The following is a 288358-nucleotide window of genomic DNA, read 5'->3' on the forward strand; positions in this document are numbered from 1 at the left end:
GACTGGGAGCAGCCCATGGAGCATTGTGACCTCAGCATAAATGAGTTTTGGATTTCAGAGCGCAACAGCTGGGCTTTACGGTCAGTTATACTACCTGAGTTTATTCTCATGGCCACCACATTGAGCCCTTGCACCACTCAGATCTACTTCATCACACAGGTTCAGGAGCAGCTCCTCCATGGGTTCCATGGGCCTTTCTTCCTGAGCAAAAATGAGGAAGAGGGAGGTTAGTGTGATGAACTAAAGCTCCTATCACTACAGTTATTCTCCAACTTCTTTCTAAATGCCTTTTATCCTCAGTGATTCCTTCAGCAGGTCTTGGTGGCTTGCCAGGTGGTATGAACCAAACCCTCATTCCTGAAATATTTGAACCCTTGATTATCACACCTTTCATAGTCCAAGTTGCTTCATATGACTGTTCCATTTACAGTAGGGTCAGGAAGTACTAGGATACAAATGGGTTACTTGGGTTCTACATTCATTTTTCCCTGTCCCCACTGTGCAAGCAGCTTTCTGTCATTCTGCTAATCAAAATCAATTACCTCTGCCGGTATGGTGATTTCCATTGTCTCTTGTTAGTCCCTGGATGTGAGAAACACCAAGTTCTCAGATGTAACCATAACTTATAGCTTGATGGAACTCTTAGTGTGTTCCCTGGAAGAGCTCAAAATTCTGAGGAAGGACAGATCTTCCAGTGAGTCATTAATGGCCACTCTTTTGGACCCATGTATCCTTCCTATTAGAAACAAAGTGCCATATAGGGGTCTCTGACTTGATAAATATATTGCATCCTTATGGAGTGTTTCCTTAGTACTGGTACCTTAGTTGCACATTGAGTAGGCTATTCTAGGATTCTATAAGGCTGGCCACTCACAGAGTTGTACAGTTTGTGTTATGATTAGTGGACCGCCTAGTCATGGGTCCACTCCCATACTTCATTTGCTGTGAAGTGGGTCTGGAAATTAGATCCTGTGCTATATGGGATTCCATGCCTGTGGATCAGATGTTCTATTAGCCCCTGGAAAGCAGTTCTGACTAAAGTTCTGCAGGCATAAAAGGTAAACCTACACCCAGAATAATTACCTATCCTTGTAAGTCAAACCAGAGTGTAGATGGGCAATGTAGTCAACTAACCAATTGAATTCTTCAAGGAATAGTGCCATATAAGTGACTCAGTATTGGTCTTTATTGTTGGAAAGTTGGACATTCAGAGATAGCAGTAATTAGATCACATGTGGTAAGTAGGAGTTGATGTTGTTGGGCCCATATACAGCTTTTATCTCTGCCACTATGACTTCATTTGGGTGCCCATCATGGCCATCAGAGTCGCTGATAATGAGTGGCTGATAATGAATGCAACTGCATGAATCATTTTATTTACTTGGTTGTTCAGTTCCTTTTCTATTGTGGATACTTTCTGGCAGACAATGTATAATACAAAAATCTTCATATCTTGTGCCTACTCCTACATGACCATCAACATGCCTCTATGTCAGACCACTTTGTCTCTGATGTTCTTGTTCTTTTTCTTCCATGCTCCAATGGTTAGACTATTAACCATTGCCCAGAAATTTATATATATTCTTCCTAGGGTTATTTCCCTTTGCACACAAAATAAGTGACTAAGTACACTGCCTACAGCTCTGCCATTGAGAAGATTTTCTTCCCACTCCACTGCTTTGTAAGTCCACCCCTAAATGTGGCTATAATGCAGCCACTGTCCATGTTTTACTTGCACCTCCATGCTGAGCCAACCCATCCACAAAAGGTTAAGCTCAGACTTTTTCCTGCTCATTTGGCTGGTAATACAGGAACTCCCAGACAACCATAAAGTACAAGCCAGGGGAAGAACACTAGTATCAGTCTGTTGTGTGACATGTGATCTGGGCTACTTTCTCATGACCAGTGGACTATGTCTGACCCTGTCTGATAATTATGATTTGGTTGGCCAAACAGAATTAAGCTCATGATGGGCAGTTTTAAGCACATGGCCAGTATGTTTTCCATGGTTAAGTGTTCTGTGTTTACCAAAATCCAAGAACACAAAAGAGATGTTTCTCAAAGAATAATTTTCTACTATGCCTGGCCTTACTCCAGAATCAAGGGCCTGTATTGTGATTCTTCCACTGGAACTTGCCAGTAAGTTCCACGTTGCACATTTTCCAACATTTTAGGGTCTGCTGGATTCTTCAACACTAGAAAGTATTGTGTGGCCCAGATGGTGGGGCTGGACATTCTACCGCACACTTTCTTGCTCCTCTATTTTTGCATTTTTGTTTATTGTTTGTTTTTTAATTTTAGATGTCAAGCAGCAAGTCTTGTTGGCTTCCCATCTCTTCTGCTTGTAAAAATTCCATGCTGTATTAATCATTTACACCACTTTGTAGGTTAAATCCTTTGACTTTCTCTCCAACTTTACCTGTCATTATGTAGTTGGGCTGGCAATTAAGTGTCATAACCTGGTTTTTATTATTTAGAGGGAGGGCATTATTACCCACCATGGATGTTCAAGAGCCTAGATCTGTAACTGCCCCTCCTAGCATCATCCCTAGTCTGTAAAGAATGATCACTGAGTTTCATAGTTATTCTGGTGCCTTACTTACTAGCATAGTTCTGATGGCCTTGGTGAAGGGCATGTTCTCTTGAGTCTTCTAGTTTATATAACATGTCCATTCATCATGCTCACTTCCCTCAGCCTCATTATTTCTTCTTCTATCTGCCAGGGCAATATTTGCATTTTGTTTTGCTTAGAGTTGGCCATCACTTTTTATAGATCTTTAAAATCCATCCCAGCAGCAAGTTTGCCCTATTGCCTAGAGTCCTTGCTAGGATATTATATTCCTTGTCTTTAGAAAATACATCTAAGGCAACAAATTCTTGCTTTTCCATCCATACATTCTGGTGCCCTCTATTGCCCTCAAAATCTAATCCAAAAGTCCTTTCTTCACTCTTGTCAGAATATATCAGCTAGTTCTTGAAATGTTTAAAGTATTTGGTCTCTCTCCTCCCTTATTAGGCCTGGCATATTCCCAGCCAGGTTATGCTCTTTTTCAACCCTAGCTATTGGCCCAGCAACCAGAAGAGAAATTGGGGCAACTCTTGAGAGAATGCCTATTGCCTTGTGAAGGAGAAGCTTTTGTAGCATTTTTCTATGCAGTAGAAGTAATAGCTGTAACTAAAGAAGAATGGACTATCTTTCCAAATCCTGAGGGTACAGGGGCAGCCAGGGGATTAAGTAGTCAGCATCTTCAAGGTTGTCCATGCATATTTCCTTGTCCCATTTTTCAGAATCTTAGGTTTTTTCCTACCAATGCCCTATTTTGGCATAACATACCTGACTTGGCATTGTATTCAAACATGTCTGGAGTTCTATGACTGATAAGTAACCCTTCAGCCTGTCGCTTGATTGTGTATAGCATTCCACTACAGGAAACTACAGCTGAAACTCTGGGTTCAGACACTGAACCATGAACTCCTTTTTAACAACCCTCAGTTGTTCATTATCCTACTATAATATATAAGGTGCCCTACTTTAAGGTAACCTACTATAAGGTGCCCTAGTCTGCTGTCTTTGTAGGCATTATTTCTCACTATTTTTCAAACACTTACATCATTGTACCTGCTGTAGCATTCTGCTTTACCAGGACATTTTCCTTGTCATCATTGATAAAATCTTTAGCAATTAACCTGCCACATTGTACCAAGAACTATCCATGCCCACATACTAGCCAGGATGGTATCCCTTTTACCTGTCCAGTGTTGGGTTAGCCAGTCCCAAATGTCTATCTTACTGTTCATTTGCTCAGATAAGTTTCAGTACTACTTGTCTGGTTCTTCCAAGAAGTAGACACCAAGATGGGATTAAACATGCAACTGTTTTGTTACAGAAAACACTTCTTTGAGATAAAAGGGAAGAATTTAAGGCTGGGAGCGTCTTCAGACTATAATGTGAGAGAGAAGGAGGGAAACACCCTTGAGAATGACCAGGAAATTTCAGCAGCTTCAGGGAATCTTCAAGCTAAAGTCAGCCATCAGAGGAGTTCCATGTCTCCCAGGAATGAGCATCACTTAATATCCCTGCTATGCTCCATCATTGGCCAGGAGGAGGCCATTGGAAGTGTGACCTCAGTGCAAATGCCACAGTGGATTTCACAGTATAGTAGCTGGGGCCCTCTCATTGGAGGAAGCATACAAGGCATGTTCTCATGACTTTCACACAAAGATAGATGTTTACTTCTAAAGTCCTTTCCCATTCCCCCTCCATTTCCTTCCTTCTTGGTTATAATTTATAAACGTAGTAGTTATCTTCTTATTATTTTCCCTAATATTAATAATTGGAGACAGCAAGGGATTCCATGTTCAAAAAAAAACCTTGGTTAAATTACTACCATACTATTGCATGGCTTCAGGACAAGTTAGATGACATCTCTGGTTTGCAGTTTCCTCATTTAAAAAATCGTGAGGTTGCAAGATTGCATTGAGTGATCACAATGAGTGAAACCCAGTCTGCAACCTGATATATTATATACTAATTTATTTATCATCTCTCTTCCTTTCCCCTCCCCAACTTCATGTGCCTTCAACTGGCATTTAAACAATATTTGTTGAGTGAATTAAGTAACTTGTTGACCTCAGTATTTGGGATATATTTTTTCCCCTAGACTAAACAAGTACAAATTCTTCCTGTACATTCATTATATTGTTTCCTAAGTACAGCCAAGATTAAATTTTCTGATAGAAAACAAACAAAGAGGGAAAATGGTGTAAAAAATTTCCATGATAGCCAGAGACTTCTGAGACCATTTGAAAACCATGGATGTGGATAAATCACAGATAATTTTTGGAATTTTATTCTATAATTAGATCAGTATATAATTTTAGACAATGTCTGAATATTGGGATTATTGTTAATGTAGAATGTTTTATTTCAAATGCATATTTTTAATTTGCTCCACTACTTGACAAATACTTCATATTCCAGGCAATGTGCTAGACTTACAAACTTGCACACATTTAGAAGTATACCTGGCTTTCTAATATTTATGGCAAGCTTTCTTAACTAGTAAACTAGAAAAAGACAAGTCATTATTAGAATTCCATTCCTGACACAGAACTTTCCTTTATCCGGTACAAGTATATGTTCTTGTGCTAGGCCTTCCAGCATGCCCAAGGCCCTGGTTTTTCAAAGGACTGTGAACTTTCTTTCAGAGGTATATCAGGGCACAAGAGTTTATCTTAGCAGTAGTAAGCAAGTTCCTATCAAGTGTGTGTTCTAATATAGAGTTGGAGCAGAAAGAAAATCAGGCTGGCATTGTAGATTGTGAAACTCACTAAGCAGGGACCGTGTCGAATTCTGTGTCCAGTACTTGATTTTTAAATAAAAGAAAAGAAAAATGAAACCATTTTTTTTCATGAGTATTGGAGTTTCTCATTTGAGGAAAAATAATGTTTTCACCAGAGGTTTGTAGAAGACTACACAGTAGGAGTTTGGGACTTAATTTAAAACATATAAGCTTTTGTGTAATAACTATTCACTTCAGATTCCTGATTGGTTTAACAAGTTTAATACCTGTTCTTAAATATGTACAGATGTTATCAAAAATTTGATTCGTTTTTAAAATGAATAATAGACAAATGTACTTTAGAACTGGTAATTGTATTTATTAATTTAAACCTTTATGGAGCCTATTTAAAAGTGAATAAAGGTTAAAAAAGACTCCTTATTGAATAGTAGTATGCATATTATTGTAGTGAATCTACAAGATTTTCCCATTGTTCAAAATCTTTTCCTCAGGAGGGGCACCTGGGTGGCTCTGTTGTTTAAGCATCGGACTTGGGCTCAGGTCATGATCTCACCATCCATGAGTTTGAGCCCCGCGTCGGGTTCTCTGTTGACAACTCAGAGCCTGGAGCCTGCTTCAGATTCTGTCTCCCTCTGTCTCTGCCCTGTCCCTGCTCTCTCTCAAAAATAAAGATTTAAAAAAAATTTAAATCTTTTCCTCAGCAGAGGCTGGAAGATGGCAGCAGAGTAAGAGGACTCTGGGCCTGCCACGAATACAACTAGATAACTATCACATCATCCTAAATATGCCAGAAATCGACCCAAAGTCTGACAGAACAAACTCTACAACTAAATGTAGAGAAAAGGCCACATGGAAGAGGGTAGGAAGTGCGGAGATGGGGCTTGGGAGAGAAACAGATTGTGGCTACAACAACGGGGAAGCAGCTGTGGTCACAGAGGAGGGTGAGAGACAGACTGGCACTTTGGGGGAGCACACCAGGAAAACAAAACTCCATAGCAATTGGCTTGGAAAGGGAGAGGGACTGAATTTTGTGAGTTCTTCTAATAGTGGGGCTTAAAGCCTGAAGTTCTAAAGGTCAGTGGGTGGGGCTGGGATAGAGCCCAGAGGACATTGGGGCTGCTCTTAGAGAAAAGGCAGGGAAACAGCCCATGGACATACAGTGTGGAAACAGTGATCTGAAGAGTGCATAGGACACACAGTGGGGAGGTTAGTTGCTCATCTTGGAGCAAGTATGTCCCAGAGAGACAGAGTTCACGGAGAGATCCCTCAAAACAAAGGAATTGGTTAGTGCCATTTCCCTTCCCTGACCCTCAGCTTAAGCAAAGAGACACTGGTGGGAACCAGCACAGGGTGGACACTCCATACCTAACTTGTTTACATCAAGCCCCGCCCCCTCTGCAGTCAAGTGCAACTGCTTTTTCCAGCCACACTTGTCTCAGTCCCAGCACAGCAGTCCCCTTCCCCTCGAAGACTGGCCCAACCCCTGCCTACACCAGGTCTTCTTATGTGGGAGTTTGCAGGGCCTTGATTTCCATAGCACTGTGATAGATCTCAGTTCACAAGCAGACCAGACCACACCTAGTGAAAACTTGCCACATTCAGGATGGGTACCAAACACTGCCACAACAGGCAAAGAGAGCCTCTGCAGAGGACTGGCCTGAAGGATAAAGTAGCCAGGACACAACAGCAGAGTGCACACAGCACACATTGGAGACACTCCTAGAAGTACCGGGCTCTGGGAAACAAGGGGCACTACATGGCAGGGCACTACAGGACTTCTTTTTTCATAAGGCCATTATCCTCAAGAAAAGGAGATGTAGCTGACTTGCCTAACACAAAGAAACAGGCACGGAGACTTAGACATTTTAGACAAAATGAGAATACAGAAAAATTTGTCCCAAATGAAAGAATAGAACAAGGCCACTGCCAGATATCGAAACAAAACAGATACAAGTAGCATGCCTGATGGAGTATTTAAAGCAATGATCATAAGGGTACTCACTGGACTTGAGAAAAGAGTAGAAAACATCAGTGAGACCCCAAACAGAGAGATAAAAAAAAGAACCAATCAGAGATGAAGAGTGCAATAAAGGAGATTAGAAATAGGCTTGATGCAATGAATAGCAAGCTGAAAGAAGTGGAGGAATGAATTAATGACCTAGAAGACAGAGTTATGGGAAGTAATCAAGGCAAACAAAAGAGAGAAGAAGAATTATGCAAAATAAGAATAGACTTAGGGGACTCAGTTACTCTATCAAACATAATAACATTCATATTATAGAAATCCCCGAAAAAGAATAGAGCAAAAAGGGGGCAGAAAACTTATTTGAAGAAATAGTAGCCGAAAACTTCCCTAATCTGGGGAAGGAAACATATCCAGATCCAGGAGGCACAGAGAACTCCCGTCAAAATGAACAAAAGCAGATCCACACCAAGACATATTGTAATTAAACTGACAAGATACAGTGATAAAGAAAAAAAATTTTAAGCAGTAAGACAAAAGAAGACAGGAACTGTCAAGGGAAAACCTATAAGGCTAGTAGGGGATTTCTCAGCAGAAACTTTCCAAGCCAGAAGGGAGAGGTATGATATAATCAAAGAGTTAATAGAAAAAATCTGCAGCCAAGAATATTCTATCCAGTAAGGTTAACAATCCAAATAGAAGAAGAGATAAAGAGTTTCCCAGACAAACAAAAACTAAAGGAATTCATGATGACTAAACCAGATTTGCAAGAAATATTAAAGGGGACTCTTGGAGTGGAAAGGAGAGATCAAAAGTGGCAGTATACAGGTAGGAAATACAAAAGCAGTAAAATGAATATTTCTGTGAGAAATCAGTCAAAGAACTCACAAAGTAAAAAGATGTAAAATGTGATACCATATACCTAAAATGTGAGGAGGAGAGGGAAAAGAATGGGCTCAAACTTAAATGATCATCAACTTATTGTAGAGTACTATATGAAGAAGATGTTATATACAAACCTAATGGTAAGCACAAATCAAAAGCCAATAATAGATACACAAAAATAAAGAAAAGAAATCTATTTATAGCAATAAAGAAAATCAACAACCTATGGAAGAGTGAAACACAAGAAAAGATCAGAGAAAATCTTCAGAAATAACCACACAAGAAATAATAAAATGACAACGAATACATAACTATCAAAAATTACCTTGAATATAAGTGAACTAAATGCTCCAATCAAAAGACATTGGGTAACAGAATGGATAATAAAACAAGATCCCTCTATATGCTGCCTATAAGAGACTCATTTTAAACCTCAGTACACTTGCAGATTGAAAAAGGTGTATGTAGAAACATTTATTATGAAAATGGATGTCAAAAGAAAGCCAGAGTAGTAATACTTATATCAGACAAAGTGTCTTTAAAACAAAGACAGTAACAAGACACAAAGAAGGACATTATATAATAATATAGGGGATAATCCAACAAGAAGATAAAGCAACTGGAAATATTTATGCACCCAACATAGAAACACCCAAATACATAATACAGGAAATAACAAATATATAAGTAATCTTTAATAATATAATAATATAGGGGACTTTAACACCCCAGTTGCATCAAGTGGAGAGATCATATAAACAGAAAATCAACACAGAAAAAATGGCTTTGAATGACACACTGGACCAGATGAATTTAACAGACATACTCAGAACATTCCATCCTAAAACAGCAGAATATACAGTTTTTCAAGTACATATGGAACATTCTCCAGAATAGATCACATATTAGCTCACAAAATAAGCCTCAAAAAATTCAAGATTGAAATCAGACCATGCAACTTTTCTGACTACAATGCTATGAAACTGGAAGTGAACCACAAGAAAAAATATGGAAAGATCAGAAATACATGGAGGTTAAATAACATGCTACTAAACAATGAATGAGTCAACCAGGAAATAAAAATAAACAAAAAAGTACATGGAAAAAAAAACGAAAATGAAAACACAATGTCCAAAACCTTTAGGATGCAGTAAAAGTGTTCCTAAGAAGGAAGTTTATAGCAATACAAACTTACCTCGAGAACCACAAAAAATCTTGGGGCTACTGGGTGCCTCAGTCAGTAAGCATCCAACTCTTGATTTCAGCTCAAGTCTTGATCTCATGGTTCATGGGATGGAGCCTTATATGGGGCTCTCCGCTGATAGCCTGATGCCTACTTGAGATTCTCTCTTCCTGTCTTCTGCCCTTCCCTGCTTGTGCTCTCTCTCTCAAAATAAAATAAAATAAAATAAAATAAATAAATAAATAAACCTGAAAAAAAGAAGCACAAAAAAATCGCAACTAAACAGCCTAAATTTACACTTAAAGGAATTAGAAAAAAAAACAACAACAACAACAAACATAACCTAAAGCCAGCAGAAAGCAGGAAATAATAAAGATTAGAGCAGAAATAAATGATATAGAAACTAACAACAACAACAAAAAACAAAAACAAACAAACAAAACAACAGAGCAGATCAATGAAACCAGGAGCTGGTTCATTGAAAAAAATCAATAAAATTGATAAACATCTAGCCAGACTTATCAAGATAAAAAGTGCTCAAATAAAATCACAAATGAGAGAGGAAAAATAACAACCAACACTATAGAGATATAAACAATTATAAGATAATACTACTAAAAACTATATGCCAACAAATTGGGCAACCTGGAAGAAATGGATAAATTCTTACAAACCTATAAACTACTAAAACAAAACAGAAAGAAATAGAAAATTTGAACATACTGATAAACATCAAAGAAGTGGAATCAGTATTCAAAAACTCCCATAAAACAAAAATCCAGGACCATATGACTTTATAGATAAATTCTACCAAACGTGTAAAGAAGAGTTAATACCTATTCTTTTGAAACTATTCTAAAAACTAGAAATGGAAGGAAAACTTCCAAATTATTCCATGAGGCCAGCATTACCCTGATACCAAAACAAGATAAAGTCTCCACTAAAAAGTGAAGTACAGACCAATATCCCTGATAAATATAGACACAAAATTTCTCAACAAAATACTAATACACTGAATCTAACAATACATGAAAAATAAATCACTCACCACGATCAAGTGGGATTTTTTCCTGGGTTGCTAGGGTAGTTCAATATTCACAAATTAATCAATGTGATACATCACATCAGTAACAGAAAGGAAAAGAACCATTTGATCAGGGGCGCCTGGGTGGCTCAGATGGTTGAGCGTCTGACTTTGGCTCAGGTCATGATCTCACAGTTCTGTGAGTTTGAGCCCCACATTGGGCTCTGTGCTGGCAGCTTGGAGCCTGCTTTGGATTCTGTGGCTCCCTCTCTCTCTGCCCCAACCCACTCTCATTCTGCCTCTGTCTCTCTCAAAAATGAATAAAACATTTAGAAAAAAAATTTTTTAATAAAAAAAGGAACCATTTGATCATTTCAATAGACATTTGACAAAGTAAAAACATAATTTGACAAAGTACAACATCCATTTATGATAAGAACCCTTAACAAAGTAGGTTTAGAGGGAACATACATCAACATAATAAAGGCCATATATGAAAACCCACAGCTAATATCATCCTCAATGGGGAAAAACTGAGAGCTTTTCCCCTAAGGTCAGGAACAAGACAAGGATGTTCATGCTCACCACTTCTATTCAACAGAGTCCTGGAGGTCCTGGCCACAGCAATCAGACAGCAAAAAGAAATAAAAGCATTCATCAGGAAGGAAGAAGTAAAACTTTCACTATTTGGCAGATAACACAATACTATATATAGACAACCCAAAAGACTCCACCAAAAACATGCTAGAACTGATAAATGAATTCAGTAAAGTCACAGGATACAAAAATCAATGTACAGACATCTGTTGCATTTCTGTGCACCAATAATGAAGCAGCAGAAAGAGAAATTAAGAAAACAATCCCATTTACAATTGCACCAAAAATAACAAGAAACATAGTAATAAACCTTAAAAAGGGGTGAAAGACCTGTATGTACTCTGAAAACTATAAAACACTGATGAAATAAATTGAATATGACACAAAGAAATGGAAAGATAATCCATAGTCATGGATTGGAAAAAAACCCAACATTGTTAAAATGTCTATAGTACCTAAAGCAGGCTTTAGATTTAGTGCAATCCCTATCAAAATATCAATAGCATTTTTTAAGAACTAGGATCAAATATTCTAAAATTTGTATGGAACCACAAAAGACCCCAAATAGCCAAGCAGTCTTGAAAAAAGAAAAGCAAAGCTGGAGGAATCACAATTCTGGATTTCAAGATATATTACAAAGCTGTAGTTATCAAAACAATATGGTACTGGCACAAAAATAGACACATAGATCAATGGAAGAGAATAGAAAATGCAGAAATGAACCCACAACTATATGATCAATTAATCTTCTACAAATCAGGAAAGAGTATCCAATGGGAGAAGTTCTAGAAGGCAAATCTGATGGAAGGTCAGTATTTGCCAGATGCCAGGGATGGGGCCAAGAATTACCTACAAAGCAGCACAACAGAAAGAAACTTTTGAGGATCAAGGAAATATTCTATACTTTTATTAGAGTAGTTGCATTACTGTATATGATTGTCAGAATTCATCAAAATGTACACTTAAAATAGGTGCATTTAATTGTGTGTAAATTAGAAATCCATAAATTGATATAAGAAACATGTTAAACCTGCTTTGATTATTAGCAAAACATCTTTTTTATTTAATGTTTCTTTATTTTTGAGAGAAAAAGAGAGAGCATGAGCAGGGGAGGGGCAGAGAGAGAGGGAGGCACAGAATCTGAAGCAGGCTCCAGGCTCTGTGCTGTCAGCACAAAGCCCGACACGGGGCTGCAACTCATAAACCTCGAGATCATGACCTGAGGAGAAAGTCGGTCACTGAACCGACTGAGCCACCCAGGTGCCCCTTTTAACATAACACCTTAAACCTATCTGCTTGCTATTAAGAATACAAGCTGTTTTAAGAATGTGAAACAAGGGTACAAGTAATCCACAAACCCAAGCATTGTGCCTTGCAGCAAGCATGTCTGTAAAAGCTGTCTGAGTATTCTGATTTTGTTCAATTCAATCAAATCTTTACACCTAGGGAATAAAATTCTGATCAGGTGGTTAATTGGGTCCGGTTCTGATATTTCTAATTTACCAAAATCTGAATCTTTATTTCCTAACAATTATTAAATGAGTACATGTTCTTATAAAAAGCAACACAAGGTCGAAGAGCATCCATCATTCCACCACCTAAAGAAATTATTGCATTTGGAGTATTCCTTTATTTTTAATGCAATTTTTACATGTCTCTGATAATATGGTGAGTGCTATTTTGTGAGCGTGTTTCTTACTCAGTATTAAATCATTAACATTTTCCCAAGTCATTAAATATTCTATAAACATCATTTTAATAACTGCATAATGGCTCATCATATGCCTGTACCATAATTAACGATTACTCTTTTAATGGCATTTAAGTTTTTTTTCTAAACAGCAGTCACACTGCCTGGCTCACTGAAAGTACAATGAAATTTTTGTTGAATGAGTGAATGAGTCATAAACAATGTTGTGAAGAACATCTCTTTGTCACAACTTCTGTATTTTACGAGAAGCTAAGATAAATTTCTGGAACTAGAATGTCTATGGTAAATATATAAAAAATGTCTTAAAAATGTTAAAGGCACTCAATTCATTTATCTCAAGCTTTTATCTTGAGAGAAAGATGAAAATGATATTATATCTGGGTTTTCAAAAGTTAATTAAGACACATTTTAAAATAATTGTGTTTTAGAGAGTTACAGTTCATTTTGAACAGGGGATTTATTTTAATAGTGTCCTAATGTGATCAGTTAAAGGTAAAACTCCACCTCTCCTTCTTTCTTCCTTTTCTTAAAAAAAAAAAAAAAACAACAAAAAACCCAAAAAACCTCATGGTAATCCTATCTCCAAGAACATTCTGGTTTTATTTTTTTTATATATATTTTTAAGTTTTTTTATCTTTTATTTTTGAGAGAGACAGGGAGAGAGAGAGGCAGAGGCAGAGACCGGCTCCGCACTGACAGCAGTGAGCCGGTTGCAGGAACTGTGACATCATGACCTGAGCCCCCCAGGTGCCCCTAAAAACATTCTAGTTTTATATTGTCTCTGATTCCACTGTATTTCTTTAACTTCAGTTTCTAAATTCAAGATTTCTTGCCTCGATTATAGCTTCTGCTGCTGTTTTGTCATTACTGCCTTTTTCATACAGTTTGGTCTTTCTGTAAATTCATTTCCACTCTGGCACTTACTGAGTAGGAGATTCTAAGAAAACACAACTAGTCTGTTGTAATGGTGGCAGAGTTAACACTTTTTTTTCTTGTCCTCCGCTCTATATTAATCTGCCCTGGTTTATTTTCCCAATGCAGCAGCAGGCTGCTTTTTGTGTTGATTCTTCTTTGCATTATTTCTCAAAGTCAAACTTCCTCATTCCTGAAAGGGTGAGTTTTAGACCCTATTGAACACATTTCAGGTCTTCTAATCAAGTTGGCTGTGAAGGTGAGAGTGCTGGCTGAGGATCTGGCTCCTTGGCTGGAGAATTGCTTGATGCTGGACCCTACCTACTCCTGTCTATTCTCTCTCTGATCTCAGCCTTTCCTATGCAGGGAGAGGTTATTGAGCCTGATGCAATGATATCGAGCTAGAAAAAAGGATTTTCTTGCAGTATTGTTGCTAAGACATCAATTTGGAAGGCTCTTAATTTCTTTGTAGTCTTTTCTAATTTCTCCATTTCTAATTCTCCTCTTTCATCATAATTTGGAATAGTTGTTTAACATAAAAATATTGTTATTTATTTTCAAAAGACTGCTTTCCTGAGAGAGAAGTCACTTTTTAAATATTTATTAGATAAATTATGTCATGTACCTTATAAGTCATGCCCAGGACTTACATCCGTATCCATAAGACCCAAATAACCAAACTAGTGTGTTTTCTTGATAGTTTAGCCATCCTAAAAATGAAGTCCATATGCCACATACGTAGCGTGCCTGACTTTTGCCAAGTTGAGTCTGAAAAAAGTAAATAAAATAGTTGCAGCAATTCAAGTGATTAAGTAACAGTATTTCAGTATTTCATATATGTTTCAAGGAACATTTATTCTTTCACTTCTTTGAGTAGAGTTCAGAAACTGTCTGTTTGAAATTTTAGAATTTCTATGTAGCTTTATAAATTCTGTGAGGAAAAAAACGTGGCTCATTGTTTCCCTCTAGGAGATGTATTAAAACTGAGGTACAAAAATCTGAATACAGGTGAATAAGAAATAGACCAGACACTGCAATGAGTAAAATTTCCCTCTGAATCAATTCAGTCTCACACTGTATTAAAATCATCAGTTCCTACCCTAATTGTTTTCCAGTAGTAGAAGTAAATGCTCTCTTAAGAAAGTAACATCATATAGAACTTCCAATTATCTCTCTAATTTCTCATGTAAAACATTTTTTAAAAACTATCAAGCATGTAAAAGTTAATTAACTGAAAATGTAGAGAAAAAAAAGAACTAATCTATAGGAAACTTAGATATTGGTCATATCAGACAAAAATTCACAGAACTTGAAATTATAATAATCTAATAAAAATTCTGAAAATGGAAAAATAAATTCTGGAGGTGGATAATATACTAAATGTAGTTAAGAATACAAAAGATGGGCTTAACAGCAGAATAGACACAGTTTAAGAGAGAATTAACAATTTGGAAGAGAGGACAGAAGATAATATCCAGACTGAAGCAAAGAAAAAACAAAGGATAGAAAATAAGTAAAAATGTAAAAAATATGCAAAACATGGCTAACTGGTCTAACATATATGTAATTGAAGTTATAGGAGGATAAGAGAAAAAGAATGGGGCAGAACCCATTTTTCTGTAGTAATGAAGAGGTAATTGGTTTAGAGTTTTCCAAACTGGACAGAAAAAAAATTGTATCAGACATCCACAAGCTTTGTAAATTCCAAGTAGAGTTAACAAACAAAACAAAACAAAAACAAAACCACCTAAAAACAAGTACTACATAGAAAACTGCTGAAAACCTAAGATAAAGAGACAATTTTTAAAGTAGCCTGAGTAAGAAGCTTAGTTTCACAAGAGTAACAGAAAGACAGATAAAGAAATAAGCCAAGAAATAGAAAGACTTGGAATTCAAGAAAAATATGATCTAGACCAGGAGATTGAAGATATCCTTGGGTTGTTGCTGAAGGGATTATCTTAGTATATCAGCTGTGCCCAGATTTAGAAATTCACTTGCCCAGATAAGAGAATAAAGGCATAAAATATCCAACCTGTTGAAAAGTTCCCTTGTGGTTGCCTTTTCTAGGTCACAAATGACAGCAGGAGATGCCCCAATAGAACTGGACTTTCTTATTTTAGTGGGGGAAATAACAAGATCCCTGGTAGAGGCCAAATAAATCGGGATGCATATCTATCATAGACATAGTAGAAGCAATATTTATCACAATAAATCTTGGGAATGAAAAAAAAATCTGACTGCTTTTGCAGAAAAGCTGAAATATTTTACAAGGTTATTTGCTGACATGTGACAGTAAATAAAGCTGTGATATCTTGAAACTCAATCTAAAGCTTTTTAGGCTAAGCAATACTATCTTCAATTTTAAAATGCATTTCTCTCCCTTATAAATGAGTTGAGAGATACTGTTTAAGTGGCTAGTCAAAAAGTATGGCTCAATTCCCTTGGCAGCTGCCCATTTCCTTGATTCCATTACTATGCACTTCATGAGGTCCTGTCAATGCCGCCAGCTGAGTAAGGGTCAAGGGTTTGGCGAAAACAGGTGTTGCTCAGACCATTTTACTTGACAGTAGTGAGCACTGAGGTCACTGACCCAATGGAAGGAAAATAGGCCCAACAACGGTGGCAAGCTGTACGTGTGACATTCTTTGCCCTCTTTTCTACATTCATTTCCTTTTTGACTCATGGTGAATCTTTTCTTTTTCAACAACATAAGGAATGCCTGTTGTTTCTGGGCCCTAAAAGGATTCAAGTCTAAAGATACCTGTGGATTGTTGAATTTTCAAGACAGGATGAAAGGTTATATTAGGCCAGTGTCTGGGTCATTTAGTGATAAATTCTGACTTCTGTCAAGAAGCATAAATAAAATAAAATAAAATGTACAGATGAATTAGGCAATGATTTTTTGTGTGTTTGTTTAATCTGCTTTGACTTTAATTTTCCTACATACAAGTGGATATAATGTTTTTTTTCATTTGACTTCTCTTTCTTTCTCTCTTTTTATTTTCTTCAGATTTCCATTGCTCTATTTTTTCTTTTTCTCTCTCACAATCTTTCACACTCTAGGTTGCTTATACATATACACACATACACCAGCACATTTCCCTCTTTAAATAAAGGATAAGGTTTTATACAATATTTTGATATTTTTATTTCAGGAGTATTATTAAGGGGTGAAAATTGGGCATGTTTTGAAATCTTCTTTGAAATATAGCTGTAAGTCATATTTCTACTTGATGCATGCCGCACAAAATTAAAATATTCCTGCCTTTTACTGTATTTTTAGATTCTTTTAAAAGTAGCAATCTTCTGTAAAGATGCCATCAGGTGGCATTAAGTGTCTTAAATAATTTTGCAAAATATAAAAGGTATTTCACTAGATACTCCTATTATTATTTTATAGCTTAGGTAGTATGCAGCCTTCTAATACTCTAGAGTATTTATGAAGACAACTGGGAATTAATTTAATAAGTATTGAGTTTAAAACCACTATAGCATATTACATTGCCTAAGTAATACCAGTATAAATGGGGAAAAAAAGTTAAAGAGTATATCAACATGAAAATGATAGTTAAAAGAAATATCATTATGTATTGTGATGGAATGATAATGTTATGAATATCTGTTGGTATATTCCAGCAATTAAAAGAATCTGTTTTTTGTAAGTGGAATAGACACATTTAATCAACATCTGTCAAATTCAGATTTGAACAGCTAAGGGAAAAACCAAAGGCAATGATTGTGGGGGGTTTATAAGGAAATAGTATATGGATCAGTTTGTAAGCTTCTTTTTTGATAAAATGAGAAATACCAATTGTTTTCCATAAAACAAGTTTACTTTTACATTTGACATTTAGTTTGCACATGTTTCTTTGTTTTACATTTCAGGCTCAACTTTCCTACATAATTAAGAATTTGCAGCTTAGGCACTGCCAAAAACCACATCTGCACTGAAATCAATTATCTGTGTTTGGTAAGTGGGGCCGAAAACATTTGATAAATATTTTTTGTCTGCAGTAAACTTCAATGTTCATGTTTTAGCTATGATTTTATTGAAGACCCTTAAGAAAATTTCTAAACATCTCTAAGGATTATTTTTCCCAAACTGCCTTGTATTTTGGCAAGGTGGGGTCTTGCTTTTACGGATATATTTAATCTATTGTACCCAAAGCCAGAAAATTCTGGTATACTGCCATTCGTTTTTTTCAATTTTTTAATTTTTTAAGTTTTATTTATTTATTTTGAGAAAGAGAAAGAGCATGAGCAGGGGAGGGGCAGAGAAAGGGAGAGAGAGAATCCCAAGCAGGGTCCTCGCTGTTAGCACAGAGCCTGATGCGGAATTCGTTCGAACTCGTGAACCACGAGATCATGACCTGAGGTGAGATCAAGAGTCGAGACACTTAACCAACTGAGCCACCCAGGCAGCCCTGGTGTTCTGCCATTCTTAAATAAAAAACGGAAAAGACCAAAACTACATGCCTTTCTATAATCCATTTGAATCTGGTAGTTTAACTTTCCATCAAAGTCAAGCTCAAAGCAAAATACTTCTAATTGATCATATTAAAAAATTAAAACTTACTGGTCTTAGTCTGCATCATATATCATCATATTGGAGACCAGTTTCAACATATAAATTTAGGGAGACAGAAACATTCAACCTGTGGTATCACTCTTCATTGCTATTTCTTTCATCACTTTATTCTATAAAGATTAGGAATTCAGATACCAGGATATTTTACTTCAGTGGTTCATCCCATCTTCCTTAGAGAGTCAAAACTTCCAAAATACCTATACATTCTCTGACTATACTTGGCCCTTGGCCTCAGTTTTCCCTTTGGCACTTTCTGTTTTTTTTTTTTTCCTGAAAATTGAATTATGTACACAAAAATGGGCTGTGATTTTCATCTTTGATAATATCAGCACAAAATACAAAATTCATCCATTTATTACTGTTGTTAGTTAAATCATTTACAAAAATGATGACAAACAATGAGCAATATTACAAAAGCAGTTAGAGTGATTGTGGAAAAGTTAATCTAAGATCAGGGTATAGAAAAAAAGTATAAGGAAACAAAAGGTTGAGAAAGAGAAAAGACAACAAAATTTAAGAGAATTGATATTGAGTGCTAATCCATTCAATGAATATTTTTTGAACAGCTACTATGTTCTAGATGCTGATCTATTTCCATGATTTGCCACTAATCACTTTGTATTGATAATTTTTATGTTAAATATTTTTCTGATATAAAAGAATGGCTTTTTGTAGCAAAATTCTAATATGGAAAAATGTCTAAAAAGAAAAATGAAAACCTCTTTAATAACATCCTTGAGTACGAAGCATTGCTAACATTTAGTATGTTGTCTTTTTTCTCTGTATATACTGTTTTTATTAAAGTGCAAATCTGAATACTGAGCATATATTCTCATTTTTTAAAGTTAGCTTTAGTTTTTATTAATTTCCCATCATATTAAAAATCTAAATTATTTCAACAAATGTCTGTACCAAAATACATTTAATCCTTCCCACATTCGGGGTTTGAGGTTATTTACAGTGTTTTGTTGCTTTATCTAATGCTAAAATCAATATTCTCATCCATATATTTTTGTTTTTTCTTCACCACATACATCCCCAAAATAAATTCCGAAAAATGTAACTGTGAACATAAAACATAATTATATCCAGCAGAATTATCTCAATAGAAATGTGTAGTAGTACCTTGAGACTATGCCTAATTCTTGGTTTCCCCTTACCCTACTGTGAGTAATACTGAAAAAAAAAGTGATTAGTAGAAAAATTTTTGTTGATAATGAATGAAGAGAGTATTTTGTTTTAATTTGCATTAATCTGACTGCAAATGTGGTTGAATATTTCTCATATGCTTGTTAAGCATTTGTATCCTTCTCATATCATAATAGCTTACTGAGCTATTAGGTTTTTTCTTATTTATTAACAAGAATTTATTATATATTAATATTATAGATGTATTTTTATATTTATAATAAATTTCCCAAGTATCATTTGCCTTTTCATTTTTTTATATATATTTGACATACTTAATTTTGACCAAACTCAAATCCTTGGAGTTTTCTATTATGATTTCTTCATTTATGTTTGGAGTCGATCCCATCTAGAGAATTGAAAAGTAAACTGATAGAATTTCCTCTAGTTCTTTTTTTTTTATTTTTTTTTTATTTTTATTTTTTTATTTTTGGGACAGAGAGAGACAGAGCATGAACGGGGGAGGGGCAGAGAGAGAGGGAGACACAGAATCAGAAACAGGCTCCAGGCTCTGAGCCATCAGCCCAGAGCCTGACGCGGGGCTCGAACTCGCAGACCGCGAGATCATGACCTGGCTGAAGTCGGACGCTTAACCGACTGCGCCACCCAGGCGCCCCTCTAGTTCTTATTTTATCACCAAACACCTTTATTCTTATGGAATAATTTTGGATTATGATATGAAGTATGAGTGCTGATTAATACATCTATTCTCACAAGTAAATTTCGCAGGTGAACTTTAGGATCATTTTGCCATTTTGCTATTAAATAGTATATCAGTTTCAGGAAGTTTCTCCTTCAGATTTTGTTTAGCACAAAGAATAGATACTTCTTAAAATTTTATATCTAAGAGAAATTTAGGTCTCTTTATTCAAATAATATTGTGAAAATTACAGTAACACAAAAATTAAAACTATAATATAATAATGAAGTATATATTTTATAATATATGATCATGTGATATTATATTTATACTACTATATAGTATACATTGTACAGTATAGTATATTTTGTATTACTATATGTAATATACTAATATAAAGCTGAAAGTTTAGTAATAAAACTAAATTATTTTTTAGGTGATTTCATGTTTTGGTTTAAATCATTTATTAGTGTTTTATTATTTTGTTGACATTGCAATTCTATTTTACATAATTTTATAACTGATTATTAAAGGTATTAGGAGAAAGATATAAAGAGGAAAATAGTGCTATGTTAAAAGCTTAGACTTTTGATTCCAAAGTGCTCAGTTTTTCAATACTAACTTTGGAAAAATGCATATTTCTGGTGAAATTATGTGCCCACCAAAGAATTCTATTATATAGAATTATTATATAATTAATTATTATATTAATTATTATATAATTGTGACGGTGGGAGAAAGATACTTGAATATATGCAAGATATACAAGAATATCACTAATAATACCCATGTACCGCTTCTGTGGGAATAACTCAAAGCTCTAAATGAAATGAACGCTAGAGAAACCTCAACAAGGGGATGACAAAGAAGAGGGGAGATACTGGGATCAGTAAAACTGATACTGTTTCATCCAAATTTACCATTTGCTTTATATAATGCATATAATGGGAGTGTATAATATAAACACTATATTAAAATCCTTGAGAAAGGACAGATATTCTGTAAAGGAAACTTTAATAACAATATCAAATTTGAAATATGTAACCATCTCAACAAAACATAGAATTTATGGTTGAAGATGAGAATAAGCTGGGGAAGGAAGTAAGGAAGTAAAATTTTTCCAAATGTCTCTTCTTTCTGCAGAAAAAGAGAGAAGAGTGAAAGGAATGGATTTTATTCCTCTGAGCTAATCTTATTGCCGTGGGGGCTAAGTCTTGGATAAAAGAAAGTAAAGCATTTTGATGTACATAAGAGTGCATCTGAGTGGGGAAAATATCTAGCATATTCTTTTCTAATCATGATAGAGAAATATATGCCTGATTATGTAAATAAGAAAAGGAGAATAATATCAATTACATGATAACTTGTGGTATTACTTTCAAATTTACAAGTAGGGAAGAAAACGGATCAAATGAAAACAAAATAAAATTTGGTACCTAAGAAATATATAATTAAGATCAAAACAACAAAGTCAAATTTATAAAACAACACTAAGCAGAAACAGACTGAATTTTCTCATTAGAAGACAAAAAAAAAAAAAGCGGGATGGGGAAAGAAACACTAGACAAAAGTAAAGAAGGTAAAATGTCAGTGGTCATATCAGACATATTGCAATCAGTGTTAAAAGCCTGAAAATGAGAAAGATACCAAGCTCTGATAACACACTCCGGTTAGAAAGGTGATATGCCATGATCTTGTATTTGACAAGGCACAAAATAGCTGAATCTGTTTTTAAACGGATATTTCTATTATCCTCTATCAGGTTTGGAGAGAGAGAGGAAAAAAAATAGTCATACAAAATAAATTGCGTATTCTCTATATATTGGAGTTTATGTCTCTTGAAAAGGGAAGATACTTATTTTGGGTGCTCTGAAAAATTTGTAAAAATCTGACCATACTTGGCAGAAGAAAACATTGAAAACTTTAAAACAAAAACTTTTTTTCAGGTTTAATTATTGATTATTACCAAATAAATAAAGCATAATAAAAATATAAAAAGTGCAATTCATTTTGTGGAAAATACAAAAAGAAAAAAAATCACTTTATGACAAAATTGTAAAGACATAGCAGAAGTCCTACCAAAGGAAAATGCATTAACATCTTGATAAACAAAAAAGAAAAAGATTATAAATTATTTTACAAATTAAAACAAACTGCAAAATAAAGTAGAGACCATCCTAAAGTTAAAAATAGAAATTAAGAAAGTAGAATACAGAAAATAGTAAAATTTAAAATCAAGACTACTTAACATCTGCAATATACAGATGATTTTTGACTTACAGTGATTTAACTTTGGATTTTTCAACTTTGCCATGAGAAAGCAACAGGCGTTTAGTTGAAACCATACTTCAAAATTTGAATTTGGATAATTTCCAGGGTGAACGATATGTGATGCTGGACAGCAGCAGTAAGCCATAGCTCCCCCAGGCAGCCGCATGATCATGAGGATAAATAACTGATACACTTAAAGTAATTCTGTCCCCATACAGTCATGCTGTTTTTCACTTTCAGTACAGTATTCCATAAATTCAGTAAGATATTTAACACTTTATTATAAAATAGGTTTTGTGTTAGATGATTTTGCCCAAGTGTAAGCTGATGTAAGTGTTCTGAGCATGTTTAATGTAGGCTAGTAAGCTATGATGGTCTGTACATTAGGTGTCATTAAATGCATTTTCAATTTATGATGGGGTTTATCAAAATGCAATCCCACTGTAAGTCAAGGAAGAGCTGTAATGGGAAATATCTCATAGGATTTATTAAAAATAAAAGTGAGGGGCGCCTGGGTGGCGCAGTCGGTTAAGCGTCCGACTTCAGCCAGGTCACGATCTCGTGGTCCGGGAGTTCAAGCCCCGCGTCAGGCTCTGGGCTGATGGCTCAGAGCCTGGAGCCTGTTTCCGATTCTGCGTCTCCCTCTCTCTCTGCCCCTCCCCGTTCATGCTCTGTCTCTCTCTGTCCCAAAAATAAATAAACGTAAAAAAAAAAAATAAAAGTGAGTAAAAGAAAAAAAGATGAAAAAATGTAAAAGAGATAACTACATACTTATTTCATATAACATAATATATACATATATATAACATGCATATACTTTTATATATCATAGGTACAAAATTATGAGATAACACCAGGTATAGCTTCATGAAAATATATGATAGAAAGGATAATTAGTGTCCCTGAAAATACAAAATTTCCGAAAACTAGGCATGACTACTGAATAGTTTAGAAAGGTAAATAAAGATTTACCTTTGAAAAATATGACAGATACTTTCATTTCTGATGACATCATGGACTGCATACTGTGCAAAATATTTGCACTTCAAAATAAACAAAAAAAATCTGTTCTTTAAAATATACTCTAAACAAAATAGAAACCAACACATAGACTTGGGTTAAATATAGATATGAATCTCAAATATGTAAAATGCACTTAAAAATTAAAGAAAACCATAATCCTTTAAAATGAAAGGCTTTTACCCTTTAAAATAAGTTTTAAAAATATTGAGCAAACCTTTCACAAAATAGGATGTACAAGCTACTAAGAATATGAAAATTTTATCAAAAATTGTTTTCCATCAGGGAAATGCAAATTAAAGCCCAATGGGACATTCCTTCACAGTCATAAGAACATCAAAAAATTAAGATTAGGGGCACCTGGGTGGCGCAGTCGGTTAAGCGTCCGACTTCAGCCAGGTCACGATCTCGCGGTCCGTGAGTTCGAGCCCCGCGTCGGGCTCTGGGTTGATGGCTCAGAGCCTGGAGCCTGTTTCCAATTCTGTGTCTCCCTCTCTCTCTGCCCCTTGCCCGTTCATGCTCTGTCTCTCTCTGTCCCAAAAATAAATAAACGTTGAAAAAAATATTTAAAAAAAAATTAAGATTAATAATGCCAATTGTTAGCAAAGTTTCAGAGCAATAGGTACTTTCTTAAATTGTTGGGGGCGGGAGTTATAAAATGTTAGAACTACCTAGGAAGGTTATCTGACAATTCCAATCCTATGTATTTACCCAAGTGAATTAAAAACATAGTCATAAAGTAATTGTTCAAGGGTATATGTAGCAGCTTTATTCATGATATCTAAAACCTGAAATCAGCAAATGGCTCATAATATGTGAATTTGTAAACAAATTCTGATATTATCACAGAGTGGATTACTACTCAGCACTATAAAAGCAACAAATTACTGAAACTTCCAAAAATCTTTTAAAATTATTATTATTTTATTGTTATTATTGTTGTAGTTGTTATTATTATTAGCTAAGATGAAGCTACATACAAATGCCAAACATAAAAGAGAATACTTTTTGTATGATTTCTTCTTAAACGTTACATCACCATATGTTTCTTTTTTTTTAATGTTTATTTATTTTGAGAGAGAGAGAGAGAGAGAGCATGAGCAGGGGAGGGGCAGAGAAAGAGGAGGACAGAGAATTCCAAGCAGGCTCTGCATTCTAGCACAGAGCTGGATATGGGGCTCGAACCCACAAACTGCAAGACCATGACCTGAGCCAAGATCAAGAGTTGGACGCTTAGCCAACTGAGCCACCCAGGCATGCCTGTATGATTTAATTTATATGAAGTTCAGGAACATACATGATTAATTTATGGTAATAGAAATCGGAGCAATGACTGTCACTGAAAAGAATAATGAGAGAACTTTCTGAGGAAATTGTAATGTTCTATAATTTGATTGACTTTGAAGTTACATGGATATATACATTTGTCAACCAGGGCACATATAAAATAATATTCATCAAATAATTATTTGTAAAAGCAAAATCATCATTATAATTTATGACAAAAATTTAGAAATATGCTAAATATCTATCCACAGAGAATGATTATAAAATGCCTAAGGCAATTGTAATGTAGTGCAATACTATAGTGCAATAGTATACTTCAGTGAAAACTTGAAGAATTGCGGATATACAGAACAATATGAGTGACAAACACTGAAAAATACCGTGTTGCAGAAAAATACATGTGGTATTATTCCTGTTAAGCAATGTTTGAATCCATTTCAAATTAAGCAATGTATCTTACCCATAAGTAGAAACATCATAAAGCTATGAGAAGAGCCATAAAATTAATAAATCCAAAATTTGGGAAAGTGGATGCCTTTGAGTTGGAAGACAAAGGTTAGTTATGCATGTAAAGGAATACAGGGAGTTTCAAATGTTTTTGGAAAAAAAGGTTCATTTTTTTTGCTTGGTTGTGCATTCTTTCATATATGTGAAATATTTAATAATTTATAAATTGGAGTGAAGAGTCAATAGAAAAAGATTGTTTTATGTCTGAATTTTATCCATACCCAGGAATACAATTCCATTGTGATTGAAATTGTTACAAAATATAAGCAGCAACAGAAATCTACCCAAAACCTGATAAGAGGAGCATAAACTAGAGAATTATGAATCAACTCTTTTATTAGCCTTGAGTTAATATGATAAAAATGTCAATTCTTTAAATATTGATTATTAAGTTTAATGAAATTGCATTTGGAATCCAAACAGAACTATTATGGGAATTAGATAAAATGATTTAAGCTGTATATGGGAGATTAAATAAATAGGAGTCTATATAGATAGGATAAGTAATCAATAAATTGGACTGCTGTAATATAGCATGTACAAAATAAATTCCAAATTGTTTGAAAAAGAATCTCCACATATAGTTTAGATTACATATTCAACCTGGGTTTCTATGAGAAACCTTCTTAAACAAAAATGGAAATCCAGTTGCCAGAAAAGAATAAATAGGCATGTTTGATAATGTAAAAATAGAAACTTTGTATTGCAAAAGATCATATTTTCCTAAAACTTGAGAGGTAATACAAAAGTAAAATAATTGAGGTTCTCTTATATTGTTTCTAACCCTGCTTTGTAGGATATTGTATATTGAGTGAATTATTTAATTACTATAATTAGATGACTGCTTTAAACTCAAATGAAATCATCAGTCAATAAGTATGTTTCAAGGCACCTATTATGTTCCAGCCCTATTATAGGTGTGGGGGACACAGCAGTGAACAGAGCCAAAGAAGAAACACCTGCCCTTGTGGAGCTTACACTCTAAATAAGTGAAATATATAATAAACAAAATAATATGTAAATTGTATTTCAAAGAAAATAATATTTAGGTATGTAGTATGTGAGATAATGATACAAGCAGTGGAGAAAAGCCAGAGTAGTGATATAGGGAGTATGTCTGTGTGTGTGTGTGTATGTACAATTTTATTTTTTTAAAATTTTTTATAATGTTTATTTACTTTTGAGAGAGAGAGCACAAGCAGGGGAGGGGCAGAGAGAGAAGGAGACACAGAATCTGAAGCAGGCTCTGGGCTCTCAGCTGTTAGCACAGAGACGGCATGGGGCTTGAACTCATGAGCGGTGAGATCTTGACCTGAGCCAAAGTCAGACGCTTTACTGACTGAGCCACCCAGGCTCCCCTGCGTATGTACAATTTTAGACAAGATATTCAGGGAATTGCTCATTGAGTAGGTGACAGGTGACTAAAGACCTGAAGGAAAGAAGAAAACAAGTCATGTAACTATTCAAGCTAAAACTATTAGAGGCAAATGAAAGAGCAGTTCAAAGGCGTGAGTTGCGAGCATGCTATGTTTTTTGGAGGAGCAACAGAAAGGCCAATGTGGTTATAACATAATGAGCTGGGTTGGGGGCAGTGGAAAGGAAGGGACAGGTGATAATGGCAAAGAGGTAACAATGGACCAAATCCAGACTCTCCACAGTAATAGCAGAAAAGGCAGAATATATAGTCAAAAGCAGATTGCCAGAATTAAGAAAATTCAATAAGCTTGTGGAAATTCTCTTGCATAAGTTTCTGTTTTCTCAGTGAAATAGAAAGCAGGGTGGTTGCTGAGAGCGAACATGAGGGAGGAAATACTGGAGAATTGTAGGAGGAGGCGATCTGAATAAATCATCATTGTAGGTGATGGAGAGAGTGAATGGAACTATAGTACCATTGAGCACCCAGAACACAGTTGAGGTTTGTGATTATAAATGTAATGTGAGTTCAGGAAGCATTCTGTGTGTGTGTTTCTCCAGCCATACTCAGTACAAATGTACGTGCCGGAAGAGACGGAGTTGGATTTAACCAGTTTGGTTGTATTGCTATTTGTTACAATGAATTGAAAAGGAGTGAGGGAATTTGAAGTGTATGTGGGGGAGTAAATAGAACTAACTGAGGAAGGTAAGCTGTGTAAACAGGTGAGTGGGGACACAAGGATGAAGACCATAAAAATCTAGTCGAGTCAATAGATTATTGACTTCCAGGTCCTCTGGAATTGAGGGTTGTTAAAAATGGGGTTTAAGAGAATGAGCTGAAAACATTAGATGTTATATATCAGTCATAGGTTGACAATATTGGCATGTAGTTATAGAAGAAAACACCTGCATTTCTCACAAAGTTTAAAGATAAATAATATCTATTAGATTCATGAAAATTCCAATTCAGTAATTTGTTTTGGACACAGGATTGAAGAGGCACTTTGTACAATATTTAGTAGTCTACTTGATAACAAGCTTCTCAAAAAAAAGAGAAAAACCTGGCTAAATGTATTAAATCCATAGTTCTGTTTTTCATCATTTTTTTCAAAAGCATTTTGGAAGCCATTGATAATTTCCTGAGTGACATTATTTTATCACCTCTGAGTATAGGGATTTTTATATGTTTAAAAAAAATACCCTTTTCAGTGGATGCCTTATATTTTAATGCTGGAATCAGCAGTATCCCAATGTGACACCAGACAAAACATCGACTTTTAAATGAATCATTGTTTTCTTTTGAACTAGAATTAGAATAGCTGATTCATCCACAATCTATTATGTGTACATTATTGTTGCTATTGTGATAATAGAGAATTTTATTTATTTTTATGGCGGATTATATTGTGAGTACACTTTTAGTCAGCTTGGGTTTAGCAATCCTGTTATATTTGTCCTTAGAATGTCTTTCACATGTTCGAGGTTTGTACTTGAAAAGTTTATAAATAAATAATAAATAAATAAATAAACGTATTATTTTTAGAGAATAAATTTATTCAATTGTGAAAAAATACCCCTTTCAAGCTTTAATACCCATTTGTTCAAATACATATAATTTACATGTTTGTGTCTGTTTATTTATTTGTGCATATGTATGTGGGGCTTTATGACTGACAGTCCTTTTTAACACTGATTCTTAAATTTCATATACTGAAGCATCTTTAAAAATATGTGTTCCCATGGGGTGCCTGGGTGGCTCAGTCAGTTGGGTGTCTGACTTCGGCTCAGGTCATGATCTTGAAGTCCGTGAGTTCAAGTCCCACGTCAGGCTCTGTGCAGACAGCTCGGAGCCTGGAGCCTGCCTCAGATCCTGTCTCCCTCTCTCTCTGCCCCTCCTCCGCTTGCACTCTGTCTCTCTCTCAAAAATAAAGTAAAAACATAAAAAAATTAATAAAAAATATGTGTTCCCATAAAATAACATTTCCCACCTACTCTCATCTACTTATGGTGGTCATTTTTTCTACAATGTTCACTTTCCATTCTTCACATGTCTTTTGTAAGGTTCCAGTACTAGAACTTCAGTCCTAATCTACCATAACATTTATTTTTGGCTGTTGAAGACATGTAGGTCCTCTGTTTTAGGGAACTTGAATATGAAGTCACTTTGTTATGCTATAAATGTTTGTAGAAACATAGATTTCTGTAAACACAGTTAAAAGTATTTTTTCAATAAAGTTTTAATTTGAATTAAATTCCTATTTCCTGTATACACATAACCTCTAAAAAAATCCCTAGAATTTTAAAGTTTTACAGGGAGGAGGGAACTTAGATCATTTTTTCTAATTTTTTTTTTAATGTTTATTTTTGAGAGAGAGAGACATAGTGTGAGCAGAGGAGGGGCAGAGAGAGGGGGAGACACAGAATCTGAAACAGGCTCCAGGTTCTGAGCTGTCAGCACAGAGCCCAACACGGGGCTCAAACTCACAGACCCCGAAATCATGACCTGAGCCAAAGTTGGACGCTTAACCAACTGAGCCACCCAGGCGCCATGGAACTTTGATCATTTGTTTTAACATTTTGCATAATCTGTACAAGATAATAATAAATGTTCTATTTGTTGTGTACTCTATTTTCTAATAAGACCGTCACGAAATATATTAGAATGTTAAAAATTCTGGGAAGTCCTGTAGCAAAGAAATCTGACCAAATTCAATACAGCTTTTCTCAAACATGGTTGATATCAAAATTACTACCCGTCTTTGTTTTTTGCTGAAAACCTATTAACATCTCATTGAACAAATTGTTCTCAGAACAGTTTAAGAAATTCTGTTCTCTCCTTAGATGAATAAACAGAGACATGGTATATTAATATGTTATTCTAAAGTATATGACTATTTACTAGCAGAAAGTATCAGAACTAATTTGGACCTCCCAATTAAGTGTCTCTTTCTTCCTGCCATTTGTCTCCTGGTATTTTCTTATTCCCAGTGCTATATTGAGCCATCTGTAACACTAATCCTGTCTTTGTTTAAAATGCTGATATTTTGTTTTTGATTTATTTGTATAAATTTTATTTTTAAATATTGATTAAAATATTATGTATCTTGGTTACTGAGTTTTGTGTTGTCCCCTATATTTTGTGCATGAGTGCCCCATTCACCTAGCCCAGTTCTGGGTTGGATTATCCCAACAAAACTGTATGTGTCTCCTCCAGTCTTGGAATATCCAAATCATTCCATATTCCAGATTATTTTGAAGTATGATGAATTAGTTAGGTCTCCACATCAAAACCCAATCTTTGGTTACTCTCATTCTTCACATTTATAGAGAGAAACATCCTAGTGTTTTCTGCCCTTTTGTTCCTGGGAATAAGAATATCCCTCTGATTATTTTGCATATTAGTTTATAAATACCATGTAGATTATTGCACTTTCTGAAAGTCTGAGATTTTAATTAACTGATAATTAACAAACCAGATCTTACATTAACCAGTTCCTATGTTCAAGGGAATAAACTTGGGGCTGAGATAACATCTACTAGCTCCACTTAATAAAAATTCATATTCACGAGCTCAGTGAACTCTAATACAGCATGTCCCAAAGTATGTTTCAGAGAAGGGGATGTTAATAGGTTCAGGGCAGGGGGGTGGAGGGATGTAATAATAAAATTAGTTGGATAGATAAAGATCTGAAGGAAACTAAAGAGAATATTTCAGGACTTCTCAGAGCCTTTAATATGCTGATGTTCTCCAGGAATATGAAAAAAAAAAACTCATACAATGCGGTGTTTCTTAAACATATCTGACTGTAGAATCTTTATATATTTATCTGAATGTATGAGAGCTTTTGCACAAAACATCTGTCATGGCACTATTGTTTCACAGATCATGTTTGGAAAGTATATCTCTAATAAGCTAGCTGAACCTGGATTGTGTTTTATAGAAAGTGTTTTTCAGATGATGTGTAATTCAATGTCCTATGGTACCACTTTGTTTTCCAATAGTGGTTCACTTACCCCAAAAACCAGCCAGGACTCTTCTTGTGCATGAGAGAAATACTGAAAATTAATTGTTTTACTGAGTGGAAATTTATAAGAATAGACTATTTTTTCTGATCATCATATCCAACTTTTTCACAGCTGAATGTTTTTATAACTCTTGGGTAGCTGGTTTCCACTTAATGAAAGAGTTCTCCCTAATCAGTCTCATATGGAAGAGGTGATATGTTCACCCCTCTTTTCTCAGGTATTTCTGACCTGTGTACTTCAAAAGAAATTTTGAAAATGTGGAAAATCTAAACTTCCTTCCTCGTTATACCTGTATTATTTTCTATATACAATGCACGCCTAGACCATCCCTGAGGTCTAGAAAAACTCTTATTTTGCTTCTTTTCCGTGCTCTCAGAGATGCTGACAGAAATAATTCCTTGCCCTCAGAGCCAGTTATTAATTGGAAAAAGATTAATAGTGATCTGCTGAAAATTTAATGTGAAGTTTAAACCTGGTATTCCTGAAAAGATGTTTGAGAATAATTTTATATTTTAGAGAAATTTTGGATAAGTTCTGATAATAGTATTTTCAGCTGCAGACAAAGATCCAGTACCGACCACAGTTTAAAACCATCGTCTCTAACTCCTTCTCCATTTCTTTTGTTTTAGGTGTGGACACTTTGATAGCCTGTCAAGGTATGGTAACGAAACATCGTCCTTTATTAATAGCACAACAACTACCCGTAGTACACGTAAACTTATTCATATAACTTAGTTCTCAGCTCTGAGCACCCCATCCATGGCGCATTCCCTGGCCACACACGTGGACCCTATTTGGATTCGAAAGGAATTTCCTCATCTTTAGCAGCCTTACTTTCAGAGTTTGAGTTTTTCAAAGTGAAATAGGTAATTGTTGTTTATAAAATATTATGATGGTACGGAGTCCGTAGCAACTAAAAACATCCCAGTGTTTGCTGCAAGGCATGAGGAGACAGTGACACAGCTCATTTCCTCAGCCGAGCTCTCTTTGCCGCCTTGTACAACACTTATTTCAAAGCACGCCACAGCTTAGAACTGTCGTGATCCCCATTAATATAAAATCATTGACCCCTGCTCCCGCTGGTGCGACTAAATTACATTCTGCTGCTCAGCGGCAGCCGCGCATGGGGCCAGCGCTTTTAGTCATCGCCAGGTGCCTTGATGCAGGCGCAGCCCCTCCTACGCCCAGGGTTTGCCTTTAATGAGGATTAGGCACCTTCAAAGATCTAGGAGGACCCACTCCCAGGATGGAAGCCTTTCTAATGGCATCTGGGCTTATCGTAGGCAGTAATTTAGTATCTCGGAGGAGACTGAAGAGAGATTCATTTCTCGCCTCTAAGAAATTGCAAGAATGTGTGGTTTTGTGATTGGCTTTTTTTCCCCTCCCTCTCCACCAGCACAAATTCAAGAGCATTATGCCTAACAATATCCTGGTTTTATAAAGCCTAGAAGGTGGATGTGGTAAAACAGTATCCCAAATTATGATATATCCCAGCTGAGGAAATTCCTCCTTTATACTATATTATATGATGTGCTGCTAATAGGACTAAACCCACTCACAGATGCCCCACGCTCATTTCATTTTTGTATTTCAGTGGTGGAATTTCCTTACTAAAGGATTGATAGCCGGGTCCAGAGTGTGGTCTGTCTTCTCATTGTGTGGTCTCCCTTTGCATCAGCTCCTCACCCTCTCAGGCCTGCCCTTCCACGTGGTTCCCTTGCCCTCTGAAAATGAGGGGATCAGGGGTCTGCACCTTCCTACAGTGGGTGTGGAATTTGCAGGAATGTTCTCTGTGCTGCTACAGCAATCACTCCTGCCTTGACTGTTAAGGGGCAAAGCTGGAGAGCGCTAGGTATAATGAAAGTAGAAAGTAGTCATCGAACACAGCAAACGTACTTAGATAATCAAAGTCCTCCCTTACAAAAATTGCAGAAAAATGAAAAAAAGTATTTAAGGATCAGTCACACATATGGTATTAAAATAAGTGTGATTATGTGAATGTATATACATATATTCACACAATTATTTGCAGTGTGTTTAGATTAGTTCTTTATATAGCAAACTGTTACTCGTAAAAAGCTCAGAAATAGTTTAGCATCAGAATAAAATCTGGTGTTCAAAGTATTATTTGTGGAAAAATCGGATGTTTTTGTCTGGCGAGGGAAGAAAGCTATGTATTAAAGTAAAGCTGGTGTTTAATCCAGGAGAATCTGAGCTCTGATGAATCAGTTGGTTTTCTCTCTGATTTATTTGTAGTGAGACAAAATCATGAAAGTTTCTCAATCTAGTAAATGTCAACATTTAATTTTTAGTTTTTAAGTATATGCGGTAAGAAATGGTGCCTTAACTGAGTCAAAGTACACAGTGAAGCTAGTCAGCAGTATAAAATGAGACAAAATTTAATCAGTACTGTGGTGGTCACACTGTATATGGAGACTTTGTCTGAATTTTCTACTCTGATTCCTATCAGAAGAAACAAATTAAGTTTTATGGCCATAGGGAGTATCTGCAGAGAGTTCTTACTAACTGCAGAGAGGTTAAATGGTCTACACTATTTAATTACGAAATTTATAAATACTATTTGTTGATAAAAATCCATTTTAAATAAAAATGCACAAAAGCAACAGTAATAAGGAAAAATGTGAAATTTCTGCCGGTTGAGTTTATCTATGGGATATATAAATACACGTAAGTAATATAAAGAAAAATAGGTATGTTCACTATACTTTGGAAAAGACATGGTTTTGGTTCCTGAAATTATCATTTTTTTTCCCTGAGGTTTAATTGTATTTCATGAGATTTGGTATCTGGATTAACAACTTGCTTCTGAAAGCTGAGACCCAAACAGAGGTCTTTCTTTCCAGAAGGGTGTCCTAACCCCAGTCACACGTCTGCTAATTTGGCCTCTCTCTCAATCTCAGAAGAACTTGCTGAACAGAAGTGAAACTATGCACGTGCTAATGGCTCACGCTCTGCAAACTCCCCTCTCTCCCCAAGAGTGTCTGGTGTGCAAAGCTGAGCTGGAACAAAGATACACTAATTATTCCCCATTAATGTGTCTGCTTGAATGGCCCTAAATACCGGAGTGATTAATTAGCGCGAGGCAGCCGGGCCAGGATGTCACACCCTTCCCTGCGTTTAAGTGTCGCCAAGGTTGTGCTCGAGTGTTGACAACAGCATATCTTTAATTTTCTCCAAGAAGAAAAGTTTCATCAGTACAATTAATTTGAGCTTGGCTGGCGTGCAGGAATAAATGTAACATGTGGAATGATATTACTGCTGTCTAGGCAATTTTTTTTTTTTTTTGCCTCCTTAGGGTACAGTAAAACTTTTTTGGCAACTTGGTTATTGAATAGTGTATTTCTATAATTGTCTCAATTTGGCTTAATTACTTTTGTGCACTTTGCAGCAAAAAACATGGATCATAAAATAGTAAGCGGTTATTATTCACAATAGCTGGGATGGATATAGATGAATGCGTAGATAAGAATTAGAAAAAGAATGGCATTAAATTTGGTATCCTTTCAACTCTGCAATTTTCTCTCATGGATTGAAATGTACATCAGTGTTATCAAAAATAATTTGAGACCACTTAACCCCTAAAAGATATGAATCTATTCAAAAATATGTAACAGAAAAGTGCCTATTTGGCCTGATTTTTTTAGGAGGCAGGTTTTGCTGAGATTTTAAGCTTTCCGAACAATATTTTGCCTCAATTAGACTCTCAACTACTAACATATATAGATCAGTTGTAAAGAATAATAGCATAATAAGTGATTTTTAACACTTTCATTATATTCCTTTCTTTTTTGTAATTTTGTCAAAGTGATTTCTTAAGGAAAAAAATTAACTCTATTTTAAAATAATTATATACTGTTTAGAGAAATAGAATGAATCAAATAAAGTAGCTGCGACTCATACTATTTTCCCTCTGTTTTTAAGATTGAGCTACAAACATAATTCTGGAACAGAAACAAAATACTGTATAATTGGGAAGTAGTGTGTTTCATTTGCTGCCTTATATTTCTTTGCTGTTGCTGAAATTTTAAATTAATTCATTTTGCTATGGGCATGCTGTCTCATTTTGTTTTGTTTTCAAACAGTGGAAAGAGAAAAAAAATCAGAGTGCCATGCAACCGGCAGCATGGATGTTCTTCTCTTTTCTTTCACAGTCTTCCTCAAGCTCTATACAGGCCCAAAAGGCTATTCAGCAGCAGGGGTGAGAGCACTGAGGGAGAGAAGGGGTCACCTCTCCCATCTCTCCATGTATCTCATTGTTCTTCCCTTGTCAGTGTATTTCCCACACACCATCTCCAGCCACTCTGCGCCTCATCCCGGCTGCTGCTTCCATGACCCCCACAGCATTATTCTCTCCCCCTCCGCTCCCCACATCTAAGCCTTTGTTTTCTTTTTTAATTTTTCCCAGACTGTTGTTGCTATAAGACCATCACTGCGATATAGGGTTGTAGAAAATATTTGTTGGAACAACTAAGCAGAAAACAAAAGTTTCTCAGTGCGGTGATCCCCAGCTCCTACTGCATCTAATTCTTGCCTTCCTTCCATTCTTTTACCTCCAATTCTTCCACAGGTTTATACAGTGTTTATTCACTTCTCGTGGAAGCAGCGTGTGTAGTGAAAAAAGCGCAGTCTCTAGGCTGGAATCTCAGTTTTACTACTCATTAATTGTGCAATTTAAAGCAAAAAAAAAAAATCACTTAACCTTTTGAGCCTCATTTGCAAACTAGGATTATTAATATTTGCTCCATGGAGATGTAAATGAAATAAGAAATCTGATTCCTCATCCACTTTGTTCAGCAGTCTGTTACTCTAGGTAAAGCAAAGGTAACTATTTTTCTTGGTGTTTCAGAGTTTATTAAATATTTGCCATACTCGCCACATCGATGGCAGGGCATAACATTATTGGCAATACTTACATTCAGTTGAAATGGTAGAAGTTCCATTCATGAGTTTTGTTATTATTCCTCTGCCTCAAGTGCAGATAAACCCAGAGACAGTGAAATGGTTTTGGGGCTCTTTATATCAAAAGGCAAAAGTGCTTTCACTGAAATTTTTCACTTTAACTTTGAGACATGTGTGCATCTTTGAAGAGAGTAGAACCCCTAAAAAGCTGTGATAGTTCAAGCTAAATACCATCAATTTCTTCCCTCTCTGTATGTGTACACGGCTTCTCACAACAAAAGATGGAATTTAGTTCCCCTCTTCTTGCCTGGGCTTAGTGACTTGTCTTTTTCTATAGAATGGTACAAAGAGAGATCCTGGGATTTTCAAAGTAGATCATAAGAAGCTTTGCAGTTTCCCCCACATTGCTTGGTATACTGCACTTATGATGCTTCCTCTCAGAACCTGTAAGAGGCTACATGAGAGAGCTACATGGAAAGGCCACATGTGGATGCCCTGGTCAACAGCTCTAGCTGAGCTCGCAAGTGACATCCAGCATGAACTGACCACCATCTTGGATGTTTAGCCCAATCAGACCTTCATATTACACCAGCGCCAGCCACCATTTGTTTACAAACCCATGAGAAAGCCCAATTGAAAAGTTACCCAGATTTTTCTGTGTTCAATTCATTTACAAAAATATGAGAAATGAAACTAAAGTGTTGCTTTAAGGCACTAAGACCGGGAATGATTTGCCATATAGACAGACTAACTACAACAGGAAAACTACATCTGAGCATAATTTAAACATAATTTAAACATTTAAGCATAAACATGTACATCATAGTGGCAAATCAAGATCATATTCACAGCTAGAACTTGAATAATTGAAGGAGAAATTGTATTTATGTGTATCACTTGGCTTTGTTCATTCATCCATCCATCACAGGGCTACCGTGAGCCAGAATTTTTGTTTCCTATATACACTGTAGAATGTTTAAAAACAAAAGGTTCAGTCCCCTGATGCATATTGATTTAGAAATGTGCATCACAAAAATAATTTTTATAAATAAAGGAGCAGGTTAAAAATGTGTGTCTTTAAAAAGCCATTATAAATCATTTTAAGATGTTGTATGGAAACCAATTTGACAATAAATTTCATATTAAAAAAAATAATAAATAAATAAATAAATAAATAAATAAATAAATAAATAAAATCATTTTAAGAAATGAGGTGAGATACCAGATTTTGTGCTGTAACTGATTTATCCTTAACTCTAAATTACATTGATTCCTAAGGACAAAAATTACCTGAACAGAGGTTATAATTTTATCAGTGTTTGTAAATATAGAATGTGAGAAGAAGAATGGAAGACTCTAACTGTTAAGACAATTACACTTATTTCCCCCACAATTCTTTGATAGGATCGTCCTAATGGTAGTGGTGTTAACTCTCGCTCTTTTAGAAAGATCAGTGCCAGTACCATCTTACATGCTGTGGACAACGTTGGTCACAAAAATCACATCTTTTGGGAGAGCAGTAGATAAAAACAATTTAATTTATGGACTTGACTTTTCCAGAAAATACACATTTTTTCTTTTGCTTCTTGCCTTTGGCCTTCTTTGACAGTTCCATCTGCTTTTCTTTATCACCTTTGTGGGCTTGCTCCCTGATGGACCTTAAGTTGCAAGGCTCAAAGAGCAGAAACAGTTTATCAAAACAGCTTGTGTATCTTATAAAGTAGAAGTGACACAGGGTGGCATGGTTAATATTTGGACATCAAGCAGCTTGTAATATCTAAGGCAATGATATACCTCCCTTCCTCTTGCTTCACTTTAATGAGCACTTGGCTACTTACAGCCCAGGAAAAGAAGAGAGATAGAAGGTGATTTTGCTTTGTATAAATAAATGAATGGATTTTAAAAGCCTATGCTGCAAGCAACAATGAGCAGGGGAGATGATAATTGTGCTAAACATAACCAGCCAGATCTCTTGAACACTAGGTTACATTCAGGAATTCCTTCCTTATTCTCTCCCAAGTGTCAACACTGTTACGATGCCAAGGAGAGCAGAACTCAAGTAATGGAAAATTTTTCCTCTTTCAACAGAAGACAGTTTCGGGAAGCATTTCTTTTTTTCTGCCCATCAAGAAGCTTTCTGAAACAGTGTTTTAACATCTACCATCATACTGAAACTAGTATTTGTGAACCTTACTTCACTTGTAATACCTAAATGCAAAGCTTTAGAAGCACCTGGGTGGCTCGGTCGTTTAACTGTCAGACTCTTGATTTTGGCTCAGGTCATAATCTCACAGCTCATGGGATCAAGCCATGCATCAGGCTCATGCTGTCAGTGCGGAGCCTACTTGAGGTTCTCTCCATCCTTCTCTCTCTGCCCCTCCCCTGCTTATGCTCTCACTCTCTCAAAGAATAAAGAAGTAAACATTTAAAAAATAAATAAGTACAAAGTTTTAGCTTTAGCATCAGAAACTCTCAAATATCAGTCCAAGGTATGATGCCAGGAAGTTACCCTGAAATCACCTGGAGAGTGTGTTAAAAATCCAGACCTGTAGACCCCACATTGCAGGAATGGGGCCTGCGAGTTTGCTCTTATTGTCATCTACAGCATGACCAAGATTTGTTCTACTGAATTATAGTCCCTAAGATGTTCTATGAAAGGAACATTCTGTCTTAGAGATTCACGATCCATGCGATCACATCAAAGTCCTTAAAGATATTTAACCTGGCATAACCAAGTATTTCCAAACTTACTGGACCTTCAGAACATTTTTTAACAGAGTATTCCATGGAGCACACTTTGAGAAAAGGGAGTTTAGAGGAGTGCTGAGATGGCCCTTCCATAATAGAAATTAAGCAAAACAAAACTTCCTTTGCTTTTGCAAATTTTTTTCTCATATACTCTTGTAATATTTCCTGTAAGCTCAATATTTGTTCTCTCTTTCTAATTGCTCAGTATCTGTTGTCAACCTATATGTGTGTTCTAATAGTATTTAAAAATTAGAAATTACCTTAAAATTATGTGTGCCTGAGATGCCCAGCTTTTTCCATGGAACATATGTATTATTCATTACTTCAAAGGTATAGTTCTAAGAATTTATAAAAGTCTAATAAAAACATTCTGCTATAGAGTAAATGGTCACTGGAACAACTTTCCATATCCTGGTTTGTATTATAATTAGTTATGGTCATGAATTTTCTTTCACCGGACTCCAAACTACTCGAGGGAAATGACGATATCATGCTCTCGTTGCCATGTTCAAAAACCTTTGTTGAATTGTGTTGATTTCTGAAACCAGGTTTCTCCTGATTTGTGATAGCAACATACAGGTGCTGTCCAATGTTCTGATTCACTAATTCACTGACTTTGTCAGGTTTCTCTATCTTGTTTTGTTTTTTAAAGATAATTGACATTTCATCCTCAGTTTGTATTTTTGAAGCATCAATAACCAACATTAGCTCATCATCCAGTTCTGCACCAAAATCCAATTTGTCATATTTTTTATAAGCTCCTTGAGGACAGGACTTATATATCTTTTTTGTAACCCTGCAGTGCTCTTTTGTATGGAAGCATTCAAGAAGTAGTTGTAGAGTGGATATAAATAACCAAAAGGAAAATATGCTGAGCAACCTGTGACCATTATGACTTCCTCAATACAATGTTTTTCTAAAAATCAAAATCCCAGACTTGATGTTTATGGCAATGTATGTGCCAACCTGGGGCTGCTTTATGCACTAAATGGATTTCCCCTGTTTGTTTTTTCTGTCCCCTTGCTCTTATTCCTGCTCATACCCAAAACTCTGAATATTCAGTTTATGCAGTTAAAAGTTAAATTTCAAAGGTAATGAATTTCAAAGTGGGTGTTTTATTAAGTGCAGCAATAAACAAGTGAGAGTCACATTACACTGTGACAAAAGTTCTTCAGCTTCTATGGGCCCTTGTGTTCCCAGATGAAGAGCCAAATGGAAATGTTTAATAAAACATGTGTGAGACTGCACAATAGAACAGTCCTTACATTTTACATCAAGCTGCATCAGGGTCACGGGAGGTGTTTTATTAGCACAGTCAACAATAATATCGTGATTTTTATTAGGAGGAAAAGATAGTGAGAGACTACTAATTATTTTTCAGCCTGAGGGGCATTTTTTCTTGAAATGACTGTTAATTTGATCATTGTCGTGCAGTTCACAGATTTACATGAACTTATTTCACTGTGACACATGGTTAAGAACCAGACTAAGATTGTTGCTTTATTAATGGTTTTCAGTAAATGTATTCAAAAGTGCTAACTGTGTGGGTGTATGGATGATATTGATAGCACTTGGAAGGTTGAATCCTTTTGGAAGTAGCTAGCCTGAAGCCCTTTTCACATGATATTTTCTTTGTTCATGCAGTGAGATGTTAAGCCTACAAGAATGAAATAAAATCCCAGGGAAATAAGAATGGTGTTGTCTCAGATATTACCGAAGTGGCTTTTTTGCAAATGTTTCCTTTCTTGTTTTCCCCTTCCCGCGAATAGGGCAAGCTTTAAAGATATGAAAAAGCCAGTGATTTCTCAAAACCCTTGCTTTGGCATAATCAACAAAATACTGCACCATGTTTTTGTTGTTAAATGTTACAGAATAGACATAATCCACTAACACTTGAACTAAGAATTCTTGCAGAGTATACTTCTAAAGCTAATTTATTATGATTTTCTTTTTGATCTGTGTGCATTATGCTAAACTGAAAACAAGAATCTTAAGCTAGTAGTGACCAGGTTCATTTTTCTTTTCTCTTTTTTTTTTTTTACAAACATCATTAATGTGGTAAAAAGTTTTATAAAAATCTTCTCCTGCCCTGATACCGAAAGAGATTCCACATAAGACATATTTTTAATGATGGAAGTAGTCTTCAAAAAGGGCAAAAGTTTAATATGTATAGAAGGAGAGAACCTGTGATTCATTCTGCAGAGTTTTCTATTTAATTTAAAATTGACTTGTTCTAAATAATTTAATGCATTTGGAAAAAAATCCTGAATTGGACTCAGAAAATTGGCAGTTTTCTTGACATAAGAATCTTATTAATTTGAGAAAAAAATCCATTCCTTAAGGTAACAAATTTTTAAAGTGATATTACAAATATAAAAGTGACTCGTAAATTATAAAGCAAATCAAGATTTTAAGTTATTGTCGTTATTAAATGAACAGTTAATATGTTGGCCACAAAAACCATTCTCACTATCTTTATACTATGTATTGTTAAATAATCAAAAATTATAGAAAATTTGGCAGATATAATCCACACAACAGAGTGATCTTATAAGAGATATAGTGAGTAGATACCAATTAAAAAATTAATGTTTATTCCATGACAGATGAATATAATTCATATTTTAAGGACATCCTCATTATGAAAACTGCTTGATATAGCAGCTCTTAACTCTTACAAATGGGAAATGAATATGATAAAAAGTGGACTGAAACTTGAATTTAATTTTGCGACAAGTGAAGGAAAAATATAGCATACTATTCAAATATCGCCATTGGTCAAAAATAATTAAAAAGTATTATGAGGAAATAATCTCAATTATATTTTCATCTTTGTTTAAAGGGGAATTTTTTTTGCCCCAAATGCAGTGTATATGTTTGAATTGATGAGCAAATTTTCCTTTGAATTTTTTTTTTACCCTTTGGGGAAGTTACCTATACGAAAGACAATTTTCCGTGTTTTTATCACCGATCATTAACGAGTCCTCTTTTAAAAGCATATTAAAGCGCCATTTTGTGACATGGAAAACTTCCAAGAATTCCAAAATTCCAGGAATTCAGAAGCACAATTACAGACTTTCAGGGCCTGCAGAGACCTTGAAAATCATTGATTCCATTTGTCAGATTCTCAGCAGGATGTGGCAAATTTTGCTTATTTATTTATTGTACTTTCCCACAACTCCCTTTCAAAACTCTCATAGCTTCATATTGTAGCAATAGCCTGTGGTCAAGGAGGGAATGATCTGTTTATACTTAAGTGATGTCAGTCTCCTGGAAAAGGGTGACTCCAAAATTCTGAGTCTTTCTGAGCCCCTATGTACAATAGTGGGCCACATCTGGCCATGGATAATTCCAGATATAATTGATACTCTTATCCAGAAAGAATTTTGATTGGGAATATCTTGAAATCACTTCAGTTATTTTTGAGAAATCTCACAATAAATTAGATGTGTATTAAGTTTAAGGGTCATTTAAAGGTCTCACCAAAGATGTTTCAATAAAGAAAAGTCTGTTTGTGCACACCGATTAGGCTAACAAGCAGTCCTAATTATATGGTGTCTCTTGCACTACATTAGTGTAAAAGAGAACTTTAACTTACCCATTGCTGATGCTGACAAATGCTTTGTTAGTCAGGGCCATTTGTCACCAAGAAGGCTGACTATTACAAAAAGAAAAAAAAAATATTGGCAAGTCTCTGAATCACACTATAAATTAAGAAAAAAATCAAAACCAGAACCAAACCCTTATTCTAAGATAAAAACCCATCACATTATAGTTTGCATTTCTTCTATAGTGTTTTGTAAATCTTTATCATGTAGTCCATATATACAATTTAGAAACAAGTTTGGGTGCTTTGAAAACTTACTTTGTCTTTTTATATACAGAGGAAAGAATTTAAAAGTTTATCTTAAAAATTAAAGAAGCTAATACTACCTAAAACATATGTGTAGTTTTGATCCCCACTTTATTATAACAACCATTCATGACTAAAACCTACAAATATTATAGCTCTTCTTCTTTTTTAAATTTTTTTTTTAACGTTTATTTATTTTTGGGACAGAGAGAGACAGAGCACGAACGGGGGAGGGGCAGAGAGAGAGGGAGACACAGAATCGGAAACAGGCTCCAGGCTCTGAGCCATCAGCCCAGAGCCTGACGCGGGGCTCGAACTCACGGACCGCGAGATCGTGACCTGGCTGAAGTCGGACGCTTAACCGACTGCGCCACCCAGGCGCCCCTTTTTTTTTTTAATTTTTTTTTTTAACGTTTATTTATTTTTGGGACAGAGAGAGACAGAGCACGAACGGGGGAGGGGCAGAGAGAGAGGGAGACACAGAATCGGAAACATCGCTCTTCTTCTAAAACAGCTTTCATTTCCTTATGACACTTGCCAGAACTAAGAGATGATATGCATCAAGTTGCAGGGTGATTTTATCTTAAATATGTAGTCGAACAACAAGAGATGGTTGATACTAATAAGAATAATAACAATAATTGACAAAGCTTTTGCTTTATACTAGGTCCGGTGCTCAGTAATTTACATGCATTGTTATATTGCATTATAAATACAATATAATGAAGACTAGGAAGATGTTTCTTAAAATATGAAAACTTAATTGCATTCAATGTGATGGTGGTTAATATTTTGCCTGGCACATTTTTTCTTAGGAACACATGCAAACTTAGGCAACATGTATTCAGGAAGGTTCTGCTGAAGATTCAGTTGGCCATTAATGCTGTCTTCCTCTTCAAGTATTTCCTGCACTTGGATAAGAAGCAGTGAGACAGCTTATATAAATTGCTAGAGGAGGAAAGCTGACAGGCAATGAAGACAGGAACATGAGTCTCAACTCTGCTCCAGAATAGTAGATAGAAAAGAGAAATGCTGGAGGGGATACAATAGCAAAAAGCCAGAAAAAAGCCAGAGTCTTTTTGGTGAAACCATCAGAGCACCAGGCACTACAATCAACTGTATCCTGGGAGCATGTTCTTCCATCGCTATACCTATATTGGAATGTAGATTAAGAAGTACATGATAGCACATTATTTCAGCTATGCAGAGTCAGTCTCTCCGCATTTCTTTAAGTTACATCTCTGTAAGGCTCTATCAGTGGTTGGTGGCCATATTCCTGCTCCTATGTATGGAAAGCAACAACTATGAAAGGTAGACTCATTCAAATGTGTTATAGCAGCAATGCAATATGAGCAGCATTGCCCTAGGTATGAAATATGTTGTGAAATGGTAACTGACTTTTATCAGTCTGGAATAAATGAAGGGCATTCTTCCATCATTTTATATAATGGCCCAATATCTGGCAAGTTCCTATTATGTTAAAACTATACAAATAACAGCTTGAGTTTCTTTTAAAAACTGATGTAGAGGGGCGGCTCAGTCGGTTAAGTGTGTCTGACTTCGGCTCAGGTCACAATCTCACTGCTTGTGAGTTCGAGCCCTGTCTTTGGGCTCAGTGCTAACAGCTCACAGCTGGGAGCCTGGAGCCTGCTTCAGGTTCTGTCTTCATCTCTCTGCTCGTCTGCAACTCAAGCTGTGTCTCTCTCTCAAAGCTCAAATAAATATAAAAAAATAAAATAAAATAAGGAGGGGTGCCTGGCTGGCTCAGTTGGTTAAGCATTCAACTTCATTTCAGGTCATGATCTCATGGTTTGTGAGTTAGAGCCCTGCGTCAGGCTGTATGCTGACAGCTCAGAGCCTGGAGCCTGCTTCGGATTCTATGTCTCCCTCTGTCTCTCTCTGCCACTCCCCTGCTTGTGCTCTGTCTCTCTCAACAATAAACATTAAAAACACTTTTTTAAATAAAATAAGGTGAGCATGGGTGGCTCAGTCGGTTAAGCTTTCAACTTCGTTCAGATAATGAACTGGCAGGTCATGAGTTTGAGCTACATGTTGGGCTGTGTGCTGACAGCTCAGAGCCTGGAACCTGCTTTGGATTCTGTGTCTCCCTCTCCCTCTGTTCCTCCCCTGCTCTCTCTCTCTCCGCCCCCCTCTCAAAAATAAATAGATATAAAAAATTAAAAATAAATAAAAACTGATGTAGGTTCTAGGTACCATTCACATCTTTATAAATATCTTGGCAAAACATTAAAAACTTGTGTGGGACTCAGGGCTATTTTTCGCAGGTTTTCTAGCATTCATAGCTTCTATTCAATAAAATGCCAAATGTGCCTCAGTTAGCGTGACAACCAAAAAGTGCCTCCATAACTTTCCATTATCACTCTTGGTATGACAATGAGACTTCTGACCTTTACAACCTAAGTACTCTGGTCTGTTTGAAAGGATGACCACTGGTTCTCTTCACAAAAACAGGAATTTTCTCTTCCATATGCATTAAGATAGTTTCCTTTAGTGGTCTTATTTGCCATTCATCCAACTTTGTCCAAAAAGTTGATAGCTTTTTAATGTAAAAGCTCAGAAACAGAGTTTATGATAAATTCACTGGCTGATGCGGTATTTGGTCTTAAACAAATATAATCATCGCAAGGCTCTCTTCCTACACACATCCACTTACCACTTACTTTCTGCTGCATAAAGAATTATTTTTCACAAATAAATTGATGACAAAGCAAAGAAGGCAACTTTAGTTGAAACACTCCATGAAAAGTCTATTTTCAAATGTCTCTAGGAAGGCTAAATCCAAGACTGTCACACAATTTCCTCTGAGCATTAAGATGCTCTGTGATACACATTTCTTCCTCTGTTTGGTTTGCTAGTTTTTTCTGAGGACTTGCCATTACAACCTCAGTGGAAACTTCTACTGTCAGCTTAGTAGGGCTTCCTTATTCCTGGATATCTCATCAGTCAATATCTTGAATGGTCCTTGAGTAAGTATTCCTATTAAATTCCTGGAAATAATCCTATCTTCTGGAAGTTTCTACTCTAATACGTTTCTATTAGAAGCATTCTATGAAATTTTGTTCATTTAACAAACACTTATTAAATGGGCTAGATGAGCCTTGAACTCAGGTAGGCACTTCTTAAATGCCTTAAAGGCACTTCCTTTTCTTGATGGACCAAATAATAAAATATAATTTCAAGTTGATTATTACAATAGCATTACTAAAAAATGATACTTTAATTCATAGCTATTATAATATTTATTTCTGTTCATCTTATAATAGGAATGATAAAATACTATATGATAATATAATAGAGAGGGCAGGCAGGGTGGATTCAAAATTTCCAGGATACTGAGAACAGATAGTCTAAATATACTTATATGAGGCCTACAATAAATATATTTTAAATAATTTATTTCCTGGTCACAAAAAAAACTTGAGTGAAAAAGCAAAATTGACATCTTGCCCTGCCTGCATTATGACTCAGCATATCATAGCTCAGTCAGAATGAAAACGAAGTACATAGACAATCAAAAACAAACACCTTTGCATTATGGGATAAAGTAAAACAAACAAAACAAGAACCTCTGTCTAGTACCATTCCTCCAAATCGATAGACTCTAGTCCTCTCCCCAAAGTGGCCAACTTGCCAGCAAACAAAATTAATCCTGACTCTGCAGCACCTGACACCTACAGCTAGGTGAAGACCCTTGAAAATAAGATAATCATTTGAGAAACCAACTGTTTTTCTTCCACCTTGGTAACCTTCTGTTTGGGTGTTTGTTTCCCTTTACACAGCTGCTTCCAACTGTGCTCAAGAAGCCAGTTTTTCAGAAGACTCCCTTATACACATATTACTTTTGCAAGTAAATGTACTTTTTTAAAGTGGTTTTTCTCTGGATTTTCCTTTGACACTCACCTTGTGACACATATGCAAAGAAAGCATTAACTTATAAATAATGATTACAAATTTTGTGTACCCTTACTATGAATTCTACACTCCTTAAGGAGAACCAAGCACTTAAACCTATTTTCTAAAGTGGATTTCAGTTTAACTCTATTGAAATGTGTAATAAATGGTTCCTTTCCATATATTTAGGCGGCTTCAGAAAATTATGTTAAATTCAGTAATTTCATCATTTGCTTATTTATTCAATAAATGCCAAATATCTACTATGTGCCAGCCCCTATTTAAATCTCTGAAGATGAAGGAATGAACAAAACAGACACAGTCCCTGTCCCCATGGGGCTCACATTCTAACAAGCTATTAATATATCATAAATTACATGTAATATTTGGGATAATTGATTGTATATAGTGCAAACATGGCTAAGCAATTGGGGCTTCAGATTTCATTCAGAAATTATTATCCTACTATTTTATGTATTTTTGGAGAAGTTTTATATCATTAATATTTACTGACTGTTAAAGGCAAACTGCAGTAGAGGTTCTATGACTCAGAGAGAGAAAACACTTAGTGTATCTTTTTGAATGTGATGGCTGTTAAGATGGCTGATACTTATTTTTAAATCTGCACATTTTGAGAGATTAAAAAATAGAATAGTCTAGTGCTAAAAGTCATTAACAAATTAACAAAATTTCTTAAAAAACTTTAGAGTATCTCCATTCATTGCCACTAAAACAAATGTTAATGTAGCTGTTGTAAGTATCTAGGACACAACTTCCTCACTGAATGATTTTGGCTCAATATTTATACACAAATCATTGCAAGCCTCATTTCTGTTTTGGGGGATAAGAAAGAAAATTAATACAATGATAGTCATAATTTCCATCATGAGCCTTGTGAACGTTGTGAGGTGGACAAACTTAAAGAATAGCAGCAGCCTTCGGAGAGACATGTTTCTTGAAAAACTATGGGATGCGTGGGTGGCTCAGTCGGTTTAGCTCAGATCATGATCCCAGGGTTCGTGGGTTCGAGCCTCGCGTAGGGCTCTGTGCTGACAGCTCGGAGCCTGAAGCCTGCTTTGGATTCTGTGTCTCCCTCTCTCTCTACCCCTACCCTGTTTACTCTCAATCTCTCTCTCTCTCTCTCTCTCTCTCTCTCAAAAATAAATACACATTAAAAAAAACTTAAAAGAAAAACTCTGTGATTATTACTGGCCTTCCTAAATGTTATTAACACAGTAACAAAGCTTATTTAACCATTCCCTGCTACACGTTCACAAGATTATCTATCACACAGAGCATACATGTGACCATGTAAAGATTCTCTTTGCTCTTCAGCTGACTAGAACCTCCAGTTCACATCATTTCTTTTGCCATCTACAGGGTCATTAAAACACTGTTCTGTACGTAAATTATCTTAATGGCTTTTGTCATTTGTTTCTGATTCTTCTTTGCTGTTCCAGTAGGGAATCCAATGAGGGTGGCTCTGTTATTCTGATGGAATGCTCAGTGAGATCAGAGCCAAGTTGTTGAAGATGCCTGTAGAGTCTGGGGGAGTTTGAGATATCCTGCAGGGTTTGTGAGGAGGGTGCTGGAGCTTAGAGATTGTTGTGGATTTCATCCTGGATGGTTTGCTGAGTGCTTTGGGATGCCTGAGGTGAAAATTACAGCAATTTTAAAAGTCTGACACACTCTCCAGCTGCTAGCACTAAAAACATGACTCATTGCGTCCTCTTCTTTCCTTGTTTCCTTCTTTGAATGAAGATGGCACAAATGCTCTGTATGAACTATTACCCATTATGTGAATTTCTATGAATTAAATTAATTTATCGTTCAAAAACTCACTTAGTTTTTTTCTTTCTCTGTGGGCAACTTATACCATGGAGCAAATCCACAATATTTGTCAAGTTATTAGAGCCCTGGGTTTTTAATTATTAGTTGGAACCCCAGCCCTTTTGGTAAAATGCAGACTGCATACTGAAAGGAAAATAAGAAAAAAAGAAATAACAGATTATGCAGTATATGAAGAGGATGTCAGTGACCCATTCTCATCTAAGACAATATTTAATGCAATGATAGCTGCTGTGGAGCCTATATCCCTTATATTCCTTTTTTTTTTTTTTGAGGGGAGGAGGAGGGTTTTGATGTTATCAACCAGTACAATAAATTACAACCTCAGATGACACATTGTCTTTAACAAAATTAAAGTAATGAAAAATTCAAAGTTGCATGCATAAATAATAGAATGTTTTTATGTACAAGCTAAAACTTTATCCTGTAGTAAAGCTTTAAGTGTGTTTCTCCTTAGAAAATGAAATTATATGCCTAAAAAGAGATGATATTACTCCTATTTGTATAACTTCTATCACATTATAGAATTAGATTTGTCAGAACTTACTGTCAATAATTTGAAAGTGTTCTTTCAATATACATGAAATTTGAATTTACTATTTTATAGAAAATAAATAAATCATATTTTTCCTTTCCTAGAATTTTAGAATCTATGAAAAACTCAAAGCAAGTGTGAAGCACCAATTTCAAAATGAGTCAAATTTGAGGGCACACTAAGCTATTCCTACAGACAGTTTTGTGCAACCCTCAAAATATTACACCTCTAGGTAGATGTGAATTACCACTGTGATTTGAATATTAGAGTCTACATGTTAGTTTGAGTGCTGACATGTTCAGGACTTGTTATTTTTCTCCATTCTTATGATTCTTCAACAATACAATAAGATAAATAGTAAATGTTTTATTGATGAATCTAAGCATAACTAGTAAAGGTTCTATGATTTTTAAATTAATAAAAGAAGACATTTCATATCAAGTATCTTTAGTTGTAAGTTACAAGGAAGTTGAATAAGTTTAATTCAGCTGTGAAAAATCATATAGTTCTATTCTAGTTCTGAAAATGTCATATTTCTTATATGCATGGATATGTCAAAGAAGTTTAATAAATGAATATCTTTACTTATAATAAATAAATGTTCTTACTTCTTTCTACAATGACTGTGGTTCTGCATCTTTTAACTCTAATTCTGCTCTTTGGTTTCCCCAGAAGTCTGCTATCCATCAGCTCTTCCTTTCTACATCACTTTTCTGCATATTAATACTATGAGGAATCTTAAGCAGTCCTCAGCAATCACATCATAAATCTAAGAATGAAGTCTAAACCTAATTGTTCCCATGTTGTCAAATAAGAGTGACCAGGAAGGAGGTGGATGACTAAAACTTGTGAGTATACATTCAGCTCTTGACACAGTTGAAAACCGTAATTCATAAAATATCAGTACAAAGAACAAAATACAACTTTGCAATTATTTGCAAAGAAGTTACCACTTAAAATGAGCACCAATACCTGTGACATTTGGGCTGTCTAGACAAAGGTTGTTTACCCAAACTTAATCCATGAAAGGTATGTCTCACACTGTTAGCTAAATCCTACTAAAAATATTCATATGGAGTCCAACTTGCCCTGGTGCCTAACTCCCTGGCATAAATTAAGATTCAGAGAAAGTTTCTTAACTCTTTCACGTCAAGAGAGCCGTATTCGTAACGAGCATTTCAAGTAATCCTTGGATTAATCCAAAATGCAAACATCTGCATGTGAAGGTTTATTTACCACTGTAAGTTTTCATCTATATTAAAGACATGAAATGTAACATTTGAAAAGAGAGCCACAAAAACTGGGCATTTACTAAAACAAAGCAGTATAAGATTGTGTGTATGTGCAGGAGGCAGTTTGGGTAGAATGGAAAGTGTGTGAGGGATTATAGATGAATCACTCGGTGATCACAGCAAAATAGTAACAGTAAGTACTATTCCTGCAAGGAGGAAGCAGGACTTGACATCTATCCTGAGAGGTTATTATGTCTTCCAACTACTTAGACTTACTTCCTTTATGAAATTTTAAAATTGGACTCAATTTGCGATTTTTCGTCTTCTTGTCTTTTTAATATTTTTACGTTTTTGCCTCAAGTTCCACAGACCAGGTCCCTGTCTCTTACTTTATAGTCACTGTACCTTATATCTTAAGTCATTCTTTTATTTCTGAGAATGCAAACTAAAACAGATGGAGTCTGAAACTCTTCAACCAGAGTTAGAAAGGCTGCTGAATTGTCAATGAATTTAGTACCAGAGGTATTCAGCACTTAAAATCACACCATTTGACAAAAACGTGATGAGTGTAGAAAAACCTGGGCTCGGGAATCTACATAATCTAATCGTTCCTTCATTGTCACTTTGACTTTCTTGCTACTCAAGTCATTGGATTTATCTAAAATATTTTAAAACTGCATTTCCCCTCCCTCACCCTGAACTTCTGGGATTAGCTCTTCAAACCAGAATGTGAACTGGTGTCGTCTGTTCCTCATCTACCCAGACTCAACCAGAAATAACCAATTCTTGAAAAATATTTGGGTAGAGTGATTGTAATCATTATTGGTTTGGTTTTTGTTAACCTTTATTTTTTGTTTAAGGAAGATTAAGTCAATCCACCTGGAGTTTAATACTGTATGTTACTATAGTAACTTTATAGCCTGTTTGGCTGTGACAAAGGGGCTTCATCTCGTCCATTTCATGCTCCTGTGTCGACCTACTCCCTCCCAGTGTTTTATTATATCTGTCTTTAAGGGTATCTGCGGGAGCCACAGCTGCTGTGCTTTTGTCACAGAAAGCAGCTTTCACTGTGTGAAATGCTCAGCTCTAAGAGGTCTTACAGGCTGATAGCATTATTGAATTTCAAAGCAAAGACAAACAACATTAAATTGTTTAAAGCTAATATTCATGTTTTCCTGCATACAGTGAATTTTCCAGAAACAGTATATACTCTGTCTTTCTAGAAAAAAGTATATAATTGCTATCTCATGGAATTATGAATGAAGGTATAGGGAGTAATCTTAAAGTAATATAACTTGAAAAAACAAACCCGAAATATATTCGAGTCAGAAAAGATACCAATTTTATATACAGTCTTTTAAGTGGGGAGATTTTTCTTCTAATCGAGTAATTTGCTTGATTTTTAAAAAATTTTAGAGATATCTAAATGTTGTTTAGTGAGTGATTTCTGAATATGCTCTTATAATCTACATACTGATGCTGATTCACTCACTTCTGCAAAACCTTGCGTATTTATGTTGCAGATTTATATTCTTAAACCAAATTTGGTCTTGATCTCTTTTGAGGAATTGTGTTAGACCCTGTTATTCCCAAAGATAAAACAGCAGTGTTTGTAAGGGCAGAACTGAATATAGTTTCAGTGCACTCAGAAATTATTCATATGAATGTACTGAGAAGATACTTTTGATAAGAGTTCTGTCTTGCAATTTCATCTCAGTTTAGCCAAATCATCCGCCCCAACTTGCAACTTCAAAATACTCCTCTTCCCAAAGTGGACCAGTATTTATTTGCCTCTGTTCCATAGAAGGCAACTTTGGTGAGATTCTTTTTCAGAATATCTATGCAGTGATTTTCCAGTTGTGTTAATTGTTGTGTTGGAAAAGTGGTGAAAGCTCAGTGTGATCCTGTTAACTTGCTAAGCATCTGGTCAGCAGGGTAGTTCAGTTCCAGCAAGGCTCTCGACACCTCTGCCAAGGGTTATTGATACCTCACACACCCCAGCTGAGGCAGATTGTTTTAGCTGGGCTTCACATCCATGGCTAGCCTGTAGTTAGGAAAAAAAAGAAAAAAAAAAAAACAACAACAAACAAGTGATTGACAGCCCACACCTCCTGGGCCCTTCTTACTACCAGACACAACATCTGCTATGCCCTGTGGAGCAGTGAACCAACACACAGGAGAGAGAGAACTGTTTCTAGTATTGTCAGGGTGGATTTTGTTTAACCCTTTGTAGTTACTCTCTGGAGACAAGTGTGAGATGGCTTTTATTTGGGGGTGAGGATGGAAGTAAATGTAGATTTGTGGGGAGATTAGAATGGCTTACTGTAAAAGGAAGTTTACTTAATAAAATACCACAAAAAGCAACAAAAAAAGGAAGTCTACTGTAAATGCCTAGACATAACCTCATTGTGGTGCTTTTTAGTATCCAGTGAAAGATCTGTCGTATTCTCTCCCATTGCTCTTAAAGAACCAGGAAAACTGACTTGTGAAGAATGGTGAATTAGGGACAAGTGGTTTTGATTTCGGTTTTCATTCACACATTATCCTCAAGCATGTAAGATTTTCATTCCATCTAGATTTGTAAAAATTATTCTCAAAACTTCAAAAGAGATGAGGAAGCCAGTGTATTTCTTAAGTAGGCAGAGAAGTCACAATGTGTCCATGCCAATGTTTTTATAAGACAAAAGTACTGTGCATCTAACATTCTGTGACTTCTGAAGTTACAATCCTGAAATATGCGAGATATATATCATTTTAGAAAACTTTTTTTTTGTTATTGCCAACTCAACTACCCTGCTGATAGCATACAAAATCCTGTATTTGATAATAAATATGGTTCATTAAAAATGCATCAAGGAGATTTTGTAGACTGCCAGCAATGTATAGGAACATTTAAAGGTTTCCCAAAGCAATTTCCAAGTTAGAATTGTTTTGACATTTTTGAAGGGCTCATCTTTGTGTCTGGATATTTTAAGATATCTTCTGAAACAATTTTTCACACCTTGGGCACATTAGTAAAAGAGGTAGAGAATAGGGGATAACAGTGAGGTAAAATCATCTAATTGCTTTGTATATGTGTTCTTTTGATACTGACAGGAATAAAATTAGGACCCAAAGCTTCTACATTAAAACAATATAGCGATGGATCTAAGAGTAATTTAACATATTTCACTTGGGCCAGTATTTGTCAAACTTGCTGTCCATCATAATGCTGTACATCAGGGCTCATACTTAATAGCCATAATATTTCTGTTTACAGCACTTTAAGGACAAATTATGCTACAGTAGAACTAGTAGCGTTTTTATTACGTCTTTAGTACAGCAATGTAATTGGCAATATTATTATTGTTACCTTACCTCTTGTCAGCATCACACTACTCCCACATAATTCACCCAATGTCATGAAAACAAAGAAATTCTTACTTGAGTTGTATTCTATTATCATACTGTTACCTTCATAGTTATATTAGTGAATGAATGTGTGCATATTTGGTATTTAAGATGCATTTGTTTTATTTTTTATTTTTTGAGAGAGAGAGAGTGCATGGGAGAGGGGCAGGAGGGGAGGGAGAGAGAGTATCTCAAGCAGGCTGCACACTCAGTGAGGATCTTGATGAGGGGCTCAATCTCATGACTATGAGATCATGACCTGAGCTGAAATCCAGAGTCTGACACTTAACCCACTGAGCCACCCAGGCACCCACAGATTATTTTTCTAATATCAAAATATAAAAATACCTACATGCAGACAATTTAAGAAATATTTTTTGCCTTTTTTCCACTGCTTGAAATTTACTTACATACCATATTTGTGTGTGTGTTTACTAGTTAACTCTGTTTCATTGATTTATTTATCTGTTACTATTCCAAGCTACATAATTCTCATTATTATTACTTTACATTATGTCTAAATGTGTGCTTAGAAAATATTTTAGTTTTGTCCTTTTTCATCATTTTTTTCCTGGGCTATTTGTGCACACATATTATCCATAAATATACAAAAGAGAAAAAAGAAAAAGGCAAAAGAAACTTAGGTGTAATAGTTTGGTTTCTTATATGTGATTCAATCATACAGTCTCTGAGAATTTAGCTCACTCATAGCCATCATGTTAGCCATTCATTACTCATGTCTATCATTTTGCTTTGTGTGTTTTATCTATCGTGCATGATCTATGTTTCCTGATTTTCTACTAGATTCACTGAATTTCATTTGGTTCCTATTTTGATAGCTCTATGTTCTATTTCTATTCTTTGAGTTGTTAATGCTTAGTTTTCAAAACATAAATTTAAACATGTTTTTTTTTTCTTAAAAGGTCAAGAGCTTATTATTTTTTTCTTCCCCTTTGCCTTTCCTTGCCTCTCTGACCCCTCACCCTGCCCTAAATCATTTGTGCCCCTTATCTTGAATTTTATTTTCAGATTAGTATTAAAAACATTTCTTCCTTCTTTTCTTTGCCTCCTCTGCTGCCTCCTCCTTCATTTCTCTTCTCCCTTTTTCTTCTTCTTCCAATTATACTTAGTAGATTTTAACAAGCATTTTAGTTAATCTTATGCCCATCATTCCTTCTACTTCTTGTACCCATATGAATTCATTTTTTCTTTTGGAGGAATATATCCTTGAGTGTTTGCTTTTATTCACTCAGAGAGGTTCTTATTTTACTCTTGAGAGTAGATTTCTTTAAACATTTCCCCTCCTACATACTATTATATTCTCCTTCAGAAGCTACTAGTAGAGCAAATGTTTTCCTCTATTCTGCTTAATATTTTCTTTTGTTAATGTCCTTTCATTATATTTTGACATAATTTTTTACCTTGATCATTTAGCTCACTAATTTGCTTTTTACCAATGTGCAATTATTAACCTATTTTTTAAATGTGTAATTCTATTTTTCATATTAAAAACTTTTAGCTTTCACTTATAATGAATTTTGAAGTTCTTTTCTGACTGTTTTTTTTTTTAATTTTTTTTTTCAACGTTTATTTATTTTTGGGACAGAGAGAGACAGAGCATGAACGGGGGAGGGGCAGAGAGAGAGGGAGACACAGAATCGGAAACAGGCTCCAGGCTCTGAGCCATCAGCCCAGAGCCTGATGCGGGGCTCAAACTCACGGACCGCGAGATCGTGACCTGGCTGAAGTCGGACGCTTAACCGACTGCGCCACCCAGGCGCCCCCATCTTTTCTGACTGTTAATACTGTTTCTTTGGAAAACAATTCATTTGAATTCTTCATATTTTTTTCTCTTAGGTCAGTTACCCTGGGAGTTTGTTTATTTTTTGGCAGTATTTCATTGGTATCTGATTTTCCAGTGCAGTGGTGTATTAGTTTTCTATGGCTGCTATAACAACCACAAATTGATGGCTTAAAACAACATAAATATATTGTCTTATAGTTCTATAATTCTGAAGCCTAAAATGGGTCTCATTAGGCTAAAATCAAGGTATTGTGAGAGCTGCCTTGCTTTTGAAGGCTTAAAAAACAATTTGCTTGCTTGCTGTTTCCAGTTTCTAGAGCTTACCTGCTTTCTTTGGCTCTTGGCCCCCTTCCTCTTTCCATCTTCAAACAATAACACTGGACTAAGTCCTTTTTCACCTGCCATCTCTCTGGTTCTCTCTTCTCCTTTCTGTTCTTAACAATTTTTAAGAGCAAATCTGTATAATCTGGAATAATTTCTTTATTTTATTTTAAGCTCTGCTGAAATTCTATCTGCTACTTCAGTTCTCATTTGCCATGTAATCTAGCGTATTCACAGGCTCTGAGAATTAGGACGTGGGCATCTTTGGGGTAAGGGGCATCTTTTATTCTGATTATTACAAATGGACTATAGAACATATTCAGGTAAGGTCAGCAGCCTATTGGAGTGGCCTTAGCTAATTAGAGTAACCTTGGTTGGCCATGTGAATTCTCATCTGTCTACTCTTTTGCAAAATTTCTCAGTATTACGTCAATACAAAGTGTCTTTTTTTTTTTAGAAAAATGTGTATCTATTTAATTTTCTTTCATGTTCTGAGTTTGACATGGAAGTAGTAAATTGTAACAGGTACTCAAGTGTAACAATTAGAAAAATAAAAAGCAGAATTTATATGTGTAAACCACTAAATTAGGAAAAAATAAACTGTTTTCTTTAGAAAATATTAAGCAAAAAGGAAACAAGAAAGAATAAGAAAAAAAAAGGTACTAAATGAGACACAATCTGAAAACCAAGCGTACGAGTAATAAAAATATGTCAAGTTTCAAATTATTGATATTTTCAAATTGATTCAAAAATGTAAAAGAAAACCATTTCTTTTAGTAACATTAAAATAAAATCACCTAAAAAAATGTAAGACAGCTATGTTGAGATAAAAGAATTTAAAATGTTGCATAGATACAAAAAAACATAATAATATCAAAAATTTACTCATTAAAAGTAAGTAAAAATGCTAAAAATAAAAAGATTATTTTTAATGAGTAAGCTTATATGATTTTATTCGGTAGAATTTCAGATTTTATTTATGGTCTAATCAAGTTGGTTAATACTTCATTTTTAATTTAAGAATATATATTCGGTCTGTTCAAATAAAATTTTCTTGTTTTTATAATATCAGACTTTATGTTATTCAGTAAGAGAAAGATACAGAATTTAAAAGGTCTGAATGACAAAAACTAGGAATAATAGAGTATAAGATGATTTTAATGTTTAAAAAATAATATATATTTTATACATACAATGGAAAACTAACAAAATTGATATAGGTCACAAATAGAACCTCAAATTCTCCAGAACATAGACAGATCACATTCTCTGATCATACTCTAGTAAAAAAAAAAAAAAACATTAATATAAATATTTAAACAAAAACCTCTCCTCACATTTATTTTTTAAATTATCTGTTATGAAACTCTTAAGGAAAACAAAAAATGTAATTAGGTCTTTAAAAAGAACAAAGATAGGAATATTTTTGTCATCACTTATGAAATATTGCCAAAGCTTACTCAAATGACTATCCATAACTGTGAATATTTTATCAAGTAAAAATATGGAAGTGAATAAATTAAGAACTGAGGATTAGAGAACATGTGCAAAACAAACGTAAGTAAAAAGTTTATTAAGGACACCAACAGTATAAAATATAAAATTGGTAAAGCTAAGAACTTACTTTATGCAGGAAAAATAAAATAGGAAAACTTTTAGGTAGTCCAAAACCCAAAATTTAGGACAAGAAAGAGAATAAAATTTTAAAAATTAGGTTAAAAATTGTGCATAAAATAAAAATTGTAAGTCTATGTGTATACATATTTTCCAAATAACTTGAAAACTTGCTATAAGAGATTGCTATGTTTAAAGTACAAATGACTGGACACCTGGGTGGCTCAGCCTGTTCAGCGTCTGACCTTGATATTGGCTCAGGTCATGATCTCACACTTGTGAGATAAACCCCTGGTTGGGCTGGACTCTGTGCTAAGTGTGGAGCCTGCTTGGGATTCTTTCTCACCCTCTCTGTCTCTGCCCCTCCTCTACTCATTCATGTGCGTGTGCATACGTGCTCTCTCTCACCCTCTTTCTTTCTCTCACTGTCTCTCAAAATAAATAAACATTTTAAAAACAAAATGGTTATATTCGATGAAATAAAACACAACAATCATGAAGAGAACTGAAAATTTTTTAAATAATTGCCTCTAAAACAATGTACCAAACTCCTTCAATTTTTCAAATATGGGAATTACTATACTTTATTGTTAATACTGTAGAGAAGCATGGAATTAATGACACCAGAATTAATAAAAATTATGCAAAAATGTGAACCTATATTTTTTAATTAATTTTTTAACATTTATTTTTGAGAGACAGAGAGATATAGAGCATGAGCAGGGAAGAGGCAGAGAGAGAAGGAGACACAGAATCTGAAGTAGGTTCCAGGCTCTGAGTGGTCAGCACAGAGCCCGACACGGGGCTCGAACCCACACACCGCGAGATCATGACCTAAGCCAAGTCTGACGCTTAACCAACTGAGCCACACAGGTGGCTATATTTTTATGGAAATAATTGAAAATAATAAATATGACCAGACCCCAAAACTGGTAATGTCCAACTAAATTTATTTCTGAAATGTAGTTTTTCAGAAATGTTCCCAATTAATACAGTATGATAATCTTAATATTTACTGAAAAGATATTTTACGTATTTAATATTCATTCCTGAATATCATAACAATGAAATAAATTAAGAATTAAAAACAACAACAACAACAAATAGAATGTACATTCCCTGGACATAACAAGGAATAATGAGGAATATGAATATTTATTATATCTTTAGATCTACTTTAAGCTACTAGCCACCATCATTTTTAATGGAGAATTATTAAAGTCATTTCAATTAAGTATAGGTAGGAATTTCAAAAGTCCCTACTATTTTTTTTTGTGACATTTTGTTTCACGTCAAGTTTTGTATGGTAATACAAGAAAAAATGATAAACAACTAGACAGAGAAAAAAGAGCAAAAACTGAAAAAAAATTGTCAGTATTTACATGATTTTGCAAAGCCAAAAGCCATTAACTAATAAACTGTATTAGAAATAGATTGAAAAGACCACCCTGAAAGCATACAAATACCAATAGATTTTCTACATCCAAGAAGAAAATTAAATGGGAAAACAAAGGATTACCTATTAAACAACAATCGGAAACATAAAATATCTGGAAATTAACTTAGCTGTAAATATGCATCTAAAAGAAAAAAACCAAAATCTTACCAATAGATATACAAATACTGGCAAAAATGTATATGCTTCCCAGGTTCTCATAGTGGAAGACTAGATAATTGAAAGATATAAATTTACCTGAAATTAGTTTGTACTTAATGCAAATCTAATCATTTTTAAAGGGATGTTTAGAACTTTATTGTGATTGAGATATGAAAAAAAGAATGGTACTAGCCAATAATATGTTAGAAAATAACAGTTATAAAGAGGAATTTATGTGATAAGATATCAAATATATACTGCACAGATATGTTTGTTTAAACAGAAGGAACTGCTGTAAGAATCTACTATCCATGGAAAATAATTAGTCCATACATGAATTCAAATATGATCTCAGTGAGGACTATTCCAGTCATGATGTTTAATACTGGGAGCCACCCTTATTTTTTTACCGTCTAATAAATTATTTAAGTTCCTTGTTTATTGTCTGATTCCATCCATTGAAATGTGAACATCAAGATAAAATTTTTTGTTCATTATTCACTAATAGATTCCGTGAAAATAAACAAAGAAAACTTCATTTAAAATGAAGTCAGGGAGCCCTGAAGGGGGAAGATTGCTGGCACTGGTGCTGACACCCCAAACAGGAGGAAGCTTACATTACATGCACCAGCAGGAAGGTGGAAGAATTTTTCCTTGCCAAGCAACAGCCCAGCTAATGAGAAGCATCCCCAATATAAACTTTTCAAAATAGCCCTTCTCACAACTTCCTCCTTTCCTCCAAAAAACCAAGCCATTCTCTTCTGTTCTCTGCACTTGCCTATGGTTATCCATAGTCTGCTTGTCCCAAATTGTAATTCTCTGCAATTCCTGCAGAATAAATACATTTTGCTGGTAAATGACTTTTTTTTAATGTTTATTTATTTATTTTTGAGAGAGCATGAGCACAAGCCAGGGAAGGACAGAGAGAAGAAGACACAGAATCTGAAACAGGCTCCAAGCTCCCAGATTTCAGCACAGAACCTGATGTGGGGCTCGAACCCACGAACCGTGAGATCATGACCTGAGCCAAAGTCAGATGCTTAACCAACTGAGCCACCCAGGTGCCCCATTGTTTTAAGGTCAACAATTTAAACAGTACTTGGAGTATATTAAGTGCCTACAAATATATTTTGAATTGGTTAATTGCTTCAAAATCATTGGGAAATAATAATTCATAAATAGTGGTGGTGCACTTGATTGACTATTTGATTTAAGGAATTGAGATATGCCAAAAATATAAGTACAGCTACCTTATACCATGCAAAATACTATTCAATGGAAATTTCTATTATTAAAAAGAACTTATTTAGGTAGCTCTGCTTTAGAACATAGTAATCAAGGCCATCACTTGTGAAATTTTACAGTAGTGATAAACCTATAACTCTGATTACTTACATATTTTTCTTATATTTTAAGCTTTTTGTGGAATTTTCTTACACTTTTTATGATTAAACTGCTACCCCATTAAAATTTAGATAATGTATTTGGTGGGCAAGAATAATCCAAGGATTTTGACTTTTGGCTATGACAAAGCAACTAGCTCTAGAATTGGCCTCTAATGTAATAGAAGATAAACTGAACAAAAGATGTAATAAAACAATGTTCAGACATTGGATAGCACACAGCACAGGGTGAGGATCTGTGAGAGAAAGAAAATGCACGAGGTGAGATCTACAATTACTCCAGCTTTGTACCTGAGCACAGTCTGGGCACCATCTAGACCTACCTATGGAAAGGTAGAGTCAAAACAAAGCGCTTTCGCTGAGCTGCAGAGATGAAGATTGGAGTTTGGTGACACTGAGACTACTAGTGTCTACAGCGCAGGGTTTTGGAAAAAAGCTATGTAGGAATAGAGTTCTAAAAATCTGCATGAGGGTTCCTTCACAACTTTGAATAGAAAGTTGAACTTGAGTAGGATGAGATTCTACAAAGGCTGGCAAAGAACACTTGCTGGAGTGCTGTGAATTGAATGGAACCTGAGATCTCACAGTGACAGGAGGTGTAGTCTTTCTGACTAGCTAGAGTGCAGAAACCTCTATACAAATACAGGGCACTTGGTGAAAACACAGAGAAACCACTCTGTAGAAGAAAGTGTGCTGTAGCCCTAAAGTAAGTGCTACTGTGGTCACAACCTAACAAATCTAAAAGACTCACAAAATCCAAGCTGATCACAAAGCATATCCCCAGTAAATTTAAGTGCATGCCAGAAGAAAACAACATTTTCTAAAGGAAAACAACAAAATATGGACTTTCAACAACATAGAATCCACAATGTCCAGCAAACAATAAAAATGATTAATAATGCAAAGAAGCAAGACAATGGAACTTCTGAACACCAACAACAAAAAAAAACAGTTAATTAGAAATGATTTTGAGGGGCACCTGGGTGGCGCAGTCAGTTAAGCGTCCGACTTCAGCCAGGTCACGATCTCACGGTCTGTGAGTTCGAGCCCCGTGTCAGGCTCTGGGCTGATGGCTCAGAGCCTGGAGCCTGTTTCCGATTCTGTGTCTCCCTCTCTCTCTGCCCCTCCCCCGTTCATGCTCTGTCTCTCTCTGTCCCAAAAATAAATAAACGTTGAAAAAAAAATTAAAAAAAAAAAGAAAGAAATGATTTTGAAATGACCCATACTTTGAAATTAGCAAAAATGAAAAAAGCATTTTAAAAATATGTCAACATAATTGTAATAAGGTCACAGGTAAGACTTTAATTCAAGACCTTATATATATATATATATATATGGTTATAATAAATAGACAAATGAGTAATCTCATCAGAGAAGTAGAATCTATAAAAAAAAAGAATCAAATGGAAGTTATTGACATCAAATTATGTGAGTCCACTGAGTGGATTTAACAGCAACTTGAAGATGACAGAAGGAAAGTTTAGTAATTTAAAAGAGGTCAATAGAAATTTTCTAATATGAGGAACAATTGAAAAACAAAATTTAAAGAAAGAAAAACAGAAAATATCTTGATCTAAATAACAGTAGCAAGAAATACCCTTTTTCAACTTGATTGCCAAATATCTACTCATAGATTCAAAAAGTTCCATCAGCTTCAAGCAGAATAAAGCATAGGCAACATAAAAAAACAAACCAACAAACAAACAAAAACAAAAAAAAAACCCACCTGATTAAAAGACATTGAAAATCTTGGAAATAGTCAAACAAAATGACACATTACATAAAATGAAACAACCATCAAAAGATGGCAGGGTTCTCATCAGAAAAACTGGAGAAAAGATGATGGAACATCTTTCAAAAACATAACTATTAGCTCAAAATTCTAAATGAAGTGATGAAATTATTTAAAAACAATGGTTTCAGTAAAGACATTTTCAATTACTAAGAAAATTCATTACCAGCAGATCTGCTCTGTAAGAAACACTAAAGAAAATTCTTCAAGCAAAGGGAAGTGCCATGAGATGGGACCTCCACAGTAAAGAATCAAGTCCATCAAAAAATAGCAAACATAAGGGAAAATATGCAAAATAATATTTTCCACTCAAGCTTTAAGAGCAAAATTTTGTTTTAAAAGCAAAATTGTATGTAAAGTAAAACACAGAGTATTGCATCATTGTGGACTTTATAATTATATGTACAGGTTTTATATATGTATATGAGTAATTAGTATATAATTATTATATGCTTATATGAATTATTCATATATCTGAATAATAGCACAAAGTTATCTAGGACTAACAAAACTGTATTGTTAAAATATTCATATATTTTATATGAAATGGTACAATATAAACCCTGAGGAGACCTTGACTTACACATATTATAACCCATATTTATAAGTTTAAGAGCAAAATGCCAAATATTACAGCTATAAAGTCAGTAAAGGAAATAAAACAGAATAATGAAAATATTTAAAAAAAATAAAAAAGCAAAAAGGACAGGTAGGCATAAAATTAATAATACTGAATTAAAAGGTAGAAGTTATAAAACACTACAGAAAAAGCATGACTCAAACCTATGCTGTCTATGAGAAGTAAACTTTAAAATATAAGGCACAGGTAGACTGAAATAAAAGAACAAAAAAAAGTGTATCACACAAATTATAAGCATAAAAAGCTGAAAAATGGACTATTACTATCAGAGCAAATAGATTTCAAAACAAGGCTTATTATCAAAAGATCAATTTCACAATGATAGAAGAGTCAGTTCATCAAGAAGATGTACTGATGTACTAATTTTATTAGTGATGTGCCTGCTAACAAAGCTTTAAAATACATAAAGCGAAAACTGACAGAACTAAAGGTAGAGAGACAAACCAGTGACATAGTTAAAAATTTAAATATTTTCTGTCTAGAAAATTGGACAAAAAATGTCACATAGAAAATGTGAAAAGTACTATCATCTTGCTGTAATTTGTCTTTACAGAATACTCACACTATATATATAATGTATATATATATATATATACTTACATTGCTGTAAGTGCTTATTAACTAGACCTAGTATACATCTAGGTAGATAGACCATATACTGGAACAGAATATACTATCAGACCATAACAAAGTTAAATTAAAAATTAGTCTTGAACAGGAATATTTAGAAATTCTCAAATATTTCGTTATAAAATAAATCACTTCTGGGGTACCTGGGTGGTTCAGTTGGTTGAGCAACTGACTTTGGCTCGGGTCATGGTCTCAGGATTCATGGGCTCAAGCCCTGCTTTGGGCTCTGTGCTGACAGCTCAGAGCCTGGAGCCTACTTTGGATTCTGTGTCTCCCTCTCTCTCTGCCCCTCCTCCACTTGCACTCTGTCTCTCTCTCTCTCTCAAAAATAAACATTAATTTATTTTTTAATATAAAAGACATCATTTCTAAATAATCCATAGGTCAAATAACAAATCACAAAGGAAACTAGACTGTATCTCAAAATGAATAACAAAAATGCAGTACATCAAATGTACCTAAAGCAGCACTTAGAAATTATATTCATAGCGTTATATGCTTATATGAGAAGAGATTAAATGTTTAAATAATCTAAGTTTTACCATAGTGTTAAAAAAAGATGAACACAGTAGACCCAAAATATAAAGTATAAGGAAAATAATAACAAGGATAAAAATAGAAATACATAAAAGAGAAAATTAACACAGTCGAAATCAATCCTTTAAAAAGATTGTGGGTTTTTATCATTCATCAACTAAATATGTGGATTCTTGGGGTGCCTAGCTGGCTCAGTCAGTTAAGCCTCTGACTCTTGGTTTCAGCTCAGGTTTCAGCTCATGCTTTGTGACTTCGAGGCCTGCATCAGGTTCAGTGCTGATGGTGCAGAGCCTGCTTGGGATTCTCTCTCTTGCTCTCTCTCTGCCCCTCCCCCACTTGCTCTCTCTGTCTCTCTCTCAAAAATAAATAAACTTAAAAAAAATTTAAAAAAAATATGTGGACTCTTTTCCAACACAATTTTCTATCCCTCTGACACTAACTAGGTGTCCTATAACTTAGTTCATTTGTGACACTAACTATCCAGAGTTAGCATCAGACTCCACAGGTTTAAGGGCTCAGTCCTATTAGACTGCCCTTACTTCAGACACCAGTCAGAAGTCCCAGCTTACCCACACTTCAGTCTGGCTTGGCTACAAAGTCTGGGGTTTCCACAATATCCCTCCTCAGGTTCAATAAGTTGCTAAAATGACTCACAGAATTCAACAAAATACAACATAAACTGTTATAAAGAATACAAATAAACAGCCAGGTGAAGAGGTACTCAGAGCAAGTTCTGCCAGTGTCCCAAGTATAAGAACCTCTGTCCCCCTGGAGTTGGGGTATGTAAACTTCCTCATATGTAGATGTGTTTACCAACTCAGAAGCGCCCCAAACTCTGTTATTTAGGTTTCGTTATGTAGGCATGATTACATCCCTCTCCCCTCCCCAGAGGTTAGAAATTTCAGTCCCAACCCCCTACTCAAGGCTTGGTCTTTTTGGTGACCAGCCCTCATCCCAAAGCTATCTGGATGCCTGCTAAGTGCCCTTTCATTAGAACAAGAGATGCCGCTATCATGCTTATCGCTCAGGAAATCCCAAGGGTTTTAGGAGTTATGTGCCAGGAAATCGGGACAAAGAACAATTATTTTTCTTATCATACCACAAAGACTAATAAAAATGATTAAATATGAGTAAAACCCATCACAAAAAAGAAAAAAAAAACAAATTATTACACAAGAAAAAGGGATCTCACTATAGATTTTTATAGACAATATAAGAATAAGAAAATATTATGAATGACTTTATTCAGCAAATTTGACAACTTAGATGAAATAGGCGAATTCCTGAAAAAAACACAATTTTCAAAAACTAGCACAAGATAAAACAAAATTAGAATAGCCACATATCTAGTAAAAAGAAGAATTAATTATTTTAAAAATATAAATAAATAAAACCTTTTCATAAAGAAAACTCAAGGCCTAAATGTTTTACTGGCAAATTCTATCAAGAATTTTAGAAGTGCCAATTTTTAAAAAAATTTTTTTAATGTTTTTATTTATTTTTGAGACAGAGAGAGACAGAGCGTGAACAGGGGAGGGGCAGAGAGAGACACAGAATCTGAAGCAGGCTCCAGGCTCTGAGCTGTCAGCACAGAGCCTGCCCGACGCGGGGCTCTAATCAAGGACTGTGAGATCATGACTTGAGCTGAAGTCGGACGCTTAACCGACTGAGTCACCCAGACGCCCCTAGAAGTGCCAATTTTATACACAATGTCTCAGAAAGTAGAGATGGAGAGAACACTTTCAAACTTATTTTGAGGGAAACATTACCCCAAATCTGACAACGACATTACCAAAAGGAAAAAAAAAAAAAAAAGAGAGAAGAAAGAAAAAAAAAAATCTAAGGCCAATATCCCTCATGAATAAAGATGTAAAAATTCCTAACAAAATGTCAGCAAAATGAAGCCAGTAATATATAAAAAAGATAATATATCCTGAGTAAATGTGGTTTCTCTAAGGAATTCAAGGTTGTTTTAGCATTTGAAAATCAATTATTATAATTCACTATGTTAATAGACTGAGAAGAAATAGCTTAGAATCCTCTGAACAGATGCAGAGAACGATTTTTTTAAATCTTATATAAAGCATATCCAAAATATCTACAGTTAATATAATGAATAATGATGAAATATTGAAAGATTTTCCATAAAATTGGGAATAGATACAAATGTTTGTTTTTACCACTTGTCTTCTATATTGTGCCAATAGGTAAGAAAAAGAAATTAAGTTTGGAAGGAAAAAAGTGAAATATGTCTTTAATTATGGATAATATAGTTGTTTACATAGAAAGTCACAAGGAATTTATAAACTAACTGATTCAGTAGGTGAATGTAGCAAAGTTGTGGGGTACAAGATTAATATACCAGCAGCATAAAACTGAATTAAAAATCAGTAACATGTACAATAGTATTTAAAAGTATATAATATCCAGTAATAAATTTAACAAAAAACTGCAAAACCTGCACACTGAAAATTATAAAACATTCCTGGAAGAAATTAGGGGAAATTTTAATTAACGGAAAGATACACTATGTTCGTGGACTAGAACATTCAAAATTGTTAAAATGTGAATATTCCACCTTTCTAATTGAGCTGTGGATTCAACACAATCCCTATGTAAATTACAACAAGCTCTTATAGAAATATAAAAACTGACTCAAAATTTATTTGGAAATGCGAAATGACCAGCATCAGCAAAAAAACTTAGGGGAGAAGAAAGATGGAGGATTTATATCATCCAACTTAAAGATTTACTATAAAGCTACAGTAATTAAGACATCTTGATTTTGTTTCATGATAATAAATAAATTAATCAAACAGACTGGAGAGTTTAGAAACAGACCCACATTTATACAGCATAATTACATTTCCAAAGAGGCAGTAAAGCAAATCATTGGGGAAGGTGTTTTCAACAAAGCTGATCAACTGAATATATGGAGAAACATGAAGCTGAAACTTCACTCAACACAAGAATAGGAATTCATTTGAGATGTATCACAATCTAAATGTTAAAGCTAAAGTCATAATGGTTCTAAAAAGCAAACAAAAAAGATTAGCTAGGCAAAATGGAGTAGGCAAGTATTTTAAACAAGACACAGTAAACAATTACTTTAAGAAAATAAGATGAATGAGCATGACTAATACATTTGGGAAATACAAATTATAGCCATAAGTGGGATGCTACTATAATGACACTCAAATTAATGAAATTGTAAAGTGAAAGTACCAAATTAGGTGAAGACTTGAAGCAATTGGAACTCAAACGTTACCACTGAGAATGTAAACGGTACAACCATTTAAGAAAAAAGTTAGCAGGTCCTCGGAAAGTTAAACTTATACCTACCATATGGCTCAGTAATTCCAATACTAGGTGTTTTCCAAAGAAGTTGAAACACATGTCTATAAAAGACATTTTAAAGAATAATTTTGGAATTTTAGTCATAAAAGGTGAAGGAGTCTAGAATAAGTCACCGTGCCATAAAAATTATTTTGAACTGAAGGCATTTGAGTTCCTGAAATCTCTTATCTGCCTGAAATCAGAACCTCGCAAAAGAACTCAAAAATCCCCTTCCAGGAGCGTCTCTAAACTTGTAACCTCTTCTTCGAGACAGGATTCCCTGGCAACACACCCAAGCAAACTTTATCACAAGACAATTATATCTCTTATCTGTTTTCTTAAGGCCCCAATTATCTCTCTAAAAAGAAATCCATTTTTCCATAAGTTCTCCTTTCTCTCTTCTAAGAAATTTGTTCTTCCAGACACACCCCTTTCTCCTCCCCATTCCCTACTAAAATGCCACATAAGCCTCAAATTCTAACCTTCTTGAGTTACATTTTTGGTGTACCTCCATACTGTTTTACCCCCTCTTGTGACTCTGCTTTTGTTAATTTAATTTGCAAAACACCAAAGACTGGACCTAAGAAGGTAGAAGAAAAGTTTATTTTTTTATATTTTTTTTAAGTTTTACTCATCTCTGCACCCAATCAACGTGGGGCTTGAACTCATGACCTTGAGCTCAAGAGTTGCATGCTCTTCCCACTGTAAAGTTTTTACTTTAAATTGATAAAACCATCTGCTGAAAAAAGCCCAAATATCCATTAAGAGGAGAATGAACAAATGACTTGTACATTATATGTAGGAATACTAATCAGCAATAAAATGGAAGAACACTCCTAATAGATGGAACAACACGGACAAATCTTACTGACATTATACTAAGTGAAAGAAGTCAAACATCAAAGAGCTCATATTATATTATTCTACTATACTATAGGATAAAAATATTCTAAATTTTTTAGGAAGGTGAGTTTAATGAATATCCATTTTCAAGACTAATAGAATTTTACACTTCCAATTTGTGAATTTCACTATGTACAATTTTATCTATAAATTAAAACAAACTGAATTCTTTTCCATAAGCTTGCTTTTCACAGTGGTATGGATTAGCAATTTCAAAAGTATCTTCTATGTTTTCTAGGCATTAATGAATAAGTAAATATATTGAGGATAATGGAAGGAAAACTTTTTTGTTGAGGAAGCGACTTACAAATATAGAAAAGGTGAAAACTAGTTGTATCCTGTGGCATTGGGTAATTAAAAAGTATCAATATAAAATAATTAAATATATAAGCCATTTGGAGCAACATGGATGGAACTAGAGAGTATAATGCTAAGTGAAATAAGTCAGTCAGAGAACAACAAATACCATATAATTTCACGTATGACTATATGTGGAATTTAAGAAACAAAGCAAGCAAAGGGGGAAAAAAGAGAGAGAGAAAAAAATCAAGAAACGGACTCTTAATTATAGAGAACAAACTGATGGTTACCAGAGGGGAGGGAATGGAAGGATGGGTTAAATAGGTGATGGGGATTAAGTAGTGCACTGGTCCTGTTGAGCACCAAGTGATGTATGGACTTGTTGAATCATTGTATTGTACACCTGAAACTAATACAGCACTGTATATTAACTAATTGGAATTCAAATAAAAACTTAAAGGGCCCCCCAAAATTTTAAATTCCATATATATTTTAAATACCTAATAAACATGTATGAACATATATGCATATATATATATATATATATATATATATAACATAAACACATGCATGTATACTTACATTTGCTAGATCTATCAACTGATAACTGATACTGATAGAAATTAAGACAAACTTGTTTTCTAAATATAAGTTTCCAGTAAAGAGAACTAGGGATACTTGGAGAAATGGTTGAATCCCAAGACTTTGTCAGAGAAAGCACAAGATAAGTCTGAAACATTTTGCAACAATTAAGAGACTGTTAAGAGAATACTGGGGATATGTCAAAAGGACACAAAAACCAGCTTGAAGTGGCTCAAACTTGGTCAAGTCTGGGACAAATTGAGTATCATAATAAATCATAATAGTAAATAATACTAATAGTAAATAATAGTAAATAATAAATAATACTAATCGATTATAAATTATAACATAAGAACCCACAGTTCTGTTGAAATGATAAATGAAAACTATATGATGATAGACAGTAGATAGATGAATAAATCTCTTCCTTATAGTATGACTCCAACTAATAATTATAGAAGAAACAATGGAGTTGGAAAATCATCAGTGGAAGCTAAAATTAGTGGGTAATTTGGATGAGGGACAGAATAGTTACATATATACAAAACATGTCATGACAAATTAGACTCAAAATATCTCCATGTAAATAATATATTAATTACAAAGAAGAAAACAGTAACTGCATAGTGGAGAAACCTAATTATATAACATAATACAGCATATACTGAATGATCAAAGTTGACATCATTAATGTTGGGTCTTGTATCTCCAGTTACAATGCACTAAGAAAAACACAGTATCGGTGCTGTTGCTGCCAAAGATGCAAAACCTAAATTTCATCATGAGGAAAAATTACATACTCTCAAATTGAGGAATACTTTTACAAAAAAAACCTAGTGTGTACTCTGCAAAATTTCAAGGTTGACAATTAAAAGAAGGCTGAACAACTCTTCCAGATTGAAGGATTCTAAAGCTCCAGAGCACTATAGGACACCAGATTGTACCTAGACCAGGGAAAAGAAAATAGGAGTTCTCGCATCAGTTCACTAACTTGAATATGAGTTGCTGATTACATAATAGCACTGTGTTACTGTGAGATTCTACAGATTTGATCATTTTACTGTAATTTAATAGGATATCTGTTCTTTGGAGGACATTCTGGAATATTTAGGGGTAACAGGAAAAAAATGTCTCCAACTCTGTTTCAGACAGTTCGGGAAAAAATATGTATATGTACAGATGACAGAAAGGTAGAATCATAAAACAATTAGAGCAAAAAAAAAGTAATTCAGGATAAATAGCTTATTGGAGTCTTAGAGATATTCTTACAACTCTTCTATAAGTCTGAAATAATTTTGAAATAAAGTAATATGCAATTCCTCATTTGAGGATACATAAATACCCTTTCTATCTTTTATAATCTTAACTTCTGCAAACACAATTTAGGAGAGGATATCAGAAATTACCCTAAAGCTAACTGAGAATTGTATGTAAACTTCATAGGGACATTTTTAACACTGCAATAATATATGGATATTACTTCTGAATTATAGTTTTATCCCACTCAAAATTGGTAGTTAATGGGAATTCCTCTATAATTTGCACCTTGTTTCTCCTGTAGTTTGTCTGTAATATGATGATTTTTATGGACACTATTTCAATATCATATTAAAAATCTAGAGACTGTGATTTGCCATCTTAGATTTCCTGTTTTATTTTGATTTCCAAATTCAGACTACTCTATTATATTTTTCAACTTATCTCAAGTACTTTATGAGTTCATAAATTTACTTTTCTATTGCTTTGTTCAATAATATATACTACTTGGTAGTAAAATGTGTTGTGCTTCAACAACCCAAGTTTCCTTCAAAAACCCAGAGGTCAGAGCAGAACACATGGGTTGAGTCATTTTGGATGAACAGAACCTTGAAATGACTTATTCTGAACATTTCACAAATCTCTCTTCTTAGACCACAACTTCCTTCAGTTGATTCAAACTAAATAATTCATTGTTTATTAAGTATAGTCATTCATGTAGCCTACATACAATGCTGCACTTACTGCATTTAAGTTTAATATGATTGGGTGTGAATCAGGGGACTATATTAATAAACAATAATAGTAATAACTTCAAGAATGGAAGGTAGCAGATTCAAATGTATCCATATCTTTTTAAAGCAAACTCTGGTCCATCACTTTTATTGTTAAGTGAATTAAAAGACATTTCAAAACAACCATTCTGTCTTCCATTAACTTATTTTTCTATAGGGTTCATAACTTGTCATTATGCACATGAAGTTATTCTTAATTATTCCAAAATTAAAAATTATCTGTGTCAGAGTTACTATTCCCAAATTGCTATCAAGGACAGTGTTCCAAACATATGACACATATACAGATAATGGCCCTGTTACTTACCATATCTGAATAAAGAAAATCATAAAAATACATTAACCATTCTTCTTGATTATATGGGCTATCAGGATATATCGTTGCACTCTATTTTCTATACCTAACTCAATTAAATGCTACTGGAATATACCTGATAGGTTTTCCTTTTCAGATTCCAATTTTCTACTGTTTCTGTAAGAAAGTAATGATAGTTAAACCTTCATCTCACACAGGTAATGTTTCTGATGTTAGGTTGACTTTCTTGGCTCAATTAATTCAAGACCTAAGCTGTCCTCATTTATAAGCTATCTTCAATTATACAAGCTATAGCTACTTTTTATGTTGGGTTCTGTTTTATTTTTTGTTTAAATTATATTATATTTGAATGATAAAATGATAAGTATTTTCCACTGAAAATAGGTGCCTAAAATATTACCAATTTCTACATATTTTTCTAAAATGTATTAATGATATACATGTGAATATGATTTATATTCTTAACATATTACCTTACTTCATATTTTCATCTGCGTGTTAATCCCATTCTTTTACTTGTATATGAGGAAGTTTAAGAACTAGTCTGTTATAAGATAGGACCCATATTTTCCCGATATTTTGCCCGACTGTTTCTAGTGGTTAGCACACAGCACCATCAGCCAGTTAGTGTCTTCCAAATTGGAAATTTCTCCTTTCAATATATATCACTATATTTTATAGTGTTGGGATGTAGAAGGATATCACCATCAATGCTCAGAAGGGATTAAGTTTTGAAAGTGATGTATAAAGACCCACCAAAATGATTTCATTAAAAAGGTGTCATTGAAATGCCTCTTCATTTATGCAAATAGCCTTAGTCTCCACTATCTTCTATCCAATCAAATGTTTAGTGCTTTGGAACAAACAGTGGAATACATATTTTGTTGGGGAACAGATGCTGTTTCCATTTGGTAATGTGTCTATCATAGAGTTTTTCATATCATTATTCAGAAGCTCCTGTTAGTAACCCTAAAGTAATATAAGGAGTAAAGAAAAGGGTAATGACTATTAATTGAGCATTTAAGTGGCACTATATTTGTGCTAAGCACTTGAAAAGTGCCACAATTATTATGTATATTAGGTATATAGTGCTTGATTTACATGCTCAAATTCGAAGAATGAGATCTTTTGCATGCAAACTTTGGGGTGTAATAATAACCAACATTTATAATTTAACAACTGCAAGGTAGATGCTATTAATAGCTTCACTTTGCAGATGAAGAAACTAAATCACAGAGAGTTTAAATGGTGGACTAAAAAGTGGAGTCAGAAATCCCTCTCCAGAACTCATGCATTTAACTTCTACATTCTATTATCTATTATTAACCCAAACTAGATGGAGAAATAGATGAATGGAAACATAATCATTCTAACATGATGAGAGATACAATGTCTGTATTATTTAGCATACTTCAATTATGTTCTGTTAGCATTATTGAGAACTTACCATGTACCAGGGAATGCTCAAGAAAAAGAAAAAAGGGAGAATTTCTTTGGGGCCACCTAGAATTCTTCAACTCAAATCAATGAATATGTAATGAAGCTTACTATGAGCAAACTGATATCCTCATCCCAATAGAGGCAAAGATCTTTGCCTGGCAGAAGAGCTTGTAATGTAGTTGGAGATAAATAAATACATATCATATAGTGGGGTAGGTAGAATAGGACACCAAAAAAAGATGTGAATGATCAGCGAAAGCCATATAAGTCTCAAAGGAAAGATTAAAATTTTGAGTTGGGACTGGTGGTAAGGGAATACCAGACGTCAAAAACATCACATTGAAAGACACAGAAGTGTAAATTACATGGTATGTTCTGAGTATGACCAGAGTATAGTATATTAGATGGAAGAGGCCGAGTGATTATTAAGTGAATCTGGAGAGAAGACCGGAGACAGAAATGACAATTAGTACTAATGGCTATGGTATTATTGGTTAGCTTTGCTAAAAAAGAATATGCTATCTAAGACCGTTGGCTGGCAACAATATGTTGATCAGCAGAAATAGCAAGAATTGACCAGCAGGGCATATCTAGGTGTTAGATATTCAACTCCATATGGATGTCCTGATCACTGGCTTCAGAAAAGGCCAATGATTCTTTAAGAAGCTGAAAGTCCACTCACCCCACCTCTGAAAATGAGCCCAACTATTTTTATGCTTTCAGTCTTCATCCAATAAGGGACAATCATCCCCTGTCCAGACCCAAGGTGCAGACAACATTTTAGCCAAATCCAGTCAATGCTCTCCATGAGCCTTTGGGCCCAAGATAGTGTTTGCTTTGGATTTAATTTCTTTGTCTTGTTACTCTTGTTTCTTTGAGGGCTTACAAATGTGACCCTAAACTGTAGTCTTGTCAGTGTTGGGGATGTTACACATATCTTAGTAGAGAAATACATGACTTTCAGACTTGGATTATACATCACTGATTCACCCATGTGTTAGGAACTCTACTACTGTCTCTTTTCAGAAATCGCTGGCTCATTGTTATCTCAACCACTACTAAACATGCTTTTGATATTGAATCTTAAATTTCTTCAGCATTTCAGTTTTAGCTGCCATCATCTGTCCTACTTTATTGTGTGAGCTTCATGGAATAACTTACTCTGCCATTTCCTTGCTTTCTAATATAACTCATCATGCCTCATATCAAGCCCAAGATAGGGAAAATTATACCAACTTGTGTGGATCTTGCAATCTCAAGAACATTGTGCAGTGAGCAATCTGCATCCTCTTACATGAGTCAAAGACACGGATGGAGCTTTCCTAGGACAGATTTCACAACTGGAAGAGACAAAATAAGAGTATCCCTAGGACATCCTGCCAATCATAGTACAGGCTAAAAATCTCCTGAAATATCAGGTCATATGGTAACATTTTGACTTGCTGAGAAATAGTATTTGTTATAATAAATATTAACAACACCAATACTAAGTAGGAAGCCATTGCCCTTAACTGAATTCTTCCAAAAGTTTATGGTACTTAACTCTGACCAAAAGAACTGCATGATAAAGTACAAATGATAGAGGTGGCTATTTTATTTTAGTATTTTATCTTACTATTTTTCACAGCTTTACTTCCCTAACCCAGCAGTACAGATAAGTACACACTCCTGGGGGAAATTCTTAACAAATCAGAGACAGAGGTCAGTGGATTAATGAAGTCTCCTTGTCTTCCTGTGGCACAACTTGGAAATATTCTATGTGGTTTCTTCGAGCATTCATAGCAGGGTTGAGCCCCAGTTACCCACAGCACTAACCCTCTCTTTCATATACAGTTTACTAACTTCTCTCTTTCTTGTCTCACTTCTCTCTTTCTTGTTCACTCTTTCTTGTGAACCCTGGGATCTCCTCTCAAATAAACCACTTGCACCCAAACCCTCATTTTATGTCTATTCTTAAGAGACCCAAACCAAAATGAGTGGTTGCTTTTGGAGTTGGTGATAACTGGTATGGGAAAAGAAAGAGGTTTCTGGGGGTACTGCTAATGTTCTTTGTCTTAATCTGGGTAGGGTTAAAAAAAGGTGTTCACTTTGTAAAAATTCACTAAATGTGCACTTATAACTTGTTCACTTTTTTGTTATATTTTATGTAATTCAGTGAAGAGTTTTATACAAAGCAGTAATTATATATTAAAAAGTATAATGAGGGATGTTTAATTCAAATAATTATAGTCATATTGGGTGACTTTTGATGTATTGTTGTTGGTATTAGAGTACTGAAATGATCTAACATATAAAATAGCAAATTTTGTTTATTTTGTTATTTTGCTTTTCCCCAAATCTCTGTGGATTAAAAATAGTATATACACGCATTTCTGTATATATGGGTTTATACATTCGCATACATTAATTTTAATACATTTAATTAAATTAATTAATTCAATTCAATAAAAATTAAATGAATAACACACTCACAGACACATACACACTTGACTATAATTATGTGTGGATAAGAAATTAAAGAGCTATATGACTTAAATTTTATATCCACAGTATTCATTTCAGGTTATATCAAATATTTAATACCAGCTATTCTTTGGGATTTGTTAGCATATCTTTTAAAACTTGCCTGCGGCAGTTACAAGAACGAATGTAAAAAGTGGTTTTGATTATCGTTTTGGATTGTCAACCTTGACAGTTTGGGTGGGATTTATAGGCATGAAGAAAGAATACACAGACACTCACACCAATGTACCTTTATCCTTTTCCTGGGGAAGATTCTTTCCCAAAATAACCAAAGAGCTTGTTATTTGTCAGAAGAATTATAGAGTGGAGCTCTTTGGGAGTAACCTGGGGCACAGAAGTCTGGAAGCAAGAATCTACTAGTGATCAGTTTGGATCTACAGGCACAGACGAAGACATTTTTAAAAACTCTGCTTTTTAAAAAGCAGTCTTAAAACCCCATTTACTTTATTTTATAGCCACAATCTGGAAAAATATGATGCTTGTAATGTTCATTTCCTTAATTGTAGTATTCAGAAACATAGCAAGAGTTTAAATTCAAAAGTAAAAAGCAAAAATAAAATGACTTAATATGTGGCTTACTGTTAAGGAAAAAGAAAACCAAGTCACTAACGTATTGCTTGGATGTTATCAGAGGGTGAACTTTCTGTATCCAGATGCTTTAGAGAAGCTACTTAGGGCTATTTGACCCCTCTAGGAGGGACCTGAAAGAAAGGGAACTATGAACTTTATGACTACAGAAATCCAGAGGTGTCTCGGAAACAATGTTTGAATTCTCTTACCTAATGCCTAACCGATGCTTTAATAATTCATTAAAATGGAGGTTCCAAAGGATTGGCTGTTGAAATGTCCATCTTGTGTTCATGGGGGTCACTTTCTGACTAAGCTCTTCTCTGCTCTGATACTAAGGCATGAATAAAATATATTGGTAAGAGGATGATGGTGCCAGAGGAATAGAAGCGAAGAATGCTGCATTCAGGTCTTTCCTGAAACTCTTTCATGATTTGATTGGAAGCTGAATTTCAAGATTCTTTGTTACTAACACCCATGCATCATAATTGCTGAGGCATATTATCATCCATCCTTACATTGAGTCTGCATATAGCTTTACCCTGAAATCCGCATGTCTTTGTGAGGCATACATTTTTTTTTTCATTTAAGTCCTTTTATTACAGTGGTGCCAGCTACTGCTGCTATCGTTAAATGCCTGTCAGCATTTCCATTATAAACCTTATTTTCAGGGGATTTATAACCTAGCCATTTTAATTCACATTCGGCTGAAAGTTGCCATCGAAATTCTCGACATACAGTAGGTGCTGTTTTCTTTTATCACCAAATTTTATTTGAATCTGTTTATCTGCCAGAGATTTAGCAATGTGTAAAACCATAACACTGAGATGGAAGAAAAGTAGAGATGTTTTGGTAGATCTTTTCTAAAGTAAAGCTGTACCCATGGAAAACTAGAAAGGAGTTGTAAAATTGTCAGATTTTTGACAAGCAAAAGTCTTAATGGATACTTTGAAGCCATTATTATTTGTAGTGTACTAATATTTTATGCTCATAGTTTTTAAAATATATTTTACCGTGAACACCAATTCATATCATGAAAGAGTTATGGTCAATTCAGCACAGCATCCTGTTCACTATAATAGACTTACTGGCATCATGAAATGTAATATAAAGCCATATCCCTTTTATAGTAAAATAAAAAGTTGTAATGTGCAAATTTGACAACTAATTTTTTTTTAGAAATCCTATCTAACTTAGCTTTTGTTCTTCATGAGGGAAACTGTGCTTTATTATTTTTTTCAAAATATAAAATGTTTTTACATCATCTAGTTCCTTTAGTTCATTTTTATTGTTGAAATAAGTATGTACCGATCATTTTTAAACATTCTGGAAATAATAATTCAGGTATTATATAAGTACAGAAAAAGACCCGATCACTTCAGGTCTTATGGCTGCTGAAGAAAACATAAGACCAGGTCATCTAAACTTGTGGAGATTTTATGGCAATGAATAAAGACAGGTATGTCAACATAATGCCCATGATGAACACAGATAGCTAAATAACTGAAACAACAACAACAACAACAACAATGAAAAACCTTCACGCAAGCCACACAACCTAGGCATAAAAATATTTGGACCTTCTGCACAGAGTAAGAACAATATGTTGATGGGAAAGAACTGTAAGGATAGGGGCATGTTTGACCTTACTATATAGTTATCACTTAGCATTTCCTTTCTGCAGGAAACTGATTTATGCTTTACACTGCCTCACTTAAGAATCATAATAATTTTTTGATATGAGAATAATCATTGTGCTCATTTTTTATGAAGAAACTGAGGCTCACTAAATTAAAGTTGTTTGCTTAAAGTCAGACAGAATGAGGTAACAGAGCCAAAATTTTACCCAGACAGTTCTTAAGTCTGTGACCCCTTAGCCAAAAGGTATAAAAATTGAATGCAAAGAAGATATATTCATTTTTCATATGCATGTGTGTGCATCTAAAATATAAAAGTAAAAGCAAATTGCACTTAACTGGCCCTCCACTTCTCCATTTCTTTATGGCTATTATACACTGGCTAGACATCTAGATGAAAGCATTTAGTCATTCGGCATGAGTCAGTGAACCAGCAATCTGCTGCCCAGAATCCCATTCTCTATAGTGCTTTACTTCGTAGAATGTGAGGCATGGAACCTTCTACTGATGACTTTCAACATCTGTAATTTACGTCTTGAATTTGAGATCCCCTCTTACTCCGTATATCTGTACAGATTTCATACAGCTTTCAGCGACCATTCTTAAAAATAATTTCAGGTTAAACCTGTTAAAACGGGTTGCTGTCACCATTTTTCAAATCTGTGATCTTTCGGCCATTTTCAATATGGCAACTAAATTTAATTGCAATGTTGGGAACAAATCTCTTACCCTTCTAAGACTTTGACCATGCCCCTGAGTGTGCAGATTCAAAGCTTGATCTTTCATAGAACCATACATCTGTATTAGAGCTCTGCCTCTAATTTGCTCTTTTAGATACCAGACATCTTTGCTTTGTTTCTAAGATGGAATTCAGTGAATGCTGCAGTTGTGAACTTTACTGAATAGTTTAGCTTTAAAAGTTTTTTTGTCTATTTTCTTTAGATCAAAAGTTTTCTTGGTATAAAGCAATTATGTTGTTCTAGGACTTCCCTTATTGGCATGCACTTATTTTTTAATGTTTATTTGTTTTTGAGAGAGAGAGAGAGAGAGAGAGAGAGAGGAGAGAGGAGTGGTAAAGGGGAGGAGACAAAGGATCTGAAGTGGGCTCCATGCTGACAGCAGAGAGCTCGATGCAGGGCTTGAACTCAGGAACAGTGAGATCATGACCTGAGCCAAAGTCTGAATGCTTAACCAACTGAGCCACCCAAGTGCTCTTGGCATGCACTTTAAGACAGGAAATGCAGGATACAGTAGGCCCTTATGCATAGAGTTCTCTACAATACCAAACTTCTTTAATTCTTCCTTCCCCTCCCTTCTCTCTCCTCTTTCTTCCTCCCCTCCTCCATATCCCACAGCTTTTGCTCCTCTTTTTCTTCCTTCTTCTGTTTCTCTTCCTCCTTCTTTTTACCCACTTTCTCCTTCTTCATTCTTCCTGTTGCAAGTATAACTTGCAAAGCTTTCAGTGAGGATTTTGTAAGCTAGATGTTGGGAGGACACAACCTGGTAAATATTGGTTCATGCAAAGTTTGACTAAAAGTTCCTCAACAGTAGAAGGTATATTTGCATTTTCTAATAAAGATCCATGTTAACTTTAGAAGACCTCTCATTGGTTAGATTTGTGGTGGCATATCAAAAGTATCAGTAAAGCCTAGGTGAGAAGATGTGGAGATACACTGGGAGAGAGGAATATATTATACAGAATTTTTTTTTTGTTTTCATGTGAAGTAACGCTAACTTAAGGAAATCATAAAAACTTATTAGTTTAGGCAGTCTGAGCTGTATCCGGTAACTCAACCATGTAATCAAGAATCTATTTCAAGGCAAATCACAACTGTAATGAGATATTACTCACACCCATTAAGATAGCTACTATCAAAACTAACAAAGCAACAGAAAAACACAAAAAATAACAAGTATTGGTGACCATGTAGAGATTGTGGAAAACTTGTACACTGTTACAGGATTGTAAAGTGGTATAATGGCTTTGAAAACAATATGGTAATTCCTCAAAAAGTTACAATTAGAACTACCATGATCCAGCAATCCCATTTCCCGGAATATATCCAAAGGGATTGGAAGCAGCATATTGAAGAGATATTTATATATTTATGGTCATAGTATTAGTCACAAGAGCAAGAGGCAGAAATATCACAAATGTTCATTGATGATAAATAGATAAATAAAATGTCATATATGCATGCGATGAAATATTATTCACCCTTAAAAACAAAGGAAATCCTGTCACTTACTACAACACAGGTGAAGATTGAGGACATAAAGCTAAGTGAAATAAGTCAATCACAGAAAGACTTTTACTGTATGACTCCACTTAAGAGAACTTAAAATAGTCAAATTCATCTAAACAGAAAGTAGATTGTTGATTACCAGGAGCTGCGAGGAGGGAGGAAAGGGGAGTTGTTGTTTAGTGGCTATAGAGTTTCAGTTTGCAAGATGAAAGTGTTCTGGAGATCTTGTGAATATGTGAATATACCTAACAAAAATATGTAAACAATGTGAATTGCTTAATACTACCAAACAACATACTTAAAAGTGTTTAGGGTGGTAAATTTTTTGTGATGTATTTTATACAATTAAAACATCACATTTTTTAAAATTTTTTTGAAAAGGTTTATCTATCTCTTCAGTCCTACACAGGTCTCTTCCATCAGTTACTGGATAGGTGCTAGCCTCTCAAAATACAGGTTCTTTAAAGATCATTATTCTAGAAGAAAAGAGAGCATCTTTCCCAATAACTTACAGAATAGCTCAAGAGTGGAACTGATTGAAGAGCTCTGAGATATGTGGACTGGGGGAGTGGCAGCGGGAGGAGATACAATCCTTCCAGAACCCCATGTAGGAGCACTACTATGGAATGGGGGGTGGTTATTCCAAGGACATAAATCTGCTCCTGAAGCTTGTCTTCAAGGAGGCAACTCCACTGTGGCAAGAAATTGGACCAAAGCCTTGAGTTCTCTGAGCTACGAATGATCTTGCTTTTGATAGCCTTTCTCTAATTCTTTCTTTCCAAAATGCCAAATTTGCTGATGGTTTTAGTTATACCCTTTAACTCTCAAGACAATGTGAACATTTATTCAACAAATCATTCCGAGTGCTTATTTGTGCCAGATGCTGTACTGAGAGCTAGGGATTAGGGATTTGGTGTTAAAGGCCATAACCCTGTGGAATGTATATTATTACAGTATAAAAACAAGTAAATTAATATGTGTGTGTGTGTGAGTGTATAGTACAACATGATTATAAGCTTTGATAGAAATGTGAACAGAGTTATGAGAGCACCAAAGAGGGATGCTTCCTCAGCCATGGAATGGGGAAATGAGGAGGATGGGGGGAGAAAAATGGGTGAAGGATGTTCAGTTTTTTAATTTTTTTAATGTTTATTTATTTTTGAGAGAGAGAGAGACAGAGCATGAGTGGGGCAGGGGCAGAAGGAGAGGGAGATACAGAATCTGAAGCAGGCTCCAGGCTCTGAGCTGTCAGCACAGAGCCTGACATGGGACTCAAACTCACGAATGGTGAGATCGTGACCTGAGCTGAAGTCGTATGCTTAACCAACTGAGCCACCCAGTCTCCCCAGATGAGAGATATTTAAACTTAATCTTGAGGAGGAAAGTGTATGTAAGAGTTCCAAAGCAGGCAAGATTGAAAAATTCCAAGGGGAAGTTTGAAATGAAGGGACATTTCAGGTTGTGTGTACAAGTAATGGAGAGGTAAGAGAGCAAAGCATATTCAAATATCTTCAAATGGTTTAATATGATTGGAACACAGAAAATGTGGGAAGTAAGATCCAGAAGACAGGATCTTGATCTTAGTCTAAGAAAATCAGCATAGATTTTATTCTGAAAGTTAAGACCATTCACTCAAGGCACAAATCATAAGGAACACCAAATTGTAAATAATGATTTAGGAGTTGAGGAGAGTGACATAGGGACTTTTCCAATCTAGAAAACTTGATCTGCAATTCTGTGGTGGATATAGTGAAGTCTGTCAGGTTGTCCTTCATTTTGCAGGTTGTATCTCCAGAGCTTCCAGAAGTATCTCATAGGGTTATCCTGGTGTTTTAGCTCAGTTGGTAACCATGAAAGAATAAGCTAATCTCCCTACCTCCCTCCAGCCCAGTTCACCCAGGGTATCCAAATTCCTAGGAATCCTCCAAAAAATAAAATGTCTGAATCTCCTTGACTTCTGCACAGCTAAGATAAATGGCAATGTAAAACCAAGTCCAGAGTCAGATTCTAGCACTTCTTCATATCTAAACTAGGCTTCTAATACATACAAGTAAGACCATGGTGGAGGTGTTAAAAACACTAAATCGTTTATAATTTGGTATTCATCAATATATTTCCACCTGTCTTTTAACTGTTTCTCTAGGTTATTTACTTTGATGACTTAAATTTACTTAAGAGAACTTCTCAGTACAGTTTCAAGAACTTATTATTTGAACTCCTTTATTTTCAGTGATAATGGCATTCCCCAGTCACTCTCCTGTGAACATATACATTAATATGTACTTAAAATATTGAAAAGGAAACCAGGTGGAAAATTTTCAGTAACATTTAATTTTGATAACTTAATATGTTATATTAAGAGACAGAGCCCTATCCAAACTAAAAGAATTATTCCATTGATCCATAGACAGGTCAGGCCATTCATGAACCCAAATTCTGGCAAAAAGTTGAAATTGCTGTTCTTTATTTGATCTTTCAGAAGGTTTTGATTATTTAATATGTGGTGGGATTTATATGAGTTGATAACTTATTGGTTTTCAAACCTTAAATTGGTTACTTATTGAGCATGGTAGATATAATGTGCTTTTCATCAATATACTGTATCATAAATCTGCAGTTTTTGCTATTTACTTTAAAATCAGCAAAGCAAGCAAAATACTGTGATAATAGTTTATGTAGTCAGCATCAGCCTTCCAAACTGGTCAGAGATTGAATATCTTTCTCTTTGGGATTAAATAAAACGTACCTAAACAGAGACTTTCTATTAAGTTAGATCTTTGTTACAAAGTTTCTAAAATGGCATTGTCCATAGCATTTCATCTGTGATAATCATGAAAAAGCAAGACTATTTACCCACGGTTAGTGTAGTAAGATTTTAAGTTTAAACTTGAAATTTTAATATGGCAAATTCTACTCAAAATTCAGTTCTTAAAATACATTTGAAAACATGAAGCAAAAATATAAGTAAGTTGTGCTTTAGAAACCCATTATCTTAATATTTTTGGTTATTTTCTGAAACACCGCTTCACTGTAAGGTAAAAAGTCTAGAGAGATCGATTCAAACCCTCCTATTTGCTACAAAAACAACCTAAAATTAACTGCATTCTTAAGTCTTTATCCATGACAACATTAGTTTTTGTCTATTTCCAGGACAGAGTACAATTTCAAACATAACTAAATTTTTTTTTTTTTATTTTGCTTTTGTCGCTCAGGAGCTTTTGTTTAGAAAAGACTAAACACATTCTGTGAAAAACCACATCTCTCTTTCAGGTGAATATCTTCTATTTAAATAAATTATTTAATCAAGGGGTACAAATTAAGGGATACAGTCCTTCTACTTGATGGGCATAACCAGTTACACCAGCATTCAGTAAGACAGGGATTCCCATTACAGGGTTAACAAAGAGACATTGATGAATTCTGGCTTCATGATTCTTATCTCCACTGTATTGTAAATACAAAGAGGAAAAATAGGTCAAATAACTATGTTTTCTCTTATTAGTTACTCATTTCACTTTAATTCACAGTGAATTTCACATACTGTGAAATGTCAAAAGCAACCTTAGATTGTTTCATGCAGTAATGATATAGTTAAGCAGTTCCTTTAAATAAATGTGTCAAGTTTCATTCATCTTAGATCCAGATGATATGAGAAAACTTCACATTCTCACGGGGGATGATGGGTGGAAGAAAAATTACTCATTCCAGTTGCACTGATGGTAAACACAGATGAGAGTTAGAATCTTGGATTTTAGCTAAAATGGATTCTTATAGTAGAAGAACACAATTGGGGACAATAAAAAGACTGCCAAAATATTAAAAATGAAAGCACTCTTCATAATCCTCAGTGATTCCTATCCTAACCACAGGTTATTGTAATATGTGTATGTAATAACAATCATGTCAATGGGATTGAGCCATGTTAAATTTCAAACAAGAAATATGCAATTTTCCAATTGCTACATAAAATGTAATTTTTCCCCCCCAGGAAACATTGTATTTCTATACCCAAAATGGGTTTAGAATTATAGTTAATATTTAACAGTGATGACAATGAACCCCCCAAATATTAAGTTATTCTCTTCATTCATCTCCCTTAATGGGGCTCCATTTCATATATTTTGTCTTTCTGAAGTTTGATCTATGGGAGAAGAGCAGGTAACACACTGAGCCAGAAAGAGCACCTTCTCCCAGAGACTGAAATGACTTTGTTCCATGTAAAGCGACGTGTTAGTGACTGGTAGAACTATAGTGCTCCGTTGTTAGGGAGCTACTGATTAATTAGATACTGTAATGTCATAATACATTCATCTTACGTTTCACTGACCAAACCTATCGTCTTCCTGTCTACTACATCAGGGTCAGTTTAGGCAACAGACACGACAGATACAGTCATATGCCACTAAGGCACCTTTTAAATTGGAAAAATGAAGACATGTGCTCTGAATCCACTGCCTTATTTCTTAGTGTAGAAGGAGCTGTGGAGGTAACCCAGAAACATAAAGGCTGATTTATACATTAACATCCCGTTCAAAACGTCCACTCCAGACCAATTAGGAATCCTTCTCCTACCTCCAGGGCTACTTTTGCACATATCAGTGTGAAAGTCTCCAGAGAGGTCTGTATCCATTGTCTATTCATCAACCCCTTTCTTTCTCAGGAAGTGGGCCAACGTAAGTAGAAAGTGTTGCCCAGAATATCCTCAAGGTTACAAATCATTTAACAAATATAATAAGCAATGTCTCAGCTAAGGATGATGGCCAAAGAGATAATTCTAAAAGAGATAATTCTTTCTATAGGCTTTAAAAATTGTAACAACAAAGATTCATCTGTCTCTTTGGTGCGAGAGACATAAAAAGGCTGGCTACTTGAAATTTGACAGATTAATGCCAATCGGATTACTATCTGCTGATTTTTTATGCTTTCAAAAATGTGTAGTTCTAACATCACACATTTAAAATAGTATGAATATGGGGTGCCTGGGTGGCCTAGTCAGTTAAGTGTCTGACTCCAGCTCAGGTCATGATCTCACGGTTCATGGATTCAAGTCTCACGTCAGGCTCTGTTGGGACAGCTCAGAGCCTAGAGCCTGCTTCAGATTGTGTCTGCCTCTCTCTCTGCCCCTCCCCCACTCATACTCTGTCTCTCAAAAATGAATAAATGTTAAAAAAAATAATAAAATACAATAAATAAAATGTCATGAATGTCTTTTAAATTACTGCTTATGAAAGATTTTCTGAAATAAACTCAATGCTATGCTGAGCTGTTGCCAGCTCATGAGGGCCGATTGTTAAATTTTTAGGACTTTTGGTTGTTTGAAATAACTATTACAAAAAGTAAATTACATGAACTTACAGTCAACAAACGATATTAAAATAAAAAGGAGTAAATACTACAACCTATTACTTCCAAATTGTTTCACCACATTTACTGTGCTCTTAATGTCCATTCCAACTATCATATTGGTATGGTGAAAATACCGTATAATGGTGTGCTACCGTGAATCTCTTCTTAACTCCTCATTCAATTACCCTATACTGGTAGCTGGACATTGGCCATAGTGAGAGCAAGTACACAAATGAAATCAGCAAACACTATGAATAAGCCTGTTTTTCCTTTCTTCTGGAGAGTTGGTGTTAAACATTTACCAGCACACTATTCACTATAAATACTATGGTGAAGCAGGTGAATGATTAGAGCTGTGTTTGTGGAAAGGAAAGGAGACTCAAAGCTGTAACTAACAATAATACAGCGAGGCCTAGGTCACTACCATAGTGTATGAAACTTGAGAAAATACTAAATTTGAATTGCAAGATACTTTTTATCCACAATTACAATTGAACTGAAGGCTAGAAATAAAAGAGACAAAATTCCATGTAATTGCTCTAATGCTTTCTAAACATTTTAATGAATATTAAATTATTATAATTTGTTTTATTTGAATTTACCAAAATAGTATTCTGTTGGCGATATTGGGTGTTCTGTAAACCTATCTAATGTCTGTTTATGTTTATGGTCATTCTGTGTTTTCCCCACCAAGGCAGCAGAAGTTGGGTTTATGTGGTCTCTTATATACACTGAATTATAGAAAGGACTCAGATATAAATCAAGATCAGAAATACGAGATTGTGGAAAGGTTTATGATTTTTAAAATAAATGTGATGCAATTGAATCTGTGGCTTTAATCCATCATCTACTGCTTATACTACTCCTTTTTTGGGGATACTACTGTTTTAATGATAAGTCTTAGCTTGAAATTAATGCAGAGATTGGATAAAGCAAATTTGAACACAAAATTTAAGTACCTAGAGAAAAAGTAGCTTTATTTTATTTTTCTCCTTTATTCATGGGCATTACAGAAGAATTAATTATTTCATGGGATATGGTACATTTTTCTAGGGAGAAGATCTGGTTGTAATGGGCTGAAAGTGTTGCTAATGTCACGTGATTCAGACAGTGTATCTATGGAAATGGAAATACTTAAAATGCTGTTCATAATGTTGTTCTTCCAAATAACAAAAACTTTGCTATATTTTTTTAATAAAATATTTATCGTTACAAGTTAAAGGCTGGCCTTTTTAACCCGTATATGTAACTGGAGATAATAACTTTTTCTAAAATGAATTACACATTTTTACGTAAGAATTATATCCTGGGAGATAATAATTGTGTTAGAATATTTTGATCCTTTGTTTTTGTTATGTGATACTATAATTCATAAACTTCACCATTCATTGAGTATACCTATCCCCAAGTTTTTAATAATGCTGAAGTAATTCTTTTTTTGTATCTAAGGAAAAGCCTGCTCATAGACCTTTGCTAGAAAAAAAGCCATATCTTAGGGAATGTATGTAAAATCAAGTGCCTTTCTTCTCCACAAAAAGTATTATTCTGTATAGTTAAGATTTTTACATTCTTCTACTAGAGCAAAATGACATGTTCACCTCAAAAATAGATGTCTATTCTATCACTAAATATTCTCCTTATATAAAACCTTTCATGTGAAATTTTTTAAAATCTAATTTATTGCATGCAAAAAATTGAATTTTACACCTAAAACAATGCTTATAATAACAAAACATTTTTATTTTAAGGTGATGTTCCTATGCTGCAGAAAGGTATTAAAAATGTTTAATTAGTAATATGAGCCCATGTAACTTGTTGCATAGAAAAGTTAATGCTTCTTTTGCTACTGAATTTTACATATGAGGAGAAATGGAATAGCTCATGTGATTGATTCGCAAATAGGATATTTTTATTTTCTGATTTGTGAAAATAAAATTCATATGCTATTTTATTTTTATAAACTATCTTTTTATACAGGGGTTAATGTAAGTAGGTAAGGAGAAGAAAATCAGCTTCGTGGTACATGAGTCACTGTGTGTTGGCTAAGTTCTACACAATAACGCTTAGTAGTGAATTCCTTCAGGATGATTATTTAAATTCACTTATATAAACTTCTTTATGTATGGAGCAGGCTTTTGATTTTTAAGCCACACTCTAGTATTGATGAGACGGTACTGTGCAAATTTGCTGGTGGGTATCCCTTTCTGATGATAAATAAAAGGAAAGAAAAGAATAAAGAAAGAAAAAGAATAGAGAGATTATGGTGGGAAGAAAGAAACACATCGAACTTTACTTTTAGCATAAAATTGCTGCCTTTTTAAAACTTACATTAATATTGCATCTGTATTCATTATGCATTCTGGCATTAATACGTATTATGATCACTAATGCTTGATAACAAAGACTGTAGTTTATTTTTGCTTCAAAACATACTTCAGCAATTTTCTGAGAAACAGAAACAGGGCAACATACATACCTCTTGAGAAAAAAAAAACAAAAAACCAAGGGTTCTTAGTTGTAGATTAAAAGCTGATGATAAACCATCTTTACTGAATATTATAGATGTTAGTGGTTACTAACATTTGGCACAAATGACAATATATGACATCCATAAAACCTTCAAAAGTCACATAAAAAGACAATAGAATTTTTGTTTAGAAATGTAGTTTAATGATCTGGGTAGTTGTGTGTTTAAAATTAGGGATTTTTATGCATTGTTATATTTTTCTGTAAAGGATCTTGTGGAGATCATCAAAATACCATTGTATTTAAACCTATTCTCTTTATTCAGTCATACTTGTGTCCATTGTTGGCATTAATCTTTTTTCCTTATTAATGACTTGGAATTCAGGCTCAGAAAATTGTGCTACCACTTGATAAGTCAGGCATAAGGAATAGAATTCTATTTATAAATGCATCTACTGCTAATCTGAAATTAATAGAAAGGAGGTACAGAAAAAGCATATGACAGTCTTATAGAGAAATATTAATGTAGTGAAATATATTTACTTTGCTACCTAAGATGTGACAGTAGTCCCTTAATCTATAAGAATAATCTCTTCTGCTGTAGCAGCAAATAAAAAGAAAGATGCATATTATGGATTCTTTGAGTATCAGCATATCACTCTGCTATAATATATCATGCTTCATTGTGACACATTCCCCCATTTGTCACTTTCTGTCATGTTACTGTATCTCAAAAGACACAACATTGCCCAACCTTTTTTTTTTAAGTGTAGCAAATGGACACGAAATGTTTGACACCGAAAACAGAACTATTTTTAAAACCAGGGAGTCATAGCCAAAAACTGTTTAAATGGATATTTCAAGGACTACATACTAGGGAAAGTTTCTATTTAAATGTATATTTGTACAGGTTGAATGTCTAGTGGAAACAAGCATTTCTCCTTCCTTGTGAGCATTTTATTCTTAAACAATGAGAACTTGTTTCCTTCCTATTTGACTGAATTCTAAAACAGGATTCTCTTTTTATTTCTGTTTCCTACAAAAAAAAAAAAGTTTGTCCTTATAAAAAATACTGAAATAGTCAAACTGCCTTTATCAGCTTTTACATCTAAATGTTTCAAGTTAGTGTTTTAAATTGTCCTTTGAAGAAGTACATAAACATATACACAAGTATTAAATACTTAGGACTCCATGTTAGAATTCGGGCAACAAAAGCCACAGAAAGTGCAGACCATCAGCCATCTTGCAGATACGGCCGCTGAGAGCTGGTGCTGTCAGAACCAGTAAACTTCTGCCAACATTCCACATGCATCCAGACAGAATAAAATGGAAACGCTTAAGTAAATAGACAGAGATTGTTATAATTCACCTACCTTTCCATGTAATCTCATCCCATGAATCTTTTTATATAGACTAAGATTTTCTAGCGTCATTGGGTATCTCAACCTGATTTAAAACATATTTTAAACTTCTACCGCATAATTCCGTCCCTTGGAACTTTCTGTAACTATTTGGGTCAGTACATAGGCGAGCTCCCAGATTTTGTTCTCCAGTGTTGACCCTGCATTAACATTGTTAATAGCTGGTATTAGCTTTTCTACTGTACCAGGCTCTATGCTAAGGGCTTTACATATTTTGTAATTTTATGATTTAAACTTTATAATGTAGTGTTTAATACACTAGTATTTTTGTTGATGAGAACACTGGCTCAGAGAGTTTATCAGAGACTGAGTTTGTAGCTGCTGCTTTAATGCAGAATGATCCCTTAGAAACATCATTGTACTCTGCAAATTTTTCTTGTTTTTGTTAAATAACATGGTATTTATGCTACATATGTTAATATGTCATATTTATGTTATATTAATATAATGTAAACAATTATGCTAATAAAATGTTAACCTATAAATGCTTTAATTTGTGTAAATTTGGAGCAGTATTTTTGTTTTTCATTTATGCGGCTAGTACCTATCATAAATAGGATATTTTGGTGAAACTGTCATAAAGAAAATTCCATTTGACTATGGCTTTTGTAATATTTTCAATGTTCAGCTCTACTGGAGTCATTCCCCTCTTTGAAGACCTCTAGTCCTCCCCATTACACATAAACTTGGTTCAAACTCTGCCAGGATCTTTGTTGCATACATGAAAATATATTTTCTCTTGTCTTTAATTATATGTTTATGTGCCATTGGTCTCTGGAATAGCTGAGTCTATCAGTATATTCATGTCACTTTAGTTCTGTCATTTGCTTTAGATGGCTTTCCCTTCCCCCAAGAATGTAAACCTGTGGTAATATATTTTGTTCTAATAATCCTGTACTTTTATGCTTTATATGTAACTCTTACATCTATATCAAAATTTGCTGGAGTATGGATTAAATATATGACTTTATTTTTTCCCAAATGCTTCCTTCCTTTTTTCTTTTTTCATAACTGGAAGCTTGTACCTCCCACTCCTTATCTTCTAAAAAATTTAGCCGAGTGACTAAATTAGATATATTTGCACTACAAAAATGAAGTCATTAAACACAATCACAATATGCCTTTGCAAGCAAACTGTGACTCATGGGTCAATAAGATATAACTGTCCCCTGTTTATCGCTTGCTATTTTTACAATAGCTACTCAGGCGGGACTTCAAATCATTCTTTTCTAGGGGATATCTTGTTGCCTAAAGGGAGTCTAGAGGGTCATTTGTACAGATTAGGAGCAAATATCAAGTTCTGAAGGCCAGGTCATGTTCTTGCTCAACCACCATGTGGGTACAGGAACAGAACCCTAGAATATCACCTTCTACATGTTGGAAACAGGACTTTTCCAGGTGAAGGGGTTATGGCACCAGCTGGTCGAGGCAGGAGCAGCACAGGGGGATGAGTTTCTATCCCTGAAAAAGACAAGCAAGATGTAAATCGTGGGAGAAGCCCAAGACATGAACAGAACAGGGACATGCTTGACTCGTGGCCAAATATAGCATACTCAGGCGAAGATTTCATCAGTACCCTCCTCTCTCTGTATCTGTTCCTTAAGCTCTGCCTCAGACTACCACTTCTTGTTTGGAAGTACACATTTTCTGGGTAAAGAGGAAGTAGAAATAGTACCTTTTCACATTAATACAAGGAGTTATTTCTGGACCCTTAGGACTTCTACCAGAAGATGAAAAAGAAAAACTAGACTTGAGGTTTTTTTTTTTTTTTTCGTCTTGGGAAACAATTTATAACAAAGGGATGGGAAAAGTAATTAATATTTTCAATGTTTACTATGAGCTAATTGCTTTCTATATTTTATCTTTAAATTTTTTTTTAATTTTGGGGCACCCGGGTGTCTCAGTGTGTTGAGCGTCCAACTTCAGCTCAGGTCATGATCTTACAATTGGTGAGTTCAAGCGAACTGACAGTGCAGAGCCTGCTTCATTCATATCCTCTGTCCCCCTCCCTCTCTACCCCTTCTCTGCTCATGCGCGTTCTCTTTCTCTCTCTCTCAAAAAAAAATATAATTTTTTTTATTTTGACAGTAGCTTTTCCATGTAGGTGTTATTATCATAATTTTAGACATGAGAAAATACAGATTCGGAATAGCCACACAGCAAGAGATTCAGGATTCCAGACTATGTGCTTCTTCCTGCACAGTGTGCACTCTACTTCCATTCTCTGGCTCCTTCTCAGTGATTCTCCAGCTGCCTTCTACGCAAAGACAACAATCTAAATGACTCATTTTTCTGATTTCACACCCAGCCCTTTTAAAAAGACATTGCTCAGTAAAGAAGAAATGTTTGTACCCCTAGCTCAGATTTTGCATTGCATGTTACACCGATTCACAGAATAAAACTCTCCTTGTGGCAACCTTCCTCAATGAAACCAGCTCATCCTGGCAGATAAGTTTGTTTCGTCTCAAATACCAGTGTCAAACACTACTTAGCAGATAAAAAAACTGGAGCAAAATTAAAAGGACTTTCTCAGCACTACCAAGATTCTTGGTATTCAGAGTTCATGATCCTTCAGTTCCTAGTAAAAAAACAATATCCTGAAAGCATGCACCTGCAGAGACACCACACACATTCTCAGTTTGGTTTCCATATATACATCTTTTTATTTAAGTATTTTTAAATGTTTACTTATTTCTGAGAGAGAGAGAGCGAGCAAGGAGGGGCAGAGAGAGAGGATCTGAAGCAGGCTCCACTCTGACAGCAGAGAGCCTGACATGGAGCTTGAACTCACGAACCACAAGATCATGACTGGAGCTGGAGTCAGACGCTTAACCAATAGAGCCACCCAAGTGCCCCCAGTTTCCATATATATAAATGTTTATTTATTTTTTGAGAGAGAGAGACTGGGGGAGGGGTGGAGAGAATGGGAAACAGAGGATCAGAAGTGGGTCCTGCACTGACAGCAGAGAGCCCGATACAGAGCTCAAACTCACAAACCACCAGATCGTGACCTGAGCCAAAGTTGGACGCTTAACCAACTGAGCCAGCCAGGCGCCTCTCCATATATTTTTAATAGTAAAGCAAAACCTCTCAGGTTCTTGAAAAACCCTGTATAATGTGTTTTATGAGCGCAAATGTCCTTTAGCTCAAGCAATGAAACTCACCTGTGCCATGTAGGTAGAAACTGCACGTAGAAACGGACTGTGTTTTTAAGCATTATTTATCATCAAACCATTGAGAATCACTCAGTTCATTTTCTTCAGAAAACATGTTAGTTTTTGTTTTGTTTTTTTTTTGTTTTGTTTTGTTTTCCCTAGCAGTCACTCATCAAACTTTCATAGGATCACAAACCATTTATATTCAGAAGGCTTATTGTTCTAGGTACTCACATGGTGCAAATAAAACCCAATACAAGTATATTTGGAAAGTGAATTTTAAGGAACACCTGGTTTAATTTTTAAAGAAAAGAAAAACATGGTAGTTCGTTCTGTGTCTTTCATTCATTTGTGTATATTGTATTTCAGGTGCAGATGATGGATATAATCATAAGTATCTGTGGCTCCTTACAGGCACTGGTTCACGTAAAACTCTCCTGCTTCATTCACTCTTCACTCTTTATTTCCATTTCCCATTCCCTTCCATGGGCAAACATCAAATGTGTTTCCATTTGTAAACTTCCTTTTGTGTGCATTGGCTTTTTATGTAGGCATTTTTTTTAAGTTTTTTAATGTTTATTTTTGAGAGAGAGAGAGAAACTGAGCGTGAGTGGACGAGGGGCAGAGAGAGAGGGAGACACAGAATCCAAAGCAGGTTCCAGACTCTGGGCTGTCAGCACAGAGCCTGACGTGAGGCTTGAACTCACAGGCTGTGAGATAATGACCTGAGCCGAAGTCAGATGCTTAATCAACTGAGGCACCCAGGCACCCTTTATGTAGTTATTTTTAAAGTTATATATTTATTTTTGTTCCTATGGTGGCTGCCCTTGAGACCTATACTCCTGTATACTTGCTCCATTTAATTCCTTAAACATTCCAATATCGGTGTATCCTCTGAGACCAGATGTTTACCTAGGCAAGCTGACCTGTCCCACTGATTTATCTTCACCACAAAGATCTTTATAATTTCTCACTTTGGGATCTTGGGTTGTTGTGGAATCAATAATAAAATTATTATTTACGATAAGATATTGTATAATAAAACATTGCTACAACATATTATTGTTAAGATAATAACACACGTTATAAGACGTCTGGTTATCCTTACTTTCCATATTTCTAGATGTATCCCCTTTTTTTCTTTTGAGTTTTTACCACATTAGTGTTTCTGATATTAGCCGTTGCTGTCAACGCTAAAACTGTAAGGTCTTACTCTTTTGGTGTTTTGTTTTGTTTTACCAGACAAAAGTTCCATTGACCTTTGGTTGTATATAACATTCTAAGTTCAAAGTTTCTTTTCCATTAATACCTCAAAAATATGATTTCTTATTCTTTTTGTATCTAGCATTGCTTTAATAGATCTGATGATATGCTTATTCTTATTCCCATGTAGGTAATCTGCTCTTTCTCCCTGGAAGCTTTTAAAAAATTTTTCTCCTTTTCTTTGATGTTGTTAATATTAATATAATGTGTCCAGGTATGGCTTTGCTCCCCTACTTCTCCTGTGTAGCAATGTGACCCCATTGTATTTGAGGTCATTCATCCAGCTCTATTGTGGAAAGCTTATTTTTATTCATTTTTCAAATATCTCCCCTGATAATTCTGCTTTTATTCTCTTATTTCTTTTCCTTTCTATTTCTATGTCTTTATCCCTTCCTGCTGCCTTCTGAAAGAGTTCTTCAATTTGGTTTTACAGTGGACTCATTTGTCCTACATCTGATTGATATTCTTTATTATCTTTTTCAGACCTATTATCTTTATCTTTTTCCACTTTATTCTTTTTTTTTAATTGTGTCTTGGTATTGTTTCAGATTGCTCATCTGTTCCCTCATCTTCTTTTCTGCAATGTTTATTTCTTTATTTTGACAGAGAGAGAGCATGAGCAAGGGAAGGGCAAAGGGAGAAAGAGAGAGAGAGAGAGAGAGAGAGAGAATCCTAAGCAGGTTCCATGCTATCAGTGCAGAGCCAGATGCAGGGCTTGAACCCACAAACCATGAGATCATGACTGAGCCAAAATGAAGAGTCAGATGCTTACCAACTGAGCCACCCGGGCACCCCCCTCATCTTCATAAATAGGTTGCTGATGCTTCTTTTACATTACTGGTCTATCTCTTTCAAGAATTCTGTTTCAAATGCTATGTACAGTCCTTTTCATTGTCCTGTTATATTTTTGAGGTAGTTGTACTTCTCAGTTATGTGGCTATTTTGACCTGTGAATTCCTTCCTGTTCCTGACGGTGCTTTGAGGAGGGGTCAAAAGCTTCATCTTCATCCCACATGAATCTGAGAAGAGGGGAGGAAGGAATAAATCCAAGACCAACAACCCCGGATACCATAGAACTGGAGTTTATGACTCCTCTTTGTTGCCTGGCGCCAGCTATTGCCAATACTTAGGGCTCTTCAGAAGCAGTGTTGGTAGTGCATTTACTCAAATCATCATTTTGCAGGCCTGAGGGTTTGGAGTGGGTTCAAGGCAGAGGGCGCCTGATTTTTCCTTCTCTTCACCCTTTGGAGGGCTTTTAAGCTGTACTAATACTACCCCCTTCTTTACTCCTGTATATCCTAAAAAAAAAAAAATGGCTAAATATAGGGACTTATTTGCCTCTTCTGTCAACTTTGGTTTATGTTTGAATTTTTTCATAATAAAAAGTTTAAAAAACTGGAAGTAGAGAATATCGCTATTTTCTTTTATTCTTACGGTTTAATATGCATAGAGAACAATGAAAAAATCAATATGCAAATAATGACAAGAATAAATCATTAATATTGCTTTAAGATCTAGCCTATCTAATCCTAAAATAAAACTTGTATTCTTTTATTACTTCAACAAGCTTTTATTGAAATACATATCTATTTCTAGCATCAACCTTAGATTATACATTTATACTCAAACAACAACAAATAGCAATGAATAACGCAACTATAGTTTACTATTCCAATGTCATAGTGAAATATAAAGTATGAGTATGTGAGTTTTAAAAATATGTTACTGATTTCCTTCTCTCTCTTTTTATTTTCCTTACCTGTGTTTTGGAACTGTCACAATTATTTTCTGCTTGTCATCTAGAGAAGCCAACACCTTTTTTTGGAAAGGGCCAGGTAGTAAATATTTCAGCTTTGTAGGCCATGTGGTTTCTGTTGCTACTGAGTAGTTTTGCTGTTATAGGATGAAAGCAGTCATAGGTAACATTTAAACAAATGGGTGTGGCTATGTTCCAATAAAATTTTATTTGCAAAAGATAGATTGTGGGCCAGATTTGGTCTGCAGGCTTTGGTTTACTTATACCCAAACTAGAGGTATCTCTGTGTTAGACTGCATTGCTGAGAGTGAGAAAACTCAGAGAAGTAGAAAATTACCTGCATTGAATAATTGATATTTGGTTCCCTGGGAAGAGAGGGAGGTTGGCTATTTAAAAAAGTTATGTAATATTATATGCATTAAAAATGTTATATGTAACATATATTTAAGTTATGAAGCAGAAAAAAGAAAGAGAGAGAGAGAGAGAGAGAGAGAGAGAGTCCATGCACCCAAATGAAGAAGTGGGCTAATATTAAACTAAGAACTGGCACAGAAGCTATTGTGCCCTGCTCCTAATCCCATCCACTTTCCCTGTAAACAGAGAAATGGACAATTTTAAACAGAATTTTTGTGTGCTTTCTGGGTATTTAATGATGAATTTTTTCACTCACAAATTACTGCCTAGGAAAAAAAAAGATACTTTATCTAAAGGTGTGATATGTTTCTGGAACTGCTTTCCTCGGACACAGCGGGGTCTAGTCCAATATGTGTACAGCATTTTCATTACCCTTGCAAAATTGTAACTATAGAAAGACAATGTGATATTATTTTATTATTGTTGATATTAATAGAATTGTTCATAACGAGTTGTTATTAATGATGCGATGTTATAAAAAGAATCCTTAATTATTAATGGCATTGATATGACATTATTAATTTTGATACTAAAATGAACATTTCATTATTCCCGATGCAATTATATTGTTAGACACAAGTTATTGCTAATAGATTATACTTTCTGCAGCCTTGTTTTGGCACATGGTAATTAGCTGTAGGTTTATATTGCTGGATAAAAAATCGGCATTGGGATTTTATTTCAGGATAGCGGAGGATGAGAGCATTAACTCAATGGAATGGGGCAGGTAAGAAGAATCATTGACCTTACTTTGTTCAGTCCATGTCCATTCTGCTCTGGATGGCTTCTCAGTCATACACGTGAAAGAAAAGCATAGCTGACAGTGGTAGTGTGTAAAGATTTGGCTGGTGAAGGGTCTTCTGTCATGTCACATTTTCTACACAGTAAATCAAAAGAAGTCTCTTTTCTGTTCAGCATTGGTTATTAAGATGTGATATTATCCTGTGATTTATATCATGTTGTCACAATGCATTTCATTTTGCTTTGTTTCAATAATACAATGAATTCTTTCATAATTTCTTTCAATTTGCCTCAGGAGTTGTTATATACTCCAGGCTTTTATTTCTTTATATTCTGCTCAGCCTTATTAATACAAGTGAAGAAAGTATATCCCTCCATAATTGCTTATAGCCTGTACAGTGCAATACAGCATATTACCTCATTTTAGATAATTCTTTTGTAGTGGCGCGATATTCTAACACTTAAATGCTCTGTGTAGAAGCAAATAGCTTTGCAAATTACTTTATAATCTTGGTTAACTTCAACTGGTTATTCCCACACAACACTTCAGTCTTTGTCCTTTAACAACCACCCTGCACTTTAAAGATCCTCAGGCACAACTTGAAGGGCAGTTGAACAGAAAAACTAATAGAAGGAATGAAATCTTCTCCAACAAAGCCTAGAGCAGGATTTCCTAAGGCCTCTCTTGCCCTCTCCATGCCTCCATCCCCTCTTGATCGCAGCACATATAAACACTTCCTCAGAGCCCCTGCACCCACTCACTGCCCGGCTTAAAGAAATCAGATGACCATCTCATTTGAGACAATTAAGGCAGGTTGAGATTCTTTAAAGGCAGGTGTAAAAATGTAAAATGCTTTATTCTTTTATCTGAACAGAATGTCCAGCTGGAGATTTGATTTCACTTGGTGGCTTAGTTAATCCTTAGTCAATTATTAAAAGATTAAAAATTTCAGGTTAAAACAATTCTTAGTCATTTAAGATAAGCAAATATTCCCTGTTAATATTTACTTACTCTTAAATATTTATGATATAATATTTGACACATACCAAGAAATATGTATAATATATGTAAATTATAAAACTAATAATGAAGGGAACTCTTAAAGAACTTTTTTGTTGTTGTTGACGTATAGTTGACATACAATATTATATTGGTTTCAGATGTGCAACACAGTGATTCAACATTTATATACATTACAAAATGATCACTCGGATAAATCTAGCTACCGTCTGTTACCGTACAAAGTTGTTACATATTATTAACTGTATTCCCTATGGTATACATTGTATCCCCGTATCTTATTTATTTTATGACTGGAAGTTTGCACCTTTAATCCTCTCTCCCTACTCTGCCCATTCCCCGATCTCCCTTCCTTCTGGCAACCACCAGATTGTTCTCTACATCTGTGGGTGTGTTTCTGTTTTGTTTTGTTTGTTCATTTGGTTTTTTGTTTGTTTTTTAGTTTCTACATATAAGTGAAATCATGTTGTACTTATCTTTCTCTGACTTATTTCACTTGGGATAATACTCTTTGGATCCATCCATGTTGTCACAAATGACAAGATTTCATTTTTTTTAATGGCTGAGTAAATTTCCATTGTGTGTGTGTGTGTGTGTGTATCACATCTTATTTAATAATTTGTCTATTGATTGACACTTATGTCGCTTCCATAACTTGGCTATTGTGAATAACACTGAAATGAACAGGGGGCATATATATCTTTTCAATTTAGTATTTTTTTTTTATTCAGACAAATACCCAAGAGTGGAATTGTTGGATCAAATGGCAGTTCTATTTTTATTTTGGGGAGGGGGAAGCCTCTATACTGTTTTCTATAGTGACTGCAACCTTTTTGCATCCCACCAACAGTATATGAGGGTTCCTTTTTCTCTATATCCTCGCCCACACTTATTATTTATCTTTTTGATAATGGCCATTCTGACAGATGTAAAGAGTTATCTCATTGTGGTTTTGATTTGCATTTCCCTGATGATCAGCGATGTTGCACATCTTTTCATGTGTCTATTGGCCATCTGCATGTTTTCATGGCAGGTTGGATTTTTGTCTATACACTTAGAAAAATACTTCTGTTAAGTAGTTTTTGAAGACTTGTTGCTTCTTTTGTGTCTTTTAGTAATGAGAAACTTATGAGAGAAATTAAAACTGGCAAGAAATTTCAATAGAGTCCTATAAAAGTAAACTTTGAAATTCATTGTACATTCTTATTCACAGTGTAAAAATATGACTATGAAATTTGATGATTTATTCAAGATAAAATTGTATTATTGAATTTGGTGATTTTTAAAATTTCCTTTAAAAATAGAATTTAAAAAACAATGAAGAAGAAAAGCTGTATTTTATCTCTCTCACAAAATTATTATAAAACTGTAATATGCTTTAAAATAATTCAGCATAAGCAGTCTGAGATCATGTTTAAGCCATACTCGAGGGACAAGTAATTATCTAATCAGGAAATCTCACACCATGGGTGGTCACCAAGTGTCTAGTCAGAAAGAAGACCACTGTCCAGAGGTAGCTATTAAAAGTACTCTGAGAATCTGTATCTTTCATCAATACCAGAAGCTTTGCTGATTTGTGTAGATCCTGAAGGAGAAGTGGGTTTTCACTAGTGATATTGGTGGCTTATTAATTAAAATAAAAGATACTATAAGCGGCATTGATAAAAGTACGTTATTCAGTATAAATGCGCGTGCAGGAGTATTGCAGCCATTTTTCCATCCGTGCATGGACAAAGCGTTCAAGTCCTCAGGTCGTTGCCTGTGTCTTTAGGTAAGGCAACGTGGACTAGTCTCTAAGCTTTCTGATTTGCTGCTGGGTCAGAGGCCTCTTGTTTCTCTGACCCTGACAAAGAGTTAATTAAATTCTGCTACTAGAATAGCATTTCATTTGCTTTAGGTACACTTTTTCTGCAAGGGGTTTTCAGCGCTTTGGAGAACACGGGGACATAAAACTTGTAGGACTGACTATATGGCAGTTTTGTGATTTCTTATTAATAAATATCTGTGTATGTTGCTTTTATTATAAACCTGGTAGCAGGTGGCGGGGAGTAGCTATGTACGTACTTCAAATTCTCTTTGGCTTCCAAGGTGTACTGAAAAGAACCTGATACCTTTGTATAACCAAATTAGTTTATGGTAGTTCACAACAACAGAGTGGGAAAATAAAATACACAATAATCTGGAATTCACTGTACCTATGGTACACCAGATGTTAATTTTCATCTTTTCTGCTTAAAAGTTCGGATAAAATTGTTCTGTCCTAGATGTCTGCTTTATACATCCCCATTGATCCCTCCCCTTAGCTGACGTAATGGAGCTTTTCCTCAGCTTCAGTCATTTTTGTTTTATTCTCTATCTCTTTGGTATGCTCTTGGGGGCACAGCTATGCTAATGGATTCAGTTGGTTGGAGGTCAGGAGTCTTGTAATTGGTGTCCTCCTGAGGGCAAAGGAGAAAGTCTGGCTTTATTATAACAAAAAGGTAGAGTTATCTAATAAACAGCATTGTGCTTGGGAAGCTGTAATTATGGTTATGGAATTATTTAATTTAGGTTCCTACATCTGTGTTTCCTATATCGTATCATCAAAAATGCATTCTTATTTTACATTACTGTTGCACTGTATTTCCCAAGTGATTTACATTCATAAATTAGCTTCTGTATGTGAGAGTTTGATGTGAAATGAGGGTAGTGATGGTCTTCCCTCACTTCCATGGGGAAGGTTAAAAAATAATATATTCCAAAGGTTAAAAAATAATATACTTTATATCATCAGTTTTTCCCTGATTGATTTCTCACCTAGATTTTCATTCGCACAATTTCATTCACTGCTAAAGTAGGTAAAATGGTTAGAGTGTTACATAACACTACTGCAACTACAAACAAGTAATTATAAAAATGAAATTGTTTATTTTATTATGAGTCAGTCTCTCAACTTGGCAAATAGTTTGTGTATTCCCAACGGCCACCATCATTTGTACTGGAGATGGAGAGGTAATGTGCCCAGAGCAGCTTTGGGTCCAAGGTAGGGTTCCTAATTTTAGCACTTCTTATAAACAGAAGGAAAAGTACAAATGTTCAGTTTATAAAGGGCAAAAGATATGAACAGATAATCGACAGAAAAATAAATGCAAATGTTCCTTTAACGTCTGAAAAGATGATCCTCATCCTTACTATACTATGAGAAATGCAAATTAAAGCTTTGCTAAGCTATCATTTCTCACTTATCAGATTGACAAAAATAATAACAGTTCTACAATATACTCTGTTGATGAGGCCGTGGAGAAGCAGGCACTCACACATTACGGGTGGGAAGAAATGGTAAAGCACCTATGCGAGGCTTAGCAACTGTATATGTATTACACCGTGTACCAGAAATTTTACTTCTAGGATTTATCCTGAATTCTCATTGAAAACATACGAAGTCCTATATACAAAGGCTATCTGTTGTGACATGATTTATAATAACAAAAGGCTAGAAACATTATATATGCCATCCATAGAAACTGGATTGAGTAAAAACTGGTACTATACGGTGATGTCATAGTAAAAAGAAATGAGGAGCATCACTATGTAGTTAACATGGAGTGATCTCCAGAATTAAGAGACTTCAGAAAGTTATATCCAAAGCAATGCATGCTTGTATGGAATTTAAGATTTTCTGTTCATGATTCGAATAACTCAATGTAAGCAGACATCTTTGTGACAATTAGAAGAATTTGAATATGGGCTGAGTATTAGATGATAGTGATAAGAATCACTGTTATTTTTATGAGCTGTGTGGTGGAGATGCATAATGGAGTATTTATAGGTAAAATGGCATAATATCTGAGATTTGCTTTGCTTCCAGAAAAAGAAGTAGGATGGTCTGTAAGTGAAACAAAATTTGGAAACATATTGATAATGCTTTGAAACTGGAGTGGTGAGTAAATGAGTGTTTGTTAAAATTTTCTTTTCGTATGTGTATGTTGGAAAATTTCCATAATAAAATGTTTTTAAAAGTAAGCATTTAAGCATCTCATACTTGGTTATACAATCCAATAAGAATGAGTTATTTAAGCTACAGGAGAATTCTATCAGCATGAAAAATTTGTTCCACCTGCATTATACACAAAAATTCTTTGCTCATGGTGGAGAAATAAAATGTAAAGAAAAGCAGCCATCTTGGCAGTAGTACTCATGGGACTGATAATGATAAGGTTCCGTAGGCAAAAATATGCTTGCTTGTTTGTATTTTCTTTTATAGTAATATGGACAGACCCAAAGGGCACTAGCGTCAGTATGTTTGGATTCCCCAAGAGCGACATGTTGTAACTCTGACTCTGTAGCCTCCTTCCTCTGCTTCAGTGGTCTCCTTCTTTTGAATGTGTTTCAGTAGGCAAGGGTATTCCAACTGAAAAATTGAAAATCGTGATATGTTCAAAGTTGGCTGAGAAATGCCATGGTCTCAGGTCTAAACACAGCCAACGTGTGGCTTCACCTTCACAATCGATAAAATGGTTGCCGGTGAAAACATTCCACTCATTTCAAACATGCTGGTTTGTATATTGGATGTCGACAAATAAATTTATCTGAGTATTCTCATGATAAAGTTAAATAATGGTATTACTAAGATAGGCATAAGTTGTTGCTTCAATAACAATTCCCAAGAGAATTGATGTTCAACATAATACAGTTTTTCCAATAGAATGAATATTTGGCATAGGTCAGTGAACTTTATGCCAAATCTTTGTTCCAAAGTTAAAACAAGAATGTTGCATTTTTTTTCTTAGCATTCAATTCAGTCAGGTTTTGTCACTTATTCTTTCAGAAGAACAACAGATGTCATTAAAGAGAATAACCCCTTTTAGGTGTTTATTATCGATGAGGATAGTGTTATTATTACACAGCAGTTCATTTTTAGCTATCCTTTAAAAACTTTGCTGTAGAATCATATAAATCATGTCATTTATTAATGACAGTGTTTTCTACAACTCAAAGTGAAGTATATATCACAAGCAAGGAAGGAAATTTGAGATTTCAAGATCAGGTGCTAAACCAAGATTGATTTTAAGTCTGCATATCAGTAACAGATCAATAATATAAACTTGCCCAATTGAAAAAAATGTGGACTTCAGTCAGGTTCCGTCAATATTTTGTGGGTTGCGCTTTTTTTTCACATTTACTGTCCAGTTAAATTCTATATAGTAAGTATATAGCAGTGAATAGTTATTAGAATGGCACTTTATCAAAATAATTTCAAGATTGTTTGTAAAATACTACCAGTTCTATTATTTCCACTTGTTGTAATACCTAAGTTTTGGCAAAAGTAGAATTCCTAGGAAGAGGAAAAGAAAGAAAACTCCAATTGCGAAGAAAATCATGTACTTTTAGGCAATTGTATTTATAGTAATTCGTTTTGTTTTTAATAAAAAAAAACCTCAAAATACTTAATCCTGATTCACTGTTTACACAAAAATACAGGTTTTCAGCTGAACTACAAACAGGTTTTTAAATTGTGAAGCTGATTTATAACAGAATAATGGGGAAAAAGGTTTTTTTTTTTAAAGAAAGGTAGAGTTGGAAATGCAGGTAATGAATTCTACACATTTTGCCTGTGTTCAGACCCTGTTTCACTGATAAAGACTTGACTCAGGTGTAATCTTGATGGGCTGTTGGAGATGTTGCTGGGCAGGTGAGCAAGGGGAGGGAGTCAGAACCTGTCTTGTATGTAGATATGCAGATTTCTTCCACTAATTAAAATATATGAGTTCCAGAAACATTTCTAATTAAGCAAATTTGTATTAAATGACTCATCAGTTATAAAATTGGAAACTGTTTTTTAATATTGAAATTAAAACCTTAGAAGTCATCAATTCTAACTCACTATGGGACACATGAGTCTTTCTATAATTCAATCCAGGAACTATTTAGCCTCTTATATATATTCAAGATTGTGCTGATTGGTGGAAAATACAAAAAAAATATATAAACTCATATAAATATTTATGATCCATCTTGTCTCAAGTTGACCAAAACTTGAATCTTGCTCTCAAGAAGTCTCATTCTAAGTGGGATTATACACACACACACACACACACACACACACACATATATATATATAAATTATGACATAAAATTAAATATGGTAAGAGAAGTACAAATTAAATGCTAAAAGAGTGTATGGATGTCCTGAGGCAGAACTAAAGCTGGAGATTGGAAGAAGTATTGTTTACCCTCAATAATAAAGAGGGTAAGAATGTAGGGCAGCAAAAAGGTCATTTAGGCTGAGTGCACAAACCCTTGAAGGTGTAAAAAGGCACAGAAGTCAACTTATCTGACCTGGTTAGGGAACAGTGAACAATTCTGGGTGTCTGGCATAAGGTCTGTGAAAAGTTAATGTTAGGAAGATAGTTTATGGACAAACTGTGAAAGACCCTGGATGGCTTTTGAATTTTTCTTTAAGAAATAGAAGATCATTGAATAAGAGAATGTGGTAATTACATCTATGGTTGAAGATTAGGAGACAGTGAGAGGCAAGGATTGGAGAGAGAGTAAGCTGAAGGCAGGAACTCATTGAAGGACTCAGCAATTGTGCCTCTGTGGGAAAACAGTGGGGGTGGAAAAGAAGGCAGAGACAGGAGATGTTGTTGAGATGGAGTCTATGAGGTCTTTCAAAGGATGGGTTAAGAAAAGTGAATTAGAAAGATAAATGGGAAATGAGAAGATGGCCAAGTTGTCAAAAGAGAAAGAGAAACATAGAAATTGAGAAAAAAGAAAGAGGATCCCTGATAAAAGCTCCCTTTGAGGACTAATGAGTTTGCTGTGTTGCTAGATCATGCATGTCTTTAGAAATGAGGACCTTAGGAGACAGATGAAGTCTGAGGATGAAGATCTAAGAGTCAAGTCTGAGGATGAAGATCTAAGAGTCAGTGGTGAACCGGAGATGGCTGAGATTATGGGGAGGGGAAAGAACTACCTGGACTGAAGGTCAGGAGGAGTGAGTTTTACACCTGGTTCTGCCATCCATCAGCTGGGATCTGGGCAGGTCACCTCCCCTCTGGGCCACATTTTTATACATCTACAAAAGGGCCTTGTCTACTTCATAGGGTTATGGTAGCAATGTCATAGGTTGGTGACTTTAAAAGTTCTTTATAAAATGCACAATGCAATACACACGTCATGTAGTTCAGAGATCCTGAAATAAACATTGTCATCCACAAGATGAATTATCAATTTAATATTTTCATTCAGAATTATGTACAAATGAATATGCTTTTTAACTTTCAGTTACATTTACATCCTTGAACTCCTTTATCTCTCTCTACATGTATGATGTCTGTATTGTGCTTTGTAACATCCAAGACACTATACTGGACAATAGAGGAAGGGTAATGTGGAGTCCAAACTAAGAAAACAATGAAGCCTTTGCCCTCGGGAAGCTTTCAATTAAGCTGCATCAGGAGCATGCTCACATAGGCGTGTTAAGAAGGAGGCAGGGCAGAACAACTGAAAGAGGATGTACATCCGGAGGGAATGCAGAGCAGACAATGGTCAAGTGGCTGTGAGTTTTACATGAAAGCATTTAGGCAATGAATTATGTTCAGTCCAAATTGTAAAAGAGGGTGTGAGGCATGGAATCCTAGAGAGAAGGAAAGAAGGTGCTCCAGGCATTTGTTACAGTCTATTTATTCAGGTAATAGCCATGCTAATGAAGACTGCTGTTGCCTATAATCACTGCTGTCTGCCAGCCATTCTTGAACAGGGTGTGCACAGAAATCACTTGAGCTCCAGCCTTTCATGTGAGGGTTCTGACTAGGATGTCTGGGACATATACTCAGGCATTGCATTTTTCTTAACTCTCCCAGATGATTTTGATGTATCCCGGTCCCTGGCTAGATACCACTATGAAAGTGATGCCCCAAGTTTTATGTATACTAAAATTACATGAGGATTTAAAAATTCTAAAATTCAGTCCATATCCCAGACCAACTAAATCACAATATCTGGGGGTGAGGGAGGAGACACAATCATCAGTGTCTGTCAAGCTCCCCAGGTGATTTCCAATGTGCAGACAAGTTTGGGAACCACCACAATTTCCCTTCTCCCTCAATCCACTCCTCAGAGGGAGGAGAGACTCATATAAGAGTAGAGAAAAGAATGAACTCCAGAAACCCACGTATATTAATGTGTTAAACAAAGGAGCATCTATTTGAAAAGGGGCAAAAATTCCTCTATGAGTCTCTTCCTTATTGGCATCTCAATGTCTTGACTCCTTCAACTGTTAAAAAAATATTTCATGCCACTCTTCCTTCACTTCTTCAAAATACCTAGTGCCTCAAAAGTGGCTGGGGTTCATTTCACAAGGGAGATGTTATCTTTCTTCTCTTTTCTTTAGAGGAACAATCAGGGAAAGAACAGGGGACAAAGAAAAGGAGTTATGGAGCATTCAGGATGAAAGACTTAGATAATTTTAATTGTATAGGAAAATGATGTATTATTTAATAAGTTCACAAACAGATAATATAAACAGTTGGCCACATATGGAGATGCATAATTCTAGCTACTTTTAGATGGGACTAACCACTAAATCCACACTTAGATCTTATTACATCATAGTTTCTGGTATTTCCCATTTCGTTGTGAAATGGAAAGTTTTCCTGGATTTGCTTCTTCCAGAAAAGAAACATCAGAAACAGCTACAGAGAACATTGTTTTGTTGTTGTTGTTTTGTTGTTGTTGTTTTTAATGGGAGTAGTTCCTTTGTGATTTCAATTTCTTCTGTAGTGATGAATTTGAACCAAGTTAAGGGTCAAAGTGACTCAGAGCCTTTTTTTTTTAATATTTATTTATTTTTGAGAGAGAGACAGAGCATGAGCAAGGGCAACGCAGAGAGAGAAGGAGACAGAATCCAAAGGAGGCTCCAGGCTCTGAGCTGTCAGCACAGAGCCCCACATGAGGCTCGAACCCACAAACTGTGAGATCGTGACCTGAGCCAAAGTTGGATGCTCAACCGACTGAGCCACCCAGGCGCCCCAGAGCCTATTTTTTGTTGTTGTTCCAAAGGTCCTGGGAATCATATAAAATGTAAGGTAGAGTTCCTTGAGTCTGCTGTAACCCATAGTCTTGTGATCCTGAGGGTCTGGTGTTAGCCAGGGAAATTATCATGGTATCAAGGAAAGACTGTCACCCCACCCCCAAATTCTAATCCATGTTTTTGTTCCTCGATCATCCCTATACTTGAGGGAGAATTCAACAAGGATAGTTTCTATCCTTGGAGTTAAGGCTACCCTCTAGAGTAACTACCTTATATTGAACTATTTCCAGGAAGAGTTCAGAAATGTTATTTAAAACCATTCACCATTGAGAAAACAAATATTCTTCCATTGGGAGGGTACAGGCAAGGAAGATTTTTCTCAGCTATATCAGAAGTTCTGCATCTGTCACCTGTGTCCTCATCTTGGTGGTTGGAGACTTGTAACATGTCATATTCCTGCAATATCAGATCTAAGGATCCTAGTAGTGAATGGATGGGACAGTGGAGTCTGTCACACCAAGTTACATAGGATAAATTGGCCCCACTCAGTCCTGAGAAATTGGGCAGCACAGTTTAGTGTTTGTACTCCAAGAGAGATGTTTTTCCAACATAAAGGGAGCCCTATGTCTGGTCATTATGGGCAAAAATAAAAATACCATGGACTGGGTGACTTATAAAACAGAAATTTATTTCTCACAGTTCTGGAAACTGGGAAGTTTGGGATCAGCATGCCAGCTTGTTTGCGTTCTGATGAGAGCCCTCTTCCTGGTTTGCAGTTGGCTGTCTTCTTATTAAGTCTTCACATGGCAGAGAGAGAAGAAGTGATCTTTCTCCTATCTTCTTATAAGGTCACTAATCCCATTACGAGGGCTTCACCTTCCTGACCTAATTGAATCCATAGTTCCCATCTCCAAATACCATCACAGCGAGAACTAAGGTCTCAACTGATGATTTTTGGAGGGACATGAACATTCAGTGCACAGCACCCTTTGTGTAAAGTTCTGCAGCACTTAGTGGTCAACAGAGGAAACATTCAAAATCGTAGATGACCACAAAAGAGAGAAGCAGATATTGTTAGTTCAATGAACACAGAATTCTTACTACTAAATGAACAAACAAACAAACAAACAAACAAAAAACAAAACACATGTGGGCTTCTGGGACTCTGAGAAGATAAATGCAAATTTGGGTGTTGTTTTTGAGAGTCCTACAAGAGCACACTTTTTCTATGGAGTTTATTTAGAGGCTTAATGGAACTTAGTAATAAAATTGGCTTGAATGCGGAAGGCACAAGCTTTTGCAGTGGCTCATACCAAGGGTAGGCCAATAAAAATGCATATCATATTTCCCCAAGGATCTCAAGATTGTAAAGATTATCCATTGTAAGTTTGACCTGAGAACTAGATGATAGCTAAGTTCATTCATTCATCTATCCATTTATTCATTCAATCACTTTATTCATTTACCATCTAGGACCTAGAGATGTCACTCCTAATGTCATTCTGTTTTTCTATAACTGGATCCACATGCTGGGAAGAGAAACTCAACTAGTGTCCTTGGTCACCACCAAGCTGATTTAAACAAATAGCCTCTTTTATGATAACTTAGAGGACAGCAGAGATCCATACAAGGCAAGTGGCCCACTATACACCTAGTAGAACGGCCCAAATCCAGAACGCTGACAAAACCAGCTACTATTGAGGATGACAAAAGGACCTCTCATTCATTGCTGGTGACAATCCAGTTTGGCAGTTTCTTACGAAGTTAAACATACTCTTACCATAAAATCCAGCAATTGTATTCTTTAGTAGTTACCCAAAGGAGTTCAAAACTTATGTCCACGCAAAAACCTGCAAACACCGATTGTTTTATTAAATAGCTTTATTCAAAATTGCCAAAACTTGGAAGCAACCAAGATGTCCTTTAGTAGGTAAATGGATACACTGTGGTACATCCAGACAGCGGAATATAATACAGCACAAAATGAACTATCAATCCATGAAAAGACATGGAAACAACTTAAAGGCATATTACTAAGAAAGAAGCCAAACTGAAATGGCTACGTACTGTAAGATTCCAACTATATGACATTCTGAAAAATGCAAAACTATGGAGACACTAAAGAGGTCAGTGGTGGGGCGCCTGGGTAGCTCAGTCAGTTAAGCATCCAACTTTGGCTCAGGTCATGATCTCATGGTTTGTGGGTTCAGCCCTGCGTTGGGCTCTGTGCTGACAGCTCAGAGCCTGGAGCCTGCTAAGGATTCTGTGTCTCCCTCTCTCTCTGCCACTCCCCTGCTCATGCTCTCTCTCTGTCTCAAAAAAGAATAAAACATTAAAAATTAAAAAAAAAAGATCAGTGGTTGCCAAGGGTGGAGAGAGGGGTGGGATGAGGGTGGAACACAGAGGATTTTTAGGGCAGTGAAATTACTCTGTATGGCACTATAATGATGGGTACATGTCATTGTCGATTTATCCAAACCCATAGAATGTACAACACAAAGAGTAAACCCTAATGCTAACTATAGACTTTGGGGGATAATGAAGTGTCGATATAGGTTCATTGATTGTAACAAATGTCCACTCTGATGGGAAATGTTCATCATGGGGGAGGCTCTGCATGTTGGAGGCAGAAAATGCTTGAGTAGTCTCTGTCCTGTCTGCTCAGTTTTGCTGTGAACCTAAAACTGCATTTTAAAAAGTCCAGGCCTATCTCAAGAAGCAAGAAAAATCCCAAATACAGAACCTAACTTCACACCTAAAGGAACTAGAAGCAGAGCAGCAAAGAAATCCCAAAGCCAGCAGAAGAGAAATAATAAAGATTAGAACAGAAATAAACTATAGAATCAAAAAAGAAAAAACAGTAAAGAGATCAATAAATCTAAGAACTGGTTTTTTGAAAGAATAAACAAAATTGATAAATAAACCCATAGCCAGATTTCTCAAAAAGAAAAAAAAAACCCAAATAGATAAATTCATGAATAAAAGAGGAGAGATCACAACCAACACCACAGAAATACAAATAATTATTAGAGAATACTATGAAAAATTATGGGCCAATGAACTGGACAATCTGGAAGAAGTGGACAAGTTCCTAGACACACACACACTATCAAAACTCAAATGGGAAGAAATAGAAAATTTGAACAGAACCATAACCAGTGAAGAAATTGAATTGATTATTCAAAAATCTCCCAACAGATAAGAGTCCTGGGCCAGATGGCTTCCAAAGGGAATTCTATCAGACATTTAAATCAGAGTTAATACCTATTCTTCTCAAGCTGTTCCAAAAAATAGGAATGAAAGAAAAGCTTCTGGACTCATTCTATGAGGCCAGCATTAGCCTGATTCCCAAACCAGACAAAGACTCCACTTAAAAGGAGAATTACCGGCCAATATCCCTGAGGAACATGGATGCAAAAATTCTCAACAAGATACTAGCAAGTCGAATTCAACAGTATATTAAAAGAATTATTCACCATGATCAAGTGGCATTCATTCCTAGGCTGCAGGACTGGTTCAATATCCACAAATCAATCAATGTGATACATCACATTAATAGAAGAAAGGATAAGAATCATATGATCTTGTCAATAGATGCAGAAAAAAAGTTAGACAAAATACAGCATCCTTTGTTAGTAAAAACCCTCAAGAAAGTCAGGATTGAAGGAACATACCTTAACATAAAAGCCATATATGAGAGGCCCACAGCTAATATCATCTTCAATGGAGAAAAAATGAGAGCTTTCCCCCTGAGATCAGGAACACATCAGGGATGTCCACCCTCACCACTGTTGTTTAACATAGTGTTGGAAGTCTTAGCCTCAGCAATCAGACAACAAAATGAAATAAAAGACATCCAAATTGGCAAAGAAGTCAAACTTTCACCTTTTGCAGAGGACATGATACTCTACATGGAAAACCTGAAAGACTCACCCAAAAAACTTCTAGGACTGATACATGAATTCAGCAAAGTTGCAGGATATAAAACCAATGTACAGAAATTGGTTGCATTTCTATACACCCATAATGAAGCAACAGAAAATGATATCTAGGAATCAATCCCATTTACAATTGCACCAAGAGCCATAAAATAGCTAGGAATAAACCTAACCAAAGAGGTAAAATATCTGTATGCTGAAAAGTATAGAAAACTTATGAAAGAAATTGAAGAAGACACAAAGAAATTAAAAAACATTCCATTCTCAGCGATTGGAAGAACAAATATTGTTAAAATGTTGATACTATCCAAAGCAATCTACATATTCAATGCAACCCCAATCAAAACAGCACTATCATTCTTCTCAAAGCTAGAACAAATAATCCTAAAATTTGTATGGAACCACAAAAGACCCCGAATAGCCAAAGTAATGTAAAGAAGACCAAAGCTGGAGGCATCACAGTCCTAGACTTAAGCCTATACTGCAAAGCTATAATCATCAAGACAGTGTGGTATTGGCACATAGACCAATGGAACAGAATAGAGAGCCCAGAAATGGACACACAAATGTATGGCCAACTAATCTTTGACAAAGCAGGAAAGAATATCCAATGGAGAAAAGACAGTTTCTAACAAATGGTGCTGGGAGAACTGGACAGCAACATGCAGAAGAATGAAGCTGAACCACTTTTTTTATACCCTACACAAAAATAAACTCAAAATGGATGAAAGACCTAAATGTGAGACAGAAATCATCAAAATACTAGAGAAGAAAAATGGCAACAACCTCTTTGACCTCAGTTGCAGTAACTCCTTACTCAACACGTCTCTGAAGGCAAGGGAAATAAAAGCAAAAATGAACTATTAGGACCTCATCAGGATAAAAAGCTTCTGCACAGCAAAGGAAACAATCAGCAAAACTAAAAGGCAACCAATGGAAAGAGAGAAGATATTTTCAAATGACATGTTGGATAAAGGGTTAGTACCCAAAATCTATAAAGAACTTACCAAACTCAACACCCAAAAAACAAATAATCTATTGAAGAAATGGGCAAAAGACATGAACAGACACTTTTCCAAAGAAGACATCCAGATGGCTAACAGACATGTGAAAAGATGCTCAACTTCACTCACCATCAGGGAAACAAAATAAAAACCACATTGAGATACCATCTCACAGTGGTCAGAGTGGCTAAAATTACCAACACAGGAAACAACAGATGTTGACAAGGATGTGGAGAAATGGAAACCCTCTTGCACTGTTGGTGCAGCTACTCTGGAAAACAGTGTGGAAGTTACTCACAAAATTAAAAATAGAATTACCCTGTGACCCAGCTATAGCGCTACTAGGAATTTATCCAAAGGATACAAGAATGCTGATTCATAGGGGCACATATACCCCAATGTTTATAGCAGCACTATCAAGAATAGCCAAATTTTAGAAAGAGCCCAAATGTCCATCAACTGATGAATGGATAAAGAAGATGCGGTGGTTATATAGGTGTATACCCATATACCAATACTACCTATGTACCTATATCACATACATACACACAATGGAATACTACTCGGCAATGAAAAAGAATGAAATCTTGCCATTTGCAACAATGTGGATGTGACTGGAGGGTATTATGCAAAGTGAAATTAGAGAAAGATATAATATGTTCTCATTCATATGTAGAATTTGAGAAACTTAACAGAAGACCATGAGGGAAGGGAAGGAAAAAAATAGTTACAAACTGAGAGGGAACCAAACCATAAGAGACTCTTAAATACAGAGAACAAATCAAGCATTGATGGGGGAGGGATGGCAGATGGAGGGGAAAATGGGTTATGGGCATTGAGGAGGGCACTTGTTGGGATGGACACCAGGTGTTGTATGTAAGGGATGAATCATGGGAATCTACTCCCCAAGAGCACACTGTATACTCTGTATGTTAGCTAACTTGACAATAAATTTTATATGTGTGTGTGTGTGTGTATATATATATATATATGTATAAATTCTCTTTATATATGTATACACATATATACATATATATAACATGTGTATATATGTGTATATATACCTATACATATACATATATATACACATATATATACATATATATACATATACATATATGTATATTCTCTTTTTTTAAAGCAAGTATCTGATGTTCATGACGATGTGCCTCGAATTCCTTAACTACTACTGGTACAGAGAGGTTGCATTATCAAGGGAAGTGAACTAATATTAAGTGATATTCAGGGAATGGAACAGGCCAAGAGAGTAGAACGTCAGAGAACATTGGTTTCTAGAATAGGCAGAGACCCAAACAATTATATTTATTGAGCTGTCACCTGAGAGCAGTCCTCTCATGGTGGCAGGAAGAGAGTTGCTTTGGAAGCATTGATCTTTGGCAAAATTTGCCTATGAAACAGGTTCATCCTGTAGGACAAGAAGGTACCAATAGTTAGGAATGTCCTGCTGAATGTCATTAACTTCAAGGAATAAGAATGAATTGTGAAAATAATCAGGAAGGGCAGTTTTCTTATAAAGGAAGAATACTCAGACCTACACCAGGTTTGCTCAGAGCATCAGATAGCAAAAGAAAATGGAGTAATATCTCCAGAATTTTAAGGTATAAAAGAATACAAATGATCTATAGCTAGAGAAGTTGCCATTCATATGTGAAGGTGATAGAAATATATTGTCAATGAAATGCCATGCTATTATATTGGGTAGAGAGTAATTATTAGTATAGAAAGTCACAACAAGATAAATAATAACAGTGTCAACTTAATAAATATACACCAAACTTGTGTACTGCAGACTCTACTTAGACAGCCAGTCACTCTCCTTAGAGGTCTTTTGACCTCCCTGTCATGCTGTCATGTACTCTCAGATGTTCCTAGAATAGGACCAAAATCCCAGCCTTTTTCCCTCTATGTTTTCAGCCAGGGCAAGTCTCCCCCTCTTTCTAAGTCTCCTTTAGGGTAGTGTTGCCAGATTTAACAATAACAAAAATGATAGGATGCTTTGGTATATTTGAACTTCAAATAAATAATGAATAATTATTTTCCCCCTTTTCTCTTTCTTCTTTCTTTCTTTCTTTCTTTCTTTCTTTCTTTCTTAGTTGTAGCATATCTCATGCTACATTTGGGACATAATTGCACTGAAAATTATGTGTTATTGATCTGAAATCCAAAGTGAACTGAGTTTTTGGTATTTTATCAAGAGAACACTCTCTGTTCTAACCTGTATCTCTTCAGGATACTTACACAAGCTGACTCAAGCTTTTGGAATTAAAAGTGAACTAGGGAGGAAATTGTTTTCAGGTGAATTCTGCTTTTACCCAATCCCGAATAGTAAGCACTGAGCCTTATTTCGTAATAAGCTAATAAGTGAAGGAAAAAGGGGAAGATCCAGTGAAAACTCTCATAACTCAAAAAAAAAGTGCTTCTTATTACCTTGACTCTTATTGAGGGAAATTTCTATGTAAGAAAAGTAATGTTGGAGGGGTTGGGCAAGAGGGAGGTCTTCCAAATTTTGTCCTTCAGTGCATACGAAGGCTTTTCAATAACAAATAATGGTAGCATATAACCTGAATAAAATATATTTTTTTCCAATCATGAAATAAATTATTCACAGTCTCTGTGTTTAGTGCTGACTTGATCCATGTTTCTCACTTCTTAGCACCAGTTTTCAGTGCGAAATAAACCAGATGCTCTTTTAAAAACATATTCCTAAAAATCCTTGATTTTAAAAAGGCAATAGATAATTTTTTTAGAATAACACTAAACGTAAAGGATTTCATTTTTATTTTTTAAGTTTATTTATTTATTTTGAGAGAGAGAGAGAGAGGGATAGAGAGAGAGGGAGAGAGAGAGAATCCCAAGCAGGCTCCGTTGTTGTCAGCACAGAGTCCGACTCAGGGCTCAATCCGAGGAACTGTGAGATCATGACCTGAGCCGGAATCAAGAGTCCGATGCTCAAACTGAGCCACCCAGGTGCCCCAAGGATTTTATTTTTTTAAAGAGATAAATAAGTGAGGGAATTTCGGATTAAGTTTTCATTAATAACTTCTGCCAGCAGAGTTTAGTCAGAGACCCTGGAGGAATATTTCAGCCCATGCTTGAAAGAAATGTCACGGCCACAACAGAACCCCAAGTCCCTGATCTTCATCTTGTGAATGCAGATATTGTTCATGAGGGATTCTGGATGTAAATCTGTCACTGTTGCACAACAAATAATCCAAATTTCATGTCTCTTACCAGTGGGCGAGTAACATATTTTTCACACGTAGGCAACAAAGCACTCATTACCTGACTCTGATTTGTTTCATCTACTGAGTTTCTCCCGTGTGTTGTGACTCTAAGTCAGCAAGTGACTTTACATGTATGTACCTTTTAAACTTATCATATCTAAGATGGAGTCACTGAACCTTCCTTTATCCTGGAGTTGGTTCATCCCCCAAGCTCTCTCATTGTAGTCCAAGTTGTTCACGGCATGTGATCTGAAAGTCACCCTTGATTCTTCTCTTCGTCTCACTCCTCACATCCAATCCTCAAACAAGTCCTATCAATTCTGTCTCCAAAATATATTTTGATGATCTTTGCTGCCATATTTCACACTTGGACCACAGCAATAACATCCAAAATGGGCTCCCAGATTCCATTCTTGTTCCTCTATTACCCATTTTTCATACACATACCGAATAAGAGTTTTAGAAATGTAAGTCAGATTATGTTACTTCCTTGCATAAAACCTTCCAAGGGCTCCTCTTGCTCTTACAATAAAACCCAAACTCCTACAGGTCCTGTCTCATCAAGTGTCTGAGTACCTCTGAAGCTTGATGTCATGCACACTATTCCCAGTCACATTAGCCTCTTTTCTTATCTTCAAACACAGCAAGTCCTTTTCCACTTCAGAAACTTTGCACTTACCACTTCCTCTGGCTAAAATGTGTTTCCCATCTTTTTCTCTGATTGTTTATTCTTATTCTTTACTCAAAAGTTACCTCCTGTAAGGGGCATTCCAGATGAGCTACCTTAAATTTGGTCTTCACTTTACTACCTTTTGGAACTCCCCCCTCCCATCACTCCTGTTTCCCTCATAGCCCTCCGTAACAGTCTGTTTATTTTTCCCTATGTCTTATTCATCACTGTATTCACTGCATAGTATATACCATATAATAAGTGCTGAGTAAATATTTATTAAGTGTGTAAACCCTCTAATACCTACTGTAATATAAATGCCTGTAAACTATGAACCCATAGGAATTGTAGCAAAATGATGGAAATGATATTGACAAGGCCAACCAGGAGAATCCATGTTCCCCACCTGATTCCAGTAAATGTGATATTATTAAATATTGGGCTTCCCAAGTGATTTTAGAATTCATAGTTATTTTTTTGTCAGAGCCATGGATAAGCAACACTTTTTTCTTTACCACAAGAAAAAGCTGGCAGCTGTCAACAACACCCATTTTCCACAGAGTTCATAGGATTGTTCTCTGAAGACCTTACCTATGACCGGAACTGTAATTCTCATTTTGAATTCGCAGCTATTTGAATTGTGTTTCATATACTTCCTGATTCCTAGAGGCATTTTTATAGGATGTTTTGGTCGCAAACTTAAAACTGTGCAGTTTTATAGATTTATGTGTACTAAGCTTCTAATTGGAGTATTGATTTTTAAATCTCTATAACTATTTATTTTAGATGCAATGAAGCATTATCATAAATAATTGAAACTCAGATAACAAAGTCCAAATAAATTACAAAGAACACATTATAATTTGAGGTAATTTTTATTGCATTTACCATCCACCACCTGACAAAATATAGCGGTTCATAGCAGCTATACCTACAGAATAAAATAGATTGTAGTCTACATGTAATTTTGACCTCAGTTACACCTGTAGGTTATTTTTTTTAATTTCTATATATTTAATAAGTAAAAATTATAATATATATATATATATATATATATAGAGAGAGAGAGAGAGAGAGAGAGAGAGAGCATTTTCTATACTGGCTTTTCCTACCCATCCATCTAGGCATTTAAAAAAGACTTATTGAGCCGCTATCATGTCCCAGGCCCTAGACTAGATGTGGAAGACCTGATGGTAACTAAGGTGGATGGTGCCTGTTTCCTCCTGGAGTATATTATATCAGGGAGGTCACATAACACTGCATGACCTTATACAATTTGCTGACTCCATGAAATTGGAGGATGTAGTGTATTGTGTGGGGAAAAGGTAAGGTTGTAAGTCAAGATTTCTTGGAGGAAATAGGTCTTATTGAGGCAGAGTATGGGAGAAAAGATTCCAAGAGAGGGAAAAGCATTTACAGAGGCCCAGAGGCAAGAGAGAGCATGGCTAGAAGAATTGAAAGGTATACAGGAACATAGATGCAAAAGAGGAAGGTGCAAAGATATATTCAAAGGGTCCAGATGATGCAAGGTCTTATGAGTCTAATTAGAGTTTGGACTTATCATAAAGACAATGGGATTCAACTGTGAATAATGTGATCGGATTTATGTTTTAGAAGGTCTTCTTTGGATGCATGATGACAAATGGATGGGAGAGAGAGAAGACACTAGGTGAAGAAGTTGCCAAAAATAAAACCACTTTTAGTCAAAAATATAATGGGGTAAATTAAAATTAAAAATAAAATGCAATGACAACTCCAGACAGATGGTAAGGTTCACAGAGCCAAACTTGGATTAAAATGCATAAAATATATAAAATGTGATCTAATCAAATGCAAGATGTATGCTAAATTCATGTTCTACTGAAATTTAAGATGCTTAAATAAGGAAATAGAAAAGTAGAGCAAGTGAAGCCACATTACCACAATTACTCAGTGCCATCCCATGTACCCATATAAAGTATGTTTTCCTTTCATATGAAAGTCCAAATGGTCACTGCTGCATAGCCTGCAAACCCAGGAAGGCAGTGGCATAAGTGTCTACAGCATTTTTCAATCAGCACCCTGCAACATTAACTCCTTCATCCACCTGATATAGAGAGCATTCTAATCCTATTGTTCCATAGAGAATCCAGGGTAAAACTATTTGATCCCAGATAATTAGTTAATGGCATTATATATAATGAGATGCTTTTTTGTTCCTTCTCTGAACAATGTCACTAATATGCAGACCTTCACCTTGAGCACCAATGACATGGTGTTAAGATGCCATGGTTTAAAATGTAGATAATTTACTTCCTTAAAAATTTTACAACTGCACACCCAGCATTAAAAGACAACTGTTTTGACTTATTCCTTTTACCACTTTTTTCAGCTTCCTCTAAAGAAAGGAGAAATACTTTAAATACACCTTCAAACCTGCGCAGATAGGCAGGGCAAACTTCTAACAGTATAAATTGAAATAAATTGTTAAGTGTATGTTCAGTTCCAGATTTTGAAGCAAAAATAACTTTGAACATTTTGGGGCTAGAATTAACAAATATTATAGAATTTCCTTCCCACATTTGAAATTTTAATTTCATAGTATTTTCAGTCCTCTGGGCTGAAACGAGGACCAGATAATATTTTAGCAAAAAAGGTGTTTTGTTTTCACGCTTTCATCATGCAAAAATAACCCAACTAATTTAGCCCTAACTTTCAAAAAATATTCAGTTACATACAGAAATCAACTATGTAATTCTCAGGCCAAAGGAATATTTATCAGAAAAGTCTGAAGCAAAGATTTTTATAAAAATATACTCTTCCATAAAGTTTTATTTTCAGTCATTTTTGACATGATGTAAATGAATCACTGCATTATTGCCTACTAGTTATCTCTTATCCTTGATCTGCCAGGATTTTGTAATTTTTTTGGTATAAATTTTGATCATTTAAATTAAAAACCTGAGGCCAAACTTAAATATTGTAATTTTTTAATAATTATAAAAACAATAGCGGTGTGCATTTATGCTGTGCTCCCAAAATGCCAGACACTGTGCTAAATGCTATGTATACATCATCTCTTTTAACTGTACCACAGTCTTAGGAGGGAAGTGAAATTGTTATCTCCAATTCACAGTTAAGGAAACTAATTCTGAAAGGATTAAATAATTTGCACTGAGCTACTGTGTTAGTTTGTGATGGAGCCAAGATTCCCCTACCCCCTGCCTCTCTGACTCTAGACTCCGCTCAAAAGTGGCACCCCCTTGTGAAACAGCCCCTGGCATAGCCCCAGTCAGAACAGTCAGAGTGAGTAGGAATAAAGCCAAGGGTAATGAGATACTATCATATATTATAGTAGGTATAGATGAAAAACTATATACCTAAACCCTCTGATAAATTACGTAGCCATAGGAATTATTAATTCATTGTGTTAACTCCTATGGTGGATTGAATCAACAGATGTTTAAAAGCCAAATTATTTAAAAGCCAAAATTATTTACTGTATCTTAATACTGGCAGAAAGTATCAGCTCAATAATAGCAACATATTAACTTAGTTGTTACGATACTTTGGCCTAAATCTCGAACTGTCAGTGGCCATTCTAAAGATTTTGGATAAGCACAGAAATATATGTTTTATTCAGTTTCCCTTAGGATTTTCACTCAACCAGCTATTCTGAGCACCCCTTCTAAGAGGATACTGGCATTGTTAAGTGCTGGAATGAGGGACATTCAGGTGAGTAGTAAATTGATTTTGACCTTAAGGAATGTACATTCCATATTTAGAATAAGGGGATTAAAACATGTAAGGGAATTGCAAAGAATAGATTGCTAATAATAAAATTATGTATAAATCCCAATAGTATGTGAAAGAAAAAACACTTCTGCCATAAGCAGTGCTCTATAAGGCACACATGATTTGCTCGGGGCTCAGCTCTGACTGTATCTCTTTCCATACTTCACTCTTGCTCACTTTGTTCTTGCTACCTTGGGACCATGTATCTGTTTCTTGAAATCTCTGAGCTCAGGGACTTTATATTTGTTCTTACCTCTGCCTGGATACTCTTGGGCCAGCAGTGCGTATGGCCGGCTCCTTCTCATCTTTAAGGACCCAAGCCTTATGTCCTGTTCAGAGAGAACTTCCATGACCCCTTTTTCTAAAGTGGTCCTCTTCTATCACTCTCTTCATTTCTTTCAGAGTACTTAAAACCATCTAATGATAGAATGTAATAGTAATTTCTTCTGTTTTGTACATTTTGAGAATGAATTAGCTGTGAGAGTGATTGGGTGTCCATATCACAGATAAGTGATTAGGTATGAAAGACTTGATGATCAGGATTCGTGTCCGTGCACAAGTGGAAACTTCGGTTACTGATGGGGGCACTCCTGTGTACATGCCCTAGAAGTCAATCCCAATTCTTGATTCAGATGAGAGTTGGAAGGAAATGCAGAGGTCTGATGTCACCTGGTTCTGTCTCAGTAGGTTTGGATTGAGTACCAGAACCTGCTTTCCCAAAGTTCCCAAGATTTTCACTGGTGACCAGCCTCCTTCTGAATATAGTCATCTCTTTGACAACATCCTTGTTGGATCATTATCTAGTCACTGTTTTAACATCTCTGGTTGGATCATTATCTAGTCACTGTTTTAACATCTCTGGTCATCAATAACTCAGTACTTCAAAAGCATACATTGATTTTAGTCATGTAAAATCTTTTTTTAATATAATTTATTGTCAAATTGACTTACATACAATACCCAGTACTCATCCCAACAAATGCCTTCCTCAATGCCCATCACCCATTTTCCCCTCTCCCGCACCCCCATCCACCCTCAATTTGTTCTCTGTATTTAAAAGTCTCTTGTTTGCCTTCCTCCCTGTTTGTTAACTATTTTTCCCCTTCCCTTCCTCCACAGTCTTCTGTTAAGTTTCTCAAGATTCACAAATGAGTGAAAACATACGATATCTGTCCTTCTCTGACTGACTTATTTCACTCAGCATAATACCTTCCAGTTCCATCCACGTTGCTGCAAATGGCATGATTTCATTCTTTCTCATTGCCAAGTAGCATTCCATTGTATATATAAACCACATCTTCATTACCCATTCGTCAGTTGATGGACATTTAGGCTCTTTCTATAATTTGGCTATTGTTGAAAGTGCTGCTATAAACATTGGGGTACATGTGCCCCTATGCATTAGCACTCCTGTATCCCTTGGGTAAATTCCTAGTAATGCTATTGTTGGGTCGTAGGGTAGTTCTATTTTTAATTTTTTGAGGACCCTCCACACTATTTTCCAGAGCATCTGCACCAGTTTGGATTTCCACCAACAGTGCAAGAGGGTTTCTGTTTCTCCACATCCTCACCAGCATCTTGTAGTTTCCTGATTTGTTCATTTTAGCCACTCTGACTGGTGTAACAAAATACAGCATCCCTTCTTAACAAAAACCCTCGAGAAAGTCGGGATAGAAGGAACATACTTAAACATCATAAAAGCCATATATGAAAAATCCACAGCTAATATCATACTCAATGGGGAAAAACTGAGAGCTTTCCCCCTGAGATCAGGAACACGACAGGGATGCCCACTCTCACCATTGTTGTTTAACATTGGGTTGGAAGTCCTAGCACCAGCAGCCAGACAACAAAATGAAATAAACGGCATCAAAATTGGCAAAGAAGTCAAACTTTCACTTTTTGCAGACATGATACTCTACGTGGAAAACCCGAAAGACTCCACCAAAAGACTGATACATGATACATGAAATCAGCAAAGTTGCAGGGTACAAAATCAATGTATAGAAATCGGTTGCATTTTTATACACCAATAATAAAGCAATGGTCACGTAAAATCTTGATGTTCATCCAAAATTTAACCGAAATTAGCCCTCCCATCAACTTTGCAACCTTCCAATTCCTGCTCATAAATTTAAGCCTACACCTCAACACTAACCTAACTCTTTTGTTTCACATTATAGCACATATTTGAAGACCTATACCACCTTCCCAACTACATTTTCTATTCTTCAGGTTAAACATCTTCACTTTCTTTTACTCTTCTTCCTTTTAAGCAACAAATATTTGATTAGACACTAAAGTAACACGTCCATTCCTTTTATAATTCTAGTATTTTGCACTATACTTATACTGCATATGCAACCTACAATTTGCACTCTTGAGACCCCATTGTCCCTTAATGTGGACTCCACACATTTAATAATATACTGTTAACTCCTTTGTTGAGAAGTGCATTACCTTGTATTCCAGCATTTCTTAAACTTGTCATTCTCATATTTCCATTACCATTTTACCATATTTCGGTACTACCAGTACAGACTTGATGATTTTCTTTAAATTTTCTCACTTTTGACCTAAATATTGTTTCAAAAGAGGCTTTTATGCCACTGCCATAAAAAACCACTAATATTACTCTACAAATGGAAAGAAATTATAAAATAAATACAATGAAAATGTTAATACAGTTAAAAATAAAAAGTATCTGTATCAACAAACATAGTTGTGTTTTAAATGTCTACTTAAGAAAAAAAAAGTTCTCAGTGAAAGGAATAGAACTTTTTTCACTAGTCACTAAGTTTATAATGAAAAGAGGCACTACATAAATGAGTAAACATAATTTTTAGTTAGATATTAATTACCTCTTTGAAGTTTTGGTCATGTATATCCCTAGACCAGAAAGTGATAGATAACATCAGCTACAATATAATTTACATTTTTAATGGCAATAGGTGGCCCTTTGACCAGTGGGGAAGGAGTTGCAAAGCAAAAGCTTGGTCAGCATTCTTACCCATTAAACTCAGCCTTCATTCTTGTTCAGGAGGCAAGAGCATAAAAAACCTGTGAAGTGAAAACAGCTCCAAGGATGGCAGGCTGGGCACATCCACTGGCCTCTATTCTCCCACCATCCCCTCAGAAGGCCTACTGTATCCACAGGAAAGGAATGGGGGAGAAAGGAATTCATTCAATGAAAAAATGGGGAAGAAGATAATAGCAACAGCTGACAAATAAATGGAAAGATTGTAAATGATTTAACATATCCCCAAATGTGACTCTCTTTAGCTGTGGATTAATCCAAGAAGCAATCTGACTTACACTGCCCTGAAAAAAATCTCAGAAAGTTCAGTAACTGGGTAATACCAAAGATTTCTGAAGACATGGATGAACATAGGGTTAATAATGTAAAGAATTGTTAAAATATTATTTAAGAAGCAATCATAACACTAAGGTACCCCCCTCACCAACTGACTGATGACTAGAAGTTTATTCTCTGGAAAGAGTAAAACAGGCTCATTGGACTCAGACAAGCTAAGCACAGTTAAGGTCAGGAATGGCACATTGAAATTAGAAGCATTGGTGAAAATTTTCATCCTGAATATTGAACCTCCAACTTTATTTTCCACCCAATTCCCATAATGCTAACAGCCGTGATTCTTTCATCCAAGCAGGAGATTGGAGCAATTTTCTCTGAAGAATATGACTTTAACAAGACCAAGAGAAAGAGACTAAATCTGCTGACATCTGGGTTTCCATCTCCATACCCCCATATGACTCAAAAGTCAGAATCCCTGACAGTGTTTACATACACATACAGAGGTTCCACCTAGCTTTTTATTTGCCTGCTCTAATATCAGTAGACACTTGAGAAAGCCTCTAATGTGAGAGGGAGATCAAAACAATCAAAATAAAGCAATCAGTGCTGTGAGCACCACACATTAAGAAATAAAACCCTTGGGTTTTCATTTAATAATCAGTAAACATTGGTTAAGCACCTACTGTTAGGGATTATGACCAATTGTGAGGTGAACTGAATCAGACAGAAGGAGATCATGATTTTCTTGAAAATGTTCCATTGGAGGGCATGACTTAATGGTCTAGCTAAAAGGGCATGCTAACATGATGCTAACTACCTACTCACAGATCACCATCCTCCCAGTCTAGGCACTGGGAAAATATGGAGAAAAGTTTTCATCTACAGAAAAGGCACAATACACTGACCTAGGATTGCTGCTTTAACCTGATCTGATAAAGAAGCCAAGAAAGCAAATCCTTAGTAATCATGAGTTTTCAATTGAGTAGTTCTACCCAGTAAGGAGGTGAGGAGTGATGGCACCAATGACCATCACCGACCAATCTAGTAGCACCTTCTTTCTCCATAGATAGAAATGAGTAAAGGTGGGAGGAGAAGTCAGTGGTGCTACTCCAGTTGAGGTCCCTCCACACAGAAATATGAGGAAGGGAGAATAAATGTTCCTGTGTAACACCTGTTATGTTTTAGACTCTTTTCTGTAAGAACTGAAAAAAAAACCATTCTTTTTCATAGTGTCATTCAATTTACATTTACTTCAACTTATTTTTACTTAATTACTTTGGAACAGTCTTCCCAAAGTTTTGACATATTTTCAAGATCTGAATGTAATAATAACCAGCTTATCTACCTTTCTTGGTTCTACAAATTTGAGATCTTATCCTTTCTATACATGTATCCAAATAAATAAAGTGGTACTACAAATATGACAGAGGATGAGACCCTGTTCCTCCATGGTAATGATAACAGATTCCATGACTTCGGGGGGTATGATCATTTGACCAGTTATAAATCTACTTACCTAAACAGAGTTTATTTTGAATTCTTATCACCAAAGAAACATGAAGAAATTTTACCAAATTTTGTTCTGGAATTCACACATTTGATGTTAATGGCAAATTCTTCATTCATTTATGCCATAGCCATTTTTTAAAGAAAAAAATATACATATAAAGAGAAAGAGGGTTTTTTTTTGAATTAATTTTTCTAGGTGAACCCTTTCAAGCTATCATTGAACATTGCTTCCTCTTCCCAGTGCTAATAAAATAACCTTTTAAAAAACCTTTCTGCAATGTTTTCAGTGACAGGGTAATACTCATTTACCTATGGTTTCCATATTTTGTTTTTTTGCTTTTTTTTTGAAAATCAAAGAAAGATTTCCCATTTCTAGCAAGATTTCTGGTTTCCTAGCAAGTTTTTGTCAGAGGTTATCAGTTGAGGCTCTATAGTCATGTCTGCAACTTATTTCAGTTTCATAGGATGAAATTCACCTAGCCTAGAGATTTGGATTCATTTAAAGAATCTCAGTACTTCCCTACTGTCTTCTCACATTTACCTCTTCATCATTTGTAACCTTTCCGGTTTGCAAGTCATTCTCCTTGAAGAAAAAGACAAAAGCAAAATACTTGTGTAGTTTTGCTTTCTCTGTGTCAGCTGTCAACTCAATTTCTCTCCTCAGAAATAAAATGATATAATATCTGTTTGGAGCCTGAAAAATCCTTTTTGCTCAGCATTTGTCTAAGAAAAAACCTAGAAGGAGAGAAAGAAGAGATAGCAGATTTTTTTCTATCTTTAATGTGTACATTAATTTACTTGCTTGCTCATTGAATCATTTATAGGAGGTGATTAGGCACCATTTTCTTGGTTTCAGATATTGTACTGAATACAAATGATAGATAAGTAGAGACTGATACTATGTCTTGAAAGACATGTTTTCGTCACTGGATATATGTTCGGGTCAGGGCAGGGGGCAGATCAGAAAAGTAAATTAGCAAAGAGAATGCAGAGATTGTGTACCCCAACTGGGTGCCAAAGGAAGCACACTTTGCCAAAGTCAGTGCTTATGGTGGGGAGGCTGTGCAGAAAAGTCAGGCACAGCTTCCAAGTAGAGTCAACGCTTTTGCTGAATCTTAAAAGATGAATAGAAAAGAGCTTCTGGAGCAGAGGAGCAGGGTCAGAAAAGGTAGAGAAGATGATAAATGGTTAAAGAGAGCATGACCACTTAAAAATCCCCAATCCTGGCCATCTGGTGAAGTGGAGAGGTGATGTGGTGTGTTCTTTTTAATGACACTTTCATTAAAAGTACAATTTTGGGGTGGCTAGTTAAAGTTTTCTCAAGTGCTCTTTATTTTGCTTTCATTCATGCCCATTGGGGGTTTGCATATAGGAAGTGATTTAAAACTCATGCTGGTCTTGTCTTGTTCACAGCAAATTTATATCTCCTTCTGAGAAGCAACATCTTTCTTCAAAGGCTTTGCATGGTGAGCATCTTCTGTCCTGGGGTGCCTTCATTTCAGATATTTTGTTATCTCTTACACTAAAATACTTGTCCCACTGTTTATAGTACAGAGGGCTTTATATGAGAGAATACTGGAATTATTGAAATCTTGGCTTTTAAACAACTCAGAAAGCAGAGAAATGTAAATAATGAAAAAGAGTTCATAGCACAACCAATACAGACAGTACTTGCATAATTATTTTTTTGTAATATTTCATGTTGGTCTAAAAAGTATCTTTGGTTGTTGCAGATTATCATTCACAGAAAATCATCTTCTGAGGCAGATGATTAAAATGTTCTTCTCTGTTTATAAAATTTAGATAATGCTTCCCAATTAAAATAACATTGGACCAGCAGAATTCCCTAACTTCCTACTATAGTAGTTCAATGTGTATGTTCAATGTGTATGTTCCCATAAGACATTGAACATACATACACACACACACACACACACAAACACACTCACCAGGTAGGAAGCTTCTTTATACCCCAGTTTCTTTTCACAGCTATACCATCCCTAGCTCCCTTTTGAAATGGAAGTCTACACACATAACTCAAGATCATCAAGCCCACATATGAAAGACCCACAGCTAATATCATCCTCAGTGGAGAAAACTTGAGAGCTTTCCTCCTAATGCCAGGAACATGACAGGGATGTCTACTCTCACCACTGGTATTCAACATAGTATTAGAAGTCCTAACCTCAGCAATCAGACAACAAAAAGAAGTACAAGAAATCCAAATTGGCAAGGAAGAAGTCAAATTTTCACTCTTTGCAGATGACATGACAGTCTGTGAAAAACCCAAAAGACTCCACCAAAAAATTGCTAGGACTGATACATGAATTCAGCAAAGTTGCAGGATATAAACTCGATGCACAGAAATCAGTTACATTTCTATAACCAATAATGAAAGAGCAGAAAGAGAAATCAAAGCAGACACATAGATCAATGGAGCAGAATAGAGAAACCAGAAATGGGGACCCACGAACATATGGCCAACTAATCTTTGACAAAGCAGGAAAGAATATCCAATGGAAAAAGACAGTCTCGTCAGCAAATGGTGATGGGAGAACTGGACAGAGACATGCACAGGAATGAACTTGGACCACTTTCTTACACCATACACAAAAATAAATTCAAAATGGATGAAAGACCTAAACATTACACAGGAGCCATCAAAATCCTAGAGGGGAAAACAGACAACAACCTCTTTGACCTCAGCCATAGCAACTTCTTACCTTGACATGTCTCAGGAGACAAGGGAAATGAAGAACTATTGGGACCTCATCAAGATAAAAAGCTTCTGCACAGCAAAAGAAACAATCAGCAAAACTAAAAGGCAACTGACAGAATGGGAGAAGATATTTGCAAATAACATATCAGATAGAGGGTTAGTATTTAAAATCTATAAAGAACTTATGAAACTCAACACCCAAATAATCCAGTGAAGAAATGGGCAAAAGACATGAACAGACACTTTTCCAAAGAAGACATCCAGAAGGCTAACAGACACGTGAAAAGATGCTCAATGTCACTCATCATCAGGGAAATACAAATCAAAACCACAGTGAGATACCACCTCACACCTGTCAGAACGGCTAAAATTAACAACACAGGAAACAACAGGTGTTGGTGAGGATATGGAGAAAGAGGAACCCTTTTGCACTGTTGGTGGTATGCAAACTGGTGCAGCCACTCTGGAAAACAGTATGGAGTTTCCTCAAAAAATTAAAAATAGAACTACCCTGCAACCCAGCGATAGCACTACTAGGAATTTTCCAAAGGATACAGGAGTTCTGATTCGAAGGGACACATGCAACCCAATGTTTATAGAAGCATTATCAACAATAGCCAAATTATGGAAAGAACCCAAATGTCCATCGACTGATGAATGGATAAGGAAGATGTATACATACAATGAAATATTACTCAGCGATCAGAAAGAATGAAATCTTGCCATTTGCAACAACATGAATGGAACTAGAGTGTATTATGCTGAGTGAAATAAGTCAGAGAAAGACAAATACCATATGATTTCACTCACATGTGGAATTTAAGAAACAAAACAGATAAACATAGGAGAAGGGAAGCAAAAATAAGATAAATACAGAGAGGGAGACAAACCATAAGAGACTCTTAAATACAGAGAACAAAAGGGGGGTTGCTGGAGGGGTATTGGGTGGGGGAATGGGCAAAATGGGTGAGGGGCATTAAGGAGGGCACTTGTTGGGATGAACACGGGGTGTTATATGCAAGTGATGAATCATGAAATTCTATTCCTGAAATCATTATTACACTGAAATATTATTACATAACAATAGTTATGTTAACTAACTTGGATTTAAATTTAAAAAAAAACTAAAGAAAAAAGGAATAGCAAAAAAAAACCCACAATCAAATGTAAGTCTTCACCAAAAGTTAAAATCAACATAAAAGAGCCCTCATTGGCATTGGTATTCTAACAAAGGTGACCACTGTACCACCTTAGCATAGGTACTCTTTCCACATGCATTCAGAGACAGCAACTTCTAGGTACAACCCTTCAGCAAGGAGGCAGGTAAAATGTTTAACCTTATGGTGGCCATAGAGACTAATGTCCGAGCCATTCCAGCCCATGAGTGTAAAATGACATCACATTAACCTTTATGCCTACACTGTATTGACTTAAGGCCCTTTGTTTTAATTGTTGGGTGTCAAAACAGTTCCTCCCTTAGAAATTATCTTGGAAGAATTATCCTGAAATTATTTCTTAAACCCCCAAACTGGGTATATATAACATGTATTTACAAATCAGTTCTGCCAACTAACATCCCTAGGGCCACCTGCTGTGTTCCTTTTTTCTGCTAAAACTATGCCCAGCTGAGGTGTGCAAACTTTAAGTCCGCTACCTAGAGAAGCCTCACAGTTGGTACTGTTGAGATGGCAATCATAAAATTGCCTGTGTCTATGTCAAGGTCTGAGCAAAGACCTCCATATTTTCACACTCTGCTGAGAATCACTGGACTTTGTGTGGAAGTTAGAAGAAATGCCCTTTTATTAATATCTCAGCCATATTTAATTAGTTGGTCTCCTAAGCAACTCTGGTCATCACTGGACTGTTATAAAATTCTTTATTTCAGCATCTATGCTTTGCTCTTTTTCTCATATAAGCAACTTTCAACCTGCCCCACCCACAAGAAAACACAGTCCTTCCCACTCTCCCCACCAAATGCCTATTTCCATAGGAACAAGAAAACAAGCCACAGTCCTGACAAGGTCTATTTTAGTTTATTTTTTTTACAAAGAAACATTTCTTTGTACTTTCTACTTCCATCCAGCTTCTACTCCAGGAAGACAATATAAATATAAATATAAATATAAATATAAATATAAATATACACACACATGCATATCACACACACGTCAAAACAACAACAACAAAATACAAATTGCCATGGCTGTATTACCAACCAGAATACTTAATACTATCAGTAGGGAATTTTTAATTTTCCTCAAGAATACTGATAGGTATGTGGCAGATTATATTACTCTGAGAGGGTTCACAACTATATCTATCATCCCACATGCTCTTCTTACAGGATGATTTTGACATACCTCCCATTGAAAGGCAAGGTCTAAGTTCCCTCTCCTTGAATTAGGTGGGCTTGTGACCATATCACAAGTGACACTATGTGATTTCCAAGGAGGTTGTAAAAGGTGATACTATTTCCACCTGATTTACTTGGGATGTTTGCTCTCTGACCCAGCCAGTATATTGTGAGAAAGCCCAAACAGCTCATGGAAAGGCCTGTGGAGAGAGGAACCAGGCCCCTGGCCCACATCCTTGCTGAGCTCTCAGCACCAATCTATCAAGTTGAAAATGGATCTTGCAACCCCCAGTTGATCTAATCCCATTCCTGACACAAGAAGGAGCATGGATAAACTGTAACTGCTGACTTTGTAATTACTAAGCTCAAAATTTCAAATTCGTTAGCAAAATAAATGATTGAGGTTGTTTGAAGCTATTGAATTTGAAGTGGTGTGTTATGCAAGAATATATAATTGAAACATACTTGGGTGCCTGAAAGTGCTTCTGTAACAAAGGGCCTAAAGTGTGTGGCATTGCCTTTGGGATCAGGCAGCACGTGTAGACTTCAAGGGTCTCAAAGATAATTAGAGAAAGCTCAGAGGGCTTCAAAGAGAGTGTTAGCAGAAATCTAAAGAGACCAGAAGATGCTGTCAATGAGAGCTTAAAGAAGATTCAGGAAAAGAGGGGCCTTCTTATGTAGTAGCAGAAAGTTTGACAAGTGTTACCTGAGTTAATTTGAAATTATATCTAATGAACTCGATGGTCTACCTAAAGGGATTTCCAGAAACAGTATTGAAGGTACTGTCTCACTTCTTCTAGCTGCCTACACTAAAATGGGAGGGATAACAGATGAGCTAAGAAAATAATTGATTAGTTTACAAACAAAATGTGAGGAAATAGAAATGGTCTAGGACTTGTAGGGGTCCTAAAATAAAACTGTTTCTCATTCCCATCACTCTTGACAGCAAATGGTTCTCAAATGAACAATTGATCCTGGTCAAAGATCAAACCAAGTATCGTCTGTAGGATCCTTTGTTAGGATCTCAGAAAGATTTAAGATGGTCCATCAGGGTTGCCTTGTACCTCCACACTGAGAGTTTCTCCACCTAGTTGCCTCTGATTCAAGGCACCCAAGTCCTACGGCATATCTCAGTGCAGCAAGTCCTTCCTGAGTATATGCCATGTGTACTGCTTGGGGAAAATTCTATACCATCTCATTTATATCTTCCAATAAGGTAGGTACCAGGTCTTACAGAGCCTCAACAGATGCTTGCAAATGCTAATGAAGGTGACTTATCTTGTGGTCATCTTCAACTGTTCCTTTGTTCCTGCAAGCCTTGTCCAAGTTGTGGATTTGGGAGCTTGTTACTGCGTTTTGTTTTGTTTAGCTTAAGGTTGTTGTTATGCAGCCACTAGATAATTGAAAAAAGGCATTAGCTTTGCATTTAGGTGCTTTCTCAGAGAACTGGATGATACTAATTATTATAAAAAGTTAAAATTTATCAAATGACCCATCACAGCATTACCTTACCAACTGTTTGATATTAAAGAAATAGATAAATTATATCTTAGCCACCTTCTTCACTATTTTGAAATTTTTTGAAGTGTTACCATGTAATAATTTAAAAATCATATGATTGTAGGGGAACCTGGGTGGCTCAGTCAGTTAAGCGTCCGACTTCAGCTCAGGTCATGATCTTGCTGTTCATGAGTTCGAGCCCCAAGTCCAGCTCTGTGTTGTCAGCTCAGAGCCTGGAGCCTGCTTCAGATTCTGAGTCTCCCTCTCTCTCTGCCCCTCCTCCACTCGCACTCTGTCTCTGTCTCTCAAAAATGAATAAACATTAAAACAATTTTTAAAAAATCATATGGTTGTAAAGTGTGTGGGGAAAAAAAGACACCACATATTATGTTTGCATGTGACTATAGCTATGAGAAAATAAATATTCCAAAAAAAAAAAAGAGTCAAACCAAAAAAGAAATACCATGCATGGAAAAAATAGTGGAAAAACATTCAAGAAATCCCCCCAAATGATGTGACTATGGATAGTTTTGTTAATCTTTCTTTGTTAATCTTTCTTGTTTCTTTCAGTTATTTCTAAAATTTTAAAAACGTATGTTATTATACTTATAATGGAAACACATTATGCTAATTTTTATGAAAACTAAATGATTTGCTGAAACCTCAGCACAAAGCAAAATTGTGGCTTTCTAGCTGCTAGTTGTCATTTCAGGTTTTCAGGGCAAATAAAACATGACATTTATTTTACTTTCTTGATACGATTTTTGAAATATGCCTAGATGAAACTGGTTTCTTCCTTTTATTTCCTTACTATTCCTAGGACAATACTTTGAAATTTTCCTACTTAAATACATGTTATTCATCTTCCTACATGTATAACTAATTGGCACATGCCGCAAAATGGCCCTTCAATAAATATCATCCCCTGAATATATGAATCCTTTCCTGATGAGTCCTCACCTTTCTCACAAAACTTCACATGTCCTGTAATACTTGGGGAGACTGATGCATTTTTTTCTCAATCATCCTTTTAAAGAGCTGTTTTTCTATGATATTTTTGACTACCTTCTCTGTGTAGATAAATCACCAATCTCTGTTTTCATTGCCCTCTCCTCTGCCAGTCTTGCATTTCTCAGTGTTCGGTTAATATCAACACAGGGGATGCTTATATATTCAAGATTTCATTATTTCTCCAAACGTCATGCTTATTTTCTCCTCCCTATAATATGCAAAAAAAATTCTTCACTTTTTCATAGTTGCTATTCAATCATAACCAGACTCTTCCAAAATTATTTCTCTGCTTTTTCCAACCGATCATTAAATTTTCTTCATTTCCCTCCCTTTCTGCTATCCTGGGAGTAAAATGATCAAAACATTTTGTTTGGAGCAAATGAAGAACTCCAGTACTCACCTCCAACAGAGTGCCATTCAGTCAGACCTTTATTCACTGCTCCTTTCTCTCCCTAATCCATTGCCCTGGTTATGCCAAGCAACGCACGCTTCTTTCCTTTTCTCTTCATTGTGGCTGGACTAAATCCCCACGGTCACAAGTCACAAGCATCTTTCTCATCTATCCTTTTGCCACCATAACTCTTCACCATAAATCCCCACTGACACCGTTTTTTTTTTCTCTCTGTCACTAATGCAGATGATTGATATGAAGCTGTAAATTCTCTAGTAGCCAACCCTATTGACTCCCTTGATACTTCATGATCAGGCAAGCAAACTTGCTTTTAGTCAAACAAATATAAAAGAAATTATTTGAAGAAAATAAGTAATCTGGGAGAATCAGTGATCTGGAGTTGTTAATTAAAAAAAAAAAGCAAACTACACATTAAAAAAATCTTATCACTTAATTTATCCATTAACAATTTTGTTTTGATTTTGTGTGTGTGTATGCATTTGCTAGTTTTTTCTGTTTAAGAGGAAAGGGAAGATGTAGGCAAATTAAGAAATAGACCCATTTGAGCAAATCTGAAAATAAAAGTACATGTGCTTAAAATGCAGATGAGTATAATACATGACTCTCTGTTTGTAAACATAATGGATGGTTATGTAATAAAGTACTCAATGATACGCTATACTTAAGGATGTATAACACCTGAGAATATGCATAGGACAGAAAGTACACAAAATAGAAAATACAAGGTGATGCAAAAGTTTGTAAACAAATATGGAACTTTTAAACCTTGCTCAGATAATCAGGGCCAGGAAAAGTAAAACAAAAATCTATTGCCATTTTTTTTGCATTAAGTTATCAGAAAATTTAAATTATATTACAAATGTAAATAAGCAGGTCATGAAATTATTACCTTTCATTCTCTGTTGGTGGCATTATCAATTGGTGTAAGATTTTGGAAAGCAGTTTGGCAATGTCTATTGAGAGTAATAACATTTGCAACCTTTGAGCCAATAACTGCATTTATGGAAATTATTTTGGAAAGTAATCCAAAAACAGAAAACAAATACATTGTTATGATAGTAAAAGAAAAGGTAGTAGCTAATACAACTTCTCTCAATTATGCAATGGAAATTATGCTACAACTAAAAATTATGATTATAAATACCATGTGATAGAAAATATTGAAATAAGGAAACTGATATGATTTATTTTACTACATTTACTGAATTTCTTTTTGTAAAGAAGAAATCTTGGAACACACTCTAGAAGCCATAGAACACTGACTAACAATTGAAATTGTATTATCTAGACATAAATGCTATTAATATTTTTGTTCCAAGAAAAGATGGACAAATTTTTTGCTGGTTAGATAAATACACAGATAGTAAAATAAATACATAACATAACTATGAATTTTTTAAAGCTCATTTATTTTTAATTTTTTAAAAATTTTCTTAGCATTTATTTATTTTTTGAGAGACAGAGAAAAACAGAATGTAAGTGGGGAAGGGGCAGAGAGAGAAGGCAGAGAAGGAGGGGCACAGAATCCAAAGCAGGCTCCAGGAGGGGCTCCAACCCACGAACCATGAGATCATGACACAAGCCTCAGTTGGACGCTTAATGGACTGAGCAAGCCAGAAACCCCTATTTTTAATTTTTTTAACGTTTATTTATTTTGGCAAGACAGAGAGAGAGAGAGTGTGGGTGGGGGAGGGGCAGATAGAGAAGAAGACAGAATCTAAAGCAGGCTCCAGGCTCTAGGCTCTGAGCTGTCAGCACAGAGCCCAACGCGGGGCTCAAACTCACCAACCCTGAGATCATGACCTGAGCTGAAGTCTGAAGCTCAACTGACCGAGCCACCCAGGCACCCCTCAAGTTTATTTATTTTTGAGAGAGACAGAAATAGTGTGAGTGGTTGAGGGGCAGAGAGAGGGAGAGAGAGAGAGAATCCCAAGCAGGCTCTGGGTTGCTAGCACAGAGCCTGATGCAGGGCTCGAACTCATGAAACTGTGAGGTCATCACCTGATCTGAAACCGAGAGTCTGACATCTAATCGACCACCCAGATGCCCTTATAACATAACTATAATTATGGAGTTTATAGTTTTCTGTTTATTGTATAATATTGATGCTAAGTGAGAGGAGCAAAACAAAATTGAAGATAAAACAATGATAAAGAAAAAATTTAAGTAGGGGAGAAAATGAAGGAAGTATTGAAACACATTAACACTGGACTGGAATAGTGAAATGCAGTTAGTTTTTTTCAACTTAGCCAGAATTTTGTTTTTCTGCTTTTGTTTATGAGGATTCAATGATTATTTGTTATTTTAACCACCCAGATCCAAACATCCTTCCTCTCTGGAAGAACACCCCAAAATAAATGGGAGGTAGGGTCTCTAACAGAAGCTTAGAAGAGGTAGCTCTTAACCTTCCCAGCTGTCTGGCATCTAGTGTTTTAGGTGGGTAGCACAAGCAGAGACCATCAGACATTTTTGTCTGTGACTTTGAAACTGATGTTGCAGTGACAGCTGGGTGATTTTAAGTGACTATGGAAAACAGGGATGTGGCCATTTGTCCAGAGATAATGATACCAGTAGCTACAAAATTATTCAGATTCCATAGGGTAAATCTTGGCTGTGCCACACATACCTGGGGGTCTGTGGACGAGCTTCCAAAAAGTTAATGAAATCATAGGTCAAATACATTATGTGTATATGTACATTTATCTTTGAAAAGAATTCCTTGATTTCCTTAGATAGGCAAAGGATTCTATGACCCAGGATGTAGGTCATTATTACAGAGGTGCTCTACCTATTTCTGGGTTCCATCTGTTCCTTGGAAGATATCTCTATCAGACTGCAATGCTCAATAGGCAGAGGTTTGAATCAATTGTTATCGATCTATTATTTTAGTCAATTAATGAGTGATGAATCAATTCATCTGTTAAGTTGCTTAAAAATATATTCATTGCCACCTTTTTCCTGCAGGCATCATTTGGCAGAAGGGATGCAAGGCATAGGCATTCTCAAACACATTCCAGGTCGAGGATACAGACAGATAAATGAAGTCACTGCAGTCTTTTTCTCCTGGCAAAATGGCAGATTAGATGCCCTGAAAGTTTCCCACTACAAAATATCTAAAAACTCCAGATAAAATATAGACAACATCCTCTTGAATAGAGGAATGACCTTGCAAGATAGTAATGGTAATCCAAGAAAATGGTAATCCAAGAAAAAAAAAATCCATGATGTGAGTTAGTGCTGCAGCTACCAGCAAGCTACAGTTCTGGGTGGCCCCAAGCTTTGGCTTTAAAAGGCATGTGTAGGAGAGAGACTTTCTGCAGTCAGTGGAAATCCAGTATTGGGTTAACTCTGAGCTTTCCTGCAGTTACCAATATTGGATTCCTGGTGGATTCCTCCCACTGATAGGTTTGTGTAAAATTAAACAAGCCATTCAAACTCTTTATCTCTGAATTCCTCTACTAATAAAATTTTAATAACAATACTTCTATTACCTTTGCAGATATATAAAAATATTAATCTACGTTACACAACTATATCCACGTATAGACAGAATTCTTGCATCAGACCACCTGGTAGGCCTCCAGATAGGTTACCTTTGTGTCAGATATTCACTGCAGGTCTAAACAGCAGCATGTAGTCCGTTTTATGCTTAAGGGATCACCTGAGCCCCCTTCCCTCAGCAAAATCTATGGGTAGGAACATGTTGGAAGGAAGTAGGGAAGGAATTTTGAAGCTTCGTGTGTCCGACTAAGATGAATAAAGGTATAAGTCCTAAAAAGAAGCATTTCTCTCTATTCATAAACAGGGGTGTGGGGGACAACTATTTCATTTGATCTGAAAGAGTAACTTAAGTATAATACATTCCTGAATTCCAGCTTTCAAGCTCTAGTAAAACAATGGAAAGAAAATAGTTCGTGTGCAACATAGGAGACAATACGTAACTGGATGTATATTTTAATATGTTATGTTGAAAATGTGACTTAGAAAACTAACCCCAAGAGGCTGGGAAATGTGTAATGTGTCAGTCATCTGTATGAAAACATATAAGCAAAAGGTGAAATAACCTGACAATAGACTAAGTGGTAACACTACCTAAGACATGTATTAATTTTCTTTTGGGGGAGAGAGAAAGAAAAATGGCAAGAGTCTGTATAATATAACTTGATTTAAGGCTAATAATTACAAAGGATAGCTGAATCTTAAATTTATAAATTTCATAAAATTTGGGTGGCTTGTGAGCACTAGCTATAACTGAAAATATGTTTATGAATATAGAGAGGTTACAGCTTTGAGTAGGAAATATCAAAATAAGATTAGGCTTTGAAAAATGTAAAGTTATGCATCTTGGATGAAAAATTCACAGATAATCAGGGAAATGGAGCTACTGTACTTGGAAAATGGTAATGTTGAATGAGACCTGGGAGTGATAGTTACAGAAAATTAGTATGAGATTGCACAGGATGATATAGTGGTTTATAAAAACTGTTTGGGCAGCACATGCAGAGATAACACATCATGAGTCAGACAAGTGTGTCCATTTATGAAAACTTCAGTACCAGAAGGATGTCATCATACCAGAGTGAATTCAGAGAGAGCTACAAAAATGATTGAGGGACTGGAAGGGCTGATGTGAGGTAAGATTAAAAAGAACTAAATATGTATGGCTTATCCAAATATAGACTATATCGCCACAAAATGTAAGGTGCTCACACAGTGAGGAAAGGGAGAAAACTTTTCAAGGAAGTTTAAGCAGAGGTTATCAGGAACATTCTGAAGAAAACTAAAAAAAGAAAAGTTTAGGTGAAATAAGCGTTCCCTAGTGGGTTAAGTGGAGAAAATGGTACACCATTTTCATTCTCTAGATCCATTGTGCGATGTGAAAAAAAAAAAATATATATATATATATAATTTAATCTCCTACTCCTTCAGTTTCCACATCTTTAAAACCAGGAGTACTGGTTTTGGCACACTTGAGTTTTGACTGGTAAGATCAATTCTAGCCATATTCATTTAAATACCATTTTAAAAATTATGTGTCAAATGCTCAGCATCAGCTATAATGGTACAGATTTTTTTTAATAATTAAATAAAGTTGATCTAAGAAATGAACAATATACTTAAGTTTTAGAAAATGGGCTAAATATGAGCATGTAATATGAAAACTTGAATTTATTGTAGTTCTTGACATCAAAGAGCTTACAGTCTCATAGATGAGTAAACATGTATTCAAGTACACAAGCAAAATATGCTATAGTTGTTATAGAGATTCAAAAATGAGCTGAGATTGAGATTCCAAAGAATTGAAAGAGGAATGTTTCAAGGATAAGAAGGAGGTGGCATTTGAACTAAGCCTTGAAGGGTACTTGGAATTCAACAAGAAGAAACTGGAGGAAGATTCAAGGACAGAAGAGCATGACACACACAACCCATGGCCAAAGCCATGAGTGATCTGGTGTGGGGGAAAAAACACAGAAAAGTATGGTGTAATACAGATCTGGACAGGTGTGCTGTCATTTATTGGACCATGATTGGGGCTTGAATGGGAGTTGAGACTGTAGATAGACCACTAGTTTTCACAGTTTTCAGGCTTTCATCAAATAAAATCTAAATAGAAGCCCCATCTATGGAACAGATAAAAGTAGTGCTTCTCTGTTTGAAGTTGGTTAGAGACCTAGGCTCCTGCCCTGTAGTATACTGTCAATCTCTCTTCCTCCCTACTCCTGGAGACCCTGAGGCTTCTCAAAAGACCCCTACAAACTGTTCAAAGAACACAAATTTAGCAAAAAGTAATAAATAAGGAATTCTGAACAAGACAATGAAATGACTGGTATAGACCTGTAAAAATTGACTGGGAAGAGCACCTGGGCGGCTGTTTGTTAAACGTCTGACTTCAGCTCAGGTCATAATCTCATGGTCTGTAAGTTTCAGCCCCGCATTAGGCTCCATGCTGACACCGTGGAGCCTGCTTGGGATTCTCTCTCTCCTTTCCTCTCTCTGCCCCTCCCCCATTCATTCTCTCTCTCTCTCTCTCTCTCTCTCTCTCTCTCCCAAAAATAAATAAACTTTAAAAAAATAGGAGAAAGAAGAAAGTGGGTTGAATTAAGAGTATACTGCATGAGTCTGAATCTAGATTGTAGGTGAGGATTAGTAAAGATGTGGCTTTGATATTAGAGATTCAAATACCAATTTTCTTGATTAAAAAAAAAACCTCGCTGTAAGAAGTAGAATAGATGCTAACTCAGATTTTCACAGTGAGTGGGACATTGTTATGCCACTAACTAAAAGAGAGTTTTATTTAATACATGATTCTGGTTTAAGATTTGAATCTACCATAGTCTTCCTTAGTGGTTCTTTTTGTATACCTACCTTAGCAGTTACTTTTGTATAGTAAAATGTACTGGTTTAGAAATTATAGCTTAATAATACTTCTTTTTTGTTGAGTCTTGAATTACAAAATCTTGTCACCTGTATGAAAGAGGAATGAAATATATGCCAAGAATGGGAATATCATTTTTGTAAATGTATTCATTCATTTCTTCATTTGTTTGTTATGCATTACTTATTAATCATTTAAAGTGTATGAGATATTGGGATAGATTCCAGGAGAATTGAAGTTTTAACTGTTACTCATATATTGGCTAGATTATTAACCTTTAGACTCATCTTCCAATAATCTTTAACAACATTTCTTCCAGATTTATAATTTATTTCCATGTAAACTCAGATTCCTTTCTGAAATTCCCTTTCTTTTTATATTTTTGTATGTATCTAATAGTGCCACATATTCATGTAAGTACCAAAATTCTATCCCTAAATCAAAGCATTTTAACCATCTGTTATCTAATGTACATACATTTTTAAACATCCCAATTAATCACTGACATTCTAGTTTATATTTGTCTTTATTAGACTCTATATTTTTTATTTCAGCCATATTTATCAAACCAAAAGTTAAGTCGGCTAATTCTATTTTGTATCAAACAAGAAATACTCAAGTTTATTTTGAGCAAATCTGATCTATAATCATTTAAGGGAAATTTAGATTCTAAAATAATGTGATTAGAGTGTTCATTTCACCCATAAATCTCCATGCCATGATGTCACTTCTTACTTTGTATGATTAGAATAATTGGGAGCAATATTGAGGATTAGAATAACTTTTTAACAAGAAATGACCACTGTCAAGATATTCTGGATGATCTATTTTAGAGAAGGATCAAAATTAAAGTCAGTATTAGGTATATAACCTCTAATATATGCCAATGTAGTGCTACACAGTTTACTTCCTATCTCATTTAATCCACAAAATCTACGTGGCAAGTAAAATCATCCATTTTATAAATGAGGAAATTGGAGTTAAGAAAGTTTAACTTGCCCTGGCGAACACAGCTAGTAATCGATAGAGCAAGACTTATAAATTTCAAAGTCCAAGTACCTTTCACTAAAAATGCTCCCTACAAGTGAATAGTAAAGAATTCATTAATAAGTATTCAATATCATTGTCAATGGAGGAAGGAATCGGGATTAATACTTTATTATAAAAGTACCATAGTTATCTTCCCTGTCATATCTCAGGAATTGTCATTTACTATTATAATATTAAAGTGACAAACCAATCTTACTTGACATTTTCCTGCCTATTTGAAAGAGTTATCTCTGGGCAAATAGCCTTTTAGAAGGAAATCTTTTAATTTGGATTTGCTGTCGATGAACATTTGCCAGAAACATTGATCACCATAGTCATAATGTCTCAAAATTCTGTACAAAGTAATCAATATCATCAAGTCTCAAAAGTACTATACAAACTAATGAATAATTTGCAAATATACATGTTGAAAAGATGTCAAATTCATTAATGATATTTGAGAGATTGGTCTCTATTAGGAATTATTTACAAGAAATGCGCATCAAACTAGGTCTAAGTGAGAATAAGTTCTTAGAGAAGGTAATTGGAAGACTGATACATTAACATTACATAGAAAGTGGTTAATTATTCTTCTTTTTCCAAAGATGCTTTGCCAAGTAATTAGACCAAATAAAACAACAACAAAATAGGCTTTCTTTATAGAAATTTCCAGGAGTGCTTAAATGCTGATCTGTGGGTCAAGATTCTAGTTCTGTGGTTTCTTATCTCTATATCCTTGGCAAGTTTTTTAGCCTCTGTGTGCCTACAAGTGTCTTTACTTGTACAAAGGAATAATGTTAGCATCTGATTTACAAAGTTATTTTTGAGTTTTGAATTAATCCATATAAATATTTAGTCCACATGGGTGGAAAAGGGAGAAATCAAGCATAGCTAAAGGGTAGAGAGCAATCAGGAGGATGGCAGGCAGCGAGGCAGGAGCTGGGCCAGACCTGATGTGCTCTGGAAGCCATGTTCGTAGGCTATCCTTATCCTAAAGACACAATGAAGTCATTGAATTGTTTTAGGCAGGGACATGACATGATCAGATCTATGATAATGTTGAAGCTAAGCAAAGAGGTTATGATCAGGATTATTAAATTTGCACTCTCATTCTGGAACATACCAAGGTGACTATTTAGTCATTTTGTCACTGTGAAATGGGATCTGGATTAGGTTCTGATAGACTAGCTCTGTTGCTCTAAAATAGAAAGACTCATTGTTGTGTGTGTAGTATAAGGAAAAAAAGATTAATCAAAAGACAAGATAATAAAGTAAAAAAGAAAGACAAGTTAAGGCAGGACATTAATAGAAAAATGTTAACTCAAGCCATCATACTTAGAAACAACACATATGTATAGTCTATGTGGTATTCTTTTATAAAAATGATGCCATATAATGCATCATTGTCAATATGTAAGGAAAAAGAGAGGGAATGAAATTAAAGAATGGAAAAGGATATTGCTTATAAACATATATGCATACATAAATATAAGTTACAGCTTCTTTGCTATGTTTAGCATCCTGAATCTATTATTTGCATATCCATGGATTTAAACTACATAATTAATAAAAGTTTGAGGTAAATATAATTTGTTTCATATTTTAAATATATGGCTGTATATATTGCTAGATAATACAACAGATAAACAGAAGAGAGCATAACAAGGATATTAGAAATGAATTGCATTGAGTTAATTTGGGGCTAAAAATAGGTATTTGCATTTTCTCTTGAATTTGAAGGCAATTTAGAGGAAGAAAGGTTTCTGGACAGCCAGATATCAGCCAAATCCATAAAGAGCCAAGTATAGCTCCAATCTATCATCTGGAGCACACTACTGCTGAGCCCTACCCTAGCCAAGAGAGTCAAGTATAAAATGTGCTCAGAGCTCCTGATTCCTCTCCAACATTTTTCACTCTGCTTTGGCTGATGTTCATTTAGGTTAGATTGCCTTTTTAAATTTTTTTTCCAAAACAAGAAGACATACTTCATCAACATAAAAATGTTCTTGAGACATTTGTTCAATAAATGCAAATGATTTTAAAGTCTAAATTATGGAGTTGGTTTAATAATTTCAGAATATGCTATCTAATTATCTGGGTTATCGAAGAAAAAAAATCTTCCTTCCTCCCTCCCTTCCATCCCTCCCTCCCTCCTTCCCTCCTTCCCTCCCTCTTTCTTTTTTCCCTTTCTTTCTCTTTCTTTCCTTCTTTCCTTTCTTTCTTTTTTCTTTCTTTCTTTTTTCTTTCTTTCTTTTTTCTTTCTTTTTCTTTCTTTCTTTCTTTCTTTCTTTCTTTCTTTCTTTCTTCTCCCACTCTTTCTCTCTTCATTTTTATTTCTTTCCTTCTTCTCTCCCTTTACCCCATCCCTCTTCCTCTCTGTCCCTCTCTTCCTGCCTCCGGACATCTTTTCTTCCTCTCTTTCTTTCCTTGATTGAACTAATTGGGTGGTCAGTGATTGGTTCCTAACCAATAGCCACTGTGCAACATAATCTACATTCTGATAAATAAAAACTAATTTGCCATTGAGGAATTTTGTGGTTTACAATTTTTACAGCCAGTTCTAGTCACCACATTGCTCGGTTTTGTGTCACCAATTTAAGGAGCATCAGAGACCACCTTTAGACCACTGTGTGTCTAATATTATAATCTAGGCCTTTGGTTTCTACTAATTATTATATTGAGGAAACTGATCATAAGAGACAACTCCATAAAACATCTTAGAAATTGGTATTTCCCTAACAAACATCTAATGTTTCTACAGAAGGCATATCATACTTGTATGGTACTTCATAGATCACAGAATTTTTAGTTTTTTTTCTTTTATTTGTTTATTTTATTTGTTTATTTATTTTGAGAGAGAGACAGAGAGCACACATGAGCAGGGGAGTGGCAGAAAGAGAGGGAAAGAAAGAATCCCATGCAGGCTCTGTACTATCAGTGCAGAGCCCCACACAGCGCTCAATTCCACGAACCATGAGGTCATGACCTGAGTAGAAATCAAGAGTTGGATGCTTAACCAACTGAGCCACCCAGACACTCCAATCATAGAGTTTTTATATTGTTTCATCTCACTCATTCCTTCAATATTAATTTATTCACAAAATTATTGTGTGATAGTTATATACAACATCAAAGAAGATGTCTTTGACCTTAAAGAATTTATAGTCTTGTCACTTACTCCTTCCAAAACCTATAAAAAGTAGATCTTATTATCTCCACCTGAGGCTTACAAATTTTTAATAATTTAAATCAATAAGGTGTAAATGCTGGGTAAAATTCTTCTGAATCCATGATTCTGAGTCTCTGACATAGCCTATACTCATCAATCCCTCCTAGTAAGCCCCATGAATGAAGTCACAACAGTGTTTCTGGAGTCAGTTGAATCTGAGTTAGGATCCCAGCTCTGTTTTTTAATACCTATATGAATGTGAGCAAATTACTTTTCTTCTCTGAGTGTCCCCATTAGTGATAGGGACTGGTCATGCCAGTCTTCACACTACAAGGTTGCAGAGAAAACTGCTTCCAAGACTGTAGCAAATGAAAAGGTGGAGGTGGAACATAAAGGGCTGAAACTGATATGGGGTCATTGAGGCACTTAGCATGGGTATAAAAATAAAGGGGAAGTGGCCCCAATCAAAAGATATCTTAATATTAAAATCAAATTGGCAATTTATGACTCATAGACTGTTTTTGTAAAAAGAAAAGTTTTATCAGAAACATGTTTGGGTTGGGTAAGGAAGTGAGTCAGGGTTGTGCAGGTGCAGGGTTAAATATAATCTTTAAGATTTTGAGACTTTGTTCATCTTTGTAGTAGGCAGAATCTAAAATAGCACCCCAGGGGCACCTGGGTGGCTCAGTTGGTTAAACATACTACTTCAGCCCAGCTCATGATCTCATGTTCGTGAGTTCAAGCCCCGTGTCCGGCTCTGTGCTGACAGCTCAGAGCCTGGAGCCTGCTTTGGATTCTCTGTCTCCCCCTCTCTCTGCCCCTTACCTTCTTGTGCTCTCTCTCTCTCAAAAATAAATAAACATAAAAAATTTTTCAAAAAATTAAAAAATAAAATAAAATAGCACCCCAAAAATTTCCTTTGCTAATCCTCAGAACCTGTAAACAAGATGAGTGATGTACTATCACTCTTATGGTTATGTTATGTTATGTTGTTTTATGTTATGTTATGTTATGTTATGTTGTGTTATGTTATGTTATGTTATGTTATGTTTTATGTTATGTTATGTTACTATGTTAGGTCACAGTTGATCTTAAGGTAGGAAGATTATCTGGGTGAGCCTGATCCAATCACACCAACCCTTAAAAAGCAGAGAGCTTTCTCTGGCTGATAGCAAAAGAGGAAGGGAGAAGGTATAAGGGAGATCTGAAGGTAGGAAGGATTCACCTTGCCACCACCGCCTTTGAAGAAGCAAGGAGTCACAGGAAAGGACTGAGGAACAGCCACAAGGTATGAAACTGACTAGGCAACAATGACAAGTCCTACAACCACAAAGATCTCTATTCTTCTATTAACAGGAACAAGAGTGGAAAGGAATCATGAGCTACAGTTTGATTTCAGCCTTGTAAGATCCTGAGCAGACCCAGCCATGCAGTAGCCATGCCGTCACCGACTTCTGACCCACAGAAACTGTGAGAAAATAAATGGATGTTTAAGCCACTAAGTTTGTAGTAATTTCTATGCAACAATAAAATTCATACAATCATGAATATTTGGCATTAATTTCTGTGTTAAATATATTGTATTAAATTACCATTTATCTTTATGATTGACCTTTTCTCAGCATGCCGTTAAATTGTGTAACCTGAGTGTAGTGTCTCATTTACCTCATCCTTATCCAAGTCTTGCAATGCTTGGCATAAAGAAGGTCTACAATACCTGTTGTTATCTTTATCCTTATTAGTTCACAATGACTTCTAATTCCAGTCTTACTGATAGGGAATTTTCTTAATCTTCCCAACTTCGTCAAAATTTCTCCTCTTCAACTGCTCCTACCCACCAATGGCCAATACTCATGCCTCCTTACTTACATCAAATCCACCTAGTCCTGAGATTAGTCAGATGATTGCCAATTAGGGCAATATGTTAAGGCTATCACCAGATACCATGCCATGTAATTGTCTTCTTAAAAGGTCCCTGCCACTCAAACAATTCCAAAGTATTTTCCTCCTATGTATTTGGAAATTTCTTTTTAACATTTGGTATGGTACTTTGGATTCACATTAGTAAGAACATTATCTCTCACATATTTTACCTTTCTCCAGCTTTCTTTTCAAAATAACTTTGCTAAATTTAGGCGATTTGGGAAACATGGGTTTAATTATGGGAAGTTAAGAACAAAAAGGGTAATAACTAATAAATTTACTCTCTGATCTAGTGCATATGTGTCTAAATTGTTAGAGTAACTTGCTCAGTTGAAGACAACTCTTACTTTATTACAAAAGGAAGAGAAGCAAAGTAGCTATAAGGGTCACTCATAATCACCCATATTAATGACTGTTTTCACTATGATTGAATCATAGATATTTTTTGTCTATAGAAAGTGGTCGTTTTTACTGCACATGTTGATTCATAGTTGCATAACTAATCATGACAACTTTATTAATTGCTTATTATCAAAGGTTTTCTCTTTTATTAGAGAACAAGTGACTTCCTTCCCTTATACTGGTGTGTGTATATATCTCTGTGTGATAGAGATTAATGCATAAAGCTTTGCAGGAAACTGCCTCATTGATTTTGTTGCCTTTATATTTGTCTTCCTTAGATGATTTCCACTAACATAGATGGAGGATGTATAGCCCATTCCAGTGGGACACCCAGGGCCTTGCCTATGGTGGTTGGAGTTCTGGCTTAAATTCAGGCAGCTGAGTAGGTAAGAGGTTACAGGGGTATTTTTAGAGAAATGAATGCATTGTATTATTGGTTATTTTTAAAGTCCCCAGTCCAGCACTTCTTGATGGAAGTACTCTTGTAAAGTATTAATCCTTGCTTGTGTTTTGTATATTAACTAGGAAATGCATTGCCAACGCTGCTATAATCATGTGCCCTGAAATATTATTCAATGTTGTAACGAGTTGTACACAAGTTCTATCTCTGGAGTCTATGTGTTTGAATATTCTCATGCCATACTTTCAAATTCTTCAAATCTCAGGCTAGCCAATCCACCACTCTACCATACGATTTGGAAGTGTTTTCAAAAACTCATGTTCTTTTCCCACATTATTTAAGACTTAAATTGATTTCTGAGATTTTTTTATGCAGTAGTAACTTCTACTCTTGCACATAACTTAATTTAGCAGCATCAGAGCTAATGATGAATAAATGTACCCACCTCAGTACATGGCACCTCCTTTTAGAGAAAACTCTCCAAAAGTCTTTATTGAAGAAAAGTATCAAATCAGTACCTTAGAGTCTTCAGTGCTATGATAGTGCATTGAATACAAGAAAGCTGATGGGGTAGTTTTAAAAAATGTCCTGACAGAGTCAAGGTGATGGCCATTTTTAGCTGCCCTGCTATCCATCACCTCTTTCAGCCAAGCATACTCCATCATATGCAACAGCCTCATGAATTTATGCATCAAGCTGTGCAGCCAGTCGTGCCGAGGGCGCTGGTGACAAGTGAAATTGCTGTGCGCCTCATTTAGCTGTTTATTGCGCCTGAGTACGTGTTGCAGCTGTCATCCCACGATGGGATGATAGTGCTCGTTAATAGACAAGACAGGCAAATAATGATGGAGGCCACAGCAAGAGATGCTCATCTGCCAATGGGCTCTGAGCAATATCACAAACATCCACAAAGTTTTCCATCAAAAGCAGCTCTGTAAGAAAATAGAGAGGGCAGGGCTGTTCTTCACAGGACTAACAATGGAGATTAAACTTTTGAAAAAAGTGTAGCCCAGTAGATTGTGTAACTTAGGGCTGGCATTTGGGGTTCTACACCGTGCTTCCCTTTTAAGAGAATCCCAGGAAAATGACCACACACACCAACCCGGTTTGCCACCAGTGTGGCAATACAAGATGACTGTATTCCTGCTGCACACCATGGAATTAACCTTAACACACTGAACAGTTGGCCTTACTCCCCTGCCATCCATGGCCCCAAGAATTTGCAAATGTTATTTCCCATTTGAAGACTTATTTCATACATTTAGAACTTCGGATTGCTATCTTTCAATTCTTCTCAGTAATTCAGTGGAAAGTAACTTGAAATAGAAATATTCTATCTTTAGATTTGAATGGAATTTTCTTTTGTATAAAATTGAATTATACTCAAGCATTCATATCTTGGCGTATAGGAAAGAGGCTCTTAATAAAATCTTTCCCAGATGAAAGTCTGTTAAACAACTATCTTCTATTTCCTTCCTTCCCTGAATGTGTGGTGCTTAATCTTATGGGTATTTTAGAGTTGGTGATTAGCAAATGCCTTAGGTATGGGCTTAAATGTGAATCTTTATGATTTACCAACAGATTATTCATTGTGTAAGAATATAGAACTTAAAGAGTTAATTAATATGTTTGGTATAATGAGATGAAGCAAATTCTGACACTCCTTTGCAGACTTTTATACACAATAGTGATCTCCAAAAACACTTGAATGCTATGCTTGAAAACTGGGTATTGTTTTGAATCCCAAATATAGACACAAACATCAAGTTCCAAATTGTGAACTCAGAACAGAAATAATTATAGATATTTTATAATTTAATAGAAGAACTTGGAAAACCCATCAACATAAAAATACGGAAAACAAAGATAGGAATAACCATTAAACACACACAATTTGGGGAATGGCTCTCTTGTATATAATAACATGTGGCCATGGTCTTTTTGGTGGTGTCCATCTTACTATGAGGTGAGACTGCCAAAAGTTTAATAAGGACATTATTGTTAATAAGTATGTCAAGAACCATAGAAAGTACTAACTAGGTCTACATAGAGAGAACACTTTTATTAGGATCCCAGAGGTATAATGATGGGAGAAGAAAAAAAAAAACAAAAAAAAACCTTTAGTGTGGCCTTTTCATTTTAATGATGAGGAAACTAAGTCCCAGAGAGGCTAAGTGACCCAGAGAGGTCTTCAGTCATCTGCAGCACCTGCAGTAAACCCAGGTCTCTGGGACCCTAATGTCCTCCAGAGCTCCCTTAGCTGTGACATTACTCATGTTCTTGCGGGGACTGACAATGTGGGCTGTTTTTTTTTTTAAACTACTTATTAACAAAAGTCTTGCTTATATTTGTATGTTATTTTGAAGGGATATTCTGACTTATTTATTTATCATTTATATATGGCTATTTCTTTAAAAAATAAAGTAGAGTAGGGAATACAAGGCATCTAACAATGAAGTTAAAATAATAAGGGTTGTGTCATGAAAGACAAGAGAGAATTATAGCAAAAAGCTCAGGCAAAGGATAATTACTAGATTTGAATATAAAATTTGTCACTGATTTAAAAAGGTTGATTCATTCTTAAATGTGATCATTGTCTTTGAGCCAAAAATTACTTCAGTGAGAATGGATCTTTAGCTTTATGATGGAAATAAATGAGAAAGTATAAGTTAACTTGCAAAGAAAATAGTTTTATGATGCACATTTCAGGAATCTACATATTCTGTAAAGTGAGGCACATCCATATTAATTATCTAAGGTCCCTTCCTTCTTTAAAACATTCATATCTGTGAATCTGCTGTTACTTAAAATGTATAACAAAATTCAGTAGACACAACTTTCCACTGGGTATCTTGATCCAGGAATATCTGTTTGTCTTAGAATCTTTGATAAACACTTAGTATACAGGGCAATGTGTATTCTATAACAATTAATTTGGATGCACAGTAGACATCATTATACAGGAGCTACAAAATCACATTTGGATTATACATTATAGCAGTGATTTAGCTCAGAGTCTTAATGTAAAATCCTATGGACTAACATGTAATAACTTTATGTACTTTATTTCTTTTTCCCTATTCTGTTCTTACTAGGGAATAATACAGTGGGAGCTATATTATTCTGCTCCTTTGCTTTTTCAAAAATAACAACAACAAAATTTTTTGGCATTTATGGAACTAATGGTCAGCAAATTTAAGTATGTTGACTACTTTTTCTTAATTAAATGGAAAAGAGATGTGTGTTACACACACACACACACACACACACAAAGTTTTATTAATGTTTCATAAAATGGTTGCTACAATCAAAGGAACTGCTCTGAAAATTAAATTACTGGGCTGACTCTGGAAATCAGCATAATATGCTCTGTTTAATTCAGTCATGCTAAGATGTTAGATTCTCCTTCATTCTCTCAGCTTTCTCTCTCCTTCACCTGGGGGCATCTGCTGATGAGTCTCTTCTAGAGGTTGTTTAATGACTATTTTACAGGAACTGTCAGCTTTCTAAAGCCCAGTGGCATTGGGCGTCACTGTATTACCAGCCTTTTTACACAATTGGCCTGACTGTAAATCGGAGGTTTAAAAGTACAAGAAAAGCTCCTATTTGATTTAATGACTGGCTGATGGAGGTCGATTAATCTTTCTGTGCTCAGATGTTTTACTCATAAAGGTCATCTATTGTTTGTTTATACTCACTTTTCTGATGTTAGAAACACAAGAAATAAGAAGGCCATTTTGAGAAGAGCAGATAGTCTCCTTAACAAAATCCCTGTCATATGCACTCTGGGATTTGGACTCAAACCCTAATTATACAGTAAGTGAAATGAACACAGCCTTTACATTAACCTAATGTAAAGCTGCAAAACCACGATACCTGCTCAATTTGGTTAAAGAAATTAAAGATGGTGGCTTTTTTTTTTTTTTTGGTAGGAGGAGGCTGTTTAAAATGCAGATCTTTTTGGTTGCATAAAGAAAAATATTTTTTCCTTCCCCTTCTTCACCTCTCTTAAAAAACCAAACGGGAATCTTTGAGCACTATCACCTTTACTTAGGGCATTACTTTTATTCATGGTTAGGAGCTCTATTTTATAAAAAAAAAAAAAAAGAAATTGAAAATGTATCTTTTTTTTCAAATTAGATTAATTCATTGTAATCTTGGTATGTAATACAAAGTCTTGCTTCTTGAATGTTAACATGAGTACTCAGGTTATCCATCAAATTATTTTTTTTGGTTTTAATTTTTGATCAAGGGATAACTTGTTTAATCAAAGAATGTGTCAATCAGTCGAAGCTAGTCAATGAAGAGCGTGGATTGAGAGTACAAAAAAGTAGTGCACAGAAGGTGACCCTGAGGAAATATTCAACAACTTTGTAAATCTACTTTTTAAAGTTGAGACAACATAGCAGAGTTATTCTTTGAGCAACAAAATATTACCTGACCATTGGTGTCTCCAAACAAATGGAATAGAACAATGTTTCCGGCAGTTGTCCTGAATGGAGGTTTCTGATTACAAGTGACTATAGGAGAATGAGACCCATGAGCAGGTGGAATACACACAGTGAACAAAGATGGTTGTAAATTCCGCCCCACCACAACCTTTCAAAAGTGAGAATATAAACACTGAAGAAAAATAGAGTCCCATAACTTTTCACTGGACAACCTATCTATTCAGACATGCAGACCAAGGCTTCCGGATATTAATTTTGGAAAATCCCTGGAGGTAGGAATTTCTGCTATTACCAAGCTATTCAGGGTGTCAAAAAGCCACAAAAGTAAATTTAACATTGTTTTCTATTTGAATCTCAGGTCCACATTCTACTACCAAATGGTCACAGAGCAACTATACATACTAAAATGTTGAGTCAAAGTTTTTCTCCAAGTATTCTTTGAAAGGCATTTCTAAGGGCAAATGTAAGAGAAGGGATAACTGACAGGCAATCTCTGATAATACTGGCATAACATAACATAGCTGTTTTGAGGCAGTCGCCCAATCACCTCTCCTTGAGAAGTTCCAAGATTTCTTTTACTGTACAGCGCCTTCCGTGGGCTTTTACGGTTCTAAATTGTATTCATTTGTTTACATGGTGGTTGTTCTCTGGAGATTTTTCTTCACAAGGACACGGCCTGTTTTACATTCTTTTTTTAAGTTTTATTTAAATTCCAGTTAGTTAACATACAACGTAATATTAGTTTCAGGTGTAGAATTTAGTAATTCAACACTTGCTTGCAACACTCAGTGCTCATCACAATAAATGCACTCCATAATCCTCATCACCTATTTAACCACCTCCCCCCACCTACAACCCCTGTTGTAACCATCAGTTTGTTTTCCGTCATTAAGAATCTGTTTTTGGGGGGGCACCTGGGTGTCTCAGTAGGCTAAGAGTCTCACGTCGGCTCAGGTCACGATCTCATGGTCTGTGAGTTCGAGCCCCACGTGGGGCTCAGAGCCTGGAGCTCACGTGGGGCTCAGAGCCTGGTGCCTGCTTCAGATTCTGTGTCTCCCTCTCTCTCTGCCGCTCCCCGACTCATGCTCTCTCTCTCTCTCTCTTTCTCTCTCTCTCTCAAAAATAAACATTAAAAAAAAAGAATCTTTCTTGGTTTTCTTCTCTCTTTCTCTCCCTTTTTTCCCCTTTGCTCATTTGTTTTGTTTCATAAATTCCACATATGAGAAACCATCTGGTATGTGTCCTTTATATTTATCTTGATGGATCCCAAATATCCAGTATCTGGGACAGTGTTCAGCATCTGGTAAGCACTCAATAAATATTGTTTGAATGAAGTAACCAAGTTATGGTGTTTTTCATGTTCAGTAGGGGACTTACTAAAGTGTCTAAATATTACATTCCTCATTGGAATTCAGACTGCCTCCTCTTGCTAAGCATGAAGGAGCAATGAGATTGGACATGGAGATGGAAGCTCTAGTCTCAGCTCTGTCAATCTGTGACAACCAAGCAAGGCACTCAAACTTGAGCTTCTCCAATGCTTATCTGTAAAACCCAGGATAGGATGTATCACTGCAATCCTTGACAACTGTGATACTCTGATTCTTGGGTCCCTGCTGTTCTCATATGTGGTCAGCTATTTTTTTTCCATCTACTTGCAACTCTAAATTATTACTAACACCTAACATTTACTAAGCAGTTAGTTATGATGGTAATATTATCTCCCCTAATTCTCCTAACGATGCTGTGAGTTAAGTTTTTACACATAATGAAACTGGAGTTCAGAATGATTTAAAATTTTGTCCTAGGGATCACATTAGTCCCAAGTAGTATAGAGAAGGCTCAGGCCTTGGGCTCCCACTGCTGATTTTTCTGCTCTTTCCATTGTACTGCCTAACTCTATATGTGGCTCATTCTTTCCTGGACTTCTAAAAGTATTATAAATTTGTATTTAGTATTATAATGTTTTGAATGGAATTCCCAAAGGAAACAAGACCCTCTATGAAAAGTCCAATTTATTATGAGTCAGACATTCTGAGCTGTATTGTTATCAGAAGTGAGGAGTCTCCTCTGATCCCCCATATCTCTTCTCATTCTCTGGTGGCCAGTGTCATGCACTTTCAAGACAGCTGGCCAGTGGACTCTATGGCCACAAAATAGAGCTCATCAAGCTGCTCACACAAGGACTGAACTTGTGACCTTGGCGTCATTTCCATCACACCCCAAGCAATTGAATTAAATAGCCAAAGACAAGTTTAACACAACATGAAATGAAACACAGTCCCAGAGATGTGGAAATATTTACCATTCAGTCTATTTATATTTCAATTAATTTCAATTTTTTATTTTGAACTTGCACTTTGTAGAACAGTATACTAGGAACTGAAGAATAAATGCATAGTCTGGACCTCTAGAACTTGAACTATAAGGGACGAGGGGGAAACATTTCTGGATGACCACAGGTCCCAAGAGATGGCAAGCCAGAAGTCATGGAAGTACAAAGCCAGAAAAATGCTCCAAATCTATAGAATGACTTTCCATATCTATAAAATCCTTTAGGATTAGCAATAGCCCCCAAAGTTACCACATCAAAAGGACCATTTAGGAATGCATTGGCTCTCATAGCTTGTTGGATCTCCAGTCTTTGCAATGGCTCTGGTTTGACCTTTGTCTTCTCTGTATTGTGATCTTGTTTTTATTTAACCCCAACAGATCTCAGTGAACTTTGTTCCTTCTTTTGAGTTTCTATTTATTGTTCCCCAGTGCTCTGAGTACTTACTGGACCTTATCTTTGATTTTGCTTTTACTCCCTTATTCTTTGGATTTACTTCCTCCATATTATACTGATGGTCCTGCTGCAGTTAACATGTGGATTCCCTGAACTAGTTGCTTCACACTGTTCTCTCCAGCCTCCAGAGGAGCCCAGAGATTTTCACCTTAATCCTTTGGGATGCTACTGCACTAAATGCCTAGGGACAGGGGTTCCAGAATCAAGTGTATGTTGAAGAGACAACCTTAATATTTTATTTTCAATGGAGTAAACCCAGAAACTGTGGGCTAAGCGTTCAACTCAAGGTCAGCTTGACCAGGAAGCAGAATTTTCCATATAGATTTTGACTTTTAGCTAATGAACTAATTAAGGGAATGGAGTGTCAAGGAATGGCTTCCTCTTCTTCAGTACAGTGGACTGAATGTTAGTGTCCCCCACCCCCCAGTTCATATGCTGAAATCCTATCCCCCATGTGAGGCCTTTGGGACATAATTAGGTCTTGAGGGTGGAGTCCTCATGAATGGGATTAGTGCCCTTTTAAAGGGATCCCAAAGAGCTGTCTTGCCCTCTTTCTATCATGTGAGGATACAAGGAAAAGAAGGTAGTCTACAACCTAGAAAAGGACTCTCACCAGAACTCAGCATGCTGACATACTGATCTCATACTGCCAGCCTCTAGATCTGTGAGAAATAAATTTCTGTTATTTATAAGCCACCCATTCTATGGTACTTTGTGATAGCATTCTGGACTGAGATACTCATGAGTCTTCTACCTTTCTTTCTCAATTGACTTTTCCTTTAAGATTCCCTCCAACTCTGAGATTTTGAAAGATGTAATGCCAGCCAAGCTGAGCATATAGGAAAACGTGATGGTTCATTTTCCTGCTTCTGTTGTCTACAAATCTATTATTTTCTTCTAGGAATTCACTCCATAAAATGAGTTATATTTTTAAACCACCGAAAGAAAACATTTAATTTATAGAGTTTAGAAAAAAAAGATTACCCTTTATTACTGTTCAATAAATAGTAATTAATTCAATGTTGTTTGCTCAATGCTGGCTCTTAAGTTTGTATCCCCAGCAAGCTATATGTAATATTTAAAATTAACCTCAACTTCATTATTACTATATGAGTCCAAATCCTTAGAGTAATCTCACTCTCTTGATATGGGCTAACTTCAATATTACATCTTAATGTATGTTATATTTGGGATTCAATTTAAGTAAACCATGCCCCTGAGTATGTTTAAATGTTTATTTTCTAAGATTTCTACAAAATAGGACTGACTTAAAAAAATCTATAATTGTTAAAAAGGATGAATTCCCTACCAATAATTGCATATCAAACACAATCAAGTGAACTCCAATTTGCTAAAAGGTTGTTCTTTATTGCTTTGACAATAGAATCTGGAGACCTACTGAAGTTCCATTTTGCCATTTTTTTCAAGAAAGTTTCAATGAGTTTAACAGATTATCTGTTTATATCTGTAATGATGAGGAGGACAGGAAATTCGGACAGCAAAATAGGTCACTTCTTAGGCTGGCTGCCAGACTTTGAAAACCATGATAACAAGTTGGTTCTGCCAAGTAAGTGAAATCCAAATGCTGGCTGAAACATTTGCAAAAAAAAAAAAAAAAAGAAAGAAAAAGAAAAAAAAGTAAAAAAAGGAAGAAAGAAACCCATGCTAATAGGCACTAATGTGTGAATAATAATTAGCGCTGTGTGGGTGAAATTTTCAGAATGTATAACATTAATGTAGGGGTTTACATACACATAAACAAAGCTTTAACATGGGCTAATGTGAGCTATGATTATGGAAATGTGTAAGGGCCAGTATAATAATGGTGAAATTCTCATTTCAGATAAGCTAATTTTAGGTATAGAAATTCTAAGAATGTTAATCATTATTATAATCTTATAAAGTCCTCAAAGATTATATCTATATCTATATCCCTTTATATTGGAAACAGGTCTGAAGTTTGATAAAGAGTTTAGTAACACAAAATTAATGCATGTGAAGTTAGACAAATGTCATGTATACAAAGCCACACTACATAGATGACTGCTGAGACAGCTATTTATCCTTCCCTACCTCCTGGACATGCCACCCTCCAAGGCATCCATGCTTCTATTCTTTAAATCTCTTTATATGTCTTTCTCTCTCTCTCTCTGTTTCTCCCTCTCTCCCTCTCCACCTATTATTTATCTGAAAATATAGGACCAGTTTTCTCAGTGAATAGTACAGAATTATAGCTAAGAACCATCATGGGCTTAGTTTATCTAACATGAAGAATAAATTATTATTCTCTTAGAAATACTGCTGTGTCAAGGTCAGGGTTGAGGTCATTTACAAGGCAATGTAGAGGACAGCATATAATTTACTAGCCAGAATCACTCACAGCTGATGTGTGTTGGGGGGATGGGGATCTTTCCATCAGAAATCTATACTCATTTAGCTTTCATAAACAAATGCTTTTAAGAGTATAAAAAAAAACTGTGTTGTGAGCTTAATTAAGAAGCATCAAATTACCCACTTCTTTTGTTCACCTTTGGAAAATATATTTAGTAGCTGATGATTAGCGACCTGTGTGTTTATTCAACAGAAATAAGAAACTAAATCAACATGTTCTAATGTGCTGTCCTTTGCAAATGAAGATAACACTATTGATTCACAATCAAAGGGCATGCATTTATTTCTTTTTTTCTTTTGGGGGGTTAAAGTATTGATGATGAGTAGAATATCATCCCCAGTTTTTTACCTTATCTAATTTGTGACCAGCACATTAGGAAATAGCTGCTCAGGGCAAAACAAGTATCCCTTGATTGTGAAGCACAGCAAACACAATATACAAAAATTCTGTTGTTGTTGTTCCAGGCACAAAGTGACCCAGAGAGTTTTAAAATAATGTTCAGATAATCCTAGCTTTCAGTGTTTCCAAACATTTTTACTGATGGTCCAATTCACCACTACCACTTGTTGTAGAGTCTCCCTTTATGCTAGGAATGTGCCTGTGAAATAAAGAGGGCAGAAAAAGGGACCATCAGGGAAGAATCCAGAAATAGTAAAGTCAGATGCCTGGAAGCAAAAATGATCTAATGTTCTGCAAGCATTGTAAGTGACATTATGGTCTTAACCCTGTAATTTCAAGTCAATATTTAAAGCCCACCCTTACCATTTCACTCTAATTTCAAAATACTGTGAAGAATCCCCCTGTTTGATAGATCCTGCTTCTCTGTTCTCTAGCCTGTGTCTTTCCGTCTCTTTCTCCTCATAGGCTTTCTTTCAACAACCATTGCTCTAAGCCAAAGGGAATTAGAGACAAGTTAAATGAGGCCCCAAGTTGTCTAGTGGAAAATGTTGACAAAGAGATAATTATCCACTACATATTCTCATGTATTTAAAGATATAGTACATATAGAAGGGGCACTCGATCCATGCTGCAGGGAGAAGTCTTTCCTTTTTATGCCTTCTTTCAGGCATAAAATAGATGGAATGCTAGGGGAAGCTTTCTGGGGGAGCAGTTTCTGTTTACCCCTGAATTTCAAAGCTCTCCTCTGCTGATCTTTTGCCTGTACTCAGTGAGTATGCCCAAGTATTCCCTACCCTAACAGACGGGAAATCTTCTCATCAAGCTAGCATTTCTCTTTAACAATAACCCAGCTTCTTCCACGTGGCCAGCCTCCTTCCTGTATGCCTGGATCACATGACCTCTGCTTCCCAGCTCTCACAGCTCACCTGAAGCTTTTCCACCTTCAATTGTCACTTTTGAGCACTTTTTCTTGTCAGAAACTCTTTATTCTCAGGAATTCCACATCATACCTTGTTGTGATTTCCCCTCCTTTTCATGATTTCAAATCCTTTCCTCTGCTCCCATTCTAAAACCAAGTGTTCTTAGACTCCCTCTTTGTTTGATTGCTCTGCTTACTCTGTACATTGTCTTTAGTGGTGTGTGTGTGTGTGTGTGTGTGTGTGTGTTGAAAGTGGGACTCATCCATTCTCTTGATCTTAACTATCACCTACATATGTCTATCATCCAAATACTACTCTCTAGCCCTCTGGTCTCCTCTGATTTCAGAACTTAATACAGATGTTATGAAAAATCTCTACTTGGCCATGCCAGAGACATTTCCACATTTTCAACAGGCTCCAAAATGTCTCTAACCACGTCCTCCTCAGCCTACCCCATCCATATCAAAACTTATTGCTCATTATAATGCTTCTAACTTCAAGCCCTAGGGGTCATTCCTCAATTGCCTGCCTGCCTTCCTGCCTTCCATACCTTACAGATGATCACCAAGTCCTTCTAAGTTTACCTCCTAAATGTTTCTCAACTCTATTTTTTCTTGGCCCAAATAGTGCCTTTTTACTTCCTGAAGCTTCTCCTGACCTCCAGTAGGTAGAGTTCAAAGGCAAATTTAACATAAACCTAATAAGCTTCACCTTCCAGATGCTCACTTGAGTGTTCCTCTTCTCCGGAGGCCCTGGGAGGAGTCTGACAATGTACTCAGTCAATTTGGTTTATTTGTTTGCTATCTCTTTCTACACTGACTCCTTCTTCATTGCACTTTTCTTTAAATTGAGTGGCATGACTATAAGCATTTTTAAGCTCTGCCTAAGAGGAGGGTGGGCTGGGAATACACTGGTTTGGGTTCATACAATATATTTATGTGGTTTAGCAATCATTTGTGTGAGGACTTCAATTATTGCTAGCCATCCAGGACTAGGAATGGCTTCCAGGAATCCTCTTCATCCCCACTGTGTCAGCTCACACAGAGTGGTAATACAAAGCAGCTGATGCAGAGTTCAGGTCATCATTGTGACCATGTCCTGTGGCTCCAGAAGCAGAAGCATGTATACGTGCTTGTAGGGTACAGTAGAGTGCACAGTAGAGTGGAGGAAAAACTAGTTTGGAAATGTCCAGGCACAGATTCTAATCTAGGGGCAAATTCTTCTGATTGTGAGACATGTAAAATTCAGAGCGGAAGGCTCATGTATTATTGATCCCAAGTCAAAGTGGAAGTACTGTCCTCAAAAATACAGCATATATAATTGGAAACCCATCATGGACTCTTTTTTCTTTTTTGATGACAATAATGTAAATTTACCAAGTTCCTGCAATTTTAGGGCAAACTCTTGTACCAGTGTTGTGGTTAGAAACTCATATTTAGGGCATCCCAACATAATGAATTACTTCTTAATCTACCCAACTCACTTGAAGAAAATCTATCAGTTTCAAAGGAAATAGCAAGCAAAATTGTCACCAGTGAAGAAACAGCCTAAAGAAATCAGTGTTCTGGTGATAAAACTCCCACACGTGTTAATTAATATGTCAATATATGTAGTATGAAAGTAATTTGATGGCACATTTAAGTCATTCCATTCATTTGAGTTGCTCTTATATATAAATTGGGATTATATAAATTATATAATCCTTATATAAATTAGGATTCCTTTTCCTAAAGAGGACCCCCAAGCTTGCGAGAGGTCATTATTCCCATTTTTCAGTTATGTAAACTGAAGCAAATGCAGTTTATATTGCTTTTCCAAGGCCAGTTAGGTTATAGTAATAAGTCAGAGTAGGGATTCAAATCTAATTCTTTTAATTCTAAAATCCTAATTATTTTTACCATGCCAAAATGCTACATCTACTAGTTAGACTTTATAACACAGTTTCTCTACTCAAAACCAAAGGTCAATACCATTTCATAACCAAATGATGCTATAGTATATAAAAAAAAGAGCTTTGGTAATTTTTTTTTACATTACTATTACTTAAAATTGAAATGAATTATAGATATTATTAGTACTTACAGAGGTACACCATATGATTTCTTAAGACTTTGCTAATGCAAATTTCAAGGATTATACTACTTAAATCTTAGCAAATTCTATTAAACACATTAATGGAAATCATATTTTTAAATTTGTTTGTAAATCTTCAAAATTATCAACATGTGAAGGCAATCTGTTCTTCACACTTTACCCTTGAAAGTTGATATTAGCCCTCTGAAAGCAGCTAAAAGGACTGAGGTAATAATAAATGAGAAAATGAATCCTTGGAATGATAATTAGAATGGCACCCAACTGAAAGATCATGACAAAACATGGCATGACAAGTAGTGGAAATTAAAAGCCAAAATTAATCAAAATATGAAATAAGCACCAATAATTAAAGTCCCTTACAAAAATTAAAGATAGTGACTCCTTTAATGATGAAAGAAGCCTTGAAGTTATGAATATGATACATTATAATACAATCTGCTACTTGGCGGCAGCCAATTCACAAATATTCATGTAGGAAGAACAGAGAAAGTGTTTCTTACATGTTGAACCCCTAAATCTAAATAAAAGCAAACGAATAAACAAATCTGATGACAGTTTTCATTATATAAATGAACATTTCTAATTTAATTTCTTATAGAAACTGCAGAAAAGCATTTTGGCAAATAAAAAATCAAGAGATGATTTTACCTTAGATTTAAATGGAAAAACCTTTGAAGTGGGAAGTATAAGAAAGCAATAAAATAGTTTAGTGGTTTGACCTTTACAGTTTTTTTAATCCTTAAAATATTTCACTAAAATATTTTTAAAAAATAGAATTTTAAAACATGAAGTTGATCATTTATCTTTAAACAAGGTGAATACTGGCTGTATATGGAGTAGAAATAGGTATCATTTTGAGTTGCAGGAAGACAGTGATAAAAATATCTGATAACCAAGAGTGTGAGAATATAAAAATACAAAATAAAACTGAGTGAAGAAAAGAAACAGACTGAGAAGATAACATGGCTTTTAAAACTAAACAAAATTCATTTTAAACCATTACTTTATTACAGTTTTGAGCTTTATTGGGTAACAAGGAAAAATAAACCCAAGAGGATATTTTAAATTTTCTCCTAACCTTGTGGATGTATTCCTAAATCTTCAGGTCATTCTAAAGATCAGAATGAGTGCATGACTAGTGTAATATAGGAACCATAAGAAGCATAACTTCTTCATAGGATGGCAATATTCACCAGGAGAAAAGACAGTTTAAAGTCTTAACATTTTCTGAACGAGTCACATTTGATAGCAGAAAAAAATAGACATAGATAGATGAATTTAGCAATCGTTTACAGTAGATTGTTAAAATGCATTTTCATCAACTCAAATCTCAAATGTAGAAATTTCTACCTTTAATATTGTAAGACTAAGATTCGCAACAATCTTAATCTCAACATTCTCAAGAATTTCAGTCATGTAAGCACTGGTGTCAGCCCCTCTGTTACCAAAGGCCAAGAAGAACATGCCACACTTCTAAGCAGGTACGAATGTCAGAGAAGAAAGTATTTTAGGCAGAAGTTGATTCTTCTAGGCTGTAGGAAGAATAGCACCAAAGATACTCCACAGAGAAACCTGAAAGCATTTGTAATGATAAGAAATGAAGAGGTGATAAAAACCAGGAAGAATCTGGCTTTCTTTGCTTGGAAATTATGAAAAAAGAGAACAGAAGATAAAGAGGAGGAAAGCATTGGGTTTTACAGCATGATACTTGTTGCCACAGCTAGATTGCCACTGACTGTTGGAGCTGAGCAAGCACAACACGGGAAATGCTAGATGCATTCTACAGAATGGAAGTCAGGAGTAGAAGATGGCAGGCAGAAGGAGGCAGGACAAAACAGGATGGTAAATTACACTGAAACTGATTCAGATGCCTTGCAGGGCATCATAGTATTTCTTTTTAGTTGTTAAAGGCACATGGGCCTACAGATCTCAAAAAGGCAGGTTGAAATGAGTAAAATTTAGACTTTGGCTACAGATGTCATAAAGGTAAAAGGCCTAGCAATGACTTAAAGTTCATCAACTGTCCTGTGTCTTCCAAGAACCTCACCAAACCATCTTAAGTGAAGAACTTTGCTCATGCGCTGCCTGAACAATAAATAGTATGTTCTCCTTTGTTCCCCTTAACTTCTTAAATGTCCCAGCGTATTTTTACTTCAGTCAAGAAGTTTTCTTTTATGGGAACAAATATTACAGATTATTACAAAACATTATATTATTTTCTATATATTATATTCTACATATATACTATATATATGGTATATTATGTTCTATATATTTTATTCTAGATTTCAAACTGAATTCCATTCTGCACTATGCTTTACCATGCATTTTCAACACTTCCATTATGCCCATTTTTCTTCTCTATGCCCTTGTCAATTGATTAAAATACAGAGTTCACAAATAGGCAAAACGATAGGCTTAGTCAGTCTGGGATATGTGGAACCCGTGATGCCGTGTCCTTATTTATACATCTTTGAGACCATAATCAATTACCGACAAGCATTGCTGACTCATGGTTAGTTCTCGGGTCTTTCTAATCCATACTGCTCCCGCCAGTCATGCCCAATTTTATGTCTGTGAAGTCATTGTGAGGTCTTTTATGTTTGGGAATTTAATGTCACTCTCTGCCCACAGACATCCCCAATTGTAATTTTGTTTTTCAACTATGTTTACTGTGATGTTGATAATAGATCTCTGTTCTAAGTGATAATAAATTCAATAAATTCAACTTGCTGGGACTCTCCTTGAAGGACTTCTTGGTTTAGTAATGAATGGTCATTTTTTAACCGCTAGAAACTTATAACACGTTTTCAGTATTTAGAAGCAATATGAGCCAAGAAAAAATTTTCTAATGTGTAGAAGGCTCTAAGGCTCATCAAATAATAAAGATACAGGTATATAATTTATTGTTTAAATTCCGTGTTATCACTGTCCATGTGGCAGCACCTGTTTTTGCCAAAAAAACATCATTAAATAGCACAAAGGAGTTTCTCGGTGCATGATTGCCAACATTGTGAAATATTTACACATTCATTTGAACGAGCTCTGACTTAAGTTAATTTTATAATAATATATTATTTAGCATTCCATTAAAACTAGAGAATAAAGTCTTAATTTTAGTGAATTCTAGACAAATTAAATTGACTTTGTTGCTAGATTTAACAACACCTGAGTTCCCAGAATATTAAGTGGAATGAGATGCCTCTTGGTAAGTTTAAAGAAAAGGGAAAAAAAAAGAATCTTTAGGGGGGAAAACGTACGTAATGGGAAAGGAACAGCTGACTATTCGCAAGTGCAATGGAGTGCCTCAAGATGCAAAGCAAAATTACATATAGCTGTCTAATACTGACTTACTACTGCATATGCTCGTCAGTTTTCACAGTTTTTCTCATGAGTTGTGACAAGATGACAACAAAACTACTGCCTTAATTACACGAAGATTGGAAGGTGTGTAACAGCCCCTCAAGATGACTGAAGAAATTTCACAGGAAATACAAACCTCAAGACTAGCATTTAAATATGCCAAGATAAAAATGTTCAAGTTACACGAAGGCTAAAATCTTGATATCCTATTCATCCTTTGGTATATGCTACTGGTTACATTTTGAGCCAAAGGCCCACTGTCCCCTTTTAGCAATATGAATATATTTTCTAAATGTTAGTTACAACCCTCATTGGAGATCTTCTTGTTCCCACAAAGTCATCTCATATAAAACTCGTGGATGATATGAAGTAATGAATTTCTAATGCATTCTTTCTTCTAGTGGCATCATTTGTGTTTACATGGTAGGCAAGATCTCACATAAGAGGAAAGTCTTCCCAAAGCCAATTCACAGCTTGCCACTGCCCTTAGTATTCGAAGATGACATTGCTGATCATGAGTGTGCTCCAAATGGAAGAGTAGAGGAAAAAATCAATGTACAATAACACTTTCCAAATGAAAAGATGACTCTTTAATTTTCAGGATCTCTTAGACTTGACTGCCCAGATGTTTATTAAAAAGACCAACAGTCTCCGACTGCCGCATGCCAAAATGCCCTGACTGCCTCGGCAGTCCCCCATGCCCACCAGGTGGTTGGACTGTGAGCAGCTATGAAACCTGAGAGCATTTCTATTTTCTATTTTCTTTGCCTGCCTTCTCTTCGGTTCACTGTACAGCAGCGGCTTCGGGATCTGACTGTCATTCATTCTCCACGTATCTACAGCCTCAGAGGGTTGTGCTGTGATGAGCCGCAGACTTCTGTGCTGACAGACTGGCTGAGTTCCAGCCTTCATTTCGAATGATCCTATCTTGCCAGTTAGTAGAAGTGTTGCCCATATCTGGGTCAGTTCAAAAGCAAGGTTCTAGTGAAGGCCTGGTAGGGCCCTGGAACACTGCATGGGGACCATCTCTGCTCTCTGACGACTAAATCATCGATTGTTAATGGGTGTTAAATGCATGTCAAAAGACAGTGGATCATTAGTGTGTTCTGTATATTCAAAAGGCCATGGATTTCATCCCTAACCCTCCCAAATTACTAATAAGGTGAAATACGGCCTGCTGAGGGATCCCAGAATAATAAAAATGACAACTATATTGGTGTTCAATTTAGATGAAGATAAACACATTTGCAATATGTATTCTTTAAGATAAAGACGTGAAGTCAAAGCCAAAGCTAAGGACTTGATGCTCGTATTTATAGCTAAAAAAGTTGAAAATTAACTCAACAAATTTAGGAATCCCTCCTAAAGATCTAACTGACCACTTAGGGTACAGCCTGAACACCTACATCCCACAATGGATTATCTCCCCCAGAACCTGTCACCAGACAGGTGAAGAACCTCTACCCCATTTTACAGCAGGGCAACCGTGTCCAGACGCTAATTATTTGAGAGCCAGAATCCGGAGAACCTAGATACGAGGCTTGTACTACCTGACCACCACACCACCGTGTGCTTCATCCTCATGCCAGTAGACATGGAGAATACATATTTAAAAATTTAATGAAGTTTAGAACTAGAACTGTGTCTTTGTGTGCAAACCAATTTGAATGATTTTTTTTTCTTTTTAATAATGTCTTCACCTGGTAGGTTAATTTTTAAAAAGAGTAAGAATGAATTTAAAAAGTATAGAAAAGAAAATGTCTGTAAACCTGAGTGATTATAAAAAGCTGAACAAATGCGTTTATTAATAACATGAGTGCTTTCATTTCCAGGGTGGAAGATAAGCGAGTTTTAGCTCATGAAATTATGAATGCATTGTGATTAAAATATTATGTTTTCTGTAACGTGTTCTAGATGCACTGCTTGTTATGGTTTGTTATGTTATGTAACTGCTTATATCTCAAACGTTTATTTTATTGAGTAAATAAAACTTCGCTCTCCCTCTGAACTATATTAATTTTAATTTTTAGCCGAGAACACTGTGATTGACTGCGCTTCATTATTTTTGAAAATCTTGTTTAACATTTTTGAAACCGAAACGCGAAAATCTGGTTTTCAGTTGTTCACCTCATTGTTTTCATTTTGTTATATTGTATTTATTTCATTAGACAGATGACAGCTATGCCGTCTCTAAAGGCCGCATAGAAACAATACCAAATCTGCACTCAGGGTGAGGTTCACTGTGCCTGTATATGCATGTTTCAGACTTCTCTGATGAAAACATATTAGCTGACTTCTTATTATATGTTCAGTCATTTTTACATCAGTGTGACTGAAAAGCACACCATACAAAGGGTCCATGTGTCAAGACCTTTTACAGAAGACCAGTCAGTGCACAAATGAAAGAGAGAGAGAGAGAGAGAGAGAGAGAGAGAGATCTACCTTTCCCTCAGGACACAGGGCATCATCTACTGTGCATGCCAGACACAGGAGCACTGCATCCTCTGTATTAAATATTAGGAATGTATACACACAAACTGCATAAGAAGAAAGGTCTTTTGCGTTTTTTTTTCCCCTCACACGTTCCAATTTAGAGACTCCTTGTTGTAGCACATCCTCTCTTTGGTTTCTCTTGTTATCTTGACTGTTGCCAGTCTACTTATTGCCTCCCTCATTTCCATCAGACTGTGAGTTCTATGAGGACACAGAGGATGGCAGGATTCCTGATTCCCTTATCGAGCTACCTCATCCAAACAGCTTAGAGCAATATTTTAGCATCTAGCTGGTGTCCAACATATACTTGTTGAGAGAGTGAATGAATAAATGAATGGATTTTCAAACATAGTCATGAATAAGTTAACTTATGACTTCTCCTTTTTCCCCTTCCTTTGTCCCTGGCTTTTTCTTTGTCCTTAGGACACAAGTGCCATTAACTCTTGCTGAGCTCTGTGGTTTTTCCTGGATTCTGCCACGACCACCAAATACCTCATCTCATGTAGATGCTGCCAGCAACTCCACTGGGTAGTAGTCATCTGAAAGGCATCACTCCTGCTATGTCTGCCATCTTCTGTTCATCATACTTATGATAGACTGAGGGTTTTTACTATGGTATGGTTATGTTGTCCCATTTTCAATGGAGAAGTGGGGTTAGCAGTATCTAATAAAGTAAGTATAATAATAATGGCTAAAATGTACCGAGTATCCATAATGCACCAGGCACCGGGTCGGCTTTTTATTTACTTGGGCCACATCCAATTCTTATCGTGTTATATCCATTTCGCACATGAGGTGAAATGACTGACCCAAAGTCACATTGGTAACCATTAGCTAAGCTGAAATTCAAGCCAAGGTCTGTTCGGTTTCAACATCTACATTCTTTTCACCACACTGTGTAACCATACCAAAGTTGCACTGCCTATACCCCTATACTTTATAGAGAATTTACTGATAGTTTCTCCCACCCACTAGTGGTGCAGCAAGTGTTTGTGCAGAGATATTTCTAGAAACACTGCTCAACCTCTAGTCGCAGGATCAAGGTTCTCCACTTCTCTCTTTATTTGTTTCCTCTCAGGAAAGGTCTCTTTACTTTCACACTTCTAGAAGCATACCTCACTAGTAAGAGCTTTTCGAGGGCAAAGCTAAATCTTGTTCTCTTTATTCCTAGGGCCCAAGACAGTATCTAGCACATCATGTCTTATGGACTCACCAAGCACTATTTGAATGTATGAATTGAATTGAATTGCATTGGAGACAACTCACAGACACACAAGTTAACAAGCACAAAGAATGCAAGACAGATGGATCAGTTTGATACAACCACTATCTTGAGCAAGTTACTTAACCCTTCTGTTATCACATACATAATAGAAGGACAACTACTCTCTTATAGGATAGTTGTAAAGACCAAATAATAAGGCAAGAAAAATGATCTAGCATAGTACCTGGAGTATTTGTAGGCCTGTGCCCTCAGTCACAGTCCCTCCACCAGTTTAACTTTGTGCTACTTTCAAGGATCACATTGTTACAATTTCAGTGCTTTTTAAAGGAACTGTAAAGTCCAAAGCAGAAAAAAGAAGGGAGCTGTGTAAAGCAAGAATGGCTTGAAAGAATTGGCCTTGGGTAAGCTTGTCTTTCTGCTAATTGGTTTGTTTTCCTCCAGCACTGATGATTTTGATCCACCATGGGAGCTACTCTCACCATTTAGCTCCCCCTAACATTCTATCTCCTCCCTTTCTCTCCTCCCAAATGTAGGCCAAATTTTGATATTCCTACCTGTTAATATCTATCTTAAATTGGTGTCCTCTCTGTCCCCTCTGGCTTGGCTTTATCTTAGGTCCCATTATCTCTCTCCTGGTCAACTGTAACAGCCTCCTGGGCTTCCTGCTTCTAGCTGGGCTTTTAAAATCACACAGAATAAAGCAAATCCACCAACTTTCTCTTTTTCAAATGGTACTAGTGTAGAAAATCCAAATCTACTGGATTTTCAGGGGTAGTACCAATTCCAGTGCATTACCAGTAGGATATTCTGGGAGGAAAATTCTTTATTTTCCAATTACATACTGTTATAAGAAAAAAAAAACTTTTGCTGGGCCATGTGCCCCACTTCTTAATTCAGAACAAATGGTCACCATATCCTTGGGTTGTCTTGTATTCAAGGAAAGGGAGTCTCTTACTCCTCCTCTATCTTCTAATTCAAAATGAGTTACCTCCATCTCGGAGCTCACAATTCAGGCTAATACTTAGGGCAGTGCAGCTGAGGAGCATTGTATTTTAAATAGGCTTATGTGGACCAGCCTTAAAACCAAACAATGATTTATAACATTGATTCTTTGGGAAAGGGCATTTTATGTCCCACGTGAGCATCTAACAAATGAATTTTTGTAACCAAGCCCCATTTGCAAGTTGGAGGCTGCCTTTATTAGGAAGAAAGCAGTAAACCAAGAATTCATATCCCTCCCATTAGCAGTGCTGGAGAGGACAGAATTATGTACTAATTGTTTAATTGATGAGCATAATAAAAGGAATATTTTATTTAAAGCCACACTTTGGAGTCATTTCCTTTCACCCTTTCGGTTGTCTGCCTTATAAAATTCTAGCAATCTTTTTTTCTACATTTTCTTTTCCTTTCCTTCACCCAAATCTCAGTAAGATTTCATTCTAGGTCTGAGCATATTATTTGCTTTACGGTAGGCTCTGGTGGTAATAAAGCATTACTCATTTTTCTGCTTTATTTCCTTTAGACACAGAGCAAACATTCGGTAAGTGATAGCTCTGTTCAAATGCTACTGTGTAAAACAAGTGAGCAAGACTCATGGCCCCTATCTCCTCATGGAGGGATGGAATGATTTTGAGAACAGCACAAGACAATAAATTAAGTGAAGGAAGTTGTATCTCCTGAAAATTTTCACCATAATTTCTCCCAAATACTTTAGAATAGTTCATTCTGTTTTATGGCAACACCCTCAAGCTAGACATTCTTTCTCATTGATTTTAAGGAGAAAGGGAAGGTACCGTTGTACATGAATAGGTACTGAGATTATTAACTATTATCAGATCTCTTTTGTTCTGTTGTTTGGGTTTCCTTTTTAACCTAAGATTACATTAACAAATCAGATCTTGCTGAGAAATTACTTGCACTTTTCACCAAACGCTTCCCACAAGGAAAATGGTGATTTTTTTCACTACTGCAAACCAAGAATATTGTGGTTTTCTCTAGATGAATGAAACTAGAGAATTCTTTCTCTGAGAGCATAAAGCAAACTGATTAAGTCAAAGAGGTGAAAGCCACAGTCTTTACTTTTGAAGTATTCCCAGCAAAAATCTAGGGGATCTCATGGATAGTCACACCATAATCCATTGTATCTTAGGTATTTGCAAGTCCTCAGCAGGTCGCCATAATTTATACTTGTTAACCATGTAAACACATAGGAGACTCCTAATTACTGCGAACACTGTTGAATTGTCTCCATTTTTAAGTAATGATAAAAAATGTTACTAAAAGAGTGTATCATTTTGTTAAATTGACTAAATACGTTTGTATACTTGTCACTTTTCAATCTGTTGTTAACAATAACCTTAGAAACAGTCCATTGTAAAGGATTTATGAGTTTAATACATGGTACCTAGTCTCATATTTTAATAAACATTCTCAGTATTGAAAATGAATGAAACGTACCACCAATTTAATTCATAGGATTCATTGAATGTTACTGAAGGATCAATATAACAGACAGTTAAGATGAGCTCCGGTTTAAGACTACCTGGGTTCAAGTCTTAGCTCTCTCACAGATGGGCTGTGGGACAATTAAAAAGACACTGACTTTTTTCTACACCTCTGCCTTTTCATCAATAGAATGAGAATAAAAACTGCCCCAGCCCTTTATGGCTGTTGAGATGATTAATATACTTAGAACTCAGCACCTTGCACATGGGAACATGCACTGATATCTTAAATTAGTCATGTGCATTTGGGGCTGCTTTGGCATTATATTTGATAGTGTTTGCTAAAGTCAAACAAAAATGTAAAATATTAACATATATTTATGGTTAAAGAAGTTATAATTTTAGCTCTTGACTATTGATGATGATGATAAGAAATTCTGCATTCTGCTTTTCACTCCTAACAACTCAATTTTTAATAGACAGTTGATACCTGAAATATGTAAGCTTTTCGAATCTGAGATTAATCTTTGCTAACTAGATCCATAATTTGGTCTCACCATTCATAAGCAAATAAGTATAGGAATGGATGCCAAAGGACAAACATAGAGGAAAAAAATAAAATTCTTTCACAGTATGTTTCACCTGGTTTGGCAAATTTAAGCTATTTAATAATGTTTACCCAGTGAAATTAGTTTGAATCCTTGAGTCATGTCCTAAATATGAGACAATTAAGTTTCATAGAAATTGTGAAAACGCACGGCTTCCCAAACTCTCGATTTTTATATGTTCTTTATAGGAACTCATAGTCTAGCAACCGCTACTGAGCTTGGCTGTCCTCAAACCAACTCAGGGACGCAGAGTCTCACATTTCTGAGTTTAGCAATCTGGAGACATATGGGGAACGTGTGAGCTGGTCAGCAATCAGCAGTGCTTGATTCAGTTGCAGAATATCAATTAAGGGAGAGAATAGGCTAATGTTCTTTCCACTAGAGAAATGACTAGAATATTATGTCTCCCTCAGCCTACCCGGTGACAGCTGACTTGTGCCCATAAACTTTGGTGCACGGACCTATTAGTTCACCTACTACGATAAGCTTTATTTTCATTAATGTACCCAAGCTGTGACTTTGCCATAATTTTCCCCATGGGTATTCATATTTGGAGTGCTCTAATATGCACACAGATATTGGCACACTCTCTAAAACAGTCTTGAAATCACCATACACAATTTAGTAAAAGCAGTGTGGCTGGGCTCTAAAGATGATCCTACTGTTAAGTGACTTTGAGTGCTGAGCATGGCTTCATTCGTGACAGGAAAAAATACCCATCCTCTCAAATGTCTGGATTTTGTGTAAAAAAAAAAAAAAGAGAATGAAATGGAAGAAGGAGAGAGAGAGAGAGAGAAAGAGAGTGTGCACGCAGAGAGCTTATCCCTGTTTACATTTTCATCCTGTGTCTACTGGATTGATCCCCTACTTCATGTCAGCTCACCAGGCTGACAGCAATTCTAGCAGAGAGACACAGGGTAAGAGGGACTTTGATTCGTCCCCTCCCCCCTAAGTCCCTGCCTGTCATTGTCTGCTCCTGAGTAAGCAAAGTGAATATGGTCAGAGAGGTCTGGGGCTGCTGGAGCTGTGTTTTCCAATCTCAGGGGCAGCCACCTTCTCATCAACAAATCCATGCAAGCATTCTATGCATTATGCCGCTTTTCACTCACAAGTTTTGTTCTACGCTAGAGAAGCACTTAGCCCAAATAAGACAATTCACCGTAGAATTTGTGTACGTGCATGGGTGTGTGTGTGTGTGTGTGTGTGTGCAGATTGAGTGATAGGTTGAAGATTTAGAGGGTCTGGGTTTTTTTAAGCTTTCATCTTTATTTTTAAAATGTTAATTTTCCCCTCCCCCTTAGTTCTTCCCAAAACTGCTCTGTGATGTGATCACAAATACTCATGTGCATAAATTCCCATTATCATAATAGGAGCACTGCAGTGAGGCTTCTTCTGAAAATAAATTACTCTGTAGAATATATTAGGAGGACTAAACCCAAACAAGCTAAATTGTGTGTTCTCCCATCCTGTAAGTTAAGCATTCGAAGATACAAAACCAATTGCATTTTTCATTTCACATGTATTTTGTTTTCTTGTTTTATTTGCATCTTATCTGGTTCATCTAGTCTCTCTCTCTCTTTTTTTTTTAAGTTAGAAGACATTTCAATTATTAAATTTCTTATTTTCTTTCAGTTGTCTTAATCATTCTGTTAGCTGCCCGTCTCTTTTCAACACATTGTAGTCCGTGTCAATATCCATGGCTGACTTCAAACACATGAATATGTATGTTCTCAAAGAGAGGAGAGGCGCCCACCAGGGTGTATTTACCATGGGCAGTGTAAAGGCAGAGAACAGGCTGAAAGTGTGAGGTCTGTGTCCTGATACCTCACAGCCTTGAGTTGGTCACCAACTTTGCTTTCTCTCTCCTCATTTCTAGAGCAGGGAAAAATAAACCAGCTCTCCTACCAGTTTCCCAAGGAGGGTGTTAGTGCCAATAAAATAATCTATTAAAAATAACATTAGGAGGAAAATACATTATTAAATTCAAGGTGATTCCAGTAAATGATCCTCATTCTAGAATTTCTGGTAAGTATTTGTTAGTAACTTTTGGATATGTTTGTAGATTAGTTTAATATTTCAAGCTCCTGGGGAAGTGATTATGATTAACCTGTATTCAAAAGGGCTAGGGTATCAATGCCTGCATTATAGCAGGGTTTACCCTTAGGGATGAAGGTTACTGAGAATATTAAAATCACCTTAAAATGACCCAGAGGTGTCGATGCCTTTCTTGCTCCCAGTTGGTAACCACCACTGTCATTGATTCAAGGGTAGACAGTCAGCTAATTAAGAATTATCTTTGATATCATCTGGATTGATTAAAAAATGTATAAAATTTTACTTGATGCATTTTAAAAACTGAGCTTTGAGGGGTCTCTTTTGAATTCAATATGAGCTTGAGTGGTGAGTCAAATGGATACATTAAAATATCTTTAAGTTAAGGTTGAAACTTGTTTAAGATTATGCTTGGCATGAAAGGCATAAATCAGCCTACCTCCTTTGTGAATATATCAGACGAATGCTTTTCATGATCCTGTGCATTTTATCTTCTCTGGGCCCAGCTCTACTCGGTTTTCTACTGATTTATAAGAATGAAACCCACACGTATAAGAGTTGATATTTGACCAAATAAAGAGGTTCATAAGAATTTTATTCTTTTTCAGATGCACATGTTCCTCTTTTTATGTGATGCCCCCTCCCTTTCGTCTATCAGCGATGGTAATTTTTTTTTACATCAATTTACATTGCTTATGCCATTTTCATGTCTTGGCTGGCTGGGAAGTGCCTGCATACTGGACTTTTCAGTGACACACAGAAAAAAAGCAAACTCCCTCAAGCTAAGCGGAAAAGGATTTAAAACTCAGTGTGCATCCCTGTTAGGGGCAAGAGAGCCTGTTGCAGAAACAAAGAGTGAAGAGAAAATTCTATCCTTGGAAGCTTCACAACACAACCACAGCTTTTCATGTAATAGCTCAAATGTTCCTACTACAGCCATTAACAATGTAATGAAACAAATCACTTGCTATCTGTCACAATTATGATCGATGGAATCCAACTGGTCTAACTTGGGAGAAAAAAATTACGTCTCAGAGTGGATCCATTTTAGAAAATAGCGAAGTTTGGGAGGGAGGGATGACACTTATTTCCCATAAACAATACAGGCAGGCAGGCATTTGATCTATCTAAACCAATAGATTACTGTCTTGATACATCTTTCCCCTGCAATTTTCTCTTTTATTTTATTAGGCCTAGTAGAGGATTTCTGGCTGCCCATGTGAATGAGAGAACAAGTTTAGGACCACACAGAAAGTGATATTGAGATATATAGCAAAACAGTGTTAGCATCACTCACTCTTGACTCTGCAGGGGACTACTCTTGCTTTCTTTGGTTTTCATTTTTCTGATTAGGTTTCCTTATTCCTGCCATGTTCAGAAATCTCTAGAAATATTAATAGGGATAAAAGCTAGTCTAATATTTTTAAAAATAATAACCAAGACCTATACTGAGAGTATATAATGCACTATATTAAACAAGATATGTGGCCAGTAGTTTCATCAATCACTTCAGAAGTCAGGTTTTTTTTTCAAGTTTATTTATGTATTTTGTGAGAGACAGAGACAGCACGAGTGGGGGGACGGGCAGAGACAAAGGGAGAGAGAGAATCCCAAACCAGCTCCCTCCTTGCTCTCAACACCCATAACCTGATGCAGGTGTCGTCGACCTCACAAACTGTGAGATCATAACCTGGGCTGAAACCAAGAGTTTGATGCTTAACCAACAGAGCCACCCAAGTGCCCCAGAAGTCAGTTGTGTTTTAAAGGTTGTTTATGAGTTTAGGGGCCTCTGGGTGGCTCAGTCCGTTTAGCATCTGAATCGATTTCGGTCCAGGTCATGATCTCACAGTTCATGAGGTCGAGCCCCACATCAGGCTCTGCTCTGACAGAGTGGAGCCTGCTCTCGGGATTCTGTCTCCCTCTCTCTCTGCTCCTTCCCCGCTAAAAATAAAATAAATTCACATCTTAAAAAAATAAATGAAAGTTGTTTATGAGTTTAAACATCTTTTCCTCTTGAAAGAGAAAGTAGAATGCAGAAAGTGTTGATTCACAGGACAAAATATAATAATTGTAGCCATCACTTACTAAATACCTGCTATGTACCAGAGAAGCACACAGTATGATCTGAATCCTTACTGAACTCCTGTGGTCTTAGTAGTTCTTTTTCAACCTCTTTTCATAGAGGAAGAAACAGAATTTTACAAAGGCAGAGAGACTTTCTCAAGAGCAACAAGCTAGTAAATTGCCAGAACTAGAATTAGAATATAGAAATGTTTTCCTCAGAGCTCATGTTGTGCTCATTAAAGAAACTCCCTCAAAGTTGAGAATTCTGTCCTACTCAAAAATACACAGGCACATTAGTTGGCCACATAACATTAGTTGTAGTTAGCAGTACTCACTCAGCACTACAAAGCTGAAAATGAAACACTGTCCCTGGATAGAGCAATGAGTACCAATGTACTCGTCAACACAAATCATAATAGGCCCTGAAATCCCATGGACAGTACCTAGTTATAAAGTAATAAAGCAGATAATCCAAAATTGTAATTGTATTATCACTGAAATGAAGAAATGAAAACATTATATATATATGATATATGTATATCATATATATATCATATATATAAATAATATATATATCTATATATAAATCATATATAGATATATATATATATATATAATGTAAAATGCAACCCCTGAGAATATGTTCTACATTCCGAGCTGGAGAAACTGTGCCCTCCATCATACTGAACGCAAAGGATGCTCAGGGCTGAGTGCTGAGTGCTATGGCTGCATTTTGGGAAGTAGGAGGTGAACATGTGCTGACTATCCTAAACAGAGGCATGGCTGCTCTCTTAAGAGGCATACATTATGTAAAAACACTTCATCACTGACTCTTGAGTTAAATAGTTGCCACCCCAACCTTGGGGAAAGTGGGTTTCTATCCAAAGGGAGATGAGTGGCCACAAAAATCCAAGCCTGGGGGTATCTTTTCCTGTTTTATCTCTTTTAGAGAAAGGCAAGAATTTTAGGAGATGGCTTGACTGTGCAGAAATAACAAGAAAGAAAAGAAAAGAAATGCTTGAGATGCAAATCAATTTAAATTTCATTCATGGGCAATGAAAAACTAATGGATGCACGAGATAGGAGAGGGGAGTGTGTCTCAGAGTTGGGTCAAAGAGATTATTTGGAAGTAGCACATTGGCCTGATTGGAAAAGTGTGATGAGGCAAGACATGGAGAGCTCTTAGAGGGCAGGAAAGAGGCTTTCCTATGTTCTCTAAAAAGGTGCGCACCTTGCCCTCTGTGGCTTCTAATAAATATTAATAAGGGGGATAAAGAAAGTGGTTTCAAGGACCCAAATTAAGAAGTGACTAAGCTCTGAATAATAATTTGGTGCTAGAAATGGCTGATACTTAGCACATTTTGGGTACTCCAAAAAATAATGATTAAATAATAACCAGAAGGGCAGAGTTCATTATCTTCCTCTCAGGAGAAATGATGTTTTAGAAGTGGTTAAAGAAAGTTTTGTACTGGAAAAGGAAGAACTTAAAAAAAAATGATGACTATTCCCAAGAAGCCAGGAGATGATTAGGGCAGAAAAAGCTAAGGGTAGACACAAGATTGAAATGAGGCTCTGTATTCGAAACTGTGAATGAGGTTCTATATCCCAACCTGCCTCTTAAAAAAAAAGGCCATTCTATTGAATTAACATCTTAGTAAGAAAAAAGAGAATTCTTTTTCTTCAAGGACTGAACTCCAGAATAAAGGACTAAAGGACTCTGTGATGCTCATGTGGGCCAAGGGATGCCCAGATAGCTGGTAAAATGTTATTTCTAGGTATTTCTGTGAGGATGTTTCCAGAAGAAATTAACATTTGAATAGAAGAGTAAGTAAAAACCTCCCTCACCAATGTGGGAGGACCTCATGTCATCCAACCCACTGAGAACCTAAATAGAACAAAAAGGCAAAAGAAGCTCCAGCTTGAGCTAGAGCATCCTAACTCCTGCCCTTGGACACTGGTGCTTCGTTCCTGGACATTTACACTTGATCCAAGATTTACATTATCAGCTCCCTTAGTTCTCAGGCCTCTGGACTTGAATTGAGTTATACCACCAGCTTTCCTGGGTCTCCACCTTGCACACAGCTCATTGTGGGACTTCTTGGCCTCCATAATCACATGAGACAATTTCTATAATAAATCTCCTCATCTATCTACATATACTCTATTGGTACTGTTTCTTTGGAGAACTCTGACTAATACAGACTCCTCCCCAGCTCCTGTCCATTTCATCATTCTCTTACTGTTTTCAAGCACATTTTGTTTTCAAATTCAAGTCTAACTATAAAGACTAGAATGGATTTACCAAGTTGGAGACAGAAATGACAGATTGTACAGCAACTTGAAAATGAAAGAAATAAACAGACATCGGAAAGCAACAAACAAAAACATGTTTTCCATAGTACACAAGAGGACTAAGGAGTTGCACAGCTCATTCTAAAAATGGAATGTGGAAGTCAGGCCAATTGTTTAAATTACTAATTCTCCAATAACTCAGTTCAGGTGGATATATATAGGCTAAGAAAATGAAACACGACAGAACAGTGGTTTACAGTCATGCTAGATCACCAAAGTGTTTCAAATTTTTTGAGCTCCTTGAGTTGACAACTGCCCGTTTTGTGTTCAAACCCATATTTGTAGTCTACTGTTATTATAACACATTTTTCACAATGATTTGTTTATATTTTGGTTATGCCCCTCATACTGTGAGATTTTTGAGGGCACTAACCATATCTTACTCATGTTTAACCTATTCTGGGAAATAGTATGCTTAATAATTGTTTGTGGAAATTAATTGAATCAAATTAAAATGATAGCACAGGTTTAAAATATTAACTAATCCCAATTGGTTGCTCCATATTACCCACAGGACTTAATTATGATTCTTATATAGACTTGCTACTCAGAACGATCCATAGAACCCACAACAATGGCATCACCTAGGAGCTTGTTAGAAACAGAAACTCAATTCTCAGGCCCCACTCCAGACCTGAATCAGAATCTGCATTTTAACAAGACCCCCAGGTGATCCATCTGCACATTTGAAGTTTGAGACACATAGATCTACCTTAAGTCAGTTTTCATATATCTATTTTTCAAAAAGTATTTATTGTGTAACTACTATGTGCAAAGCATGGTTCAAGGCATGACAGATAGAAAAACAAGATTTACAACTCTTACAAAGCTTGCATTTCGAGCAGGAAAGGCAAATGATAAAAACTCCTTTACAGTGAATTATTTAATTAGAATATAATGATTGTTCTCTTGAGATACAGGAGCTATGAGAGAGAAATCTAACCTGGGGAATGAGGGAAGGTTTTTCTGAGAACCTGATGTTTGAACTAAGATCTGAAGAATGAGCTAAAGTTAACTAGAGAAGCCTGATGGAATGAAGGACGGGCCTTTAGGAAAGGGGACAGCCTATGTGAAGACTCTGGGACAGAAATAAGTGTAGCATTTTGGAGAAACTTAAAACAGCCAGTGTGGCTGTAGTTCAGAGAGTGAGGCAGGCAGTGAAAAGAGATGAAACATAGCTGGGACACATCATTCAAGATCTTGAAGATAATGTTGAAGATTTTGACTGTGATCCTAACAGCATTGAAAAACTATTAAAAAGTGTTAAGCAGGGTAATAATATGATTATATTATTAAATTTATATATATTAAATATATAGATTTATATATATTATTAAATTAAATATATATTAATTTAATAAAGTAATTAAATATATATATTTAAGATATACATTAAAAAGCCTTTGGCTACATTATGGAAAATAGAAGAAACTCAAGGATGAATGCAAGGAGACTATTCTGGTTATCTATTGCTCACTAACAAACTGCCTCCAAAACTCTGTGATTTAATGCAACTATTTTGTTTTGCACATATTTTGTGAGTTAGAAATTTGCGAAGGATTCGGTTGGGTAGTTCTTTTCTGATTCATGTGGTGTCAATTGAGGCAGCTGGGGTTGGAAGCTCTTCCAAGAGCAAATGTCTGCTGTCTTGGTTCTCTCTCTCTCTCTCTCTCTCTTCTCTTCTCTTCTCTTTCTCCTGCTCCTGCTCCTGCTTCTGCTTCTGCTTCTCTCTCCCTCTCTTCTTCTCTCCAAGACATCCTATCTTCCAGTGCCTCTCCACATAGTTTGGGCTTCTAATAGCATGGTAGTCTCAAGGTTGCAAGAGTGAATGTTACAAAAACAAGACGTAAAAGCTGCTAGATTTTTAAGGCTTGAGTCTGGAAATTGGCACAGCATGAATTAAAGCAGTCAAGAAGCCAGCCCGGATTCATGGCGAGGATATTTAGACTACTCTCCCCTTGCCCCTAACACACACACACACACACACACACACACACGCATGCACACACACACATGCACACACACACAAAGAGTGAATGAGCAAAGAATTTGAAGCCATCTTTAATCTACCATAGAAAGGAAGTTGACAATTATGAAAATAATATAGTTTTTGTTATCCTAACATCAAAATATATTTTCTAATTTGGAGGCAAACCTTGTGTGAATCTAAATTCAAAATAAGTCAGATATGTCAATTTCCTGATAGCTAGGACATGGACATGTTTCATAGTCGTGGCCAATCAAATGGTCTCAAACAGAACTATGATGCTAAGGGAAATTACCTTTGCTGTGTTATCTGTAGTTTTCCTTCCCAATGTTTCTGTTGATATCCCCAAACCACCTGTCCAGTTTTCAATTTTCAGTTACCTACCCACTATCCTGAGATTAATTTTTTTAAGTTAGTCACCTAGAGTTGGTTTCTGTTGCCTGAAATCCAGAATTCTGATCACTTGGAGTAGTTCAAGCACGAGTTAATGATAATCTTCACTCTATGGCAGCAATGGAAAGAATTGATGAAATTAAATGATACTAAGTAGATCAAATATATAGTGTTGGATGAAATATGAAGATGAGGGAAACGATCACCAAATATATGGATGACACTGAGATATGGACATTAGAAGAAGGTGACATTTGGGGTGCCAGAGTGGCTCAGTGGGTTAAACTTCTGACTTCAGCTCAGGTCATGATCTCACAGTTCGTGAGTTTGAGCCCCGTGTCAGGCTTTGTGCTGACAGCTCAGGGCCTGGAGTCTGCTTCAGATTCTGTGTCTCCCTCTCTTTCTGCCCCTCCCCAACTCATACTCTCTCTCTCTCTCTCTGTCTCTCTCTCTCTCAAAGATAAATAAACATTTAAAAAAAGAAGAGGTGACATTTTAGGTATTCTCCCATGTTTTAAGTTTTGAACATGTCAATTATAGTTCATTTATAAGATCTGGATAGAATTGGAAATATGGGAATAATTAGCTTATAAATGTTAAACAAAATCATGTGTATGGATGAGTGACCCTGGAATAAAGAAAGATTTTTTTTTCTGTATCTATTCTCTGGTCAGTAGACTTTTATTTGAAGAGGATGTTCCTCTACAACACTGTCATTTAGGTTTCTCTTCAGAAAGAGTCTGCATTGTTGCTTTGATGGAGTACATTAGGAGAGATACAATTATCAGAGTCAAAGGGACTCTTTTCAGAAATTTCCAACACATATCCTTCAGGTAGCAAGAGACATACAGAGCTTAGTGCAAAAGTAAGATGAATACTCATTCCTCAACTTTTGGTTCCCGAGGTTCCAAATAACATTGTGACCAGAATCTAACAAATATCCTCATGAAAATTCCTCTTGAAATTTTTGAAATTCCTAACTAAGAGTCCTATAAGTACAAATGGTAAACTATCTTCTAATAATTCATGACAGGTCCTGACTTTTCTAGATAGAAAATTTATTGTCCCTGAAAAAAAAAATCACATATAAATAAATGAGGTATGCCTTATTGCATTTAAAAGACATTAAAAAGAAAATTTGCCAAATTCCATAGAAGACTCACCATATATCCAAGGCATGGAGTTGAGTCTTGCAGAGTAACTACTTGATATTTTTGTTCCAATTGAGGAGGCTCTGGGGACTAATTCATGTTGTCCAAATTCATGCATGATAGATTAATCAGAATTCTAATTTATAGATTTGTATCAAGTTATAAACAGACGTGTTGGCTGGTGTACAACCCTCTCTCCTATAGAAATGTGTCTTTGAGAAACCAAATCACTAACCAAAATTCATTTGGTGAATACAGGGAATGTTTTCCAAAATTTTTTTGGTAGAAGACAAGTTTGAAGTCACGTCAGTGAGTGTTAAATTTCCCCTCTTCTCCCCCAAAAGCGTTTGGTGATCTCACATTTTCTGTGTGTCAGTAATTCAGAAGAGGTTTGGCTGGGCAAAACTTGGAATCTCTCATGCAGTTGTTGTGATATGATGTCTGGGGTCAGAAGAGTGGATGGCTTGAGCAGCTAAGTGTTGGCCAGTCATCTCTCCCTCTTTTAATATAGCCTTGGCGTTTTCCATTTGGTCTTTTGATATGAGCTGATTTGGGCTTCTTCACAGTATGCTAGCCTCATGGCATTTGGACTTCAAATATTGAAGCTCAAAGTTTTAGCAGGAGAATTTCACCAAATAAGGTAGAAATGGTATCACTTTTCTGACCTGGCCTAGGAAGTCATGCAGCATCACATCTGTTGACTTTTATTGGTTACAAGCAGGTCATAATCTGCCCAGATTTAAGGGAAGGGAACAAAGACTTCACCTCACAATGAGAAGAGTGTTAAGGTCATATTTCAGAATAGCACTTGGAATGCAAGATAATGTCGTGGCCATCTTTAGAAAATATAAAGTGCCACACTGGTCATGTAACTAAACATCTCTGAGACTCTGACACCTCACATTGGAAGAAAGGAATGAAAAAGAAAGAAAGAAAGAAAGAAAGTAAGAAAGAAAAAAGAAAGAAAGAAGAAAAAAGAGAGAGAAAGAAAGAAGAAAGAAAGAAAAAGAAAGAGAGAGAAAGAAAACTTCTGGTTTTGGCATCTACAAATCAATTATAACAAAAGATAACTATTAAATACATATATCAATCAAGGCTGATGTAAGTATCATTCCTTCTTTGCCTCCAATTTTTATTTCACCTATTTCCATATTATTAACCATTTTGAGCATCTGTTTCTCATAGTTCATGATTTATGTTCTATCTGTATGCCAGCAATTCTCAATTAATATCTCAAACCAACTATATCACCCAAACTCCAGATTCACAGATTGAACCACCTGTGCAAAACTAAGTTCCTCTTGTTACCGTCATAAAGGATCAAGATCTTCCTATAACAAAGTGACACAGGTCTTGGGTCTAAACTGCTTCATTTCTTGAACTATAGAATATACTTGTCTTAGACTTGCTTGCCCTTTGGCCAGTGGTTCTCTAAGTGTGGTCTCTAGATTGACAATGCCAATATCATCTGAAAACTAGAAATGGGTATTTTTCGGATCACCCAGCTCTACTGAATCAGAAATTCGGGGGGGTGGGGCCCAGAAATCATGTTTTAACAAGCCCTCCCAGTGACTCTGCTGCGCACTCAAATTTGAGAACAACTTGCTTAGGCCAGGTGTTTCTGAGATCTGAGAACGGTTAGCTTAGCTCTTCCTCACTCACCACCTCATATTTCTCTTTCTCATTCCCATTTTATTATGGCCAACCTAACGCTCATAAGCTATAAAACCTCTTGTAATTGCCAGTAGGCAGAATAGAATCCCATTTATATGCTTCTCAAGTTGCAATAGGAAAAAAAAAAAGCTTTCTCTTTTTCACCTGTTTTCTGGTAGGAATCTTGACATCTCAAATTTTCTATAATCTCAGGCACAACCCCATCTTTCTAGCATTCTTGATGTTTCTTTCTCTCATCCCAAATCAAATCCCCCAGGGAATTCTGTTTGCTTTACCTTTAAAATGGATCCAGACTTCAGCCACATTCTCACTACATCAACCTCTACCACTCCAGCTGCCATAATCTCCACCTGGATGACTGCCAGTGAGTCTCCCTGTCTGTCTCTGCCTCTTTAGACTACTCTCAACATAGGAACCCAAGCAGTCCTTTTGCAATATAAACCAGATTAGGTCATATCCCTACTCACAACCCTGTTATTACACCCAATTTTTCTTAGAGTCTTTACCATAGCCTACAGAGTGATGCACGGTCCACCTCTGCCCCTTATCTCTGACCTCTCCCCACTTTCCTCCACACACACTGGTCTCTTCTGCTCCTGCCTGCTTGCCTTAGGGGGGAAGAGAAACAGCCTGAGGGCTTTGGGTATCTGATGCAGAGAACAAAGAGGTACTGCAGGGAACCAGAAGAGTAGTTTCAACCCTAATGAAAGAGTACACTGAACTACTGGCTACTGCGAAGAATCAGAGATAAGTGTAAAAGCAGGTCACATTACAATAATTTTCTCCAGAACTACCTTAGTCAGGCAGGAAAATAGAATAATCTTTCTGTTTGTCCACTGCCTGCTGGTGTGTTTCTGTTATTGTTATTGTTTAAACACATCAGGCTTGCTTAAACAACAAAGATGTTTTTGAGAGCCCTAATGAAAATCACAAGTTTTCATTTGATGGTCGACTATAAACCACCTACAAGATGAGTGAGATTTACTGTATTTAAGGAAACCCCAGGTTTAGTGGGACTCTGCATTCTGGGGGTGTTAGAGACTCCTCATTCTCTAAATTTAGAATGGGATGAGTTTAGAATAAGACCGGAGCACTAATCTGCCCTTAGTATCTTGCTCTTTAAAGAGCAGAAGCAAATATAAGCTTTGATCAGTGCCAGATTTGAAGAACAGAACTACAGCCCTTTAATACCCTTTGGTTTGGAAAGAGTCACATTTCACAGTGGGGTTCAAAGCCTGATCTTTACTCTTGGAATCTGTTTCTTGTGAGCATGAGCACTCCTAGCACTTGGTTTCCAAAAGGATTTCCTTAGACTTCCTCCCTTTCTTCCTTCCTCCCTCCCCTCCTACCTACATTCCTCTTTTCCTTCTTTCTTTCTCTTTCTCCTTTTCTATTTCTTCTTCCCTTCTTTCTTTCTCTTTCTCCTTTTCTTTTTTTTTTTCTTTCTTTCTTTCTCCCTTTCTTTCTTTATTTCTTTCTTTCTTGTAACCTCTGTACCCAACATGGGGCTCAAACTAGATGGTAATGAGTGTCTATCTCTTTCTCTCTTTTTCTGTCTCTCCCTCTTCACTCCTTTCACCTAAGGTCAAAATTGCAAGTGACATTCAGTTCAGTTCTATTTTATATTGCGGGAGTAAAAACCTCCATTCTGTTGGTACAGCCTACCATCCTCTTCCCCATTCCACCTGTATGATATATTTACCAATGAGAAAATGAAATATATACATTTTTAATACCTTATTTTTATTCCCTCTGGTCTAAGATTCTGTGGAACTTGCCCCCTCAAAAACCACAATTGCAAAAGTTGGTTCCCTATGGCTTAGACTTCTAGGATCATGTATAGTTAATGACCAGGGACTCCAAATTGTTTAACAGTGTGCAGCAAAATTCTATGAGAACCCACTGGATTCTAGGTATAATGTTAGTTGTAATTGCTGAAAATATGAAAGTTCATAGCCTAGTGGGAAAGTCAAACACATAAACCATTGGTAACTAGAACTGTAGCAGGGTATCAGAAGTGCCTGGGAAGCAGGGGTACCCAAGAACCCCAGGGGAAGGAGTCAGTGATAGAAATATAGGGCAAGAGATGCCCCAACTGGAATGGAACATAAAGAGGGCTTGTCAGTTTTACTAAGTAAATACATAATTTCATAGTATATCATTTCTGTTTTGGTCCATGAGCCCTCACAACTCTTATTTCTAAAAGGATCCATTAAGACCTAAGAAGATAATTAATCTAATTTTCTGGAAAAAAAATAAATTTGAAACTATGTTAGAGCTGTTCTGAGCTATGTGGGTTTGTTTGTTGTCCTTATGGAAAGAAGGTAGGTGGGGTTTCTGACAAGCTCTGCCAGCCCACTGGGATTCAAATGTGTTCACTTAGGGTATGAAAACTGTACTTTGAAACATGAATATACTTATCCTTTTTGTAAATAAGTGATGACAAAAAGGGAAATGTGAGATTTGTATCCTCCACACCTGGCACTGAGCTGGTGCATTTTCAATACTCTGCCTTGTTCAATGAGTAACTCTCTTATCACACTTTGAGCATTTTTTTCTCCTGGTCAAGAATTTTCATTCATTATGACTGCCTTCACACACATGTGCGCGCATGTGAGCGCGTACGCACACACACACACACACACTAAACCTTTTCTAAAATAATTTAAATACTTGCTCTGCAATATATTTTTCCTGTTTCTATCCTACATTTATCTTTCTCTTCCTAGAATTTTTGTTAGTCATTAAGTCATTATTAGTACACTGTCTCCCCCAAACCCCAACCCACACAGTCAATTTAGAAGTTTATATATTAAGTTTTGTTCTCTAATTGTTTCATCTGTAAATTTCTTGTTCCTCTGATGAGATTAAGCTTCTTGAAGTCAGGAACCGAGTCTCATATATATTCTCATATTCCCAAAGCACCTAGATAAGGTGGCAATGTAGGCTTTATTAACTTCATACTGTCAACAAAAAGAATTAACCTTTCATCCCATCAACAAATCTTTCTGCTGTATTCCCTCTGCATCGGTATATTCCCCCATATTCATCTGTACCTACACACACACACACACACACACCCCACTCTCATGCATCAATCAGCTCTTCAGCTTCTGCTTGCATAGCCTTAGCCTACAAGAAATGCAAAAACATGCACTCATATCTTCCTCCCTTATACTTATCAGTCATACTAATATAAAAATATTTAACTAGCCTATAAAATCAAGTATTTTTAATGTATTTTCACAGCATACTTGGTATGGTTAATAGACTGCTACTTTACCAATGGAACTTTGGAGTCAGAGAAGTTTCAAGATTTATCAGCACATTGCAGGAGAATCCATAAAGAATGGTAGAAAGAGCACACACCGTGCCACCTATTTAATGGTGGGTATTTACTGTCAAGTTTCTTGTATTTTGGAACACCCTCATTCTTTTTAATATTTTAAAATCCATATTTAACGATGAAATATAATTTCGTATGAAGAAGACTACAAAATAACTTATTTTGGACACAATGTTATAATACCTCTGACTACATTTTAAAAACTATAAAGTAATATACAAGCGTACAGTATTATGTTTTCAAGAAACTTTGGCATCCCTAACAAAGTCTGCTCATAAGAATTGATTAAAACAGAACTGTTAAATGTTATCCTTCATTTTCAGTGATATATATATGAGGATATAATTGATAGAAACTATCTGTAAAGTTGTAGGTGATATGCTGACAATAAATCAGAGGGTAAAATGTTCTGGTCTCCTACAGGAAGCTGAAATATTGTAGCTATAAATTATACATGAATATATAATATGTGAATTAATAACTCTATACATCTATACAAAATAATCCTTTGATAAGAATTTTTATTTGGTTTGCTTTTACTAGTGAATGAAGAATTTTTAAAAACCTAAAGAGCTCTCCTCCTGCCACCATTCAGTTCTCAATAAGTAAAATAAAATGTAGTTTTCAACTAGTTAAAACAAATGAATAAAATATCCTTTATTCAGAGACTCCCTGATTGGTTCTGGTGATGAGTGCTATACCTCTACAGATTACGTCCCTCATATTGTATACTATTGCTTTTATTACCAGAATTTCCTCATTTCAGGGAGAGAAATCATCTGATGGTCTGAAGAGAGAATTAGCATGACAAAATCCAAAGTAACATTTTACAGCCCCATCATAATTGAAATAGCTTTACGTCTGTTTCTCCTGGCCCAGGGCCATGAAGGTGGGAAGGAAGGGACATGTCCTTGTCACAGACACCCTGCTCATGTTTCCCTGCAGTTACACAATGTCAGAGAAGGGAGGGAATATCCAACTAAGCAGTGTTATCAAAAATGGCCAAGGAAACAGAACATTCTACAAAAAGTATCACTGCACTGAAATTAATTTATCAACAATTGATTTATAGAGAAGAACATACTTATTCCATAAAAGCCCATGCATTTCACTGTATATGTCCATTACGGTAGCTGATTCAATCGTTGGAGTCATCTAAGGTCACGACTACTGAATGTGAATGTGTAAACCGAATTTAAGTGTAGAATGAAGATGGGCCACTTCATTCCCATCATCCAGCCAGGTAGCCCATGTCAATCGTTACTTCATTCAAACCACATAACATTCTTCCTCAGAATAGATACAATGTTGAGAACCTAAGAGTACAATGCTGAACAAGTTGGTAACTCTGCCCCTGCACCAGCAGTGTCTGAGGGATTTGCAGGCAGTCTCTAGTCCTGCAAAGAAACTTATCTAGATAACCCGTGCTGTGAAATGGAACGATGGTGAGTATTTTTTTTTGCTGTCTCTGAATGATCTGTTTTTATTCTTATAAAAATTAGCCTTGGAGGTCCGGGTGACATCACTTTCTCTGTGTTTTTTTTTTTCTTTTTCCATATTTTGCTAATCCTCCTCCCGCTCTGCAGTATCCCATGTTCATCCCACTCCCACTTCCTAGGTTCGGATTAATTGTGCTTTGTGTCTACTGTTCTTAAAGTTAGTTCTCACACTGTGGTCAAGACCCGCACAGTCCCATTTACCCAGCCGCTTCCTCCTGGCTCTCGTTACTCCGAACGGAACAACTATATGACAATCCATTACTAATCATGAACATCCCTCATAGTGTTGCAGTGCTGGCGGGATAAAAGACTAACTCTCTACTATGGGTGAGGACAAGAAAAAAATGGAGAGGTTAACAGGATAAAGGCATTTGTCTTACCATGTGTTCTGCCAACTGGGACACTTGAGACCTCCCAGGTAGACAGTCATCCTTTTCCAAATAAGTGGTCTGTGATTCTGTCATTGTTCCATAGAAACTCCACCAGTGTCTCCTTGGACACAGATGGATCAGCATATTGGTGACTTTACCCAAAGTTTTTTTAGGGAGCTGTCCCTTGTTCATTGGTACTCATCCTTTGTAACACAATGCATTATCCACATTCCTGTCCTAGGCAGACAAGACCCTGAAGACTTGGTATCTAAGTCTTCAAGATTGTGGTCTGGGAGGGGTGCTTTCTTTCTGGAATGGCAGTGGGGGATTGCATCCCCAACCTACCAAAGATCAGGGAGTCATTGAGTCTGTACCTTTAAGGAATATAACTCCTTACCTTTTCTTTCTGCTTTCTTTTTCCCTCAGTCTTCTCTGTGAAGGTGAAGACGGGGTATCTTTCTGGTTCTACTTGGTTAATAGTAACTAATTTAAATAATGGATTTTTATCATCATTATCTTGGATTGATGTAAATCCTCTACCCATCATAACAGGTTTCTATAATGAATTGCATATTCTTAATAGCCTTGACTTTGGCTTTTAGATTGCATCTTATAGTGGCAATGATCATAACAGATACACTGACACATGCAGGGAGCACTTTCAGCCATTCTTCAGCCTTGTAGGTCCTTTTTCCAAAATCTTGGAGAAGGTCTCAAGCCCTGACTGAAACGCAGGACCCTTACCCAGATGTCAAAGTGTTCGTTCTGGTGCCCATTATGATGAATTACCAGAGCTGCCAGCCACAAAGAGTCTTGAGGTCTCCTTCTCAGTTTATCTCCGTGCTAAGTCAGACTTTCCCAAACTCTCCCTTTGTCACTAACCCCAAGACACAAGTCAACTGGCAACTGGTTCCTTCAAAATATCAAGACAGAGATTAGGCTTTCCAAGTATCCTTGTCTAGATGGATCTTTGCAGGCTCTCTAGTCTCTCCTGGCCCTGCCCAAGGTTAACCAACAGATTTACCGGAGTTACCTTAGCTCTCCTGGGTGGGGGAAGAATGGTGTCCCTGATATTAACAGGCATAATTCTAAAGTTTTTATTCATGACAATTAGATTTCTTTCCAAAGGTATGATTCCCCAAATCTCTCCCTTGGCCAGAATTGATCAATAAATGAAGAAGAAATTTAGCCTCCATACTTGAGCCACACAGAGAAGTTTGGCGTATGTGTATGCATAGAGAAAGAATAACCAATCTATTGTGCCGATTCTGGTATTATCTTTAAGATCTATGAAACTCGTAAATGTATGCTCTTGGTTGGTGGACTAGGTTTCTTGTATCAAGGTTCCTGATGGCACAGTCTTTGTAGGGTACTTATTAAATTGTTGAATTCAACCCAGAGAGGGCTATTCTCTTTCAAAATCCAAACTCATGAAGTAAGAATACTTTTTTTCTAATCCATAGGCTCCCCCTCAATCTCTGTTTTTTTTCTTGGGCTCTACAGAAATCCCCAATCAAAGCAATCTACACTCAGCTCTGACTTGTTCACATTTTGGGACATGTTGGCTGAGGAACAGGTAAGGCTGCACCAAGGATCTCTCCTCAGTTTCTGTCTTACCACATGTGTTCCCACAAAATCCTGTGAGGGGAGGGTGGAGGATCCCTCCAGCCCAGTAGTAACCACAGTAGGGGGACAATATATAGTAAAGTTGAACTCTGTGAATGTCATCACTGTAGTTAAACTGTCTAGTAGGACTCAGCCCATCAACAATATCCACCAGCTTTCCTACCCCTTGACATCTCAGAGACTCCAGGCTCAATATAGTGCATCTCAGGTCAGTAATATTATGTACTATGACTACAAGTTTCCATAACATTTTAGACCTTGAAAGAAAACTGGTGCTCATGGACAGAATAGTTGAAAATGAATTATTGTTTGAGATCCACCTATAGCCTTGGTTGGCATATGTGGTAGGTAGAACTTTAAGATGTTCCCCAATATCCCTGCCCTTAGATGTACAGGCTGTCTAAAATGCCCTTTCCTTGAGTGTGGATAGGACCACAGAATCTGATGGGATGTCACTCCTGAGAAAAGGTGAAGAGTTTTTCAGGTGCAGTTAAAGATCCAAATTGGTTGAACCTGAGTTAATCAAAAGGGAGAGTATCCTGAATAGGCTAAACTGGGTAGGTAAGAGCCTTTAAAAGAGGGACTGGACCCCTCCTAAAAAGAGAGATGCTCTCTTGCAGGTCTTCAAGAGGCAGTCATCCTAGGAACTGCCTATAGAGAATAGTGGTCTCTAACAGATGATATCCTTAGTCCTTCAGCCATGGGAACTAAAAAAAAGATAAGATGCTAAGAACCTGAATTTTTCCAACAACCTGAATGGGGTCAGGAGACGACCCTGAGCTTTAGATGAGAACTCAACCCAGGCAAGACCTTGATTTCAGCCTTGTGAGACTGTGAGCAGAAAACCCAACTAAGCCATGTTTGTGAGATGATATGTGCTGCTTTAAGCAGCTAAATTTGTAGTAGTATGTTACACAATAATAGGAAACTGAAACAGTGTTCTTCTTTTTCCATTGTTATGGACACATTTTCTTCTGGTCTCAACAGTCTCAATGAGAAAGGCCTGACTGAAATGTCATATAATTCAGGTTGGAGGGTTGGGATACCGGTGTGGATGTGAACCATTTACTTCTTGTTTCCATTCAAAGTGTCCAGAATTTCATATCAACTTCCCAGTCACCCCATTATTTCAAAAATTTCCCCTGACATTAGGGAGGAATCCTCAAAGGATCTCACAATTTGCCAGCATGTGTCTCCTCTCTACACTGGTAGGCAAAAGGGGGTGATGCTCAATGCATAGTAGAGAAGAGAGGGGGAAGTGGGAGATGCCCCAAGCTCCCTTCTTCATCATGAAAGAAAAGCTTATAAATTCCTAATCCCAACTATTTACAAGGCAGTGGGCATAACAAGCCTCTCTGTGGTTACTGCTAGCTTGTTTGTTAGGAAAGACATCTAACCTGAGATACCACCCTGGATTTTTGTTTTTGTTTTTGTTTTTTATGATTCTTGATAACCTTAGCTTTTGTCTTCTTTCAGGCGGATTTATTGTGACAACAAAGAGAATCCTGGAGCACACACATTCCTCTCAAGCTTTCTAGAGCTGGCTAACAGCTGAGTCTGGCACTTCATGAACTCCTGCCAGAACGTATTTTGGTCTTTACTGACTTGGCTAATCTCGATTACTTTACCTTACAAAATTCTTCTAGTTTTATAGTAAAGTTGAAAGTCCTTTTATCTTCCTTCTGCCTGGAGATCAAGATATTGGGATATTCGTCCTCAGCAATTTCTATACTGACAGTCTGTTCTAGAATCAACAGCCTGTCTAGTCTAGGATCTGCCTTTTTTTAAAAATATACTAACCTGTCATATGAGGTAGCATCCTCTATGCTTTCCCATGTTTGCCTGCATGTTAAGATGCTGAGGCATTCTATTCTTGTAATGTTACCTATGTTAGGGTTCTCCAGAGAATAGTAACCAATAGAACAGTTAGAAAGATGGATAGATAGATGATAGATAGATAGATAGATAGATAGAAATAAGAGATTTATTATAAGCATTGGCTCACATAGTTATGGAGGCTGGGAAGTCCCTCAATCTGTCAACTGCAAGCTGGAGAACTAAGAAAGACAGTGGTAAAATTCAGTCTGAGTATAAGGGCCTGAGAATCAGGAGAACCAATCAGGTAACTCCCAGTCCACAAAGACCTGAGAATTAAGGGGCAGCTGGTATAAATCCCAGAGTCTGAGGGTCCAAGAACCAGGAGCTCCAGTATCTGAGAGCAGGAGAAAATGGATGTCCCAGCTCAAGAAGGAAGAGAGAATTCTCCTTTCCTTTTCTTTTTGTGTTCTATTTAGGCCCCTAAGAGATTGGGTGATGCCCATCCATATTGATGAAGACAAATCTCTTTACTCAATCTACTGAATCAAATGCTAATTTCTTCTAGAAACACTCTCAGAGACACACCCAGAAATAAGTATTTTATTAGCTATCTGGGCATCCCTTAGTAACATTAAGCTGACACATAAAATTATCCATCACATTACCCTCATGGGTTCAGTCCATAGTTCATTTATTTCCCTTGGCCCCTGTTCTACCTTGTTTCCCAAATCCTACACTTAGAGTATCATCCAGCATCATTTATTATATTGCTTCCCCAAAAGCCAGGTCACTTGATAGCTAGGATTCATCCACTTGTACCACCATATTGTTCTTAGACCTTTTATCTTTCCCTGGGAACAATCTACTGTTCTTTAAAAATTCCCCAAGAAATTTGTCACTCTTCATGAGATTTCCTCCTCAGTATCTCCTGTAGAAAGTTAATTGTAATATTTACAATAAACTCGCATTATAAACCATCATTCCATTTTTAAATTTTACATTCCCCTGGCAGCTCTTCCATGATACATCTGTCCCAGTATGTTTCCTCTCCCAAGAAGAGAATGTCGCTAATACCATAAACACTTGCACTGGATCTTATCTCCTTCCATGTCACATTCTGCTAAAAGTGTGTGGCATGCTACTAGCTCATTTCTGTAGCTTACTTTGTTGAGAGAACAGTTACTAGCACAACTGTCCAAAGTTCAACAAACTTAGCCTCCACAAATGTAAGTGTGTCAGCCCATCCTTACATATCTGAAAGAGATATAGATAGGCTCAATCTATTATCAGAAAGGGGGGCAGGGGTAGTCATAGCTAAATTCTCTCAAAGTGAGAAGGATGCTGGAATGTATCTTTACTGTTTCCATTGAGTTTGTTTTTAGTCTGGACATTCCATTTTGAATGCAAATCCTAAATTGTCTACCTGCTTCTTTGCTTTCCTAGCTTTCTCTTTTCTCTGCTCCCAACCCCAGGATCCTTGTTCATGTTACAGTCATCCCATGTGCTCAAATCAGCAGTTCTTTTCATCTCATTTGGCCAAGATACACACATATCTTCTCACCCTGGTTCTTCACCATAAAGAACCAACACTACAAACCTTTCTTGCTCATCATAACGTAACTTTAACATGCAATGTATTTTATATATACATAAGTATTATACAGATAAAATATTATATATCTATAAAGATACAGATACAATATACAAGATGTTACATAATGATGTATACCTGCTGGGGTAATTATGGGAAGAATCATTGAGTTAATGTGGACCAAGCCATTGTTGTCCCCCAAAACTCCCCTTGTCCTATGTACACTTAAGTAGGGAATCTGAGCAACAAGGAAAGAATTCTTCACAGAAAAGTTACGACAGCCATATGGCAAACACAAAATGGCGGTAAAGGGTAGTTGGCCCATGCCTGTTTTCACCCCCAGTGTACCTCAACACAAGACACAGCTCCTGAGCAGGTGCTGTGGGAAGCGGCCACCCAGCATCTGCAGAACTGTCCACCCCAATCACACACCAGATCATAATGTTAAAACACATTTAAACAGAACCTCCAGTCTGAACACTTATAAAGTGGTTTTTGCCACAGGGAACATCTTTCAAACTTGCAGAGACAATTCCCAGATGGGTTGTCTGTAGATGCAATCTGGACTGGGGCTGTCTGTCACCTCCAGCTAGGAGGCAATCTGGCAGCACACAAAAAGAGCATGGAGAAAAAGGGAAGATGGGAACAGTCAATGCGGCTCTTATTAAGTGACCATCATTTCCACCTACTCCTTCACCTTTATTTGAAAAGTCTTCCTTATTTTGTTTTGTTACTATTGTGTAGAGAAAATAGAGATTCAGTCTAGAAAATATTGCATCTGCTCAGATGGAGAATTGCACGTGCCCCTTGCATTTTGTGTGAAATATGAAACGTGTGTGAAATATTTTGGAAAAAATACTGAGTTCACCATACAGTTAAAGAATTATACAGCATATATCACCATCAATTATTAGCATTTATCAGTTGGAAAATTTAACCCAAGTCAAAGCTAAAAATGTTTTGAAAGTATGTTAGCACATGCAGTTTGTAGATGAGAAAACTGTGCTCGGAGAGACTGATTTGCCAAGATTACATTGGTGGCAGAACCAGGATTAGAATATGTCATTTGCCTCCTTGTCACTGCCACTTCCTACAATGTCATATACTTCCCATTGTTTGACACCACAAACAACCGATTTGCTTTTCAACAGGTAGCTGTTGCATGATGTCAGCAGTGTGGAAAAGACGTTTAGGAAAACATATTAGAAATATAAAATATAACATCCTGACTATCGAAGGGAACCATTGTAGACTTAAATGTACTTTCTCAAACACAGTCATTCTCAGATGAGTATATGTGATTTGGTCAAGCACCAACTTAAAATCAATCATGCTATAAAAAGGATATGAAAGTTCAGTGTGTGCTGGGCACTGGGCATAAAAAATGGAAAGACCCAAGCCTTGCTCTTTGAGAGAAACTTACAGTTACACACACCACCTCAGTACTTGTATTTTGTATCTTTCTAGCCTAGAATTATTCATCCACAAAGACCCCAATAAAGAATAAAGTATTATTTTCAAATTTTTCTTTAAATAGGTAGAAAATATTTCCTATTATTTTCAGCTCTCAATTAAGTTTGCAGTTTTAAAACATGTCATACATTCAAAGATGCAAACCATTATCTAAAGTGCCTAAGTGTAAAGGGAGTCCGTCTATGCTGATTATTCCTAATCTCCCTGACTTCTCAACATTAGAGTGGCCAGGGGCTCAGTCTTCAGACATTTTCTTTTCTATCTACATTCATTTACTCAGTGATCTCACCCAATCTCATGACTTTAAATACCATCTATATGCTGACAATTTGCAAATTTATAACCCTAGCTTAGAACTTTCCCCTCAACTCCAGACACATATATCCAATGCCTGTTTGACATCTTCACTTCAATGTCAAAAAAAAAAAAAAAAAAGAAAAGGAAAGGAAAGAAAAAGAAAAGGAAGAAAGAAAAAGAAGAAAACTCATTCTTCTCCTCCTGCAGGTGTACTCATTTCAGTAAATGGTAATTCCATCCATCCTATGGTTTTCCATTTCACTCAGCTAAAAACCCAGTCTTTACAGTTACCTAAATGGCCCCACTTCCCACATTTGCTGTCCCTCTCTTCACTTCCTCTCTGAACTCATCTTCTCCTACTGTCTGCCCCCCTTGATCACTGAACACCATTGCCTGGAGCACTTGATGTAGGATTATTCAGGGTCTTTGCACTGGCAGTTCTCTTTGCCTGGAGGGCTATCATCTAGATTCATTCTTCACTCAAGTGAAGTCTTCACTGAAGTGAAAACTTCCCTGGACACCTTATCTAAAATTGCAAACTACATACCAAAATACACACACACACACATATACACATGTATACACACACACACACACACACACACACACACCACTTCTATGACCATTCCCTCCCTTAGTTATCGTCTTAATAAATATTTCACTTATTTATTTTTTTCTTTTTTTGTCTGACTCCCCCAGCAGATGCTAAGGGTCAGCAAAATACAGCCCATGGGCCAAGTCCAACTCCCCACTTGTTTTTGTAAGTAAAGTTTTATTGGAACACAACTACACCCATTTGTTTTTGTATTCTCTATGGCTGTTTTTACATGGCCACCAAAGCCATATTTATTTTCTAGCCCTTTGCAGAGCAAGCTTGCAACCCCCTGTGAATACAAGCTTCAGAATAACATGGGTTTTATTTTATGTTCTTCTTTGTTACTAGAGTCACAGTGTCATGCCCAGCACATATTAGGTATTTGATAAGAATTTATTGCCTGGTGAATAAATGAGCAAATGAATGAATGAAGTATTACTGGCTGTACATTGTAAGGAACTGGATGGGGGATTGATGTTCAATGGGCTTCCATATGACTATAGGATATTCAGCACACATTCTGGAGGGTTTTGATTAAGTTCTTATGTTGTTTTTCAACCAAGAAAATCCCTTCTTTATATCAATCATTCTAAGTAACAGTGGTCATTTCCTAATGTTTACTTTAAATAAAACATAAAGATAACTGGTGGAGGTATTGTTATTATGTTAGTTATATTGTTACAGAATCACACCTTTAATGGAGACATTAAATAAGCCCTTTGAGAGCAGTTACGTAGGACTAAAATTGCCTAAGGTGCCAAATGAAATCACCTGTGTGACCTTTTCAGGACTGTTTGTATCTTGTTACCTACCAACTGAGAGACAAAAGCCAAACCATCTTGAATGTAAGATTATGGTTGATTTGGGGCATTTGAGTTCAGAAAAAAGAATATAGAATCCTCTCTGGCTTTATACTTTTAACTGACAAAATAACCTATTGCTTCCAATGAAAAGGTAAGCCTGAGAGTATTTTGTTTAATCTTTGATCTCTGGTGGCACTAAAAATTTCAACAGTGAAACCAAAACCAATGTCTCCTTTCTATTCTGTGGAACCATTCACAAAAGGATGGGCACAAAAGACCCTTCTCTTTAGAGGGAGGGGTTGAGACTCTTGTATGAAGGAGGTTTCCGCACTGTTTATGTGACACCCCCGATACTCCATTCAAAAAAACATGGGTTTCTGGGTTAGACTGATTGATGGTAAAGATGACAAAACCTTAAGCAGTCTGTTAGCTTGCGCTGAAAAATGTGCTCAGCTAACTGCCTTAAACATTTTAAAATATAACTCGCTAGCTGTAGTAAAGGCTGTCGAGCTAAGATTTGGGATTAATTGTTCACTGTTCAACATGATTTGTGAATAATTGCAGAACCATAGCAATTAAATTGTACTTTCTACAAAACAGGCAGCACATGCTTCTTGCTTTAGAGAGACCCACTTTTTTTTTCTTTTTTTTCTTTTCTTTTTTTTTTTTTTTTTTTTTTTTTGCAGATTAGCAAACCTCTGTAATCTATTTGGATGTACAGGTGACATCTCTCTTTGAGTCTTCAGGACCCTGGGACCTCTGGGGTATGTGCTATGTCATGAACTTGAGTGATGAAAAAGCAGCAGGGCTCCTCCAGCCTCTAATTGGAACCACTCAATGTGGCAAAGAAACTGAGCAACTCTTTATTATTCCATTTAATGTTTTTTTTTTACATTCACAAATCATTCATCAGTATCATCTGAAAATGAAAAACGATAAGCACAGTGATATTTGGCACAATACATCCGGTTTGTTACCCAAGAGTTGGTGTGTAGGTACAAAAGTATTAGCGATGAAGTCATACCCTGGAGAGGATGCAAGAGGGGACTTGCTCTTCAGTTCTGGCTGAACTCCCAGGTTTTGGCCAGTGTGAGTCTACCGGAATCAGTGATAATGTTTTCTGTCATGGTTGTAAAATACTTTCAGAGAAACATAAAGTTTTTATGAGAAGAATAGTAAAAGAGATAACTTCTTCTATGCCTGGGGGTTAATATTTGTTCTTGTCGGCTCATTTGAGGATAGCAGAGGTTGAGATGGGGAAATTAATGCACAAAGCTTCAAGCTTCCTCTTGCTGCTGCTCATTGTACATAGCAGCGTCCAGATAGGCACAATCGCCCACGATTTAGAAGCCCCGACAAATCCCCGAGTCACTAGGTTGAAGCATTGGCACTCGCTGGCTTCATATAAGTCAGAGGCCCCATCACATTTTTCTTTCCCTCCTCTTCCACCCTCTTTTTCATTAGGATTATAGAATTCTTGGTGCGATAGGTTTCCAGGCTCCAGATATTATTTATTTAGAATAGTTCATTGTAAAATGTCAGTGAGGTTCAGCAACCTTCCCAAAGAATGGGAATGTTACGATGCTCAAACCACATGCTGTCAAAGACTATTTTAAGTGCCCTGTTTCATCAAGTAAATGCAGTTAGTCAAATTGAATTTGGAAGATTTTCTCCTCTTTGTGATGAATAGAGAATGATTATCATACCTGTGATACTCCTGACTTCGCTTTTGTACAAGTAGAGTAGTCGTTCTGATCTTGAAGTTTATTAGAGCTTTAAGCTGTCAGGTTATTACTGTCAGTTTCAAGAAAAGAAAGAGTTACTGATGTAAAATTAATTTATTGAATGGAATTGTTTTGCCCTCAGGGAATAACATCACCATTTAATTTAATTTCCCCCATCATATTGTCTCATTTGCAGAGGAAAAAATAACTTTTCTTTTTAACAGAATAAAGTGCATTATGCTGAATGGTGTACTTTATCCTCACAGGTTTTACTTGTTCTAGATCATCAGTTGTCATAACAACGTGATATATTGTGCAGTAACTCTTGCTTGCTGAATTTGGGAAAACAGCATTGGTTTAGATATTTACTTATAAAAAAACGTTAGGAGGAGTTAGTAACATTTATAAAAGTTTTTCTCTGGTTGCTTTTTTCCAATATCAAACAGTTTCACTATGGAAAGTATGTTTATATTTTTAGATAGGCTTAGAAATCACAAATATCCTTGTCACTGGTGGCGTTCTCAAGGTTTGCTCAAAGAAACAACTATGGTCCATTGGGGTTCAGAACACAGTTGTGCTTGGCCTAGTAGGTGGGATTGGAAGGACATAGATACAAACACTAAACAAAAAGCGTAGCATTTAAGCCACTTGTCAAGGAGAAGCCTGCCAAGGCACTGGAGGCAAAGGTGGAGTTTTGGAGAAAATCATTCTCTTGATCCATGAAACACTAGGACTCCTTTTGAGTCTGTTCCCAGAGGACATTTCTTTACAGAAAACAGTTAAGTATCACACTAGAAAATTTTGTCATGTATACATAGATCCAGGAAAAAAAATAAACTATGCTAGTTACAAAATGAAATCCACAAGGACTTCCTTTCTTTGTGTGTATTCTATTAAAGCAGTGTAGTCTCAATACCTCCTCTTTTCCTCCTCAGAATGAGCCACAATGGAAAATCAATATTCATTCGACAAACACTTTTTGGGCACTTACTATGTAAAATGCACAATATATACCTCTACAGTTGGTAAGAGGATTCAGAGGGCACAATTTATAACCTCACAGAGTTTGCAATCATATTCTAAAGACAATACAATTACACCAAGAACATGAGCACAGAATAGACCCTGGTAACAGACCAGATGTCCAGATCATATATGCACAGGTACAGCTGTATTAGTTTTTCAAATATTGTATACTTTCAAACTGGTAAATACATGCTGTTCCAAACCCTGCAAGTGCCCACCCCCAGCCCAGCCCGCCAGACTCTCTTCAAGGACCTTTATTTTTCCAACTCTTTCTCTGTTATCTAAAGCGTAAAAAACCTGCACAGCAAGAGACCATGAATGACCCTATTTCACTGAAGGAACTCATTCTAAGGGATAAGCAATAAGCCTCCAAACTAGTACCAGGTTTGAAGTGTTTTTAATATGATCTCTAGTAAAAACTACTATTGGAGTTGTAAAAGTTTGCAACACATGAACCCACCATTTTGTCATTCAAGAACAGTCACGTATCAGTAATTACATGTGGGTCAATCCATGCAAATGAGTGTTGTAGATATTTAAAGGAAAGAGTGACTATATCCTGTTGTGTTGAGAAGGCATCTTGATTCTAACTTGGTGGGCCTCAAATTTCAACACCCGTAAGAATCACCAGTAAGGCTTGTTGACACAGCTTACAGTAGGGCTAGGCTAGGGCCTAAGAATCCCGTTTCTAACAAAGCTCCCAGCTGTTGCTGCTAGTCCGGATTCACTGAGATGATAGCAGCTCTCCATTCTTCCTGGGAGAAATTATTTTTTACTATATAGTTCTTATAAGCCAATAAGGAGAAGATGAATCTCTCAATATAAAAAATGGTCAACATGCTACATTGGAAAGTCACCAAAGAAAAATACAAATAGACAATTAATATAAACAGTAAAAAATCACTAGTTACCAAAGACATGTAAAGTAAAGAAATAAAATACCACTTTTGGAAATCAACAGCCAAGATGGGAAAATATTAATAATAATGTTACAAGAGAGAGAAATGGATGCTCTCATAAGCTACTAGTGGAATTACAAATTGCTAAAACCTTTCTGAAAGGTAATTTGGCAGCATGCATCAAACGTTGCTATAACATTTAAGCTTTTTGCTCAAAGAGTCCTACCTCTAGAACTTAATGCCAGGGATCTCATCATAGCTGCACATTAAAATTTATACATGAATGTTCATCAAAGCAATATTTATAATAAAAATAAGGAGTAACCAACCTAAATATTTAATACATTAGATCCACAGGGGAGAGTACTATAAATCATTAAAAAATTTTCATAAAGATTATTCTTAAATGGGAAAAAATGAATAAAGCTGGAAATACAGCTCTAGATAGAGCAAAGCTCCAATTTATGTGTAAGCTTTCACACACGCAGTACCTATAGACATAGATATTTGGAAGAAAGAGTGAAAGTGATTAGAATTGAAATGTTAACCACCATTATCACTGACTGATGAGATTACAGAGAATTTTTCATGTTCTTATACATGTTTTCATTTTCCGAATTCTTCCATGATGAACTTTGAAGGAGTGATAGGGTAGCTCCATGACTCCAAAAGTTCATTGCTGTTGGAATAGTAAATTGGCAAGATTTTCTGGTCAAAATGTTCTTACTCCTTGACCTGGAGATTGCACTCCTAGGAATATAGTCTATCAAAATAATCAGACATATAATACAAACAGAGTTTCACAAATTGGGAAAGCTCATTGTAGCAGTATTTATAATAAAACTTATTAAAACCAAATGTTCATGAGTTACAGAAGGATTAAATAACTTGTGGCTTATCCATAACATAGAATTCTAAGCAGCCATATGAAAGAACATACTGTCGAAAATTAGTGTCCTGGAGAAATGGCCATTGTCTAATGTCAAGTGAAAAAAGCAAATATATAATCTATGTACCACATGATCCCACTTATAAAATACAAATAATTATGCAAAGAAAAAGATCGGAAGGGGTACATCCACATGTTAACAGTTTTCATCTAATTTTGGATGACTTTTATTTTATATATATTTTCCAGTAGTCTTAAAGTTTTTAAATAAACATATAGTATTCCTAAAAGCATTTTTAAAAGAGTATTAAAATATCAGACTGCCAGCTTTTTCAATATCAAAATTCCTTTTCTAAGATTGTAATTGTTCCCACAGCCATTTGTGATGCTATTTTTTATCTACCACTTAATATGCAAAAGTTCAATGAAAAAAGAATGATTCATTTGAAAACTTAAAAAATGGCTAACATGATTTTTAAAAAGGAGTTCTTCTTTATCTTATTGGAAAATAGTGTCCAAGCATCACTTTCCCAGAACAGAGACCCTCTTGCATATCTTCTGGAGGATAGTGGGTCCCTCAGGGCTTCAGTCCCTAGTTCTGGCACACAAAGCCAGGGCTTCAGTCCCTAGTTCAGAGACACAAAGCCTTCAGACTTACATAAGAGATTCACCCCTTAGGTATAGATCTGCACATCTCTCCTTGTAGTCACTCTGGAAAGCAGCAGCCAATAAACACTAAACAAGAGTTTAGCTTGGAGCAGCAAAATGGGAAGTATGGAACTGGAACACCCTGCTCTGAGGTGATGAGCTGGTGTCCCATCTCTTCCTTTAGTGAACTCCTCCTTCCTGCTGTTATGGGACTGGCTATCCTGGGCCTCTCCTTCTGGTAAACAGGCACTTGGCCCAAACCAGGCCCATCAGATTCTTCTCTCCTAGGACATAACACGTTGAACTGGGCATTTGATGGAATGGCCTAAAGGGACTCTCCGTGAGTTACTACTGCTGAATTCTCTGGAATTGCTCTCATTATTTAACTGAGTCTTGGCTATTCAACTTTTTCTTCAGTTCTGGAAGCTACCCAATTTATTTCCAATAAAATCCTTCGTTTTAATTGTCAGTGGACATTTCTATAGCTTACAATCCAGAAATGTTGCCTAATGTGCGTAGAGAAGGAAGAGTGAGGTTGGGGGTGGGGTGGGAAAGAGCAAAGATTCTGGTGCAATCCAGTCAGGTTTGTCACCTGCATCTATTAAAACATGATAGCATATGCCTGTTTACATCTCCTTAGGGGATATTGTGAGAATGAGCTTCTGTCTGCTCTTGAGGCTTTGGCCATACTGACCTATTCCCTTTTCCTCAGAAGAGCCAAGTCCTTTCCTGCGTTAGTGCGGTCTTGGTAAATGCTCTCCCTCTGCTTGAAATATTGCCATCATCATCACCACCACCCTTCAACTAGCAAAGTCCTATTTGTCTTTAAGGTCTTAGTTAAATGTCATTCTTTAGAGAAATCTGTGTTACAGAGGCAAAGCAAAATTCAGGTGTCCCAAACTTCTTGAAAGCATTAATGGTAATTATATATAAATTATTGACTTTATAGTTAGGTATTGAATGTTTGCTCACTCTACTATAATATATATCCCATGACTGTACAGAGCCGTACCTTTCTTATATATCCTGATGCCATATTCATTAACATGTATCCAATTTCTAGCAGAAAGCCTTCCATCTCACAGTCAAATATCTGTTGAAGAAACAAATGATCTGATGCGGTAAACTATGTGAAAACTTTTGAACAAATAATATAAGAGGATGAAAAGATGGGATACAGTAGAGTTCCACACTCCACAACAAGTACATTTGTGTAACTTATTTTCTGTTTCACATTTCCTGTCTATCACCATGGGTCACTAAATGTCAGCGTACTTAATTGCCTTTCCTTCTGAGGACTGATTTGGAAGAGGATAGTTTCAAAAGTGCAGCCTGATAGGTGGCAGGGTCTCAAAGGGTAATTAGTAGAATCTCGATATAGCTTCAGCCATGCCACCCACTCCAAAGACACTCCAAATAACACAAGGTCATATCTAAAACAATGTATTTTCTAAACAAATGCAGCCTTAAGACAGGCGGCTCTCCCTGCAACAAGATTTTCACCCCTAACCCCTCTTCTGTAGACTCTGGAGATGCCACACTCCAGATGGCACACTTGTTGAGGCTTAGTTAGTCTGATTCCTCCTCTGCTATAGATCAGAAGATAGGAAATGTGTGCCATGGCAGATAGTGACCTGACCCAAAAGGATAATGGGGAATTAATGCTTGTACTGGAGAACGAGGAGAAAGGGCACTGGGCATTATCACCTGAACTACAAGAGAATTCTGTTAACAAATCCAGTGTAAGAGCAAAGAATAACTCACAAAAGAAACGAAATCATCAAAGATGCGCCCTGCGCAATGGTCATGTTCCTCGCCATTTTAGTTACGCCTCCAGGAAGGTAACCGCGGCGTTTGTCCATGCAACAAAGATACAATTTTATGATTATTTTCATGCTGAAAACAGCTTATTTCTCTTCCAACTGTCTTTTGAGGCCTTCGTTTACAAGCTCTGGGAGGGGAGCTTGAAATAATACGAAATTGTGGGTGGAAAAAAATAAGCACATGCATTCCTTTGAAATGTTCTTAATAAATTTTTAAATTAATTTCCAGGCTGATAGGTCTCAGAAATCAATTTAAAATATTTAACTCACCATGCAAGAATGAAATTATTAAAAAAAAAAATAAGAGGCAAGCTGAAAAATTTTGAAGGCTATGTGCAGAAAGCCTTCAGCAGACAGCAGGAAGGAAAACTGCAGGCTTGTAATGGGATTAGGAGGGTTTTTTCCTCTTGGAGAAGTGCTCACTGAAGAGTACTAAGAGGTCCAATTAAAAACCCCATTATACTCTTATGAATAGTTGCGATTTCAAACACTCATCCTAAGATAAGAGTTCTAACCAGCTTGTACTAGATGATCCTAACCTGGTTGAGAGTTTGGGGTTATTTGTAAATCATATCTTCAGTTCTATCTTTACAGATGTTCACATAATAGGTGCTAGACTGTATCTCTTCTGTTCAAAATGTGTCTGTTTCAGGATTTTCTACATATATACAAATAAACACCAACTCCACTTTTCCTATTACTCCTTCAATAAAAAGAAAAATATCCTCATCATATCATGCATAGCTTTGGTCTCTTGGGTCGAGCAAAACAGAATAGATACATGGAAGAAATCTAAATTTTTCAGGCAATTGATAAAGTCTTGGCATGTTTCATGCAAATGTAAACCAAAGCCAAATGTTCTCATTGGGCATTCACCTCGATCACAGGGGTAGAAACTCTCCCACATCCAATTTTTGGGTCTCCAACTATAATGCTGGGTAGAAAGCATAAGTTTAACAAATATTTGGGTTATTTGATGGGAGTAGTGTTCCTCCTAGCGGTGTGTTGTTCTTAGAATTCATATTTCTTTTATTGGGAAATTAAAAGCAAAGCATTACTTCTAGCCTAGGTATCTCTTTCATTCCATTCAATTTGATTCAGTTCAATTCAATTCCACCTTGCAACTATTTACTGAATCACTCCCTATCCAGAACCAAATTAATGTATGTTAAATAAAACCAAGAACCTTACTACTTGGCTCCTTTAAGCACTCATCCACTCTTCATTTGGTGGCAGAGAAGTAATGTAGTCCTCTAATTGACCATATGGATGTCTCTCTGGCTCTTTCTGTCTCTGTCTCTGCCTCTCTTCTCTCTCTCTAATATATATTATTATATATTATATACTATATACACATATTTTTCTCTTTGTCTAAATATCTCTAAATATTGAATCTAAGTATCTTTCTATCCATCTAGCTATTTTAGAAGAATTTTACCCAGAATCTTTAGAGGAGAGTTATGAAAATAAATTTTATCTATATAGTTCCTTACCCTACCTACAAATGCTTAGGCTTACACACTCATTCACTCACACCCACATGCACACTCACACACATTTTTTTTTTCCTTATTTGAATCAGCCACCACAGCTGCCAGTGCCTCAGGGGCTTTAAACATCAATCAGTTTCACAGCTGGAGGCAGAGTGATCTACAGCAATAAAGCTTAAAGTGCTTCCTTTTCTGATATAATTTGATTCTTCCATTAGAGCACTCTTTCCTTCTTTCTTTCTTTCTTTCTTTCTTTCTTTCATTCAAGCTAAAGCAAATGTTCCCTATCCATACCAGGGCAAATAAATAGTGACCTTAAAGAAGCAGAAGGTATTACTCACCAGTTAGGATGCTGGGTGGAGAAAATCAATCCAGTAATCTTTACTTCTGAGTTTCTCACCTCTGTGTCTAGGAGATTTGCCTTTCTCCTACCTCCTCGGGGCCGCCAGTGACCTTGGTTGTGTTGCTCTGGGAGTGAATTCTGGTAGCTATAATAGAACAGATAACAGTGGCTTTACTGAATATGTTCTTGGGTTGCCAATCCTATAGAATTCAGTGAAATGCAGAAAGGGGTTATGGCAATCACTGCCCTAGAAAGCATTCCTTTGATCACCAGTTTTAAATTATCTTAAACTTGATATATCTCTATCTTTACCATTGTCTCTCTCACAAGCTCACTGTAATTGTTATTCATTAATTTTGTAGGGTTTTTTTTATTATTTAATAAACTCCTAGAAAGGGTAGAAAGTGATATGAATTCCACCAAACTTTGACAATGATAGTTGCAAAGAATTAGTTGTTGTCAATAAGGATGTGCATTCAAAGATCAGTCATGAGAGTGGGTCAGAATCCAGCTGTGGTACATGACCTCATGCTTTCTTTCCTATCTAAAAAGACTGATTAGAATATTTGAGTTTGTTCTGCTTTGCTTTTTTTTTTTCAAAAAAGGATAGGATTTTGGCAACAAAAATCCAGATTATTTTTAACAAAATGAGCAGTCACGTCTCAACTTGAAGCCTGTTAGCCCAGTCTGTCTGCCACCACCACCCCTTTTCAGCTGTAATACTTGCTGTTGCACTTCTGTTGCCTCTACAAAGTTTCTCCCCTTTTTTCTTGCTTTATTTGAAGCTTGATCATCCCTTAGAAATTGTTATGTTAATCTTTATTCACGCAATCTATTTGGTAGTTTGAAAGCACAAATCAATAAAGCCAGTTTATACCAAACTCTACCATGATGGAATCTGAAAATATTAACACTAAAGTGTCCTCAGAAATCTTTAGCTCTCTACTCCTCCATATCACCCCTTTTTACAGGTGAGAAGTACAAAGCTCAGAAAATTTAAATGGCCAAGTAAAGCACACACAGGAGGTTATTTATCAAACTGAAATTTGGGCCCAAATTTTCTAAATCCCTGTTGCACACAGCCCCTCCATTCAAATGATAAAGCCTTAACCTTCAATGTGACTGTATTTGGAAATAGGACCAAAACGGAGGTAATTAGGTTTAATTAAGATCATAATGGTAGGACATAATCTGATAGGGCTGATGCTTTATATAAAGAGGAAGAGACACCAAATTTTTTTCTCTCCACTTTGTCAGAACATAGAGAGAAGGTGGCCATCAGCAAGTCAGGAAGAGCACTCTCACCAGGAACAAACCCTGACAGCACCTTGATCTTGGACTTTCCAACCTATAGGATGGTGAGAAAATGAATTTCTCTTATTTAAGTTTATGGTATTTTCTTATGGCAGTCCCAGTTAAGACATCTATCTCCCCCCCCCCCTTTTTTTTGTATTTTATAACTGCATGCTAAGCTCAAACATTTTATAAGAGATCCAATTCCACTATTAGACACTGAGTGGAACATGGAGTGTTCCTGATAAAATGTGTTTACCGGCCGAGCACACCATCAGTAATTGTGTCTACTCCCTGTATCCAAGCCATAGCGGACAGGACCAAGAAAGGAGGAAACCTGGTTTTATATTGTCAAATTTTTCTAGCTTCAATCTCACACAAATGGAGCTAGCTTTCATTTATTTTTATGCCATAAGCATCTGCTCCTTGGTTTAGTTCTTCCATATTGGTGTGATGCCCACCACCTGGTTTTGTTTCCTTTTTCCTTATCCTCCTTTTCCATGTTCTCCTTCTCCTGCCTTTTCTCCTAGAGTGGTGCATCAATTTTGTAAAAACAAAACAAAAAAAAACACAACTCTATAATCTGTTATAGAAGTTGTTTGTTTGTTTTTTTTTAATTCAGGACTCACCAGGAGACCTTCTTGAATAAATGCCTCTGTCTCTGTGAGACAAAGACAATAGAGGGGGAGAGAGAGAGAGAGAGAGAGAGATGGAGAGAGAGAAAACAGAGAAAGGTTTTTGTCCCCACTTGGACTAGAGTGAAAAATTAGGTTTTCCCCAGGTATTTGCTTTGCAGTAATTTTTAGGAAGGTCAAATTTCCTCATATTTGAAATTACATTTAAAAATATCTACTTAGAATTATAAATAAGTAGTAATTACCAGCTCACATATTTGCTTTCAAGTTTTTAATTCGCTAAGATATTTTAAGAAAAGATGAAATGTATTGCACTCAGTCTTCCTAAAATTTTGCTTAGGTCCCAATTTTCTGTTCTAACCCATTCCGCTGAACTTTTCTTCTTGAAGAGGGAAGTAAAACCCCTAAGACTGACCCCTGAGGCTCTTCATGACTGAGTCCCTTCCTTTTCTCCCGGCCTTGATGTTTGTGGGTCCCTTACAAGTTTCCTTGCCCTTGACAAACTGGTTGATCCCTCATCTCCCAAAATCAGTGTGCATTTCTGTCATTTTGTCGTTTCTTCCAAACCAAAATGTCTTCTTTCTTCTCCTCTGTCACTCAAATACATTCTACCTTTTCTCTAACATTAAGTCCATGTCCCATCTCTTTCCCCAAATACTTCCGCAAACAGTGAGTCCTCCTTGCATGCTACTTCTATACCTTTTAGTCTGTATTCGTCTGTATTTGCTACTTATATGCCAATCTGTCATAGTATTTCTCTTCCCTGTGTGTGTGCCTGGCTCCTTAAGAGTCAATGCCTTCTAACACTCTACTCGAGCACCTGACATAATGCCATGCACGTATCAGATGCTCCTTAGATTTGTTAATGGCGATAATGAACTTGTTCTGTAACTATTCTTACTGCCATCACTCGCTACCTAATGTGCATGAAGCAATTACCATGGAGCAAGTGCTGAACCAACTGCCTGACATCAGTTCCTGCATTTACTCTTTCTACAACCTCCTAAGGTAGGTCCCCCTCGGTGTTTCAAAAATAAAGAAAATGAGGCTGAGATGCCATATCAGAATGATTATTTCATGACTAAATGGTGGGGAAAGGGCCTGACACAGGTTTATGCCGTCTCCGTGGCAGGTACTTCATAAACATTACATCACAACCCTCCTGTGACACGGTTTCATCTCCCAATGAGAAAATCCAGCACCAAAAGGTTAAGTAGGTTGGTCAAGGTCAGGCAAAGTTTTCAGACATCGGATTCTTCTTTGAGAATAATTTTCTTCAGTACCTGCTTTGGGGTTTTAGAAAGAAAAATACTGTGTTGCAATGTACTATGTTTTCTTTACCAAACTTAAATTATATCCTCCCTTTAAATACGAATCACCAAATGCAGATTGAGGAAGGAGGTTATCTGTGTTTAAGAATAAAAAAAAAAACTACTTTAACCAATTAATGGATATCATTCCAACATGATCTGTGTGTTGGGAAAATAAACTTCCTGCAGTTGGGGACCAGTTCACGATAATTGATTTTAGGTTGTTACTATGAGGAGAAACCCAATTCGAATAGTTGGTTCAAGGTATGGCCCAGAGCCTCTGAGCACAGAGCACTTGGCAGAGAGCACGCCTGGAGTCTGCCAGGCAGAGGGATGGGTATCTTCAGAGAAATACTACATTTTAAAGGAAGGATTTTTTCCCCCTCTTCACAGCATTTTCAAATCTTGGCACTAAAGAGGGGGAAAAAAGGTATGTCTTTTCTTTGAAATACTGGCTTTTTCTGAAAAGACCACCCTCTCCCCAAGCCTTGGAAACTTCAAACACTCTGACCGAGAAGTCAGAACTCCTCTGGTTGAAGAAGCTGTTATCTTGAAAGCTGCTACAGGCTATAAGCTCTTAGAGGGTCCTGGAGCTCAGAGTCTGTTTGTATTCATTTTTAATAAGCTAAATGAAAAGTGGAAGAGAATTCTGAGTGTGTGTATAAATGCATACATATGTGTGTATCCATATATGTATACGTTCTTGTATTTTAACATTATAAATATATCAAATTTAGTTAAATATGCACCTTATGAACTAAAGTATTTTTTTAAACAGAAATAAACTTCAAAAGCAGATGTAAATTTATTTGAAAAATTGCGATTAGGCTTTTTACTAAATATATTCTTGCAGCAAATTTCCTGTGAAATTTTAATTGGATTTCATACTTTTTGTCTTATTTTTATGTACCTCACATTTCACTACTCTGTAAGAAGTTGACACAATTTCCATGTGTTTCTCTTACCTGATATTATGGTTTAAATACACTTTAAATGCATGAATTATAGGGCAAAATCCAAAGTCATTGACTAGAGTGAATATTAATTTTAACGCAGCAGCTCTATTTTTGGCACTTCTGTCCTGTGGCTACTTCCTGTGTCTCCTTGGCCCATCTAATTGTTCTTGCTTTTTACACAGGAAAAGTCCCAAATTATGCATACACACACACATGTACCTAACTCTCCTACAAATGCATCCAGAGAGGAAAATAATAACCAGAGCATTGAATTACAGTCCAGAGGGTTTTTTTTTCTGCAGTTCCCATAACTGTACCCCTCCAGGAGTTCCAAAGTCTAGAAGAGGAGCATAATGTATCTTTGGGCTACCCCTGACACTTCTTGGACCCCACTTTACATCCCTACTATCCACTTTCTACTTGAACTGTGGCTGAAGCAACCAATCTCACACAGGTGTAACCAGAAACACCTGGCCTCAGCATTTCCTTACTTTTTGACCAAGGACTTCTTTGATGACTTGTAAGATGCCTGTGTGAACCCACCAGGCCATTCTGACATAGCACAAAGGAATACAAGGAGCCAGCTGCCCATTGAATTGACCAGGGACCAGTGACAGATATGATACAATAGATAAATAAATACATCCTTCAGGTGAACAAATCAGAGCTGCATCTTATATACTTCAGAGGTTCTCCAGCAAAAAGGAGTCCCATTTTGGAGTCCCTCAGTAGTGACTAACTTAATAACATATGCATAGATTGACTTTTCCTCCTTCTGAGTGTCACATTATGCCACTGGTTCTCAGCTGTGGATGATTTTGCTCCTCCCATCCCAATTCTCAGGGTATTTGGAAATTTCAGGAGACCATTTTCTTTGTCACAACTTCAGAGTAGAGGCTATTGGCATTGAGTGGGTAGAAGACAGGGCTGCTACTAAATATCTTACAATATATACAACAGCTCCTACAACAAAGAATTACCTGGATCCATATACATTAAGGCCCTATTTTTTAGGGAAATCCAGACCAAGACAGAAGTTACTGGGTTCTAGCTACATTATCAATATCTACTGCAAAGCATTTTTTATTAAAAATATGTGTGTGTCGGGGCGCCTGGGTGGCTCAGTCGGTTGAGCATCCCACTTCGGCTCAGGTCATGATCTCGCGGTCCGTGAGTTCGAGCCCCGCGTCGGCTCTGTGCTGACAGCTCAGAGCCTGGAGCCTGCTTGGGATTCTGTGCCTCCGTCTCTCTCTGACCCTCCCCTATTCATGCTCTGTCTCTCTCTCTCTGTCAAAAATAAATAAACATTAAAAAAAATTTTTTTTAAATATGTGTGTCTGTGCACATGCACGTGTGTGTATATTAGCTGTCGGCTCAACTTGCCTTCTTAGACTGCCAAAATATATTCCATTGACCTTTTAATTTGATGCAAACAGGTTTGGGGAGGTGGTGAGAAACTGGGAAGGAAGAGCTAAATTAAAATCTAATGACACTTAACAACTTAATAAAAAAAAAAAACCTAATGACACTTGAAAAAAAGAGGCTGAAAATCAGCAATTTAAGTTCAACCTGAATGAGTTTTGCAGTAGTCTGGTCTGGACAGTGATGAAGCCAGAGTTTACACAAAGCTTTCTGTGAATTAAGGCTCTTCTTTTTCTAAATGGCAATTCCAGCTTTAGTTTTTGAGGGGAATGGTAATTTTTCCCCCACTGACCTGTGAATTCTTTGGAGACAGAGTCTTGTTTCATCTGTGAATTTCTCAGAACTTTTGGTTTGTCTCTGCCTAGCAAATGTTCAGTTGGTTACTGACTTTGTGGCAGAACCAAGGTTATACCCTGGCCCCTTGATTCTTAAAGCCCTTCTATTCCCAAGGAATATGGATGGTCTGGGATGTTTAGCACAAGGATGACCACTTAAGCAGGACAATCATTCTGTAGCCATTTTAAAGTAGCATTCTTTGTCCTCCCTAAGGATGCATTGCTTATTTTTCTACCACTTTTAGATGTTTGGAAAGTTCATTTCAATCATTTTTTCTGTTCAGATATTGTCATCAGATCAGTCTTGTTTCCATACTTTAAGAGAAGTATCTCCAAATGCACTAAGTTTGTTTCTTCTTCTCAGGATGCAACACAAGACAATGACCTTTCATCAGAGATTTGGCTTGTTTCAGATACAGGTTAAATCTCTGAATTCTTTTAACCCCTCCATATCTACAAAATTGGATAAAGGAGAAGAAAACATTTTCAAAAGCATTCTGATCTTCCCGTTATACTCTGAACAGGGAGCTTTTCCCCTCATCATTCAATTACATCTTAAAAGATCAGTAAAATTAAGGAAAGAGAACTCTTCTTATTTTTTGTTGTTGTTAAATTTGATTTGAAATTTGAGACAGTGTATAATTCAACTACACCAAGTCCCTCATTTCAAGAATCAGGACACTTAACTTCTCTACAGGCAGACCTAGAAGAGACTGCTGCCTTGATCATTGGAGATTGTGCTGGCTTCCCCTGAGCAGATCTTCTTTAATTACAGAGCATGATATTGCTGCCTTACACTTCTGCTTGTGTCTTCTAAAGAGCCAATCATAGCATTAGTATCAGGCACAGCACTCAAGTGGAAGAAGAAAACAAGAACACAGGCGAATGAGCAAATTATAATTTTTCATGCTGACAATGCACCTTCTCAAAAAAGAGAAATGATATGTAACCTTGAATGAACTTCTGCCTTGAGTTCTGACCTATGGCCTGGAACCTCTTGGCCCTCTCCTCACCATGGAGGGACAATAATACATATAGTATTCATTCTCCTAAAACATCAGCAGATGTTTAAAGGATCTGTATTTCGAAAGCATCCTGCGAACAAAAAAAAAATGGCTTGGAAACATGTAATAGTTTTAGTAATTCATCTTTATAATGAATCATTAAAAGTGAACCCAGAGCAACCTACCTGTTGTGGATTCCTGCTTCAAGCTTTCTCTGTGCTCCCCACTCTGAATCTGAAACTTTGTCGAGCATATTTGTGGATCCACAGTTTTAAGGTTCGTTAATCATACTCCCTGCTGCATATGCTTTCTGATGTGCTGTGATGCTGAATGAGATTCCCATATTTATGCAAAATATTAACAGAACTTTTTTTTATTAAAGACGTGCTTTATTAATCTTAATAAATCATAGTTTGTCGGATCCTTTCTGACTGCTTCTCAAGTAAAATGGGGCTTGACTGTGCAGTAACAGTGTTTATGTCATGCTTGAATTGTTTAAGGTGAGGCTTTGAGTAGTTTTATTGCTTTTGTTTATATAGGTAAACCCAATCTGCACATTTGAAATGATTGATGAACTGCAGCCCCACTTGGAGTGTTTGTCATCACTCATGTGCTGAAGTGACATTTCTTTATGTATTTTGGCATAAACACATGCAACCACTGGCAAAGCATTTGACCCTAGAGTCTGACTATTTGTCATTCTAATCTTTTTTTGCCCAAAGTCAGGCAAGTTACTGTATATTCTATCTTCACGCACATTGCTAATTATTCAACAGACAGTAAAATAGTCTTGGGGCTGGGATTGCATAAATTGCTGAATGAGCGATCTTCATTTCTCTAGCCAGGCAGCTAGGTACTATGCAGAAAAATAAATAAAGTTGAGATGCATGTAAATGTCAAGGAAGACAGCCGTATTGAACTGCAATAGCTTTTCAGGAAATTCTGCAGCTTCTATCAATGGAAACAAAACAAAACAAAACAAAGAGTGGAAAATGCTATGAGTGTGGAGTTTAGCAAATCAAATGTAGGCAAAGATAAAGCAAAATTCATTGAACATGACTACCTTGGAAGAGCATTTTCCTATAATGGGTCTTCTTTGAAAACCAAGTAACCAATAACTCATATCATGTGGACAGAGATAAATGAAAGTCTTCCTAACCTCCAGGCTCAGAGTTCAAACTCTATGTTGTGTTGTTTGAAAACTTGTGATTATTTATTGGTGAAAATGTCAGAAAAATAATTAAAGTGTGAAGCAATTTTATGAGGAAAGCAATCACACCTCATTGGGAGAACTTTGCCATGATTGTATTCCTGTAATTCTGAATGAGCAACAACAGAGGGGAGAAGTGAAGATGGGGAGGAGGGAACAAATTTCAAAACACTTTAAGAGAAACCAAAATAAGTGACATCATTATCACCTGCTTCATTGAGCATAACGAAAGTTTCATAGAAAAATAAGAGTTAACAATTCTAGATAGAATACAAGACTTGGTTCTTAGGATATATAGTAACAAGAAATAAGATAGCTTGCCCTCTTTTTAGGATACAAAAACAGTTTAGTTGCCATCAACCAATTTTAAGCTAACTGTGCAACGCTGGATAGTTGACAATGAGGAGACTGTGTTGAGCAGAGAGAGTTCAAGTCCTTATCCATGGTTGGTGCCACTCAGTAGGGTGATGTTCCAGGGGAAGTTTCCATCCTCTCTCTTTGGTAATCAAGAGGACATGCTGGTCCTCATCAAATGGATTTTCCTTAGTTCACTCATGTCTGGAGAATAAGCCTTTAGGTAAAACGAGAAAAGGTTAAAGAGTAGCATAAGAAGATAGTAGCCACTAAGTGAGTGACAAAAGTGAGCATTGCGGTCGCCACAAATCCTCACAAGTATTGAAGTATAAAATGTACCATTTTTATGTTAACTTGATTTGAATATTATAGTTCAGGCAAGTAGTATAGGAATCCCTTTTTTTTTTACTTTAATTTTCTTTTGTTTTCAGGGTGGCTTTTGTTTTTGCTTTATTGACTATAGTTTCCTATATTATTGTTCAAAGTATTCGCTGCCTTCCTCTGAGGTGGATTTTACTTCCCTATGACTTTGGATTTATTGTGTAACTGGCAGTGCCCCTGCCAGCAAAAAGATTATGTATTAGGAATGGTCGTGTGATTTCCTTTGGCCAATGAAACGTGCACAGAGGAGCCTGTGACACATCAATATGGAAGTTGGGGAAACCATTCTGTATTTCCACCACACGCTTGTCCCTCTGCTACGAGTCTGGAAATATTTCTGAAAAGGCACAGTTCACCTGCCTGGGCTCCAGAACAAGAAGAGAAGGAGAGCTGCACTGGTTCAGGAAGGACATGGAACATGAGTGTAAAAGATATCCTTGTGGCATGTTACTAAGATTTGGGGGTTGTTTATTAATGCAAGATGTTATCTTAAGTATTTGGCAATCTTCTGTAAATCAGAAAAAAGTGTATGGAAATGGACCTCAGGGATTCTTCATGTTTCTTCTTCTATTGTTTAAATCCGGTTCAAAAATTAATCATTAAACATCTAACATTCTGCAAGATGGTGTGAAGAGGTACCAATGAAAGCATGCACCATAATCCTAGCCTTCATGGCTCTTACATTTTAGTCACTATTCACAGTCTCTACGGAAGGAAATATTTCTCTTACTCTCTTACTCTTGACACATAGGCACCAAAATGATGCACACATTTACACATATATGTGAACTATCATTATAAATCTAATATCCAGAAGCCATAAAGGGCAGTCTACCAGTTCATGTTTCTACCTTGATATACCCATACCTCGGATATATCTTCAAAGATAGTTGGCATTATGCAGGCTAGTTGTCGCTAAACTCCATGCAGAGCATTTCCACATCTTAACTCTCATAAGCTCTATCACTGCCCTGTGAGGTAGATATCACAGTCCAGACATTACATATGAGCCCTGCCTAAGGGCTCAGGACTTAGAAGAAGTGAGTAGGAAATACACTCTCGATCTGCTGGCCTTGACCAACTCTCTTTCCTCTATGCCACCCTGGCATGGAACAAGAGTGTTTCACAGTATGGTACACTGGGAGCTGCGATGCACTGGGCTCTATGAGAACTGGGCTGTAGGCTTTTTTCAGGCACTCTGAAGCTGTGTCCCCATGATCCCCTCTGGCATTTTGTCCATTCAAAATCGCTTCAGTTGGACAACACATCTCAATGAATTTCTTCACGGCTTATTTTGATGGACATGGGAACACAGGGAGAATTTGCAGCTCTCCTTTCTTTCCACTCCCTTCTTCCTCCTAGAGATAATAGATCCAATGCCATGAGCAATGGTATCTGAGGACTATCGGAATAAGGAGACATGTTTCCATTTCCTGTTAAAATCCTACTGCATATGCAGCAACATCATCTTGACCTGGCCTTTTTTCTTTTAAACCTTAGGTTTATAACTTGCACTAATTTGCATGGTTGAAATAATGAGGACAATAATTACAGTCCAAAACATTATGAATCAGAGGATTGACTTCAGTATAACAAAAGCATTCAAGAGTAACAAGAGAGAGCATAGACCAAAGAATGCAATTACAGCACACTTCATGTAACCATAAGCTGAAAGTAGATACACCAATGTGTTTGGTATCAGAGAAAGTATTAGAATATACTTTGTGTTTGGAGCTCACACAGCATCGAAATTTTAGCAGGAATAATATGGTATGTAGTGCAGAATCAGCCAAAAATTTCATGAAAAAACAATGACTACAGTTTCATCCCTTTGTAATTGTAACCTGGGCACCCCCCCACCCCAAAATATGAAGTCTGGTGACAAAGACTACTACAAGTTATCCTCTTTAATTTAATTTTTTAAAGTTTATTTATTTTGAGAGAGAAAAAGAGCTCATGTGAATGGGAGAGGGGCAGAAAGAGAAGGAGGAGAGAATTAACGCTGGGCTCAAACCCATGAACGGTGAGATCATGATTTAAATGGAAATCAAGAATCCAATGCTCAATCCAGTGAGCCATCCACACACCCCAAGCCATCCTCTTTAAGATGACCAAGACCTTCAGCTTTGTCTCTTAATTCTTGTCATTTCTTATGCTCCTCATTTTATTGGTTTTAAGCTATATTCATGTTATTTGTGTTATCTACACCTTTCTCTGTGTACTTACAATGTGTAACCTGTAATCTGACCCTCATATATTATTGAAAAACCAAGTGACTTTGATATGAAGGTATATACATGAGTATGTACAACAAAATTGAATGCAACTTAAGTTACCTAGGTTTATTTGCTGAGTAGGTGTAACATAAAAAAAAGTCAGTACTTGAATAAACGTGTTTATATTACAATACATTGATGTGCGTACATTCATGCATTCATTCATTTGACAAAAATATGTTGAGTGCCTGGGTTATGATAAGCCCACTTTCAGGAGTTGTAGACAGAGGACTGAATAAAACATAGACTCTATTTCATAAGCTGATATACTAATGGAGAAATTTGATAATAAACAAATGAGAAGAAAGGTATTTAAACATGTTTAAAAATAGCAATTGGTAGTTACTAAAAAAATTTTAAAGGGTAAAGGGATAAAAGATACAGATGCCATTTTAAGTACTATAGTCAGGGAAAGCCTTTCCTAGGAGGCACTTTTGAACAGACTTGTAATAGGGATGAGGGTAACATTTATAGATTAAACTGTCCATTGATAATTTGTCTAATGGCTCTTTCTTATCTGAGGACTTAACAGTTCTTTCTCTCCTCCTTTTATCTTCTCCCCTCCCAATCTTTATTTTCCCAATTATATTGTGGTATTTATTTATTTTTTTTTTACATTTATTTATTTTTGAGAGACAGAGACAGAGCACAAGTCGGGGAGGGGCAGAGAGAGAGAGAGAGAGACACACACACACACACACACACACACACATAGAATCCAAAGCAGGCTCCAGGCTCTGAGCTGTCAGCATAGAGCCTGACACAGGGCTTGAACTCACAAACTATGAGATCATGACCTGAGCTGAAGTCAGACACCCAACCGACTGAGCCACCCAGGCGCCCCTGTATTGTTATATTTAAAATGCTAACCTTTATTTTCTTGCATTTTCGTTACCAACACAAAACCCTTCAGACAATGATAGCTTCTCTTCAAAAATTAGAAATACTTTATACCCTATCATTTATACTGGGAATTCTCCAGATAATCTCTCAGAGCTAATAATTTCTTTTATAAGCAGCAAGTTTTTAAAAAATATTTTCCCTTGAATTAAAAGACATTTCATTTTTCTATATAGAGATGATTTATCAGCCAGCTTCTCCTCCAAATTATTATGCCAATTCAGGGGAGATGAAAGAATTTATTCTTTAAGGTAAATATAGAGAGAAAAATCAGAAAGAAATTGACAGCCTAGTGAGACAAAAAGGCGTATTCATTAAAGAAACCTTTTTAAGAAAAACTTGAAACACTACCTGTTTGAAAAACTACTTCTCTGTCACAGCTGTGTGGCTACACACACACACTTAAAGCTACCTGCAGGTAGGGCGGGTAGCCCTCTATAGCCATGGTACACGAAGCCACCTTGAAATAAGTCCACGTTTCTTTTCATCCGGAAGCTGGAGCAGGAAAGGGTTGGCGGGGGCGGGGATTTCCTGCAGTGACAACGTGTCCTGGCTTTGCACTCTGACTGGATGCACTGTTATGCCCAGAATTCGTGATCCCCAAAGACCACTAGGGAGCCGAGTCCGATGCAAAAGCAAAAGAGCCTTTATTCGAGCTAGCTGGAGCTCAGTCCCCTACCTGCACCGACGCAGCGGTGAGATACCAGGGAGAGTGAGCGAGTTTCAAAAGCAAAAGCACTAAGGTTTTATAGGGGTCTAGGGGCAATTGGTGAGGTAATGGCTGTGGCCTCAGCCGATTGGCTGGGGAAGGGTCAGAGTCCTGTTACGCAGGTTGCTGGGCGTGTTTTGATCAGGAAGTTTGAACGGATGAGCGGGAGGTTACTCAAGGGGAAGAGGTGCGGTCTGAGGTTTCTGCGATTTTCCCGGAAAAGGGGTCATGTCTGGGACATAGTCACTCAAGGTGGAGGACACAGAACAAGATGGAGTCGGCCGGCGTAGGCCCACCCTTTCAGCACTTGGGCACATTACTTGACCCAGGGACTTGATTTTCTTCAAGTGTAAATGGACTTAACGATGCTTACCTCATGGAGTTTTCTGAGGATTACCTGAGATAATGTACACACAGGGCACACCATGGGACCTGGCCTGAGGTCAGCACCCAGTAATTATGAGGTCTAATTATTACTATCGCCCCATTTTCCCTTTCCTCTTTATTCATTCATTGATGCATATTGAGGTATGGACATGAGACATACTTGAAAGAGATGAAAAATTGGAGATGACTAACAGACACCAGGTAGTAATCATCTGTCCTCCTCAAAACTTTGAAATTCTAAGCTCTGGTCACCATGAAGTTCTGAGCCTTGCCAAGGATAGCAGTTCTGTAAATGCTCAAGTAAAATGGAAGAGCATATGTACCTGGATAAAGGTGAACCATGCCAGATTGTTTTACCACCTGAACATATGTTGTAATGAGCACAGAAGGTTCAGATGAAACCGTCATAGTTTAGATCTCATCAAGAAGAGCTTCCAGAAGATAGTAATCCATGTGTGTTGCAGTTTTTGAGAGTCAGGAGAAGGAGCCAGGCTTGCAGCTATGGCCCGCTGGCCTTGACAGAAACCTAGCCTAAGAGGGATTTGCCCTCTGCTTTTGAAGGGAGTTCAGACAGACATTTTGGGATTTTGATCTCGGTTTTTCTAAAACACGATGAAAACAAAGAATTTAGTAAAATTATTCTCTTTATTTGTAAAATTTTATTGTCATTCTCTCCCACTTCAATATAAAATCTATGAAGGCAGTGTCACTATCTGCATGTGTTCGGAACCTAAAACAGTGCCATAAATCTAGTAGGGCATTCAAATAACAAAAATTGTAGTTTGGGGAGAAAAAAAGATAAATATATGAATGATTGGATGAATGAATGAATCAAATAATAGCCAGATGAGGAAGTGTCTTTTTATTCCCCTTCACTTCTAAGACTGTGCCTGGAACCAAATGAAACTTTAATCCATGAATAGATATTTAAGATCTTGAACCTCAGACATACTCTTGACCGAAGAATGGTCCTCTTTTCTTCAGGAAAATTGACTTTTCAACCAAGGATGTAGCTTCAAGAAGACATAAACAGGGCCATGAGACCCAGATGGACGTTATACATTGCTGTCACATTCAGCATATGTGCTTTGAGATACCCTTTATAAAGCATGTTGTCTAAACTCCCAATCAACTCAGAAGATTCTCTTTCAACAGTCCTGGAAGATGAGTATCTGCTCAAATACATCTTATAAAGAGAAGCTCATCACTTGTAGAGCCAGCCCATTAAACAATTGGAAAGCTATAATTGTTTGAACTTTCCTCCTTCTGTGGGGTTGAAACCTGCCTCCTAACTAGTACCTAATGCTCTTTGTTGTTCCCAAAGGAACAACAAAATCAACTTTATTATCTCTTAAATATGGAAGATAAGATTCTTCTCTTTCTGTTTTTTTTCTTTACCCCTAGTGTTTCTGTTGTCTCTTATTCAGAGAAAACGTGTTTGATGATTCATGTTCTGCACAGGTAGCATATAATGTACATCCATTTATAAAAAGGTAGGAAAGAACAAGAGAAGAAAATATGAAAACTGTCATATTTCAATCTATTATTTCAAATGCGTTCTCACTCTCATTCTATGAAGAGGCTATTATTAGATCATTTTAAGGATTAGGAGACGGAGGCACAAAGTAACTAAATACTGTTAACAGGGAAGTTAAAATTTGAGCCCAGAAATAGCTGACTTGAAGAATATGTGGTTTGTCCTATCCAGGTAAAATGCAGTATGTTTCTGTAGATTTTGGATCAAAACAATTCACTTTCTCTGAATGAAGGTAAGCTTATATTCCCCAGTGGTAAGGGGTTTGTTTCAAAACCAACCAGCCCTATTAGCTTGTACCTTGGGTATGTAAGATTTCAAATGGGGTATAAAGTATCACTGACAAGAACAGGATACCTGAGAAGTGATAGAAACCTGTGTATAACGAGGCGGGAATTGCTTGGCAAGCTCTCTCCATTGGGTCTTAACAGTTCTATAAGGACCTGGGAAGTACAGAACAATCAGACAGACAAGTCCACTCCCAAGGACACTAAAGGACAAAGACATCAGATAGCTGCCATAGTCCTCCGCAAACTGAGCCTGAAGTCTGAAAACCCAACACTAATAAGGTGGGTACTCATAAGCATTTCATGATCTATTTGCCTATTATGTATAAACTTGCCTACTTTAAAAATAGTTTAAATGTTTTTCCATGAAGAACATAGATGTAAGAATACCAATAAAGATAAATGCATCAGATCAGGTAACACAGGAAGCAACAGAATAATATCTGAAACAATGAGTAGCAATTAGGCTCTGTGATTGTGCACTATATTTAGCTCTGAGCTCCCTGGCGGCCAAGACACAATTAGTGAACAAGAAGCAACCGATGTGATTTTTGAGGCTAGCACAGAGGCTGTCGTCATATGCCTTTTCCTTATTTCCTAATACACACGAGAGGAGAAGCAACAGTGTTTTAAGTGTAAATTGCTATGAACCAAGCTGGAAAAGGCAGACTGGATCCCCACACATCATTTACAAGGGTTGATACTCAGACAGATAGTATCTGTCTGTGAATAATACTTCTGTAAATGACCTGATATGAATTTATTATTCAGTGAATTAATCAACAAGTATTTATTGAACCTCAGCTAAGTGCCAGGCACAATTCCTCTCTCTTTACAGCACCCAGTCGATATAAAGAGGACTTGATTATCTCCCAAATGGTAGGTATAAATCAGGCCTTTTCAAAGTATTTTCATTAGGGAATCTCTTCTGAAATATGCACCGCACATGAACATACCCAGAAACCCAGTCGTGATCGAAGAGTGAGGGAGACAGAGGGTCCTGCTCTCCTGGAGCCCTCATTCTAGTGGTATTTTCATACTCACATCATGGAAATCAATACACAGAAATGATTCAGTGCTCAGGCACTGAGGTCAAAGGACTTAAGCTCATATCTTGGGTCTCTCGCTTGCTGAAATGTGTGCCATTGACCATCAAATGAAACTGCTCCATCCCCCACTCCTGTTAGGTAAAATAGGGAAGATTATTCATATGGCTACTGTAAGGATTAACTGTGACAATGAGCAATGCTTGGCACAAAGTAAGTGCTCAATATAAGTTGGCCAGCACTATGTTACAGATGAAGAAACTGAAGTCCAGGAAGATAGAATGATAGTCTGAAGTCACACAGCTAGCAAATCGTAGAATTTAGATTCCTATCCAAACAGCATGGCCCAAAATTCCGTATTCTTCATCAGTGTACAGTGAAAGACAAGGTCATGAAAAATCTGGGCCAGATCTTGAAGTCTCTGGAACGACAGGCTACAAAAGATCAAATAAATTGAATGGAGCAATAAGGAGACGTTGAAGATTGGTGGGGAATGGGGGGGGGGGGTGTCCTGTCAGTGAAATAACCCAAGTGTGGGTGTAGAGTAACTGTTTTCTGGCAATATAAAGAATTATTGAAAGGAGAGTGAACAGAGGTTTCAAATTTATTTGGATTTATATTTTAGCTTTTAATGAAAATGGGAAAAACTTGCTGCCATAGCTCAAAAAAGGTCCTAGTCATTAAAAGTTTGATTTCAAGGGACAGAAGCAATGAGAAGCAAGTAGGCTCTAACACCTACCACTCTCTAGGGTGGGACCATCTCTGGAGATTGGAGAGCAGAGGCTACCATGGCTGCCCAAGGGGGGCCAGGACAGCATAGTATAGAGCATGGGATGGACTTGGGCCCTTGTGGTTCACAAGCACATAGGCATCCATTTCTTTACCTCTCTTGGGTTCTACTTCTTTCATCTATAAAATGCGGATAATAAAATACCTACTTCAAAGGGTTGCTGTGAGTTTTAAATAGTTAAAATATGAAATGTGCTTAGAACAGTGCCTGGCACATACTATGTTCTCAATAAACCCCACCTCTTATTATTACTAAAATTAGATTTATGACTTTGGGAAAGTTACCTGAGCTCTTTGAAACTTCAGTGTCCACTTGTCTAAAAGGGGACCACACTGTAATTATTCGGTTCTGTGAACTTTTTTCCACATTTTAAAGTTATATAGTCAAAATGAATTTCATATTTGATTTATGTACTGTATGTATAGTTTTTTTCTTGAAAAACAAACAAACAAATAATTGTTGATGGTTAAAGAAACCACACAAACCCAAAGCCTACCACACTGGAAATGTCAGCTTCTCATTTTTAGTTTTTTTGTTTTGTTTTGTTTTGTTTTTACTCATTTTGTTCCGGAATCTCATGCTTCCATTCCAATGATATATGGGCATTTGCATACATCATGATTTACCTTTCTTTGAAGTCAAGTATTCATTTGTTGTGTCTGTCTTTTCAGAATTAGATCAACATATACTCATCCCCTGTCTTCTTATAATGTATTTTAGAGCATTACTTTTGAGAATATGTATTTGTCCACTTCATGAAGCATGTTACCAGCACAGAGGTCAAGAGCCTGGGCTTCTAAGTTAGATAGAACTTCAACATCTTATATAAGATGGTAACAATGAGATCAACCTTACAGGCTGTTTGAAAATGAGTAAGTGATAATGCTAAGCACTTACCACAGTACCTGGCCTATCGCAAGCCCTTAGCAAATGATTATTTTTATTGTGTTTATGATTGTCTTACTGTTTTTATGACAATAATCATGAGTTCTCTACTCTCTATGACCAATAAAGCTATGAGCATAAGAATTCTTATGTAAAATATACATTTCATAAAAACTCACAGATTATCTAATATACTGTATTTTAAGTGATTTCAAAAGATTCTTAATTTCAATGCATAAATTTCTATATTCCAAGGTCAAGGATACCTCTGTCCCCCAAATATGCGATTCACAAATAGTAAAAACTCATGTTAATAAAATATAAATTAAATACATCCAAAAAATGAAATGCATATGATACAGTCTATCTCAACAATGAAGCTTACTGCAAAATGTCAAGGTCCAGAATATCTTCTATTAACACTATTGCATAAACTTTGGAAAGGACCTAAAACAAGTAAGAAGCAATTCTATTCAATGCTAAGTGTTATTTCTGAAATGGAGATTCATGGAGCAGCATAGTTTATAGATAAAACAAGTAAGCCCTAGAGCATGATAAACTACAGCTAGAGTTCCCCAGTTCCTATAAGAATCCAGGGGAAAATCTATACATGTAATATGTACATCAAGTGTGAGATTCATCCTGAGTATACAACTGAAATGTGAAAAGAGGTCACAGAACTGAATGAAGCCATGAATCATCACTCCTGGAGGGAGGAGCAAGAGCCCACCCATTTAAAATTTCACAGAATGTTTCCTTTGATCTGTCAAGCTGTAGTTATTAAGATGATGATCAGGTCAAATAAGAAAACTGATAGACTTCCTTCACTACGTAAAGATCTTTCAGAGAATCAATAACTAATAGTAATAATCATAGTCAACATTATTAAATACTTACTGTGTAGAAGCCCCTAAGTTTATTAAACACTTCTCATGTGTAATTGGTCAGGAAGCCTTTCTGTTCTCTGCCCGTAGCACAGCTTTTGGTACCTAAGAGGCATTCTATTCATATTTTTCCAATAAAAACAAAAATTTTGTCTACATGAAAATGACAGGAAAGACTGTCATCTTTCCTTAGTATGTTTGAAACGCCACCACACTTATAATTGACTTTTTACCATCTTCCAACCTTCCTTCCTTCCTTTCTTTCTTCTTTCTTTCTTTCTTTCTTTCGCTTAGGGCTTAGGAAGGAAATTATTTGACTCAAACAATTATAAACAAACGAAACCCTTGATTTTGAAATGTTACTCAAATTCAAATTCTTTTATATTCAAATTTACTTTGTTTTTTTAAATCTCAAAAATGATTCTCCCTGGATATGAATATATTCTCAAAATGCTGTCCTCACATGGCCGTTAAAATATCCCCTTTTTCTTCACTTTAATTATTGTTGAGTTTTCTGGGGGTCATTTTCATCTCTTTTGTAAATGCAAGTAGAGGATTGTATTTTCTTTCCCTTTCATCTCTTATAGCTCCCTAGATCCCCACAGTTTTTCAAAAATAACTGTAAATGATGCAGTTAGCATGCTTGCCAGTTTCTTTCATCCCACAGATAGAAGGTACATCATCTGAACCTGCTGATTTGTAGATACGCCGACTTTCCAAGGACTCACTTAGCCTGCTTTTGTAGATAGCTATTTTTACAAGATCTTCATTACTTCCTGATTGCCCAATATTTTTCTTTTTTTATTCTTTCCAAAGACCAATTTATAAGATAAGTTCAAGGCCTCAGACATGTTAAAGTTATCATTAATTTCAAGACGCTCCACATTTATGAGTCCACTGGTCACGGCATTGATTGTGTCCCTACTGTGTTCAGAGCGCTGTATTTACCAAAGCTAAGAGCAGCTTGAAGCTTTTCTCCCTGAGAGCCTCTTCTTGTTACAATTTCTTTGTTACTCTGTCTCATGTTATCTTTTGCTATAGCTTCTTAACTCACACAACGTGTTGGTTTGGATTCGTTATCTTCTTCTCAATTTACAATACAGATCACGTGCTCCCTTAAAACACCCGGAAGAGTATTACAAGAAAGCACACTCAACGTTTACACACTTAGGTTCTGCTTTGTTTATGTAATTTTTTTGAAGTTACTTTGTGTCACATGCTCATTTGTTGTTGTGGCTTAATATTTTCCAAAATCTGATTCACTGAGACCTTTGGATTTATTCAGCTATTGTGTATATCTTGGTTGGAATAGAATACAAACAGTGGAGTTTGCGAGGTAGGTTTGTCATCATTATTATCCTAGATACACCATGATGATATTTATTTAAGGAATAATATAGCTGACTCTAGTTCTGTTAATGGATGATTTTATTTTAAATGTGGTTTTAATTTTTTTTGATGTTTATTTTTTTGAGAGAGACAGAGAGCAAGCAGGGGAGGGGCAGAGAGAGAAGGGGGGACCCAGAATGCGAAGCAGCTCCAGGCTCTGTGCCCACAGCTTAGAGCCTGACGTGGGGCTCAAACTCAGGGACCATGTGCTCATGACTTGAACCAAAATTAAGAGTCCGACGCTTAACCGACTGAGCCACTGAGGCATCCCTAATGGATTATTTTTGAAGTATGTGTTAGGACTATTAGCAGGTAGGAATTCTACCCTCACATTGTGACATTTGGAAATCACGGTTGACTACAGAAACTGGCATTCAGACACGCACTGTGCATCACTTTTTGACACAATAAAATGGAAGCAAGCGATGACTGTGCGTCTGCAGTGTATACTGATGGCTCCATTTACAAGGCGCACAGCTGCTTTTGGATACTACTTGAGTTTCTGTGGCACCTTTCTGACTGTACTTTGGAATATTTGAAGGAGCAAGACAAGAGTAAGACACTTTGTTCACTTTGTTTTTGTTAAAATTTCAAGAGCCTTATTTTTTCCCCCTCACCCACTGATTTAATTATCTCTGTGTGACATAATTCCATCATTAGGCAAAACATTTTTGACTCTTCAAATATTGGAGAAACACTGGGCCAAATTAGCTGAAATAAATGGTTCTTAAGACTTAAAAACAAAAAAAAAGGTTGTGTGGGTTTTTAAAACTTTTTTAATGTTTTATTTATTTTTGAGAGACGAAGAGAGACAGAAGGTGAGTGGGGGAGGGGCAGACCAGAGCCCTATGGGTGAGGGCTACGCGGGGCTACATGGGGCTTGAACTCAGGAACCACGAGATCATGAGCTGAGCCGAAATGAAGAGTGGGAGGCTTAACCGACTGATCCCCCCAGGCTTAGTTTATCTGGGCAGCAGCCACAGGTGCCCAGGCTGGCAGGAAGCACAGGCGGGCTCTTCTTTTGGCATGGCCCCTCCTGTGGGGCGGCATAGGACGGCCTAGTGCCAGGTGAAGAGTACAGACTGGAGACTCACACCAGTCGGGTTCGGGTCCCAAAGCTTCTGCTCCTTATTCCTTGAAACTGGGCACGTTCCATTATCCTTCTGCGTTTCACTCTCTACATGTGTAAAATGAAAAGTGTACCTGCTTTCCTGTTATGGGAGATGCCGCGTGGTATCACATACAACCCAGCATGAGACTAAGTACTGATTTAATTTTCCTGCAAGTTTTTTTTTTAATGGAAACAGAAACAAGATTATTCCTAGATAATTAAGCCGCATTAAATGAACTATCTATACAGTAACAACATATATATGTATGTGTGTGTGTGTGTGTTGTATACATATATATATACACACATGCAGTACATGTAAAATCAGTATTTTAATGCAGTGCCTTTACTTGCAGTCGGCTAAACTGCAAAATGTTTCTGTACTTTCCTCTTCATTCACTTTCTCTTTTTTTCTTACAAGTGTAGGAACATGAGAATGGCTTTGCAGGCACGATAAAGGTCAAATTAATACAATGTAAGAAACAAGCAAAGGAAGGTCTACCGTTCCTCAATATTTGTCACACTTATTTTTCAGTCTGAAGGCCAAGCGGTCAGCTGTGTATCAGCATGGGAATTTGTTCTTCCCACCGATTAATGAAGGCTTTCGACAAGTACAACTAGAACTTGTGTTGTGGGGTTAGACCCCTTTTGCTTTGAACATTGTATTGTTGTGCTTTCCTCCTGTTCCAGTCTATGTTGGTCTGGCTCAGTGCCCAGTCCCTGAACATACCACATACTCATGTTTCATTTGAGAATGTTGTCCCCACTCCCAGGAAGGCCCTCTGGAATTTAGTCTCCTGGGCCCCTGCTGTTCACTGGTCAACTCTTCATTTCAGCTCAACTCTAATAAGCCAGGCCTGAAGTCTCCAAGTGCACCAGACACCCCTTTCTCTCTGTTTGCACAGACCCTCTATTACAGCACTCAAGGGTCCTTAGGTACCGAAGAGCGTTTTTTGTCTTATGACACCAGCATGGTGCCTGGCACACAATAGGCCCTCAGTTCATACCCATGGATGAATTAATGGACGTTTGTTTCCTTATAGCAACGCTGGTGCGGTAAGTGCCATGTAATCATTGCTATCAGTTAAAGGACTCAGAACCTGAAACTCTAAGGCCATTTCTAGTCACTGTTGCATTTAATCTTTAACACAACTCTATACAATTGACGTTATTATCCTCCTTTTATAGATGAGATTCAGAAAGGTAAAATTATTTTCCCAAAGTCATATAGGCAGTAAGTAGTAGAGTGGGGGAAAAACCCAGGTGGGCCTGGGTCCAAAGTCTTAGCTTTGAACACGAAGCACTGTAGAGGGTTATCAGTCTTTCTAACTCTATTCTGCTAAGCTACTTCTCAAAGAAAAGCCCTGTGTCCCAACCACACAGACTTCAGTTACAGCAGTCTCATGATTTGCCTTAATTCTTTCTTTTACTATTGAGTTCTAGCACTACAAAACTATAGGTTCTGTAAGTGGCGATACTTTCCATCGGAGCTTTCTTGGAGTGTAAACATGCTCCACCACCCCTCTCTGGAGCTTCAGTTTGAAACCAGAATGGGTTCCAGGCTAAGTACTTCCTGGGAGAGTTTCTCCCATGATCCTATGGCATTTTTCCGTATGTTTGCCCGTCAGTGCTTCCAGTGCTAAAGTGTGTGACTCTACGGTTAAGCACAGTTTAATTAGCTGGAGATTTTGTTGTTTCGCTCTCTCAAACTCACCTTAAGTGTATTTTAACATTACGGTTTATTGCATGAGTTTGTATCGATAGCCCTTCAGGTTAAAGTAATTGTTAACTCCCAACTTACTGAGCTCTTAGTGTATGTGAAATGTTCTACAAGCATTATCTAATTTAAACTTTATGATCACTGTATAATATTATGCTATTGCTAAACTCATAGAGGAGAAAAATGAGGTCACTGGCCCAAGATTACAAAACTAACAAGTGAAAGGTGCAGAATTCTATCGCTGTGCTATCTATTGCTGGAGTCTGAACTTTTCATTACTGTTATATTATCTTCCAAGCAGTACCTCACAAAACATAACTATTTATGCTAACAGTAAAAGCTATAACAGTTACTAATATAAGAATTAACAGAGTTTCTCAACAGCCATATCATATTTTTAGTGGCAGTGCTTACCTCAAAAGCACTGAACACAAAGGTAAGATCATAGACCTATTTATCTGTAAGAAATTTAGAAGTAGAACCAAGTCTTATTTACCAAACTTCTTGCTATTAATGGCTTCTTTTATTATATGTCATTGATCATTAACGTACGAACTTGAATTAATTATAGCTAAAAGCAACTAAAGCTTATAGCTTTGAGCTTCTGCAACCTAAACACAAGTACACAAATGATTCTGTTAGCCATTGGATAATGTTGACAAGTGCTTATAGACCCACTCATACACTAGGAAAGGCAGTCTTAGCAGAAATGTCTGGGGACCCCAGAAGAGTATATGATTGATCTAATCCATTTTCTTTTGAACGGAACGTTTCCTATTTTAAGTGATCCCAAAATAAATCCCCCACTGTCTAATATCAAAGAGCAATTGTTTCTGCATTGATTTTAAATAAATGAAGTCAAAAGCCATCATAAGTGTAAAGGTTTTGAGCTACTGGGTGGACACATCATTCAAAGGTCTTCATTGAAAAGGTCAGGGAAAGCTCTCCTGCATGTCTTAAAGGTGTTCTCAGTTTTATCTGCATATTCTTTAGACTCCTGACTATGTGAGGGTATGTAACATTGAATGGAACTCTTCTTGTTTTAATTCTTACCCACCTATTTATAAATTTGACCCCCTATCATTTCAGTTCACAAATATATTATATAGACAGGATGTTTATCGAGTATTTCTAGGGTGCTAAAATGAGCCACCTTCCATAGAGATGCACTGACAGTGAACAAAAACAACACCCAAACACATGTCTGAAAATACCACATTTTGTTATTCTTTAAAAACAGGACGGTCAGTTGTGTCTCATAGTTGAATTAAATACTGTATATTGGTGTTATAAATAAATGAACTGGTGAGCACATTCCTTTTCAGTGTTGCTATCTGTGAGGTACAATGAACTGCTTTCCTGGAGGAATTCCTGTGGGAAACTTAGTTGTTGATAAATATGCTTTCTTTATAAATGTTAGGGGTTCATTGATATTTTATGTTTTGTACATTTTTGTTAAAATTAGCATTTGAGAAAAGTGCTTTAAATAGGAAGTGAGATAATTAATGCATGGGAAGTTATGATTTCTTTTATCATGGGGGATGGAAAGATGGATGGATAGATAGGTAGATAGATGATGGATAGATAGATAGGCAGGCAGATAGATAGACTGATCTTTCTCTTTGGTGTCCTTTTCTATAATTCGCTTCTCTGATCAATAGTTCACTGGAGAAGTAGAAGGATATTACACAGGATTTTTAATTGGTCAATTTCTACTTTTAAAAATCTTCAATACTTTTCTAATTCTCCCCTTTCAATCCTCAAGGTTACATCTGCAATTATGCTACATTATTGAGGTCATTCAAAATAATATATAGACACCTTAGTATTTTCTCTTCTCCATTGATGGCTTTACTGTCCTTTCTCCTGATTTGCTCTAATAGAGCTCACTTACAAGCATTCTGTGCGCGTCGGGCTTCATCTCTGTTTTGCAGCAACAGCTGCTTGCTTCCTCAGCATTGGACTCAGCACATTATCATGCTGGATGCAAGATCACCTTACAAATAAATGAAAACCTTCAGTGTTAATTCTGAAACAGCCAAAATAAATCAATCAACACAAGTCAGTTGAATTATGAAGAAGTTTATACTTTAAAATCTTCAGTCACCAGCCAATGGCTTTTTTGTTAGGTCTGCACTTTTCTCCCTGGGGGTCTGGACCTGTTATCCTGATCCTTCCTCTTCTTCTAGGAGCCGGGGACAGTTGGAGAAATTACCTGAATCATCAATAAGGATGGTGGAAAAGAGGGACGTGGGGACATGACTGCACAGTAGGATGTTTTTCTGTGTGTGTGTATGTGTGTGACAGAGAGACAGAGAGAGAGAGACAGAGTGTTAAAATTGCTAAATTATTGTCTTCTATGATGTCAGATGTGGTAACAACTACGCAATGAGTTAATCAGGGTCAGGAGAATTTGAACTTATAGCTATTCTTTTCATCCAAATCTTTCCTGGGATCCACAAAATCCCTCACAATCTGCTGGAGGAGGAGTAATTAGGTGCAACTAATTTGGATAGTTATGTCCTGATGTTGAATATTTATATTACTCAGAAATTCCCTTCTTAGACATATCCTAGACTATTCATAACAGTGCTATCCACAATAGCAAAAACTTTGCAAAATGCCCTCAAATGTTGAGAAAATATTAAATTTTGAAATATTCACACAAAACATTACACCATAGTCACAACAAATGGACTGTAGCAATGAGGGTCAATGTAGGTGAATGTTAGCAATAAATTATTGAGTGCAAAATAGAAGTCCAAAGGTGGCACACTGTCCTTAAAAAAATCTAAAATAAAGTATGCACGTCTATGGTAAAAATATAGATGCAATAAAAACTACAAAACATGGAATGTTGCCTGTGACCAATTTGAGTTTCAAATAATGGTTATCTCGGATAGGGAAAGCATGACAATAAGATGAGGAACAACAGGACCAAAGGTATGTTTCAGTGGCTATGGCTGCCCCCAAAATCTACCCCCCAAATTTAGTATAATAAAACAGTCATTTATTATGCTCATGGCTTCTGTGTTGGACATGGCATAGCAGGAGGGCTTGTCTGCTTCACTATGCCTGCAACCTGAGATGGAAAGCTTCAAAGGAATAGTAATTGTCAGAAGGCTCATTTATTCACAGAATTGGTGCCTGATGGTGGCTCTCAGTTGGGGCAATGAAGTCCTCTTCAAGTGGACCTGTCCATGGGGACTCTGTATCATATAGGGTGAGTCCCTACATCATGGTGGCTTGGCTCCAAGGGCAAGTGTCCCCAGAGAGAGCCACTTGGAAAACTCACTAAGTAGGAACAGAACTAAGGGCCGTAGGCAAATGGTAAAGTGAGCCTGGGGAAGTGGCAGTGAGGTCAGAGGGAAGAGGAGAGGGAGAAAGGAATGGCCAGCAGACCCAAGCACAGTGTTCGAGGGGGAAGACAACTCCAATGGGTCTGGCTAAGGGGAACCTAAGGACACCAGCAGGTCATAGATCTTGGCCTGTCTGGTTTGGAGTAGAATTCTCTCTGAGTAGAGTTCTCTCTGAGCAGGACCAAGGAGTTGTGACCTCCTTGGGGCCATCCAGTTTCATGACAGACTTCAATCCGAGAAGGAAGTCACAGGAAAAGCCAATCTCAAGTGCAGTAAGTCTACTCCAACACTTCTTGATCCTGTGAGCCTTGCCCTCATGTGTTCCCATCATTGCCCATCACAGACATGTCCCGCTGTATTGCAGTTGCTTATTTACTGTCAGAAACTGAAATTGAGGGCAATAACACATCCATCATGTTCATAGTCACATCCTAGATAGAGCTTTACCTACTATGAGTCACTAACTGGAGCTTAATAAGTATAGCTTAATAAATGTAAGTTAATTAAGTGAAAGTTGTAAATCTACCATGCAGTTAACTAAGGGCTGTGGGTGGTTAGGGGCAATGGAGTGTGAGAAATGAGAGCAGGAAAGTACAGGTATAGATATGGTGGGAGCTCATATTGATTCAGGAAAAGCTGGAAAAATAGACTTAAGCTTTGGCAGGGGGTGCCCACAGTTGTTGGAGGAGTGTGTGTGTGTGTGTGTGTGTGTAAATGCATTTGTGAAATACATTGTAAATACATTTGTGAAACCAAATACATTTTTGGGGAGTGGGGAGGATGAGCAGGGTGTATATTGAGTTTGACAAACAGAGTAAGACTAATTCCAAATTCTGTATGTGTTTGGTCAAGATTTGCTCAGACGTAGGATGACATATATGATTCCACTATTTGAGAATCACGCTGAGGTTTAGAGAAAGCCAACAGCATACTCCTCCAAACAGCAGCTATATACTTTATGTCTCCCTTTTGGTGTAGTTAAGGAAATTGATCTTATGTATTTGGGTGCTCCCAAGTGAGATGCTACCAAGTAACAAAACCTTGTTATAATTTCTTATTTCCTGAAGATTATATAAGAAGCCTATATATTCAAAATCACTAATATGTCAAGGGTAGCCCAAATTTATAAGCCTGGTAAAGGTAGACAGTGCATATTATGCAATGAAAGTCATTACCAGAAATGTATAGAAGGTAGAGTCCTTGTTAACCAATCCAGAAAAGTGGCATTGCTCACTGTCAGCATATGATGAGTACAATTTAGCCAACATGCTATGAAAGTTACTAAATTATCATAGATTTGATTTCCCCATAGTTGGCCCAGAAGTTCAGAGATCTACCACGAATGGCCGTTTTCAGGTGTTTTATTTGTTTACCAAGTAAAATCAAATGCTGTTCAAAAAGACCATTTGCTATTAAAATAACCGTAAAGAAAGGGGAGCTCATATCCTTTCTTTGAACTATTAATATGACATTGGAAAAATTTGATGAAAGAAACATGCAAATCGCACGTTTTCCCAGAGGAGCCTGACTGGCTGTGGATATCTGGGAAAGCACAGCCCTGATTATTCTTCTCCACAACACAAAAATTCTCCTGACACCATCTGTCTGTCCTCACCTACCAAACATATCTGCTCCATTCTGAGAAAATGTCTCTCGGCAACTTTCTTCTCATAAAACAAAGTTATGAAAATAAACTAGCATTATTCATGAACATTTCACCAGTCTGAAACAACATGTGCAAAATAAAAATAAAATTTGGAAAACCACATCTCAGGGAAAGCACAAATTCAAACCACGAAGGAAAAAAAAGAAACAAAAGAAAAGAGAAATCGGCCAGCCCCATAATAATTCTAAAAGTTTCTTCAGTTGAAGTAGCTAGGCAGGCTTACTTGCCTCTCAAGCCTGAGGTTGAGAGGATATAACCCTTTTTTGCATTACATGAAATAACTTCTCCTAAAGAAAAAAAAAATTCACACTTGTTACATAGCCCTTGTGGTTATCCTTGAAGCACAATAAGAAGGCAGTCAAGACACTTAGAAGAATACATTTGAGTGAACTGAATGACTTTAAAGGAAATCAGAAAATGACCTCCAGAGCAGTAATCTTCATAGAGATATTTATATTTTAATATTGCTGGAAATTTTGCTGCTTATCAAAGCTGGAAAGTAAAAGCACTGTCTGGGGTTGAGCTTCCTATCTCCTGGGAAAAGACTTTTTCCACACATACTTAGTTTTTCATAAATCCTGACTTGATGTGAACCTCCTTTCTGGTGATATCTACCACTTTTCTTGCTCCTGACCGCATAGGTAATGCTTTTCAGGGACATGAAATGGCCCCATCCTGTCCTTAAGAAGCTTACACTCTAATTTAGCAGCTTTCAAGCTATGTTCACATCCACCCAAAAAAAAAGTATTTTATTTCATAACGGAGCAAACACACATACACACAAGAATATTTATATATATTTTTCTGGTTGACGGGCAACAGGTAACAATGAAATTTCATTAAAACTATTAAAGAAAAAATTCTTCCCCCCCAACGTTCTCTTCTTTCTAGTGATCGCATATTTACCATGTAAGTAAATCAGTAAATTAGGGAGCAGTATGTATCTGCATATCACAAATAGGTGTCCATGCAAACATAGTAACAAGTTTAGAAGCACAATTAGATAATTAATTAGGTTGAAAATTAAGGCCCATAATTAACTAACTCCAGGCCCACCCAAGATTTGTGAGGCATTCTAGAACCTTCGTGTTTCTAATTCACTAAGCAACACAAGTTTGAAAATATTATTCAAATGACTGTAACCTAATAATCCTTACAAATCAAAGGTGGAGAATAAAATACTCCTACCATTTACTGAATATTTGTTATGTGGTAGGCACTACACTGGGAGATTCACATACACCATTTTTAGATTCCATAACAAGACAGCAGGGTGTATTGATTGTCCATTTCACAGGTAGGAAAACAAAGACTCAAAGAAATGAAGTGACTTGCTCAGGGTCAAAGATATTATGGGGAGTAGAAAAAGAATCCAAACTCAAGACTGTCTGGCTTGGAGGCACCTCTGCATGGTGCCTGTCCCCAACAGCCTGTGAGCATCAGTGTGACCGCTGATCACGTGGACACCGTGAGCTTGCAGGCATCAAGTCGCATCTGTAAAATAGGTATAAACATGTTTACCTCCACAAACATGTCTGCCAGGCATTTCCCCAACTAAATCACAGAAAGTGCAGCCTGAGATAGGAGAGATGATGACTCCAATAGGTGTCACAGCCGGCATGTTAACTTGTTAAAGCATGTCAACTGTAACACAAAACTCTTCGGTTCAGGAACCTATGCCTCTTTCAACACTTGTTTTTGAGATTTTGTGGTTGGATCGCATATGGAAGAATAAGATTTCAGTTGTCTTCGATCTCTCTCAGACAGACATACAGCCACACACACGGACACGCACCCACCCTTTTCAGCCTCTTTACCTTACTCACTTTGAGCAACGTAACTTGTCCCATGTTCCTAATGTTCTTTTTGGTTTTTCTAGTGGTTTGTTTTTTCATTAATGCACTACCTCGTGTGATTGTTTTTATGGAGGGACACAAGCTTATAAAAGCCTCAATTTAAAAAGCTTATCATAAAATATTTTTCTTAAAATAATGTTCTTTTTCTGAAGTCAGTTGGACAACTTGTGCTAATTTAGGAAAGATTGGGATTTTATATTTTCTGGTTTCATCAGGATTAAATTAGACCGGCCTATAGATAGGACGTAGGTTGTTAGGTCAAGGTGAATGCCACAGATTCAATTCTAAATCTAAGCTTAAATGCAAATTGAATGTCCATCTTTGGATGGATTTACTCTTGTTCCTAATCATTTGAAGAAAAAATGTGTTCTCCAACCACTTCAGATTTATTTATCAATTCATCCCTTCATTTTTTTTCTTTCTCCTTGCTTCCCTCCTCTCCTCTTTTGAGTTTATAGAAATTGTATTTGTAGACAAGAGAATAATTCTGTTGGTACGTGGGGGGAGTAATTTAATTATGCAAAACAGGAAGATGCTCTTTATATTTGGTCTTCTGGGCTTGAAACAATGTCATTAATCAGACTCTCATAAGAGTTATTTCAGAGTTTCGAAACATCATCTCTCCTGTTTTTGTTCCTCCTGCAAGTTCCAAGCTCTTTCTCTACCTACCTTGTATCCAGCAAGTAATGATTAGGAACTGTTGAAATCTCTACATTATCTTAGTAATGTGCCAATTAAAGAAGGTGTTTTACCCAGATTACCAAGATTTGTCTGAGGTGGCCACCACTTTGTTAAGGCTGTTTTGTGGACATCTTCATAATTAATGGAAAAATCATTAGGAATTCAGTCTTTATTAACCCCTATAGCTGCAGGGGCCCATTTCATCTTAATTGCATTCATTTGGCACTGGCAGTATTATACAGCATAATCACTAATAAATGATCTTTTAATTTGTACCAATCAACGGAGCTTGCTTTCATGCCAATATTCCTGTTTCTTTGATGTTGACCTGTCTTGATTTTTGATCATTTGGGCTTAAGATGATTTACTGGAAAATCAATATCAATACCAGAACTGCTTGTGTTCATAAGTCTGTGGTTAGGTTCTATTTAAGTGTATTTTGATTGAAATAAGTAGTGCTTGATTACCCATTCAGATGAGGGGGGAAAAAGCATAATCAAGTTGGGAAATCTGGTACTGTGTTCTTATTCAAAGGAAAATAATTAGAAACTGTAGGAAAACTGAAGATTCGGGAGAGCGATAGAGGTAACACTTCAGATGCCACTAATTAAGCAACTTTGTCCACCATCTCCTAAAGGCCTTCACCAATAGCGTAATATGCTATTACCCATTAGCAAGGCCAATGGGGGCTTTGGTTACACTTGTTAATGGGAAACCCCGAGACAGTTTCTCTCATTATCCCCCTGTCAGCACTGTCTCTGCAGTGTAAAGTGGTCGTCATTGTTCTGTGGGTCAGCTAACCAGAAACCAAGCTACTGTAAAGAAACATTCTGCAGCTAATTGAAAATGACTGAAAAATCCCCTTATCATCCAGTCACCTCTCTTTATTTGTGGAACAATGGAACATATATGGACTGTGCCGGGGGGTGGGGCGGGGGGAGAGAAAGGAAAGTTCAGACGATGACATTGAATTTTTCCTGACTAATACAACTACAAAGAAGTCTTTGAAGATAATTCCAGGGGAAAAATCCACTCACTTTTTTTTTTTTTAAGATAATGGCAGTAAGACATAAGTTAGTGTAGAATATTGCATTTGCTGTTCTGAAGAGTGCTTTATGTTTCTATGATTCCCTTCACTAGAGGAACTCAAAGTTTTTCCCATGGAACTGCTGAAATCCTCATTATCCTAATGAGCAAATGGCACAAAACTGGAAAAGCCACAAGGAACATGAAGCTTAATCACATATGCTAAGCTGGGCTGTTTTCCTGAACTCTTAAATGCAGTTCAGTATAAGGTATATCTCACTTTAAGTTAGTCAAAACCTGGAAATACAAATTTGTGGGAAAAAACAAACCAGCTCTTTTATACATGAAGAAAAGGAGAAAGAAGGACTGGAATAATTCGTGTGTTTAGTATATTGTTTGCTTTGTACAAGGATTCAATTCACTGTTCTTCCCTCTAAATCGTAAGATTCTAAGGTACATTTAAAGTACGATTGAAATAAATGTTCAAATTGATAGACAAAATGGGATCTTAAATGAGAAATGCTTAATTTGGGTATCTGGAGAAGTTTTCAAGTTTTTCATCCCTCAAAGAGGCAGCAATGGTCCATACTGCAGCAGGCTGGCATGACTGAGCTATTAGCATTCATTCACTGTTATCTTTCCATCAGCATTTTCTGGCAGCTGCTCCGTGATAGGCACATTTTCTAGACACTGGAGATACAAAATGAATTTTACATGATGCTTTACCTTAAGGAATCCACAATCTAGTAGAGGAAATAATACTACAAACGTATAATCATATTACAGTGTAATAAGTGGAACAAATTACATATAGCAAATATATATGTAGTGAAAGGGTACACAGAGGAAAGAACCAAGACACGTTGAAGGGGTTAGGACAGGTTCCTGTGAAGAAGTAACCCATCAGCTGAGTTTTAAACAATCAGCTAAGTTACCTGAGCAACTGTTAGAAGTGGTAGTAGTAGTCTTTGAACATATTTCAGAGGCGTCATGAGCAAAGAAGAGAAGAAATAAATGATATGTTGTATATAAAGTATTACAAGCAAGCAGTTCAAGGAGGCAGAGAACAGAGGAAAAAAGCAGTAGAATGCAGTGTCTACTGTATTCGTGCTTCCTCAAAATTTACCCTTCAAGATACCAGAAAAATAGAGGAGTCAGCTTTGCATTTAAGTAGACCATTCTGGCGCCCAAGTGGAGGGCAGATGTTGTGAGGAAAGGGTCAGAGAGAAGGCTATTCTCTGTCAGCATCCTGTTTCAAGAATCCAGACAAGAGATGAGAGGGGCTTGAATTGAGTGGTAAATGTGGGAGACATCAGTTTATAATGGGAAACCATTAAAGAGAAGTGCAAAGTCCTTGTGTAGGGTGTCTAAAGTAAAAAGATTAGTGTGCTAAGAATAGAATTGGGATACCAAAGTGTGACAGGTAAGTAAAGAAAAGGAATTCACAAAGGAGTCAGAGAAGGACTATTGGAAATACAAGAAAAACCACGAGTGTGAGAGGTGTGATAAATTCCAGTGAGATAGAGACTTTCAACATAGAACAAGTAAGTAATCAATTAGGTCAAAAATGAAGGGAAAGCCTACACTCCAGTAAACTCTTTAGAATATTTGTTGCATTTAGATTTCAGGGGTTATCAGTAACTTAATGAGAACAGCCTATGGGAGTTGAGAGGTAAAGGACTGATGGTAGGACAGCAAAGAGATGGGAATAGTGGGTGTGAACAACACTTTCAAGGAATTAGGATAAAAACGGGAAGATCAAGCTCAGCCAGGGGATCCTTGGGAAAACTGAATCAATGGAACACTTTCTAGGACAGGTGAGACTTAAATGTGTTTTCAGACTGAGGAAAAGTCTCCAGCAAGACAATACAGAAGGGGGGGTGGGGGAAGATTTAGCCAAGAGTAGGGATGAAGAGAAACAGAGCTGCTGGGGGGAAAGAGCAGGTCAGAGGATCAACATAGGAACTCAATCGTCAGGGGTGGGAAAGGAAATAAGCCAGACTGGATAAAATAGGTTTTACCAGAAATGCTGGTAAAAGTAACAAAGGGAAGGATAGGAATTATCATTAGGGGGCCAGATCCACTCTTAACCTTTGATGAGTTCTTGGTATTGCCAGATTGGTTTGAAGACGTCAAAGGAAATTAGACTAGGCAAGTGCACGTTGACTTCATCCAGGCTTATTTAGATCCCTTGTGATCTCAATCTTTAGAAGATTCTAGACTGAATGGGCCTCCTGCATGTTGGCCATCTGAAGTAATTAAGGACCAATTACTCTAGATCATCATATTCTAAACTATTTTCTAGCTTCATGAGATGTCAATAGGTAGTTATAATCCCACCCCTTCAAGAAAAAAAAGGTCCGTGGATGAATTCTAAAAACACCGGGTTAAAGTCCTGCACTGGGTTTCCATTTAACAATGACATCTTTTGATTTTCAATGCTGGCTACTTTGACTTTCGCTTGAAATTTCAATCTGAGCAGTAAAGTAGTGCAAACTACTTAAAATAACTATATTATTGTTTCTTAGTTTTGCCAACTGGCTGACTTCATTAAATGCTCATTGGATGTGTGCGTGTGCTGGGAGCTTACCACTGTGTTGGATGCTGACAGGTGGCAAGCAAGGGAATGTGAGTTGCTCGTCGGTGCCAGGCTCGGTCCCAGGAGGGAAATGGAAAAAGCATGGTTTGTGTATACTGAGAGTGCTTCTTGACCTTTCCTCTTAGGACACATCCTTTTGTTCCAGCCCACTGCAGCATTTTTGCCAGAATGTTCCTTTTTATGAAATCGTTCTTGGCACGTTTATGCTGCCCAACACAAATGCTACTTAGGTGTATTCTGCATCTGCTCTCTTTTAATTGGCATTTATGTCCTCCCGGTCCTGTCTTCTTGTGCCACACTGAAAATAGCAGTTCATGTTGTTATTATCTGGGCCATTTAAAATTTTAAATACTTCAACTAAATCTACTCAAGTGAAAAAAAAAAATTTTTTTCTGGACTTCACACTTTCAGGTGTTCCGGTCTGTCCTCAGACTTCACGTCTTCAACCTTGCCACGTTTTCGAGCACAGCAACGTCTTCTACAATTTCCTTAGTTTGACATGGTCCCCAAAGAGCGCCACCGACTTGGGGCCTCACATTCTTGTATGTATGCTCTAATTATCCACATAGGCTTGTCTTTGACATCACTTTCTAAAGTTCTATGGAAAAGTTCTTCTGCATTTTTGAAATTATATGTCTCTCTAAAATGTATTTTAAAGTTCTGATTTTCTTAGGAACAAAATCAAGACTGCTATTTTTAAGTTATGCTTTAAAATGTTCCTTTTAAGAGCTTGATTAAAAATTATGCTGTTAATTGAGATTCATTATTTCCTTCAATTTAATAAGGTCTCATCCGAGGTTATATTAAAAATATGATACTAGCTCACTGATGAAGTTCCTGAAAATTGTTTTTCTTGTCACTAAAACACACTGTCATCACTATTATTGAATGGTTTCTTCGTATACCAAAGGACCACACTTTGGTAGAAATTTCAACAAAACCTCATTCCTATCTATTCATCAGGTTCCTACCATCTCTAGTAAGGCTGCTGTTTAGAGTGACACGTGAATCGAAAATCAGGGAAACCACCCACCCACGCACTCCCTCAAATCTATTAAAGTAAGACAATTACAAAACTGGAAACTTCAGCCCTTTACATTATTACAATGCTTCGGAACAACGTGGAATCATTGAAAACACACAAACAAAAACCCCAAACAAACAGCAACAAACCGAAACAAAAGCTAGCGTTAGAGGATGCTCTCTGACACAATAATGCATGGCTATCAATCAGGGATTATGATGAAATTTTTCATAGATGTTCACACTTCCCGGGTTTCTGATATTTTTGATAAGGCATTTAAAAAAGCAGAGTAGAAACGCGTTGATTTTTTCACATATTTTATTTCTAATAGTTTTATTTTGTCATATATCATTTAACAAGCTTTCAAGCCCACAAAATACAATGAAAACTGGCATGTTTACCAAAAGCCTCTGGAGAGCAAGGTAGGGCACCCTTCACCCAAGTTTCTCCATGCAAAGCAGACCGCAAGCCGTCACCTCCACCTCAGCTTCTTGGAGAGAGCTGCTCACTTAATTGCTTATTTGCCCCCTGCCTGACCAGTGGAAGAATAACCTTTCTAGGGCATTCCTCCGCAGTTCTGTGTGATTTGATCTTTCTTTGGTGACCTGGGCCATGCCATCCCAATATGAGAAGAAGCAGCAAATTGAAGTCAGATACTTATTGGAATGAAACTCTCATTTTAAGAAGAAATTCAGATCTATTTAGCTTGACCTTGGAACTTGAATTAAATCTTTAGACACTCAACTTTCTCCAGGGAAGTGTGAGGTTTATATGAATTTGAGTGTATTAAAGCTAGTCTGGCTCTGATCTACGTACCAAGTTGGTTAATTTTTCATTTAAAGGACAAAGGGTTTCACTGGAACTAATTTAACTGACTTAATTTGTGATATTCACATACCAGTTTATATTCTAAACCAGGAGAGGTTTTTTAAAACCATTAACATGTCATTAAAAAAACATAATATGTTCGCTGATTGATGTTTTGAAGGCAGCCACAGTTGCCTATGGCTGGGGACTTCTGACATGGTTCATTTTTTGCCTTTGCTACTAACCAATTGTGTGACGCAGTACGAGGACCTTCACCTTTCTCTGATTCACTCTCTAACTAATAAACTGGGGTTAAAATAATTCCCTCTTCTATCTTTCTCAAAGGGGTATGCTGAGAATTAACAAGTTAATGGTCATAAAATACATCAAAAGGATCGGTTAAAAGGCAATATGTTAGGACTTTTATGTTGTGAAAACATATTTGAAATGTATTTGGTTAACCAAAAAAGAGTCCTTCTTTAAGATGTATCATGTAAGCAAATATGAGAATAAACTCGCTTGTTTTATACTTCATCTGCTGATGTATGTGGATCGGTAGGAATTCTGAATTAATAGAAAGAAAAAAAAAATCAAGTCCACATCTGATCATCGTGTTCACAGCATTTCTTCCTAAATATTTTCCCACGTATTATAACTCTTCAAACCTTGGGGCGCCTGGGGGGGCTCAGTCAGTTAAACATTTTTGCTTATAATTGTTCTTTCCTCCTTTCAGTTTACATAGTTGCTATGTCAGAGACTGTGTACCTGCTTACTTTACCTTCCTCACTGCACCTTATGAGCAGACCACAGCAACACTGCAGAAATAATGTTCGCTAATTATATACAAATAGGGCTGGAGGTCGAATTTGATCGGTGGCTCCTTTCTCATCTTATTTTTTTAGCTATCTTTATATAAAATTAGGCACTGCACCATGATAGAAAATAAACAGCCACTGTCTTGTGGACACTTAGAAGTTCACACGTGTGATTTTGTTGCATTTAAGTTAAATGACATAGATTTTTAGGCAGTCTTGTTTGTAATTATATTGTTGATGAAACACAAAAAACTAAAATACAGAAAAATTTCATTGCATCACCAGTTAAAGATTATAGTGATATTTTCCAGGATAAATCTTGCTGCTTTAGAAGCAATAAAGTGTATGGATATTGGAAATAAAGAAGATCACAAGAGGGGGAAATGGAGCATAGGGAAGAAAGTGATAGATACTTTAGTTTTCAAGGGATGAATTCAAAACCATCTATTCATACATAAGGTAAATGTTAGTATTTTGAGCATCTATAAAACAAGCTCTCAACATTCTTTTCAAAGGAAGGAAAAGTAGAAAATAAAACTTCTAAGTAATGCACAAGTGGGAATGAAGGAGAAATCTTACAGCACCTAGTATGACACTTGGCAATTTTTTGTTTTGTCTTTGTTTATTTTCCTTTTTAAATGAACTGCTTCCTTATGAAAATCTGGCATAGAACAGAAAAATATGTCTATGACTAAATAATAAGGGAACTTCAGAACTACCTGATACTATTTATTTCGCTACTAAAATTAGTTATTTAATAAAATAAAAAAGAAAGAAGCTCTCAGTCTGGAGCACTGCTTTCATTCACCCTTCTTTATCCATTTGGTGTTGCGAGTCTATCTTCTCTTTACATAGAGAAACAGGATCCAAGTCTGTAGCTCTTAGCATGAAATTGCCGTACAGGATTTAGATTACATTTGGGCACCATAACCATCATGAGACCAGCACTGATAAGTTGGAGATAAAGTGTACCTGAGTATCATTCCAAAATAAGAGACAAGGATCATTCTCCAATTCTTGCTAGTTTATATTTTCTGAAATTCATTCACTTCGTAAAGTTTTGAAATACATTTGCATAAAATTGGGCAAAGCATCTCTTAACTCCCTTCGTTATATGTAGTTACATTGAAATCCTTATTTCGAATGTATGTTTTCTCTGTGTTTCAATCACTTCTAATCTTTCCTTTGACTAGCTATTGATTCATCAGGTTCCCCCCCACCACCCCGCGCAGAGGGCAAGGGATCTATTTTACAATTCCAACTTTTTTGTCAATTTGTCTTTTGCTTTTATCCCAATTCTTTCTTTTTCTTTCTTTCTTTCTTTCTTTCTTTCTTTCTTTCTTTCTTTCTTGTTCTTTCTTTCTCTCTCTTTCTTTTCTTTCTTTCTTTCTTTCTTTCATTATTTTTCTCTAATTCCTGAATATTAATTCTCCAGATTTCCTTCTGGGTGTACCTTTGCATGGCCTGCGGGTTCTGCTACACAGTATACTCATATAATTTTATTTTCTATAGAGTCTCTAGTTTTATATGTAGTTTTTTTTTTTTTATTTTTAGGCTCTTTTTATTATAAGTTGTGTCTTTGAAGAGATTTTCCATTTAAAATTTTCCAAGTTATTGGGATCTTTGTCCATGATTTTGTTAACTTCAAGTTTTACCGCACTGTAATCATAGAATCATTTTTTAATTGTGGTTTTCCCTATGATCTAATATTTAAGGAATATTTGTATATAGTCAATGTGCAGTTACTTTAAAACTAAGTAATTTCAACTGTAGAATTATTGCATCACTAATCATTTTATGTCCCTGATAGTTGTACTTAAAAAAAAATCTACCTGGTTTTGTTAGGGGCTGAGGAATGTTCTTCCAGTTCCTTATAATTCTGGTGATTTTTGCTTTATACATTTTGATGCTATGTCATTTGGTACATCTTTATTACAGTTGTGTTTTTATTGTGACTTATACCCCTTACTGTTATAAAGTTGGCATCTTATAATGCATTTTTCATATATTTAAACCACTTTATAAGTTGAGATCCTGGTTTTCTTTCCTCAATTTTCTACTCTTCTGGGGTTCTTTTCCATTTCTTTTACTTTCCACCTGTCTGAGATGCTCTGTTTGTTTGATGTCTTATACACTGCATAAAATTGAATTATCTTATACCATACAGCAAGAGTCTGTCTTTTTGTAGGTAAATGCATTCCATTTATATTTTACTATAACAGATGTTTTGTCTTAAGTTTATTATTTTATGTAATGATTTTTGCTGTTATTGTTTTTAGGCTTCCATTCTCTCCTGAACTTCTTAAGTATGTACAAAAGGTTTCTTTTTTTTTCTTAGACTGATTTTAACACCTAGAAGAGTACAAATAAAAAGAACTTGTTCAACATCTTTTTTGTTGAATGAATAACAAAAATGAACAGAGCTCTATTCACTGATTTAACTACCTCCAAATATATATACTTATCCTGAATAAACTGACATCTTTTCCAAACCACCTTACATAAAGAAAACAAATAACCTTATGTTTTTTTCATCTCCCTTTCTTGACAATCTTCCATTTTTGATTAGGTATATTATTTTTAAAATGTCAAAATTTTATATCCATATCCTATAACCTAATTGTTCTATATCCATAACCTAATTGTTATTTCACACCATATCTTCCTCATTCTTGAGTTCTTTGTTTTTATTTGTGACTAGATATTTTCATTAAATAGTCATTTTCAAAAATGCCTCTAGGTTCCTTATTTCTTGGGTTCTTGAAGATTTTGAACATCTCTCTGTTACTTTTATGCATATCCTACACTTTGATCATAACACTTTGGGTCAACATTTTACCTTGTTCTTCCAGGGTGCTACGAACATTCATTCATTGTCTCTGGAAATTTAGTATACCTATGGACACTGTTGGCCATCACATTTATAGATTATTTCATACTTCTGATCATTTTTCCATAGGATGAAATTTTTTACCTTTGCAGTTAAATACATTTGTTAAAATATATCTGACTGTTGGTTGTTTTAAATATGTGCTTCCCCACCCCCAACAGCTCATGTGACTTTCAGATTTCCCATTTCTTATTTTTTTCTTTTTTAAAGGAAATTTTTCTTGTACTACTAAAGTTTGTTATTTCTATTCCACTTTGTTTGTTATCTTCTTTAGAAATATGAATGTGAATGCATACATGGGACAACCTTTAACTTTCTCCAGTAATTTTCTTTTAATCCCTTTATTCTCTTTGTTCGTTCACATTCTGTTTTGTATAATTATTATTATTTTTTTAATGTTTAGAGAGAGAGAGAGAGCAAGAGAAAGAGGCAGAAGGAGAGAAAGGGAGGGACTAAGAGAGAGAGAGACAGAGAGAGAGAGAGAGAGAGAGAGAGAATTTTAAGCAACTCCACACTCAGTACATAGCCCGTTGTGGAGCTCAATCCCATGACCCTGGGATCATGACTTGAGCTGAAATCAAGAGTCGGATGCCCAACTGACTGAGCCACTTAGGTGCCCCTGTTTTGTATAATTTTTTCAAGCCTGACCTACATGACTATAGGTACTTTTTGCAGCAGTACCTATTCTATTTCTTTATGCTTCGTTTTGCAGTTTTAATTCATAAATGGTTTCATTGTTTCACTCAGTTTCTCTTCTGAATTCCATTAGCTTACGTACTATACAATTCTTCTGTGTGATCATTATGTCCTTTCTCTTCTCATGTCTCTTTTAGGCCTTTTTTTAGTAGTAATTTTCTCCTTAAATTTATGAGGATAAAGATAAATATTTGTCTGATGTTTGCTATGTGCTGGAGTTGTTCTTTGTTTTTCTCCGGTAGATTTCTTTATCTGTACTTGTTTTGTTATGTTCTTTCCCTTTGTTTGAAAGGAGAAGCTCTATCCAAACCTAATTCCTCAAGAATAAGATGGGAGGAATGGGAAAAATAGAGTTGACCAGCAGCTGTGTGCATGCACATGTGTGATACACAAATGTGTGAAGAGAAAACAAAGATGCCATATATTTATCATCCGTCTTTACAAAATACAGACACTACCTATATTATCTGTGAATATGTTAATACAATTGGCGTCAACCAACACATTTTGGACCTTATCGCATACAAGATCCTGTAGAGTCTATTTCATGTTTAAGGGTGTCCATATTTTGTGACTTAATAGAAAATAACACTGGCCAGGATCCATGAGACCTGGGGTCCAGATAGAGCTTTGCCTAAATTAAATTTTTTTAGTATAGAAAACCTCATTTAAATTCTCTACACCTCTGATTCCTCAGAAATTTAGGTAAGACCACTAAAAATTCTCTACAAATTCCCTGATACTGGGAAACAGAGCAGAGATACAGAAAACTGCTTAATTCTTTTGAAAGATCTTATCCAGTCTATAATGATAATCATCCACAAAAATGAATTTTTAAATATAGAACTTTTATTTACACATAAACAGTTCTGCACTCAGAAAATATATAGGTATGTTTTCTTCACTTACTGCTGACTGTGTTCATATGTCTTTGGACTGCCACATCACAGAGGGTAGCTGTAGAGGAAGAAAGCTTTGCTAAAGTTTAGACTTAGCTTTGTACTTTCTTCACAGAGCTGTATCTTTTTGCATTCTCCCCTAAGTAGGAAAAATCAAAGTAAGTCGACAATTGTATTTTGTAAAATTACAACCAGTGATCTTTCTTTTCTAAAATGAATATTGACATCAAAATTCAGAGAAAAGTTACATATTGGCAAGTAATAAGCTTTGCTGTTGAAAAATAGATCGTGACTTGGAATTCTTTGCCTTAAACTGTAACTGTCTTCATGAGACATTATGAAATGTCTTGCAGTGTCTTACATGAGACTGAAAAAATACGTATTTTTGAAAAATCCACAAAAAGACAATTAATAAAAGACTTACATTTTGCTTACACTGAAAGCTATCAGAGAAAGAAATTACAAAAGAAAAACCTATAATTTGAAGGGAAAGAAGGATAAGAAAAAGCAAAGAGATTCTGATAGGTCACTCTTTCATACACAAGCATTTAGTCTATGGTAATCTTCTAGGACTGTCAGATTTGATTGAAAGATAATGCAAGATTTTTTTCTTGCCACAATTTATAGCATGTATCCATTAGGAATAATTATGGTTGCATGATTTTGCTAGCTGTTATCTCTACAAGTGTTACTAATGGTTTTATCAATTACTCCCTGTCCAATAACTGCATGGTTGTAACCTAATTTAAAGACACTCTATCACCAGGCTGATTTGTGTGGTAGTAAATGACAGCATTTGAGACACCAGCCAAATGACTCACTTCAGTGACTTAGTTAGTCTCTAATAATTAACAATTAGTAGGTACCTAGAGAAAGCTCAAGAGACTGGAGCTCCCACGTTTCTCTTTCTTATCTAAATATAAGAAGTTAGAGAGACTTCAGTGATTCATATTAATAAAATTGAAGGCCTCTATGGGTTTGGAGAACATGTGTATATAAGAGCTGTTAATAATTTCTATTTAAAATGAAAGAAATTGGGGTGATACATGTTCATAAGGCTATGTCTTAATACATTGGGATTGGTAGATATGCTAAGACCCACAAGTAGAAAAATTACTCTCTAAGTATTTTTTTCCAGGCAGGTTAGTGCTTCAGTTCAGAAGTAAAGTCAAGGTGCTAAAAGGGGAATAGTGTTGGCAAATTTGTGCTATTGCTTGAACTTTAAAGGGAAAATGCTTGGTGTGCAAAAAGAAGCACTTCATTATAGATCATTAGTGGGAACTTTATGTACAGCTGAAGGCTCAGAAAGGTATTGCCTGCTTAGAAGTAGCTGGGAAGAAATTTGAAATCCCCCTCTTTTTTTTAATGAATGTAAAAGATGATTTTTTTCCCTCCAAAGATGTTATCTCTAAGGATTTTTTTTTAAAGAAATAGGCCCATTTTGAAAGTCTAAATAAGAGCCCGAATTTCAAGTCTTAAATGGCCTACATTTTCTGAAAGTAGTTTGTTTTCTCAGGGCGCAAGATGCTGAAAGTGAAATAGGAATGCATGGAGAGTCAGGGTTCTTGCCCTATGCTGCCCTTTTGCAGAGTTCATCAGTATACTTGGAGCTGCCTTGATGAGACCAAGTTGCTCAGGGGTAATTCATCACTCAGGTTATTGTGTCAGACCTTAGTACTTTGAGCCTTTAAGGTAAACCGTGAATTTAAGATAACAATCCATTTACAAGAAAAGTGTATCAGGTACAGTGATGAAGAGTCTCATTCAACACTATCATGACCTTCCCGGTGGTATGGAAGACCCCAACCTATAGAGAAACATGGGTACTGTGCTCATTCTGTGCCAGTTTATTCTCAGGAGTCTCTGTGAGGAACTGGTGAGCAGAGCCAACTACAAAGACATTACAGCCTCAAACCTTTATCAATGTTGTGGAAAGCACTCTTTAAAAACATCTTCACACTTACAAGCAAGCCTGTTCTGATGACTGCACTTCACTACACAGTCATGGCTAGTGAGCAGAGGTTCCTAGATGAATTCTGATGGACATTTGTCACCTTGACTCCTTCAGCTTGCTCCCCGAGTGTGCTGAATGAGTCAAACGTGCAAATGAGCTGAAAGCCCAAGTCCCCAGCCACTCCCTGCTACAGACCATCACTCCTTGCACATATATTTATGTCACCGTTTTGTACTAATCACAAAAGAAATCAGTGAAAAGGAAGAAAATAAATCACTGAGGCTCTGATCACCTCCCCCCCCTCCCCTCACAAGATCACAATGGCCTATTTGCAGGAAAGGATCTCTCTAATTTCCCCTTGTGGTGGCGATGAGGTTATGAAACAGTCATAATAGCACGGGAACTGCCCTCTCTGGAAGCTGCTAAGAAAACTCCAACCATAATAGAAGGGCAAGGCCTCTTGGTGTTTCTTACAATGGATTTGAAGCCCCACCCGCCTTACCCAAGCGTATTTGCATATTCTTTTGAAAACCACACATTGAGTATCTATAGCCCCAGCTGATGTCATCGGGCACAGCATGCAGCCACTAGAAGTGGGACAATTATAATTTTTGTAGCTGATTAATCATCATGAAAAAGTAACAGTCAATTGACTCAATCATACATCCATGGTGATTAATCACACTTCACTTGTGTTTTTTTCCCCCAAGTATTTTACTGACAGTGCAGATGTTGGTTGATTTTCTCCTTTAGCCTTTTACTTGGTCACAGATGTTAAGTAATCACCTTGTCCTGATACTTGACTTATCCATAATCTTCAGTATTACAAGCCCTTAAAAGAAAATGTGCTATTTTCTTAGAAATCAAATGGTAACATAGTTATTACCTTAAAAAAAAAAAACAGGTTAATCAATATATGAAATAGCCATAATTGTACTCTGTAATCACAGATGCTTTTTTTTAATAATCATGCGACTCCCCCATTTGTTCCCCAATGGCATGATTGCTGATAAAACATTGGGAGAGAGAGCTGTTTTTCTTCCCTCCTCCCGGAGTGTTAATAGCTCAATTCCACTTAGATTTAATTCAAAACTAGATGTTCTAATCCAGATTCGTAAAAGACCTCACCTCGTTGCATTTCACTTCTGGGACAGACATAATTTAGTCCTGAAAATAGAACAGACCTCATACCACACTCTCACCTGAGCATAACACTATTTCACTATTTCAGAGGTCTCAGTTACCGGCCCATAAGAGAAGCTGAAATGTTCCATGGGTGCCGTATTTATAAATTGGTCACATATGAATTGTTGATATTTAAGAAGCAATTACAAACACATCAGTCTGTTGGTAAAAGAGGAATAGTCAAGGAATATTCTCAATAATAATGAATCAATTAAATCACTTTTAGGGGGGACCTAGTTTGTATTCAAGGCAACAGAAATGCTTCACTTCGGGCTTCTTTCCATAGTAGCAGGATTAACGGGTGAGGTGTGTTGAAGACATGCTACAGTCAACCCCTAGCAGACAGATTTGTCTGTCTAATTTCTCAAATGGAAACACCCGATCCTAAGGGAAAAGCAAGGTGGCCATCACAAAGTGAAGCCCCAGCCCCACGCCCCCCACCTCCAGACTGGCTTCCATGATTTCAGACTCTCCACTCTTAGAAGAAGGTATCATCTACCAGTACTGACCTTCAGATAATCTTTGAGATCATTTCCCACGCTGCAAATCGCTTTCATGCCAAGATAACACAGCACCATTGAGTTCTGTCCTAGGTGACTGTCTTGATACTGTTAATAAAGAGCCTTGGGTTGGATATGATTGTTAATAAACTAATTCTAAAAATCCACTCAAATGTCACTTATAATCAGGCTTTTCTGCTGGGCTAGGACCCCTGGGGAAACCTTTGAAGTTGTAAATCTCGTATGCAATGGCAGGGAGGAACGTAACAAAGTAGAGGGCCACCGTGGCTTTCTGGCTTAGTTGTTTAAAATGATCACATATGATGAAGCCCAGAAATACTTGCAGCTATGAGAACCAGAAATGGAAGTGAGGGATGGGGCGAAGAACCAGTAGGAAACTCTCCAACTAAACCCAGTCCTCTTTGGATGTGCCAGAGGGAGAGGTGAAAAGATGTTATTACTTGTAATTTCTAGCAAGAACATCAAGGCACAGAAGATAATATAAAAGCATTTCAGGGAGAAGATACCCATGACATGGAACTATTTAAAACAATTAATCAAAAAAGCCTAATTATTCAATTAGATGGATAAGTGAATCTTCTTAAAGTGGATATGCAAAAAAGAGAGTGATGATGAAATCTTTTAAAGGGAAATGAGTGTAACAAATCAGCGAAATATGATCTCTAAAAAATTCTGAATAATAAGCCAGTGATTATGTTTTAATTGGGCTTTAGCTTTATTATAATTGAGGACACTCATTATCTTGTTTTATTGTATTTATGATTTTAATATTCATATCGTTTGGTACTTTATCTTTGTATACTTTCTGCCAGTGCTTGTTGCACTTCCTGGCTGATTAGCGCCTGGGTCAGTGTGAAGTGAATACAGATGCCTCAATAATGACCGGCAGGAGCGTTGGGCTGATTTTCAGTGTTTGAAAGTCTCCTATAAAGTCGTCCTTTGTGCAATTGTCAGGGTTATTTTTTTCTCTTATTTTTCTCTCTCTCTCTCTCACCATGAGCAGCACTGTTGGTAGGAGTCCTCTAACAGAAAACTATTTTTCACTCTGAAGGGGATCAAGGGACTTCATTTCAGGGTATGATAAGTGTTTCTAAAACGACAACTTATACATGCACATTTATCCTATCTTAGGAGAAAAATATGTTTTATGCAAACAGTAACATCTAACTGAAAATTCAAGCTCTTTATGTGAGTATAAAACTGAGGGCAAAACAGAGCTCTTAATGCTTGTAACTTCCAGACGATCGGATAAGCCACTCTTTGTTCACGGAGAAGGGCAGTTGAGCCAAAGATTATTTCCAAGTTTTTGTCAATCACTTTGCCCTGTAAAAGGTGCACACATGGCTGATTACTTACACACTCAGAATCAGCCAAAAGGTGCAGTCAGAATGGGTCGGCAACCGTTCAGCTGCCTTATACGTACAGAGAGCTTTAAATGGGTCTTTGAGAAGCAAAGAGGGTAAGCATTTAGTGTGTGCATGGGAGTTTTGTGAGCCCAAGTGACGTACATGAGTATTTAGTCCATTTTTTAGATCTTTCAAATGATTCAGTGGCAAGAATTGCACTTAAGCTTTTATTTGGGTCCATAGTTTTGCTGCCAGCCATACCGAGATTAGGAGGTAAATAAAAGGTATGGACTCTATTTTTCCCCCCTTGTCAGATAAATATATCTTTTCTGGCCAAATCATCCTCTTACTAAAATAACTTGATGAAAAAATAATGAACGAGTAAATAAACAAATAAATTTGAGGTAAAACACACATATCTGATGGCCTGTGAGATTCTGAGAGTTCTAGTCGGCCTGGTCACCTCTCTAAACACTGCAGTGAAAATCATTTGAAAACTTGGCATGGCTCTTTACCAACAGATATATTTTTATGATCATATTTTTAAAAAGAAAAATTGACTTGTGATATCAAGTCATATTGTGTGTTTTCCATGATGTGCTTTCTAAATAGCAGACTGTAGGCAAGTGCTTCTATTTTAAGCTGGCTCTCTCAACTTTGGCATTATTGACCTTTGGGGTCAGATAATAATTTTGTTGTGAGACACTATCTAAACACTGTAGGGTGTTTAGCAGCATCCCTGGACCCACCCTAATCATGCCAGGAACACCACCTTTCCCTTGGTTGTTACAATCAAAGATGTAACAGACATTCCCAAATGTCCCCTGGGAGGCAAAATAGCACCCCCATTTGAAAAGTATTGCTTTAAAGCCTTAGCTGACAGTAAGACATTCTCTTTTAAGTTTACTTATTTATTTTGATAGAGGGAGGGGGGGGAGGGGGGAGAGAGAGATAACACCAAGCAGGCTCCGCACCATCAGCATGGAGCCCGACACAGGGGTCCAACTCACAAACCTCGAGATCATGATTTAAGCTAAAACCAAGAGTGGGATGCTTAACCAGCTGAGTCAACCAGGAACCCCTGACAGTAAGACATTCTTAAAACAAAGATGGCCCATAATAATATAGTAATGGCTAGGCACCTGGGTGCTCAGTCAGTTGGGCATCTGACTTCAGCTCAGGTCATGATCTCATGGTCCATGAGTTTGAGCCCTGTGTCGGGCTCTGTGCTGACAGCTCAGAGCCTGAAGCCTGCTTCAGATTTTGTGTCTCCCTCTCTCTCTGCCCCTCCCCCACTCATGCTCTGTCGCTCTCAAAAATAAACATTGTAAGAATTTTTTAATTACAGTAATGCACAGTCATAAAAGCAGGCCACTAATCATATATACTGTAATTTGGAAATTGGGAAGGGTTAGATGATTTTCTGCTCAGTTTTCTGATACTAACCAGTACTATCATCCAGAGTATTTTCAAGTTTTCCCAGGGATGAAAAAGAAGTATTATGAAAAACTGGGATGTTTTAACTTGAGGAGAATTTGTAAATTTACAGGAAAATAACAATAATGAAAGTGATAATAGCAACAAGGATAATAATAGCAGCATCCACTTAACCAACACAGTGCTAGGCAGCCTTATATTCATCTACTCATTGAGGTTATTTTACCATGAACAATTTTTCGAGGTAACGAGTCCAGATTTCTCTGCTTCATCAATGCTTATTCTCTGTCCCAGTGCTGGTTTGGTGACTAGAAGCCATGTCACAAATCGGTTGGCACCCGTTCTCAAGGCTGTCTGTATCTGGGCTCCTGGATCAACACCAGGTGTCTAGTTGGGTACAATGACTTAAGTGGCTCCATTTTCAAAATGTGAAGATCAAGTTACTTAACCTGAGATACTGAGTGCAAAGGAATTATTAAAGAAGCTGCAAGAACTCCGTGTATGTGACTGAACAGTTAGTTTACACATGTATATCTCTAGCTATAGGAGGCCCAGCATAGAATTTCCACTTTACTTGGTTGGATCAAATTTTTCCACAGAAGAAGACAGTCAATGGCATATTTCGTGCTGTTCTCACATGGTGTCTTCTCTGTGTCCCATACGTGTTCTCTGCAGAACTGATGGCTCCTTTAACTACCCTTATGGTACTTACTCTGGTTTAAAAAAGTTAAAAGGCAGCACATTTCCCCCCTTAACTTCTTTGTAGCTGCTACTGGGATTTATCTTCTATCTAGCTGAGTGTTTTTATCTATCTATCTATCTATCTATCTATCTATTTATCTATAGCTTTTTATGTGTTGTACGTTCCTCTCCTACACTGGTCTATCTATGTTTTATAATTTCTGAATTGGGGTCACCCAACACACTTCTCATTCCATTTCTCTGTCTCTCAAGATTTGACTTCCCTTTGGGGTGCCTGGGTGGCTCAGTCGGTTGAGCATCCGACTTCGGCACAGGTCATGATCTCACGGTCAATGAGTTCGAGCTCGGCGTCGGGCTCTTTGCTGACAGCTCAGAGCCTAGAGCCTGCTTCAGATTCTGTGTCCCCCTTTCTCTCTGCCCCACCCTTGCTTGTGCTCTGTCTCTCCCTGTCTTTCAAAATTAATAAACATAAATAAATTAAAAAAAAAAGATTTGACTTCCCTTTGAGCCTCTCCTCCTGTAGAGAAGTTCCTTGTCCTTTAAGAACTTGAGCCATATGATCTCAGAGTAAGTGAACTCACAAGTCGCTTTTCACTCTGATGATTTTAACCCCTACTACACGGCTATTGTCCATTCTGTTCTTAGAGTCACTGCAGGTCACACATAGGCTTCCTTCACATGTTCTTCTCCCTTGACCATGAAATGTGAGATCTTTAAGACTTCTCTCTTCAAGCTCTGTGCACCACAGCTTTGGTTGGTAGTGAAGAGCTTCTGCTTAGAGTGCTTTAGGAATGTTAGTTAACACCCAAGAAATAAAAGAAATGAGTCCTCAGGGATGGCAACTGTACTGTTTTTCCTTTTTTGGAAATTTACCTCTTCTTCCTCAATTGCAGGACAAAATAATAAACAGAATTTCTAAGCATAACATTCAGGAGCCGCAAATTGCCCCTAAACATGTATAATCCTTTTTCATGTATGTAAAACTTTCAACTCCTTGTGTCATATTGTGTGTGTTACTCTAGTAAAAAATATTCTTCCCATTCAAGCATCTTACTGGCAGTGTATATTAATTACCAAAATTGAAAGCTAACATGTTTTTTCTACATATAAGAAAGATGGAAATCTATTCCCAAACTTGCATAAAGATTTTGTGACATTCCGTTCAGAAGCCAGTGTCATAATTATATGCCAATCATTTTAACAAGAAATTTTATTATTTCTCTTTATGAGATAATGTATATCAACTTGTGAATTCAGTGATACTCTGCAAAGATGCAAAAATAAAGTGAGTTTTTTAAAGTTGTTTTTCTTCTCTGAAATTAAATTCAGAATAAAAATGAAGTGATATGAAATTATACACACATTAGTGGGATTATAAAAAAATTAGATAAAATTATAAAATAATTAAAAAGAATAAATGTTCACAAAGTCAACCATCGCATTAAAATTCCTTTTTGCTGGGTTAGCTCAAAGACCATGAAAAAAATCCACCTGCCATTCAGTTTAATTTCTTGTGTTTAGAGCTCTACAGCATTCTGTATAAAACTAATCAATAAAAAGGATTTATGAGACCTTGAAATAGAACAGTCGAAAGGAGGAAATTATAGTCAGTTTTAGTTATTAAAGATTTTCACCACTAAATTTAGTATAAGGGAAACGTTATACATCTTTTTTAGCTGAAACAGGACATTTATCAAATGCATGGATTGGGGAGACAATTGTGCTGGGACCCACTGTAATGTGTCTTTATTTGTTGCTCACCATTTATTGTTGGCTGTAGTAAAGTAAGCCCAGACAGAAGGGACACAGGATTGGAAAAACTATGTTAAAAAAACAAAAACAGGGGCATCTGGGTGGCTCAGTCAGTTGGGTGTCCGACTTCAGCTCAGGTCCTGAGCTGGTGGTTGGTGGGTTCGAGCCCCGTGTCGGGCTTCGTGCTGACAGCTCAGAGCCTGGAGCCTCCTTCTCATTCTGTCTCCCTCTCTCTCTGCCCCTCCTCCACTCACACTCTCTCTCCCTCTCTCTCAAAAATAAACAAACATTAAACATTTTTAAAATAAATAATAATTTTTAAAAAATACACACAGTAAGCCATGACCTAAACACAAAATACACACAGTGAGCCATGACCTAAACACGAGAGAACAAAAGTATCTGTGAATACAGAAGCAGTCCATATGAAATTGCTGACTCTATTTTTAAAAGAATGAGGACAAGGAAAGAAGGAAACAAGGAGAGAAGTAATGAGGAAAAGGAGGCAAAACTCGCCATCACTTAAATGGCTTTTCAGTATTATGGGATCAAAATTTAGCTTTGATCACACTTGGAGACCAAGTCATTACCGATTTTCCTTTATTTTTGGTATCATAATATTTGCAGGAGCATGAACATTTCTGAAAATAGCGATGCACGGACTACGTAACATTGTTGCTTAGTGACAATGAGTTTTGAGAGACCACCTCAAAGTGCTCTGACACTGACTATACAGTCTGGAGGCTTTTACTTAGATTCATTTCTTAGCAGGGTAATTTGAGGAAATTCAAGAATTTCACTTTTGGTTGATGAAATACAAATGACAGATGGAAAATTGCAATATTTTGAAAAGAAAAAATGCAATGATGCACAGAACATAAGATTGCCATAATAATAATAGTACTTAGCGTTTACACTGAGTTCTTAGGCTGCAAAGTACTTTGCAAACAACTAATTAAGCCTCATAACACTCCTGAAAGACAGGTAAGTCTCATTACTGCCATTCTACAGATGGAGAAAATGAGGCATGGAGGTTAAGTATCTTTGCCTAAGGCTACTGGAAATAAATGGCAACACCTGGATTGAAGTTTAGGGTCTCCCGTCCTTCCTGAATAAAAGGCCAGAGGACCAGCATTCTTTCAACCAAAACAATGACGCTTTTAGTGCTAAATATTTCTCCTTTTGAAAAGATTAACACATCATTCAGTTAGCAGTGATTTTCTTCCAAATTGCAATGATACTTGCCTTCAGAAAACAATAGCCTGTTCCCTGTTCCTTTATTTTCCTCATTCATTCTTCTCTCACTGTCTTCACAATTATCCCCAAAGAATGCCTTTGGTGAGTGACGAAGTGATGAGAGCCTTTACAGTCAGTGTCACCTGGTGGCAAACATTGAGACTCGGGTTTCACTTTATATTAAAGTTACAAATCATATCGATGGGCTTCATTTCAAAATCATGACGACTTCTCCTTTCTGATGGGTAATAACTGTTGGCAATCCCAAAATCCTACACTATGTGAGGGGGAAAAAAATAAGTAGATCTTCTTCTTTTCTACTAGTTAACTCTCTCCATAATCCCCGAATCCCCAAATTATTGTTCAAGATGTAGAATGTCACCGAAGAAACAATTCTCAGCAGGAAAGCAATCACCTAGTAGATTGCTTGTTTTTGAAGGTGCTGCTGTTTACTTTTAGAAGTCACCTAGTTTTTGATGAATATTCTGCAGAGCTGGAAGCTCATTATGGGAAATAGCAAAAATTTTAGGACAAGGTTCCTTTTCTTTCTCTTTGTAGGATCAACAGGGTTGTTAACCTTAAAAATAAAAGTGCCAGTTATTTTACCAGCAGACGAAGGCTTTATTAGGAAATAAAAGAGTATTACAATCCCAGACAAGCAAGCTGGGACAAAACCATAGGGGAGTCCTCCACACTAAGGAGAGGACCACTGTCTTAGAGAGCAAAGGCAGGAGTTGGAAAGAATGTTGGAAAGGAAAAGTCCATTGGAGCAAACTGTGAGTTCAGAATATGGTGGCTTTTCATTGGCTAACTTGGGTCAGTCTCTTATTAGCTGAGCTATTGCCAGAGGAAAAGGTAATTCTTCCTCTTGTTGGGACAGTAAAGTAGTTATCCACCAGTCAAGTCCCTCTGGTCCTGTTGGATATGCAATCAAAGGAACATGGAGGAGCATGAAATCTGCCCCTGTGGAACCTCCTGACGTCAGTTTTTTTTCCTCCTGACTCTGTTTTAATGAGGTTTCCCTTTATTAATTTTTCAATGACCCTCATGTTTTCATGTATACATATTTGTACATTCCCAGTGCCTAAGATCTCACACACCAACTAGGGGGAACAGGATTTGACACAAGAGAGAGCAATGCACTAACACTGTGGGATGTAAATGTATAATTATTCTGCTATCTAATAAATATGTCAAGGAAGTCCAGAAAGGAAAAGAGATTAATTTTGTCTGCTGATGTACTCAAAACAGTATGTGCCAAACTTCTGATTTGTGCATGTGGCCATTATTTGAATGATTTGATTCTGAAAAATAACTCTTGTAAACTTGTTTTTAGAGTCCCAAACAATGAAAATTTTCTAAATTTATAATGGAGTGATGGTTGCACAACTCCATGAATACACGCAAACCATAGAATTGAACACTTACAATTGTAAATTTTATGTGACTTACAGCTCCATAAAGCTGTTTTAAAAAAAAAATTGCCAAGCCTCTCCACATCCTCCCTTTCAATGGTAGTCAGTAGCTTCCAAGAACGATGCTCTATCAATTTAGAAAATACTCTTCCTAGTATTTTTAAAAGATTTTATTTTCTCACTTTGTTTCTGTTGACTCCAGGAGCCATTTGGGTGCCCAGCTCCTACCCATTCCCCACACTTATCCTACCCAATGGGAATACTATTGAGAAAAACATTGCTGTAATACCAGATCAACCAGCATGGGTCCCATCCCCACTAAAAGTGAACCTTCTCCTATTCGAAGGAAACTACAGTTTATGAGGAAGACAGGTTAATTTCTGTGCCCTCACAGTTACTCAAAAGATTCAATGCTGTCATTGTTACAATTTGACACACCCCACCCTAGAGTTCAAGGTTCCACCTTGATTCTTTCTGGTTAGCTGCTTCCTCTAGCTGTAGAAGACAACAATGGGCAGGGCCCATGACTTTAATGATCTGTAATTCCCACAGGAAATAATATAATGCATGTACTGAATATTTGCTAAATACGTGAAAGATTGGATTTATTGGCGATTAAATGGAGTTACTATTTTCATCATTTCTATCTTCTCTTTACTTCCCCACTTCTTGTGGCCAGTACTCTATGAAAATGTACTTGTAATGATGACAGAATATTCTAGAAAGTGAATATATTATGATTTATCCAATCATTTCTTTATTAGCATATAGTTGGAGGTGTGTGGAAAAAGAAAAGTTGTGATTCCTACTTTTCACTAACGTACACAGTATCTTCTGAAATACCCTCATTTATAGGTTTTGTTCTAACTGTGTTATTATTTCATAGTTAATCTAATGTTAACGCTTTACTATATAAAGTATGTAAATTGTCCTAATCCTCTTTCTGCTGGTTGCCAAAAGCCCATAGTGAGTTTGACCAATTATCATACCGTGTCCAAATGTATGAGAGTTTTCCTCTCCCTCAACCTTTGGCATTTTTGCATTCTGATTTCTTTCAAATACATTAAACAATTCGTTTAAAGTACATTTCACAGTGTCCCATAAATAATGAGGTATTACACATAATGATATTACTATAAATTTTGTTACTAGTAATGAGATAGATACTTGTCCAGGTACTAGGAAAATAAAGGTATCTGTCTTAAATTTGTCTTTCTTTCATTATCAGTAAGTTGGAAAATGTCCTATCTTTATTGAACATTTTTATTTCTTCCATGAATTTTCTTATTTTCTCTTTTATTTATTTATATTAGGGTGCTAAAACTATTTATTTTTGAGAGAGAGAGAGAGAGAACACAAGAGGGGGAGGAGCAGAGAGAGAGGGAGACACAGAATCCAAAGCAGGCTCCAGGCTCCGAACTGTCAGCACAAAAACCAATGCAGGGCCTGAAACTCAAAACTGTGAGTTTATGACATGAGCTGAAATCAGACACTTAACCCACTGAGCCACCCAAGTGCCCCAGGGTGCTTCTCTTTTTATCTAGATTTTTAAGCATTTTAAATGTAGTAATAATATTAACTTGTCATTTTTGTCTTAAATATTTTCAACGATATTTATTCCTTGAGTTTTTTGATATAAAAATTTCAAATTATTAATGAAATATATTGATCTTTTAAAAATCGTTATGTCCACCACTATTTTTATATTTACAATAGATTTGCTCAAATTTTAATCTTTGCAACACTCCATCTTTGAAAAGTGTTAAATAAATAAAATTATATGGCCTAATAAGTTTGGAGAAAATGAAGAGGTATAAAATGTAAGTGGTTTTCTTTCATGTTCCCCATGCTTTTAGGAAGTTACCATGCCTTGAATTGCCAATGAGGGAATAAAGTGCACCACATTTATACAACATATTTGTATGGCCATAGACCTCTTTGTTCATAGAATATGCCATAGAGCTACTGTGGCTCAGAACACACTACAGGTGACCCTACGTAGAAATTATTTGCCTGCCCCAAGATTATTTTTTAAAAAGTTAAACCATACTTTCTTTCAGTTTTTAAAGACTTCATTATTTATTTATTTAACTTTTTTCCCCTGTAAGGTGTTATTTAGTATACGTTGCAGGCTGGGACTCTCACTTTCTTTTTCCACCCAATAATCAGTTTTCCCAATACACCTTTTATTAACAAATCTGCATTCTTTTAATCACGGGTTCATAATGCACTCTCTTTTATGCCATGATATAATTCTCACATACGTATTTAGCGTGTTGAAGTACCATGTGTTCTATTAATCTGACTGTACTTTCATGAACCAGAATGACATATTGTTTTAGCACAATAAATTTAAGTATCTCTTTTAATATATTTAAGTATGTGATTTATTTTCCCCATAATGTTCATAGATACCTTTACCTATCCTTCCAAATAAACACTAGAATTATTTTATCACGATCCTGAATAGCATTTTATTAATCCTATAATTATTTTACAAAATCCAGTGCTCCACTATAGAGATACAGTTTTTGTTCCTATTGTATTGAAGTTATTATTTATATTGCTAGGAAAGTATTTTAATACTCCTTATATAGATTATGTGCATTTCTTAATAAGATATTGCTATTATGTGAATAGTACCTTTTCTCATTATGTTCTCTAATTGGTTATTGCTGCTATACAGAAAAACTATCAACTTTTTGCCATTTAATTTGTATCCAATCATTGTAATGAACTTTAATATTAATTCTCAGAATTTTGTAGATGGTTCCCTTGAGTTTTTCTATTTAAATAGTCATATCGTCTGCAAATAATAACATAAACTTGCCTTCTCTTATTTCAGTATTATGTTTTATTCTCTTGGCAAGGAAGTCTATGTCTGTGTTAATTAGTAAGGGTAATAGCAAGCATTCTTGATTTTAATTAAACATAATACTGGCTTTTTAAAAATAATTTTTAAAATATATTAATGAACACTATATTCCTAATTTTGTAGGAATTAATTTATAAAAATCAGAAATGGGTGTTTAATACTATTGAAGGCATTTTACCAAAAAATAAGAGCAAAAGAAATCTCTCGGATTTATTTTAGTATCTATCTATATATCTATCTATCTGCCTATACACACACACACACACACACACACTCACACAGACACACATACACATTGGGTTATAAATTAAGATATTTATATGTGTAGTTATATATGTCATATAACCACACACACACACACACACACACACACACACATACACATCAATGTCTAAGGTTACTAAAAGACTGGCTTTCCTGCACTAAATTCTCTCTGGTAGAGAATTTAGAGAATTCTCTAAAACAGTTTCCTAGAGGCTGTGTCTTAGTGCTTAATCCTGAGACTGCCACATAATTTTCTTACGTGGTTTCAGATTTCTGTAATAAATCATTTTCAGATTCTCCTTGGGCCTCAGGATAATGTTCTATTTATCTTTTTTTTTTTTAATTTTTTTTTCAACGTTTATTTATTTTTGGGACAGAGAGAGACAGAGCATGAACGGGGGAGGGGCAGAGAGAGAGGGAGACACAGAATCGGAAACAGGCTCCAGGCTCTGAGCCATCAGCCCAGAGCCTGACGCGGGGCTCGAACTCCCGGACCGCGAGATCGTGACCTGGCTGAAGTCAGACGCTTAACCGACTGCGCCACCCAGGCGCCCCTACCTTTTTTTCTTAATTAGACCTTGTCTTAATGTTATTTTTGTTTTTTCCTCCTTCCAATGCTTAAATCAGAGTCATCTAGTGTTTGCCATAAGACAAGTTATCAATTTCCTTTGAAGCTGTTCATGGTCTACTAGGTGCTAAGAGTATTGCCTTTTTATATCTGTGTATATGGAAGAGTACTTACCAGCTAGATTTTCAGCCATACATCAGTGTCTAATAAAACTTTATCTGATTCAGTTCTTCTGGACTGAAAGAGAACCAACTACTATTTTCCAACTATTAGAGATAAAGGACAAGAGAATTCTATACTGTACTACTCTAGAAGCTTCTGCCTATAGACCATTTATGGTTCTGCACCTGCAGGCGAACACCTGTTCAACCCTGCTCCATCTACACAGTTGACATATTGGAATTGTGTTCTGCATATGGATGTACCTAGACTTACAAGGTGGGGTTGGTCTGAGACATAACAACCAATGTTCAAGGACAAGAGAGAGGCCTCAGGAGCTACAGGTGGTCCCAAGCTGACAGACAGTAAAAAACAAACAAACAGGGGCGCCTGGGTGGCTCAGTTGGTTAAGCAACTGACTTCAGCTCAGGTCATGATCTCACGGTTCATGGGTTCGAGTCCTGTGTTGGGCTCTATGATGACAGCTTAGAGCCTGGAGCCTGCTTTAGATTCTGTGTCTCCATCTCTATCTGTCCCTCCCCTGCTGGTTCTCTGTCTCTGTCTCTCAAAAATAAATAAACATTTAAAAAAATTTTTTAAACAAGCAAACAAAAAACAAGATCTGCCACCATCAGAAACTGGATTCTGCCAACAACCTGAATGCCCTAGAAGGAGAGTCTCCCCATAACATCTAGATACGAGCCCCAACCTGCCAACACCTTGGTTTTGGTCCTAGGAGACTCTCAGCAGAGAACCAGCTCAGCCACGCTGTGTTACAACTTCTGACCTACCAAAACTGAAAGATACCAAATTTGTGCTGATGAAAGCTGGTACGTTAGTGGTGTCAGGCCTATATTGCTGTCTGACAGCTTGTTTTGTCTCCTACTGCCCCCCTTCGACTTTCACAGGCGTTACCTCCCTTAAGTCTCTTGCAATTAAAACTTGAGGAAATTGTGGGGGATGGGTACCAGATGAGAATGCCTTGGTACCTTAAAAACCAACACTTTCATGTGGTAAGGATGACTGCACCAGTGTTCCATTACATACTGACCTGGAGACTCTATATTGTTGTGTATGCAGTGTAGGAGAAATGAAGTGTCTTCTCATTGGTTTTCAGGAAACAGGGCTCCTTTGCTATAGGAAAGATGTTGAAGGAAACTATTAATTATTTTTTCCATAATATTCCATTGCTCTGCTATTCAATGGAAACCCCTCTCCCAACCAGCTGAAGCCCTTTCAGTCTTAATTTTCCAGGTTTCTTTGAGTTTACATCTTTTCCGTCTTCATTGATGATTTATTGGGGAGTTTAGAGACCCTCCATGAAGAGTTACTTTGTGGGTGTCCATGAGGTAGAAATCTGAAAAGACATTCAGGTTCTTCAAGTGAGGATAAAGCTCACAGAAACAAATCAAAAATAGTTGAGTCTATTTGGTTCTAGAACATTTCAATTCTCTTTTATGAAAGGAGAATTAAAAAAGCACTTTTAGCAGATACTTTGAAACTTCAACCTTAAGTCATATAATAATCATATGATAAATTACTTCAGAAAAAATACTATGAAACTACTTAGACCATATAGATTTCTTGAAGTAGCTAAGAGAATGAGAAAGGATAACTATGTAGTGTACCATTACATATGATTTGAAATTATGACTTAGATACAGAAAAATTTTTATTCTAAAGAATAGCAAGAGGCTTATACAGTTGTTGGCATATAAGTATTTGACCGCTTTTTGAAATAATCCCCAAGGGACTTTGTAAATTGCTAGTCTGCCAACAGACGCTTGTATTAGTATGAATTCTCCAGAGAAAGAGCATCAGTGGGAAATAGAGACATAGGTATATAGATACAGATGGATATAGTTAGAGATACAGATATAGATACACATACTACAAGGAATTGGCTTCTGTGATTATGGAGAGAAGCAAAAGATCTGCAGTAGGCAGACTGGAGACCCAGAACAGTGGATGGGATAGTTCTGGTGTGTATCCAAGGGCTTAAGAACCAGGAAACCAAGTATCACAAGTTCTAGTCCAAGTTTGATTCCAAAGGCAGAAAAGACTGCCATCCCATCTCAAAGACAGTGAAGCAGAGAGAATGAATTCTTTCTTACTTAGCCTTTTAGACTATTCAAGCCTTCACCAGATTGGATGAGGCCCACCCACAGTGGGGAGAGCAATCTGTTTTAGTCAGTCCATCAATTCGAATGTTAATCTCCATCCAGAAATGTTCTTGCAGACATACCCAAAATAAAGTTTAACTCGATACCTGCAGACTGCACGGCCCAGTCAAATTGAAACATAAAATTAACTATCACAGTGTTCGTTTTTACAGCACTATAATAATAACAACTAAAGAAAATACATTTAAGTTCACTTGACAAATTAAAAAAAATTGATCCTATGTCTTCTAACGCCACTGTTTTATTTAACAGAATGCCATTTATTTGCTATAAAGAAACATACAGTATGAAATGTAATTTGGTTTGTTTCAAAGTTTATGGCTATTGTGAATTTCTCATTTCTGTGAGTCAATTTCCTTAAAAGTTCACTGAAACTGGACTGGTTTTTTGTATTTAGAACCATTGGGTTTTAATGTGAAAAGCAATACATGCCTGATCTGCACAGCTGTTCACACCTTCTAATCTTCCGTACAACTTTTTCATGATTTGGAAATATACAGTATAAAGTATTATTTAGGAAAAACTCTCCTTATCTATATCTTCATATTTAAAATTTATAAATTAAAGATGTGGTATCAAAATGTTCTGAAAGGCTTCTTGGTAAAATGTACCATAGAAGAGACTTAACACTATAATTCCATTATTCTTATTTTGTAAAGGGAAATGTAGGCCTGTAGACATGAAATACTTTCTGCAAGGCCATGGGACTAGCTAATTAGTGGCAGAACCAGAAATGTGCAAGATGAGTAAGCAAAGGCAAATTAGTTTCACAATATAGGGACACCTGGGTGGCTTAGTCCGTTAAGCATACAACTTCAGCTCAGGTCATGATCTCGTGGTCGGTGAGTTCAAGCCCCACATCGGGCTCTGCGCTGAGTGTGGAGCCTGCTTGGGATTCTGTTTCCCTCTCTCTCTCCACCCCGCTTCTCAGGTGTGCTCTCTCTCTCTCTCTCAAAATAAATAAATAAACTTAAAAATATATAATATATTTACTCTTACACAAGTTTTTATTAATTTTTAAACATATATTTAAATATGTAATTTAATATTATATTTAAATAAACTTAAAATAAATGTCATGCATCAGTTAAAGATTTGAACTACATATGCTAGGAGGTAGTCTTACTTCTTACCTTTACCTCCAAAAAGGTGACTTAATTAATTATAGACAAGAATATAAGACAAAATCTAATATGACTCAAAAGGGAGCATTTAAAGCTGAAAGCAAATTGGTCATGATCTAATTTGAAGACAGTAAACTATTGGCACTGAAACTGAGAAATCAGGTATGCCCACCTTCAAAGAAGTAAATAAACTTTATAAAACACTATTTCTATTACTAGTAAATATAAAACAATTTGTAACTGATTTTATGTTACTGTAATAGTAGCATATGACAATTCCACTTCATTTTTCATACCCTCTTTCATCTGAAAACCTCCCAAATATACCTCACAAATAACGATTTATTAATTCATTTAAAAATTACTTTCAGTCAGGTAAGGATAGACAAGATCACCTCACTCTACTCACATTTTAATGGGATCATCCCATTGAATTGAGACCCAGTGATCTAGACACATTTCACAGTGTCTACATTTCAAAAATGTCTTTAGCTCTATAGAGTTGTCCTTTATAAAAATAAAAGGATCACAACGTTACTTGTATATTTCACATGAAATCTAAGCACGACTTGATCAGATGCCATTTTTTTTCTTAGTGGGCATATGGCTATAACCATTGCAGAATTATCTCTATTTCTGGCTCTATCCCTTTGCCTTCAAGCTGAATAATGCCACTGTTTCATACAGACAGCTCATTTCCAACCACCCTATCTGTGGCAGTTAAAGCCTGCAGTTACCAACTCCCAATGGTATATGTTTGCAATGAAATTCTTGACCATGCACTCCACTTACTTTTCTCATTTCTGATATGCAATACACATCTTTCCGAGCAAGGGAGTTAACCCAACCTAGATGGTTCCATCATCTATTTCTGGTGCTATTCATTTTTAATTTTTGGTGCTTAGGTTTATATAGATAAAAGAGATAGTTTTAAAGAACATGGATGTGTCAATGGTATATCTATCTCAGCTACAGCAAAGACTGGACTTAACAATGACTGGGAAAACTTTCCAGGGGCCTAGGCTGGCTGATAGGCTGATGTTACTTTTTGGTAACTAGTTTTCTCAGAAATGCAACCATACTCAATAGTATACTTGTGTATCTATAGATTACATAGTGGAGGTGTTGTTCTTATAGGTGATTGACTTAAAATATCTGGACTTTTACACTGGATTAACATCTGGAAATTTTACCATAATATTTTTTATATGTGCTGCATCAAATTTGATTATTGATAAAGTCTCAAACACTTATTCTTTAATTCAGTTCTTATGAATTGGAGATCAGTATGTCTGCATAGTAAATATCAACCATACATAGAAATTACTTCTTTTAAGAAAGAGGAATTCGGGGCGCCTGGGTGGCGCAGTCGGTTAAGCGTCCGACTTCAGCCAAGTCACGATCTCGCGGTCCGTGAGGTCGAGCCCCTAGTCGGGCTCTGGGCTGATGGCTCAGAGCCTGGAGCCTGTTTCCGATTCTGTGTCTCCCTCTCTCTCTGCCCCTCCCCCGTTCATGCGCTGTCTCTCTCTGTCCCAAAAATAAATAAACGTTGAAAAAAAAAAAAGAGGAATTCACTGAGCTACAGAAACCACAATTGTCTATATGGGATTTGGGTGCTCCTTCCACGAACTGATACAATAATACTCAGTTTATAAATTGTATTTTTTTTAGTGTTTATTTATTTACTTTGAGAGAGAGCGTGCATGCACAAGCAGGGGAGAGACAGAGAGAGGGAGAAAGAATCCCACAGAGCCTGTGACAGGGCTCAAATTCACGAACCATGATATCATAACCCAAGCCAAAATCCAGAGTCAAACACTTAACCCACTGATCCACCCAGGCACCTCTCAGTTTATAAATTTTAAAAAGGGGGCGCCTGGGTGGGTCATTCAGTTAAGCGTCTGACTCTTGATTTTGGCTTGGGTAATGATTTCATGGTTTGTGAGATCGAGCCCTGCGTGCAGAGCTTGCTTGGGGTTCTCTCTCTCCCTGTCTCTCTGACCCTCCCCTGCTTTCTTGCTCTCAAAATAAATAAATAAACCAAAAAAATTAAAGAAAATTTAAAAAGAAAATTTTTTAAAGAATTATTGCAAGCTCAGCTTTAAAACTGAAGACAGAAAAGTATTATTTAATTTCTTTGGATAAGTAAATCTACCTGCACATATTTTTTTAATGTTTATTTAGTTTTGACAGAGAGAGAGGGAGGGAGGGAGGGAGCAGGGGAGGGACAGAGAGAGAGGGAGACACAGAATCAGAAGCAGGCTCCAGGCTCTGAGCTGTCAACACAGAGCCGACGCCTGCAAGATCATGACCTGAGCCGAAGACGGATGCTTAACCAACTGAGCCACCCAGGTGCCCCAACCTGCACATATTTTTAAAATCAATGGAATGACTATTCTTAGAGCAGTATCTCACACTCGGTTGGACCTCAAGCATTTACAATTTAAGTCTATTGGACATAGAATTGAAAACTTCTTTTATAATGAAATAAATCTCAGTGGAACTGTTTCTTACCTCCCTTGGTGCTCATCTTGGCTTAGCTGAGCTCCTCCAGATTCAGAGCAAGATGACAAATGCATCCATTGCTCTCACTAAAGTAGAATCACTAATTTTTAAAAGTTGATATTACTTCTTGAGAAACATACTATTAAATCAGCAACATTGTACTGTATCTGCAATTATAAAGTAATAGCATGTTCTGGGGGAGTTGATTGCTTATATCGCATCAAAATCAAGTAAAAAAAAGGAAAGAAAAAACACTTAATTGAAGGTGTATGTTCTGAAGGTGTATTTCCTGGGATTCAGAGGAAATTGCATGGATTGATTATAAACGCTAAGTTTCATTAAAAATAAAGACCAGTGGAGAATGTCTTGTCATCTTTCCAAAAGGCAGGCATAAGATAGCTTATTTTAGACTTATTCTTTCAATAATCCTTACCGAATGTCCACTCTGCACATGAAGAAATTTCAAACAAACCTAGCTTAACAATATCTTCTTATCACTCCCACCTCCAATGAAAATTGCAAAATTCTATCTTCAAGTATGATGGATACTTTAGTATTTCCATTATGAACTGTTTGTTGGTGGGGCACTGTTACATATTTTGAGGTGAAGTAGTAATTGAAGTGATTTTTGTGTATTCATTTCAAGTGCATATTTACTGGAAGGTAGACTTCATGGTTTAAATTTCAAAAAATTAATCTTAACTGCATGTCTAACAAATTATTTATGTTAGTTCCCGCTCTCCTAAATACCTTAAGGATCCATGGTCTCGATTGTTTCTTAGTACTTGGAAGAAATTGTAGACAACGTAGAAATGAATTTCCTATAGATACTAAATAAAATGATGACAACTATCTTCTTAAAAAGGCACTATAGTTCATATTTATGAGTGTGGGTTCTAGAGCAAGACTTCCTGAGGTCAAATCCCATGAACCTTGTCAGTTTGGGCAAGTTATTTATGTCTCTATGCTTTAACTTCTTTGTCTCTAAAGTGGGGTTAATAATAGTGCCTAATTCATGGAGTTGTTTTAGGATCAAGTAAGTTAATGCACATAAAGCATTTAGAATAATGACTGGTACATAAAGTACTCAATAAATGTGAATTTGTAGTATTATCAATCTCACCTTCCCATGGTAAATCAGGAACTCTGAGTGGAAGGAAGGTCAGAACCAACTGAATGGTCCAAGACCCATTCTCCTGAGCAGTGTCACACTGACCTAGGTTAGAGATTCTAAGGGAACCCACACCTGAAATCTGCTAGGCAACCATCATTTTAGTTTTCGTTTTTATTTTGCTACCTTCCCTTATTCAAAATGTCTTCAGATGGTAATCCATCATTCTGCCCATTCTTCTACTCAATGTGTCTCATACTGATCATTTAAGATGCTCTAGGCACTGGAATCCTTAAAAATTAACTCCTTTATGGATTCCTCTTTGAGTGTCTCATGAAGCAAATTTTACAGTAAAGAAATTAGTTGCTTATTGAATTTTAAAGCCAGAGATTAATTTACTTAATCTCAAACTATTTAGTTAAGCGTTATTGTCCACATTAGTTGTGCTTGATCTTACACTCTTTGGAAATAAAACTGAGGAAAACTGCAGATCAGTCTGGTTAATTTAGAATATTCATTAGGAAGATTCTATAAAAAATGCAATGTACTATAAGTTAAGATACAGATCAAATATTGTATGTAGTTCAAATGGATAGAAAACCTCCTTAATAATATATCCGACGCTAAGATAAACCTCATCTGTCTGTTCAAATTCTTTGACATGGAATTATAATTCAAGGTTCCAGAGAGTGAAAAAAAAATGTCATCTTTAAAGTTGTTGAACATCACAGTATCAAATGGTTGGAATGAAACTTGAGAAGTTATTTCAGGCCACACTTAAAATGTCCCAGGCAAATGAAAATGTACATGAATGTTAACTATTAAAGAAGCTCCATATCTCCACAGCCAAAATAAGAGAATGATAGTTCCACCAGACAAAGGTTCTTCATTTTTTATAAGATTTTTTGACTATCCATGAAATTCACAAGCCAGATATTTGCCTTTCTGGAAACTTCTCTTATCAATCATTCAGTTTTTCCTCGGTTTCATACCAATTAGCTTTTGGAATGTAGACATTGGATTTGAGATTGAGTCCATTCTATGGGATTTCTACAAAATGCAACCTGTTCTTTCTATTACCCATTTGGAAGCAGAGGTACAGAAGTTTCTCCACTTGGACAGTAGAACAGAAAAGGATTAAGTATTCTAGAGAACAATATATTAGCCATGAAGAAGAGAGCTGTTCAAGATAAAATATTTTTATTTTATAAAAGATACTAAATATAGTTGATGCTTGAAGATTTGCTACCAGTGTGTAGCAGGTTCTTTTCTCCCCCTCCAGTTTAATTAGTTTAGAGTGATAAGAAGGCATCCCAAAAAGACGGCTTGAAGATTTGTTATTTTAATTAGCCAAGTGTATAAAGAGGAAAACCATCATCTAACGTGAAGAAAACTGAAGGCAATGTAAGCAATATCAAGAGGAGATAAGACCATCTCACCAACAACACTAGGCTAAATTAAGAGTTTTATGGGCTAATGCAGACTCATAAACTAGCAGAAATGTTCTCTGCCTTTATACATGAGAAAAATACTCATATACTGGTATTCCTGTCCAGCACAGTACACATGGACTCTATACCGAAGCCACTTGAATAACTTCAAACGGTAAGAAAGAGCACCATGATAATTGCCCAAAATGTGTGCATCATATATGCCAGTTTATAAATGACACAGAACATAAATACCGTCTAAAGGGGAGTGGAAGAGAAGTAAAATATATTTTGGGTTATCGAACCAAAGCATTTAGAGAGAACTTGGCATTTCTTATGGCTAGAACGTCAAATAGTTCACATGATTTAGACTGAATTTTATGTGCATAATTTTAGATTGATTATCACAGACACATTTTTCATATTTGGCCCAGGTTTTCTTTGGCTCAGATGTTTTAAGTGCTTTGTGTGCATGGCTTCTGCATTAACATTGTGCTGTGTCTATTTTGTGATCTGTTATTAGTATTATCAATTGGAACCTAGGCAAACTTTTACACAAAATGAAGGTGAAAAATGAAAATCGTCAATATCTTTTAACTGTTAACCCGGGCCTGAGGTAGTCTGCATAAGCACCTGCTCTGCATTTCCAGAGATAGCTGTTTTTCTACCTCCGCTCTCTAATTACACCTTCTGGGAGAAAGGAATTTGTACCATTTTGCCCTTCATTTGCATCATCACAGCAACTGTAGCCTTCATGTCCCTTTGCCTGATAAGTTGCAAGGTTTTGGTTTCTGCTCACTGATTATTCAGCCAGGCTTGCCTCTCCTTGGAAGGCTCCAAGGACGTTGCTATTCCTCCTTCGGGCTTACAGCACACACTTGAAAAGACCCGTCTTGCCTCCCATTCTGCTCAGACGCTGGTGCAGGACATCCTCTCAGCCCAGGCACCCTTTCTGAAGACTGAAGTGTGCCTATATTAGGGCTAAAAGCACAGACTTGTTGGAGGCTGAATACATCTTTGCGTTCACTTGAGAATTAACCCTTGAGAAGCGTGCCTTGCAGCTTACCTGTGGGTCTGGCTTTCAGAACAGATTTATTATTTTCCATGTTTGGCAAAAGTAAGATATTCCGTGTCTGTCCTACGGCTATACGAGCATGCTTTCTCAGTATATGCACATGTAGGGCATTTAATCAAGTACTTGTTTGAAGTGTCCCATTGATCATAAATGATGCTTAGTCTAGATTTTTTTTCTGGCTTATAAATTCCTGTATGGAAGTTAAATGGTACTGCTCTAAAAACTACAAAGGAACGAACTGAAATTCTGAAGAAATCAGGTTGATGTAGTGTAAAATGAAGTCTTCAGGAACTGTCAGTTAATTATCTGAAAGTTTATATAATGTAAATGGTTAAATTAGAGATCTAACTAAAACATTTAGATCATTGTGGCTATATGTGAATGATTCCCAGAACTCAATGCAAAGTGTCTATAAAAGTCACATAAAATCCAGTTTCCTATGGGATTTATGATTAGGTCAGATGTGAAGCTTATGCAATTGGTTTTTAGATACTTTTGACGTGAAGAAAAAATTTCTAACCAAACTCTCTTTGACCAAAATAGTTTTTCTCCTCTGTTTTCTTGATTGTAAATTAAGAAACTGACCAAACTTGGTCCAGTCGCACTAATCGTGAAACTTTTGCCTGGAAATTGACTCACAGATGATCAGAATTAAGAAGGAGAACATGAAAAAAACTCATTCTGCCTAAGAATTGAATCATGCAGATAGCCAAATAGGATGTAGTATAATAGTTGCATCAGATATCACTTTAAATTATTTCTTGTATACATTATCTTAGCACCTTTGCAAGGTAAAGATACAAATTAAGTGTGCCAGAATCTAATGCATTGTAATGATCTGTAATCATAATTTGACTAACACACAAATCATCATTCAATGGCATATTTCTGGAGGTTGCACTAAGATTAAGCAAACAGATAAAAACAGCAAGGAAAAAATGACTGCCTGAAGCTAACAACCAATGAGAACATTTCAGGTATTTGAAGACAGTTACTGAGACCCTAATAAACCTTTTCTTCTTTGTACCAATTATCATCTTTCCTTAAACTGTTGCTCAACAGGGCCTCCCCTGAACATTTGGACTTAAAGTATATTCTTTTTTCATCAAGTCTTGGAGTCCGTTGCCACATCTTCAATTTTCTGTAGGGTGAGTTCTCATTTTAAGTGTATATCGTACAGTGTCTCATACAGATCATAAACTCTTCAAATACAGGAACGCAGAGAGAAAGAGATTCTATTTGCCTTCAAATGATAAATTTCTGGGTTTGTTTGCATCACCTCATCCCACATGAGTCAGCCCCATGCCTGGAAATGGTCTGAACCTGTCCCAGAGATTCAGGGTAAGACAGTAGAAAATCATTAAGTCTCAATGAAGTAATGCTAATTCCACAGTGAAGGAAATCTTTAGGAAACTATAGATGGCTAAAACCCAGACATTAAGATGTGTTGGACTCAAGACTTTATATGTCCTTTGGGAAGTCAAAAATGTTAGTAAAGCTGTAACTATATATTTGAGGTTGACATATATCCCAGGATTGGAAAGTGTTTGTAAATTCATTTTTCTACTGATTGAAAACCCATATTTCAAGAAGTATTGATTACTGAATGTCAAACAATAGGGTAATGGTTAAATAAATTTTGGGAAATAATTACAATGGGGTTACACAGACGTTGAAAAATGAGGTTATTGTGTATACACTGACATGAAAGCATGTCCATAATATATTGTTAAATGAAAGAAACAAAGTTGTTTTATAATGTGTATTATACAATCCCATTTCATTAAAGACACACACATGCAATTGTTATAAGATGGGAACTGAAAAGCATATGGAAACACTAATGACCTAATTTTTTTGGGTGGCAGAGAGTTGAGTAGTCAGGTAAAGTCTTTCCAGAACAAGGCACACTTTAGCCAGATGTAAAGAATGAATAGGAGTTAAAACTGATGAAAATAAGGCAAGGAAGGGAGAGTATTTTAGGAAGAGAGAAAAACAGAATGTATTTTGAATGTTTGAGAAACCAAGAGAAGTCAAGGGTAGATTATAAAGTGCGAGTAGGTAGTGTCAGAGATGAACCTAGAGAAAGCAGAGCCAGATTGCAGAAGAAATTATATGTCTTAATAATGATTTCAACATTCTTTTAAGATTCTTTGAAGGATTTTTAACAAGGAAGTGATATAGTCAGACATGTCAGAAATATCACCATGCTGGTTACCTAAACAATATTGGAGGGGCACCTAGGTGGCTCAGTCGGTTAAGCATCTGACTTTGGCTCAGGTCATGATCTCACAGCTGTGAGTTCGAGCCCCACATTGGGCTCTGTGCTGACAGCTCAGAGCCTGGAGCCTGCTTCAGACTCTGTGTCTCCTTCTCTCTCTCTGCCCCTCCCCTGCTCACACTCTGTCTCTCTCTCTCAAAAAATAAATACACATCAAAACAATTAAAAAAACAATATTGGAGAAAAGCAAGAGTGGAAAAATGGAGACCGCTGTTGAAGAATTTGTAGTAATCTAGGCAACAGACAGTTCTGGACTAAAAGTATTACAAGTAGTATTAGAGGAAATTGCTTGAATTCATGAGCTCTTTAGGGAATAACTACAAGCCATTCACTGAGATAATGTACCCAGGGGGAGAAGAGGTTTTTAGGAGTAGCCAAGGAATTCAATTGGATACCCTGAGATCGAAGGGCCTCTAGTACATATGCTTGGAGATGGGCAGTGGACAAATGAAGAGGTAAATGTGAAATTTAAGTGATATATATAAGCTGGGCATACTCATTTGAGATCATCAGTATGCGTCTGTAAGGGGGAACCCAAGCTCTCTCAGGGGGACTATCACATAATATGAGAGAGCCTTGGTAGATTACTGAAGATTAACAACTTTTGGGGGCCCAGAGGAAGAAAAGAACTTACCAAAGGAGAATGGGAGGTCAAAAGAAAATCAGGAGGTCACATAATCAAAATAAATCAGCATTTTAGTAATCTTTAGCAATTATTCCTGGCCACCCATGGAACAGGGTGTTTCATGAGGCAGGAAAGCCTCAAATGAGACTCTATCTAATTTTCTGTAGTATCAGTGAAGAGTTTTTTATATTGAGCAACATTTTTAGGCTTAAAGACCTCAAAGGGAATTCCTTTTCATTTTATGGTTTTTATTGAAACCCTGTAATACTATATCACTAGGTAGAGTCTGTCATTCCCTTTCTAACCAACTCTTGAAAAATTCACAATGGTAAGATACCAGATAAATGGTAGATCCCAGTCCAGCTCCTTTATACAAACCCAAGTTATTCATACAATCTCGTGTCAGGTAAACATAAAAACCCATCACATTCATGGCTCCCATTTCTGGCATTAGTTCAAATCCATTTTTGTTTGCCATGTGTTGCTCTCATCTTTCATGAGTCTCCAATCTTGTTTTCTCTCCCAAAATTTGGATCCTCATATTTGCTCTCATCGCCAGATGACTGTTGGACACATTTTATGGCTCACAGTTATTATTCTTTCTTGTTTACCTCTTGTTTAAGTCTCTTTTGTTTACCTCTATATTAGTTAATGGAAATAACTGCTATCAGAAGTGAACTCCTAAAATTTCATAGGCTGAATCCAAAGTAAATTTACCACTTCCTCCCATAACAATGCCATAGTTTCTGGTTAGTGAATGGCTTATCTCGACATGGTGAATCATAGACCCAGGCTCCTTCCACTTTGCTGCTCTGTCATCCCATAGGGACTCAGAGTTCTCTGTGACCGTTTGTCAGGAGGGGAAAGGGAGCAATAACTCTACATGTGGGAGGAGGAACATGAAATTTGGTGCACAGTGAAATGGTTTTAGTACTGTCAATTCTTACCAGTAAAGATGTAAATATTTATAGACCAATTCTTCCTGCCATTGGTTGAGGTCTCCTGCTCATTAATTCCCTTTGGCTTCCAGTCTGCCACACTTGTGGGCACAAAGGGCTTTGTCTTCGTGCAGAGATGCAGATGCGGGCAGCTGGAAATCAAGGCCAACATGCTTTAAAGATTTTTTCTTTTCAAGCTTATTTATTCTGAAAGAGAGAGAGAGAGGAGGGGCAGAGAGAGAGAGAGAGAGAGAGGGAGAGAGAATCTCAAGTAGGCTCAGCACTGTCAGCGCAGAGCCTGATGCGGGGCTCAAACCCACAAACTGTGAGATCATGACCTGACCCGAAGCCAAGAGTCAGATGCTTAACCTATTGAGCCACCCTGGCGCCCTAAGGCCAACATGCTTTAAAGTGGTTTATTCCAGGCAGTATAGAGGATCCTCAAAAAATTGAAAATAGAACTACCATATGAGCCAGCAATCCCACTTCTGGGAATATGTCCAAAGGAAATAAAAAACACTAACTCAAAATATATCAGCACCCCTATGCTCATAGCAGTATTTATTACAATAAGCAACACATGGAAACAGCCTAAATGTCCACTGATGCATGAATGGATAAAGAAGTTGTGAGATACACACACACACACACACACACACACACACACACTGGAATATCATTCAACCATAAAAAAATGAGGAAACTGCCATTTTCAACAACGTGGAAGAAACTTGAGCACATTATGTTAAGTGAATTAAGACAAAGAATGACACATACTATATGATCTCACTTAATTGAAGAATTAAAAAAAAAACTCAGGAATAAAAAGGCCAAAAAAAAAAAAAGAAAGAAAAAAAGAAAAAAAGGCTGGATCTCTAGTAACAAAAGGTAGGGTGGGGTAGCATTTGAGGAAAGTGGCCAAAAGACACAAATTTCCAGTTATAAGATATGTAAGTACTGGAGATATAATGTACAACACAACGACCATAGTTAGCGGTGCTGTATGATATACAGAAAAGTGGTTACAAGTGTAAGTAAATCCTAAGAATTTCCATCACAAGGAAAATTTTTTCCTTTCTCTTTTTTTTATCGTATGTGTGTGAGATATGGATGCTAACAAAGCCTATCGTAGTAATCATTTCACAATATACGTAAGTCAAACTATTATGCTATACTCCTTAAACTTATACACTGATGTATGTCAATTATGTTTCAATAAAACTGGGAAAAAAATGGTTTGTTCCAATGCAATTCAGGTGGGATACTGCCAGTATCTGTGATAGCAGCTCATCACTTCTAGGAATAATTTCTGTAGGGTAACATTAAATATTAGTATATAAACTATAAAAACTCAGAGGCTTAACACAATGAAGTTTATTCATGTTTATATAAAAGAGCAATATAGTGCTTCTAACTGGTGAGCAGCTTTCCTCCATTTCTTGTTTTCAGGAAATGATGTTCCTACAGTCTTTGGACACACCTGTCATGCAGTTCTTCAAGCCTCTGTACCCGGGGAGTGAAGAAAGAAAAAAAGTGTGCAGAGAGAACATCCCCTTGGTTCAGAAGGGACCCACATGATTTTTGCTTAGATTTCATTGTCAAGCACTAGTCACATGGCCCCTCTTGGAAACAGTAGGGGCTGAGAAATGTAGTATGAGGCTGGGCCGTTGCTTTCCAACAATGATTCAGACACGTGAGACTCCAAGCCTTGAAATCACATGTAAGAGATACTTCCACTTTGAACCCTGTGAGGAGGGACCATCAGAAAAGCCCACACAGGATGGAACTGAATCCAATTTTTTCCTGATCTCTTTGAGCCCAGCAACCTTGAACTCAGCACACAGTAATGCTCGATGCGATTGGGACTCTTCCACAGAAGAAACTGAAATAGCTAAGCAAACACATTTTTCAAAGTTGTGTGAATGAACATTGCTCTGCATACTTGTTCTAAACCTTGAAGCAGAATATTATACACAGAACTGAATTTCCATATGTGGAAACTGTAAAATTGCTATTTGCAAGTCATGTTCATTTGTATACCAGAAACCTGCCAGCGATGCACCCAAAATTCATTTGTAGCTGCTATTTATAGCAGTATCAGCATTCAAGTTTTTATGTAAAAATAGCAAAGTGAAGCTACTGGTATAATAGTAGCTAACATATTTATTCATTCATACATCAATGTTTATTTGCTCCTTGTAGAAAAATATATTAGGACCTATTTATAACATTAGAGAGAAGAAAATTGTGAGGAGGACTAAGAGAAAGGCTAAGGTCAAATATCTCAGTAAAAGCCGGAGAAATATATTAATTAATATTTAGACTCTTTCCATATACCTGTATGTTTGACATTATGTCAACAAAAGTAAAGAGCCTTACATGCTCAGAAGTCAGACTTCCCTTCTACATACAACCATACGCACAACCCTAACCTCTCAGTGAGCAAAAGTCAATTAGGAAATGGTTCGCCCACATGAACCGGAAGCTCTGTGTATACAGAGGCTGGCAAGTAATTCCTAGAGGGCTGTGGTGAGGTGGATTGTCCGCCCACATCATTTGTTAGTAAATCATGCATATTTTTCTTCTTCTCCGGATATTTCCTCCCTTAAGCAAACTATACTTTTATAATTAGAAAAGGATTGAGAGATAGTTCCCGTTTCAGTTCTGACATGTAATGAGCTTGAAAGTTGTTTCTCTCATTCTTATAATTTAAAAAAACGAGACAATCTGAATGTCAAGGACTTTTATCCAACTCGTCGACCTCAAGAGCTGAGGTCCCAGGGCAAATTGCCACCTCAAAATCTGAGAGGCAGGGGCATCCAGGGAGATATGGCCCAGGGTCTGCTTACCTGGGAGAAGAGCAGCTGGAGCTATAAACTGGTCAGAATGTTTAAAGGTAATTTTCACAAATTGCTGAAGGCTGAATGTGGATGAGGGTGAAAGTGAGAAACTCCTGCAGGTCCTGTCTCATGGAACCCCACAGTTTCCTAGGCTTTCCTTCCAGGGACTTCTCCAGCTTCTCAGAGGGAGGATCTGTGCAAAATTGTGAGTTAGACCCAGAACCTTCTCCATAATAGATGCTTGCTCCCTGGGAAAAAGAACTGGGCCATACCACAATACTGAAACTTTGTCCCAGATAGGGGAAAATAATTACTCCTCATTCTATTTACTCCTCTCCCCAAGGCCTTGCTGTCTCTCTTGAGGTAAAAGGGAAAAAACATAGTAAATGGGGTAGAGTGTTTCAAGGAAATAGATTGGGAGCACAGAAGCCAGGGAGAGGAGTAGAGGGAAAAGGAAAATATTCCACTGGAAGAGAAACAGAAACAGTTGTGTAGGCCTCAGCTCTGAGACAAAATCAGAAGATGTAGAATGCTCCCTGGCCCCACTGTACTGCTAGGACACATATGTTCCACTTTCGTCACAGCTGAAAGAACTGCAAGGCAAAGACTTTCTCCTGAAACGATAGATAGAAAACCCCAAAGCCAAAGACAAAAACAAGACACGAGAGGAATTTGAAGCCGCCAGCATCTAGAACTGTCACAAATACGCAACACACATCAGCTCCTAGCCAAATTAACATAAATCCTCACACTAAAGGCATATTATCCTCAGTTCTTATTATCGAATACTACATGTTTGGATTCAACAAAAAAAAAATTGCAAGTTTTGCCACAAGGCAAGAAGAAAACACATTTTGAAGCATCAAAACCAGATTCAAATATGACACAAATAGTGGAATTATCAGACAAGGAATATAAAATAACTGTGATTACTATGTTGAGGACTCTAATAAAGAAAAAAGTAGACAAGATTCAGGAATAGATGAGTAATGTAAGCAGGAATTTGTAACTAAGAACTAATGTAAAAGAAATACTGGAAATCAAAACACACTAGCAGAAATGAAATGTACCTTCGACAGACTCACCAGTAGACTCAACACAGCTAAAGAAAGAATGAATGAACTGAAACTTGGGTCAACTAAAACTCCCCAAATTGAAATGCACAGAGGGAAAAAAACCAGAACATTATTCAACAACTGTATGACAATGTTAAAAGTTATAACATATCTCACTGAAATACTAGATGAGAAGAAAAAGAAGAGAGAACTAAGTATCTGAACTTAAATATGGCTGAAAATTTTCCAAAAGCAATGACAGACAGCAAATAACAGATCCAGGAAGCTCAGAGAAAACCAAACATGATATCTACAGAAAGAAAGAAAGAAAGAAAGAAAGAAAGAAAGAAAGAAAGAAAGAAAAATGAGAAAAATGCATACATAGACATGCATGCAGAGGTAGATTACCAAAGACAAAGCAAAAGGGGGGAAAACCCTTAAATGTAGGGGAACATGCACAAGGCTGAAAATAGACTTCTCATCAGAAAAATTCAAGCAAGGGAGAGTGGAGAGCAATCTTTAAAATGCTGAAAGAAAAACCACCAAGCTAGAGTTATATATACATCAAAATTATTCTTCAAAATGAAAGGAGACATAAAGAATTGTCAGATAAAAACGGAGGGAATTTGTTGTTAGCAGACCTACCTCCTAAAAAAAAAATTAAAACAAGGTCTTCAGGCAGAAGAAAAATACCACTGGTTGAAAAACATGGATCTTCAAAAAATCAAAAACTAATTGTGGAGGATAGAGAAGGAATGACTAAAGGTAAAGTGAAATATTTTTCTTATTTTTAATTTATGTAAAACATAATTGTTTAGGAGGGCCTGGGTGACTCAGTCGGTTAGGCATCCAACTTCAGCTCAGGTCATGATCTCACAGTTCATGAGTTCAAGCCCCACGTCTGGCTCTGTGCCGACAGCTCAGAGCCTGGAGCCTGCTTCAGATTATGTGTCTCCCTCTCTCTCGGCCCCTCCCCTACTCACACTCTGTTTTTCTCTCTCTCAAAAATAAATAAACATCAAAAAAAATTTTTAAATATAATTTTTCAAAGCAATAATAGTAGCATTGCAGCATTTGATTAAATAACATTGATGACAACAATATCATGAGGGAGGAGATTGGAACTGGGAATACTCAGTGTTCTGCGTGCACCTGTACTGCCCAAGAAGTACTATAGTGTTATATGAAGGTAATCTTAGATTTTTAAAAACATACATTGTAAACTGTAGTACAATGACTAATCTTTTAAGGAAAGTATAAATGATACTGTAGGAGAGGGGAGATAAAACAAACTGTATAAATTATTCAATTAAAACCAAGAAGGAAGAAAAAGAGGAAAAAAGGAGGCAAAGAGAAAATGCAACAAATGGAAAGTTACAAATATGGTAGATAATACTCCATGTACATGATCACTTTAAGTGTGAGTAGTCTGACACACCAATTAAATCACAGACATTGTGAGAGTGGATTTTTTAAAATGACAGAATATATTTTGACTCTGAGAAAACCACCTTAAATATGAAGACTCGAGTAGTTAAAAGTAAAGAGATGGAGAAAGATACTATTACAAATAACTTTGAAAAAGCTTAGCAAGATATGTTCATTTCAGACACAGCAGACTTCAGAACAATGAAGATCCAGAGATAAAGAGAGGCATTACATAATGATAAAGAGTTCAATTCTCTTAGAAGACTCAACAATTGTAACTGTGTATGTACCTAACAAGAGAACATCAAAATAGATGAGGCAAAAACTAATAGAAGTGAAGAGAGAAATAAGCAAATCTACTGTTACAGTGAAAAACTTCAAAACTCCTTTGTCAATAATGGATAGATCAAGCAGGCAGAAAATCAGTAAGGTTATAAATAACCTGAACAGCACTATCAATCAACTTGATCTAATTCACATTTATAGATACTCCAAGCTCACATGGAACATTCACCAAGACAGACCACATTTCTAAGCCATAAATCACAGCTTAACAAATTTATAAATTATAAATCATACAAAGTACATTCTCAGACCTCAGTGGAATTATACTAGTAATGAATAATAGAAAGATAGTTGGAAAATCCCCAATTATTTCAAAATTAAACAACACGCTTCTAAGTAACTCAAGGGTCAAAAATATAAGCCTCAAGCGAATTTAAAAATACTTTGGTTTAAGTGAAAATAAAAATATAACTTACCAGAATGTGTGAGATGCAGCAAAAGCAGTGTTTTGAGGGAAATATATACCATTTAATTGATAGGTTAGAAAAGAAGAAAGCTATGAGATCAATAACTTCAGCTTCATCTAGGAAACTAGAGCAAGAAGGAGAAGTTGAACCAAAGCTGGCGGAAGAAAAAATAATAATAAAAATTAGAGCAGAAATCAACAAAATTTAAACACAGTAACAGAAATTTAATAAAACTGTAAGATCTTTGGGGAAAAAATCAATTAAAATCAATAAGCATCCAGTCAGTCTAATCAAGAAAAAAAGCAAAAACACAAATTACCTACAGCAGAAATGATCTCATAGACCTTAAAAGGATAATACAAGAATAATAGGAACAACTGTATACCCATACATTTAATAACTTAGATGAAATAGACCAATTTATTGAAAGATACAACCTAATAAAACTCATTTAAGATAACCCAAATAGCTCTATATGTGTTAAAGAAATAAAATTAATGATTTAAAATATTTCCAAAAATAGAAATCACCAAGTCCACATGGTGTTTGTGTTGATTTCTACCAAACATTTAAGGAAGAAATAATACACATTCTCCATAATCTCTTACACAATATATAACCAGAGGGAACACTTCCTAATTCATTTCAGGAGGCCAGCATTACCCTGATATAAAAACAGCTAAAGACATTACAAGAGAAAGACAAAATGAAACTGCAAATCAACATCTCTAATGAATAGAGATGGAAAATCCTTAACAATATGTTAGCTAATCTAATCCAGCAATACATGAACAGGATAATACATCACAGTTAAGTGGGGTTCATTTCAGGTATAGAAGGCTGGTTCAATGATCATAAATTAATCAATATAAATAATTACATTAACAGACTGCATAAAACATAATCATATCAAAATCAGGAAAAGAATTCAACAAAAATCATTGATTAATGATTTTTAAAATCTTTAAGAAAACAAACTAGGAGTAGCCAATGAGAGAAAATATTTGCAAAACACGTATATGATAAAGGGCTTGAATCCAAAATATACAACAAATTCTTCAAACTTTGTAAGAATAAGAAACAACCCAACTAACAAATGGGCAGGGGTGCCTGGGTGGCTCAGTCGGTTAAGCACCAGACTCTTGCTGTCAGCTCAGGTCTTGACCTCAGGGTCATGAGTTCAAGCCCCACCTTGGGCTCCATGTATATGTGAAGACTACTTAAAAATAAAGAGAGAAATGGGCAAAAGATCTGGACACCCCACCAATGATGCAAAATTCACAGATGGTAAATATGCCTATGAAAAGATGCTCAATGTAGTATATTCCTAGGGAATTATAAACTAAAATAATAATGAGATACCATTATACACCTATTACAATGGTTAAACCCAAACACCTTACATTACCAAATGCTGATGTGATGTGAAACCACAAGGAATGCTCATTCATACCTGGTGGGAATGCAAAATAGTACAACTATTTTTGGAAGACATTTTCGCAGTTTTTTACAAAGCTAAACACAATCCTATAATAATAATCCAGTTCGTGCTCCTGGATACTTACTGAATGGAGGTGACAATTTGTCTATATGAGAACCTACACACTAATTTTTAGCAGTTTTATTCTGAATCACCTAAATTGAAGACAACCATGCTGTACTTCAGTAGGTGAGTGAATAAACAAACTGAGGCACATCCAGACAACAGAACATTATTCAGCAATAAAAGGAAATGAGCAATCAAGCCACAGAAAAACATGGAGGAAGCTTAAATACATATTGTTAAATGAAAAAAGCCAGTTTTTAAAAAGTTATATCCTGGGGGTGCCTGGGTGGCTCAGTCTGTTAAGCATCCAACTCCTGATTTTGGCACAAGTCATAACCTCACAGTTCGTGAGTTCAAGCCCCGCATAGGGCTCTGTGCTTATAGAGTGAAGCCTGCTTGGGATTCTCTCTTTCCTCTCTCTGCCCTTCCCTCGCTTGTGCAAGTATGCTTGCTCTCTCTCTCCCTCTCTCAAAATAAATTTAAAAACTTAAAAAAATAAATAAATAAAAATAAAAATAAAAAAAAGTAAAAAGCTATATCCTGGGGGTGACTGACTGGCTCAGTACCGGAGCACATGATTCTTGATCTCCAGTGCTGTGACTTCAAGCCCCACATAGGTGCTTACTTAAAAATAACAAACAAATAAAAAGCTACATACTGTACAATTCCAACTATATGGCCTTTTGGAAACAGCAAAACTATAGAAACAGTAAAAAGATCAGTGATTTTCAGCAGTTTAAGGAGAGGAAGGAGAAGGATTAATAGGTGAAGAGGGGATTTTTTTCTAAGGTGTTGAAACCATTCTGTATGAAATTATAATGATGGATCCACGTCATTATGCATTTGTCAAAGCCCATAGAACTATAAGACTGGACTGTAGTTAATGACAATGTGTCCTATTGGTTCATAAGTTATAAGAAATGTACCTAATGCAAAATACTAATAATAGAAGGAAGTGTGTAGTGGGGAGATGTATATAGGAACTCTACTTTCTGATCATTTTTTTCTGTAAACCTAAAACTACTCTAAAAAATAAAGTTTATTAAAAAATTAAAAATAAAAAGAACGGCCTTCCCTTCATAAAGAGTACCTATGGAAAACCTACAGTTAACATCATACAAGATGAACCCAGAGTCTTGTAATAATGCAGACAGTAAGGAAATGTTCCAAAGACAGAAGGATGGGGCTTGTCAAAGGGACACATGTGCCAGATGAGAGAACTATCAGTGGCCAAAGCTGGGACAACTGGAGCAAAAAATAATTAAGCAGTACTGAGTTATAGCCCAAAATACAAACTAAATATGTACAAGTCCATCCTAATATAAATGTTTGAGTAAATAAGTAAGAATAGGAGAGTCTCCTGTGCAGAAAAATTCTAAATAATTGATGTAGCTCTTCCACTCTCAAGGAGGTGAAGCGTAACCCCCAACTCCGTAAGTAGGCTGTGTGTAGTCTTTTTTTCTTTTTTTTTAATATGAAATTTATTGTCAAATTGGTTTCCACACAACACCCAGTGCTCATCCCAACAGGTGCCCTCCTCAGTGCCCATCACCCACTTTCCCTCCCTCCCACCCCCCCATCAATCCTCAGTTTATTCTCAGTTTTGAAGAGTCTTTTATGGTTTGCCTCCCTCCCTCTCTAACTGGCTGTGTGTAGTCTTATCTGGTTTCTTCACTATGAGCATCTTTGCCTCAGCATTTTTATCACGTAACTATTTGGCCGTAAGGCAATTTTGCTTTAAAAGATAAAGATCATAAAAAATAAAAGACGGACAGTCATTAAAAAGGACATAATGAAACATGAAAGATGAATAAAATTAAAAGGGCTTTGCTGCAAAATACAAAATATTCAAACACCTTCAAAATATATAGTGTAGATTCATGGCAATACTGGGCAAGTAACTGATTTTATTTTGTGGATTGTACCTAAACACTTGTCTTCAAAGTTTTTTGTTCAAAGTATTTGTTTAAAGTATTATCCTTTTTTTTTTCCTTTTTGATTCATCTCCTCATTTGGCATCACACTTTTTCCTTTTTCAATAAAATTTCTTTCTTCATTAAGAGAGATGTCAGTTTTCAAATACTAGGATGCATGTTTGTAACTGAGCTTGTATTGCATGGTGAAAGCCTTCTACACTCTTGTTTGTTCTTGGCATATTGTCACATGTCCTTTGATTGATGTTCCAAAATTCTATGGGAAATGTGGGTTCAAAACTCTGTGCCACTGTATACACTACCATGAGTGCTAAGATTTATGTAGTATAAAAATGGAGTAGTACATCAGTGGAGAAATGAAAGCAAACTGTCAACCAGTTAGCTTCTTTTGCCTTTTATGGCAAAATTGCCTTGTGGCCAATTAGTTCTGTGGTGAAAATGTTTGTAGCAAAATGGAAGCATCTTTGTGGCAAAGATGCTTAGAACAAAGCTACCTAGAACCATGCAGGGCGACCTCCTTACAAATAACAAGGTACGAAAAGGAGGGAAAAAGTGTAGCTTTATAGTGGAGAAGCTTGAAGAAGCTTGACCAAAAAAAACCCATAACCCCAGTGTAATCATGAGAAAAATATCAGACAAATCCCAACGGAGGCACAGTCTATGAAATACCTGACTGATAAGTCCTCAAAACCACCAAGATCATCAAAAAACAAGGAAAGTCTGAGAAACTGCACTGCAGTGTAGGGAGACATGATAACTAAGTATGGTTTGATATCCTGGGTGGGATCCTGGGCTAGAATAAGGACATTAGCAAAAACTAAAGCTAAAATTTATCTTAAAAATAAAGTTGAATTTATCAGTGATATCTTCACCAAGAACTATCGGGAAAGCTGGAGAAAATCAATATCTGGCCCTTGATCAGAGAGCACCCAAAGGCAATTTACAGAATTCAAAATATTAGCTAAATCTTTTTTAGAGTCTTGCTGTAATATTTATGTACCTTATGAAATATGATATTTTTCTCTGGAGGAATTGCATAATGTTTTATTAACATCATCCACTTCATTATATTCATTATGTTGGCATTAGTGAAAGGTGAGTGTTGTACTCTCTGGCAGATATAGACATGTTCCACACTTCTATGAAAGAAGCATAGCACTGGGCCCCTCCAAAACTATGGGCCCCCCTGGGCCTCAGCCCTGCCATCAGCTCAATGCCTGACTCTTGCAGTCATCCCATGGCCTTTGGGTTCTGGGAGAGAATGACCACCACCCACAATGGACGCTTCGCAAAGTATAACTTTATTAATCAATACGGTATTCATTGAGGGCGAGAAAGAAAGCTATAAAAATATTTTTCAATAACTTTTGCTTTATACTTTTAGCAATTAAAACTCTTAGCAAAGAAGTTCCATATTTGGGAAAAACAAAACAACTTAAGTAATACAGAATAACTCATAAGGAAAAACTATACCTTGCCACACCTCATTCCAGTCCTACTTCCCAGGGGAACCAGGTCTAACTCTTAAATACATTTTTACTTTTAGTTTCTTTGGTATTTGTCTCAAATCTTGAAATAACAGCCTCACAGTACTATTATTATAATGATCAATGTTGGACATTATTCAAAAAAAAATTTTTTTTAATGTTTTTATTTATTTTTGAGACAGAGAGAGACAGAGCATGAGCAGGGAAGGGGCAGAGAGAGGGGGAAACACAGAATCCGAAGCTGGCTCCAGGCTCTGAGCTGTCAGCTCAGAGCCCGACGCGGGGCTCCAACTCACGGAGTGTGAGATCATGACCTGAGCCGAAGTCGGACGCTCAACCGACTGAGCCACCCAGGCGCCCCTCAATTTTGGACCTTATTAACTGATCATCTGTTAATCATGAAAAATGAGCACTTCCTTCACTTATCCCATTTCAGCTCTTCTCCTCCCTCTTAAATGTAGTCATGGCACTATGTTTATCTTCTCTACATTTATTTTGTAATTTATAATAATGTACATATACTTTTACTCCCTGTTTTATCAACTACAGATGATATCATTTTAGTCCCTCTGTCATGAGGTATTACCTCTGGGACATGTCCCCTCATGCAACCTCCTCAGTTCTTTGCTAATAATTTTTTCTCCTCTTGTACATTGATAGTGCTAACACATACTTTCTATTCCGCAACCATAATTAAGGCTGCCTTGTTTTGTCCATAGTCTGATTCTACAGTCAGATAAACACTAATTAGTGTTTATATTTTAATGAATAATTTAATATTGTTTACTGTGCAAATAGGGTGCTCTTAATACATTCCTTTTCTTGTAAAGCTTTTTCTTTTTCTTGTGCTTTTACAGTGTCCTTTCTCCCCACACTCACATTGCTTGACTTCATTTTCTCTGTAAGTTGTCAATTTTGAAAGACAGTGTCACAACTTTCACATTTTCCTGGGCTCTCCCCACGGGACCCACGTGCCTACCCACGCCTGCTACGCACCATCATTCTGCAGCTTCCACCTCTCTTTTTCTGGATTGAACCTCCTATGTCCCGGTTCCCATGACCTTTTTTTTCCCTCTGGTACATTCCACTGAAGCACATACTCAAGTCACTTCATAAGAAATGGTATCCTGGAAGTATATGGCCTGGGTTTCAGGATGGTTTCATTCTACCTTTACAGTAAAGAGACAATTTGGCTGATTAGAAAATTTAAGTACAATTTCTTTTTATCAAATCTTTGGAAGTTTCTCAATTGACTTCTAGTTTTCAGTGTGGCTAATGAGCTACTTTCCCATTATGACTTCTCGTTCTTTCACAGGAGACCTATTTTTCCCCCTTTCTGGAAGTGGCTAAAATTCCTTCCTTATCTTTGATATGAAATTTGTTTCGTCTCGATGCAGCCCATTTTAATTTATTGAATCTCGTATTTGATGGGCCATTTCAATCTGATGGTAAGTATTGTCAGTTTTGGAAAGAAATCTCTCCTATTATTTATGGTGATGCCTCTCCCCAGCCTCCAAACCTCTATCAAGAAGAGTCCAGAAGAACTCAGAATTATGTATGTTCCCAGTGAGACCCCAGTCTTCCCAACTTCACTAGCACCCAAACATGGACAGCCTCCCCACCACCTTCTGCTTTGATATCATTAGAACTCATCACACTTTGTTCTCTCTCCTCTCAGTCACCACAAGAAGCTGAGCATTCCCGGGTCATTCCCTTTATCTCTTGCATGCAAAGAAGCCACAGGCAAACACCACTAGAGCTAACTGGCACAGGTCATTATGTGGGCCTCATTGGGGAAAAACTTAGAAAACATATATTCTCTCGAGCTCTCATTCTTCCTTCCCAGGCAAAGATGTTATATGCTCCATGGCCTAGGTCCCAGCTGAGAGAGGCTTTTGCCAGCCAGCAGGCTGAACATATACTGGGAGTACCCCAAGGTGAGAATACACCCTGCCAGCACCTCCTATTTCATGTTTATAGGTTAGGCTAAGGTAGAGTAGGAAATACTTCTTTTATCTAAGAAATAAGTTTTTCAAGGGATTTTTAAGTCAATGCATATGTGTATTCTCGAGGCCAGGGTCTGCTCCCAGGTAGCCCCAGGAACTCCCACAAAGCCTCATTGCCCACAATCGAGCTCAGTGTTGCAGAGCCAGCTCTCTGCTGGACCACCAGATAGAAGCAGGATATGAGCTTCCAGAGCCATCCAGATTATCACTCATCAATCTCGCAAATGCTAATCAATACATGATTCAGAACATCTTCTCTATGCACCATCCTCCTCTTCCAACTTTTGAAGCCTTCCTACTGGGACTCCTAATCAGTCACCACCAAAATCCCTTATATATTCAACTTCTTCTCCAAAAATTCCCTTCACTTTCTCATTTTCTATGAAAGAAGTTTCTCTTCTGAGGTCACTGCTTTCCCTCAGGTTCTTTCAGGGTAGGTGTTTTTCCCTCCTACAGTGCTCAATCACTGGGCCAGAAAAATGGAGTCAGAGTCCTCCATATTCCTCCTTGCTCCTTCCAGGTAGTTCACACCTTCCCCCTAAAAATCTGCAGCTTTGAATCTCATGTCTTCAGATGTTATTCCCACTAACTTTTCTTTTTTCTCTCCTTTTTTTTTTTTAATTTTAGAAAGAGAGAGCACACGCAAGAGGGGCAGAGAGAGAGCCAGAGAGAGAATCTTAAGCTGGCTCTACATTCAGCTTGGAGTCCGACAGGGGGCTCTATCCCATGACTCTGGGATCATGACTAGAGTCAAAATCTAGAGTTAACTTACTGAGCCACCCAGGCGCCCCTAAATTTCCTTGCTACCATTATTTATCAACATCTAATGGACTGAAGGTCTTGAGTTCTTGGGTCACAGTCATGGTTTCTAACATTATCACTTCCATTATTTTAGTAATTTTGGCATCTGTAAGCATGACTTTTTTCCATGCTCATTTTCTTGGTCTTCTGTATGTTAATGATCTTGTCCTTTCTACTTAAAACTCCAGTATTTATTACTATGGTTATATTCTAATCCTGGTCATTGTCAAAAATGGAAACGTCCTATGATCTCAACTTTAAGAGTCCCACTGCCCACCACTTTCTTTCTATCTCTCTTCCCTTATTATCCCAATTTCAACAATCATCCAGGTCAGCAGTCTTTCAGTCCTACCACATTTTCATGGCCTTCAGACATCTCAAGTCTATATTCCTCTCGTTACTTAGCTCAAATTTGATTGTTGACCATTGTAATCATCCTCTTGCATATACTCTCAACTCCCTTGACTTTTCCCATCCAAATATCTATTTTTCATTAGAACCAGTTGTCCACCTATTTTGCTTCTGTGACCACATAGCTAGATGTATTTGGAGTAAATAAACAACTGTATCAAATGGTCTTATTCAATTCATTACTACTTGCCTCAGATGGACCTAAAACGTGACTAGGCTACCATAATACATTTCTCAGGGCCATTTGCTTCCCCACTCTCCAAAGCCAACAAATTTCAAACTTTCACTTTGCTCTTATACATCCAATATCTTCACCACTGTCTTAACCTAGACTCCACAGAAAACAGAACCTAAGGCAACAGCTTAAGTGCTAACATTTTATTGAGTAGTGAAATCTGGGGACGCAAGAGTGAGGAGAAAAGTTTGTGAGGCAAAGGAGGGAATGCTAAGGTACTGAAGGGTATGTTTCAAGTTGGCTACAGCTCTATGACAGCATAGTTGATTGATCATGCTGAGTCTCAAGGGAGGAAGGGAGAAGAATTTATCTGTTGGCTCCAATGTCCAATGGATTTTTCCTTACAGGTCATCAACAGCCTTATACCCTCTGGTCACACTAATGAGCTCCTCCTCAGTGAGTAAGGAGCACAGTCCAACACAGCATTAGCAGCATTCAGAGTGCAAGTGACAGCATGCAGGGTGATCTAGTGCACACGTGAGAGCGTCAAGCTGATTCTTTGAAGTATTCTGTCTTAAAAACCAATTAAGTATGAGCTAAGATGAGGTCAGACTGGGTCAGTGTGTCAAACTGTAAGCTGCAGCAGTAGCAATGATTTGGTCACATGCCCTTGGAAATGGTGAACCTCCTTGCTACAGCTGCTTAGGCCAGAAAGTAAGGGAAGCACATGGATCTGGGGGACCCATATACTGAATTCTGTACAATCACTTTTACTCTCCTCTTATAGTCTTGCTTGCTTGTTCACTGAGAAAACTGAAACAAGCAAAAACTCCTACCTTGGCGTATGTCAACCTACCATTCTCTGTACCCACAAACTTTGCCTCTTCTATTACTATGGGTAGAATGTTTGAGCTCCTAGTGAGGTCCTGGTTCATAAGGTTTTGTTTTATTTCACCTCTCACTTTTTCTTCTCTACTGAATTATACCTTTAGCCTATGAACATACTTTTTTCTCATATTTGAAAAAATAAAACTCTTTATCCCATTTCTCCCTTTATTTGTGGTCCCATTTCTCTGCTTATTTTTTTTGTATGATTACACTCCTCAAAAGTGTTTTCCAAACTCACTGTCTCCATTTTGTCTCCTTGTAATATTTTTTGAAACCAGCCGGTTAAGCTGGAACCCATCCCTCTTCCAAAACTGCTTTTCTCAGTGTCTCCAAAGTCTTCTTGACATTTTTTAAGCTGGTGGACAGTTTATTTGGCTCCTCCTCTGTGACCTATTAACAGCATTTAGCATAGGGGTTCAGTCCTTCCTCCTTGAAATGCATTTCTCTTCTTGCTTTCCAGGACACCACACTCTCACAGTTTTTCCTTGTCATTGGCCTGATTCCTTTGCTGATCTGCCTTAATCTCCCCATTCTCTCAGTGTTGACTGCCCCACGTCTCAGTCCTGGGGCCTCTTCTCTTCATAGACCTTTTTCATTGCAATCTCATCCAATCTCATGGCTTTCAAGGTTATCTGTATGCTGACAACTTCTAAGGTTTTTTTTCTAGCCTAGACCTCTACCTTGAGTTACAGATCCATACATCCTAAAGCCTACTTTTCATATCCACTTGGATGTCTAATGTCTGCACATGTCAAGGAAAAAGATTAAAAGGGGCTCAAATCGAGGTTGAAGATGGACGTTCTTCAGGTAGCACTTTAAGACCAGGTGACTCTGAGCCAAAGCAGGATGAGAGTTTTCATAGGGTGAGAAAAGCAGGAGTGTGGCTAAAGTGGTGGTTTCCTCTATACCTGCTGCACAATGGACAATTAGAATGGTTGTGAGTATTCAGTTTTCATGCCTCTTATTATGGATCATGGATGCAATCTCATCTTGGCAGCTGTAGGAACAGTTTGTCTGAGAGCAATCTTTGTAAATATTGTGGGTCATTTATCAATTGTCTAATGTCAGTTAAAGTTCAAGGAAGTAGAAGATACAAAAAGAGTGGAGAAAGAAAATAAAAAGGAGAGAACGTGAAAGCCAAAGTAGGGAAAACTGGCTCTTTTTTGTTTATTAATTTTTGAGAGAGAGAGGACAAGCAGGGGAAGGGCAAATAGAGGGAGACAGGATCTGAAGCAGACCTTGCGATGACAGCAGAGCACTTGATGCAAGCCTCAAACTCATGAACCGCAAGATCACAAGACCTGAGCTGAAGTTGGATGCTTAACTGACTGAGCTGCTCAGGCAGCCCAGACTGGTTCTGTTTTAATTCTTTTACAGGAATCTTAACCTCAGGAAGTCTAAACTACACCCCCGATATCCCACTGACAAGCCCGCATCCTCTATAGTCTTCCACGTCTCATTTAATGACCACTCCATCCTTCAGTGGCTCAGGTCAAACACTTCAGAGTCCTCTTGACTCATCCCCTTCTATACCTAATCAATCCATCAGCAAATCTTAATGCATTTA

General features: G+C 36.5%; 1 long non-coding RNA gene across 1 annotated transcript; it reads left to right on the plus strand.

Annotated features, from left to right (window-relative positions):
* Nucleotides 1–17449: 17449 nt before the first annotated feature.
* LOC122489789 lies at nucleotides 17450–167107 on the plus strand. Its single transcript, XR_006299007.1, has 5 exons — nucleotides 17450–17548; nucleotides 31148–31174; nucleotides 143170–143283; nucleotides 144417–144520; nucleotides 163859–167107. It is a non-coding gene; the product is annotated as an uncharacterized LOC122489789 (long non-coding RNA).
* Nucleotides 167108–288358: the final 121251 nt, after the last annotated feature.

Source organism: Prionailurus bengalensis, chromosome B2 (genome assembly GCF_016509475.1).
Source record: "Prionailurus bengalensis isolate Pbe53 chromosome B2, Fcat_Pben_1.1_paternal_pri, whole genome shotgun sequence".
Classification (NCBI taxonomy): Eukaryota; Metazoa; Chordata; class Mammalia; order Carnivora; family Felidae; genus Prionailurus; species Prionailurus bengalensis.